Genomic DNA, 288,358 nt, shown 5'->3' with positions numbered 1-288,358 from the left:
TGGAGTAGCGAAGATCTTTGTTTTCCCTTCAGAAAGTTTGTATCTATGATTTGAAGAATGCTTATTATTTCACCCCAGTGAATAAATGCTTTGTTTGCTAGCAGATCAAAGATATTCTAGAGCAGATTTCTTTCCATATTGTTAGAGAAATTGTGGTTATAGACCACCAGCATTCATTGGCCATCTACCAGACAGACTTTTATGGCCATTTGGCAAAGATGCTGGGAAAAGTATGTAGAGTTTGCTACTATTGGCAAAATCCTACTCTGTCCTATTAAGTGTGGATAGCACATGAAAGTAGATTATAATAAATACAATATGTGGGTGCATTAAAGCTGATCTTGAAAGGATCTGAGAAAAAAAAAACCAACACAAACAAAAACCTATCTGAGATTTTTATAGGTTTATCAGATCTAAGTATGTGAGACTGGCCAGAAAAGGTAACTGTACACTTGGTGCTTTTCAGGAGCCAGTGGAAATTTAAACTAGAAATCTGAAAAGAAAAAATATCCCACAGAAAATAGTTCATATCCTGTAATTTTCTTAATACAGGACTGTAAGTAGTTGCCATCCAGTCTAACCATTCTGCCTGCACATAAATCACATGCCTCTTTCTGTGGCCTGGAGATGGTGTGGGGGGAAATCCTATTGCTCCTAAATATGAATGTTCACCTCTGTCCATGGAACAAAGGATTCCCCTCGTTAAATACTGAATCTCAGTTGGGGATGGGAAGAACAGCAGTGTTCCTCCAAGTGCAAGTTGCTCAGGGCAATCCTACTGCAATGTTAGTATGAGCCACTATAATGCCAGTTAAACTTTAACCTAATTTCTACTGCTAAACCAATGTTTTTGAGCGGTCAAGGCAGGAGACCAGGGACAAAAAACCCCACAAATCAATGGGCCCTGACGCCATCCACCCGAGGGTGTTGAGAGAGCTTGCTGACATCATCACAAGGCCGCTCTCCATAATCTTTGAGAAGTCATGGAGAACAGGGGATGTCCCAGAGGACTGGAGGAAGGCAAATGTTACCCCTATCTACAAGAAAGGCTCGAGGGAGGATCTGGGTAACTGTAGGCCCATCAGCCTTACTTCAATCCCTGGGAAAGTTATGGAATGAATCCTCCTGGGGGCCATCACAAGTCAATTGAAGCACGTGACTGGGAACAGCCAACATGGCTTCACTAAAGGCAGATCGTGCTTGACAAATCTGGTGGCCTTCTATGACACAGTGACTTGCCTTGTTGACATGGGGCGGGTGGTGGACATTGTCTACCTGGACTTCTCCAAGGCTGTTGATACAGTCCCCCATAGTCTCCTTCTGGAGAAATTGATGCGTTATGGCCTAGACAAGTGGTCTGTGCAGCGGGTGGGGAACTGGCTGACAGGCCGCACCCAGAGGGTGGTGGTAAATAGCTCTTTCTCAAACTGGCAACCTGTCACAAGTGGCGCCCCCCAGGGACTGACATTCAGCCCAAAGTTATTCAATCTCTTCATGAGTGATCTGGACAACGGCATCAAGTGTAGCCTGATGAAGTTTGCTGATGACACCGAGTTGAGTGGGGAAGTAGACACTCCAGAAGGGAGAGCTGCTCTGCAGGGAGATCTGGACAGGTTGGAAGAGTGGGCCAGCAAGAACCTTATGAAGTTCAGCAAGGACAAGTGTAAGGTTTTGCACCTGAGAAAACATGATCTGGGAATGAAGCACAGACTGGGATCCACCTGGCTGGAGAGCAGCGCTGTGGAAAGGGACCTGGGGGTGCTGGTGGACAGAAAGCTCAACATGAGCAAACAGTGTGCTGCTGCGGCTGAGAAGGCCAACGGGATGCTGGGTTGCATCAAAAAGTGCATCGCCAGCAGAGAGAAAGAAGTCATTATCCCGCTCTACTCAGTGCTTGTCAGGCCGCACCTGGAGTACTGTGTACAGTTCTGGTCCCCGCTATACAAAAATGATGTGGACAGGCTGGAAGGGGTCCAGAGAAGGGCCACCAAGGTCATCAAAGGACTGGGAAGGCTGCCATATGAGGATAGGCTGAGACAACTGGGTTTGTTCAGCCTTGAGAAAAGGAGGCTCAGAGGGGATCTCATCACCATGTACCAGCACTTAAGGGGTAGTTACAGAGAAGATGGAGGCTCCCTTTTTACATGGAGTCCCATGGAGAGGACAAGGGGGAATGGACACAAGTTGCTCTTGGGGAGATTCCGATCGGACAAGAGAGGGAAATTTTTCACAGTGAGGACAGTCACCATTGGAATAATCTCCCCAGGGAAGTGGTTGACGCAGCCACGTTGGACACCTTCAAGAGTCGGCTGGACAGGGTGCTGGGCCATCTTGTTTAGACTCTGCTCTTCCTAGAAAGGTTGAGATGATCCCTGATGTCCCTTCCAACCTGTGATTCTGTGAAAAAACTACTGTCAATTGGTGCTGTTTAATGTTTAGCTTTGGGATATTTTGGTTAATCTCTGCAGGTAGCTGTGTCAGCGTCCTGGTGATAGGGAGAGGAGGGCTGAATATCTTAGTTAAAGCCTTAGCTGAATCCTTCCACCACAGACTGTTTGTGTGGCATGAGGCAAGCTGGACCAATCCCGTAGCACCTGACTACAAGGCTTACTGCAGGGATCACTTCTGCTTGGGTCAGATTTTTTGAAGACCAGTGCTCATCTCCAGAGGTGGACCCTGGGCTTTTTGTCCATGAGGATGTGACTGCCTGGTTGCAGCTGGAACCTAGTGGCTGCTTTTCAGAAAGAAGTGAGGTTTCAGGCACACCTTTTTGCATAGTGTTTGACAAGCTACAGGTGGTTTCCTGTGCAACAGCTGGTTTAATTGCACCGCCTTCCTTGGGTATTCACTCCTCCACTGCAATGTGTGGGGACCTTTCTTTGCTGCTTCTGGCCTTTTGGATTTCACTCCAAGGACCAGATACTGAAGCGTTAAGTAACTCAGCATCTGACTTGAGGTTATCTTTAATCTTACATTCAATCCAGTCTTGAGTAACTTGTCTGAAGTTACTGAGTCCAAATCTCCCATGTTCAGGTGTCTGGGTTTGTGCAAGCATGGAATAAGAACAATGTCTTTCACTCGCCAGATTTTTCACTGAATTTTTCACCAATACTGAATAAAAGATGAAAAGGACTCCAGATGAATCACCAGCAGGTGCCTAAGAAAGCCTTGACAGCCCCTGCCACCCTCCTTGGCCTTTTCCCATCAGGCAGGATATACAGAGGAAGATGGCATCATCAAGCAAATTATGGAAGAGATGACATCAATTAGATCTGCAGCATACTTCAGACTACCAAAAATTAGAGGCATAGGCAGAGTTCAGCTTCTTGGGTGAAAGAAGGAATTCTTTATAGTAAGGCAGAGATTTGCCTGAGTAATATTGGGGTTTGTCTCGAAATACTTGCTATATTTCCTAATGTAATTTTTCCTGTTTTCTTCAATCTGTTGTCTTAGTATTTTTCAAACTCACATAAAGAAATGTGTTCTGTTCCATGTTGTTCATGTAACACTGAACTGCTTAGCTGAGCACATAAAATACAGATATTTTTATTTTAGATGAGGATACAAATCTCCAAAGAGAGTAGATAGCCTCTCAACTAAATTTCTTCCATCCTCTCACACTTTGCTATGAGGTGTTGGAAATTGTTAATTTAATGGAAATAAATGATGGTTATGGCTTAATATTGAAAGCCTAGTTACACTTCCACTGTGCAGACTTTTTACAGGGAAGCTTTTTACTATTAGGAAAATGAGCATAGAAATGGTCACTTAGAAGTGTACTTATATGTTATTTTTCTTTTGAGCAGAAGATCATCTCAATAAGAAGCCTACCCAGGGCAATGTGAAGCTTAGTATGTAAGTTTGATCTTATCAGAAGAGATTTTTACCTCTCCTCCTGTTCAGAGAGGCTCTGTTTTTTATTGCCCCTGCAAGCTTGGGAATATGACAATGTTGCCTTTTGTGGCAAGGACAGGAGTAAAAATCTTAAAAAAATGTGTTTTGGGCCATGTTTCTGAAGGACATTAACTTAATTTGTCCCAAATTCTCTCTGTGGCAGGGCTGGGAAAAATTCAATATTGTAGTAAGTTGTTGGCTCTTACTTAACATAGGAGATGAGTCATTATACCAGTTCTGGCAGTGAATAGACTTAATCCTGGGAACTGCAGTTAACTGATCAAGGATGGATTTTCTTGTTGCTCTTAATGACATACCTGTGTTAAACTTGAACTAGCCTGCTACCACTGACATTCTGTTTGAAAAGTGACTATTGATAGGGTGTGAAAAAGAAAGCTTAAGTTGCTGATGTGGCAATTTCAAATCACCTCCTCAAGCTTGTCAATTTTAACTCTTGCACTTTGTAATGTAGCCCACAAAACCCATATGATTTATCACCCTTGGCTCTTAATATTATTGCATATGAAAAAAAAGAGGAGGAAATTATCTGCTGTGTGATAAAACTCTTCCAAGTAGAGAAGGTGACAGTCCCTGATGCGATGCTGTAGAAGCAGCCATACCCTGAATCGCCATTTGAACACCTTCGCTCAGTGTCCTGGCAATAATCGGTATGTGAAGGAATCAGTTTCCACAAAGCCAAGAATGATGTTCACTGCATAAATGAGTGATCATTTCAGGTCATCACTCCCTGAGGTCTCCTCCCAGCATATGTGAACTGTGTTGACCTAGGCCTCCAGCTTCTTTGTCTCATTTGTCACAGATCTGGTTGAAGTTGCCATCTCTGCCAGCCAGTCTTTGTTCAGGGATAAGAAATTAAGCTCTTTACAGGCATAGAGAGCCAGAGACAGTGCAAATGGCTGTACAAAGCAGCTCATCTCATGTCTAGAGATGGCTGGGGAATGTTCAGATTAGACATTTGTCTTGGTTATTTGTTATGGGGCAGAAAAGGAAATGTTATGTCTTTTGAAATGGAAGTTTTTAGTGGGAATGTTTGGAAATTTCTCTTCAAAATGAGAAGGAGACATTCATTCAGATGTTTCTGCTTTCACAGGTGTAGGTCTCTGTTTTTCTGTGTACTTTGGCAGGAGATACTGGAGGTGATCATCAACGGTTACAGCCTTCTTGAGGCATGGGGAAGTTTACTTTGTCTCCAGGTCAGAACTGGGATGGCCAGAGACTGGGTCCAGAGCTACCAACTCTCAGTGAGCAATAGCTCTTGAAACTGGTACTCAATGACAGCAGACGAACAATTTTTCTTTCTCAGCTTCACTCTGAATGAAACTGAAGGGAGGGGAAGTATTCTTTAAGAACACTTGGTTTGAATTTTGGAGAAATATAGCTGGTGTTTCAGGTTTACAGGTTCTGAAGAGCATAGTCTTCCATATTTTAATCACCCTTAAGACCTTTCCTCACACAAATATTTCACATTTATTGCAGTCAGCCAGTATACCTGTCATAAAGATAAGCACTGGAATTAAAATACCTATCAGGGTTATTATCTAATAAAACATTTCTTCATTCAATAAACTGAATTACATCTACTTTCTCTTTGTTTGTCAGCTGATTGCAGGCCGAGGAGATAGTGAGCAGCAGGAAGGAGCTTGAACTGTGAACTTTTGCTTTATTGCATTGAATAAGTTTTTGTTGACTTGTTTGAACCTTTCCCCTCCCCTTGAATTAGGACGGCAATCATTCCTGCACACAAGCGTGATGTTTAGGAGTACCTCTTACACTTGAGTGTCTAAATGGTGGGCCTCCATCTGCAGAGCCACAGCAGGTAATGCTGCTGGTAACTCTGCCAGGGCATGTAGGAACAGCCCTTTTGTTTGAGCTCTTCGTTAGAGTCAGGCAAACACGGCCGTATATTAATATCTGAACAGTAAGTTACAACTACCCCTGCAGCAAGGAGAAGCTTACATTTCATAAGGGCATTAAAAAAATCATTGGAGTTACACCTACAATGAGCTGTTTCACATGTAATTAATGTTTTTTTTTCTCTAAGATAAGAAGTTTCTCTTAATATTTCCACTCAGTAAAACCCTCAAGCATCTTGTAGAGTGCAAAATATTGTTGTCTTCCTATAAACTTATGGGCAGAACTGCTGTAGAAATATTTGTGGTATGAGCATTAATCTTTTTTTTAAATGCTTATTGTGAAACGTGGCACTTGCTGTGAATTCAGAAGGCAGCTACAGGATTGGGTGCCATATATGGTCTCTGAGGTCATATGGAAGTGTTAAAATGCATATACCTGGACAAGGTATTAGTTCATGATAATGTCAAACTGCCAAGCAATCCTTGTTTTCTAAATTCCTTTGACTCATGTTCATGTCACTCAAGGTGACGGGGAAGACATATGTCTTCTGAATCTCAGTCATAGATTTCATGTTTGAAGATGTCATTTCCAGAGTGGTGGGAGGACATGATCAGACTGTGTAGCATCATGATCTCCTCAGGGAATTTTTAGTCGTCCTGCAGAGGCAAAAGCCCAAGCCACATAGTACAAGGAGAAGCGGCCATAGGTGGACAAGGAGCATTTTGGAGACCCTTGTAATAGGAGAGGCTGGAAGCTTGTGCTCTGTGTCAGCAGCAGGCAGGCACTTTTTTCATCCACAGGCCTGTAACAACCAAACAAAAGTCTGGGACGCAGGCAAGGAGGAAGTGTCACAGTACTATTTAATGTTTATGTTGACAACCTGGATAATGAGATGAATGACAGTCTTGAACATTGGCAACAATACCAAACTGGGGGTAGGAATCAATGTGCTACAGGGCAGGCCTAGTGTGCAGAGGCACCTGGACAGGTCCAGAGAAGGGTCCCTGTGATCATCAGGGTTGGAGCACAGGGCATACCAGGGGAAGTGGGGGTCACTGGGCTCGTTCAGCCTGGGGAAAAGGAGGGGAAGAAGAGAGATCTCTGCGTCTGCAACTGCCTGGTGGGAGGGAGCAGAGAAAATGGAGCCAAACTCTTCCCAGTGGTGAACAGCAACAGGATGAGGTGCAATGAACATGACGTGGAACATGGGAAATCCCCATTAGATATTAGGAAAAACTAAAAGACTGATCAGCCATTGGAACAGGGCCCAGAGAGGATGTGGAGTCTCTGTCCTTGGAGGAATTAAAGTTTGACTTGACAAATTTCTGAGCAGCCTAATCTGACTGGACCTGCTTCAAGCAGTGAGTTAGATTCATTCCAGAGGTCCCTTCCAATCTGAATTATGTTATGATTTAATTAAAATAATTTGGAAGAAAAAATAGTTGTATTTTGAAAGTAAATAATAAGCTCCCCTAGGTTTCTGTACTCAAATTTGAATGTTTTTATGTGCTTTTAAATATACAAATGTTACTATCCCATTTTTGCAAGTTTTCTAAATTATGCACGTATAAAAAAGAAATTGGAAGGCCATTATTACTATTGTACTCTTCTACATTGTTATTATTATAAGTTGTTAAATGCAGAAGAAAGTGTCCCCTTAAGTTAACATGCACTAGTAAATGGTGACATCTTTATTGTCATGGTATTTAGGACTGTTAGCCATGTATCAGAAAGTGACAGAGCAACATACTGCATAAATTAGGTCCAAAAAGTCTATACCACAGGAAGCTTTTGAGCTCAATAGAAAGAATATTTTTGTATTCTTAAGAAGGTTTGCAAGTGGGCTTTTTTTTTTTTTGCACTGCAGTTTAGGAAAAGCAAGCAAGAGGGAGAGCTGATGTGAAAGCACACAAAAAGAAACATATGTGAATCTTCTATATCAACACAAAGTTAGTTCTGAGAAATTTTTGCTCATTGTGCATCTCCAGACAGAAAAAAAATCTTTTATTTCTGTCAAAAATAAAGATAAGTCATGCAAATAAACAGTTTTGCTGTTCTTGTGGTAGTGTCTTAAATACATGACACCTTTTAGAAAAGTCAATGTCAAAATACTTTCCGTATCCCAAACTAAGTTACTGATCCAGAAGTCTAGCATTCCTGGAAGCAAGTCATAGCAAACTGTTGGGAAGACTTCTTGAGTAAGGGAGGCCAGAAAGTAATTTTGAAAAGTTTCATATTACATAGGTTTATTACACCATGAAACACAATAATAGAGTGCAAAGTAGTGGAAGAAGCACAGTCACCATAATTCAAAAATAGCTAAAATCAGAATTATCTAGCTAGATGAGCCTTTGACTTTTTCATGGACTGTATCTTCAACATATGTCAAAACTTTTGTCAAAGTACTTTCTTCCAAATTTTCTCTAAAAAGGGGGAAGCCATACCTAAGTCTTACCCTTGCTGCCTGTCACCCACTTGAAAGCAACTGTCCCCTCTGCATCTTAATTTCCCTTCACCTAGAAGACACACTCAGTGACTTAAAAGACTTAGTTTTGCCCTTTTGTGTTTAGCCTGGGATTGTTTTGAACTATATAGCCTGCACTCATGATGTCAGGTGAATTTATTCAGCTTTCCAAAAACTGGTTCTTCTTCTTTCTGTAACTAGACTGTCCTGGTCACATCACATCAAGGGAGTGGATATCTGACTCATCTTTTTCTTACAGCTGCAGTTGCAAGGCTCTAACGAAAAACAGATGCAGAAAACGTGCCCGAATACGAACCTTCCTTCACTCCCCAGCCACAGCATGCTTGGCTGCAAATTGCACTGTCTCCATGGGAGTGGTGTTGTGTTACCAGTGTTGCAGCTGAATCAATCCCCGGTTGCAGCAGCTGTGCATTATCTTTGTTGTTGCATTTGCAGCTAACGTGGCCTAATGGTCCCAAGCCTAAATTAGGTCTTTCATGAGGGACTTTTGTGCATTACTGCTTTATCAGGGCTGCTGGGATTAGTTAAGTGATAGATCTGAAAGGCTTGGGGAAGGAGATGTGTGAGCAAAAAACAACATATAGCTCTTGTGTACTTAACTCTGTGGTTTTGCAGCTAAGTAAGGACATTTTGAAGTTACTTTTTTTTTTTTCCAAAAATTTCTTTAAAAATCAAGGCTTGCATTTTGAAAGATAGTGGTTTGTCTCTCCAAAACTTGTGGCCTCTGTTGCAATGTTGCTTATGTAAAATTCTTTAAATATCCCCAAAAAATGGTGTTTGCTGTATGTGGACAAGAGAATATTTTCCACTGGTGACTAAACAGCTTTAATTCTGTTAACTTGCTTGTCTATAGTAGTCACAATTCAAGGAAAAGGAGCTAATAGCTAGGGAGCTGGAGTGTATTTGACATTGTGGTTATGTGTTTGGCCATGGCACATAATTCCCAGAATTTTTACAAACAAAATTGCACATTGTTTATAGGACCTAAGCCAACTTAATGCAACTTTATCTACCAGTTAGGAAGCATACATGAAGAAAAATGTACTTTCAGCTTCCTTGCCTTTGACGGGGCCATATACACATCTGAGAGCAGTAGAAATAAATGGCACACAGAGCTGCTGTCACATTAACTTCCGTATTTGTACATGCGTACAGTTACCACGTGTGGAAGGAACACTCATATTTGTCAATGGAGTTATATTTTGCAGACATTTCTCATGTCTTAGATGCCATAACTGCACTCAGAGTATAGCTGAACTAATGGTTAGAGAACTTCTGAGGCATGTGTGATATTGGTGAAGTGGATGTTTATGCATATGTGTCTTTGTTCCGTGAAAATTTTTCTGTGGTTTATCTCATCTCCAGCTTTTTTTTCCCTCTCTCCCTCTCTCTCTCTCTCTCTCTTTATTCTAGCCTGATGTAAAAAAAAGTGTGTTTTTTTTTTTAATTTGCTTAGTAGTTTTATAACCAAATATGTTTCTTACCATTCATCACAGAGGATGTTCTCAGCAACGAAGCTGCTCCAGACAAATTAGAAAGGAATTCTGCAAACTGCTGAAGGAGAAAGAACAACTTGGACAACTATGAAGTAGAGTAAAGGACAACTATTTATCTGGTGCTTGTTTATACCCTTGAAAGCACACATGTGATTTCTGGTAAATTCAGTTGTAGTTGTGCTGGGTACAGTTTTATGACTAGCTTCAGTGATAAGCTAGCTGAACTAAAGAGCTGTTTTCAGCACAAAGTGCAAGACCTCTAATGGAGTAAAATCTTTTTTTCCCCTTTATTGAACAGGAAAGGTCTTGGTTAAAAAATTAAGCTGTGGATTTTATGTACTGTAGGCTAGGTCTTCCACTTGTTTGCATCAGCCCCCTCCAGCCCTGTGTGTTAGTGGGTGTATAACCATAATGGGATGTTTGCTCAGCCACTAGGAATGAGATATTTTGCGTATTGGAATAGACTCCAGATTTACATTTCTGTCCCTCTGCATCTGAGGAGGGTGTTTGGGAATTGCATTTGTTCAGATAAGCTGTTAGTTAAGTTTGTTACTAGCTGTTTTTACTTGAATCAGGTACAATACCAATACTGGGAAACATTAAAACACATAGTTTTTAATTCCCTGCTCTCCTCCTGTTGCTTGACAGCATTGTGTCCCTGCCTGGCCAGACATTGTGAGTCAGATCATTACCTTTCAGGGCAAAATTGCTGTGAGGGAAAACATTTCACTGAAAATAATAGGATGCACTGAGTGAGGCATCATTTTGTCTTTTTCCTTAAAATATGAAGTCTCTTCCTGAATGAATGACCCTTATATGGTAAAAGTGCAGCCTGTTCTGGCCCTGGGATGTTCGAAAGCATCACTTTTCGGCATGTCTGGCATTAAGAGGTATTTGGAAGATCAGATTATTTTCTCTTTAATCTCTAATAAATGATGACTCTGAACACAGTCAATGTTTACTTCCTGCTCATTCCTGAAAGGGGCATGAAAAAAAGGATTAACCAGACAGCCTGCTGTTCTTGCTGCTGCAGCTGTCTATAGTGCTTCCTTTCAGTAGCTGATGGAAAATTCCTGTTGTATGCAAACAGAAAAAGCCTTTCGGTTGTTTTGTGTACCTGTTCCACCAAATTCAATAACCAGCTACAGTCCTGAAAGTTGGAAGGGGACTTAAAAAAAACAAACCATCATCTATTAAATGCCATGAAATTGAAATCTGTAGGAAGTGCCTAGAATGCGGCTTGGTTCTGTTCCATTTGTAAGGTGATCCTCCAGAGCTGTTACTTTGCAAGGTTTCCCATCCCACAAAGAGGAGATAATTAAACACGGATGACAGGCAGGAGGACAGAGTTTCCTATCCTGTGTCAAAATTTTGCAATTTAATTTTCCCCTCCCCCTTTCTGCACTGAAACAGAACTCCCAAATAGTGCAGAGCTTTTTGTGCAGAAGCCCTACTCAGACCTGAAGGAGTGGCTCTTCTTAGAGCTAGTATATGAATTTTGGAAGGAAATTGCTGTGATCTGGCCTTCTCCTGTTGCCTGAAAAGTCCCCATCTACTTTTAACAGATAACCAGTAGTCAAAGCATTTACAAATGTAAGGTGAGACCAGAAGACAAGGCTTTTCAAATGCATTTAGCATTACAACAGATTAGTAATTACTACTACATTACTAGCACAAGTAAAAAATAGGTAGCTATATCTACATTCTGCACAACTTTTTGTTTGCCTTATACAGGTCCATAGTTCATTTGAAGTATAATTAAAAGAATTTTAGGTGTTTTCTATGACTGACCAATTACAAATTCTACGCCTGTAGTACCAAAATTCTTTAGTGTTTTTAGTACTCACGCCCCCTTTCCCAGAATGTTGTCAGCCATATGTTTAGAAATTTGTTTAAAAGTGAAAGTCTGCAACTGGGCACACAGAAATACGGAAATAAGTTCATATCTATGCAAGTGGAGTAACTGCATACATAGATGTAAGTGGAAAGTTAAAAGTAAATCTATCTCTGAGCAAAAATGTGAGGCAGCATGAAAGCTGCCTTGGTTTGTAAGCTCTTAGTACACTTTGGTCTGAATCACACCCATCAGTCTCTGTAGTCAAGCACAGTCTTGACCTTTTAGGCTATACTCATACTGGAGAACTAACTGGAGGTTGATTCATCTTTGAAACAAAAATCTTCCAAGGCAAATCTTTTATCATACTGTGAAATAGCCTTGTGATAAAATCTGTTCTACTTAGCCTTGGGACCACGGCAATGTTCTGGTCATTAGTACAAGGTCTAAAAAGATTATGATAGTGAGCACATCATAGATTTCTTCGAATCATTCAGTGCCTGCTAAATTGGCACAGTTTCAGCACCAATCCTGCTGCTCCTACTCCTCAGTGCTGTCCTGCCTGCACATAGAGTTAGTAGCATTGCTAGGGTTATTTTTCATTTTATTCACAGTGATGAATGACAAAAGAGAATGACCTGAAATGAAAAAGCCTATGGGAGCGACTTGTTCAGACCTATCCCATGGAAAGCAGGGCACTTGAACAGGCTGCATTGACCTTAACAGATGCCTTGGTCCTGCCAAAGTTCCAGTCTTAGAATCTCTGTTTCCCCCAAAGGCCAATGTCTAGCTGAAAGAGGAAGAAAATGCCTGCATGTCTTTTTAAAATTTACACAATGCAACAAGAAAGCTGCAGTGAACATTAACTGATTTCAGTTTGCTGAATTATTCTTAAACATATGCTCCTGGATTTAATCATACAGTAAAATCAGCAAAAATATATACCATTATTTATACACACATGGTAACAGCCTGGGTGGTAACTTCTCAGAAAGTGTTAAAGAAAAAATGCTCTTTTCTCCTATCATCACAAAATGAAAAAAAGAGAAGAATACAGGCAAAGTGAAATGATTTGTCCCCAGATCACATATTTGGAACATTACGGCTGGCAGTTTGTTTACAACATATGTAATAGGCTTACAAGTTTGTATGTTCCAAAGAGTTAAAAAAAATATGTGAATAGGAGACTACTTGTTGCAACCTGTCATATCTTTCTTTTTTATGAATAATCTAATGACTCCAAATTTATTCAGGTCTCACTTGGTTGTATCCTATGACCTAATGAGAACTGACAGTCTCTCACCCACGCATGGACTGCACAACTTCTTTCAGAATTTCCTAAAATAATCCTGGGCATGTCCTACCAGAAAGGTGTTGGTGAACCTGCCTTTCTGTGTCTTAACAGGGTAAACGGCTGCCTTACTCTAAGGCAGTCTTACAGTAAAGCTGTAAGACTAATTTGTACAACTCTAGAACAATCCATTTTAAGCTGTAAATACTTGAAATCTATCCTCACTGAAGAAAAATAGTTTATGTGTACTAGACTTCAACAGGCACAGGAATATCTTCCACATAATTTTGATATGGACTACAGCACCCTTTTTTTCCTGTTGTCCATTTTTGGGGCATATCTAATATCTGCCTGTTGTTATAATTTTCTCTGGCCAGGACTAGTTAAGGGATCTTGGGTGAGCTTTTGGGAGTACGCACCAAGCTGGCATGCAAATTGAAGGGTCCTCACACCTGTTTTCCACAGGGATAAGAGAAAGACTGGGATACTTCAATCCTAGCAAATGTCACTGGCCTATTCTTTTTGGAGACAAAGGCTTATGATTGAGCTTTGTTTCAAGAGCAAAGATGAGCTTGTCTTTGTGGAGCTCACAGTGGCTGTTAACACAGAATTTTCCAGGGACCCACCAGTGCTTTGGAGGAGAGAAAGTCTTCAGGACAGGAGTCAAAACTTCAACATCTAATGGCAAAGCTTAAATGAGAAATAGCTTGACACATAGCAGCTGATTCCAAGGAGCAATCATGGTCAGCTGAAAAAAAGGCAGTGCCTGAAGATGGTGGTTATGCTTTTGTAGTCAACCAGCTTTGAGTTGTTTTGATTTGACTTGTGACTTACCAACAGCTGAGGATTGTGTACAAGTGTGACATCTTGTTGCAAGGAGGGAGGAAGCAAACAGCAACTTAGTAAATGATTTCTAATTGACAATCCAAAAGTTGGCCATTAGACAGGCCAAAAAGCAGAAATTAACCTGGCTAATATCCACCAAATTAGGGCCCTGGTATAAATAGGTAACTTCTATCCAGCCCATGGACACTGAAGTGTCCATTTACTGTCATGGACAGTTTGAGAGACTATGGTAATAAATGGCAGTATATATTTAATTATTTGCTGTACTGTAATCTATCAAAAGCATCACTACTCTCAGGAAGAGAAGCTCAGCTCAGCTGTACAAAGTCCCTTCCCTGTCTACTTGCATCAAAGAAATGTCTGTCCTGTGACCTCCCAGGACCAGAACTGCAGGCTCCACACGGGTCTTGTGTAAGGCTGGAAGGGGGAAGAGCAAAGGCAGGACTGTGGCTCTTCTGAAGCCTTTAAGGACAGAAATATGTCCATATAGCAATAGGTTGCTTTGCTGTGTGAGGTTACTGAGAAGCATGAGGGCTTTAAGACACTTGAGACTCACTGTGTCAATCATATGCTTCTCCAAAGCAGAGATAATTGACAGCTGAGTCAACGAAGAGCAGTACTGCAGTCTAGCTTTTACTGGCACAAGTGCTGCTTAGCTTCAATACCACTGAATCTGACTGCAGTTGCCAAGAGTGTGGGGCAACAGTGCATGGCTGGGGACTCCACTTGTTCCTCAGTTACATGCTATCCTAATCTTAGGTAGGAGATTGCTATATATTTGTCAGTAACAAAGACAGAATTTCTCTTGCTGATCCTCTGAACATGAGTAGGTTTCTTCTTTTATCTAAAATACCCTATGGTTTGATGCTGAACAGAGAAGTCAGGGTGCTTGCCAGAGATATTATCACTTAAGCAGCCAATCTGTTTTTCATCACATTTCTCCAGATGTCAAATGGAATAAAATACTAAAACAGATTTTCTGCATGGGGACAGATAAAAGAACAGACCTCTCCCATGGTCAAGGAGGAACTGTGGAGATATATTAAGATGCTAAGGATTAGGGAAAGCGACAGAGAGGGAGACAGCTGGAAATTGAAGTGGATGTGTTCGCAGTGGATGCATGTACAGACATGGGGAGGGATGGCAATGCTGTTCTGACTGTGAGGAGACAGTAGTGTAATGCTGTATGAGAGAGAAGGCAATGTTCCACTTCATGCTCTGTGTTGACTACTCAGTGATTATTGCATGGGCAAGAGTGTGCTGGTTCTCAGTCTTAGACTCTGTCCTGCAATCTGATGATTACCTTCAGAAAGACAGCATGTACTAAACTTAAGCATGTTAAAGTTATTGTCGTAACACTTTGCGATATTCTAATTAAAATGTGCTGTAAAGGAGTAAAACAGGAACAAGTGAGTAACAGGAGATCTCAATAGACAAGCCTGCTATGAAAATTTCTGAGAAGATAATATAATTTTTAAGCATGCAGATTAACATATAATAACACAATTATCCTGTACTTCAAGAACATGTGAGGTGACAAGAATAAAGAATTAGAATCTCATTAAGAAAACAAGCATGGTAGCAAAGTAATGAAAGAATTTTGTGGAGGTTAATTAATAATCTTTGGCAGCACACATTACATATTTAATTTTAAATAAGTTTCTTCTCTTTCATTTCCTGTATGCAATACTTTTGAAGCTGCACATTCACTGGTTAAAGTCAATGTCTTAAAAGAACAAACAAATTTTTTTCCACCACAGGAATAACTCCAAGACTAGCAAAAAAGTTCTGTAAGTGGCATTGATATTCTTAATGCAGAGTCATGGCATCAGTTGTTGTGCATCCCACTGCTTTAGAATCTAAACAGGTTTTAAATTGTCTGTAGGTCTGATATGCCAAAGGAAATTAAGAGTGCAGCATGAAATAACACAGGTATCCATCTCTTTGTAATACAGTATTCATAGAATCATAGAACAGTTTGGGTTGGAAGGGACCTTTAAAGGTCATCTAGTCCAACCACTTGCAGAGGGAACATCAGGGGCACAGCATGGACATCTTCAACTAGATCAGGTTGCTTAGAGCCTCGTCTAACCTGAACTTAAATGTTTCAGGAACTTTGTTTTGAAGGGTCTCACAGCTTGCTTCCCCACCCCCGCCCATTTTTGCTCATGAAAATGTCTTGGTTTAAGACCGACTAGGAAACCTAAAATTGAACTTTGTTTTCATCCCATTTCAAGATGTAATCAACAACTCTTTGATGCTTTCCATAAAAAGTCATGAATGTCTCAGGTCTTCTGAAATCTTACACTGCCTTGCATAAGCACTTTTCTTCTCTATTGTTAAGATTATGTAAATATTTCATTGCAATTTGTTACCATAGAGGGGACAATCAGGTTAAATAATTCTGTGTTGAGTGAAGTATATATATAAATGAGATAGGCAGTAATTCTTTACCTTTAACATTGTACTCAGAGGCTGAAGTTCTTCATATCTAAACTTACTGTTTAGAAAAGGGTCTATTATGAAGCCTGGTATTTACTGTTTTGGTAATTACTCTACAAAATAAGTCTGATTCATGAGAAGCAAAGTATTTTCAAGGCTAATTCCTGTAAAATGGAATGAGGAGATGGGTGAGTCAAGATAGATTCTTTCTTCTATATGTAGAAACATGTTAAACTCCAGCATTGATTACAGCTATGAATCAAGTTGTCTACAAGCTTGTTTTGCAATAAATGCACACATCTGAAGACAGTAAACAGCTGAGTAAAAGACAGACGGCAGTCCAGTTTATGTCAGTGTGTAAATTTACACCCTGATGATTTAGGGTAATTCCCTACGGTGCCATTCTAGCCTGCTTTTATTAAAGGGAGTCTGTAATTGATTTCATATTGAGTCATATAATGAGGGTGGCTGTTAAACACCCTTGGTCCACAGTACTGTATTTTACCTGCTGTCATATTAGATAGAGAAAGCCATTTGTAGGTTTAATTTCTGACATACCTTAGTGGAGACAACTGTGTTGCCAAGAGATGTTAGGTGAGCTAAGGTAACAAGATTTTTATCTAAGAGTATGGTGCAGTAATTAAGTGTGATTTAAGCTTGATGATTTAAATGATTTTGGGGTAGAACTGTAAAAATGTTTGAAAAGGCCAAGAAGAGAGTTAGGCAGAGCAGGTCGATAATTCAGGAGCTTTTGGCTACTGAATCTCCATTGAGTTTACCAGTGATTTTTGCCCCAGGTCTAAGTTTAAAAATTGCAGTCAGATAGGTTTATGTACAGGATGGTGTTATAAAACACAGATAGGTCTCACTTTGTCCTAGACATGTGCTGTTCCCATTCATTTTAAAGTGAGTCTCTGTTCTGAAATATATCTCCTTTGGTTTGTTCTGGGCAGGATCATTAAAAGCACTGTTGTGGGAATTACAAGAGTAGGGCTCAGTTCTGCACTTTGCTTCAGATATCCTTGTAAGCTTCAGCAATTCTCCTTATTTCTCACATCTGAAAGGTGGAGATCATATTACATCTTTGTTTTGATGGATAGTCTGAGGATAAACAAACCAGGTTGCATTGGTCTTCTGTGATGTGAGAACAGAAACATACTCATACCTGAGTCGAAGTCAGCTGCATCTCAGAGCAATTTTTATGACAAAAAATTCCCTCTTCTCCCAATAAGGCTGTATTCTTAAAAAAAGATTGTTTTAAACATTTGATCCATTGAAATTATTCCCTTTTAGAAGCTAAAATTACTGTAAAATTTTCTGGCACTATTTGATCAGTTTTGTTCACCTTGCAAACTAGTGGCAATATTTATTTGTTAGTCTTCTACATTTAGATTTTAGGGTACCTTTTAAATACATTTAATTAGGTCTGTTGACTTCCTGATTGATAAGCAATGGCTTTATAAGCATTCTTTTCATGCTTCTCAGTTGCCAAACAAAACACTGTGGTTAGAATGGGAAAATTTCAGGAATGTATGAGGCATTTGCAAGAAGAAAAGAAATCCTCTTTCTGTTTTGTTGACTGGAATAAGAAGCCATCAGTCCTGTCCATAGCGCATCTTATGCTAAAAATAAAATAAAGTTTTTTAAATCTCAGCTTGATAATGCAAAAGAAATCAGAAAACCACAGGAATTTTCAACTTGAGATGTGTTCAACTTGAGATGGCCTTTAGCTTATTTAAAGGACAGACAGTTATTTAGGTGTGACTCATACGCCTGTTTTATTGATCTGTCCTACTATCAAAATATATGTAGGCATATGTGCTTCTGGCACTCATTTGTTTCCAGCACAAATATTTAGGAACAACATGTGCCAAGACATTAAGATTTTGCCTCTGCTATTCTTTCAAACTTCAGTGCTCTAAAATAGAAGACATCTCAACAGATAAGGATCACATTACGCATACTGTATTTGTCCTTTCTATACTAAATAAGACGCCTTCCTACAGACTTAAAAAAATAACTTCAGAAGTCAAGGTCATATTTTGTTTCACAGGAGCTTGCTAGGTAAAACCAACAGTGCATACACAGGTCACATTGCTACCACTTCGCTACGTGACTGCAAAAGGCCTCATCTCAGTCACATTCCTGCAAAATCTCTAGTTTGAGTAATCTCCAAAAGAAAAAAATAATTCTTTTGTACATTGATTCTTTAACCCAATTCAGTCATTCAGCTGCCATTAGAGGAGCTTGTTTACCAGTTACTAGGCCAAACTCTAACCATTTCAGATTAAATATTCCATCCCATCTTATTATGCCTGGAGGGTTAGACTCCCTTTTCACTGGAAAGGTCTGCCATTAGGCCACCCAGCCAACTAAGTATACTAGCACAGTCCATGGGAGGGAAACTTTAAGCCAGTTAGAAACATACAGGTCCATGGGACCAGACAGGATACACCCAATGGTGTGGAAGGAGCTGGCCAGTTTAATTGCTAGGCTTGCCTCCACCATCTTCATCTCCACCAACTTCTTCTCTGTCATCTTAGATTACTTTGATTCCTGAGGATGACACAGAGGCAGATGTTGCATGTATCTGCAAGAAGAGCAAGAAGGAAGACCCAGGGATTTACAAGCTGATCAGCCACAGCTCAGTCCCTGGAAAGGTGATGGAGAAAATAATCCTGGAAGCCATTTTCAGCCATTGGAAGGACAAGAAGGTAATTGGGAGCAGCTTAGTCAGACAGACATACCAAGGGTAAATATTGCCCAACCAACTTGATTGTTTTCTACAGTGACATGAGTAGCTGTGTGGAAAACAGGAAGGCAGCAGGGATGATGGGTTGGACAGCATTCTTAGGGTGTTTGCAGATGACACCAAACTGGGGGCTATGCTCAATGTGCTGGAAGGCAGGGCTGATATTCAGACAGGACAGGCTGGAGAAATTGGCTGATGGGAACCTCAAAGGATTTATTGCACAAAGGCCAATGCAAAGCTGGGCCTCCAGGAGGGACAAAGCCCTGCAATAGGACAGGCTGGAGCCAACCAGCTGGGAGCAGCTCTGCAGAAGAGGTCCTGGCATCCCAGTGGGACACAACATGGCCAGGAGGCAACAGTGCATTCATTCAGCAAAGCAGCCCCCCACACCCAGGGCTGCACCACCAAGGGGGAAGGATCCTATCCAGATGCTCAGCACCAGTGAGATCACTCCTGGTGTTCTTTCCCCAGGCTTGGCCTCCCAGCAGAGGACAAACACTGACATACAAGAATGAGTCCAGTGGAGGGTCCCTGAGATGGCTGGAACTGGAGCACAGAGCGTATGAGGGGAGGTGGCGGACAATGGCCTGGTTCTGCCTTGGGGAGATGAGAGTAAGGGGATACCTCACTGCTGTTGCAACTGCCTGGTGGGAGTGTACAGAGAAGACAGAGCCAGGCTCTGCTCAGAGATTCACAGCAGCAGGGTGAGAGGCAACAGACATATGCTGGAATGTGGGAAATCCCCATTAGGCACCAGGAAAAACTTTTGTAACATGAGGATGGTAACAATATTGGAACAAGGCCCAGGGCAGTCCTTGGAGATATTCAAACCTCAGATGGACAAAGTCCTGGAGCAACCTGATCTAACTGGACCTGTTTCAAGCAGGGAGTTGGAACAGCCTACCTATAAAGTCCTGTAATCTAAATTATCCTGTGATTACTTTTAAATGGTGAATTACTTCAGCTAAAGCAGTTCAACTTCTTTGGAGAATAAATTTAGAAGAAAATTAATTCTTTAGTACAAGTTCCAACTGATAAGAATAAATGTGACAAATGTTTTGGAAGAACTGTTTTAACAGTTCATTACCAGGCCAGATGAATTTGATGATACTGATAGATACAGAAGCTTGTTCTGCTGTTGGGATGATGTTTTTTTTTTTGCTATAAGGATGGTTTTCTCTTCAGGTAACAGCAATGCTGCCCTGTAGGAAGACACCAGGATCTGTGCCACATAGAAATGCCTAGAGAACCAAGGTACCCTTTAGGGGTGTAGCCAGATAGGCGGAAGAAGGCACATGTTTTATTTACTCTTAATGATGCTGGATTTTTGCTTTTAACATAATTTGTACCTGTTAAGAAAAGTAGTTTCACTTGCCTAGCTGAACCAAATATGCTGAACAGACTTCCTAAAAGGAAAAGAATAATTTGTGCTGAATTCCATCCACATTTCTCTGATAACTGTTTCAAGCCACACACTGAACATACACTAGCTACATAGACAAAACAATTAACAATTTCCTTATCAATGTTTAGATTGTCTGAAATTCATCTACATATGAGGAATGTACCACTCCCTGTTAGAGACCTAAGGTGAGGCACCTAGAGTAGCAAAGTAATGTAACTGAGGGTAATAGGACAGCTTCATAAAGCTCATGCTTTCACTCTACTTTGCTGGGACTCAAGGCGGAATGGGAATGGCTGGCTAAGAGAAGAGGCTTTGCAAAAATGCCCATGGGTAGGAGAGGTTAGCACTCTCACTTTCCTTGCAAGGAGAAGGAAAGATTTTAAAGTGGTTATGATACTGAAAGTAGCCTGGAGGCAAAGTAAGTGAAGAGTTGTCATTGCACAAGTCCACAGAGAAGGAATCTCCTCTGTGGCTTCCTTGACCAAGGTTTCACTGACAATGAAGCAGGGATCATCTGGGCTTGATCCCTTCCCCAGCCTTTCCATGGCAATGGAAAGGATGCCTGACCCTCTCATGGAGTCAAACCTGAAACTTGGTCTTCCTGTGTAATGGCTGTGACCATTGGTCTATATTAAAACTTATACAACTGACTTTAACCTTTCCTCCTTTTTTTTTTTAAGGGGTAATGGCTGCAGGCCGTATTTCCTGCTGTATCTATGCCCTGTGGATATGTGTGATACAGCAAAAAGGTTGAGCATCTCAGGGTGCTTATATCGAAGGAACAGTAGCTTAAGGACCGGCACAGTGTCATATAGTCACTGAGATCCTCAGCACCGGCTCAGTGGCATTGGTGTGCACAGAAGAAGAATCACAGGCATAAAAAGAAGTATGTTAGTAAACACACAAGTCCAAGTCTTGCTTGCAACAAAGCCTTTAGATGTGGATCAGGGCGTATGCTCTTTCTCATTTCCTTTCACATGACACTGCTCCATTATTCTTGTCTTTAAAAAATGTATTGGCATAGTGCTGCATATTACTGCACGTCAGTCTCAAAATTATTTTACTATGAATAGTCCTCTGCAGCAAACACTCTTGTTTGAAGCGGATGTCAGTGATTCAGACAAGGCACTGGGAGAACAAGTCCACAATTCCTCTCACATCCTAGCAACCCATCCTCTTTATTACAGTTTTGAAGAGATGTTTCATTGCTAGGTTTACAAGGAAAGATCTGATTTTTCATCCTAGTGCATGTTCTTACTTTGATCTTACACAGCAGTTTCAAGGTGTACTTCCATGGCCTTTACTGATGTCTTGCCACAGAAAGCTATCCCAATATGAAGCAACTGCAAAAATTCCCCAACCCCACATTGAAGGAAACTGGTAAGCCTAAAGGAAACACCTCTTTTTAAGACTATGATACGTCAAGGGGAGACGACTGCCACAGGTTAAGAAGGTCCCATTTCTGCAAAAGGATGCACTGCTGTGTGCACAATTAATTTGAGGTTTTGGAAGGATCTTGAACGGGAGCAAGAGTTGCTGTAGACTCACTGCCAGTTCCCTCTGGATGGGGCCTCTTGCCCCCGCTTCACAGGCTGGTGGGTTTTCCCATCCCTACCATGCTCGGCAGCTGCTGGGAAAGGTGAAGGCTCTCTGTGCCTGTGCAAGGTTTCACCTGACCCTGGCTGCTGCAGTCCTGACAAGACAAGCAAGCAACCTCCATCCTTGTTGCCTGGCCGCACCCTTTTAAAGGAATTTGCTGTGTGCTCCTGTATAGCAGCAGATTGTACAACTTCTGGCTTTGACGGTTGAATCACAGCGGCCTACGCAAAAATGAGGGTGCCAATCTCAGTGAAACTCCCAAGTCTTCCAGCTCCTAAGTGACTTTTACACATTTGAATATATATGTGGTTTCCTGCAGCTTTCCTCCTTCCGGGTCCTTATGTCTGATGCCACTTGGGCTGAGATTGATCAGGAATTACAGCATGCCACCAGAGGCACTGCAGTGCAGCAGAGTGGGTCTAAGAAGAATAAAAACTTGTGCAGAGAGGTGTGACAGCACTTGTGTATATTTGCTCCTTAACATGCACTTTGCAAACCCAGAGTGGTCTAGTGGAGGATGCGTGTGCAGCCTAACAAGTCTGAAAGCCAGGGATGGTGGGCCAGCTCATGCTGTGCTTTAGAAGAGTAGTGGAGGTACCAGCAGAGCCCTGAAGCTCAGAGTGCTCTGCTGCAAAACTGCTGGTGAAGGTGATTCCAAATTCCTGCTTCACTCCCAGCTCCCATTAATCTCATCTTTCCATAAAACCCATTTTAGCTATATTTCAGATATGGAAGATCACACATTGGTCTGTTTCTCCTCCTGCTGGCTATTGGTTAAATTACTGCTAATATTGCAACATCACAGCACAGGGTTAAATCAGTTTGAAAGGAATAGCGATCTGATTGTTCAAAGTACAGCTGAGAAATACTGAAATACACCTCCAATGAATATTTAAGAACTTTTTCTTTGCAGAGAAGATTAAGGCAGAGAGAAAATGACCAAGAGCTGACGTTTGCCTTTTTTGAACACTTTCTGAACAGCTTTCTTAAAGGGACAGAATAGTAATAATAACGATTTTAAAAATATTTAAATTTCTGCAGACAAAACAGTCATGTCCTGTCAGAGAAATGAAAGACATTTTGGAGAGTACCCTTTGTTATTGCAGAAAGGAAGGAGCTTGTTGGTCACAGTAGTCAGGAGACCCATGTTTTTATTTCCAGCTAAGCTGCACGTTTCCTGTGTGACCTCGCAACTCCCCCGTACCTCCGTTTCCCGTTTGTAATGTTGGATAATAAATATTTTGGTGAAGCCAGGCTGATATTCTGCTTGCAGAAACTATTTTTATCTCTTTGTTCAGGTGGTGCCAGAAAAGCCTGGAATTGCCTTTAATGACTTGGATTGCTCTGAAGGTGAGGGGAAGGGCAGGGGGATCTTCACTTGTGCTGCACAAGGAGTGTGTCACTCTCTTTTTCACTGATGTTTTGGAGGCTGCTTTGGGAGTGGTCTTTCTGGCTCTTGAGGGAGCTAGGGAAATCCAGAGGTAGGAGAAGGTGTCGAAATTGCCTTCCAGGAGTGGGAAGTGAATGAAGGAAGCAGTCCCCAAGCCATTGAAACTGAAAATTTCTGGGTCCTTCTCAGCCCAGGTTTCTTTTTTAGGCTCTTACTGACAGACCCTTTTGCATTTCCCTGGGGAAAGATAAGCATACTCCTTAATGTCTTGTTTAGTTTGCTTCCTCTGAACTGCATTTTAACTGCATGCCTTGCTGGCCATACACACCCATGAAAACTAATGGAAAATTCTACCACACCAGCACAACATACTTTTGCCTTCATTATGCTGAGGTAAAAACAGTTCACTCTGTGTTAAGGCAATGGAAAGCCATATTCTCAACTTCTCCAACTCACCAGATGTTCTCCCAGCTTCTAACCAAGGGCTGTGCGTGGCTGTATGAGTGCAACGCAGCAGTCCTAGTAGGATTTTGAGAAAAGTTTTTCCCAGCCTGAGCCCAGAAATCATCTCCTGCAGCAAGTTGGACAATCTGTGGCATATTTGCAAAACACAATACAGTGGAAGATTCCAAGTCACACTCAACAGAGAAAACACATGGCCAGTACACATTTGGAGGCATCTAGACTTAGGAAAGCCAGTGTCTCTCTGACTCTCTGGGATATCCTTCCCGAGGACAGCAGGTCGTGTGAAGGTTGCTGAGCATGTCCAGCATCCCACAGGGATGTGGCTGGGGTGCTCCCTGTGCTCAGCAGCATGCGATACGCTCTCGAGGTCCTGTGGCTGAGGAATGGGCACAGCCACTGCCTGGTTTAGGGGATGGCAGTGTTTCATTGGCACCTTGGAAAGTGATGGTGGTTCGCGTAACCAGTGCGATCCCAGGAGAACAAAAGGTCATGACATTATAAATAAAAACTAACCCAGCGTTCATGCCCACCAGTCCTCTATTAAGCTCACAGCTTGCATTCATGACTTTTCAGGAAGAACAGGCTGAAAAACTGGGTGAAGATATCCAGCTCATTTCGTAGTGACTGTTTGCTGTTTTAAGCAACCCGGCAAGGAAAGGATTTTTTTGCATTGATTTAGGAGTACAGGAAACAGTTTAAGGAAGATGTAACCTGTAAGTTCCTGTGTTTCTTCCTGCTAATTAGGGATCATGTTTAGAAAACAATGAAGCTGCAGTTCTGTTTCACCTATTTTAAAATGTGTTCCTGCTGAAGGGAACAGATCACTTCTGCCTGAGAACTCATCTGTGAAAGCTGGTGTCATCTGCCTTTGCCATCCACTGCAGTGCTTCACCATATCTGCTCTCCACCACTCAGAAAGCAGCATTTGAGAAGCCTGCATGTTTCTGGTAAAACATGTAGCAAAGCTGAAAGCTGAAGTCTGTGGTGAGATGTCTTCTTCCAGGAGACAAAACCTCCAAAGTGCTCACACTGATTGTGGATTATAGTGAGGGTAAAATTGCTCATGGGGAGCATATGGTGTTTTCAGAATATTGCTGGGGGGCAGGACTCTTTCCTTTGTCCCACATGTCCAACCTGTCATGAAATGCTAGCTTAAACCACACTATAAGTTAAGAGGAATTCAATGGTAGCAATGGTATAAATACACATTACTGACCATCACCTATGTGGCTATTAAAATGCAGATGGTGATTTTAAGGGTAGGCAGCCCTGAGCAGTGCTTGGGTCAAGGGATTTTAAATGTTTTTGAAAGTTTTCATTCCAGGAGCAACATACAGGACTGAACAAGCAAATGACTGCTTTGGGCTCCAGCCTCTCCAGTGTGTGAAGCTTGCAAGTCACTAGAAGGTAGAAGGTTAGACTCTCAGTGAGCACACTTCAGGATTTTCAGTAGATGGATTTTGATCAGTCCTGGGAGATAAAGAGGAGCCCTTGGCAGACAGTCCGCAGAAGGCAGCAGCAGAACAGCCCATGCAGAAATACAATGGCAATACAGTTTCCCATAGACTAAAATAATGAATCATGGCTTCCCCTTGCTACTGTCGTTCACATAACCTTTACAATAATTTATAATTAGATTAGTTGCCCTTTGGATAGGTGCACATGTTTTTTTTTGAAGGGTTGCTAAGGTAACTGATGATTTCCTTATTTCATCCTGTGAAAGGGGAAATTTTACTTCCTAGTGAGCCTGAACTTGAGACTCAGTGAAAACAGATACTTGCTTATCAGGAGTTTTAGTGCTTCTACAGTTATCAAGCAGACATCTCTCAACCTGTTTTATGGGGAGTTGATAGTATTATTTCATTTTAATGGTAAAAGAAGAGCTAGTGTAACTCATGTGAATTGTTTCACCTCAGAGATAAGGGACTGGGACTTTTAATTCAAATTTTTAAAGGGCTTTTGACATTTTCTTATAAGCTTTTACTCAGCCTATTTGCTTTGCTCTTTTTTCTCTTTGCTTTGCTTTTTTTCTCTGGCTAAAAGTGCAGTTACTGCTGTGCATACAAAAAAAAAGGCAAGAGAAGACTCAGTGGGTGGATGATAGTATGCCTCTGCTTGACCTGACCAATTCTGTCTTTTGAAGAGGTGAAGCTGAACTTTTATAAATCAAACAGCTGAGGGGAGAATTCTTTCTAGATTTCCCCTCCCTTCTCCCACTTACACAAACACAGAGGCCCTGGAACAGAGGGAAGCTACAACAGAAGTTAGTTGCATATATCTCAGCTGTGGGAAACCTAATACACACGTTCTAAATAAACAGCAAGGTTCCCCAGTGTGTTTGCCCTCTACCACTCTTTAGCACACAACAAAGGGAAAGAAGTTCTCCATCTTCTGGGGGAAAAAATATCAGCATACTGGATTCGGTGTCCAGCTGACTCTGTAATTCCTTTGAGCCCCTGCGTGCTGTTTAGCAGCAGCCCTCTACCCATAACTTGCGTACTGTGAGCAGCTTGCTCCCAGGCAGCCTGCTTGTGGTGTAAGCAAATGGACCAGGAGGGGTGGCAGCACCTGGGAGGAGGGCAATGATGGGGAAGAGGATGAAGTGCCAGATGGCCTTATACAGGGAATTTCTCTTCTCTCACTGAAACTCTCATGCATCCTGCTCTAGCAAATTTATTCCTAAATGCTCTGGCTTGCCCTCAGCAGTGGAATGGAAAAAGTCAGCCCCAGAGATGTCCCTGCTCCCCCTCCAGAGCCTGCATCCACACAAGGCACCGGTGCTGCTGGCTGCAGAGCAAAGAGCTCCTCCACTAGCCAGTGCATTGCAGCCATGTTCACGTGCAGAACTGGAGAGGTGTAAAGAAATTTCTCCAGGAAATATTGGCTGGAGGTTTAAAAGTAGTCTGTAATTTGATGAGTTAAAGGACAAAGGTGTGTACATTTCATTATTTAATCTCTCAGAAAGTTCAATGCAATTCAAGGTTATTGTAATAAATACAAATGCTTACCTAACCTTTCTCCCTCTGATTCATCATTAATTGTATGATATGTCCTCAATGACACAGGAATGTATAACTATAACCTAGAAACAAGCAGATAAGAGCTTTAGGGTGCATATCTCTGGTCTTATATAAAACAACGCATTAAAGATAGACATGTCCTGGGATGCAGGTCTACACGTATATTCCACCGACTGTGTTGCTCACATGAGGTTCCAGACAGCATCCAAATCCCACAGAAATTCTTCAGACGGTCATCCTGAGAGCTTCTGCAGTTAGCATTTTTATCGGTCTCCTCCCTCCTCTCTTGATAAGGTTTTTCTATAATACTCTTGAGTGACACCAATATTGAGAAGAAAATGATTGATACCGTTCTTCCTGTTTGACTATGCAGGAGATGTTATTTTGAGTCACTACAGCAGAAAAGCCCAGTTCTTCATCAAGAGTAAGAATTTGTGCCAGAAGGTGTCTCAAACTATTTAGGGAGTGTGAAACTCTACACTGTGCCTAATCAGGTCTAATTTTATTGCTAAATTGATCTGGTTGATTGGTTTTGAGAAAAATAATCCTTTGTCAAAAAGATACCATACATTCTAACTGAGCTTTTCATAAGGAGAAGTTATTTATAAGAAAATTTGCAGGTCAAAGTGATTTAGTTTCCTTTTTAGTTGACAACTTAAAAAAAAATCTAATCTTTATTTTGAAAAGAATTTTCATTTAAAAATAATTTAGAATTAAATCTATGATCAATCATTTAAATGTTAAAGATTATTCAAAGTAAGTCTATGGTCAAAAGAAAACAAAAACTCTTCATGGCACTTGGAATTCCCAAATTTCCATTTCTAATTTTTTTCTTAATTTTTGACTTGTTGTCCTGACCATATCTGGGACTTCTTAATCTATATTGAAAACTTGATTTGGAAGCAGGAACTATTTCCCTCTTGAGATTTCAAGTTTTAAAATGAGGTATTTACTTCGTCAGTGCACAAAAAGACATACACAGCAGCAGTAAGCAACCAGAAGAGTGACTCAAAACATCTTGCAAATCCTGAGTTTCTTCTAAGACCTCAATCCTTTTCTTCTAGAGAGTTGTCCCATTTGACATACTGTAATGGCTGGTTGGGAAAACCAGGCCAATACATTCTTGGGAAGACTGACTCTTGCTAAATGTGCAGGGAATCTTAAGCTATCTATGGCTGCCTGTTGATGCAAGCTGCACATTTGGTCTCATTCTAGGTTCTCCAAGAGTAGTGTCAGCACAGTTTAATTGGTAGATATCCCAGCTGTCACCTCTTGAGGAATGGTGGGATTGGGTTGTGCAGTGTCCTCTGCATAGCTAAATCCTTTGCTGGACAAAGGTAGGACTTGGATTGTGTGCACAGTGGATGGGAAAGGAAGTGTCCTCCTGGAAGTGCTGTGATATTCCCACAGTGGCCCAGGTCATTGATTTGGTCTGTTGAAATGGACCATTGGAGCATGTTTGCAGCAGTTGTTTCCAAGCTGAAGTGGGGACAGTCACAGGAGGAAACAGTATGAGTAACCATGGTTAAGCCCACATCTGCCAGTGGGGAATTAGAGGTTAACAACATCACAACTGAGCATCATTTCTCTATAGATATATCTTTTAACTTAAAAAAAAAGAATCCAGAGAAACCTTTTAGAAGTAAAAGAAAGAGTCCTTTTTCAGAAAGTTGGAGTCCACCTGGAGAACTTGGAGAAAATATTGTTTGAACAATTTGAAATTATCAAAAAGCTAAGCCGTAACATGTGTGAATAACCTCGGATTTGAAGTTGTCTGACTAGAAACAGACCCATTGGATTTCAGAGTGCCAAAGCGAGAAAGCAATTTTTAGAGGTGTGAATAGCAAATTATAAAGGTGCAAAATAAAAGCAACACTGATTCTTGCATGGCAAAGCACCCCCTCTTTGCTTTTTAAAGAATGTTGAGTCTCCATCACCTCAGGTGTTTCAGATCTGATAAATGGTACACATTTGATGACACTTAAGCATTGATGTTATGTGGGCCTCTACAATCACTGTCTTTAAAGTGGCTATTCTCTTCCCTTCTACAAAAACAAAGCAAAATAATGGAAGTTAAGGACACAGCCATTCACATAGAATTCTACAGACAGGTCAATAGTGAGAAAGGAACTGAAGAGGAAGGATCAATGGAGCAGAGTGTGGATGGAGGCCCGTAACTAGTGGTGCTCCCCAGGGGTCTGTGCTGGGTCCAGTCCTGTTTAATATAGTCATCAGTGACCTGGATGATGGGATAGAGTGTAACCTCAGTAAGTTTGCTGATGGTACAAAACTGGGAGGAGTGGCTGATACAGCAGAAGGCTGTGCTGCCATCCAACGAGACCTGGACAGGCTGGAGAGCTGGGCCCAGGGGAACCTCGTGAAATTCAACAAGAGCAAGTGCAAGGTCCTGCACCTGGGGAGGAACAGCCCCATGCACAGGTACAGGCTGGGGGCTGAACTACTGGAAAGCAGCTCTGTTGAGAAGGACCTGGCCGTGCTGGTGGACAGCAAGGTGACCATGAGCCAGTGATGTGCCCTTGTGGCCAAGAAGGCCAACAGTATCCTGGGCTGCATTAAAAGGAGTGTGTCCAGCAGGTCGAGGGAGGTTATCCTCCCCCTCTGCTGTGCCCTAGTGAGGCCACACCTGGTGTACTAGGTCCAGTTCTGGGCCCCGCAGTTTAAGAAGGATGTGGAACTGCTCCAGCAAGTTCAGTGGAGAGCTGCAAAGATGATCAGGGGACTGGAGCATCTCCCTTATGAGGAAAGGCTGAGACACCTGGGTTTGTTCAGCCTGGAGAATACAAGACTGAGGGGGGAATCTTATCAATGCTTATAAATATCTAAAGGGTGGGTGTCAGGATGATGGGACTGGACTCTTTTCAATAGTGCCCAACAACAGGACAAGGGGCAATGGGCATAAACTGGAACACAGGAAGTTCCACCCGAATATGAGGAAAAACTGCTTTCCTGTGAGGGTGCCAGAGCAGTGGCACAGGCTGCCCAGGGAGGCTGTGGAGTCTCCTTCCCTGGAGACATTCAAAACCCACCTGGATGCGTTCCTGTGCCCCCTGCTCTAGGTGTGCCTGCTCAAGCAGGGGGGTTGGACGAGATGATCTCTAGAGGTCTTTTCCAACCCCTACCATTCTGTGACTCTGTGATACTTCAGAAAACATAACCAAAGCATGGCATTAGCCTTGCCTCATGGCATGTGGAAAAATCCCTGTATAAATAGAATATCATGCATCTATTTAATTTCTGCTTTCTTCTTTGATTTCAGTGCTGGTATAGTACATAGTAGCAGTTCATCATATATCATAAAATATATGGCAAACTTACTGTGCCCAAACTGGTGTATAATTAAAACTTTATTAGTCATTTACATGCAAAGAATGATTAACATTACAATTACACTATTAACAATACTTTGAAGTGTGCTAGGAACCTAAATACATTCTACTCAAATACATTGCACAAAAAATGTAGATTGCAAGCCATCTAAATCTAAATTTATACTGCATCCACAGTCCTTTATTTTGGCTGTGGTGCTGTCACACAGAAAAAGAAGTGTCTTCCTCTGAAGGTTTTTGAATAGCATTTTAAAGACGTTAAGAATACCATAAAAATGAATCTATACAGTTTATTTGAATAAACACTTGTGTTCATTTTCTTGTTGACAGGCTTTTGGTCAACTGGATCTCACCCAGTAAGGATATAGTAACAAAACTATCATCTCTTCAAGGCAGGGAATGCTTCTTACTAAGAATATGTAATAGTACCCAGAGAATATATAACACCCAGAGCAAAGGTGAGCTAATGCTAAGCAGGACTGCTACGTGCTTTTGTAACACAAATAATAAGATTAACATGCAGACAGTAATTATGCCTCCAACAATGCACAATCTGAATTCTTGCCAGCTCTGTTTCATCTGTACCTTTATAAGCAAGTGCCTGTTCAAATCCTCTCCTACTTGCTTTTAAGACCTTCCGTGAACTAGACATAGGCTGTTCTTCAGCTCTTCTCAACGTTCAAAACACCATCCTCCTTAAGTGATGCTCTAGAACAGATAGTCTTTCTGGCATGCTGCTACTCTTTCAGAAGTCACCTACCTCCCCCTCCCCCCCTACCTTCTGATGGCTAGTTATCATACTACTTTTGGGCAGGAGGGTAAGGATTTTCCAAATAACCTCAGCACGGGTTTTGCCCTCTAGATTTGCAATGCCTAATGTGTGAGCACGATGATGCCTCTGGGCAGGGAATAAGGGGATTTCCACAGTAGCTGCCTTTGTATGTACTCTCAGTCAGGAAAAGTGTGAATGTCTCACAAAGCACCTGGTTGTTCAGGCCTTAGTGAACTGAGAAGTGCAGGACAGTGGAGAGCCTTCTTACTTCTTCTGCACCTCACCTGGCAGAGGGTAGAGGGGCTGAGGTGGAGCCTGTTTCTTCAAAAGGAAGATCTATGACATGGTGCCGGAACCTTGTGTATTCAAGTATTTGAGGTGAACATTGCATAGTAAGAAACTTTCTGACTTGATGTTCTGGTTTCATCTATGAGCACAAGGTTTTCAGCCTTAATCTCTGGACCCAGGCATCTCTTCTGTAGAGATTCAGGAATTTTCAGCACAACTGTCTGGAGGGGAGAACATGCAGACTCTGCTGCGGAGGTGGCACAAATCTAGGTCAAGATCATGTTGAGGTGAAGAGTGATTGGTGGCTGACAGTGAGACAGAAAACACCATATGGCATTCTCACCTCTACTTTATGAGATCTCATCCCAGGGTCGGCAGTGGCATTTATGCAGTGTGCCAGCATCACATCAGCATGTGCTACCAAAGTTTGCCCAGACTTGGTCTTGATCAAAGTCTATTAGGTTTGGAAGACAGCCTCTATGCATTTCCACCAGCCATTTCTAGCTATTTATGCTCTTGAATTAGTGAAATAAGTACAAAAATAATCAGCACATAATTAGTGGCCATAACTTATTTATCAAGCTTTATGGGTTCATCAGTTTCAAGTGGATGGCCCTCTCTTTCAAAGGCACTAAAAACTTTCTGCTTCCATGTGTGTTGGTGGGACCGAGTATATTGTTGACCACCATTAATGAGAAATCTGATATCCGTTACTACCAGATGAACTAATGAAGTCTTCCACTGTTAGGTCACACAGCCTAAACAAAATTCTGAGCAATCTGAAGCTGAGATATGTATGGCCAAACAAGATAGGTACTTGCATACAGGACATCTGTAGGCAAAACATTTTTTTCTCCTTTTAACACTGACTCTTCAGCTATTAACACTGCGTCTTCTGACTTTCAGTATCAATGGCAGTTTTTCTTCTGCTTGCATGTTTCATAATTTCTCCCTGGCTGATCTTAGCAGTGCCCCTCTAATCAGACATTGCAGATAATTAGGAATTAGGATTAGAAAGAGGTCCTAACATGTAGGCATTCATAGAAGACAAGAATGACTCTGAAGGACTGACCACAAGGCTGTGGGTGGCTGTATCCGTTTGTATCATTACTGAGAGAAAAATATCCGGAGGCTTCAGGGGAAATAAACAGTCAGGAGGAGAGAGGAAGTTTAATGTATTTAAAAGCTCTGCTAAGTCCTCAAAAACTGTAAAGGAATGATCCTCCATACAGGTAATAAAAGGGGTAAATAAGAAAAATTTGGAGATTTTTAGTGGTATCCTGTGATTTAGCTTATAAAACATTTATTTTTAGGTAGTTATTTCACTATATATTTTTCTTTATGATCTGTAGAGGTTTTGGCTACCTCTGGCTTCAGAAATTTTGTCTTGCCAGCTCTGGATTTCCTTGATTCTTCTTCTGGATGCATGATCTTTTAGGAAGGACAGAAGATCGAAGAAATGTTGTGAGCAACACTTTACACCAGGGTCCTGGCATCTTGAATATCAAGGAAACCCTTTCCCCATGTGTGTAACTAAGGCTTAGAGTTGTATGAATGGGCATAAACAGCCAAAGCACTTGTGTTCAGCAGTTCAGTTCAAAATGTTTTCCCATACCGTGTAAATAAACAAACAATATTTTCCAGTTGGCCATTGAACATCAGCAAGGAGTCCATGGGTCTCATATCCCCAGTCTCATATTCTTTTTTAACACCTGCGAATGAAAAAGATTGTACATATCTGAAAACGTAAACATTTAATGACTGAATGACCTAAATAAAAACTCTTTAATGCTGGAGTTGCCTACAATTTGCTTTACATGAGTCTTTTTCCAAAATTAATAGGATATAATGACACCTAAGCACACAGGTTTGAGTTGTAGAATTTTTAAGTAACCTGAATTATTTATATTTATTCTTTATTAGCTGGATGAAAATAGCTCCACACAGGTTTGGAACCTATGTGAGTGGCACTGCAGAACTGAATGGCAACAGACAGATAACCTCAAGCACAGAACCTTTAGGTATGTTAATGGATGCTGCCCACCCTATATGTCTCTACAGGTGATTTACACCCCAGTGGGCTCTGGAGAAGTAGCACTCCTGGGGGCTGATGAAAGCCATGAGCTGAGCCCTTGTAGCCAAAACAGCTTGAGAACAAATGGAAAATCAAGGCAAAGGGTTCATCCAAAAAGGATACAAGAAAAATTTTGGTATGTCCAGGGTTACTGTTTGTGAGTCATGTATGCAATGTTTTTACTTTCTCAGATCTCATCTTAATGAGGAAGCTACATGGGGCAAAACTGTGAAAGATCACAGATCACAGTGGATAAATGAGCAAGGCAGTTTTGCATCACAGAGAGGGTAGGTACATTGGATGAGAAATGGCAGAATAAGACAGGAAAGCGGACAAATAACAGTGTTGGGAATACCCTTACAACAGGAAGCTGGGAAAATTTTATAGTGGAATTAGAGCTAACAGGACAGACTTGGAGAAAATTGTAAGCCTGGAATATCATCTTGATTTAGCATTTTGAGTGGTCTTGGAGATTCAGAGAAAATCATATAGGAGGGTTCTTCAGTATTCAAGGCCCAACAAAAGAGGGGATGGAAGGCAATGGACTAAAAGAAAACAGAACAGGGGAAGCAATGGCTTGTATATTCAGAGCAGAATAAGCCAGAGATATCATCTGTGATATGAGAGTGGATAAAGGTACTAACAATGGTTTAGAAGAATGTTGGGAACAAGATGAGAAAGGAAACAAAATGTAACCTTTCTGGAACAGAGCCTAAATCAGAGGTGCTTATGGATAGAATCAACAGGATGACAGAACTGATTTTACTGCCTAAAGAGAAGGCAGAAGCACAGGGATTAAAAACAAGCTTTAAAGAACAAGTGCCAAAAGCTGTAAGAGTGAAGGTAAGCCTGTCATGCAACTTAGGAAGGGACAGCCAGATGTGCACAAAGAAAAGACAGAATCATGAAAGCTACCAAAGAAAAAATAAAAGAGAGAAAAAGAAAAAAAGAAAGAAAAAGAAACAGAAGAAAAAGAAATTAAAAAGAAAAAAAAAGAAAAATATAAAAACTCTAGCAGGTAATGATTGAAAATCAAAGGAAAAAATAATTTGGAAAGCTTTCCACTCTGAAGTACATAAACAGTATTTAATTATTGTGAGTAACAGGAAGAAAAAATCCCAGGACTCTCTTTAAATCCAAAATAGATTGTAAATCCAAAACATAGGAAGAGGAAGAAAGCATGTACAATATTGTTTCCTAAAGCAGTAAAAACTAGACCCATGAGATACATTGAGTGCAACAAGGCATTTGTTTGCATGAATTAAATTTGGATAGTGTGTATTACACTTTCAGTCTGAGAGCTAGCTAGCTAGTGTTTACTTGACCTTCCTCCCTGCTGTACTTGCTGTCTGGTCACACAAATGTGCCATTCACAGAAATTCTATATTCTCCTGTCATGTCTGTATCTGCTCTTGACTGCCTTTGTGTCTGTCTGGGTCTGTGTTCAATGCTGGTTTTCACCGAGGGAAAGCCAATTGGCAGAAGACAGCTGAATTCAGCTCAAATATGCCTTTTTTTCCCTAAATGCAGATGTTAAAGTTGACACACCCTTTGCATACTAGTACCAATGAATGACTCTTCTGAGAATCCACAGTGGTGGGAAGAGCATTGCATGTATTTCAGCAGCTGGAAATGGACAGGTGTTTGATAAATCAGCTTTCATATGTGTGGTTAGTCAGGGAAGTGGTTATCGTGGTTAACAGCTAAAATGACTGTCATTTACTCCATCCTCTTAGACAGAAGTTTGATTTCTGGGGCTTGATTATAGACATGATAACCTTGCAAATTCAACAAAGCTCAATCTACTAAAGCTCAGGTGCAGTGGAAAGCGGGTGCAGAGGGGAAGGGAGTGTCTGTGGCTCTTGGCCAAGTGGCAGGTTGCCCGTCATTGCACCAGCAACAGGTGCCTGGGGGCATGGGAAGCTACACCTGGAGGAACAGCTCCCACCACATCTCCTGTCTGTGCTGGGAGGAGACACTGCAGTTTCAAAGCAGTGATGGAGACTGATGGGGTACTCAGAAGAAGGTGAGGCAGCTTTTAACACATTAATGTCATGTTTAATGACATTCTTTGAAGGCACTCACATGACAAGAGTGATGAGATGGTGTAAAATATTGTGTAGCGATGGTGTATAATATGGTATAGTCCAGAATTTAATCTGATATGGATCAGATGAGACCCTGTTGCTTTTGTTTTGGTTTTATGTCAATCTAAACAAATACTAAACCCTGAGGTTTTTTATACCTGCACTTCCTACAGGGCACAGAGTGCTTCAGTGCATTTACTAAGAGGTAATTACCAATAGTTAAGAATAAAATAGACATGTCATGAGAAGAAGCCTCAGCACAAATTGTCAAGAAGGTCAGATTTATTTTTTTTTCTGGCAATCTCAAGGATGTTTTTTAATACATTTTTCTGACTTGTCAAAACATCCAACATAGTCCTAGGTCTATTACTCTGACTGATGTGTATTTGTAAATTCAAAAAAAGCCCATAAGAGGCCAGACCCATCTCTAAGTATGGACTACGTGAATTAAGTGGGATTTTTTGGCATTGTCCTCAGTTACCTTTGTGCCTGAATTATTGAGGTCATTCTTTGAATCTTACTGCGAGAGACAAGGGTTAGACCTCCTAATTAATTTGTAATGCTTCTGAAATCACCTAACTTTTGAAATGCACAGGCTATTTCCTGAGATCATGGAAAGGATCTCTTAAAATTGCCCATGGCCCCATCTATTCATGGAAAATGTAGCTGCAAGGCAACATTTATTTTGAAAACACCGATTACTAGTTAGGAAGCCCTTCAGATATATGTATTGAGTGACATGCTCAGCCAAACATTCAAGTGACTGAAACCCATTGTTTTTATAGGTGTTTGGTTAATTTTATTTCAATACCTTTTCTTGCAATATTTTCTGCTTCCACCAGAAGCAGAAGATTTGGAAAGTCAGTCATGCAAATGTTGTCTGAGTCTTGAGCTAACTTATTCTTGTAAAATCTATCTGAATGAATAATTTTGTCTTCCTAGATGAAAACTTCAAATCTAGGGGAGTTTCATTCATTACCAATATCCAAATATTTGAATGAATGCAAAAAGCATATAGGGAAAAAAAGAAGAAAGAGCCTCAAAAGATGCTTATGAGATAACTGCATGTAGGACTGTGCTTTTGTGACTTACCAAAAAGTGTTAATATTTAGCAATTATTTGCATGTGTAGAGAGGTGTATGGTCTGATAACAGTAAGCCTTAGTTACTCACTTCAAGATTTCTTGTCTTCCTTTGAGCTGAAGAAACATGGATCTGAAGCCAAAAAATGTGCAGTAATATACATGAGTGAGTCTTAAAAGTGGGTCTCTAGGCTTGTCACTTATATCTAGTGTAATTGTTGATGGAGCTGCCTATTGTGTAATTTTCTGAAATTGCTTCAAGCACACAACAATACTAATGGGACTTATTCTTACAGATCTCTGTGGCTACAGGAACCTTGAGAGAAGGAGGAGGAATCACAGTCTACAGACAGTGGAAAACACAAGAAAACATATTGCCATTCATTAAAAAAAAGGCAGGAAAAATAAGTGGTAGGTTTGGCTACTTAGGTGTGTTGTGGACTTAATGTTAAAATTTCCAGGTGGAGGAAGTGTTTCGGGGCTGGTGGGAACAACCTTCAGGGAGAAGAGTTGGCACTGAGCAGAACTGTAACAAGTAGGACTTCTGTGGTAAAAATTAAATCAATGGGGACAGTTCTGTCTTCGTAAGGTTGGTGGGATTGGCCAACTATGAAAAGAGGAACTTTTGCTACCCCTTGCTCCCCCCACACTTCCTCTCAGCGCTGAATGTGATAACATGGCCTGTAAAAGACTGCTGTCTTCTCTGGACCCTTGCTGATAACAGCATGTATGCATAGCCTGCACTGAGCTCTGCAAACCCTGTGAAGACATTTTTTTGCTCCTGGAGTTGTCTTACCAAAACCCCTCTGCCTCACTGCTGCTTGGCAATGATTTTCTTTGCTGTGGAGACCAGATGCCTGTCCTGTATGCAGAAAGTAGATACATAAACAAATCCTGTCACCTAAACAAGACTTTAGGTGAATGTTCACTGGAAAAATACTACAGCCCTTTGGCAGCTGGTGTCCCTCTGTGCCAGCAGGGGTGTGGTGAAAGCAAAACGGCTTCCTAAGACTGGAGAGAGAAGCGGGCTGAGCATTTGCTGGCATAAGATATCGCATTGGTCATCTGAAAAACACTGTGAGGAGTAGGGGCCTCTGTCTGCACCTTTGGTAGACACAAATCCTGTAAACAGCCCACCACGCTGGCTTTGCCCAGCATATCACACGTGCTCTTACTGCCTGTATGGCTTAACGCAAGCTGAAGGAAAAATTTGGCCCGGAAGTAGCTCTTGTTCTGCATATTTTGCAGGACTTGCATGCATGAACTCAGGTGACCTCAGCCTAAAAACCTTGTTCTTTGCTGGATCTCACCATGAGACTGTCAGTCTGGAAAACTCAAGCAGGCATGTGCAAGGAACAGGAAGAGGCGGAAGGAGCCCAAGTCTTGTGTTTTGCTGAAGGGAGGAATCCATGGGAAGACTTAGAGATGGCTGTGGTGTCTCTGGCTGTGTTGTGGGGTGGAAAAGGGACCTCTGGAATAAGAAAGGTGAAAACCAAATAAAAAGCCCTATCAGCTACAGTGGAGTTAACAGAAAGAACACACAGTGTTGGGAGCCGTTCAGACTTCCCCATATAGACTGTGTCCCTTGGCTTTCTCATTCACCCATGCAAAGTGCTATTTGGAGGTGTGAAAGACAAGGGGCAAGGCTGCTGGTCCTGAGGGATTGAAAAAAAAAAAAGCTGTGGAGTTTTACTTTGATTTCTCTGATCTAGTTATGTTCTCCAGGCAGCCCCCAGGCAAGCAAGACAAAGGGCATCTGGTGGGGTCTTCACAGCACCCTGGCACTACTGGGTGTTGAGAGAGCAGCACTGTGATGCTCTGTGGTGCCTATGCATGGTGCCGGAAAGGCTCTGCAGGGAGGCCTGGGGGGGTGGGGCTACAGGTTGCACAGGGCAGTGCACTGTACATTCAATAGTGTTTTTCTTCCAAAAGTGTTATTTGAAATTGCTATTAGTAGAAACGTCCTGTTTGCGACTGGAAGTGGGCAGCTGGCTGAGCGAGTTTATCTGCCCTTGTGAAATGGTGTTATGCAAGCAGGCATGATAAGACATTGTGAATCATACCATCCCAAATGCTTGGCATCCATGTGAGTCATTGTTTTGCTACCATACTTTACAATTCCTTCCTGTTCTGCAGCATCTGGGGGTTTGTTATCCTTGTGACCTGCCCACAGCACTTCAAAAACTGACCAAGGTGCAAATGTAAGAGTTGTCTGGGTACAGTATTTTTTGTTTCATAGGAAATCTCATCATTACAGTCTGTTTCAAAGAGGAATGAAATAAAAGAAACCTTTGAAATACCCTACAGGAATGAACACTTCGAAAGCACCTTTGATGGACTGCTTTTTTTAAAATTTTGAGGCAGTTTTGATACTAAAATATTTTATTCTGATGTTAGCTGTTTTAAGGTTTCTAAACACCTCCTAAACAAACAATGAAAATTGCTTGAACTGAAAAAGCAGAGTTTCCTTTATTAAAATGTCAATGGCAAATTTTGACACTACCAAAACACAACACTTAAAAATCTTACCTGTATGGGCCCAGTTTTGACATGTGATTTCGGCAAAAAAAAAAATTTCTATCAAAATGATTAGTCAAAAGATTTTTGGGCTAACACTTTGCATGCAGATGCATACACACAAAGATAAGCAAACACAAATGAAGATTAGAAATGAAGTGCAGGTTTTCAGCAACAAGGCTAACTAATCTTTAGAACAACATATTAAAAAATGTGGCAGGTTCTTCAGCTGAAAGTTTTAACTTGGGATTTTGATGATTAAAAGAAGAATATCTGTTCTTGTCAGATAAAAAACAATGCAGAGAAATTTGGAGATCTGTGTTATTTAAGAGGTTAGCCTGGATGACAGGAGTGATTCCCTTTGGCCTTATACTCTAGAAACGCTTGGTCCTTGTTTACTGTCATCTTAATTTGGTATGCTTTTCAATATGAAGGTGTAATGGATGTTGGTTCTGATGCTTGGGTGTTTTCAGTGATATATTGTGTTCCATTAAGAAGAGGTTGACTTCAACCCTCTGGAAGGAAAAGAAGTGTAGGTTGCTGTTGCTTAGGTAGGGATGTCCAAGCATCAGAAGGTTGGAAAAAGCAGTTTCTTAGCCCTCGTCTTTCTAGACTGTCTGACCTGGTTGCTTAGAGTTTTGCCAAATACAAAGTGGAGTGTTCTAATTTTAGCTCCATTAAAACTAAGATCTTCTCACTTGAATAGATTTTTGGTCTTTTTCGAGGATCTCATTTTGGATGAGGACCTAGGCACATGGCCTTCAAGACTGGCCAAATTTATTTCCAGGAACTATTGTTCTGTGATGTCATGCACATGCCCCCTTTTGCTTTGATATTAAGTTTATGCTTCCTTCAAATATCCAGAATGATGCAGATTTTGAACTACTAAACAGGACACAGAAAACAGGGAACTAACCATGGTCTCTGAAACCATTGCTTTGCATTATCTACATGAAAATCAGGTTATAATTTTGGTTTCTTAGGAAAATTTTCACATAGGGAATAGGTTGGCTGGGAGCTTAACACAGATAGGGTAAAGAAACCCATTGTTCTGGTAATAATGCTATGCATTTATAAGATTATTTTCTTCAAGGCCCTTTATAGATCTTATGTAGTAATTGCATCAAAAATATACCTGAATCTACATGGATAAAGGAGAAATAATATCCTATAATAACTTGGAATGGGGTAGAAAGATTTAAAGGCAAGAATGGCAACAGGAAAAACCCATTAAATCTTTCATGTATGGTGGTCTATATTCCCTGAATTTTACATTGACATCTTAGAAGAAGAATAGAAAGCTGTATCATGTGCAGTTCCATCAGCTTCCAATGCTGCTGATAGAAGGAGGGGAAAGAGCACAGTAATTCTCTGTGGGAGTGACAAAAGCATAAATTGTTGGATATACTCATCACCCCAGAGAAATTGTGATCTGCTTTCCACACACCAATAATAATAGGGCTGTGAATTGGGTGGATAAAGAAGATGGTTATCATCCTCCTAAAGCATGAGACCTCCTGCCTCTTGTCCTCACTGTACCCTTGCAGTGCTCGTACTCATCCACATAGTTTTCTTGTCAGCCACGCAAAATTTCCCGACAAATATGAATTATCCTACCCCACAAATCACCAATTCACTTTGCTTGGGATCCCACCTGCTCTGCCCCTATTAGGAAATTCTGCCTATATGAAGGGTGTAGTCTAGGTGTTATAGCACCTACCTCTATCCTCAGTAAGGAGCTGCAGTCAGTAAGGGGTTGTCACCTGGGATGTGGGGACTGCAGCATACCCAAATTAGCTTCAAATTACTGAAAGCACTGCACTTGCAGCTGCAGAGAATGCAATGCAGGTTGCAAAACTTGAAGTCCTCTGTAGTCCCATTGGTGTCTCACTCTGAGTGTTCTGGACAAGCTGGGCAGCTCAGAGTTTTGCATGACTTTCATTCAAATTTTCCTTCAAGGCAGACATTCACTCTTGTACAGATCATCAACTAAATCTAGTTTAAGACTTTGAGAATGCAAGTTTTTTGCTGCACCTTGGTGTTTGTTTGAATCTGACGTTTACTGTTTTGCAAACCATTCACACTTATCTGCTCTATTTTGCTTGAGCTTCCGCTGACTAATTGCCATCAAAGTCCAAGCTGTGGGCTGAGAAACTGCCTAAGTTCAGTGAAACAGATACTTCAGTGATACTCAGCCTTTCGTTTGAGAAAGATGTGACTGGACAGACTTCATTATTTCCCCTGCAGTGCTATCTAGGTGTTAAACAGCAGGTGAGTGTGATGGCATTTCTCCAGAGAAGCACTGTGGAAAAGGCCAGATGGCTTTTCTGACAGAAAGAGCATCAGACTGTACTTTCACCCCCATGTATGTTTGGTCTCACCAGACCTACCTTTTTTCTTTAAGGTTTCCCCCATAAGGATTCTTATACAGTACAAAGCACTGAACTAAGTACTTCTACTTGGGAGAGGAGATGCTGCCACAGCTGTAGGATTTATTCTTCCAGTTTCAAGAAGAGAGAACTTCACTTTACTTTTTAATATACTTTTATGTTAGACCAGGAGCTTGACCAGTTAGGAGCTTATTATGATAAAGGTCGTATAAAAGTATAATAAATTACAGGTCCCGTCCAAAGAACACACAAAATTTCAGACTAGTCACTTTTTCTGCTGTATGTCAGTCAAGAGAGGTATTATGTCCTTGCATCAAAAAGTCAATATTGCACATTTCTGTGCAAACAACTGCTTCACAAGTATTTTGCTTTCAGCTGTTATTGTCAAAAAGGAAGTGTATGGCAAGCAGGATGCAATCGGCCAGTTCATAAGATGGGCAAGACTGTCTCACCGGAAGGGTTACAGTGAGGTGAATTTCTTTTTGTTGCTAAAACTTTGTCCAAATATATTTATGTATGCTTAGTTTTGGGCTTTGGCAGGAAGCTTTAATGCAGAAACAGCATGCCCTTCCGTCCTCCGTGTGTTTGAAAGCTCTTTTGGTGTGAGTCATCGGAATCCTGTGGTTTGTGTATCCTGAGAGGAGAAGGGCTCTCTGTGATTATCAGACACCATGAAAAAGTAGCAGTTTGAAAATAAAATTATAAGGAAATTCATTATTTCATAGGAAATGTCTGCCGATGGTTTTTTTTCTTCTGTAGTTCTGCTGTTTTGTATGGAGGTCTTATGAGTGTACATGGTCCTCTGTGGTTTTGCTTCACAAGCACATATCATTTTTCAGATGTGCAGCTGGTTGCTAGAAGGGGGCTGTCCTTTTGAGCTGAAGAAAATAAGACTCCTTGAAACAAGGGAGTCATCCTGAATGGTTGTCTATATACTGAACTGATGTGCAGATCTGTGCCACTGTGTGATACTGTTAGGCAGCTATCAAGGCTCATCTTATCTCACAAGACATGATGGGAAGATGTCCATTGCTACCAACTTTCTGTTAGTGACAGAATGATACATAAGCAGACCAAACCTAATATTTTTCCCTGAAGGGATGTGGCTTTCTTGTGGTGCTTTCTCAAGATGTTTCCAGCATTTCCCATTGATTTCTTTGTCTTTATATCCTGTTGAAATCAGGGGGCATTAAGGGCCCTGTCATTGTGTCGGATTGTTGTGACAGACACATTAGCAAAATGGGCAAGTAAGATGCAGAATTAAAACTAAGGTTTTTTAATCTCCTGTTATGACCAGAATGAAGCTATCACTATGTGGGATCTCCAACATTAAAAAAACCTATTTCACAAAAGAGCATTAGGAGAACGCTCTCACTGACATGTTTGGGGTGTATTTGCCTGAGGGGCTGCTCATTGAGTGAACAGAAGTGCCCTTTGAGAAAACTCTCTTCCTCCTAACACCAGGGAAAAAAAAAGTTGAAAAAGGAGGCATAAAATACTCCATGGAACTAATTATTGCTGACTAGTTCAGCAAACTTGTAAAGCTGGACAACATGTTGGAGAACTGTGGTATATGAGTTTATTTAGAAAAATCAAACAGTCTTGTAACCTTCTCAATGAGCTTTCATCCCACAGAAGCAAACCTTCTAAAAATTTAGAGAAAATCCAAATTCTAGGAAGTGCTGGGAACATCAAGACTTCTGTAATATTTGAGGGATGAGTGACAGAGTCTGTAGGCTGAACCTGAAGTGATGTTCTTACAATACTTTTCCTCTGTTTAAAAGGATTCTTTATAGATAGCAACCAAGCTGCTGTTTCACTACAGAATATGTGCATGCACCCTTTTCTCTCCTACCCAAGCACACAGGCACACTGGCATTAACAATAACTTTGTGAAGGAACTGACAACTGGAGCAGTGTTGCAGTGGTATGGACCACAGCACCACTCAGTGCGTCTTGTAAGCAATGCCTGTACAGGTATTTGGAGAAACAAAACCAAATCCCTGGCATTTAAGTTTAGAGCAAAGCAGCAGTGTGCTGTATTATTTGAGGAGAGTCTCTCAGAGTATGAATAAGACCAACAGCATAGCCAGTGTAGTAAAGACTGTGTAGCTTGAAATAACTGTTTTTCTTTGTGTACTGTACCTTAGAAGAAGCTTATTTTCCACGTGACCTTTATCTTGACAGTCACTTTATCAATAACAATAAGAATGTACATCATTTTTAGAAAATATGATTAGAGATTATACTGATCTTAGAAAGAATAGAGGGTTATAAAAGACTGCCAAGACTTTTTATGGCCATAGGATATAAATGAGGTCAGTCTCAAGTAAAATAAAATGTAATTTATGTGAACATCTGGGTGACATCCAAAGTTTTTGGTTAAATAGAATTACAATGAAGAAGAGAGTTGCAGCCAATAAAATAGTAGTAATAACAAAGTTAAGTACAGTTGGTGAAATTCTTCTCAGCTGAGGTAAAAATGGCAGGGTACCCTTTGATTTTCATTTGGGCAGTGTTTCACTTTAATTCTGAACCCAGCAATTAGGGAAGAGAAACTTAAAATATGGTTAATTTGGAAAAAGGCAAAAATTTGTATGAAGCATTACCCAGGAGGATGAAGTTGAACTCTGTTTAACCCAGGATCTTGTGTAATTAGGATTCCATTACAGAGGACCATACAGATTTCTACAGGATATTGATTCATTCTTAAATTTGATAGGGACTCTCCATAAACCTCCCAAGGCATACACAGAAAACTTGTCACGTGCTGTGTTAGAGGCTTCTTCAGTAACCTTAGAACTGTAACTAAACACTTAACTTCCCACACAGAGACTGATACACTTGAAATATGCAACAACTTTTGCAGTGGATTAGTTGTTCATCATTCTTCTATAAAAGTATAAGGCTCACTTTTGCAGTCTTGTAAACTATTTGGTAATATTATGCCATTGCTAGTCACTTGCCACACATGTATTGGTCAGGAATTTGACATGAAATGGTTGGCAATCTTTTCTACATTTTGGAGAAATTTGAAGTTATAACAAAAAATGACAGCCCTAGAAATGAAGGCCGTTGATATCGATGTGAAGGACTAGCTGATCTTGTGTTATTTGATTGTCCTACTTTCTCTTTCCATTGAGTGAAGTCAGAAGAAAAGCATAACTGATGTTTTCTTCACTGCATGCAATTTGGTTCATTGTAGGAAATTAAGTAACAGAATGTCTCAGAAGAATTAGAAAACCTGTTTGTGTGCTGATCTGAGTGAGCAGACATGTTTGATTCAGGTTCAGTAAATACTGGATCAAGCAATGATTTCTTATCAAAACTGGCCTCCTTGTTGACAGTTGATGTTTACTTAGTCCTCCATTTTCTTTAATCTATCAGATTTTCATGTGTATTAACAGTGACACTACTCTTTGAACTCAATAGGTTATAAGATAAACAATAATGCATATAGTTTTTATGAGCAGTAAAAGTAATAGGCATCAAGAAGAGAGCTATCTAAGCAGAGACCCATCCTCAGACATACCTGTTCCTCCATATTTCCTAAACTAGGGAGGTATTGCAGCTAAATTACTGCTTGAAGCCTACTCTTATTTCATAAATTCAAGGAAGCAAACAATGGTAAAGCTTCTTTTCCTTCTTCCAGAGCAACTTGCTCTGGCCTTCATGACTGCTAGGTCTGGATGTAGAAGATACATTTAATTTCTACATTTCTTACTGTTACCTGCTAGCTGGGGAGCATCTCATGTTCCTGTCAATAATCAAAGAAAAACTTCAATGGAAGATTTTTTCAGACTTTGCTGATCTCTTTCTTATAGCCATTCAGCTTCATCCACAGAGTGATCTTTATTCTGTCTTTGGTCATGTTCCTCTGAGAATCCCTTTTAAGCCCCATCCTTGGATCTCTGTTAAATATAGAAAGTCCTACTACAACCATGGCCATGAGTATCTCTGACTTGAATTTGGATCATCTGTCTTCCTCATGACCTTCATATCTTCTTTCTTTTCACTAGACGTACCAAATTCATGAGTCCATGGATTCATTTTCCTGGCTTTTCCCACAATTCCTCCTAGGTCTCTGACCAGTTCCCACAGCAGGAGATATCCCTCCCTTCCACCACAGAATTGTTTCTCTAGGCTCTTCCTCAGCCTTCCCAAAACACCAGTCTTCCTCAGCAAAAAAACATCCCTAACCTGTTCATTTGTGCATTGGACAGAGCAAGAGCAGGGACTGCAGTTAAGTGCTGTATGAGACATGCAATGTCCAGACAGATGAGCAGAGACAGCACCATGTACACTCTGTAAGAGCAGGAAAAGGAAGCAAGGAAATCCAACAAAGTGCAAACTGAGTGTGAGATGAGAGACCAAGCCAACATGTTATTGTGAAGGAAGGTAAACAGTTAAGTTCCCACTTTTACCCTGGGTGTCTGAGTGAAAATCAGTTTGCTTTATGATTAAGAAAGTTCTTTTCAGGTGTTTGAGAAAGGAATGTGAAATTCAGCAGTAGAAAGATGAATCAGAGTCTGTTGCGGTTAGTTTGTAAATTCCCACTGCATAGTATAAGATAACAATACCCTGAGACCTGAATTCCTCCACATTGAGGAGGCCCAACACAACATCAAGGCAAGCTTATTTCTGCACATATGGATGTACATGCTTTGAAACTGTGGATCAGTTTTCTTGTAAAGAGGGAGGTAAAATGTTGTGTGAGAGAGCGCGCTTCTCACAGAGAAACAAATATACAGTTCAGTGACTATGAAAAGGAAGTATTGTGGGCTGCTTGGTGAATGGCAGTAGATTTTTGTGGAAGACAATCCTTGTGAATAACAAAAATGAAAGGTATTTATGAGAAGGATTTGAGGTGTATAAAGATGATACCTATTAGATCAGTCACTTGGCTTAAAAATAAAGGGCATGTGTCCTTTAAATGTATGAACTTCTAACACTCCAAATTACATAGTATTTCTATTCCTGCTGTGTTAATTGGTGCAACTGAATAAATGTTAGCAGGTTTAAAATCTTTTCACGAACTTAGGTGTTAGTGACCACAACCCCTAGAATTCTGGAAAATATAGATAGCTTCCACAAAGCTAAGCTCAGACAGAGAGACACTCAAGTGAAAAGAACATCAAAGAAATAATTCATTAAAGACATTCTCAGGAGGGTAGTACAACAAATAAGATTACCCAATACTGGAAAACTACCTGCAACAAGTTAGATTAATAACCATTAATTGTCTTCTCTTATATAAACCTAAAACTGCGTAACTGTCTTTTTATTGTGTCCTAAAACACTGTTTTTCATTATAGCAAGAAATCCTGAGTTAAGTGTTCAATAAACATTAAACCTTAAATATTCTTGGATCTCTTTGTCCTCAAATTTTGCTGTTTATTCTGCTTTTACAGTCTCCGAATTTTCAGTGACCAACCCCCACCCCCTGCTCCCTCCAATAAAAGAAGGAAGACTTTGAAGTTGGAAGTTGGTGCTAGGTCTAAAATAATTATTTTGGTAGCTAAACTGAGAACTAGATGTTGCTTACATGCTGTGACCTGTTCTCTAGCACCAAGTCTGCAAGTTTCTTGCACATTTTTACCTGAGAGTTATTAGAAACCAGGGGTTGCATTGCCGAACAGCCCAAGACCAACCCTAATGTGAAGGGGGCTGTTTTCCATGTATTTCATGCCTCACCTAAGTCCAGAAACGGGACATGTCTACTTTCCTGGAGAATTCAGATTCAGAGTTGCTCTCAAAACATACTTGAAATTGTGCCATTGCACAAAAGAGCATGTATAAGGACAGAGAGGGAAGGGGACATGATGAGTGTGGCCTTCAGAGAGGATAAGAAGGCATATAATTCTTCCAAAAATTGCTCTCCATTTTATTAAAAATCTGTTTAATATAGGGTAAGAAAATGATAATTGCATGAGGGCTGAGACACAGAGTTATTACTGTCCAGTTAGGCATTCTTCATTTTCCACTAGAACTGTTTTGAGGGAGCATTTTCATTAAAATGGCGGAGGCACTACAAAAACAAGGAATCACACACTGTTCGTGACTGAAATGTGCCATCTGTCTTTGACCTGTGTTTGGCATTGGTGAAGCTGGGCAAAACACACTGAACTCTTTTTCACCCATTACATTGCTTTTGCTATTGGCAGTATTTACTGGCACAAGTCCTCAAATAGCCATATAACAAATAGTCTTTTGTACGATGCCACACTTTGCTCTGTCATCTGTTCTTGTTTTTATGCCAGCTTGTCTGTAACATATAGGTCTTTTTATTGCTCTTATCAGATACTGTCTGCCTCGCAGTAGTATGAGGCAACAATAATAGCCCCTCCCCTTACTTAGCAACATTCAACCTGCTCAGTAAGGGAAAAGACAAAGTTTGCTTGAAATGCAGATGCACATGGCATGGTGGAAGCTGTGCGACACCTCTTAGGACTTTGGTGGGAACCTGAAGTTCATCCAGGACTCATGGCACTTGAAGTCAGGGATATGCAGCAAAATCAATTATCACTTCTTCAGGGCATGGATCCCCGCATTTAGGAGTGACAAAAAATTTCAGTTGGAATTAGAAAGGTTATTCCAGGCTAGGGCTGGGTGATTAATTCACTTTTGTCATGATGACTGAATGGGAGGGACTGCTGACTGAACAGGAATAGAAATTAACTAAAGTCTGACTGAAACAGAACTACTTTTTGCAAAGCACACCACAAACTACCCCCAGGTTTATTTGGGTTTTCCCTCAAAAAAAATATTTCGCATATTCCTTACAAGCACCTCTTCCTTGTTTCTAGATTATTTAACTCCTTTTTTTTTTTTTCCTTAAATTTGGTCCCATTTTTTAAAAAAAATGCATTTCAGAACTAGGAGTAAAAGTGTTCTGTTTTGAAAAGAGGAACAAATGTGGACCTCTCCCAAACGGAGTACATGTTGAAAAGCAAACTGTGAACTTTTAAAAATCTTCCTATACTTTTTTTAAAGATACATTTGGATAAATTTTCTCATGATTCGTGAATTGTTTTTCTCCTTATGCTACTTCTTTTTCCAGTGAAGTGACAATTTATTTGAATGTTTTGTCCAGCTCTGTTTCAGTCTCTTGATTGCCACATGCAAATCTGAAAGCCACTTGAGTATTACCTGTGGTTCCTTGTTCCTTGGATGTGGTGGAGAGCAAGTAAAGTGAAATTGTCTTAACTGAAGAGCTATGTGTTAGTTATTACTAATTTCCTGCAAAAATTTAGCCTAAGCACATCCACTGAACCACTCCTACTTGTATATACTATTCCCAGCTCAATTGTTAGTGTTCCTGCTGCACAGTACTTTAGAAGATGCTCAGACAGTCTGTTGATTTTCAGGGAAACCCCTACATTTCCTTTCCTATTACTCATGGGGATTTCCCAGTCTACTGCAGAAAAACAAGGATCAAAGTATTTTATACGCTGATGGATGTGTCCAGCTTCTTCATCACACTTAAAAGCTTAAGCAAGTGAGTGGCCATAGATAGAATTATTGAAACAATAGAAGTGGGAGGAACACAAGCTTATTTTACAAACTGTTTAATTAAAATAGCATTCATAAAACAGCTTAAGGCTTTACTTTCTACCATACAACACAGAGTGCTGGAGAATAAAAGAAAGTGAATCTGTGCTTTTATAACTGTACTTTTTCTATCAAGATAAGTAGGAGAATGAATAGAGTCAGGGAGATGTCTTAAAACAAAATCAATTAGACATAGGCCTGAATGCCCTGTTTGAGATTTATCTGTGTCATCAGCTTGTTTAAGGACAAACAACATAGGTCTTTCAAGCCAAACTGAGGGCATTGGGCTGAAGTGTGGATTTGTGTCTGTTTTGTTAATTAAATTCAGCAGGAGAACAGCCCAGTTCTGAAGTTTGCTCTCTGTTTCAGGAACCACAGGTCTCCCACCTATGCATCTGGAGTGCCTGGCCCTGCCCCGTATAGCTCACCAGGCTGTTAAAAGAAACGGCATGTTTACGCACACATACGTTTCCCTAAAATGTAGCAGAAGAGAATGCCATACCCAGTGAAGGTATTTTCACATGTAGTGGGTAATTGCTAGTTTGTTTGCCAACAGCAACAATGTTGGAAATGCTGACTTTCAATCATTGCCAAAAGACAGTGTATCTGTCTTAGAAATACTAGGGTGGAAAAAGAAATAGGCATAAACATTGCCAGAATGTATCTTTCATACCATTAACCAGTCCATGATGTCTCTGGATTTCAAATTATTTACCTATTTAACCTTGTCTTTCAGCCAGAAATTAGTTACAGTGAGTTTACATTAATATTTAAATATTTAAACAAATAAATATATCAGTGTTTTTATAACCCAGTAGGGGTGGGAACTCTTTCAGGCAAAACGTAGGTGTACAACTTATTTGCTCATGCATTTAGAACAAAAGTGAAATTATGATGGAAGAAGTCCATTTCCCACCAAAGTTTGATGTGAGCGGGACTGACCACACCTCCAAAAATAAGCATGTAAGTAGCTTTACGCTGTTTTTACTTCCTGCTATCTTCAAACTTGGCCTTTTTTTCAATGAGTCTCTATTTTGATATCAATTTAAAAGCCAACACAATTGATCATAATAATTATCTTTCAGTTTTCAGCAGTGTAAGGAGGTTGCAGTCCATCTGAGAACTGTGAAAAAACTCAACCATTTGCCCCTGACTAACTTTTAAACTAACTTTTTAAAATGTAAGGCATATGAAAATGAAACAAAGATAGCAACTTTGACTCTAGATGAAAATCTGTTCTCATAAGGGCTGGAATTTACTGCAGCCAGCTTGAAATATGTCAAATTAAATGTTAGAAAATAAAAGCTTACTTACTTATTTAGGAATAAAAGTAGCAAACAATAAATGACTAATTTTTGGCACATTTTGAGAATAATGGGCCAAGTTAACCTTAGGAAGTCAGATTTGAATGGAGTTAATCATAGGATGAGCTTTTTCCTCTTATGTTTGAGTCCTGAGTTCTATATGTTTAAATAAGAAAAGATTAAAGTTCTGTGCTAAAGTATTAGTGGAATTATGTGTGAGCTAATTGTCTACACCTAGGGAATGTGAGGGCTTAAAATAATGCTCATTTATTATTTAATTATTTCATTTAGCTGCAAGGAATTCCTGTTTGTGCATTTGCCGCTGACTTTCCTGTTTGGCTTGGTGCTGTCTTCTGCACTGTCTGCACAGCACAGTCACCTTTGTGTTTGGTATGCACATATGAATCCCTTGTATAGATTTCTGTAGACAAAGAGCAAATCAGGCTGACCTCTGCCTGAGATGCCTGCTGGTGGAGGTTTGTTCCAAGTCTTTTTCTACTTGACTGCTTGTCCTTAGACGATGTATAGCGTTAAAGTGTCTGGAAACTGTCCCAAAACTCTTGGGGAAAGATGTAATAATGCCTAATACTAATTCTTTTTTAATTTTGGCCTTTTGGGTTTTTTAATTCCTTGGTCATGAGCACCTTGCTTTGCAAGATAGATTGGAGAAGATGGTCTGATGCACATGTATCAACAGAGGAATAAAACTGTGGAGGGCATGAATTATGGTGTGGCTTTGAGCCTTTCTGTGTTCTTGTTCAAGACTGCTTGGGACAAAGATATCTAAGAAATAAAACTACATAGCATGGTAGTGGAGAGATACTGATATAAACTACCTCAGGGGCCTCTAAACAGAAGTGCCGCAGGAGCAGGGGAGTCTCTGCTTTGGCTCATTTCCCTTCCTAACAGAGTCATTAAACCCTCAGACCTCTGTGCTAATATAGTAATGCTGCTGCAGGGCACTCTCTGATGTCACTGTAGTGGACAGCAGTGATATTGCCAGGCTTGTTGTCTGCTGTGAGGGGGACTGGTGCAGGGAAAAAGACCTCTCTCTTGCTGTAATGGTTGCTTTGTGCACAAACGCACGTATGAAACATACTGCTCTTGCGAGACTTACCTGCAAAATATACATGCATTTAGATGTTCTAATGCTTAGTCTTCAGAACTTACGAAAACAAACTTCCTCTTTACTTCTAAGTAGTATAAATAAATCAGAGAGAAAACTCTTATCCTTGAACCGAAGGCTTCATTGAGACCAGTCTGGACAGTAAGCCCAAAGTTTAGCAAAACTGTCCAAGCCTGGCAGCTGCCTGATTTGCTAAGAGGTGAGCACTTAAATTGTCACTGCATTGTACCTCGTTTCCTCGAAAGATGGGCTCCAGATCATTTATTGTCATCCCGGTTGTTCGCTTTACACTTTTTCCTGATGAACGGTGTAGTAACAGAGTGGGTAACTCCACCTGCCACCTTTCGACCCGTCTGTCCCACCGTGGTGGGTCTATGCCTTACCGGGCTGGGTCACACCCTGAGTTTTCCAAATGCCAACGCTAGGTGGTGTCCCTAAACCTCCCGAAAAACCAGTCAGCCTATTTTCAGTTTGGAAGTCTCAGAAATAGTTAAAAGAGTGGAGTGATGTGATGTGATGTGGTGTGATGTGTGTGTGTGTCTGTATGTGTGTCTGTGTTTAAATCCGCACACACTATTTATGTGCTTAGTTAATTGTGAAACAATTTTCTGTGTTAGTCCCTGGTAATAATTATTTTAAGCAGGCACATGCTTTTCCTTTCCTGTTTTCCCCAAACACCCACATAGAACTGGAGGACAGTTGATTTGTGGACATGTTAATGGTATTTCCAGAAGACAGGACAGATGTTAGCAGTTCTGGTCTCAATCAGGTGCGCAGTCTCCATGTAAGGGTCAGCTCTCCTAACGCAAGTTGCCTCCTTGAATTTCATGGTGGTGTTTGTGTGCATGTATCTTTGCAAGACCAGGACCTGCAGGTTTGCAATATCTCTCTAATATAATGTTTTCTGCACACCATGCTGAACCTAATGGCAATACACACTTAAGGCTTGATTCTGCTCATACCTAAGAAAAGCATACATAACTTCATTTATGAGAGAAAAATCCACAGGCATGCTTGTGTCTGAATATCGGATATGAAGGATTTTTCACCCTGGTTTTGCATTGCTTTTGGATGTTTTGGTGGTTTTTTTGGTCTTCAGCAAGCAGTGTGGAAATTGCAGGAAGGTGTGCAGGTTGCAGTGTGGATAAACAAGGAATAGACACTGTGCTTGCACTCTTATTGCACCTTTCCTTAAGGTGCAGCATCTTTTAAAGAGGAGTCAGTTCAGTCTTAAATGCGTGCAAAAATCGAATCCCTGTAAGTCAAGGCACCCACCTGGACCAGTAAAACCAACTGGCTAATTTCCTTGTATAGACAATGAGCTGGGGAAGACAGGTACTTACAGAAGGTGATCTGAAGAAGTTTAACTCTTCTGAGTATAAGGGGGGAGCTCCAGCGAGATAAGCTGCCAGTGGTTATGTAAACTGAGGTGAAATGACTGACATTCATCCTATTACTCACCGCAGGATGTATTTGTTACTCATGTTAGGCTTTACTGTCTGCTAGTACACTGGACTGGTGTTGCCTTGTAGTCAAATATTTCAGGTTTTTTGCAAGACGTTGTACTTAGAGGTTTTCTTCAAGACTTACCTCCTGCAAAAGGGACCTTGTGGCATAATCTCTTTTTTTCTTATTTAGTTAATTTCAAGAAAGAAAAGGATCATTTCAAGTTTTCATGATTGATTTGGAAGGCCTTTTAATATCTGAAAGATGGGAGCTGGCAGCCACTGGTACTGTGAGCACCCTTCTGTTTCACATCCCCTTGCAGCCTGCTATGCTGCCAACACCACACCCCACCTCTGCCAAATGGCCCTGAGCACCTCCTGCACTACCCAGCAAGCTCTCATCCTGAGTCTGGATCAGCCCAGGACTGCATTGCGAGCCTGGGTCATTCATGCAGGATCACTCTCTGCTGCCCACACAGCCCTGAAGGAAGTGATGGGGAGAGATCAACAGAGGTTAAAGCACAGGTAGCAACTCAGCACTGGCTCGCTATCACCAGCACAGTAGGTGGCACATCTGCACTTTCTTTAGCATGTTCTGCATCATTTCTGTAGTTGTCTTGTAAACTGCAGGGCATCACCTGCTGACCAAACAGTGGTGGGTGACACCTCTGGATGAAAGGCCAGTGTCATGCCTCCAGTGCCCATGAAACACAGCAGTCAGCAATGAGGTTGAATGTGTTTTGGTTCAGTTTTGGTCCCTGTGCATGGCTTGCCCTGACTGGCATGCTGAGGGCTCCTTCTCCCATTCCCATGACCCACAGCCACACATGTCTCTCACATGTCTGCACCAGGCACTTCAAAGGGTTGATAACTGCCCAACTGCTTGTGGTCATGGTGTGTTTCGACAGGTGAGCCGTGCTGAGGCCAGAGGTGGTGCCAGCTGATTTCAGTGCTCCTGCTGTTTGTACAGCCTCGCTCTTGGTGCTCTGTGGCTTAACTCCATCCATGAGAGCTGCTTGAATGAGATAATTGTGCTGGACCTCAAGGGGACATGAAGTAACTGCTGTAAGCAGAGGAGGCTAACGGGCTGTGCAGCTGCTTCTTCTGACAGCATTCACTGCTAATGCTAGGAACTACAGCCGGTTTATATCTCTAAGGTTAAGGACCTGGTGAGCTTTAGGGTTAGATTTTTGTACGGATAGAAAGTGTGATCCTGGTTATTTTATTTTAGTTTCAGAAGTGGAATCAGATTAAGGTTGGTAAAGCAATGTGATTTGATCATAGCATACTTGGGATTAGAAGGTGCTGATGTCTTGTTGGAGGAGGTGACTATGCAAAGATGCTAGTAAGGACTGGCAGCTGCCTTAGGGAGAGGGAAGGCGTGAAGGGGAGACCAGGATCCACTTATATTTCCTACCAAAAAGCTGTCTTCTTATTGCCCTCTCTTTCAGTTGATTAGACATGATAGGTAAACTCTAAGGTAGGGATTACAGCCTGCATTATTAAAGTGCTCTGAAAAGTGGAGGCAACCTTAATTCAGGACTATTTCTAGTTAAGATTACTGAGCAATGGTCAGACCTGGGCTGAAACAGCTCACTATGGATAAGCTAGTTCTCTTTTGAAAGGGAGTACTGTGGGGAGATGCAAGAAAGGTATCCTGGTGATGGTGGTGTGGGCAGGGGAGCCATGTCCCTTTTATGGATCTTAACAAATTGCCATGATCCCTTCTGGAGTTAAGAGGTTACTTGGTGGGTTAAGCTTAGGGTAGGTTTAGGAATGGTAAAAACATGGAGATATTATTTGTTTGCAAAGCTGGACACAGATAATTTTAAGAGTGGCACCAAAGAAGGTCTATCAGGATATTCTCTGGGGTGGGCTGACTCAGCAGGCCCTCACTGACACTTTTGTCAAAGCTGAATTTAAGTGAGGTTGGACATCATTCAGAAAGGCCTGTGCCGTGGTCAAAAGGGGCAAGCAGCCCTTTTTAACACCTGCTCCCTAAAAGGGTTTGCTGGCTGCTGTTTCTTTCTGCAGTTTGAGGTTACAGTTGGGCCAAACTCTTATGCTGAGGATCTATTAAAGGACAAACTATGGAACTAGTGCAGGACCTGTTATGACCTTTCCTTTGATGGAAACTGAGTGCAAAACTCTTGCTGTTAGAGGGTTTCACTGGGAAGCAATTTGGGAGTGTTAGTGCTGCACATGATTTCTCCCTTTTTACCTATTTCTTTTCTGCTTGTTTCATGGGGCTTATAGACATTGATAGTGGAAATTTTGCACTCTAATTGTAAGCACACACATTAACCACCTCATTAAGAGTACCATATGTGAGAGATGCATGCACTTGTGAGTCCCAGTTACTACACATTGCACTAAGTTTTTAAGAGACCTTCAGAAAAGCATAGTAAGCAAAATAAAACCAAATATGGTAGGACAAGCAAGGAAAATTATCATTAGGAGAACTTTGTTGAACTTCTAATTAGTTATATCATCATGCAAGATTGATCACTGAGTCTTTCCATTTTTTACTTTTGTAAATCAGCAAAACACCTGCAGGTGTTATGTTTGTCATGCTTTTGGATATACTCTTAGAATTTGACCATTAGAAATTAAATACTCACAATAGTGTTATTTAACCATCAATATGTTGTGATTAAAATTGCTTTTAAAAAGTAGGAATTGTTTGAGCATTGTTTAATTTTTTGGGGTCAGAATTTGAACTAGCTTTTTGATTTATAAAATATGTTAACAGACTAAAGGCATGTTTTACTAAATATGTGTATTTCAGAATATGGGTGGCTCTTGAAAATGAAAAATGGACACGAAAAATGGGCAACTTTATCAATGCAAGGAATATTGTGCATACAACTACTTGCAATATCTCATTTTGCCAACAGAGACTAAAAGGGAAAAGCTGAAACTGAATTTGAGGCTGTGAAATACAGCAGCATCATTTGGCTTCTTTGCTCAAGAGAATGGAGACAGTATGTCTTCCCTGTTTGACATCGAAATGGTAAGCTTCTCACTTCTCATAGTAATGGAGCTTAAAGAACTGTTTTAGGTTTATTTGCAAAATGGGTCTCTTCTGCTGTGCTGAACATTTCCCCATATATTTCCCTCATACCCTGGGAAAATGCAGTTCCAAGTCTGAGTTACTGAAACTAACTTCACCTATCACCTTTTGAATTCTTGGGTTGTCCTTGGCAGTTCTGTGTGGGTCCACAAAGATCAGCTTATAGCCATGGACAAAACTAAATAGCCTGAAGGTTGGACTAGATGATCCCTGAGGTCCCTTCCAACCTGTGATTCTGTGATTCTGTGGTTCTGTGATTCCTAGTTATATGTTCCTCCAGAGAGTCAGAGGTGGTCTCCTTTTTTGTTGAGAGAGACAAATGTAAATAGGATTTACACTAGTTTTCTACCTCTTAAGCCCACATTTTTGCAGATTTGGCTTATCAATGTGTCACCTAATAAGAGGACAGATGCATTTTCTAAAAAATCGTCAAAGAATGATCAGAACTTGTGTGTGCCTCTCTCTAAATACAACCATGCAAAAGGCAGTGACTCATTTGATGGCCTGGAAGGCCTTAGCATCTGGATTTCCAAAAGTTAAATGAACAAAGAAGGGAATAAGAGATAAATATTAAGCACTTAGAGATTGTTACAATGGATTCTCAAATGGAAAAAAGCCAATTGGGAAAAGGTAATGTCCCATAACTTGCATTTTGTATCTCTGTGATTTCAAGAGAAATAACTAAAATATTTACAGGTATATCTGGTTAGAGATGTCAGTTAAGAGTCAGATTCTGCCCAATAGTGCCCAGTGAAAAGACAAGAGGCAAGGGACACGAAGTAAAATACAGGAAATTTTACTTAAACACAATATATTTTTCACTGCAAGGGTAATTCAGCACTGAGGCAGACTGCCTAGAGAGGTGTGGAGTCTCCATCCTTGGAAATATTCAAAACCTGAGTGGAAATAGACCTGGACAAGCTGCCCTGATTGACCCTGCTTTGAGCAGGGGACTGGATTAGGCAATTTCCAGAGGTGCTCCCAAACCCAGCTATTCTGTCATTCTGTAAAATACATTTTCATAGAGAATAGCTTTTATGACTTTAGATTAACCACAGTACTAAAAAGAGAAGAACACATAATACACTAATAGTAAGTGGTCAAGGGAATTAAAAACTTTAAAAATTAAAAAATTTATGATTGGGGTTTTAAAACCTAAGCATCAGAAGTCTGTTTTGAGAGCTCAACATGTGTCTCATCTGGCTTTGTATAAGTTTGCAAATCTGGACTTTGGCTCCTTGATAGCTTAGCTTATTTTGAAAAAACATACTTCAGAACTGCTCTTTTGCCAGAGCTGTATGGGAATTGAGCTTTACAGTGAAGTTCTGCTCTGAACTGCAGTGCACTTCTTTCAGGCATGCTTTAATGGCTTGGTGTGCTGCCCACATCATAAACTGCTACTTGATCCAACCCTAATTCTGACAAAAAGCATTTCTCCCCACACTACTTTATCACCTGATGCTGTGACATTTGAAATGATTAACTGATTACTTTGGGCTTTGTAATTTGTTCAGAAGAGCTTTTACAGCCACAAGCTCAGCCAAAAGGGGCAGATCTATTGTATTTCAACATTTTCCTCTAAAGATATTTTCTCAGAAGAGTAACTAACTGGATCCTTAATTTCATTTTCCATTAAAAACTCAATGATGACTGCTCAGGACATTAATAATTCTTGTAATTACAGAATTACAATGTGATGGGTATTTTCCCATGTACAGTTATGTTTCTGTGCGACAGAGCAAGAGCTGTGTGCAATGATGTCATGGAATCAAAGGTCAAAGTATTTATGCTGGCTGAAAAATAACTTCTGACATTTTTAGGGTGGTTAGAAGTATTGCATTTGAAGAAGTCCCCTGATTCAATGCCATGGGATACCTGCTCATTAGCAGTGTCAGTACAAGAAACATCATACTTTAAACATGAAAATTTTGGAAATATTTCATTGTTTAATTCGTGCTTCTAGTGGATGGAGGTCTGTCACCTGTGGGCAGGCAGTCCTCAGGGAGTGCCTTTGCCAAATCGTGCAGGTGTGTTCCTGGCCCTCACCCCTGCTGAGATGTGGGCAGGCAGCACCTACACCATGGGAGCAGGACACTGTGGGAAATGCTACATTGTCTTCCCTGCCAAGTCTTTCAGATCTTCAGTGCTCACAGCTGATTTCTTGGCCTGTTTTCTTGGGGAAGACCTTGCCTAGTAGATAGATAAAAATTTGTTGTGTACAAACCACTGAGACCAGCAGATACCATTGGTTTCTGAGTTTCCAAGTCCATAATTCATGACATATCACAGATTTCTGTCCAGCAGACCACTGTGAACATGAATTAAATTATTAGTCACACAGAATTGGATTAGCATGTACAATTAGATGTCAGCAAAACCAAAATTCCACATGTTTTAATAGGCTGGCACCCTGTTTTTCACAGGGCGGTTAGCCTTCGTGCTGTGGCATTTCTGTAAGCCACCTTTTAGTGGTGGAGCAGTAGGCTTACAAGGGGGAATTCAGGAAACATGAGAAGTTCCTGGGTAAGTTCACTTAATGACACCAGTGCACTTATGCTTACAGAGAGAAATTTTATTGGAGGATAACAACGTACACTCTCAGGGTGGTACACTACACTGCTGGTCATTGCCGAGGGACCCTGGGACTGCTTCTCGGATTGCTGTTTGGGTTGCAGGTCAGGGGTACATCCTCTGAGGTCAGTGGTGTCACAACAGCAGAAAGGTAGCCTGAGGGGATAGTCAGAGGTTAAAGGACTTGTCAGACCCACATGAGTCATCCTGTGCTTAGCCCACTGACTCATTTGTGCTTTCAGTGTGACTACTTTTACTGTGTTTTAAGCACAGATGCTGAGAAAACAATTCCCACTTTTGCAGAAATTCTTCGCTCTGAATAAATCAAAAAACCTGATGACAGCTCTGGACATACTAAGTTTTTTCCCTTACACTTTGGAAATAAAACCTGTTACCATCCTGTGATAAATATTGAAGGGAAAATTTAGATACTCAGGATAATGGCTGAAGGAATAACCTGCCAGCTTTGAATAGCATAACATACAGTTAAGTTCAGTTTCTGATTCAGGTCACTAACCAATGGTCAGTTAATAAATGAGCATCTGCTTAACTGTATTAAATGGCTACAGCTGTTATTTTAAATTATATAATTAATTTTTATTTTCCATAAATCTGCTAATGGTTTCTGGCAAGAACAGGACAATATTGTCCTTTCCCAGGACAGCTCCCCTCAGTACCAGAGTTTGCTGAAGTTTTGAATGTACCATGGGGTGAAATGTATTGCGTGGTTTGGTTGAACTGGTTTCAACTAAGACATAAATCAGAGAATGGAAATAGTAAGTGGGAAATTGTATGTGGATTAAAGGAAAAGGAATTAAGACTTGCGAGGAGGGGCTGAGGTCACTTGGCTTGTGCAGCCTGGAAAAGAGAAGGCTGAGGGGTGCCCTCATCACAGCCTGTAACTTCCTCAAGGGCGGCAGCGTCTGGGGAGGTGCTGGTCTCCTCTCTGATGACCAGCGACAGGACACAAGGAAATGGAATGAAGCTGTGTCAGGGGAAGTTCAGACTGGACATTAGGAAAAGGTTCCTCACTGTGAGGGTGGTTGGTCAGTGGAACAGGCTCCCCAAGGAAGTGGTCATGGCACCAAGCCTGCCCAAATTCAAGGAGTGTCTGGACAATGCTTGCAGTCATATGGTTTATTTTTAGGCAGTACTGTGAGGCACAGGTTGTTGGACTCGATGATCCTTACAGGTCCCTTCCAACTTGAGATCTTCTGTGATTCTAAAAAAAACCCCTTTTACTGTAATCTGCAGATTGGAATTAAGAGTTTCCTGTAAAAATTGGCGATATGAACTGATCTTTCTTTTTCATACCACTGTAAGAGGAAAACTATATTCTGAGATGAAAATATGTGTGTGCATACATCACTGAGTTGAACATAATGTAGCGAACACCACACTTCAGGGTCTAGTACAAAAACTGGAAGTGCAACATGTTCTTGCCATATGACCAGCTTTCTTCCAGTTTTAAATATTTCAGAGTAGACTGAGGATGTTTGATCTCAGACAAAAAAATGTCCTTTGACCTTCACATGGAAGTGAAAAATACTTTTTCCATTCGCATAATGACAGAAGCTGACTACACTGACAGCTACAATTTTCTGCTTCCAGTTTCTCATAACAGAAGCTGTACAGTTTGTTCTTGCTGTATGTCAAAGCTGTGTCCCTCCTGTAAGCCATTGCATTCTAAATATCTAATTACTTTATTACAGGATGCAAGTCAGAAAATGGAGAAAAAAATAGATGTTTTTATGAACTCTGCAATCAAGTCAAGTAATTATTGACTTTAAAGTATTTATAAATGAAATATTTAACTGACAAGAGTTGGGTGTCATGAAATTTTCTTAATAGGGCTTATATAATGAAACAATTAAGCAGTTAATAATATAATTGCCAACATTTCTTCCTTTTTTGACCTAGTAGCAATAGAAGACATCTTGACTTTTCTGGACCATTGGTTTTTGAGTAAGTACGTAGTATGCTTATTCAACGTAAGCATTTTTCACTCATTCACTCAAAGATGAACCCAAAGGAGGGTCAGCGAGGAACAGTTATGTTTATACACACAGACAAACTTACTGACATGAACAGTCTTATTGTGTGAAGTGTTGCTGCCCTTGAGAAGGGTGGATAGAACTCCCAATTACTTCTATAGCAGCAAGTTTTACTCACAGTATCCAACCAAATTATCATGTGAACAACAGTATGGTGCAAACAAAACAGTGGCTATACATGACTGTAATAGCTGTGGTACTGCAGTGCACCTGAAATCTGTGATGGTTGGCTCAGCATTGACCTTACCTATGGTGTCTGTGGAAATCGAGTATTCCCATGGGTGCAGGTGTGCTTCAGTATCATGAAAACACTTGATCTGCAAGAAACTTAGCCTAAATGCACCTATGCAGTAAGCAGGACTGTGCAGAAGGGACATCAGATTATGAGTTGAAAATATGACACCCTATATGTTGGGATTTACTTAACAAATTGAGCACCTGTCAAGCCACAGGGTTCAGGCTGCTCCTCTTCACATCTCTCCGTCAGTCTGCACTGTAAGAGGAGGTATATACCTTTCTAGATGTACTCATGTCCTCAGATTGAAAATGTCTCACAATTTTTACACTAATTCAAATTCTTATTAAAAAAGAAAGATCATAACATGGAAATATTATAGGTAGTTCCTGCCAATGTACTTTTTCTAGGTGGAAGCTGATAAAAGTGGTAATGTCTTTTTTCAGCAAATGCTGCCTGCCAAAGACACTGACTGGGATGTAGGTCCCACGGTGTGAACATATATGTCTTTGAGAAATTAGTGAACAGGGCATTCTCTTTCTAAAGTCTGTTACAGCTAACCACGAGGTTAGCAGCAAATCCTCCCAGTGTGTTTTCTGAAGCTTGGTTTTGTGGCTAATCTGCAAGTCAGGCATTATACACTTATGTTTGCTTGCACCACAGGTAGAGTCCATGAGGCCTGATTTGGCTGATAATTCTTACTATTTCCTATTCATTTCCTCACATGGGAGGGAGTCTTTTTGGATGATAAATCCTGTAAACTCTTTAATGCACATTAATTAGTTGGACATAATTGCTTCTTGCTGCCTATGGGATATGTCTGCATTGAATAATGTGGGGAATACGCACGATTATCCCCAGAGGTTTGCTTTCCAGGACGAGCCTTCTAATGAAAAGTGGACAATAAAATAATTGAGATCATGAAGACATTGAGTCATTCAGTTGCTGTCAGTCATAAATGCCAGCTATCATTCTATTGCACTACTTTTCAGGATTTAAAAAGATAGATTAGACCAACAGATACTACAGTATTTTGGAGGAGACGACTGTGGAGTACCAAACATCTGTTGAAACACAACTGAAATATACACCTTGGTTGACAGAGAAGCTTTAGAAATCTTGTGAAAAATCAATTTAGCTTACAGATGGGCAGAGCCTTTTGGTGAGTGGTACTGAACAGCACTGCTAGCAGCACCCACTGGGTCTGCTCCTTAGGCCACAAACGACATTGACAGTGCTGAGCCCCTGTGCAATTCCTTCTGGTTTTTCTAAGTTAAACTCCTGGGTTTAGGTGTAGTTTCCTTCTCACTGTATCAGGACTCAAAGGGCTTGAGATAAAATATACTGGAATGAAAAAATATGTTAATTTCACTGAGGAATGCTGGAAGCATTAGAGGAGATTCAAGACTTCTTCAAATGACAGTACCTTGAAGAGTTTCCTGGAGGCGAGGACAAAAGAGGGCAATAAGGCTCATTTCTCTGTCACAAAGCTACTTATGACCTGTGCTGTGTTCCATGGCATAGCATAGGCAAAGGTAGTCTAAACAATTTTTTCTTTCATTTCTCATCCTTTGCCTTGCCAAGCATAAAAATAAGGTCTGGCAAAAATCTATTGTCTTCTAAGACCTTTGCATGGTGCCTTCCCATGCCATCATGAATGATGGGCTACAGAAATCTTCAGAAAAGAGAAACAATTTTTAAGGTGGAGAAGAAAATTTTAAACCACAGAAACCATGGTTTTCCCATGAAACATAAAATGTCATGCAAAATGTCACTTTCAAAGGGCATTGGCTCCTCTTACAGGTTAACCTGAGGGGAGGCTCAATGGGATCAAAAGGAGGAGTCACCAAGGAAGGAGAAGGACAGTGTTTGTCCAAATGCTGTTCTGGAACCTTGGCTTAGAGTCAGAGAACTGTGAGGATTCTGCAGGTGGAGGGTGCTGGAGAGACATTAGATACTGCCCAGGTGCTGCAGATTATTTTGAAGCATTTTTGTGCATCCTGCAGTAATAAGAGGATAAGGGTTTGCAGCTCTTCTCGTGTGTTGTCCTTCATTAAAAATTTTATCATTTTCTCCTGCCACAATGGAATCTACCATCTGGTCTCACACAACATTAATCACTATTTAATGATTACACTTAGTTAATTTTTACTAATTAATTATTCTCTGCATAGTGGATGGTTATTGAGAAACTTATAAAAATGGGCAGTATAAAAGATCACCTTAGCTTCATTCTGTAGAAATAAAATTATCCTCAGAAAGCTGCTATTAACTTGACTTTCAGGTCTGATACAAGTCTTGATCACCAGAGGGAGTTACAGCACAATTTATTAAAGTATTTCTCAGGCTAGTATACAGTCAGTTCAAGTCTTCCACACTAAACACGAGGGACTTAACAGACCTAGTTCATTTTGTATTGATATTCATGGTTAGTGTTTCTTAACTACACACCATATATACAATGTTATGCTGTCAGGACCATCAAAGAGCTCTTTTGGGTCTCAGTGCAAAACAAGTGCTTTGTACTGAGTACTTTACTTTTACCAGCATTAGGCAAGGAAAACCTAAGCAGGAGTCTGTGCACATTGCAAACAGCCAAGGACACTGTGAGGAATGGAGGACACCTGAGGAGAGAGGTGGGGATGTATGTAAAGAGCTGGATTGGGAAAAGAGGACTCTGGTTTCCACAGAGACCTTACCTGCTGCCAGATGCCCTTGTTCCTCGGCAGCCCCACTCCTGCATTTCCAAGCCAGTCTAGTAATTAAACAGAGTCATCAGCCTGCAAGCAGCCCTATTGCAAGTGACTACTATGATGGAAAGAAGGCCTCTGAAATTCCTGGGTTTTCTTGTTAACGCCTTCTTGACTTACAGAATGGAAATGCAATTACCCATGGAAGCCCTGCTGCCCCTTGCCCACCCTACCACTGCAATGCACATGCTGCTCTGACTCATGGTGCCTGGTGTCAGGTTTGAATGATAAGCCATGCAGCATTTTTGCAAAGCTCCCTAGAGAATTTTATAGTCATTTGGGCTATCAGAGAGGGGAAAACAGCCCTTCCTTAATATCTGCCATTTCTAGCTCTGACTATTTAGTTTTTCCCCAGAGACAAATTGAGGTTTCTGTGTTTTGTAGCACAGGTCTCTGATCATAAGCTGAAGCACCAAGTTTCAGCTGCCCTAGCTGAAGACAGTTGGTGAAACTAAGGAAATGAGGTCAGACATGCAAATTTAAAAACTGGTTTTAATGCTTACTTGCAAAATGTTTCAGATAGCAGATTGTGGTCCGTGGCTTACACCTGCTTTCAACAGGACAATTTCCAAAAGCAGCTGGTCCCCAAATCTCTCTCTCTCAGGAAGGGAGCTGGGAGAGGAACAGCAGATGGAGGAGGACGTACAAGCTACATGACATCATCTCACCATCTTTTCACAAGCAGGCAGTATGGGTATCAAGCCATAGAGCAGGATTTATGGATAGGATATAATCCACCAAAGGAAGCAGCAGTATTTGCCCATCTGCTATAAGATCATTCTCCATGAGAGATGGATGCAGCTTTGTTCAGAGGCCTCTCTGTTACTTCTGACCATGATCTCATGATACCTCTTCAATTATTGTGTCCTATGGCATTAGAAAACAAACTCTCAGATATGCTGATTAGTTAGTCCTACTTGAGGTCTTCTCTCAGTAAAGCCAACAGGGTTTAGAAGAACAGTATTTTCCTTATTTGCTCTGGAATAACTAATATGACCAATTTTCTGAATTAGAACCATCATTATTCTGTGTAGACAATATACAAATAGCAAGAAAACAGAAAGGAAATAATTTAGTGAAGGACATCTGTGAAATAAAGAAAATTAAGTCTTGAGTCCTGCCAATAAAGAGCAGTATATCATATTAAAGGTGAGTGGGCAGAATACCGGAAGATCAGGTCACTTCATTCGGACATGGATATATGAGCATCTGTGGTGCTGTTCCTTGTTTATCATGCCGGGGTATCATTTTACAGCAAGAGGGTTACTGTGAGTTATGGGCGTTAGTTACTGAAATTAGTATTTGTACCCTGACAAATGCATCCACTTGATAGCATATGAAAGACGTATTTTTCACAGCTCTAATTCCTCTTGCTCAACACAAAAGTCACACAACCCAGTGCAAATGGCAAAAGGCACCTGGGACACTCATAAATTGTCATTTCCCTTTACTACTTTGCCCTCGTTATAAGTCTGCCATTCCCCAAGGCACACTGATCACATATTAACACCAGCACTAGGGAATGAGCAGGTTCAGCTGTCTGAGATGTGACATTTCTCCTCTTCATGGTCATAGGACATTTTGAGCTGGCAGGTCTCCAGCCCAAACTCCTGCCCAGAGCAGGCTATGCCATGGGGTCAGACTAGGTTGCTCATGGCTTTACCTGGTCAGGGGTCAAACCCTTCCAAGGATGGAGATGGCCCCAGCACTTGCTCTTGCTGTTTCCTGCCTGTCCCTTAAACTCCCCTCAACTCAGAATTCATTTCAGTTCCCATTGATATAAGGGGTGTCTTTTCCCGATTACTGGGAGTATGTGTACATGGCTAAGAAAAAATATCCTTGCTATAAATGTTATTAGTTAGGCAACACACCTTTGAAAAACTAATAATAGCTTAAATGGCTACTAAACACAACACCATTACATTACTATGCAGTGATATCACTGCAAGGAATCCCAAGTTACAATTCTATTGCTTGTTATTACTATAAATATTGATACAGGGTTGTATTACTGCGAACATAATTTATAAATCAACCACAGAAGCACTGTTTCTGTTTATACCATTTCACTCCTTAAAAAAGACTTTTTTGAGGCTGTTTGCAGCACATGGCAGAAATGTTCTTAAGATACTACCTTTAATTCACTATACAGTAGTTGGTTTTGGTGGGGAGGAAAAAAAGTCCAGGGCCACACTGGACTGGTACCTAACCCACAAGGCAATGCAAAAATGTCACTTTTGTCACTTATATCTACTGAATCAAAATGTAAACTGTGTGTTATGGCAATTCCAGTTAAACATGGTTATTCATTGTGACCAGCAGTCCTCTTGCTGAAGATCCAGGGCCATGACAGAGAATGAATAGATCAATTCCTTAGTGCATACATGGCAGAGGAAAGAAGGGTAACTGGGGAAAAGGTTAGAAAAATTTTGACTGGAGTAGAGTGGTGAAAAAGCATATAACACAACTGCTGCTGTCAAGCTGGGTGTTTATTGCTGCACTTGGCAGAGCTGTAATTAGTTAATTTATTAAGAATTTATTGTAAGAAAATTATAGGGTACAAGTTACAGACAGAAGAGATGCTTCTATGAAAATCTCATTGCTGGTTGGGACTGCCAACCACAGCAAGAGTTTTGGTTGTGTTAAACCCAGCGACAGACCAAGCACCTCAGTGTCAGTGAATGTTTGGCGCTCATGTTTTTCTTTAAGAAGGCTAACGTCTTCCCATCCAGAATCAGAGTTGCCACAAAAAAGCTATATTTATATGCGGCCTGCAGAAATTTCCTGCTTGTCAGGATTTTCTTTCTCTTTGGAAAAGGAGTAAATTGTACATTTTAATACAGCATCTTGGTCCAAAAGCCTTGGAGACCAAAACTCAGTGTTTATCATTAGGATGTGTGCTGAGGCAAGGGACAGTGCAAGTGTCTTTATCTGCCCAGGCAAAACCATGTGAAAGTGTTGGGAGAGGAGTGTGGGGTAAGTGGGAGCCATGGGTCGGGGAGAGACAGGCTGTCGGAGCTGGAGCCAGAAGGGGGTGCACATCCTCCTCACGCACTTCTCTGTGCTGGGGACCTTGGAGTCCCCTCCTCTTAAGGCAGGGTCTGGTTTGCAGGCCCAAAGTACACTAAGATTGAGGGATGGGGTTGGAAAGGAGTTGACTGATCAATAAGGTTGGAAAGGGGAAGGTTGAAGGAAGGGAGGCTGGAACGGGGAGGCCATCCCTGATGGATGCAATTTTGCGGTTGTTGGCACTGAATACATTAAACTATACCCCATGTGAAGAGTTGCAAAGTATTTCCGTTCTGGTTTAAGGGAAAAATCTGTGCTGACTTCATAATGATCAAAAAGTGCTGCAGTTAGTGGCTTAAGTGATGTGTGTGGTTGAGTCTGACGTTTGATGAGTAGCTATTCACTTCTCTTTCTTTAATGGTAAATGAAATGTCTTTTTGACGAAGGAAAATTTATGTTTATTTTCAGCGGTTCTTAACCTGTTCTTGTAGTCTTATAAAGCTTGGATGATGTGGTCTATCAGATGTAATTCTAGACATTTGCTTGTAGAACACTTTTCCAAAAAACACAAGAGAGTGCTCATTGTCTCCAGCAGTGTAAAAATAACAGTTCCAGACAAAATATGGCCGTGTTCTCTTAACTCTCAGTTGATTTACAGGATTAAAATATGGGGGAATAATTGCATTTTATTTTACACTGAAAGTTACGTAAAACATCATTAAGAAAGAACGAAAACCCTACAGAGTAAGTCTGGGAAAAAGTCTGCTGAGATACCTGCAAGTGGCTCAAATTTTAAACTGTAGGCCCTTCATCTATGTGTCTGACAATAAAATTTGACCTGAAATGCAAGCACTGCTTTGAGGTTCATGCCAGCTGTGTGCAGACAATCTCATGAAGCTTTCAGCCTGGAGAGAAAATGCATGGCTTCAGTGCAGAACTGGACATCTGTAAGAGAACTAAGTTCACAGAGACAGCAATATTTAAGGCTGATGCAAATTTTGGAAGATATGTAAATGCCATGCTTCAGTTCTCTCTGATTTCTAGCAGTTAGAGATCTGGATGAGTCACAGATTTGTCTAAAATGAGGGTCTTGCACCTTCTGAGGAAATGGTACTGGGTGGTGTTGGAGACAGGATGCTGGGCTAAACCAACCTCATTTTTCGTCTTACATAATAAGTCCTGAAAACTCTTGGGACTTTATTCTCCTTTTTTTTAAACTTGTGGCTTGTGGTTACTTCCTGAATGTCCCTGTATGACTTGTTTCTGGACTTCTTTGACAACACCATATGTCTTTTTCCCAATCTCAGTTGCTCTGTGCATTCAAAATATAAGTTCTCTGGGGCAGCATCTGTCTCTTGCCGCTTGATTGTACAGTGCCTAGAGGTGTCATACAAATAAACAGCAGCAGCAAGTCAAATTCTACAGTGTGTCCATTCATACTATATTACAGAAAACTAAGATAATAGCTGAAGATTTCCCAGTTGAAATTACATTCTCATCATTTGCATCTACCAAAAATTTTATGCTCTGGAACTTGTAATCCATATCAATTTGTTTAACAAAGCATAACTCAAGGACAGGAGTGTCAGTAAACCTTCAAAAAGCCTCAGCACACAGAAGAGCTATCACAGCCTTCCTTCAAAAGATATATCCCTTATAAAATTGATCCCATTTTTTAATGAAGGAGTAAATTGTGTCTTTTGTTTTATATTTTCTATGGGAGGAAAAGGTATGACATTAAGTTTTCTGAGGTTTTTTGGTTTGGTTCTTTTTTTGTTTTGTTTTATGAAGGTAGCAATATGCATCATCTTAACTACAGATCAGTAACGAAAATGAAACACATCATGCTGTTTTCTACTTATAATAACTCCTCCTCCCCCCTTAGATAGTTTACATGACATCACAAGAACAGAGAGTTTTAAAATGGTGCCTGTGGCTGTGAATGTGGTGCATGGGCAATACCTATATGTCCCAGTGTCTGACTGACTCTAGGCAGCACACAGATCTGGATATAGTAAGTGTGTTATTTCATATTAGCTAGTTGGTTCAACACATAAGTCATCTGCCACACAGAAAAACCTGCTGCCCCGTTTGTTTTAAGTCAGAGGCATATATTGAATAATATTTTATTATTTATAATTATTTATAATTATTTATTATTTATTATATTTATAATTTATTATTATAATAATTATTCTTATTCTTATTCTTATTCTTATTCTTATTCTTATTCTTATTATTATTATTATTATTATTATTATTTTGATACCCAAGAATTTAAAACCTGGCAGGATTTGAAGAGGGTAAGAGCATGATACTGTGCAAAAATTGCAGAAACCTGAGCTCCCCTATTCCCTAGCTTTTCTTTGCCTGTATGACTGAATATACCTTACAAAAAAAAATCTTTTAATCAGGCAGACACTCTAGGTTTATTCCAGTGTTATTTCTTTTAGGTACCCTGTATACCACTTTTTTGGCATGGTGGTGCCACTTCAGGTATTAAGTTCATTATCAAAGAACCTTCCAAACAGGCCTGATTTGTTTTTGTATTGATTGCATAGAGGTATTCTTCATATGTGCAGTGTTTGGGTGGTTTTTTTGATGAAATGTACTTAATGCACATGTAAACAATCTCTGGTACCATTTTTTCATCTCAGAAGTGACAAAATTCAGTCTGACCTACTCTGCTGAGAAGCCTTGAGTAGGATCCACTCAGATACACCGGAATATAACTATGCAAATGCCTAGGCTACAATAGCCGTTCCTGGACACATTCCACTTATCACCACCACAGAACAGATATAATTATGCAATTATATAACATTAATTATGCAAACAGAGGTGACTGGGTCAAGAACTGTCTGAGAATGAATAAACTCAGACAGCTTCTTAACTGTTATCACTATTAGGTGCGATTATTTATACAGACCTGAATGACGGTGCTTGTAAAAGGTATTGTGTCTGTGTCTGCTCTGATATAGTGGTTTAGGACTCATAAGTCATTAAGTTAACCAAGCACAATTTTATATTTCTAGTTCAAACAGTACAAGCATTTCTTTTAGGGATCTTTTGCAGCTGAAGATAGGTTAAACAAATCTGAAAAGCATGTGGAGTGATTTTATAGACTGGCGTGTGTTTGAGTAATGACCAATAGACAGCTACTTGCACTGCCCAGTTCCAAATGCAGAAAATTTTGGGGAAGAAAAAACTTAATGAAAGAATAGTATGTGGTTGTGTAGAAGTGTTACAGATACTTAATTTCCTTTCTGGAAGACTATATCTTTTTTCCTTGGTGCATATTGTGGCGCACCTTTCTGTATGCCACTGTGTACCAGTGTAGAATTTAAGCTTCAGTGTTGTCTTTGCCTTTGCTACTATTTAGTTCAAAATAAAAATAAGTGGCAATTTTTTTGCTAGACTTTGGTGTGTTTGAACAAAAGAATTTAGGATATAGGTAGTTGCTCAAATGGCTTCAATAATCCATGTTTAGTGTGCTTGTATGAACCTCATGTATATACTACAGCAGAGATGAAACAATAATACCTAACAAACTTGTCAGAAAAAAAAGGAAAATGAGGAAATGCAGGGTTTTCTCTTTTTTTGCTTTTGAGAGGAAGAAAGTGAAACATAACACTTCATATCAATCTTCCCCCCCATCTTTTCAATAGGAAAAAGATATTTGCCATTCCTTTTTCAAAAGGCTTTAGCCATGTCTCAAGTCTCTGCAGTTTGGGGACCTAGGGAGACATAATCAGACCCACCTTGAATATTGTCATTACTTACGCAGCCATTCAAGCCATCTGTCTCCACAAAACACGAACACCTCTCCATCTACAGCAGGGACAATACCATTTCCTAATAATTAGCTTCTTGATCACTAGAAGGAGGAGAGCTGCTGAAGCATAATTATCAGTCTTGTACAGTCTTAAATGTGAATAATGGTTTAGTCATTGCCTCCATCTATCTGTAGTTGAGAGACTGAAGATCTAATTCCTCCTCCCCCATGGAGGAGGAAGTGTGTTTACATTGTGTGGACACTCCTGGTGGCAGGCTAATTTTTTTCTGAGGTTTTGGAAAGACATTTTTAAAACTTGACCTTAAAATTTGCTGCCTGAAATTTCTTGGAAGAAAGGATGAGATGCTGCAATTTATGTTTTCCCACTTCATGGTGAATCTAAACACGTGTACCCATTAACAAATGAGAAAGACCTCTCTGGAAATCATAAATAGGATGAGCGTTTAAAGAACTGGGGGGTTTTATGTGTATATAAAGCTATTTTATGAGAAATACCAAGACAACATTTTTAAAACTTATCCTATACTTAGGTTATAACATAAATAAGATATATATATATAGCCTATGTATTCCAATTTTAAAAAATTATCCTATATTGCAAACTTTACAGATGTTGTAGTTGCTATTCTTTACCTGCTTGAGGTGAAGCTGGATACGTAGTTTGGCTTTAAAATCTTGGAAAAATTAAGCAAATTTTTTGTTTGATTTTCAGACTTGCATTCCCATTGACAGAAGCTGCTGAGTCTATCTGTGGCCCCTTGAAATAAGCAGTCATATTTCATTATGCATCAGCATTGCTGACCAGGTTACTACTGTGAGGAGGCACAAGGCATTAAAGATACTGAATTTTTATGCTACCTGTGTCTGTACCTCTGTGACCAGAGCAACTCCAGATGCTTAGTGCTCACACCACTATCTTCCTGTCCTAAGGAATGGTGATGGGGGACAAGAGCAGTATGAAATCTGAGCTGTACATAGTTTTTCACTTCATATTTGATGCACACTTCACCAGAGATCACACAAGGTCCATCCTGTTAATATCATCACACCGTGCCACAAATCCCAAACATAAAAAAGAGCAAGACCTGATTTGTTTTGACCCAGCTGTGAGGATAATCAGAAGGGGAATTGGCAGGGAAAAAAAAAAAAAAGAGAAGGCTGATTTCAGATGTAGTGATATGGCTTCTCAGGGTTTGTTCTGCATGAAGATAAAATCACGGAATCACAGAATCACAAAATCCTCCGTTTGTTTTTTCCAAAATGAGGCACAGAACTTTTCCTGCAGTGAAGTACTTTACTTTTTAAAATGCAAGAAGTTTTGAAAAATCCCAATAGAGTAAAACGGGTAGAGATTTTGACTATGTCACTATCTTCAGATGTGATGAATAACCATAATCTGTGAGTTACTGATGGTGAAACAAAAGACAGAATTGTGAGTGGAAAGAAACGCTTACAGCATTGTTTTGTTGGCAACAGATGGAGTGTTTCATTCAGCTCTACTGATGTGATTCCATTTTCCATTACATTACACCTAAAAGCACTTTTCAAACTTTGAAGTACTTTGTTTGATGAACACACTTTGTGTGGGGTTTTTTTTGTTTTGTTTTGTTTTTTTTAATATCAAATTGACTTGATGACATTATAGGGCTGTTTTCACTGTACAAGTTAGACTTTATGTACCCATGAACTGTAGCTGTGGGTTGGCCAACTGGGAAAAACAAGCTGTTCAACAACCATGTAATTTTTCTCTTGTCTGGGTTCTGGTACTGTGGGGTTTTTTCAGATTAGTGCTGACCAAACACTGAAAGGAAGCTTTCCTTGAAGCAATCTTCCTTCTCTAAGTGGTATCTTAGTTACAAATTAACAAATGGTGTAATGCTGCTAAAATATTTTGTTAACAGCATTTCTGTATAACTTGGCTCCATAAGAAAAAACATGTCTTTTCCTTTCCCTTTCCTGTGACCCCAAAGCAAAAGTAATTCACAGACTTAATAGGTTTGGAAGAAAGACATGTTCCTGTATTGAATCAAAATGTGGCTGGCTGCCACCGCTTACCCTGACGGAAAGGGCTGAGAGGAAATAAATCTCTGTGTGTCTATCCTTCAGGATAAAATAAGCTGTACTTAAGAAAAGAGCATCTTCTCTATGGGACAGTGCTCCATATCCCCAGAGGTGACAAGATCTGATCAAATGAAGCCACTGACATGGGATGTAAATGATTAATGTTTAATTGATTTGGTGAGACATACAATATCAGAATTGGCTCTTGATGGGATGTGGGTACTTAAAACCCAAATAGGAAAAACTTAACTTACTGTCCTGGCCAAAATTCAGAGCTTGGCTCATTCTGTTCTTCCTAAGACTTCTGGTCCTCGTCAGCTGGAGCACTGTTCCATCTTAGCTTGCAAATGAAAATGTTCCTGTTAAACAGATGCCAAATTACAACCAAGAGTCTAGCATTTCCCTGATAGTTTTAGTGGATGTAAGGCTACTATATATGCTCTTGACACAAACACCCCAGAACTGACCATTAAGTTGATTTAGTCTGACATCCTGTAAAATGTAGGCTGAAGAACACAAACCTTCCCTTCAAGTCAAATACTTTTTTGCTGACGCGGAAGTCACGGACACAGCACATGACCAATATGATGAAGCAAATGCCAGTTTATTACAGACACAGCACGGTAAATATAGCTCTTTAACCACCTTATCAATCACAAGCCTATTGTTAATTGGTCAGTATAGCCTTGGGCTTTATCTTAAGGAGAGCCACTAGCAGCATCAGCAACTCCCGAATGTGGGTTGCCCTGGTTTTGCTACACGGTAATGAGACACTCCCGCCGGCGATATGGGATGCGGCCCCTGTTGACAGAGTAGCGCCTGTGGCCAACTTTGCAACTTACTAGGAAGACGTGATGCCATCGTGCGCGTCCCCACAGTAAGTTTGTACAATGCCACTTTGTAAGTTTTGGTAAATACAAAATCACATTTGTTAGTAATAGCTACATACATTGGTTTTAACTTGCAACATCCTTGAGGCCTTCTTGTTCACAGGCACATTAAGTCCACACAGTCTGAGTGTGGATTGTTCACTGCGTGTCCTTGGCTTTCCAGATATCCCACAAATCCCCCTTTTTGTTTTTGAACAATCCAGACTCCAGTCATCATGCGCTCTACTGTTTTCATGAAACACTTAAAGACACATCCTAATATTAGCACAGCTAATAATAATCCTAATAATAACACAAGTCCATGGGTAATTAAATCTCTTACCCATCCTGAGATACCTAACCCAGTTAACCATGAATCAAGGCCTAGAGAGCTAGCTTTTAACTCATTGGTTAGCTTCTTAAGTCGATCTAGTTGCTGGTAAATTGAATTGGAGTTATCTGTAAGGTTGATACAACACATACCTTCTAACTCCTCACACCCATGACCTTGGGCTAATAACAAGAAATCTAAGGCTGCACAATTTTGTAAAGTCGCATGCCGTACCAAATCTACCTCAGTTAAAAGCCCACTAAGCACTAATGTTGTAGCATTGTTCTGTTTCGCTAGCCAGCATCCTAGTTTGTTAAATGTGGCAAGGCTCTGCTCCTATTAGCATCTGAGCCTGTACACCAAACAGAAGATCACCCTGCTGTCGAGGTATCGAGGCTGCCCTATCGCAGGCAGTCTGCCAATGTTGGAAAAAATGTAGCTGCTGCGAGGGTGGCAACAGCATCCGGACAATCATCCTAGAGTCATAAGGAGTTAATAACTGTGAGGAAGAAATGTGTTGTAACACGGACTGAGTATATGGTGATTTTAACCCATATTGAGTAACAGCATTTTTGGCCTCCTTCAACATTTTCCAATCCAACGCTTCCCACAACCCTCTCCCATTATTATCAGCTACAACTGGAAATGCCAGTGGCAAAAACTGCCCTTCTACCATGGCATCTCGAATCACCCCTTTCCATCGCATGGATGGGTCTCCCACCGCCCCTGCCAACAACCCTTGCCCAAATGCCGCCGATGCTGGCGGCGCTGGCATTGGTGCAAGAGCACTGGTCCCACCTGGTGTTTCATTTGGGACGAACAGGTTAGACCCCGATGGTCCAGGGCATGGCACAGACAGAGGAGCTGGTAACTCTTCCGGCGGCGCCCCTAGGCGAGCCTCTAAAGTTTCCAGCCTTTTTACCAGTTCCCGCAATTGTGCATCCCCCAAACCGTTTGCTCTCCCCTCCTCCTCTTCGCAACGTGACGGTGGAGAAGAAGGTGGCAAGGGAGGGTAAAGTGAAGTGGTCGGCGCCGGTGAAGAGGGTCGGGATGGTGGATCGGCATCGTCACAAATCCGAGGACTGTCTGACTGTGGTGCATCTGGTGGTGGTAGAAAATCTTCTGCAGCTTTTTCCTCTGGTGCCTGTACATGTGTGGCGGCGTGGGCTGTGGCTACAGTTTCCGCTGGGATTCGGACCCCCCCCGCAGCGCGAGCCGGGGTTGTGGCAGGGATCATTGGATCCAAGAACAGCATGCCGGTTGCAGAGGTGGACTCATCAGCTGGAGTCAAAGCTGCAAATGCAGACGCCACAGCTTGCCGTTCAGCCCTCATGCTTTTCAATGTTTCATTAATCAACCTCCACAGGGTGGAGAATTTGCTCACCTCCCTGGATCCTTTACTTATTTCTTCCCACAGCTCTGCTCCTATTTTTTCCCATGTTGAGACATCAAAGGCAGCTCCAGCTGTGGGGATCAAGTCTTTTCCCTTTGCCCAAGATAGCAAAGCCTTCAGGGTAGATGCGTCATAACTCAGCCCTTTCATTGAGAGGATATGTTGGAGGAGCTTAACCACTGCCGACTCTTCTTTTGTCATGGTGGACCCCATCTCCCCCCCCGGCCGCCCGCCTGATCAGGGCGAGATCTGATCTTTTGCGCTAGCGCCTTCCCAAGTGCAGGGGCAGCACTCACCTACGGCCGGCTTCCACACCCTCCGTCTTCAGCTCCATCAGAAAATCCAACTCCGATCCGGGGGTCCCTGTTCGGGCGCCACTTGCTGACGTGGAAGTCACGGACACAGCACACGACCAATATGATGAAGCAAATGCCAGTTTATTACAGACACAGCACGGTAAATATAGCTCTTTAACCACCTTATCAATCACAAGCCTATTATTAATTGGTCAGTATAGCCTTGGGCTTTATCTTAAGGAGAGCCACTAGCAGCATCAGCAACTCCCGAATGTGGGTTGCCCTGGTTTTGCTACACGGTAATGAGACACTCCCGCCGGCGATATGGGATGCGGCCCCTGTTGACAGAGTAGCGCCTGTGGCCAACTTTGCAACTTACTAGGAAGACGTGATGCCATCGTGCGCGTCCCCACAGTAAGTTTGTACAATGCCACTTTGTAAGTTTTGGTAAATACAAAATCACATTTGTTAGTAATAGCTACATACATTGGTTTTAACTTGCAACATCCTTGAGGCCTTCTTGTTCACAGGCACATTAAGTCCACACAGTCTGAGTGTGGATTGTTCACTGCGTGTCCTTGGCTTTCCAGATATCCCACACTTTTTATTACTATAAACATGATTTTTGAAAGACATATCCAACTTTGTTTAAAGACTTCAAAGGGATAAGAAATCCACCTCTTCTCTTGGTAAACTGTTCCATCTGACCTTATTGTTAAAGAAACAGGTTCCTTATTTCCAGTAGGGGTTTTTATTCTTCATTTCACTGTTATTAAAATTAATAACATACTCATGTGCAGGACTGTTCAAACCTAAGGTATTGCACATCTTTCTTAGGTTGACCAGAGGCTCTGAAAAAACATGTCTCAATTGGGCAACCCCTCCCTAGTGAAAGCTGGCAGCACAGGTTTCTCAAGACCAAATATTATCTATGGAGGTGCCAAAAAAATTCACTCACTTAAAAATATCCTCTAGACCCACAACTAGATCCTATTCCTTTTATGTCCTGTCCTGAAAGAATGAATAGCATTTTTTAGGCTAACATGTAAAACAGAAATCAAGTAACAATCACCTATTTTTTATAGGACAGAGCAGACAAGGTGAAAAAAAATGAACAAGCAATGTTTTGTTACCACCTTTTTTTTCTTATGGCTTATCATCTCACTCTGCATCTTTACCTAGTATATGAAGAAGCTGCAGTTACAAGAAACTAAGATGACTTTTGTCTCACCTTCATCTTGTCATGTCAATGAAGTCAGGCTGAGCCCAAAAACTACTATTTTTTTGAACAGTCTTTACTGCTCTAAATAAAGTGGTTAGCCCTCATTACAACTTTGACGTAGAGACAGGAGAAAGGATCATATGAGGTGAACCAGGAGCCGATGAGTCACTCAAGGCTCTAAAGCAAACAAAATACAAATTAGGAATATATATGGTCTCTTTCTTAAAGTTTGCAGCATGTTATAAAGTAATCTCAGGGTTGGAAAGCTTAGGATAACTCTTGTGTCTGGTATTTTCCTTGTGTCTGATTTGCAAGCCTGTCTGCACCTCTGAACTTAGATGAAGACATAGGTATAGTTTTGCATTTATCACAGAAGATCTTAATTTAAAATTTCAGTTGACTGAAACTGCAGAGACTTGAGACATGGCTAAAGCCTTTTGAAAAAGGAATGGCAAATATTTTTTTCCTATTGACGGATCTGGAGGCTTCAGTACAGACGGCAGGTTGCAACGTGTGCCTCAACCCCTCACCTGGTGAGAAGGTAAGTACCTGCACAATGTGCGCACAGGTTGATGATCTGCTGCACCAGGTGGCTGAGTTGCAGGAGGCAGTTAGAAGGCTGAGTAATATTAATATTAGTAGAACTGAGGCAGAGATAGATAGGCAGCCCCAGAACCACACCCCCATAGCAGACAACACCGAGAAGGAGGAGCCACCTTGGACCCTGGCGACCCACAGAAGCAGGGCTCTGCCTCAGCCCCCACCTCCCAGTATCACCAGCAACAACAGATTTGTAGCTTTAGCGACTGCAGACACTCACGAGCAAGGTCCACAAGGTGCAACTGTACCAGCAGCACAGAGTAGATACCACAAAAAGAAGAGACGAGTGCTCGTAGTGGGTGACTGTGTTAAAAGGCGCTGAGGCACCCATCTGCCAACCTGACAGGGAGTCCCAAGAGGTTTGGTGTCTTCTGGGAGCTAAGATCCGAGACATCACTGAGAGGGTGCCACAACTTGTCAAAAGCACTGATTACTTTCTTTTGCTACTCTTCCATGTGGGCACACATGATGCTGCAAGCCAGAGTCTGGGCAGAACTAAGCAAGACTATAAAGCTCTGGGAAAGCAAGTGAAGAATATTGGTGCCCAAGTTATCTTCTCCTCTGTACTACCTGTTGGAGAAAAATGGGTGACTAGAAATAGGAAAATAATACAAATCAACTCCTGGTTACGTGGCTAGTGTCGAAGTGAGGGTTTTAGCTTTTATGACAATGGGATGCTCTTCAGCAACCATAGGCTGCTAGGGAGGGATGGACTCCACCTGTCTGGAAGGGGCAAGGGAATCTTTGGCAGCAGGCTGGCAAACTTGGTGAGGAGGGCTTTGAGGAAATTGTGGGGAGGAGGACAAACTGGCAATGCTAATGCCATCACGCACTATGGGGGAATAAGACAGGACAACCTGAGCAGTGATAAAGATGCCATGGTGGCCTCATGCCATGGCAACCAGGAGACCAACCACCTCAGGGGTTTGCATAGCTATAGTGGGTCCTCGTACACCCCTCCATGGAAATTTGCATGATCAATTACTTCTCTGAAATGCCTGTACATCAATACACTCAGCATGGGGAATAAACAGGAGGAACTAGAGGTCTCTGTGCAGTCGCAGGGCCATGATCTCGTTGCAATCGCAGAGACATGGTGGGATGGCTCACATGACTGCAATGTGGTTATGGATGGCTACAGGCTTTTCAGGAAAGACAGACCAGCAAGGCGAGGTGGGGGAGTTGCTCTTTATGTGAGGGAGTAACTGGAATGTATTGAGCTCTGCCTTGGAGTGGAAGGGGAACAGGCTGAGAGCTTGTGAGTAAAAATTAAGAGACAGACAAATATGGGTGACACTGCTGTGGGCTTTTGCTACAGTCCACCTGATCAGGAAGAGGAAGTTGATGAAGCCTTATACAGAAAGCTGGAAGTAGCCTCACAATCGCAGGCCCTGGTCCTCACGGGGGACTTCAGACACCCTGATATTTGCTGGAAAATCAACACAACAAGCTACACACATTCCAGAAGGTTCCTACAGAGCATCGAGGACAACTTTTTGATGCAAGTGGTGGAGAAGCCAACTAGGCGAGATGTGCTGCTTGACTTTATCCTAACAAACAAGGAAGGGCTGGTTGAGGATGTGAGAGTTGGGGGTAGACTTTGCTGCAGTGACTAAGTGATGGTTGAATTTAGGATACTGCGAGGTAGAAGCAGGGCTATGAGTCAGGTTACAACCCTGGACTTCAAGAGGGCCAACTTTGGCCTCTTCAAAGACCTGCTAAGAGGAATCCCATGGGCTGGGCTCTGGAAGGCAGCGGGTTCCAAGAGAGCTGGACAGTATTCAAGGACCACTTCCTCCTAGCTCAAGATTGGTGCATCCCCAGGAGGAAGACAGGCAGAGGAGCCAGGAGACCCACATGGATGAGCAAAGAAATTCTAGACAAACTCACATGGAAGAGGGAGGTTCACGGTATCTGGAAAAAGGGACTGGCCACTTGGGAGGAATATAGGAATGTTGTCAGGGTGTGCAGAGATGCGACGAGGAAGGCCAAGGCCCACTTGGAACTAAATCTGGCAATGCATGTCAAAGATAACAAGAAAAATACATCAGCAGTAAAAGGAAGACTGGGGATGCAGTGGGCCCACTGCTGAACATGGAAGGGGCCCTGGTGATGCAGGATGCAGAGAAGGCGGAGTTACTGAATGCCTTCTTTGCCTCGGTCTTTACTGCTAAGGCTGGCCCTCAGGCATCTCAGCCCCCAGAGAATGGAGGACAAACCTGGAGAAAGGAAGACTTACCATCGGTTGAGAAAGACTGGGTCAGAGATCACCTATGCAAACTGGATCCTTGCAGATCCGTGGGCCCCGATGGGATGCACCCACGAGTGCTGAGGGAGCTGGCGGATGTTCTTGCTGAGCCACTCTCCATCATCTTTGAAAGGTCATGGAGGACAGGAGAGGTGCCCGAGGACTGGAGGGTAGCCAATCTCACTCCAGTCTTCAAAAAGGGCAAGAAGGAGGACCTGGGGAACTATAGGCCAGTCAGCCTCACCTCCATCCCTGGAAAGGTGATGGAGTAGTTCATCCTGGAGGTCATCTCCAGGCATGTAGAGGACAAGAAGGTTATCAGAAGTAGTCAACATGGATTCACCAAGGGAAGATCACGCTTGAGCAACCTGACAGCCTTCTATGATGGCATGGCTGGCTGGGTCGATGAAGGGAGAGCAGTGGATGTTGTTTACCTCAACTTCAGCAAAGCCTTTGACACTGTCTCCCATAGCATCCTCACAGGCAAGCTAAGGAAGTGTGGGTTGGATGAGTGGAGAGTGAGGTGGACAGAGAACTGGCTCAGCAACAGAACTCAGAGGGTCCTGATCAATGGGGCAGAGTCTGGATGGAGGCCCGTAACTAGTGGTGTTCCTCAGGGGTCTGTGCTGGGTCCAGTCCTGTTCAACATATTCAGCAATGACCTGGACGATGGGATAGAGTGTAACCTCAGCAAGTTTGCTGATGATACCAAGCTGGGAGGAGGGGCTGGTACACCAGAAGGCTGTGCTGCCATCCAACGAGACCTGGACAGGCTGGAGAGCTGGGCCCAGGGGAACCTCATGAAATTCAACAAGAGCAAGTGCAAGGTCCTGCACCTGGGGAGGAACAACCCCATGCACGGGTACAGGCTGGGGGCTGAACTACTGGAAAGCAGCTCTGTTGAGAAGGACCTGGCCGTGCTGGTGGACAACAATGTGACCCTGAGCCAGCGATGTGCCCTTGTGGCCAAGAAGGCCAACAGTATCCTGGGCTGCATTAAAAGGAGTGTGTCCAGCAGGTCGAGGGAGGTTATCCTCCCCCTCTGCTCTGCCCTAGTGAGGCCACACCTGGTGTACTAGGTCCAGTTCTGGGCCCCGCAGTTTAAGAAGGATGTGGAACTGCTCCAGCAAGTTCAGTGGAGAGCTGCAAAGATGATCAGGGGACTGGAGCATCTCCCTTATGAGGAAAGGCTGAGACACCTGGGTTTGTTCAGCCTGGAGAAGAGAAGACTGAGGGGGGAATCTTATCAATGCTTATAAATATCTAAAGGGTGGGTGTCAGGATGATGGGACTGGACTCTTTCTAATAGTGCCCAATGACAGGACAAGGGGCAATGGGCACAAGTTGGAATACATGAGGTTCCACCCGAATACGAGAAAAAACTACTTTCCTGTGAGGGTTCCAGAGCAATGGCTGGCCAGGGAGGCTGTGAAGACATTCAAAACCCACCTGGACACGTTCCTGTGCCCCCTGCTCTAGGTGTGCCTGCTCAAGCAGGAGTGTTGCACAAGATGATCCCCAGAGGTCCCTTCCCACTGCTACCATTCTGTGATTCTGTGATTCTGTAATTCACAAACTGTTTTATACATCATAGCCTCACCTTTTGATTTTTGCTTTTGACAACTGCTCTGCACTCCATTCTTTGTTGACTTATACTGGAACAAAATAGTTAAATTGGTAGATAGAGAATTAGCAAAGCTTTTCTGCCACAGCAATAAACTGTCTGTGGCAGCACAGGCAACCCAACATGTAGTACCTTGCCCCTGTCCACAGGCTGGAAACCACTGAAATGGCAGAGAGTGCAAAATATGGACATTTATCTCTGGGCATTAATTATACCTTGGTTTCCTCTTTATAAAATGGAGGTGATGTGAAAGTGGTGTGAAGGTGATTGGGATCTAAAAGTAAACAGGACAAAGAAAATGTATTTTTTAAATTGTTTTCCCACCTATGAAAATCAATGCACTTAACACCTGGCTGAATATTCAAGAAATACTCAATTAACAAACTTATGGAATAATTACAGCCCAGTTAAGATTAAGGTGAGATGTTGGTGCTCAGCCTCTTGAAACGTGGATGCAATAACATCAAAAGTAATACAGCAGCTGAGGGCTCCCTGTGAGGGACTTGTCTCAACCTGCATGCTCAGGAATTTTCCAGACACCATGGAGGAAAAAACCCAATCCGACTGATTTTTGTGTGTAATGCATAGAAAATTTTTCATGTAAGGACCTGAACAGTCTTAGTGCTGCCTAATATATATGTCTTGACTTTACCACAAGGGTTAAACATAGTTGCCGAGATCAGTTAAATATTTTCATCTGTGTTTCTCTCAATGGCACAATATGAAACCTGTTTCTTGAAGCAAAAGTGTATATCATACTTCAGTGTTTCCAACGAGTACTGTTAGTATACATAAAGCATGTTTATGTTGTCCAGGTAATGTACCCAAAATGGGATGCTTTCCCAGCAGCTGACAACCTGTAAGAAGAAAAATAAACTTTAGCATTTTAATGCCACTGAAGTTTGCTGTAGGACTGGAGTAGTATTACATATTCCCACCGATGGTTATGAAGACAATAATTATGTGGTTGTCCTCAACAGTTAGTGTAGTAAAGCAGAGACATTCTCTTGATCATGTTTCTTAACAGCTTGGCAGTGAGGGCTTATGAAATGAAAATATTATTTTGAGATCATACAGTAATGGATCTGTTCAGTTATATCAGGTTGTAAAACAGCTGACACTGTAGTACGTAGCTGGATAACCTAGAACTGCTGGTAGGTTGGCAAAGCAGATCAGAGTTTTTCTTCACAGTGGTCATGTAAGCATGGTGTGTCCTCAGCTTACCCAAGTAGGCATTGAAAGAACTTGCTGACACAAAGCCACTTCAGCTAATGGGTGTTTTGTTTGGTTTGAGTAATTTTTAGCCTGGTTTATTTCAAGTAGATGTGGTATGGGGGACATGGGATTTGTGAGCCAGCATTACTTGTCTAGTGCATGTCCTGGCACAGTGCTACTTCTGATCAACAGTCTCTCTCTTTTCCTTTTCTTTTTTTTCTCAGATGAGGTCAGTTTGCAAAATAAGCACCTGACTCTCACCACTAGAAATGGTGATTGCAGAGAGGACTTTCGAGATGATTTGGTGGGTACGCTATTCCCACTGGATTTCAGTGGGATTTGGGTGCTTTTTTCTGTTTGGGACTCTGAAGTGATGGCATCAGCCAGAAAGTTGCTGGTGATGGCTGGTCAACCTTCTTCCTGTTACAGAGCTGTGCCTATTGCATGCTGTTTTCTTCTTTTTTTAATGCAACTGTTGAAAAATGGCTGTAATGCACTACTGTAGTTAGCGTTGAAAAGCAATAGAGAAAAAAATATGGCTTGCAGTAATTAAAACAAGCAATAGGTTTAGAAAAACATCCAGATCTATTCACTTGTTTGGAGAGACAAATCAAACATGGTAAAATATTATTCAGTTATATAACTTTGAAAAATGCATTCTGCGTTTTCCTGTGTATCTTGCCCAGGGATAAACAGTTTATAATTCAACTTTTACCAAAAGAAATTACATTAACTTCTTTGTATGCTGGTGGCCCAAATAAGATATGTAGATATTAATTCAAATATTAAATACACCAAAATGGTAAGATTTGGGTTTTGGGTTGGGTTTGGTTGGGTTTTTTTCTTCCAGAATATGCCCAGCTGTTTATTCTTTCAAGGTGCAAGGAGGTACCTGAAGGTACTCACTTTGTACCTGCAGGTACCTGCACTTAGTAGCAGCTCCAGAAAATTTGCTATTAAGCTTCAGCCTCCACACTCATTTTACTTATGTGCTAATCTGAAACTGAACAAATTGACCAATGCTTCTCCCATTTGACCAGGTATGCATGTGTTCTCTGAGAAATTTGGAAAGCATACCTGTACCCCACTGAATAATCTGTTGATATCAAACTGTAGCAGAGGAAAAGAGGCTGACAAGCCTAAACAAACCAAAAATAAAAATAAAATTAAAATAGGGGCTACTTTTTGTATATTCTTCACCTGAAGGAGCAGACAACTACTGGGGAAGACGGACACTCAGAAAGTCATGGTGGGAAGAATACTCTGTGTCTTTCCATAGAATCCAGTTACCTCTACAGAGTAGGTTGGATTAGTCAAAGCTGTCAGGTGTAATACAGTTGGTATTTGTAAGAGGATGCAAGTTTTCAGTCATTTAGAAGCAAATTTTCACTATAATCCTTACTGCCTTACCCGCTGTCTCTTCTCCTGCCTCCTTTTCCCACCTCACTGGCTTTATTCTGTGGCAAGAATGGAGAGCAGCAACTTTCGTGCTCCTTCCCTTGAGCTTTTGCATGTACTGCCCAGGTTTTAGGGCTGTCTCATCATTTGGCTTTTCACTCCTGTCCTTAGTCATTGTCTGAAAATCAGCTGCAGCTTCCCCAGTTGATCCAAGCCAGAAGCAGGTCATGTAACTTCAAGTGTTATGTTGTATCTTGCTGTCCCTAGAGTTTCGGGGCTTCAGGGGAAGCTGAGGACAGATGTGAACTGTGATGGGTTATATGGAGGATTTGCTTTAGACCTATGGGAAATTTTGACAACAAAGGATGTAAAAGGAAGAAAATAATAGGGACACAAAAGGAAGATCAACAGCCTTTCAAATAACACATTGTGTTTGGCAAAAAAAGCATGATTTTAAAAGCAGCAGTTAATTTTCTCTCAGATATTATCATGCTGTCTGAGGAATAAATTATATCTTGTGTTGTTGTTTCTCCTGTTTAACATTCCCACATCAGTAAAGCTTGAAGACTTGTAACTGGGGGAGGTATTCTGAAGGTAATCCTGTGCAAAATCTAAGCTTTTACATCTATTGTTATATCTGATCTTTACTAAATCATTGTTGAACACACTAACACTAAATTAGCTCTTTCCTTTATTCTCCATATTTTCCCTTGCCCTATATTTGTAAATGAACCATGAAAGAACGCTTCTCTCCTTCTTCTCCTGATTGTGTCTGCTGATGTTTTAAACAGCAGGTTCACCACCTTCTGCTATGAATATGTGTTTGTTTAATAAAGGCTTGCAAGGAATGAGGGAGGGAGTGGTCTTTAGGACTAATTCACACATAATTGCGTCACAGCAAATCTTAGATGGCAGTTGAGGGTTATATAAAGTATATACTTTTTCAATGTAATAAATGGACTTTTTTCTAGATCTTTCTTTTCTGCTTAGCCCAAAGGGAAACCGGGTTGATATGTAGAGAGACCAGTGATAGTTTCAAAGGCAGAAGGAGCTCTTTCCTCCTTGTTTTGCAACATTCTGGCAGTTGACCGTTGTGCAACCTGAGGGCTGCTTCTGCATTTGGCCCATCTGTTCTTATCAGAGCTGCTAACCAAATTAGAAGACCATGTCCACAGAGCTGGAAGGATAAAGGTATGGTGGAGAGCCTAGGTGGCAGGTGTTCAGCACAAAGACTCCCACACTGTGTTGTCTGCAGCACTGCTCACGGCTGTAAAACCGAATCACAGTTTATGACAAAATTAGTATAGAAGTAGGTTGGAGTCAGCTGTAAGTCAAAGCCAGCTGTAAATCAGTCAGCTACAAATACCAAAGTCTGCAGAAATATTAGGTCCCAAGCTTCCAATAGATTTTACTTGAAGACCTCTGAAATATACAACAGGAGTAAATTCACTGACACCAACGGGTTCACAGAGACCAGAACATTAAATAATAGAGCACAATAGACACAAGTGTTCCCCTGCAGTTATTTGATGTCATGTTATTCCTCTTTCAGCAACACCTGAATGCTTGCTAGCTGGCTTTTTAATTTTTTAAGTGAACTTATTTCTAATACAAGCAAATTAATAAATTCAACAAATTATGCTCTGGCACATAGACTCTTAGAATGGCTTTGATTGGAAGGGACCTCAAAGATCATCTAGTTCCAACCTCCTTGCCATGGGCAGGGACACCTTTCAGTTAAACACGTTGCTCAAAGCCCCATCCAACCTGGCCTTGAACACTTGCAGGGATGGAGCAGCCACAGCTTCTCTGCACAACCTGTTCCAGTGCTTCATCACCCTTGCAGTAAATAATTTCTTCCTAATATCTAATCTAAACCTGCCCTCTTTCAGTTTAAATGAAACCTCTATTACTACACTCCCTGATAAAGAGTCCCTCCCCATCTTTCCTGTAGGCCCCCTTTAAGTACTGGAAGGCTGCTATAAGGTCTCCTGGACCCTTTTCTCTTCTAGGCTAAACAACCCCAACTCTCTCAGCCTGTCCTCAAACGGGAGGTGCTCCAGCCCCCTGGCTGTCTTCTAAACAACATCTAAATATTCTCTTAAAAGTATGTCACTAAAGCTTAAGGTACAAGTATAATATGGCATGTTTGTTAACTATCCAGGAGCTATATTAAATCAAGAGGTCCTCTTAGAAAGCTTCACTTCCACTCAGAGGACGATAGAACCCATAAAGTCCTAGAACTTCATAGAAAAGCATCAAATATGTAATTATTTTTGGCATTAAGAATATTTTGTGTATCTTTCAGCATTGACAGTATGTGATGAAACTCATTCAAGAGATGGCAAGAGGAGCTGTGCTGTTTACCCATCCATCTGTTCTCTGCAGCCACACAGTTCGGTTTTGTTGTAAGAATAATAAGGAGGTAAGGAAATTATGTCCTGCTCAGGTGACTGCTTACCAGGGCTCCAAGGCCAATGGTACACAAAGCAACATCACCAATACCACTGTTGTCACAAATTTTTATCTTCTGGATATTCTCATCTAACAAAACTAAAGAAAATAGCTAATGTTTTGCTCCAGCCTGCAATAAGTAAGCTGCTCAAACTGTTGGACTTTTCTGAGGAAGAAGAGGTGCTAGGCACGTCTGATGTCTTCTGCAGACAAGGTGCTCCTGCTAGTCTAAAGAGTGCTCTTGAGTGTGCTGTGCTTCATCTCTCTTACATTCAGTGGGAAAACTCTTGAACAGCCAATGTGATTCATGTTAACTTTGAAAGAGGTGGAATTTTACCCAAAAGGTTCTGGTTTGGAGCAATAAGAGCAACTGCTTTCTATTTTATAAAATCCACCAAAATCACCAACGCTGAATTTCTGAAAGCAACCTCCTCCAGAACTCTGCCTTCAAACAGCACAGGAAGTCATAAAATAAATATTGTGCTTCATACTTTTGTTATTTCATTTACCCCATCTTTGTTAAAATAGAAACCACAAAACTATGTCATAGTTAGAACAGGGGAAGAAATTTTAAACAAAACTCCTCCCTTTCCTCAAAGACTTGCACAACTGCGTGTCTGCAAGAACATGGACAGTAGCAGTGGGTAGAGCGGGACTGCGTTTAACAGAGAGCTATGCAACAGCAAGTCATTCTGCAACTACTCCATCAAACTGCAATAACATTAAAACTACTAAGCATGCTTCCTTACTACAAGTTTCCTTTCAGTAACAGATTGCAGGCTGTTCACAAAATGTTGGGAAATTATTGTTACTTTCAAAAACTTATTATGCTAATTGAAAAAGAATTTAAAAATTGATCCCTACAATTAGCCTAGATAAAGCTTTTTAGATTAATAGGAATTTGTGAAGCATTATGATTCAGAAGGAATAAAAAACGTAGGTGTATCTTGAAGAGAGAAGAGAGGGGAGACAGAAGAATAGTGTCAGGAGCTACCGATAAATAAGGACCACTAGCCTAGTAAAAAAAAATTGAAAGATAAAAAAAAAACCCAAGTAATTTGACTTAGGCAGATTCAGCTTTATTTACACTCAGTGAATGTATAAATACATGATTCTGAGTATCTAGGAGCACCAAGAAGAAATTACTTTAAGTGAACCCTTCAAATCTATCAGCTAGATTAATTTAAACCTTTGTGTGGACTCTCATTCAGTGTTAAATCAGATTTTCTTTAGTTCTGAAGTATGTTAAATTAAATTGAATCAAAGCCATTTAATTTTGAGTAACAGTATTCACAACAGTGTTCTGCTATACTTCAGTAAATCTACCTAAAATTCTTATCTTTGGATGCGCTTTCTCATCACTCTTCATGCTGACAGTTGTCCGTGTGTTTTATTTGGATGGCAAGATACAGTTTCTATATCCATTTTACAAATCTGGACTTGAATACTTTGATTGCAGTGGTCATAGAATATAAAGATGTTCTTTTAAAAAAAAAAAAGAATTTAAGAAATTCTTCAGGCTTCTCCAGCATCCCCAAAGAAAGCCACTGGTAAACAACACAAATCCTTGTACAATATCTGTCAATCATGTTAAATAGTTCACACTCTACCACCGTAGGATGAGAAAACAGTAACAAGCGAAAAAAGACACGTCAGTCCATTAGATGTGTCTACAGTTTGAAGTCTCTGTTGCCTCCCGATACTTGCATTCGTCTTGTTAGTGATGGCTGCGTACAGCCTGGGGGAGGGTGTAAGTTTAATTTCCCCTGTCTGCTTTCCTTCCAATTAAGAATACATCAACAGTGAACATCTCTTTTGGCATACAGCCATAATTACTTCAGAAAGTTAAAAAACAATTGCCTGGGTCTTCAAACAAAAGCAAATATAAAACTTTTCATGGCAGGTTTTCTTCCCAATTTGTATTGGAAAATAGTGACATTTTAGAAGAATCAGGATGATAAATTGCTGTGGAATCCCCCCTTTTGTGCACTTTCCTTGCCTGTCTCCTGAGGTACCAGTGAAATATTAGATAGTGACATGAGGACAAAATGTAAACAAATCAAAGACTGATGTGTGTGTTGGAATTTCTAATGTCACGCTATTTTAATTAACTCTGACATAAAACACCTGCCCCCATCCCATTGCCTTCCTCTGTCAGCAGCTGCACTTACGGGGGAAGGGACCAGCAGCCTTGCCAATAACTGTGGTTGCAGCCTCCTAACACACCTCAGAGATACCTGATAAATATCACATCACAGGGAGTGCTGGGCTGAGGGGAACCTCAGAGGCACAGTATACTCCCTTCTCCCATGGTTTGTGGGGCCTAAAACATGCCCAGTTTCCAGTGCTGCCCAGTAAAGACAGCTTTGGCAAACCCTGCCTCTGTGCACCGTTGGGTATCTGCACAGCCCAGCAGCCTCCAAACCAGTTTGCCAGTGCTGCTATGATGTATGATGCTCTCTTGACGGAGGCAGCTAAATTGCTCAGACCCTTTGTTTGAGCAGGGAATCATTCTAAATGGGAATGTCAGGATCTCTCACCTAAAAAATACCAATGTGAAAACAGTAGCTAAGTGTCCACTAGGAAAAAAATCAGCACACCTACCCCCCAGCCCCAGAACCTTAGAAATTAGCAGGAAAAGAGTAAAGAACAAAACAGATAATTTTATTATGTCCTTGTACAGCTCCATGGTGTGTCTGCCTCTGAATGCTGTAGGCAGGCCTGATCCCCACCCCACTGCAAAAAGATAAAGCAGTAATAAAAAAGGTTTCACACAGAATCACAGAATCATAGTTTGGAAGGGACCTCAGGGACCATCTAGTCCAACCTTTCTAGGAAGAGCAGAGCCTAAAAAAGATGGCCCAACACCCTGTCCAGACGACTCTTGAAGGTTTGTTCAAGTTCTCAGAGCGGCAACAAGAAAGCTTAAATTTGTGGGATTGTTCCCCTGGGAAAAGCAGGCTATGGTCAAAGAAGCAGACAATAAGGGATGGTTATGGTAAGAACCTATAAAGTCATGAGCAGGATGGAAAAAAGAAGAAAAAAAAAAATGTTCTCATGTATGGAAACAAAGGAACAGAAGGTGAAAACAAAAGATGTCAGGTTTAAAAGGAAATGAAACAATTTTCCCACAACATGCTGTCAATCTGTGGAAGTGATTGCCACAAGATGTTGTGGATGATGAAACTGTATAAGGATTCCAAGAGCTCTAGATAAGTTCATGAAAGAAAAAAACATTAAAGACTATAAAACATAAAGATACCAGCTCTGGTGAAGAAGTCCAAGATGCAGGTGACTAGAAACTAGGAGAGCAATACCTGAGAGGTAGCATTGTTTGGCTGCCTTTTTCTTACACTTTTGTTTGACATCTGCAATTGGCTGTGAAGTTTGAAGGGCCTCATGGTCCAAGCAAATTCTTCTGTGAAAGACCACAAAAGACAGAGGACAACCAAAAATCAGACCATCAACATGTGTTTTGGGCACTGGTGTCCCTGAAGTAGTGACTTAATAAACAGCCATGAGGCTGAACCAGTTTTACAGACCTGTGTAGACTGCTTGCACCATGTAGGCAAAGGAAAGGACTTGGAGACCAAGACAAAGCAACTGGTCATAGACTGCCAGGGCAATGCCATATCTTAGAAACACATACGTTTCACCTAGATGAATTAGTATCCCAAAGAGATAATCTCTTTTCTTCTCTTGCTTTTATCTGCCTTACAGGAACATGTATTATGATGCTTTCTACGAGTCTAGCTTTGCTCTACAACAATGTTTTAGTACCTGATCCAAAGATTCACCAGTGTTAAATATATAAAAGAGTCTCCTAAGGCTTCCAAAGACATGACACACATGAGAAATCCTTAGTTATTAACCGATTCGTTAAAGCTGCCAGGCTTTCAACATTTAGTCAAGACCTCTTCTCATACATCAGCAAAGTTTAAGCTCACAGAAATGTGATTTATAGGAAAAAGCACAGGAGGATTCCAGACACCATTGCCACACATGTATAGCAGCTGCTCCCTGGTTATGGAGATCTAAAAATATAAAAAGCCTTTAAGGGAAGCTTATTTCCCTGTGTATAAGTGTATTTGTATTCCAACAAAGAAAAGTGATTTCTACTTTCACTGATCAGTAAAAAAATAGTTTTCTTATACTGCAAGCTTTAAAAGAACTGATTTTCTCAAACTGCCTCACGTGTTGCTCATAGGAATGATCTTCTGCTGGCAGGACACAGCTGGAGCAGTGATTTCTTCCTTCCAACAGCATATTTCCATTGGTGATCAGGTGTTTTCTTCCCTTGGATTAACAAAACCTGAGGAATGACTGCCCCTCTCAGCTGAGAATGGGCGAGGACCCTGGGCACTCTCTGCAGGGGCTGCTGTCATCACAAATGCTGAAGTGAACAGGGACTTCACTGGAGCACAGCTGGAGCTTTCACAGAATCACAGGTATTTCCTGAGCAGGTATTACACAGATGCAAGAAGCTGGAATCCAAATGATGATGACACCTTTGTGGTGTGATGATTAAACAAGTGATAAGCATCTGCAGGCAAGTGCTGGGCTGCAGAATATGTAATATTCCTACCTCCCACTCTGAAGATCAAATATTTCAAATGAATAGTCTTTTGAATAGTGGCATTTTTAAACACTTAGTATTAGAATACAGGAAAGCACAATTTCTTTTCCCACCAGAAATCACTGAGCTTTAGTAGGCTTTTTTAATAGATTTTTGTCTCAGATCTTTTCTAATCTGTCTCTGTGTTGTTGGGGTTTTTTTTCCCCTGGCCTTTTTTTCCCTTGGTGTGATCCATAGTTGCAGTTGGAATATTGTTGTCATCATCTCCATTATTGATCAACAGAGGATTTTAAGTACTAGTTCAAGACAGTTTCATTTTAAAAAGCCAAACAATTCATCTATTAAAATTCAGTTATCTTCAAATGATTCAGGCAGAATAAGGTTAAATTTCAGGCTAGTTTTCAGACTCATATCAACATTTGCTTCAGTTCTATTCACACAGGTTTGTTCACTAAGTTGAATGAAGTAAACCTATTTTACACCAGTTTCTCAAATCCTCGCTTTCATTCAGTTTTAATGATAAGATAAAACCCCCCATGTATTTCTTTAAATGTTGTCACTCCGGTTAAACACACTGAAAACCTGAGTTTTTCAGTGGAGAACTGTCTTTCAGAAATCAACAGGAATAATCAGATGTGCTGAGAAGGGGACACACAGCTACCCTCAAGGCTGAGGAACAGGAGCGTATATTTGGAGAAGGCATTATGAAGGCTGGCTGCCATGATTTGGGTGTCTATTACAAGAGATTTCACAAAGCTGTGAAGATGTATTTTCTGAACATCAGGATCCAGATTCTGTTTAGTTTGTCATATTTGAAGTATCAGAATCACATTTCAAAGCTTCTCATTTAGAAGGTGGCATTTTATTTCTCATTTCTGTTGTGGACTCCTAGTATGGCCTCCCTATTAAGATTTTTAGCTTGTTGAAATGTGTAAAATTATTGAAGTCATATTTCCAAGCGATTAATTCCTTCATGCCACTTTAAGTACCCTTTACTCAGAGAATACATCCATTCCTGTGTATATATAATTTCTGAACAGAACCATTTCCTTCATTATTCAAAAACACTTGATTTAGAAAATAAATCAAGATGGATTTTTTTTCCCATTTTGACCAGTGTGGGAAAGACTTGCAGAACTCACTTAACCCCTTCTAGTACTGAACTGTGTCTTGGATTGCAAGTTGGCTTGTATACAGCTACAAACTTGTCATATTTTATCTACAAAGGGAAACGTTACCAATATTTCTTTCTGATTTGATATTTAATTCTTATTCTTATCCTTTATTAAGGTTTGTATTGGCCACAATCTCAATGCATTAGTGAGTTTCATCAGGGTTTTGTTGCTGACCAAGGTCTAGTTGGGAAAAAACCCCAACTGTTCTGACTTCAGGCCTGATTCTGACCTCAATTCCAATGAGAAAAGGCAAGGTACTAAAATATTTTGGGGCAGGCCCTCACCTCTGATAACTCAATGGAACTTTACCAAGGGTAACTGGAGGAAAAAATGTCAGGAAAAGATTAGCTATGAAAGTGGCTGCTTTTGACAAGTCCTGAGAAGGGCTGACTGGATTTCTGAGCAAGAATATTCAGTACCCGACACCGGGGAGAAAAGCAGCAGATACTCAGAAGAAATCTCAATTTCTGAAAGAATAGCCATGATACTGGCTTTGGTCAGAAGTCATACTTTGTGGTCTACTTTAGGCTTTTTTTCTTGCCTATTAAATAATGTGAGACAGTACCATATTTTAAAGCATTTCTCTCTACAGGGTTCGTGTTGCGCAGCAGACCGACTCAAACCTTGGGAAAACCTACAGAAAGTGAGCGCCATCTCCTGCCCATTGCGGCTCACGGCAACCAGCTGCGTTGGGTTGCAAGGATTATTTTACCTGCAGAGCGGTAGATGTTTCTTCTACACTGGTACTGGAAATTTTTCTTCTATGATTAAGTTACAGAGTTCCCAGTAGCAACTGGAAGAACTATACTGTCAAGAAACGTAATGATCAGCAAACAAGGTTGATGCAAAGGATTTATGCCTGCTGCCCCTTCCTTTTTCTCCATAATATACCATTGCATTGAGGCTTTTGGGTGAGATCCCTGTAACTAGTGAAAATGCCTTTTAGGTAGGGTGCTTCGACACGTGTCATGCAAATATTTTGCTTTGGGCATGTTAAGTCACCCTCTTTGGTGGAAGCATTTATATGACCTATGTCCTGTGCTCATAAGGTGTTACAAAATTGGAGACACAAAGCTACCTCCTCCCTAGGGCTGTTAAGCATTCAGCAATCACTGCACTTTCAAGCTACTTTTGTTGTTCCAAGCTGAGGAAAAAGTGTGGGTGCCTATGTGTGACTATTTAATAAGCTTCCATAAATCAGTGCTTATTTTATTTGTTTTTAACATTTGGGAAGCTAGTGTCTCCACCAAGTGTCAGGAATTTTTTAAGTGGACCCAGTCAAGCAAAAGGAAAGCATTAATAGGCTATGAAAAAGATTATATTTAACAGTACTTGTTAAATTGTATTTTTAAAATTTATTTCTTTTTACTAAAGTATGGAACAATTTATTTGCAGTGGAAGACTTCAGTATGCTTTAGGGATGAGGGGTGATCTTTTGGTGAAAACTTCCTAAGACAATTCAGTAGATGTTTTTACTTAATCTTCTGATGTTTTAGGAACCACCAGGATTCAGAACTGTAGTTAAATGTATGGTCAGTGGGCACCTGTGTCTGGGCTAAAAACCGTCATATATACACACACACTCTGTAGGTTCCACAGTAACTGGCCTGACACACTCAGTCCATCCAGTTAAACTCATTGGCCTCATGTTCCCTTTCCCCCATTTTTGCCCTCTGAAAAAAACAGCCTGCCCCATTCATGTTTTCCTCATTTTCCCCTGTTCTGCTGACTCAGCACCTTTATTTGCTCACTACACCCATGCTTAGTGACACCAGTAAGTCAGCATTTCCACCTTTCAACATCTTCTGTCATTCGTCACCCTCAGGCTCCCTGGTAGCCTCCTTTCATACCATTTTTGTGGTTCATTCTCCCATTACTGCCTTACTACTCCAGGGGCAAGTCAGAGTTGGCTAAACACTTTTTCATCACCTGTTTGCCATACCTGGTAGTTTGTTTCTTTGTGCTCCCATCAGTTTAACTTTGGGCTAAGGCTGGCGACCGGCCTCAAGACCTCCTGTGGTGCTTTGCTCTCTGCCATGTGGACAATTGCTTGGCAGTCTCTAGGTGGTTGTCCTGGGGAAAACCTATGGATGGCAACCTGAGAAAAGTTGGAGCTGCAAAATCTAAAGCTGAGGACCACACCACAGGCTGTGCTCTCAAAATGGCAAAAAAAATGTGACTCATGGACTACAGCAGCGGCATTCCCCCCATCAGCTGCTGGACTGCACTCTAAGGCATGATTTGTTGGGTCACATGGGGATCCTTCCAAGCACCACAAGAGTTCCAGAGGGAAAAAAATAACACTCTTGCTACAGCCAGTCCTAGAAATATCTCCAAGAAACTGTTCAGCACCATGACTTGTAGCAGCATGAGCAGGTTAAGGCATTCCCAGCACGGTGGCTTGTTCTTACACAGCAATGCAGCACTCTCCCAGCCACCACAATCCACTGCTTGCGCTGTAGTACCCAGACACCAAGTGCAAGAGCAGCATAAAACAGCCACCATGGACACGAGCATTTGAGGTTCAACAGGCCACAGCCTGGCTTGCTGCACCGCTGCCCTACAAACTTAAAGGCAGACACAAGCCTGGGAGAGCCACGTGCTCTCACCAGGTGCATCTCCTGCCTAGGTGGGACCGGTCTGCACTCTCTGCAGGACCCAGCCTGGAGCACCCTGCTCAGTAGGTGCCTTCTTACTTCCTGTATGCAGGTGCTTTTTCCCTATGCCAGCTTTGTTTAGGAGCAGCGTGTCAATCTGCAAGGCTGGAGAAGAAACAGGCAAGGAGCTTGTTTCCCTCTTGCTGTCAGTCAAAGTATGGGGCTGGGTGTCTGCACGGCAGGGTGTTTCCTACCCAGCCACGACACTGATTTTTCAGTCCCTGAACATACTCTCTCTGTGCTAGACGGAGCTTGAGTGCTAAAATCACCAGTCAGTGGTAAAGTGAATGTTGTAAGAGGCATTATAGGCCATAAGTGGAATCCTGCGAAGTCAGCTGCTGAGCAGGAAATGCTCTTTGCTATGTCTGTAACTGGCCCATCTGATAGCTGCGCTCTGCAGGGTGACTAGCCTGAAGGTTGACACTTCCGCCCTGTTACACACAAGGAAATTAAGCCCTAAGGGATCTTCTTACTGCATCAGGCTGCAAAAGTGATCCCTGAACAGTCAAAGTGATACCGTAAGTCAGCAAATATAAGAACCCTCTAAAACTCAGTTTGTAGTTTTAGAAAACAGGCGTTCATTATTGCGCCACCTAGTGTGTGTGCCAAGTTGCTCTACTACAGGGGTTATAGGCAATCAAAATATACGTATTAATGAAAATTCTGGGAAATAATTACCATATTCACACTATTCTTGGAACTCATAAAGACATGTGCATTTATACTCATTGGTGGTCTTCCAGGGTCCTCTGGTGGTCATTGACAGTCTTCCTCACTGAGTCTGCTGGTTGAACTCAGTCTCTAGGCACGTTCAGTTTATTTTTGCCTGGGTTACACAGTTCTTACTGATACTAAACTAGCTTATTCTAGCACATCTTCCTTTGTTATTCTACTCAAGGATACAGTGTCTCCAGACTCCCTTCTGTGTAATCACATATAGCAAGTTCTAAGACTATCTTATTCATAAAGTATTCCAAGTATTTCAAACTTAGCTATGTTGCTCCAGTTAGAGCAGGCTATATGTTCTTCTGAAGCCGGCATCAAGAATCAAAAGCAGGCTGTTTGCCATATCATTAGGCTGCAAATTAACCAATATCACTTATTTTATAGATATGAAGAAAGACAGTCAGTGTCCTTCCTTTCCATACCAGATAAGAACCAGAATCTCAGACTTATTACTGGACCAATTCTGTAACTGTATATGATTTATTTATTTTGAACAATTTTTGTGCTCAAGAGGTGTGCATGTGGCACTTGGGAAAATGCACAGAGCTACGGGGCAGGGTGGCCTGCGTCTCTGCCTGGAAATATTGGCCCTGCCATTTGTTTGGAGGGAGAAGAATAACTTTCAGGGTTTTGCAGAAGAAGGCAGCTTGAGTTCTTCAATCTAGGAAACCTGGTGCCCCCTGGGAGGTCGTGAGGAATGATCAAGGGGAAAAATTTAACCCACTTGTTTCCTCCTTTTAATGCTAAACTCACCAGCTGTTATTTCCGTTCTGTAACTGAGGGCTGATGTGCCTTTCTGTGGAAACTGAGCTCAGGCACAGCGAGGCCAGGAGCTCCTGCTTTGTTCACAGCACAGGAGGGACACACAGGAGGGATGTGCAAAGAATGGAGAGGTGACAGGTGCTGCCATTTAGGGCTTATTCACCTGTCTTTTTCTTGACATAGAAGCTGTTTGTCTCCCAGTTGTTTGACATTTCCCCAGCTAGGGGTGGATAACCTTCAGCTGAGTGTGACATTCATCTCACTGCATAGGGTTAAAACTAGGGTTAAATCCAAATGCAAGTCTTTCCTATCCTAGGGCCCTTTGAAAGGACAATGATACTAAGTCATGGTGGTACAGGGGATGTTTCAAATGAGATTTCCTATAATCCCTTTAGAACTGGATGGAATAGATAAGGAAAGACTCAAGAAAAGGAAGAGAAAGAAAATTAAATACTTGAGAGTAAAGATGGACTAGAACAGAGTAGAAAATGTGATGCCAATGGTAGCACTTCTTTCTGCCCCCACCCCCCTATCTGTCCAGTACAAGCCCATCACTCAGTGGTCTTGTGTTGACATGACTTGAGATGACAGAGATCTTGTATTGGGCCAGTACCTGTTAGTTGTCTATTTGAAAATGAGATTTATGGAGCTGCAAACAGCTAGAGGCTTCCATTCTATGTGTTAATGGTTAGAGGGAGGTTTGCATGTGGAGTTATCATGTTTAGCAGCTCTTCTGGGTGTTTTCAGGTCTGCAACCTGCTGGGCCCTTTTGTGAGCCTTATCTTTGATGCTCACTTCACTGCTATAGGGCAGTCAGGCACACCTCATTTGTAGGTTTCTAGGCTATACTAATGCTAGCAGCCGAGTAAGCAGTCGCTCAGAGCACGCAGGCGTCTTGCCTTGGTGTAAAGAATTAATTTTCAGTCTTTTGAAAACAAGGATACAGCCTGTAAATACAGTTCACGGTTTTCTGGGGGCAAAAGGGAAGAGGGGCCAAAGCAATGCCTCTATTTGTACTACTTCGCTGTGCTCTCCCTCACCCTGACAGACTGATCACAGGCTTTCCAACCGTGTGCATGCGCATATGCTTGCCTTTTTTTCCCTTTTGTTTTTTCCCCGCTACCCCCCCGTTTTCGCTTGCGAAGGGCAGCCGTCCCCTGAGAGCAGCGCCGTGCTTTCTCTGGGGCACCTTTCGGTTTCGATTCTCCCGCTAGCTTGAAGTTTCTGTTTCCTGCCCGCTCCCTGCCTGGGAGGGGGCTTCCTTTGGCTCCCCCGGGAGCCAGAGCCGAGCGGTGCCGCGGCCGAGGCGGGCGGCGCGGAGCCGGCCTGGCCATGACGGCGGAGGAGAAGCGGAGCCTGCGGTGCTACCGGCGGTACATCGAGAAGAGCCTGAACCCTGTCTACGTCCTGAGCAACATGACGCCCTGGCTGTCCGACGGTGAGGGGCCGGCCCCCCCCCGGCGCCCCGCGGCGCGGCGCTGCCCGGCGCCCGTCCCGCCGCCCGCCCGGGCCCGGGGGCTTCCCTCTCCCCGCCGCCGCTCCCACTCCCCTCCCTCACTCTTTGCCTGCTTCGGGTTTTTGCTAGAGGTGAAGGAGAGAGTCCGTAAGGAGGAGGAGAAGGGGGTGACGGCGGCCGCCGCGCTGTTCCTGGATGCCATCCTGCAGCTGGAGGCGGAGGGCTGGCTGCGGGGCTTCCTGGACTCCCTGGTTGCAGCAGGTGAGTTCCCACTCGCCAGCGTGGTCTCCTCCGCTACTCGTTTTCCCGAGCTGGGCAGGCCGGCCAGGCGCACCCCGGAGTGTGAAGGGTCGCTCCCGTACCCTTGGGCTTCTGCCGGGGGGTCTGGTCACGTCGGATGAGTCGCGGCAGGAAAAACTAGGTTGGCAGAGGCTGGAGATGAAACTCTTGGAAGGCATGGGGAAACGCCCATCTGAGAAGCAGCTGGAACAATTTCTGCTATGGAGAAGTCAATGAAGGACGAAGGGATGCAGGATAAAGGCTCCTCGACAGGAGGGTTGTCAGCCTCGGAGCATTCAGAGAGGAATAACACAGCCATGGTTCTCACCAACTGTGATTGAAGGAAGCCAAATCCTCTGAAAGAGAAGACTAAATGGGTTTGAGGATGTGTGTGGGGGTTAACTGGTAGCATGGCATATCTTCATTCAAGGACATAGGCTTAAATTAGAAGCTGAATTTTTAAAAATTATTCAGAGGTCTTAAAAGTCCTATGTTTCAAGAAGTAACCAACTATTAATAGTTTATAAATGAGATGATTGCTCCTTAGTAGCTATGACTGCTTGATGTGTGAGGTCTTAATGCAAATTCCTTTCCAAAACGTGACAGAAGACATTGTGAAGGTGTAAAATTACCAGGGTTTGCCAGCTTTCTTTTATATATGGTGGTTCTGTCATAGATCCTTGTTGCTGATTTGTTAGATATCTCGAATGCCAAAATCTCATGCCATAAGCCACTTCTGTTTTAGTTTATTCACTATTAACTGCGGATAGTTCCAGAATCTCAGTGAGGAATTATTTCTCATCACTTGGATGTAGCCCAATTTCCCCTTAAAGTGAATACTAGGTCCTAAGCAACTTTTTACCAGCCTGTGATAGTCCTAGTTTCTGAATTGCAAAAATACTTTCTTTCAACATGTTGATAGTGTTCAGTTTGCTGTATCTTCAGCAGAAAACTGAAAAAGTTAACCTGCTGACTCCAAGTGCTATCCCAAGTATTTACTAATTGAATCTGAGATTAGAATATATCATTACTCTTGTATTTGGCAGATGCAGAAATAGGTGATAATTAGATTAAAGACATTGTGGTGGTAAATACCCACACATCTCTCCCGCTCCTCCAAAAGAAAATAGAAAGTTAGCCAAATTCCTTCTGTTTGCCCACAGTTCCTCTGGGACCATGACCTGCTTCCTTCCACCCCTGGAGCCTACACAGCAAGTCACACAAGTCCTTTAAAAATTATTCCCTGCTACTGTCTGTTCCAGGACAGTATTTTCAGCTGTTTGCTGGCTGTCTAGGCTGCAAGTGTCTGGGTTGCTTTCAGTCAGGGAGTGGCTTGAATCCAATATAAGCGTTTTTGAAGGACAGTGGGGCCAAGGACAGGACTGAAAGGTAGAGGGCTGGTAAATAAAAGAAAAGGGGACCAGAGGTGTTTGTGGTTCTGGGTAGTGTCCTGTGCTCTGGGAATTCCTGTGGAAGCATATCATGGCCTGCAGAGATTCAGAGATTGTATTGGATCAAAGGAAGGTGTTTGTTATGGATGCTTGGGTGATGTGAGCTGTGGCTGTGTAGTGTTCTTCTCTTTGCAAGTATTACTGCTCTTCTAACGTAGGGTTTTTCATATTATACATACCAGTGCTGTAAAGGAAAACAGTCACTTAATACATAAAAACTGTTTGTGGTTCACCTAGATTTTTGTTAGTTACAGGCCAAAATAATTTTAATTTCTTCAGTGTGGCTGAGAAAGTGTTTGGGGTTTTTTTTTCAGTTTGTTCCTACCTCTTCTAGCTAGAGATTAAATTCATAGTAACAATTCATCACTTTTTTTTCTGAAAGGTTATACTGGACTGGCAGAAGCAATTGAAAACTGGGACTTCAGCAAACTGGAAAAACTGGAATTGCACAGACAGCTGTTGAAGCGGATAGAAGCAACAATGCTAGAAGTTGATCCAGTAGCACTCATGCCCTACATAAACACATGCCTGATAGAAAGGGAGTGTGAAGAGATCCTGCAGGTATGGTTAATGGTAAAATCCCAGTATTTGCCTAATTCTGCTGTGGAGATGCGCTGGCTGCCTCACTTGTGAGGTGAACTGGTGCCCATCTGTCAGGCTTCTGAGTGAGGAGGATGGTCACCCACAGTCCTCTGGGGAGGCACTTTGCTTTCTTCTGCTTAGAGGAGGCTTGGCTGTGTGGCTGCAGCTTCACACAGCAGCGCTGTCTGTGACACCTGCACATCTTGTTCTTCACCCGTCCAGCTTGGTGGGTAAGGTGGCATGCAAAAGGGTCGCAGGCAGAGAAGCAGGATGGGGCAGCTTTGGCCTTGACAGTGCTCAGCTGTATGTCTTTGCGGAGTCCAGGTTCCCGTGAAGAGACCTCAGGGGCTCTGGAAGGTGCCACATTTCAGTGAAATGGGTGCCTTGCTATGTCTTTGAAATAGACCCTTTTCTGGAGCATTCACACTGCATTAATGCTCCTAAAAATACAGATGGATGTAGGTCAAGTGGCATTTAGGTGTTGCTTAAATTGATTCCTGCTTGTCATGGGATTTGACATGGTTTGTCAGCACCCAAAGGGATGGTCGTAGGGTGAGATGAAACTTCTCTTCTGAAGTAGTTAGCTAAATGCTGTGTCACAGAAGTCGACATTTTCATTGCCTTTGGATGTGAAGCCTCTGTACTGTTACCCAGTTCTAGCTTAATGTTGTTATCAATGACTGATAACTCATCTATCACTTACAATGATTGATAACTAGCTGTAAATGATCACTTATAATTTACAGCTGGTTAATAATAAATTATTGATGCTGGGTGAAGGAGTCCCATAGGTGTTCTCACTCCTTGTGACTCCTGAGAAGGATTGTTTGCAGCTATTTTAATTTTAAAGCTGTATTTCTTTATAGAGGTACATAACATGTAGAAAGCTATTGCATCAGGCCTGCCATAGATTTTGTACTTCTGCATTTTCCTATTTTCCTATTCCGGAATGTTTTTTAATCAGTTTGGCCTCAGAGGTTTATGGCAGATATGGCTTATTACAAGGACCTTGCCAGATGAACATTCACAAAATAGCTCTGCAGTGTTTCAGACATTGTAAACATTTAAGCAAATAGTCTACCTGTTCATGTAGTCCAGCTAAGTTTAGTGTATGCCTAGGTTGGCAGAACTGAAGCAGTAGAAAGTAAATGAAATCTATTGGAAACCTTTTATTCTGTGAGAAGAAAATGCAATTTTCAGCTGAACATCAAACAAAACAAAGCAAAATATCAAAGAACAGTGGGTTTGATCACTCGAAGCTACAGCAACTTCTGTTTGTTGTGCGTGCAGCTTTGTGAATACAGAAGCAAAGCAGCTGGGATAACTAAACTCATTGAATGCCTCTGTCGATCGGATAAGGAAAACTGGCCGAAAAGCCTTCAGCTGGCGCTAGATACCACAGGATATTACAATGCAAGTGAGCTGTGGGATATGAGAGAAGGTAAGGTGCAAATTGTTTTTGTGATGCTCTCTTCCTAATTTTTTGTACCAGGCAGTAATTTTTTTTTTTTCAGGAGACTAAGGCTAATTTAAAAGGATACCATCAGATTGTACTGCTTATTGTTGTTTAAAAGTACCCCTTTTTTTTAAATTAAAATGTGTTTTATATATAGAATGAAATCTAGGCACTACCCTACAAACCATCGGGAATTACTTTTTGAGTATTTTTCTTCTCATATGGTTATGAACGATGTCTTTTTTTGGTAAACAGAATTGGCCAGTATACAAGGCTCTGAAGGTACAAAAGTAACAAAAATGTTTATCTTCTTCCCTCCCCTCTGCTGTAATTCACCTTTTGCCATCTTTTTGGCTGCTTGACTTCGGATAGATGCAATGTTTCCTGATAAAATATGATTAGTGGTTTGATATTCTAGGAACTGATACACTTCTGTGATCCACAGAGCAGATTATATATTTTTTTCTTTGAGAAATTGATAAGCAGCATTTACCAAGTCACTATGTTAATTTGTTGTAAAAATGCAGAATTTTCCCTAATAAGATTTTTGCTTTTGTAATTGAATTTACCTTTTTTCCACTTGAAAATTACCTATATGAGTACCCTGCAGCATGGGAGAATTTAGAGCGGAATACAGTATTTCATTACAAAACAATTAAGACAGAGAAGTGATTTTAGATAAACTGATTTGTATTTCTTTATATCTACGTTTGCATTATCCCAAACCACAAGTGATTGTTTGAATTTTTTTTAATTAGCAAGTGGGACAAGCTACTTTTAAGTGGCTTCTTACACCATATTTCTTGATTAGAAATGTTTTTATTGCTGTAGCCAAAAGTGTGTAATTTCTTATCTTTAATTTTATTTTTAATTATTTATTAGGAGATTTAATTATTATATATGTATAAATTATATATGTAGTTAATTTAGAAATAATTATATCTAAATATATATGAATAATAGGAATAATGTATATAGATATTATTTTATGTAGCTGATGGCTATATATATTATTTGGTTAGCAGTTACATTTCATAAGTTAGACATCACTGTCTTTTGGGGTGGCTTCTGCTAAGATCCAACTTAATAAAGCCAATGTCAGCCTAATGAAGAAATGTTGCCCATTAATGCTAGCAGTTAAGAAGAGTTGTTAGTAGAAGTTAATCGCAGATACCGTATGCTTTCTGGAGCTGGATTAGGGTGTGAATATACTCCTCTCCCTCTCCAAAAGCAGCGCTTTGTGTTCATGTGTTCTGTTTGCAATGAGACTCTTCATGCAAAGCCCAGTGACAGTTCTTTGAGAAGGTAATAATTATGGGGCCAAAGAAAATTTTAGCAAGCATCTTTGGAACCTCTCTGGATTATCATGTAAGATAAAGAATAGAGAGAGTCTTAAAATTTCTAGGTCCTTCCAAAAGGTGGGGGGAAAGGGAGAACAAAGTCTTGAATTTACAAAGCTTCTTTGAACTCCTAAGTATTTTTCATTCTTGTGGTTAATGTCCATGTTAAATCTGTAATCTTGTCACTAACGACAGAGGGTATAACTTTCCTCTCAATCTGTTATTTCCCTCGATTTTTAAGGGATAGATAAATGTGCATTGAGTATGTGGATCTTCTAAACTCAAGACTCTCAGTGCTACCCATCTTACTTAAAATGATGCTGCACCCAGGTTCCCTTTCATGTAGTCTGCCCATGCTAGCAACAAACTCCTTCACCTTGCCATCCCAGCAAATACAACATTTTAAAATCAAAAGGAGCAATAACATGCCTTTTTTTTTTGTGATTGTACAGATAATGGCAAAGATGTTGATGGTGAAATGACAGATGCCTTTGAGAACAGCTTTGAAACCATGATGGCATTTTCTGAAGAAGCAGAATGTGATAATAATCTCAGTGAAAATCTCTGTTCAGCTTCAGGTAAGACTTAGCAACTTAAACCAGTTTGTGGCTGGAATTCTCAATTTCCTTAGACTCCTGAAGGATCTGAATGCAGTGTACCACAAAGGAAGCTACTGAGGAACTAGAACTCTGACTTGATTTGTCTGTCTTTCCTAGTAATGTTTAAAGAATCTCATGCTGGGCATTGCACATGTTAGGGGTTGCCTCTCATTTACCACATTGCTAGTGCAAAGTTGTTCTGACAGCACATTATCGAGAAGGTCTCTAAACACCAGACTGTTGCTGATGTACCTCTGCTCTGATGTAACAAATTCACGACACCTGACATTAGACAGTTGAGAGAGCTAAGTGTGCTTGCAGGGGATCTGTGCAGTGGCTGTCATGTCTCACATGGCATCTGTTTTTCCACCAGTGGTTTCTAGTTCCTGTTCCATAAGTGCAAACCCTCTGAGAAGGCTACAGTTTAAGAGAGTATTACTTCAAAAGTTTATAGAGCAGAAAGCTAAAGGGAATACTGTGCATATATTTGGGGGAAAATAAGCCCTTGTATTTTCTTTGAGTTGAAAAAGACCAGTTGAGGTGAGAGTTGTCAGCCAAGATCTTGATATGAGTCCATTTTAGGAAGCACAGTCGAGCAGTAACGGAAGTATGCCATCAAACCTACACAAAGTTATTGTTTGGTGCATAAGCTTGTCTGTCAGAGAATGCTCTGTGTAGGCTGCGTGGACTGTCATTTTAGATAACAACTGTATGAGGCACAATTATTTTATGCATTTGTGTTGCAACACTCTTCATAAAAACATGGTTCTCTCCTAGAAGGGATCTATGAGTCTTCACATGTTTGTGAACCAAAGAAGGCTCGGAGCTACCAGATTGAACTTGCACAGCCTGCTATCAATGGGAAAAACACATTGATATGTGCCCCAACAGGTGAGAAAACAAATGTTGCTTAGAAGAGCTCTCTTGGTGGAGAGGGCTATGAAGGATAGGGAAGAGTAAAGGTTGAGTCAAACTTTCCCAGCTGTTTATTTAAAGGTAGTCTTCATTGCAGGAGTAGATCCAGTTCTAACCTGAAATTAATGACCAAGGCAGCACAGAGACTGAGCAAGACAAACATGTCTCTTGGCCCTTCAGTGCTCAATTTCAGATTTCCATGTTCTGAGCTCTGCTTTCTCACTCCTCGGTTTAGATTTTTGAGTTAAAATCACTCACTGCTGTCTGCAGATTTTTAAGGAATTTGGCTTGCAAGTTCAAGGAAAAATAGGATGAGTCGCCCTGAGACTCCTGTCTTCTGTACTGCAATGCCTACAGCATCAAAACAGCACAGGGAACTTAAGCAAGTAGCTCAGGACTCAACTGAGATCAATCAGCTCTTTCTCTCCACCTGTGTTTTCCAAGTTGGTAGCCCAATTCTCTGCTGGGCCCTGGAGAGGCAGGCAGGGTAGCAGGGGCAGGGACACAGAAGAGCTCTGGGTGGCCTGCACTGTCAGCCTGGGTGCTGAAGGAAAAGAAGTGTGAGAGGAGCAAGGCTGCATGGAGAAGGATGGAAGCTGAAAGCAGCTGGTGCCCATACCAAAGACTGATTTGATGTGGGAGCACACCCTAAGAGCAGAAATAGACATGGTGATTTCAAAGAACGCAAATAAAACTGAAAATGGATTTTCATAAATTTCATCAATTCCCAGAGTCTGCCACATGGTCTTTACAGACTGAGACTGCAAGAGAGAAAGGGATAATTCTGAGTGAGCAGAAAGCATGTGTTCCAATCTGTCCCTAGAGAATCTGGAAGTTTTATAGCCCCTTTGTCACCTCCCTGTTGTTACAGGCCATCAAGATGAGACAGGGTCCTGCTTACAAATATGGTCTTTTGTACTGGTGTTTTACCTTTCATGTGTTTTTTTTAAAGGATCTGGAAAAACTATTGTGGCACTTATGATTTGTGAACACCATTTCGAAAACATGCCCACAGGAAGAAAGGCAAAAGTTGTCTTTCTTGCAACTAAAGTGCCAGTGTACGAACAACAAAAAAATTTATTCAAGCAGCATTTTGAAAGAAATGGGTAAGTGTAATTCTACCTGGTGGCTTCCTCCACAGAAAATAAACTGCCCTTTAGGTCAGCTGTGGCTAGGGCAAAATGTAGTGGGTTTATTGGTGACAAGAGTGTTTGGTGTTAACAAAAGGATGATGCCTAGTGGTAAGAGCAGCAAGATACCATCTAGTCAGAAAATGATGGTCCATCTTTCAGATGTGACTGAAAATTGCTTAGGGGAGTATTGACAACCTATAGCTTCTGATCTTGAAGGAACTGATTACTGAATGTCCACATATGAATCCTGATAGTTATGGGAAAATGAGTCTGCTGGACAGAAAATGGTCCTGTGCTGTCAGATGTATACAGAAGAGGGATGAAGGGCAGGATCTGCAAATAGAGCTTATCTGTGAACTGACAGATGCAGTTTAAATGTACAAAATCACCACCCTCAAATCTAATACATTTTAGTTAATGGGAGTTGAAAATCCAGTTGTTTACCCTCAGCAGTTTTTCCTTAGCTTCTGTGGGTCAGACTGCCAGCCCCAACAATTTGACATTTTGAACTTAGTCATTACCCTTCAGGCTTGCTGAAAAGTCTATCCTTCTAGCTTTTTTTGCCCTTCAAGGCATACTTTTTCATACCCTGTCATTTGCCTCTTCTTCCTAGATATTCTGTTCAAGGACTTAGTGGTGATACCGTTGCAAGTGTCTCTGTAGAAAAGGTTATACAGGACAGTGACATCATTGTACTGACACCCCAGATTCTTGTGAATAGCATCAAGCAGCGGATCCTTAGCTCCCTCTCCATCTTCACTCTGATGATATTTGATGAGTGCCACAATACCATGGGCAACCACCCTTACAATGTGTTGATGACCACATACCTGGAAGAAAAATTTGACTCCCCTGCAAACCAGCTGCCTCAGGTAAGGCCCAGCCTGCCAGTGGTGGAAACATTAGAGAGAAGTGTTTTGCAGTGCAGTCAGCAAAGCCTGAAGTCTTGCCATTCATGTTAAGCCAGTTCAAACTCCCATTTAACAATGGCTGCAGATTGAAATGGTAGCATCTGGAGCACTTTTTCCAGTGTTGTATCTTCCCTCCAGCCATCAGGAAGGACTGATCAAAGACTGGAGTACTTGAGAGGAAACAGGATTTCTGGGGTGGGAGGAAGGCATGTGCCCCAGAACTTGGTAATCTCCTTATCACCTCTCTGTTGTTGTCTTCTGCAACAATAAAATGGGGTCACTGCCTCTGTTGACGGGGTTTTGGTCCAGCTGAGATGACATCTCTTCTGAATTAATGTGGAGGACTGTTCTGGGGGTGGATTTGCTGTTTCTGTGTATGATGAGCACTGGCAAATACAGCTGGTTATGGATTTAAGTGGGTGGATAGTTTATTTCCACTTAAATACTCTAAGCTTGAGTGCCTTGGAGAGGACACAAGTGGGGACAAGGTTTAGCCCTCAGGATTTAGTAGTTGCACTCATGTTTACTTCAGCTGCCTTTTTTGTTTCCTTGTTTTTGAAGACAGTGACAACTTGGCGATTGGTAACAGTGTCTCCTGTTTTTTTTTGTTTGTGACAAAGAGGCAACCACTGCTATTCATGTGTGTGCTCAGATTGTAGGTTTAACTGCATCTGTTGGAGTAGGTAATGCCACGACCATCCTGGAAACGATAGAGCACATCTGTACCATTTGCTCCTACCTTGACATACAGACCATATCCACTGTCAGAGAGAACAAACAGGATCTGCAGAGATTCGGAAACAAGCCAGAAACATGTGAGCATGCTTCATTTTTATTTTCCTGTGAGATGCAAAGCACCATAATTAAGGCAGCTATCCAATTCTCTTTTGGTAGCTGTAGTTAAAGCCTTAAAACTAAGCTGGAGCTTTGCTTCCTGCTGGATTGATAGGAGTTTAAGCATGCACTTCACTGTTGGCCTGCAGTAAGACAGTGCACACTTGGGAAATTTTTCTCCTTGCTGAGCTCCACAATCTCTGTTTTTTATTTAGCAAGGCAGAAAAGCCAGTGTAGTTCTGCCAGTGAAGACTGGGGGCTATTTCTTTCTGTGCAGCTATAATGCTCATTAAAAATAAACATTATTAAGATTGCATAGACCACCATATGTAGCATTGTCTTAGACATGTTCTTGTTCTGCACTGACCAGGGAAATGTTTTACTTATTCAGGCCACTGACTTCTGTTTCTTGTCTCTAGCTGTCAGACAGGTTAAAATGCGAGTTCAAAATCACTTTGCAGACATTATCTCAGGTCTGATGTCTGAGACAGAGGCGTTGATGAGGAAGATTTACTCAGTGGGTAAGATAATGTAATATGCCTGTAACTGGGATTCAGTCTTCAATTACGAGTGTTAATCCTCATGGCTCCTAGAACAGTCACTCTTTTTCCATTTCCTTTCTCCTCCTTCCTTTTTACTTACCTTTAACCAATATTTCCTAAATAAGAGATTACAGGTAGAAGAGTCAACTATTTTCCTGCTATACATAATTAGTTTGATGATCATAAATAATTTTGCTTGGATTTCAACCTGTGCTTCCTGCAACTTAAGGATGGTGTGCTTTTGACACTGTCAAACCATTTTGAATATTTAAAGGATCTGAAACAAAACTACCAAAGGGATTGCTTTCAAAATGCAATGAGCTGAATTTCTTTGATGTGTGATAGCTGTATGTTCTTCTTTAAGCATTTGTCCACATGATTCATACCTAAATCTGTCTCTGCTAAGGAAAACAGGAGAGTCTCAGTTATGGTGTTACTGTGAATGTTGTAATTTCTTCCTTTCAGCCAAAGTTTCACTCTTGCTGCTGTCACACTTCTCATATTTTCTCCGGCCTCTCTGATTTGTGCTCAGAGTTACATCTAGGGGTGCCCTGGCCACCTTTTCTGATGAGCATTTTCTTATCTTTATACCTCTGGGTAGCCTGTTTCCACTGTTTACCAGGTCTCCATTGTTTGCTGTTGAAAAGCATTTAAGGTAGTTTTACAGAGGAGGATCTGTGGAATAATGAGCACCACCAGAGAGGGGATAAGGCTGTCTAAGAAAGGAAACATTTGTCTGTAGGGCTCCAGCCTCAGGAGCTGCGGTGGTGTGAAGGTTTGAGGAGAGGACATGTGTGGCTGAGAAAAGCGAAAGGGTCTCATGGTCACGAGACCTAATTCTGCACCCCTGCAGAAATCAATTGATCTTTTCTGCTTTTGCAGGGTTCCTAAGTGGTGTCCACTAAGTGGCTTTTATCAGCAAATTTGAGAGCTACAGGGGGTACAAAGCAGAGACCCATGGATGGCTGTTCTCAGGATCAGCTTTGGTCTATCCAGCTCTGAATTAAAGGATTTTGCCTGTGCTTAGACTGTCTTCTGCAAACTGACTAGGGTGCCTTAAGACTGTTTTTCTCAGTTCTGTACTTCCTAGATTTCCTGCCCTGTGCCCTGCCCACCCCCACCCCCACTTTCTAGATATTGGAGAGTGCACTATATTCTGGGGCAGGAAGGAAGAATTAAAAAAAGCAAACCCAAAACAAAAAAATCCCACCAAACAGAAGAAAAACCAACCCAATGCAAAACCCAAGAAACCCCAAAAAAGAACAAATACAGTGGGAGTTTCAAACTGCACGCTAAATTAAATGAACACTTACGAAGCTTATTTCTGCATCACAGAAATCAGGCTTCCGTTCTGTGGACCCTCTGATTACTGAAGTTTGTGAAGCACTCAGAGTATGTAGGTGACAAATGAGCACTGAGTAATTCTGCCTCAAGAACAGGCCCTTGGGTAATATGTGTTTAAGTACCATGGACCGTTTAGCAAATGAATACTTAACTATTGAGTAGCTGGTAATTAAGGAGCAATGCACATGCCCTGTCTTGAATACTGTAGGCTTCTCATAGGGCAAGTGAGCTCTAATTGTATTGCTAAAGACTCTGCAGATGTGCATATCTACACAGATCCTCAGTTAAATTTTACTGCGTCAATTTTAGCCTAGCATCTGAGTATACATTGAAAGGTGGGGGTGAAGAAGACCGAGCCAGACTCTTCTCAGATGGTTCCCAGAGGCAGGGCAAGAGGCAGTGGGCACAAACAGGAATACTTAAACAACAGGAAGAGCCTTTGTTGTAAGGGTGGTCAAACACTGGAACAGGTTGCCCAGAGAAGTTCTGGAGTCTCTGTTGTTGGAAGTACTCAAAATGCATTTTGACATGATCCTGAGCAACCAGCTCTAGGTGACCCTGCTTTGAGCAGAGGGTTCAACTAAGGACCTCCACAGGTGCCTTCCAGCCTCAGTGATTCTGTGACTGTATCATACAGTGTTCTTCTGCGTAAGCTTTCTTAGACCTAACATTCATGGAAAATGTATTATATTCTAGCTCACTGTTCTGGTTATTTGTAAGTCAAGATGAACAAATGTTTGTTTCTTCGATCTTTACTAGATACTATGTCTCAAATCAGCAAGAAAGATTTTGGAACACAGAAATATGAACACTGGATAGTTTTCACTCAGAAGAAATGCAAACTGTTGCAACTGGCGGATAAGGAGAAGGAAAGCAGTATTTGTAGAGACCTTTTCATTTGCACTGAACACCTGCGGGTAAGTGTATATCCTCTTTCCTTCCACGCAAAGGTGGAGCCATCCTGTTCCTTCTGATACAGGTATGTTCACGTAGGAGCAGGTTTTGAACTTAATTTTATTTGACACAACCTAAAGCATAGTGTGTAAGAGTTGTGTCTTAAGATACTCATTAAGAACAGTATAGTGCAGAGGAGACTTCTTAATGCTTGTGTCGTCATGCAAATGGAAGAACAACACAAGTTTGTAATACCTAATCTAGCTAAATAAAATTTGTCTCACAGAAAATGAGGGTTAAATTTGCATATCTCTCTTTCTGAGCAGAAATTCAATGATGCTCTCATTATTAGTGAAGACGCCCGCATCGAAGATGCTGTAGCCTACCTAACTGAATTTTTCACAAATGTCAAAAATGGACCGTATACAGAGTTAGAGAAGCGACTGACAGCCAACTTTCAAGGTATTTCACACAGTACCTATGACAGTTGCAGGGGAGAAGAGGATGATCCAAGTGTTCAGAATAGGTGTGGTTGTTTTTCCAGAAACTTTGCACTTTTCAGAAGAACTAGTGTCCACGTGGGTGCAAATGTAGTGTTAGGGTAGGCAGGGGGGAGCTTACTTGCTGGGACTTCAAGCTTCTAGGGCAGGAGCTAAGGAAGTAGTAGTAATTGTAGTGAGATGGCTGTAGTAGGTTCTTACATGTCTGACCTGGAGATAAGGCAGCTGTGTCCTTAAGGGTGTGCCCCACAAGTAGGAGGGTGGTCTACAATCACAGATGCTGGCAGCATTAGATAAGGCAACGTACACTGCTCCATGCTTAGCCTCCTCTTGCCCAATGCTCCTGGACAAAGCCCAAACTTCTGGGAAGAAGCAGGTGACTCTTGTGCCCTTCTGATTAAAAGCTGCAGGTCACACTGTTCTCTAACTTCTGATTTAGTAGCAGTGTGCTGTAAACCAGCCTGTGGTTTGCAGGCTGGTGTGTTGCAGTGTTTACTGCAATTTTAAATCACTGGGCCGTCTGCCCTCTAGAGTGAGTTATTTCCTGAGAAGAAACAGCACCATGCTTTGCAAGACCTGAATTTGCTATGTTGCTGTCTTTCGATGCACGGTATGTCACAGAGGTTCTCCTGGCAGTTTGCTACAAAATGTGAGACATTCAGAATTTTTCTCTGGGGGTTTTGCTGCATTTAACCAATAGCTTTCTTTGTTTGCATCTGGAAGAATGGTATAGAAAATAAAAATAGATGCTAAAGAGAATGTGGGTGGCATTTGAAAGTAGGTTTGGGTAAGAATTTTGTTTTCTGCATTAAAGGAGGTACATTATTCAAGACACTGCTGTTTTCTTCCAGAGAAAGAACCAGAAATGACTGCTCTTTCAAAAGACGAATCAAATGAGAATCCCAAGCTGGAAGAGCTTGCTTGCATCCTGGATGAAGCATACCGCTATAACCCACAGACTCGCACTCTTCTCTTTGCTAAGACAAGAGCCTTAGTAGCTGTAAGACTTTTTTTTTTTTAAAGCTCCTAAAATTGGAAGTGAGAAAATAAAATGCCTCATCTATTACCCTTCCCATTTTGATCTGGAAATAGAAAAATATGCATGTAGTTTATCTTCCTAAGAAAATATTTCTCTTTCTGTAGCTTCCTAAGCACTGATGCTTTGAGACAGGATGAGAGGGGTTTTTTTTCTTTTTTCTAAAAATGATGGTTTAGGGATGGTCCTTCATCGCTTCTTCTTGCTACATGTCATAGTTGATCATTAAGCTATCAGATTCTTACTTTAAGCCTGAAGTCAGTTTTAAGAAGATGTTTTACAAGGTTTTTGGCTTTAATGTGGCAGTGTTATAAACAGCAGTGCTGCTGTATTACTGACTGCACATCAGGAGGTATTTACAGGTTTCCTGGAGGGTTCCCATGGGCCCAAAGGAGGTCTGTGCCCTAGCATGTGTTCTTGATGAAGAAAAAGGAAAGACTTTGTGGACCAGATGTTCTCCAGACCCTTCTGATGCAGTGGTCTATTTCATGCTTGCCTAGGATCAAGGATCTAGGCTGGATGATCTTTTTTTCTCCCTTCCAATACCTTGATGCCAGAAAAAGTTCATGCTTGAAGTTAAGTGTGCTGCTAATCATTAGCTTTAGTAGTTTTTAAACATTTGCTGGAAGGTATCGTAGTCTCTGGCTACTCTAAAATGATTTATCAGCTGAAAGTCCCAACCCCCATTTTATCCATGGATATAGACATGCTGGATGAATTGCAAAACAGAGAAAAAGGCAGGCTAAAGTCCAAACTAACAACACCAAGCATCTGCTGGCAATTTTCCATTACAGATGTAAAAGCTTACGGTAGCTTAGCTGAATGTTGTTCTCATGTAAAAACAATTTGAAAGTGCTATTCACTGTGCCGTGAAAAAGTTCAGTTTGTCATTAGCAACTCATTTCCTTGGGATCCCAGAGGTGTAGTATTTGGTGATCTGTTGGTTTATAAGAGAAAAAGGCATACTTTTTAGCAGTGAAAGGCTGCTTGCTCTCTTTGCTCTCTACCCAACCTTTAAGTTGCAGGGGATGGAAAGGTGGAAATCAGTTGTGGCATGGTTGGATCTGGTATCACAGCTGTGACCCTTGCTTTCTCACCTATTAACAGATGTTCCCTCCTGATGTACAAGTTCCACCTTCTTTTCTGCTTTTGGTTCTCGGAAGTATTAATTGCCTAGGCAAGCCTGGGAGGGTCTACCTATCTATCCAAAACTAGCACTTCATCTGGGCAGGGATCTAACTCCCTGGTTTGCTTTCTAGGCTTTGAAGAAGTGGATAGAAGCAAACCCTCTACTTAGCCACATAAAGCCAGAAGTGTTGATGGGTCGTGGAAGAAGAGATCAAAAAACAGGTAGGCAGGTTTGCACTGAGGAATACCAGTTGCTAGACCTATGGTGGCTACACTGCTAAAATGGTTCTACTCTCCCTGTGTTCATCGACTGTGCTCTTAAACGGAGGTCACGCAAGTTTGTGCTATGCTTTCTTCCATATCTAGAAGACCTTTAACCAATCCTAAGGAGATGCTTGTTTTTTTTCCATCCAGAATCTTCGGTTAAAGCAGCAGTAACACTGTCAGTGACCCTTTGCTGCAGGATTCTTTTGCTAGTTCAAAAGGAGTTTAGAAACTGTTCACTATCATGGCTTCTTCTGATTACCTCTAGTGGTATTTTCCCCGTTCCTTTTACAGATTCTTACTTTGTGTTTGGTGGCACAAAGACATTTTAAGGTAGAATGGAAGCTACCACTGAAATGAATTACGTTAAGAGCTTAAATTAAGAGTTGGGCTTAAAATAACTAAGGTGTATGGGTCTCTAACAATGATCAGCTAAGTGTTGTGTCTGAAATGGTGTTTCCCAGGGTAACAGTTCTAGTGGTGCATGAACAGGAATTCCTGCTCCATGGGTGTAGCATGCAGCCAGCTGGATATGCAGACTTAGAGTACTTTTCTAGATCAAAAGGACATGCTCATTTCTAATCACTTAAGTAAGAGTAAATTCAGGTATCTTGCTCAAGGAACTCTTTAGTGTTTTTTCCTGACACAGTTTCTTGATACTGTAGGTATGACCCTCCCAATGCAGAAGGGTGTGCTGGATGCATTCAAAACCAACAAAGAGAGCAAACTGCTAATTGCTACATCTGTTGCTGATGAAGGCATTGATATTTCTGAGTGCAACCTTGTCGTACTCTATGAATACTTCGGTAATGTCACCAAAATGATCCAAGTCAGAGGTATGGACTTTTAGAGCAATTATTTTAGAAACCTGTATTGGCCTAAAAATGGACATAAAGTGATACTGAATGGCAGTTTGGAAATACTGTAGTAATATGTGCATGTGTTGCTGTTGTTCCTCTGTGCCCCTGAGTGAAGTCAGATGAATGATGGCACTGGACGTGACAAATTTGTTCACAGAACTGAGTCATTGATGTTGTGCGACTTTTGTTTTGCCATGCAAATTAGCCATGCTGCACAAGGTTATTGAACTGTTGAGGACTGATCCCTCAAGCAGATAATTATAAACAGAATTATGGCTAGAAGAGCTGTAGTCAGAAATAGTGCAAGGCATTCTGACTGTGGCAGTTTACAAAGGACTGCTGTTCTTTGTCCTTACCTGAAAGGAATTTCATGTGTTCCTTGGCTTCTGAAAACTTTCCCCTGCCCAGTGGCTTATTCTGAACCCAGCTACTCACAGGTACCGAAGGCCTTTGCATATGCAGACCTCTAACGTTCAAGACAAAAAAACCAAACCAAACCAAAAAATCCCCCCAAACCCCCCTGTTTCTGTCTTGACAGGCTTCTTTAGACAAGCCAAGACTTTGTTCTTGAATCTTGGTGATTTTACAATAGGGCCAGTAGAGGGGAATAAAGAGCCACATTAAGTACTGGTTTCTGTTTAACATTCCTAAATGTTCTAAAACTGCCGACTTCTTTCAGGGTACAATATTTAGTCATATCACCCAACTAGTTAACTTCATAATTTGACGGGAAGTGATCTCCATTGTACTGAGTCCTCTGCTTTCAGGGTTTGATTTTCCTCTGATTTTCTTACTTTTGTCTTATAATGAAATAATTGGTCCAGAATTCATGTTTATGGGTGAAAGGATAGTGTTTATTCTTAACAAGCCATTAAAGATGCAAAGAAAATAAGTTGTGTCAGTTTTAAACCACATAAAGTCATGATTTGCGGGGAATGGGAGCTCAAAGCAAATGTGAACTTTTTTCTAACTGAAATACTTCTAAACTCGTATGAGATCCCTATAGTTCTTAGTTTGTGTGTGTCACAGCAGTAAAAAGCAGGCAGGCAGTAGGCATAGACAGGTGGAAGAGATGGCACTTGCTTTTGGTGCCTCTTGCCAGCACTGTATTTCCAGTTCCTCAGGTTTTCTGTGATTGATTTTTTTTTTTTCTTTGTCTTTTCATAGACACTGATTAGCAGGGCAGAAGCCTAGTAATTAAGACTAAGGTGAACTCTTCTCCTCTACCTTTTGTTTCCACAAGAAGGCACCAAGATGCTGCACAATAACTGAAGTGTCAAGCATGCCTGAGATTAAATGGGGCAGGCACAGAAGTAGGCAGTACAGCACTGGCAGGGGCATATCCATGAGGATACGTGGAAGGGGGCATCTTTTTCTGGTTTGTGATCAAAGAAGACAGAGCTGAGAGAACACTATTTAGAAGCAGCATTACCTTAATCTGAATGTGGGAAACAAAAGCAGCCACACAGAAAGTCCTTAAAGCTCTGTTATGGCATAGCTGCTGCTTTTGCACTTCTTGTTAAGAGTAACTAAAGAGGAAAAATGTATTGCTGTATAGGTCGTGGAAGGGCAAAAAACAGCAAGTGCATCCTTGTGACAAACAAAGCAGAAGTGGTTGAGTATGAGAAACACAACCGTTATAAGGAAGAAATGATGAATGAAGCTATTGAAAATCTACAGAATTGGGATGAAACAACATTTGCAAGAAAGGTTTGTACTTCTGTGGAATTTTCATACTCAAATATACAGGCATAATGTATATTGGTGCTCTATCTATGACCAAGTGATAACCTGAGGGAAGTGTTCATTTCAGACTAATGCTAGATTGGCAGAGAAGGGATAGTATGTATTGCTAGCTTGCAGAATGTCATCTCTACTGTAACTATAAAAAGAAGTTGAGGTAGAATTTACATAAACTCAGTTTAGAAGTAAAATATAAACTATTCAGTCCACTAGAAGGAAAATATTGCTGTGCCTGCATGGATAGTGGACAGGGAGATGGACAAATGTGCAAATGGTGGTACTATGTCCATCCATATTCATGTTCAGAAGCACTTTATCTTTGCTGCAGCCCAGTACAAGTGCTTTTCTAAAGCTGTTTGTTGTCATGCCAAGTACTTGTTGATTTTTGAGCAGTGGTTTCTGGGAGATTCAAGAAACCATTGCCTGGGACATTAACAGGATGACATTTGGGTTGGTATATGCTCTTCTGCTGGTGATTTCTTTTGTACTGCCTACAGTGATATTCATCTTTGCTTCAAGCAGATAAGCAAACCTAGTAGAACACCTCAGCATGCGTTCAGTGCTTTACATTAACCCTGCTGTGTGCTGAGCACTTACCAGACCAGAAAACATCATAAGGGTAGAAAAAAGTGTCAAGAACTTCTGGTGCTTAGGTGACATGCAAGAGGTGTCTCAGGTTAAGCCAATGATGGACTTTCAGTCAGGCAGGTTCCTGCCTGGCACAGCAGGCGTATCTCCTCTGGGACCACCCTACCTTCCCAGGTGGCCTTGCATAATAGGTACAAGGCTCTGCAAGAGGAACCGAACAACGACGATGGTTCATCTAGCTTGGAGGAGTTACTATGGTTAAGTTGGTAAGTTGGCCTATGCCCGCTGTCCAAAATGCTTCCCATAAAGAAAGAACAGATGGGTCATTGTCATAGGAGACACTCTTCTGTACGGAACAGGAGGCCCAATATGCTGACAGGACCCACTTCTTAGGGAAGTCTGCTGCCTCCCTGGGTTCTGGGTTAAAGATGTAAAGAGAAAGCTTCCTACCCTGGTACGGCCCTTGGATTATTACCTGTTATTGATTTTTTATTTAGGCAGCAATGAAGTTGCAACAAGAAGTCCAAGGGCAATTGAGAGACTTCAGGGCCTTGCTATGATTGGTTAGGGATCAGGAGCACAGGTAGTGTTCTCCTCTATCCTTCCAGTTGCAGGGAATGATGAAGAAAGGAACAGGAAGAGCCAAGAGATCAATACCTGGCTCTGAGCCTGGTGTCAGTGGCAGAATTTGGGGGGTTTTTGATCATGGGTTGGTCTGCCCGACACCAGGCCTGCTGGCAACGGATGGGGTGCACCTGTCTCAAAAGGGGAAAAGGATCTTTGCACAGGAGTTAGCAGGGCCCATTGAAAGAGCTGTAAACTAGATTTGAAGGGGGAAAGGGATAAAACCAGGCTCACTAGAGATAAGCCTGAGGGTGGCATGCCAGTTTTCGAGGGATGGTGTGCTAGCAAGGTCCTTCAGTCTGCCATCTCAGTGGAGGCAGCGGATGGAAGTCCACATGGTATCAAAGATACAAGGGTTATTGATATGTTAGAAACCACAGGAGCACCTGAGAACAGTCACATAGGAATTAAGGCTTCTCCCCAAAACAGAGGTTAGCATATGCGACACGCATCTACAAGAAGGGCCAGAAGGAGGATCCAGGGAACTATAGGCCTTATCAGTCTGACCTCGGTGCTGGGGAAGATTATGGAGCAGATTATCTTGAGTGTCATCATGCAGAACATACAGGACAAGCAGGTGATCACACCCAGCCAGCATGGGTTCATGAAAGGCAGGTCCTGATTGACTAACCTGATCTACTATGACAAGATGACCTGCTTAGCAGATGAAGGGAAGGCTGTAGATATTGTTTACCTGGACTTTAGTAAAGCCTTTGACACTGTTTCCCACAGCATTCTTCTTAAGAAACTGGCTGCTCACGGCTTGGACAGGTGTTGTGGTGGCCGGTCAGAAGCAGTGCTTGCCAGGGCTCAGAACTAGGGCCAGTTCTGCTTAATATCTTCATCAATGATCTGGATGAGGGGATCAAGTGCACCTTCAGTAAGTTTGCAGATGACACCAACTTGGGCGGGAGCGTTGATCTGCTCGAGGGTAGGAAGGCTCTGCAGAGGGACCTGGACAGGCTGGATCAATGGGCCAAGGTCAGCTGGATGAAGCTCAACAAGGCCAAGTGCCGGGTCCTGCACTTGGGTCACAACAACCCCAGGCAACGCTACAGGCTTGGGGAAGAGTGGCTGGAGAGCTGCCCGGCAGAGAAGGACCTGGGGCTGTTGGTTGACAGCTGGCTGAACATGAGCCAGCAGTGTGCTCAGGCGGCCAAGAAGGCCAATGGCATCCTGGCTTGTATCAGGAATAGCGTGGCCAGCAGGAGCAGGGAGGTGATCATGCCCCCGTAATTGGCACTAGTGAGGCCAAACCTTGGATGCTGTGTTCAGTTTTGGGCCCCCCACTACAGGAAGGACATTGAGGTGCTGGAGCATGTCCAGAGAAGAACAAAGCTGCTGAAGGATCTGGAGCACAGAGAGGCTGAGGGAACTGGGGTTATTTAGTCTGGAATGAGGCTGAGGGGAGACCTTATCACTCTCTACAACTACCTGAAAGGAGGTTGTAGCAAGGTGGGTGTTAGTCTCTTCTGCCAAGTAACAAGTGACAGGATGAGAAGAAATAGCCTCAAGCTGTGCCAGGGGAAGTTTAGTTTGGATATTAGAAAAATCTTCTTCACCGATAGGGCTGTCAGGCATTGGAACAGGCTGCCCAGGGAAGTGGTTGAGTCTCCATCCCTGGAAGTATTTAAGATATGTAGATGTGGCAATTTCAGACGTGGTTTAGTGGTGGCCTTGGCAGTGTTAGGTTAGCAGTTGGATTTGATGATCCTAGAGGTCTTTTCCAACCTAAATGATTCTATAATTCTATCTTCCTAGACCTTTGTGATAAATTTCCCAGGGAAGACTGGACTAAACCAGTGGCAACCACTACAAATAAAAAGGTTTTTGTTCACAGTTCTGCCAAATCTGTGTGGATTTGCAGATCACCCATGTGTCCAGGCAAGCTTTCAGAGACAGAGCTGTGCAACAAATGATGTCTAAGGCTCTCTAGCCTTTGCAAAGTTTCTTGTCCAACCTCTGAGGTTTTTTTTGGCTGCTCCTGCTTCTTCTCAGAGGATTCTGTTTCAGTAGGAGCTGCAGCTTCCCAGCCCCAGGCTATGGCTGTTGCTTCTTTCTCTGCCTGCAATTTCTGTGGTCTATAGAGCCTCCTTTCCAAACCGTGGGCTTCCCAGAGCAGTAGCACTACTTCTGCTGTAGGGAGTCTCACATGATTTAGTCTTCACAAAGACTTAATAGTATTATGACCAAAGGGGCCGTAGCGGGGTAGAGGGGAGGAAGAACAGACAGCATAAATGCTGTTCATCATGTAGTCTTATTCTAGCCTTGCATTCTTGACCTGACAAATATACCACATTCTTTCTTTGGTACAAATTGCTAGAACAAGGTATGTTTTGTTTATTTGCTTTTAAGTAGTAGGTTCCTAGATATTACATATCCTGAGTCATATTTAGACAGACATTGGGTGTCTCTTAATTTCATAATGATCTTGATTTTTATTTATTTATTTAAGATATGTGACCTGCAAATGAAAGAAAAGGCATTACGAGATTCCAGGAAGAATGATACAAGACCTAAGTTAGTGGAAGGGAAAAAAAATCTTCTGTGTGGAAAATGCAAAGCATACGCCTGCAGTACAGATGACATCAGAGTTATACAGGTATGTCTCTGTTTGGTAATCTGCATCCACGAACACCAGAGAAGGCAGCATTATTGAACTAACAGCATTGTTTATCAGTGTGGAAAGTAGGCTATTTTGTGCAAATTGGAGCAGAAAAAAATTCTGAGTAAATCAGTAAACCACAGGACCAGTCGTAACTACCTTGTAGCATGTTATGAAGGTAGTTGATGATGTTGAAGGTGTGCAAGTATGTGATATGACAGGAATCAGTTCAGCTTTCCTGAACCCCCTTTCGTTAAAAATTGATCAATTTTGTAGAAAACCTCTTCGATAACATAACCTTCTAGTGTAACTGCTGGATATTTACTTTCTCAATTAGCATTAAGATTGGAAGTCTTCCTGCAGTTGAGAGATCTCTCACCCTTTCTCTTGACTGAAAATTACCCATACAAACTATTGAGATCAGCTAACTGTGTTTACCTTGGCTTATGGGCCAGTTTTCTGTTTTGAAAGGCAAGGCAAACCATAGTTTTAGAAGAGGAGCCCTTTATTCTTCAATATTATTTTATTCTGTATTCTTCAGGTAGTTCACATTGCTTCTGTGTATCTCATGGAGACATTTTTATTGTACTCTTTCTGAACTTGAACTTCTCTGTAGGCCCAAGAAGCCAATACTCCACACATGGAAAGTGGAGATCGTGAAAGAGAGCCTTTCTCGGCACTCTGAGCCCTTCTAGTTCTGAAATTTGTTCTTTCGAAGCTCGTATTTGTGCCACTGTGAAAAGCGGAGTTGTGATGTGGTATGGAGCTTCAGCAGTTGTACTGCTGGCTTGCCACCTATACCTGTGCTAATAGATCTGAGAGTTTAGAAAACTCTTCAGAAAGAGTTTTTGATTAGTACTCTGCAAATAACCCCTCACAATATTTTAAATGATCCCTACAAAATGAGTTCTGTCATAGTTCATACTGTATATTTAGTGGAAGTTGCACTTCATTTCCAGGAGGAAATAGTTTTCAGACTCCAGCTCAAATTGTACATATGCTTTCAAATTAAGTTGTTAACGTATATAATCAAAGATTTAAAAAATTATGAACAACTGTAACTCCATTACCTTTTTAAGGTTACTTTTCCAACCACTGCAAAGTAATTGCATCACCCCTCATGGAAAGCTGGAGGCTTGTACTTAAAATGAGTGGGAAGCAGGAGTCTTTCCAGTTGTCTGGATGACTTATGTTAGTTTTATGCGCAAGGCTCAAATACTGCAAGCACAGTTTTTAGAGAAGCTAAGTAAGTTCAAGTATGTATAAGCTGCTGATTGGTGACATAGTAATTTTGGTTTTGGTAAGCCCATGCCTGGGCCTTTCTAATACCTGGTATTTAATGAATTGGGGAAAAAGAGCAATGAGCCAAGGGTGCTGGAAGATGAGTCTCCCAAACAATAGGAAGAACCTTACCAGGGTGTGAGGGGAAGGGGAATGTCAAGTAAAAAAGAGGAATGGTGTTTCTACTGTTAAGCACTTCTGGTTTGTGTTGTTTCAGGAATCTCATCACACTGTCATAGGAGATGCGTTCAAGAAGCGTTATATAACAAAGCCTCACCAGAAACCCATTCAGTATGATAGTTTCGTGAAAAAAAACAAGATGTATTGCCAAAATACTAACTGTCAGCATGACTGGGGAATCACAGTGAAGTACAAGATGTTTGATAATCTACCAGTGATCAAAATCAAAAGCTTTGTACTAGAGAATGTTGAAACTGGGACACAAATGGAGTTTCAGAAATGGAGAGATATTAATTTTTCTTTGAAGAATTTTGATGTTGAAGAAACACCCAGCTGAACTCAGCATTTTAGCGCATGTGTCGCCCTACTGCACTAAACTGAAATACTAGATGATCTATTTCTGTGTATAAAAAATTCTTGCTTTTTATGCTGTCTGATATACTAGGCCCCATCAGCATTTGGCTAGATTAAAAAATGCTAGTATTGGCCACTAAAAAATACTTGCTCTCCAATTAAAACTTTCACCAGAAGTTTTAATATAAGCATGGACAAATATGTGCCTAAGCACCTAGATCTTAATGCTTGCAGCTATGAAGAAGCTGGTCTGAAAAAAACAAAATGAAGTTGAATGACTAACTGAACATCTAATTTTAGGTGACAGGCCACAACGTCAAGCATTTCTGTGTGAATCAGAATCTTCTTTGTTACTGCTAACTTCTGGTTGGATTGTACCTGCATGCAGACAACATGGCATATGCATGCTGATGCTTTAAGCGCTATTTTAGCTACTTTTAAAGCTTTTTAAAAATAACCTTTAGTGCTCTAGGCATTTTGGTATATAGAAAATGAAGACTGAATGTCCAGCAACTTTTCTCTAAGGAAGATATTGCATGTTTTAAATCCATCCTTAGCAGAGAATGTTTCTGCAACGGTTTGAGAAATGCAGTAGGGCTTCACAAATCCCTCCTTCCCTACCCAGAACCCAGACTTCTCTCAGAAAAAACAAATTTCTACAACCAGTTAGTTATGAAACCTTGTTTAACTTGTACACTGTAAAGCACTTGCTGATTCTACCGATCTTTAACAAGCTTAATCTTCAATATTTCTGGAACCAATATCAATGATGTTTTCAGTTCACTTTATGCATTTGGTAGTGTAGTAAGGTAGGTATGTAGAAGGATGGTGTCTGAAACACTTGAACTCTGAATAAAACAAACCATCTTGAACAGGAACCTAACCTGGAGTCCAAAAATTATTTAAGTTACCTAAACCCTAGTCAGTGAGACTTGTGGTGTTCTTTTAAACAGTATTATCTGGTATTAAAAGCAAAACAACTTTTTAAGCACTGCTTTGTGTTCTACCCTAGAGCACCCCTCTTACTATGAAAGCTGTATGCACTGTACAGGAAACCTGACTCTCACTCCTACAGTAACTTAACCCTGTGCTTATTTTTTACCTAGTAAATTTGGTGTTCTTATAGCTGCTTCCAAAAAGGAAACACAAAAATGGATAAAGATGATTTATGGTTGGATAATACCTCCCCTCCAAAAATATTAGGAACAAAGATTTTGAAAAAGGCAGGCATAGCACTTTAAAATTAAAAGTACATGGAAAAATCACAGTCCTTCAGTATCAGTTTGCTGGGTGAAAAGGCCATCTACTTTGGGACTCATGGCATAGAAAATAATTGGTCTTAAGTTTTACAGCTTATAGTAAAAACTACTGGGAAGTTAAGGGATTTGTACAGTTTCAGTCTTTTCCTACTGTTTAAAAACAACGAGTAAAACAACTCTCCAGTTCAGCCTAAATGACTGTAATAAAGGTCAGTGAACTAACACATTACTAAGAATTCAAATTGATACAGTAAGCCTACCTTCAGTACACAGGGGAAGAACACCAGCACTCAGCCTTCGAGACCATCCGATTTTTTTTTCCACAGTTGAACCCAAAATTGCATATTGATTACCAAATAATACTCAAGATTATGATCATACTAACAGGTCTCTCAATTCCTGAAGTTCAGACTGAAGCTCAGTTCAGTTTCTGCCCATTGCTTTGTTCCCTGTCATCAGGCACCACTGAAAAGAGCCTGGCTGCATCTTTGTGCTCTCTGTTCAGATACTTGTACACAAACAGCAGATGTCCCTGAGCCTTCTCTTCACTGGGCTAAACAGTCCTGGCCCTCTCAGCTTGTCCTCACATGAGAGATGCTCCAGACCCTGCAATGTCTTTGTGGGTCTCTGCTGGATTTGCTAGAGGGACTATTTGTTGTAGTCAAGCAAGAATACCCTGTTGCAGTCGCAGTGCAATCTCTATCCCCTCCTCAGGCCTCTTGAGTTCTTTCAGAACTATTTTCATTGCTTTTTCCACATACAGCTGGAGCCGCCTGCACTAAAAATACATTAGGGGATTACTTTGAAAGAATTTTTCCACTATGTTAATTGTTATGGCAGTTGCTCTAAATACATTTAAGAGTTAGTACTATAACCCTGTTTATCTCTGAGTAAGAGGGTATTTGTTATCACAGTAAATAGATTAATCTGGTATTGTGGATTGGGCCGTTAATGACTTCAGTGAATGCGTTAGTATAACCAGTGGTTGCTAACTGCCAAAAAAAATTTCTCATGGATACTGAAATTATGGTAGATTGTCCTTCTGAGGATGTAAAATAGAGGAAAGTACATCACAGCAGTATTCTGTTGGGTTACAGATGACTGTCAGTATCTGACAGTGTTTGTATTGATCCTGTCTCATGCAGGTTATTGAAAGAAACAAGACTTAAATATGAAAAGTCAAGACTTCTGTGAGTTTAAACTCCTCATTGTCCCTGTAGAAGCAGTCAAAGCTTTGTTCTGCATCTCAGTCCTGAGAATAACATGACAAGAAACTGTCAAAGTTCTTGAAAATAAATTTATTTTTATCCATTAGAAATATTATCCCCAATAGGTCCACCTTTCTGTGAAGGCTTAGCTTTTAAACAACAAGAGTTCACATTTTTTTTTTAATTAATAAACAGCTAAATAATATCAGTATTAGATTCGGATTCTGGTCAACTGAATAAGAAAGCAAGCCAATACCAGGTAATCAGAAAGAAATAAAAATAATTTTTTATACTGTCAGTTAATTTTTGGACCACTGATATGAGCATAGAAGTTAACTTCATAGTCAAACTAAATGGACCAAATATATGAAATCAGCAAATGATCTTCAACAGTTCCACAGATTCCAGCAGTATTTTAATGACTTTTGCACTGTATTCTAAAGTAAGTCAAGCCAACCACCATATAAAACAAAAGCTGTTTGTTTACTTTAATTGGGCAAGCGTGTCCAGCGTCCTGATACACAGAATAGTCCAGCATTGTAAACAAGCCTTCTAATACAATCCATAAAAAAAACTGTTCGCTTTATGGTTCACTTTCAAATTTATGATTACCATAGTTTTATAGTGCTCACCAGAAGCAGGCTTGTACCTGGACGGTTTTGCTTAATGTTTTTGATTAGGATGCCATTTTGCGGATCATGTAGTTCAGAATGCCACCATTGTAGAAGTAAGTAAGCTCCACATCAGTGTCAAATCTCATGATGGCATGAAACGTTTTCCCAGTATCCAGCTGTTGGGGTCAAAGATAGTCATTTAAGCAGCAGAACCTTCCACGTGTTATATGACATAGCAAAATAAAGACTACTACGATAGTTTTGCCATCTCAAGGAATTGTGATAGAAAACTGAAGTCAAGAGGCACTGGACATCAGTATTTCTTTCCACACTAGACTACAGCCAGCTGCTGAAGAGGAAAGTGGTTTAAAACAAACCATAATAAACACAGTATGAAGACTTCTTGCACTGCACTTACTGCCTCATTCAGATTTATTGTTGATATAAGCTTAGATGCATGAAAGCTGATCATCCTTTCAAGTGATCATACTAATTCTTGATGTTTTTCTATGTAGTCATTCTTCTGGCTTAGGTCCAACAGCAAGACTAATTTCATTAGCTTTGAGGCTTAGTGTTTGGCAATCCGAAAAGCACTAAGACAAGTGCATGAAGTCAGTAAAACCACTGTGTTTTACTGAAGACTCCCCTAGTCAGGTACTTCCAGATGAACGCACAATGTTCATCTGTAATAAGCTGACAACTCTTTGGGATCTATACTGTCTCCATTTCAAGAGGGGAAAGTCCTGCTAATAAATTTTATTTCCTTCTGTGACAAGGTCACCCACGTAGTTGACCAAGGGAAGCCAGTCAATGTGATCTTTTTGGATTTCAGTAAATCTTTCAATACTGTCTCTCACAATATCCTCCTGGACAAAATGTCCAGCACACAGCTCGATAAACACGTAATGCAGGGGGTGAGCAACTGGCTGATGGGTCAGGCTCAAAGGGTCATAGTAAATGGGGTTATATTGGGCTGGCAGCCAGTCATTAGTGGGGTTCTGCAGGGATCCATCTTGGGGGCAGTAGTCTTTAATCGCTTTGTTAATGACTTGGATGCAGGACTGGAAAGAATACTAAGAAAGTTTGCTGAGGACACAAAGCTGGGAGGAGCTGTTGACACTCTCGAGAGCAGAAGGGCCCTGCAGAGGGATCTGGACAGACTGGAGAGCTGGGCAATCACCAACCCTATGAAGTTTAACAAGGGCAACCCTGGCTGTACATACAGACTGGGGAGCGAGAGGCCGGAGAGCAGCTCTGCAGAGAGGGACCCGGGGGCTCTGGTCGATGGCAAGTTGAACATGAGCCAACAGGGTGCCCTGGCAGCCAAGAGGGCCAACCGTGCCCAGGGGTGCATCAAGCCCTGCATTGCCGCTGGGCGAGGGAGGGGATTGTCCCGCTCTGCTCTGCGCTGGTGCGGCCTCACCTCCAGTGCTGTGGGCAGTGTTGGGTGCCATGGTACATTAAGGATATAAAGCTACTGGAGAGTGTCCAGAGGAGGGCCACAAAGCTGGTGAGGGTTTAGAGGAGAAACCATACAAGGAATGGCTGAAGTCACTTGGTTTGTTCAGCCTGGAGAAGAGGAGGCTGAGGGCAGCCCTCATGGCGGTCTGCAGCTTCCTCACAAGGGGAGGAGGAGGGGCAGGTGCTGATCTCTTCTCTCTGGGGACCACTGACAGGACCCGAGGGAATGGCAGGAAGGTGTGCCGGGGGCGGGGGGGTTATGTTGGGTATTAGGAAAGGGTTCTTCCCCCAGAGGGTGGTGGAGCACTGGAACAGGCTCCCCAGGGTGGCAGTCATGGCACCAAGCCTGACGCTATTCAAGAAACACTTGGAAAATACCCTCAGAGGCATGGTGTAAGTTTGGGGTTGTCCTGTGTGAGGACAGGAATTGGACTCGATGATCCTTGTGGGTCCCTTCCAACTCAGGACATTCTATAATTCTACGATTCAGGGCAGTTAACGAGGGATATGTCAACAACTATTCTTAGAAACTAATCCAAGGAGACCACCTGCATTAAACGAACATGCAAGAAGTAGATTGTTTTGCTAACTGCAGTAAAAAAAGCAGACTTTGATGCTATTAGGTTAAGTAAGTCAGTTTTACAGATGTTCCAATCTGTAGATGTTAATATTTTTCAAAGAAGGGCATAGGTTTTGAGGCAAAGCTAAACAAAAGGCAGTCTTTCAAATACAGGGCCTGAAGTTTAACTAGACTTTGTGCTGGGTATGCTTAGACTTCACTTTGAATGCTGCAGTGTACAATATTCTGTCAGTTGAATTGTCAAGGAATTATTTTAATTTTAAATTAATTTAAATAATTAAATTAGTTTATTTAATACTTACAGTTCACTTTCTGTTGTGCTTCAAATACTTAACCGAGACAGAAAACTTTATAGTGGACTTTGAAAGACTGGTCCAAATTACAGGACTGCTTTGTGCTAAATAAGACAGTTTGCACATGCTGCTTTTATATCCCATCATAGCAAATCCCTATTACAATTCTGTTTTCATCCCCTCCACCATCTCAGTTCCTCTCCCTTCCTCAAGTGAGAGAAGCTTACTCCCATATGAGAGCACATTGTTTGAAGAGACAGTTAATTTTGAGTGAAATTACAGTGATTCGGAAAATTCAGCCCTTAGGTGTCTCTTACCTTAATCTGGACATTCATCTGTGGTTTTAGTTTTTCAGGAATGATAATTGTGTAACGTTCCCGTCCAGTGAGTCCTAAAGTCCCTGCATCCTCTCCAGGTAAATACTGCAGAGGAATCACTCCCATCCCTACTAGGTTGCTTCGATGAATTCTCTCATAGCTTTCAGCAAGCACAGCCTTGACACCCTGGGAAATACACAACAGGTACTGTTATCTTCATGATTCAGGATAGTCTTTCTGTGCTCATAGGAAGGAAATTGGTACATTTGTGCTCCCCTCCATTTCATTTACCATATACTGGTAACGTCAGCACATCTGTCTGACAGCTGACTGTCCAGGATTACTAGGCTATATGTTAACTTTCAAACATTTTTAGAAGTCTGATTGTCAAAAAATTACGTATGTTTTCTCAGGAATACTGCACACTTCTTTAATGTGTCTTACACAGAGCACCACTAGTCATTTCTATAACTCTTGTTAATTCAGTGTTGCCCTTCTACACTACAAGCTCCAGGATGCAGTTTAATTAATTTCTAAATTTTTATATTTTAATACAGTTAAGACAAAAAAAAAAATCACTGGACAAAAACAAAACCAAAAACTTATACCAACATAATCTTAAACACTAACTCTCCTAAAACTTTGTTTAATAAAACACACTCCACGGCCCTTCACAAATTCCACACCAAGAAAGCTTGAATCAAGGGTTTGGGCTAGTAAATAGTGTAGGACAGGACAGACAAAGAACAAAACATATTTCACTGTGCTTGAATTTCTATTAGGCTCCTATAACAATACTGGTAAGTGTCCCTGCAATCTGCATGGTGAAACCATTATAAATTTCCTTTTCACTGATACTATTTTCTCTTACACTTTCTATCTTCCCTGCTAAATGAGCTGAAGGAGGCAGTTGGAAGCAGCCCAAGGTTTATTGGGTTATGGGAAGCACAAGAAAAGAAACTGGCCTCTCTGATGTAGCCTTGTGGATTTCTAGCTGAAGATCGTTCAAGGCGTCCAGTCCGAACAGGATCTATTAATATTTAAACAGGTTTTGCAACTCCACTGTGGCTCTTTGAGGCAGCTGAGATTTCAAAATAACTCTTGCTACCAAAACTGAGAATGAGTTACCCAGGATGATGGTAGTTAAGTCCATCCATAGTCTTCTGCCAAATGCATTTTTAAGTACTGTCCTCCACTTAGTTTACTGTACTCACCAAGAGGAATGGTCCTTTAGCTGCCCAGTCTCTGGAACTTCCTGCACCATATTCCTTCCCAGCCAGCACAATCAGAGGATGGCCAGCCTGCTTGTATCTTTCTGCAGCATCAAACACGTCCAGCTGGAATAAAAATGCCGAACACTTTATATACTTTTTGGGGGTGGAAACACAGTTCCATGGAAACAAGGAAAAAAATGTGTCCCCACAAAAAGAGCTGAAGCCCACATTTTCTGTCAAGCAGCACTTCAAGGATATTAACCATACAGTGCTTTGTGGCTTCTAGCCCATCATGCCCAAGACAAACCTGCATCTTCCACTACTGCTTCTACAGTGGTTACACTCTCCACTAACATGCCTGATAGCACCACGTTACATACACAGCATGTGACCTGCTCCCCTTGGTCAATACAGCTCCTGTCCTCTCATTAGCTTTACTTAAAAGGCACTTAAGTAAATGACCTAAACTGTAAGAAGGAAAGCCAGTACTAATCTACTTCATTGTCAGTGAGCCTCAGTGTAGCACAGCATGTGTACTTACAGTTTCCCCAGAGGGGAAATGGACAGTCTGAGGTCCCTGTTTATCAATAAATTTGTTCACCAAGCGAATGTTTGCAAATGTTCCCCTGGCCATGACAGCATCGTTCCCTCTGCGGGAGCCATAAGAATTGAACTCTCGAGGAGTCAAGCTATTAAGGGAAAAAACACAAAGACAAAAAAAGGAAACTTTGTTGTTTTTAGGCTGAAGCACTCCATGCTTTAAAAAAAACCAGAAAGTAATGAACTGGTGTTTCTAAGGCAGGTATGTACATAGTTCAATCATGGCAATAGCACCCAGTTAGCTGGTACTTCTACTTTTAAAACTTTTTAAAGGGGGGGAAATATATATATATACACACACACATATATATGTATACACACATATATATATATAAAAAAAAGAAGTCTGCCTACACCTTTGTCACAGAAATCAGCTTCCATAGTATTCTCAACCCTTGCCCTAGAAAACAGTATCTGATAGTGATGCAAGGATATAGTTCCTGTTAGGTCAGAAGATGCAATGTAATTATTTTCTTAATATAATAGTGAAAATTCTCCTCACTATTTACCATAGCATGTAGAACAAAGGTAGAGACACTGTGCTAAACATCTAAAAGGCAGAGAGCGCCTACTGCAAGTTAGAACTGCAGAAGTAGTTCATTTGCAGACAGAGATATGGGAATGACTGGACACTTCAGCCCAACCTGTAAACAAAAAACATGCTGGAATGTGACAGAGAGATGGACTGTTTGCACTGGGCTTCATCCAAACAGCAGCTATGACATACAACATCTGTTTTGTAATGTGTGTAGGACTACTTAGATTTCAAAGTGACTGACAGCAGAGGGCCAAAGAGCCCAGAGCAGTTAGTTTTCAGTAGATTACACTATTCTAATGAATTTCCTCTCCAGAATCATTAGGTGTAGTGAGAATACTTTTTAAAATAATATCAGTGCTGTTCCTCAAAACACCACTGAAGTTGTAAGAAGTGCTAAACCAGAGAATAAAAGCAAATATTATCTGTGAAGACTGAATAGGGCAACTCAGCAAGTCCTAGTATTGCCTTAAATTGAAACCAGAGTACTAAGCTGACAGGCTGGCCATAGAAAAAAGACCAACATTTTACAGCAGTTTGGACTCCAACCACAATAGCTTTGCTAATTTATGCAGCTGCACTAAAACCTAAATTTCTGGATGTTCTGTAGCTTCTGATAGCCTAGATCTGGGAAATAGTTGCACATAATAGAAGAGCTGAGTATAAAGCCAATTTTTGGCATTCAGGACCATGATAATTTTGCTTTGATAGGGAGACAAATCCTGATTCCCTCATTTATGAACAGACTTACTGCAAAAACTAGCCTGAAAGTTATCATCTTCTCCTCTCTCCATAAAAAGGTCTTCAGCTCTCCAGTGTAATAGATGCGCACACTCTTACAAGTTCTTACACTTGGTGAGAGCTGCTGAAACAGCACAGAAATAAATGCTTTTCTTTCTTCTTTTATATATTCCCCAGGCATATATCAAGGTATACAAGAGTATGTGGACAGCCAGCAGATATGTGTGCCTGTAACATGGTATAGTAATTGTAGCTTGTTTCCTCTTCCCAATTTTAACAGGAACAAGTAGTAGTGCTTACCCTCTGCTGGTCAAATAACGGGCTGCAGGACTATTTCTTGCTATATTCCCAGCTGGAGATATGTGGTCAGTTGTCACAGAATCCCCAAAACTCAACAGGACATAAGCATCTTCTATAGTTTTTGGGGTCTGAAGAGCCAAAGTCTAAACAGCCATAAATACAAATATAATCATTAAAATATGACACACAATTTCTTCACCTTTCTCAAAAGTGCCAATTGCAAAATAAAGTCTTCCGTTTTATACAAGTTAGAAGAAAGAAAAACCAAACCTACTAGAAATGTTTATGTTCTTGAACAAAATATGATGTCCCGGCTGTCTGTCAGCAAGTTCATAAATATAGATGAGACCAAAAATATTAGCTGAGGCTTCCTGTGGTACATGCACAAACACAGACAAAACCCCAGGATTCCCAGACATCTGCATGCATTGAAATCTGCATTTTCTTGTACATGGTACTGAAATAGTAATCTGAACACTGAACTATTTGGTGCAAAATGCAGGCAGGCAGAACCGTGGGCTTTGTTTCCTGTCCTTTTCCCTCACTTGCTTTGTGACTATTTAAAAGTATTCCAACTTAAAAGGAAAAAGAGAGTTTTCAAAAACCCTGAAGTGAGAGGGAATACTTACTATTTTCAGATTGACTCACGCCTTTGTAATGAATACAATAGTGTAATTCTAACATTTAGAATGAAAGCCTTAATAAGCTATAATGGATAGTCCCAGGGCCCTTGAAGTGTTTTGCTTCACCTTGAACATTAGTCAAGGTCACTACACTCTCTGGCTTCATTCAAAGGGAAAGCATGCACATACCAGGCCATCAAAGAAAGGTGGAGACTTGATGTAAGTTGACTTGGGATTCCAAGTATATAGTTTATCTGAAGGAGCATCTAAGGCATTCCAAGATTTGTTTACTGTCTGAAAAACACACAAAAAAGCCCAGTGATTTCTACGTCTTCAGAAGCAATAGAATTACTTCAGAATCCAGGTAAATTCACAAATTTGACTTCAGCAAAAGCCTTGTGCATTTTTTAAAGCACTTTGGGAAATTCGTATGACAAGACACGTTATGTTTGGTTTTGCCTTTTTTTTTTAAATGTTTCTATATACTAAAAGAGTTAGGAAAACCCTCACTTTTTTACAAAAGAGCTGCTCAACCAGCTTTCTGACAATAACCTGTATTATGTACACAGATAACACTTTATAACTCTCAAGTGTATTTATCAGTAATCTTACACAGCTTTCCTAGCATGTAAACCTTAAGAATATTTTGTTTCAATACCTGAGAAAGCCTTGCAGGAAGACATTAACAAGTACAAGTGTTTTTCTGATGTGAATGCTATTAACTAATGCAAATGAATTTTATGTCAGCTGAAAAAAGCCCCAAACATCTGTGAAGCTGGAATACCTCACTTTCTAATAGCCTGCGATGGCTGTTTAAAACACATCATCTATACGTTACATTAAAAAATCATTAAGGAACAATTTTCAGGTCACGACTGCCTGTAAGAACCAATTAATTAACCAGAAACCATTTGAAAAAAAATCTCATCTGAATACTTGTCAGAACAGGAGCAATAGAAGAAAAAGATTCTTTTCATTATCAGGATGAGCTCATTTAACATCTTCAGAATAGCACAGTACATAAATCAAACTACTGCCCAGGGGATTAATTCACCTCTATTTTTTGGTAAACCTCCTTGAACATCCCAGGAATAACAAACTGACGCTCAACAGCCTGAATCTCATTTCTTGTTGGCCAGATATCTTTCAGGAAAATCTTCTTCCCTGAAGCATTTATTCCTGTAGAAAATGGTATTGTTATGTTTGTTGCATAAATTTTCCACTGAGAAAGAAAGAAAAAGTTTATCGTGGTGTCCTTTAGCTATGTGTTCCTTTGAACCTTGTCAACACTTATAAGACACACTTCATTTCACCTACAAGGGTCTGACAGAAGAGGGCCTCCTATACTCGTGATGCCTGTACATATGCCTTCTTTTGTGATTTCCAATGGCCTTCCCAAATAATTTGTAGAATAATTCTGGTTGGAAAGGATCCTCAAGGGTTGTCCAGCTGAACTATCTGCTCAAACAAAGTCTACTAGGTCAGGTTGCTCAGAAGCGACTACCACACTGGTGAGGCTGCACCTCGAGTACTGTGTTCAGTTTTGGGCCCCTCACTACAAGAAGGACATTGAGGTGCTGGAGCGTGTCCAGAGAAGGGCAATGAAGCTGGTGAAGGGTCTAGAGAACAAGTCTTACGAGGAGCGGCTGAGGGAATTGGGGTTGTTTAGTCTGGAGAAGAGGAGGCTGAGGGGAGACCTTATCACTCTCTACAACTACCTGAAAGGAGGTTGTAGTGAGGTGGGGGTCGGTCTCTTCTCCCTAGTAACAAGCGATAGAATGAAAGCAAACAGCCTCAAGCTGTGCCAGCGGAAGTTTAGGTGGAACATTAGAAAAATCTTCTTCACCAAAAGGGTTGTCATGCATTGGAACATGCTGCCCAGGGAGGTGGTTGAGTCTCCATCCCTGGAGGTATTTAAAAGAAGGGTAGACGTGGAGCTTGAGGATATGGTTTAGTGGTGGACTTGGCAGTGATAGGTGAGTAGTTGGACTAAATGATCTTAAGGGTCTTTTCCAACCTTAACGATTCTATGATTCTATGAAAAAGATGCCCCCATGGAATTAGAATATTGGTCAGGCTTGGCTTTTCCCTTTCTCCATCATACAGACTCCTTGTTGTTGTTTCTTAACAATTGCTTTGTATCCCAGATGTACTCAGTCATTTGAAGCATCTCCCTAGGACAAATGTTTCTAAAGAGCTTAATGCCAGCCAGTTTAGTTTATAAACTGTGGAAAGAAGCATCCTGACACTGTCTTACCCAAAGGCTCTTTCTCAAAGTCGATCCGGATAGTCCCTGCAATTGCATAGGCTATTACCAGTGGCGGGGAGGCTAGGTAGTTAGCACGGGTGTTGGGATGGACACGCCCTTCGAAATTCCTATTGCCAGACAACACACCCACTGCTACGAGGTCTCCCTGCAAAACAGAGTTTGAGACAAAGGTAACTGAGGTGGTTGCAGACTCCACACACCCAGCAGGTCTGCAGAACTGCACCGTGCTGCAACATCAATGACTGGACAGTCACAGAACTGTCTCCTTCTAAACCACCCCAAAGCACTTCCCACAGAAAAGAAAATATAGACTGAATTTACTTCGCACACAGCCAAGAAGAGTCAGTGGGCAGTGTAACACAGCTCAGAACAGTACACAATAGAGAACAGCTTACCTAAATAAGCTGCACAGGAAAAGCTGCATACCTGTGTAATGGCCTCAACAACAGACTCTGGCAGGGGTCCGCTATTGCCAATACATGTCATACAGCCATAACCCACCACATCAAACCTAGACAGAGCACAAAAATCATCAGTGAACAAAAAGCTATTTTGGAGCAAAACATTTAACCCCTTAGCAGTTGGTTAGGGTTACTTTCTGAAAATGTACTGTTTTAACAAATGAACTGCTGCTGAAAATAGCATTTTTGAGAATGCTCAAATTTTATCATTGCACTGACTGTGCACACAGAATGAAGATCTGGGAAATGTGTTATCTAGCAAGATGAACAATGATATAGTGTCATCTATACTATTTTGACACCACTACTCTTGAAAAATAAGCCGTTTTCCTGTTTAAGAACACAAGTCTTCAAGAAGCTACAGCAAGCAACAGGACCTTTCCCTTGCTGGCACAGAGTCAGCCAGCACAACAGCAATCTGTTAACTCATGCAGGATCTTGTCGTAGGGTACGTGACATATCTTAAGCTGTAGAGAGAAAGAGTTATTCTGTCTCATCACTTGCTGTCAATGCTTTTAGTTAAGCAGTCATAGAACAACAGTAAGAAAAGCAGTCTTACCCTAGTTGGGAAAGGTAACTCATAACTCCACTCTCTCTCAGATAGTAAGTGACAACCCCACTTCCTGGGGACAGGCTAGTTTTAATGTATGGCTTCACTGTCAAACCAGCTTCAACAGCTTTCTTAGCAAGCAATCCTGAAAAATGCAAAGGATAATTGCAGATTTTCCTGGAAGAGGGACAGTTTGATAGATCCACAGGTCAATAAAAGTACCATTAAATAATGAAAAACCAGAAAAGGCTCCATTTTCAGCAATTAAATGGTACAGTGAACCAACAGCACTAATCCCAGAATAACCAGTTAGACTTCAATTGCCCCACTGAAGTATTGATCCACTCTGCAATTTCTGCTCCACTGGAAAGTTCCTGGAAGTTGCATTCAACATGATGCACTCATACTGGGTCAGCCCATAGACATTCAAAACTCAGGTGTTAAACGAACACTATTCATAAGACAAGAGTCCCACAAAGAACACAATGAAGAATTGTTAACTTCCCACTTACGGTGGTCTAGTGACCCAGTGCTGAAATAACTGCCAACATATGACTTGCTGCCCTCGGAAGCAGATGGCTATGAGAGCACCAGCTCTGGCCCTGGTCACAAACAAGCTGTCTCACAATCTACAGCTTATTGCAGGAGTGCTCTTTTACCACTCCTGGATTTATAACATGTATAGAGATGTTTTAGTGGAGCATATGTGTTACCAGAAATGTATTTATCCTGAATTTCTTCCTTTTAAATGAATTGTCCATACATAGATGAATATTCAGAAAACAAGCCCCCTCCGGTCCTTTTCCAGGACGGACATAAAAGAAGCAGCAGCTATGCAAACTATGCAAAACATCACATTCTCATGTGTCATTCTCTCTCTCACACATCCACTCAGATAAGAAAATACATAGCAGCTCTGCTTAGATCCAACATGATCTCCAGCTGGAAGATCATCAGACAGGTTTGTTTTTGCCAGCTGTTTGCCAGCTCTGTTAGACATGAGCTGGATAACTCTATTTTTGTGTTGTATGAGAAGGCCTACACTGATTAATTTGAAGACCTAAAGGTAGATTTTAAAAAGCAGTCCTACTCCTGAAGTTTCTGAGGCTCCTTAGCTGGCAGATACAGCTGTGGAAACTGGAGCTTTTGGGTACTTTTGAAATGGTGACCATGAATAAATTATCATCCTAGGACCCGAGAGCCTGACAGCCTGTGTGAAAGTGCTGGCTTTTCTTTTCCTGACAACACCAGTTCTGAAAAGAATGCAAAGTCAAACTCTAAAAACCCACAAGGAAATGCCAGCACCTAAATTCCTTTGAGCAACCTTAATCCAACACCTCTGTAAAACCAGATTAGGCTGTCAAGGCTACTACAGCATACACTCGCTATCCCCAGACACACAGTCCCTGTACGTCATTTGGTGCACAGGATATACAGTGGTAGTTTGAAACAGTATTCATATTTTTGATTTCTTTTAGCTTGGTTATTTAGTGTGAGAGCATTGTATGTTCTATTTACTTCCGTTTCAAACCCTATTCTGAAACATTTCTTGTGGGTATCTCAGAGGTTGTCAACACTATTGTGTACAGTTACCACAGACTGACAGAATTACTTCCCTCCTCGTCAAGGTCAAAGCATAAGCGCTGCTGTACAGAAAGGCAGCAAAGGTAAGAGTACCCACTAGACCTGAGTGCATATGTTGTGATCCTTAGGATTACATTCTTCAGGCTGCTGTGCCTTAAGTATTAGTGAATGCAAAGTACCAACTTTACTCTTATCTGTAGAATGTTCTGCACTTCAAACCCATAGAGCTATTAAGCCAAGCAGGCTTAAAGATGAGCATCCCCCACTGCCACAGAAACAGTTAAAAATGCATGCCATTAGCCTGGGAGCCAAACACCTGAGGAAACTATATCCTAAGTAGATGGCACAACTGAGGGATACACCCACCTAGAACTAAGGGAATAGGACAGAGCAGCGATAGTCTGCCTGGAGGAAACCTGCTTCTTGATCCTTGGAAGAAAGAAATACAGCTCTATTTCTGTGATCATGATGGACCTGAGGAAAGAAGTATGTTGATTTGGCTGTCCCGTCAAGGGCAAGTGAATTGAAGAACTTTGTTTAATTCTGTTCCTCTCAAAGGAACTTCCCGTCCACCCCAAATCATGGTTTACAATGGACTTTGTCCCTCTTGCTAGGAATTAAGAGACCTTTCGTGCCCGGAAAGGGGGTGAGCTGCCTGTATTGTACAGTACCCAAAGAAAGATGCTAGCCCAAGAACAGGAGACAAATATCAGATCAACAAACTAAACACAAAGTGTTGTCAGAGGCTGTCCACATGCCAAGATCATCCTGACACCACACAGGAACAAAGGAGACAAATTACTTGACTTTAACCAGTAAGTAATTATCTTTGTCAAGGGCCCTTGCATTGCCCATTGCACATCCCTTCCAAACTTTGTAGGAAATAAGCCTGTATCCTACAAACAGTCTGACAGACTTGGTAGCCCTAATGCAGTGATAATCTTAGAGTGACAGATAACATCTATGTATATGTTTGCGGAGGAGAGAAATAAATATGTGAGCATGTAGCCAGGCACCTGGGAAAGAGGGCTGAACTGGGCAAGTATAGACTGAACCCTTTGAGCTGACTCTCTTCATTCATACTTTGTTGCAAGAAACACGCATTTGGAATGAGAAATTTTCTGCCCAGACTAGCCACGTTCAAAATGAACTACCTCCTGACCTGAAATTTAATACAACCTGCTCAGACTAACTGTTTTGTGGTATTTGAATGGTGATAAAGTGGGGGATATAATGTCCACCTCTGACCACTTCTTGGATGCAGTAAAGATGTAAATGACAAGGCTCTGAAAGATGGTAATCCCCAAGAACACAACTTTCCTCCTCTATGCACCCCCTACATGACTTCAGACTCTTGCTGTAACAACTTAATATACCTCTAGCTAAGTGTGTGTTTTGTATTCCACTGCCAGATCAAAGCACCTTCAGACTTAAGCCCACAGACGGTCCTTCACTCTCCCTCTTCTTGTGGCTCTGTCTTTCTATAGCCTCATCTCAGCCCTATATAACAGCTTCTGTGCATTTGAACAGGTGTCAGAGGTACTGGTTAATTCAGTTCCAGTTTGCCCTGTAGAGAAGCCTCTGCAGGAAAAATACATTGTCTTCAACCCATGTTTCTAGCTACCATTTCCAGAATTTCTGCTGCTACCCTGACTAAGCTCAGTTTTAGCAATCCATTTGACAAAAATAGCACTGTGCATGTAGAATTACACCAGTGTTGTATTTGTTTTTAGGACACACAGCCAAAGCTATAGAGAAACTACTCCACATTAAGCAAATAAACTTACCTGCTCCCAACATAACTGAGGGGTTACTGGTGTTTGTACAGCTTGTAATGGCAGCAATCACTACTGAACCATGACCAAGCTCGAAGTCATAGCCCTCAAAATTAAACTTGACTGTGCTGTTGTGTCGGTCTGGGGCAATTTGGAATCCCTTGAATCCTTGCTGCAAGACGAGAAAGTAAGAACCAAAAGTATGTGGTTAATATAAATACTTTGAGTAGAAATTACTACAGGCTGGGAATTTCATGAATGAGAAGTATCTGTCAGTGACACCCTTGCTTGCACTTTTAGGTCTCGTGGTGAACACTTGCATCTCTGGTTATTTAAAGTGGTGGACAAACATTATTTTTCTGCAGTCTATCCTGTGTTTTCTTCCTGCACGAATATATCCTTCTTCAGATTGCTCAGATGCTTCTTGCTCCCATACTATACAGATTCCTGACCACATATAGTCTTGTTACAGAATCTAGTCCTAAGATTTTAGCCATAACACATAAAATTTTTAACCTGTCAATATCAAACAGCTCAAACATAGTAGGAGCTGACTTGAGAGGCAAAAGCCTGGCAGTTGAAAAAAAAACCAAAAAAAAACCAAAGAGCAAGAAGGCACTCTTCACACTATAAAAAGTTATGCTTAGAGGTCTGAAAGCATAAGGTCATTTAATGGAGTCTAGGACAGGTAACAGAGTAAGAATTATTGAGAATCCTTGTAGTTTAAGTTTTTTGATTTACATCACTACAGTTCTGTACTGCCTTTAACAAGAGCAGTTACCGTATCAGATAAGGATTCAAACTGATTTTGGAAACTTAAGTGTCTGGGCATATTAATTCAAATTAAAATCTTGCTCTTCTTTCAATGACCATTTTTGACTGGATGATATAGAAAGAAATCTTTTTTTTCTCCTGTCTTTACCACCAGCATCAAATAGTCATGGAGACACGCGCATTTCTGATCTGCTCAACAGACTCAGTACCGAATACAAAACCACGTTGTGGAGCTCAGGGCATAACCTGCTTGGAAAGCTGAAGAGCTAGGTAGTTAGCAGAGCTCAGTGCAGTAGCTACTTGGTCCACTCTAGTAACAACACCCATCATGACCAGTCCAGAAATCCCTAGTGTATGTAGAAACCATGTTAGGCCTAAGACTGATCTAAAATCAGAAAAAACTGCTAGTTCAACAGGACATGAACACCTTCAAGTGAGAGAAGCATCACCCCAATTTTAAACTACCCATTGTTGATGTCATCTTCTAAATTGCATTCAAACATCCTCATTTACTTCTCAATAGGCAAACAAACAACAGACAAGTTAACGTCAGAATGTAGTTTCTGAACACTAGACAACTTTTAGAAGCATGCATTAGTTTGTATGCCCAAATGTTCCTAGTCCCTACCTTGGCTCCCAAACAAGTCTCAAAGTCCGTCTTCATATCTGACACAGCAACTTTATCCTGAGGTCTTTTTGGTCCACTACAGCAAGGCACAACAGTATGGAGATCCAACTCAACAACCTATTAAGTAAGAGGATCAGAGAGCGGTTAACCACTGCATGACAAGTTGCAGCCAGTTAAGCCACTGATATGCTTACCTCTGCAGTTGAACCAAGGCTAAGCCCGCACATCTTTATGTTTGTTTGCAGAAATTATCAAAGACATGCGAGAAGGGAAATATCAGAAGAAAAGGAACAGTTTCACGTTTAGACCCACCAGCTCCCATGTATGGCCCTCAAAAGTACGCCAGTTATTGAAAACCCACTGTGTGGCTAAAGCATCTGAACAATATAAATGATTTTGAGAATTATGTCCTTTCACATGCTAACAGCAGAGTCCTCCTCAGAAAACAATGATGTGAAGAAATCCTGGTACTGGCATACACCAAAGCAGAGCGTTCATCTTGGCCCTGGGGAAAACATTCAGTCTATTGTGGAAAAGAGCTTATCATACTTCGCTGTTCCACACCCATGTTTCAACTTTGTTTTTATAGTGTGCTGCATCCTTCTGTATTTACTAAAGCTTTTGAATAATCATGCAAACCTGAATGTAAGTTACAAGATAAATTCTTACTGTAGAGAAAACCAGGAATATTCTTGAGTTTCCTGGACACAGAGTAAGATCCATGCTGTCTTCATACCTGTATTTGAGTCTGGACTGGACTTCTCAAAATTACATGGATCAAATTGCAGATTCTGCATCAGCTGGAGCTCAGCTGAGAGCCAATCTATACCTATGCCCAAGTTTTCACACCTGGGGAGCCAGCTGACTCATTCTACTGAGCCCTAAGTTAAGACAGCTGTGTGGACAAAGCCAAAGGAAAAGGAGTCCCTTGACTGTTTCTTAGAAAAACAGACAATTGTCACATTAAAATAGGGCAGGTCATAAAGCAAGGAGCCAGAAGACAGGGTAGATGCTAACCTGTGTGAAGTCTGGATCCTGAGATGAGTTCTTGAAATCTCTTAGCATTCCCACAGCCTCAAGATACTTCTTTGTGCGCATTACTTTCTCTTTATCACGGCCTAAGGTGAAAGCCAGATATAGCAAAAACAAAATGCAAACGAAACTAAGGAACTACTATGTGACAGAAAAAGAAAATATGCATAACAGCCTATTTCACTGTTCACACTGTACATTGCACGACAAGACCCTTTCAGCACAAATATTAGAGACTCACTAGAAACAAAGCAATTGAGCAGACTTAGTGGCTTTTGCAGAACAAAAACTTAGGTTCCTGCTTCTGTCATCTGGACAAGCCAGGTTTGGGCAGAGCTAAGCAGAGTTAGCTGCGAAATAGTCTAAAATTCAGCTCTTCGTACACATGGAACCTAAGAGCAAGAAACAGCCTGAATAAGCAAGTATTGATTAAAAAAAAAAAAAAGCATTCAAGCTCAGAAGGCTCAACCACATTCAACCACATTGCTGACTACACTATATAGACCTGGAGAGTCCTTGCTTTAAATTACACCTTTAACTTGTAGTCTCTTCTTACACTCACCAGTTTGTATCAGGTACCCAATGCTAATTTCATCCACTGGGAAATAGGCAGCTGTTGCTCCATACTCTGGACACATATTGGCAATGGTGGCTCGGTCAGCAATTGACAGCTGGGCTACACCAGGACCAAAAAACTCCACAAATTTACCCACGACTCCAACTTGGCGAAGGTGCTGTTATAAAAATACGGTGTCTGTGTCATTGCTAGGTGTCAAACGGCCTAAGCATGTATGCTACAGAATACAGCTTTCGACTTCAGATAAACCTTTTTTTAAGATTTCTATAGCCATTTGAAACCAGGAAGCTTTGGTAAACTAAGTCACAAAGACAGGGACACAGAGATGTAAAGTTTCAGTAATAAGATAAAGCACAGGGATGTATTCCTTCTAAACCTGCTCTTCCTCTCATTTAAACTAGAATCTATGTTAGAACAACTGTATTTTTCTCAACATGATGATCTCTGGAGAGGAGAACAGTGTGGGGTCTTTAACCAGCAAACCCAGGAAGATGGGGAAACAGGAAGAACGCACTGCACAAGCACATGAATCAAACTGTAAATGACTGAACACACACAGCATCTGGATGAACTCATAAAAAAGCACTGGCTTTCCCCCATTGGAGGCTCTCTGTAGACACAGCATCCCATGATGAACATGTGTACCAGATCTATGACCTCCAACATTAGTGTTGACCCACTCGTACTCTTAATTCACTCACAAGCCACAGAGTGAATAAACATATTATGAACATATGACATGTGAGCCAAACACTGCAGATCAAAGAAATCAGACTGCAGTGCTTACTGTCTGTTCTCAGGTTTTACATTGCCTTATTTTAAGGGTGGACTTCAAAAAAGAAAGTCATTGTGTTTCTTTTGAGGCAGTAGAGGAAAAAAGATCCTTTTACAAGCACTGTTGTTTCAAAACAGGCCTGCACATAAGGATTTGAACAGGCCATGAGATATCAGCTCTCTGTTCTATTTCATCTGGCTTCTGGCAAACAGATTGGCCTGCCAAATGTGCAGTTGTCCTCGGGCAGCTGACTCCAACTGACAGTGAGTGATAAAAAAAGTCTAAAATGACTATATGGAGGCACACACAGGGCTCCTAAGCATGCAGTACAGTGGCTCTGTCCTACAGAACATACATAGCTTCCAGCAGTAATGGCAAAACAGGAGACATGTTCATTACCTTGGTAATGGTGAGCACAATGTCAGTGGATGTTACCAGTGGCTGAGGGTTTCCTAGCAGCTTATAGCCAACCACCTCAGGAAGTACCATGCTGATCGGCTGGCCCAACATCACTGCTTCTGCTTCAATGCCACCTACACCTGTATGCAGCAAGAGTATACAATCCAGCTATTCAGAGAGACAGTAACATGCCAAAGACAAACCCATAAAGTACAATTGACTGATGATTACTCGATATAAGACGTAAAAGGAGAGAGCACACACACAGCCAGAGGGCTTAGCCTTCTGCTAACAAGCGCTCCTCATCTGGCTTCAGTTCCCGCAAGGTTGGGCTTTTTAATTTCTTTCCGTTTCATACTTTCATCCTTGTTCCTCAGCCATTAGATAGGATATTAGGTAAACCTAAGTAACTTACTCTGAGGATGCTTCACTTTTACAATAACAGATGTAAAAGTTTTACTTAATGACTTAAACATGTCATGCATAAACAAAGAATGACAGACATGGATGGCATTGAACATGGTGTGCTGCGAGTGAAATGTATGCAGACCATGACTATTGGTCACCAAACAAAAACTTACAAGTTATTTTGAAGGAAGGAAAGATTATTGGAGTAGAGAATATAGACTGTTCTAAAGAATACTTACAGAAAAGCTACTTGTTAAGCAGAAATATCTTCCTTACATCTATTAAGTTTCAACAGGGCTTGGGCCTGTGCAGGTGGGAACCTTTGTGTAAGCACACCTTCAGGATTACAGGAATGCAATTTAAGTGACTACTTCATTTCCTAATTTAATAAGGTAAACTATCAAGATGTCATGGTCATATGCAATCTGAAAAACCCATGACATTTACTAGCAATTTGGCATTAGGCAGCAGTTTTATAACTTTCTGCCTGTAGAAATACCCTTTCATGTTTCTCTTCCACTTTCAAACCTCCTTTTACCTTTTGTTTAGCTTAACAAATACTGAGCTAGAATAAATTGCCTGTAATAGTTGCTTATGTATGCCAAACCACCTGTTGCTACCATGTCTGGCATGACTGCAAATACTTTCATTTCATACCTATTTAGTCAATAATTCAAACACTGCAGTTTGCCACTACAAGCAAAAAAGGTATTATTTGTATTTAATTCTGTAATATATATCCTGCAGACGACTGGTATTACAGCATACTTTATAGTGCTTTTTCACAACGGCCCCTCTGGCCATATTTACCTCACTCAGATTCAACTTTCAGTATCTTCAGTCTAACAGAGCATTTGCAGTACTTTTTGTAAGGCAACCCTTTGAAAGCAGCTTAAGTGACTAAGGAGTAAATGAATGTTCAGTGATGCTTCAACTCCCTTGCCGTCCCAAATGACTAACACACTTAGAGAAGACTTATTTAATATTTTACTTGCCTGTTTCCTTGTGATTTAAATTCAGAATACAAAACGTATAAAAGAAAAAAAAAAACCAATAACACATGCACCAGAAATCATGTGAGGCTGTTACCAGAACAGGGAGCTTAGTTACAGTCTTAAATAACTGTAAGAGACCTTATCGGGTTCCTTGAATTTGGGGTTAGTCTGTGTACTATATCTGGCTGGCATGAAGATAACTTTTCTTTACTGCAGCCCATATAGTTCCATGTTTTAGATTTGTGACCAAACCAGTGTTGATAACCCACCAATATTTTATTGCTGAGCAATGCTCACATAGTGTCAAGGTCTTTTCTGTTCCTCACCCTGCCCCTCAGCATGTAAGCTGGTGTGGGCAAGACACTGGGATGGGACACAACCAGGACAGCTGGCCCACATTGAACAAAGAGATATTCCATGCCATATTACATCATGCTCAGCATTAAAACTGGCAGGTGGGTGGTGGGGGGAATTTTTTCAAAATAGCCATTGCCCAGGGACTGACTGGTTGTCTTTGCATCACTTGCTTTCATCTCCTTCCCCCATCCCCCTGCCACTTCAATTATTAAACTGTCTTTATTTCGACCCATGCATTCTTTCTTGCATTTGCCCTTCTGATTCTCTTCCTCCATGAATGAGTGAGTGACTTAGGTAGGTGCTAACCTACCAGCCAGGGTCAACTCACCAGAGTATGAAACACAGCTTAATCAGACAACAGACTATTCACAATATGCTACTGCACATACCCCATCCAAGCACTCCCAAACCATCTATCATGGTGGTGTGCGAGTCAGTGCCCACTACACTGTCTGGATAGTAGTAGCCGTCCTGATCCATCACCACTCTTGCCAAGTACTCCAAGTTCACTTGGTGAATGATCCCAGAGCCTGGTGGAATAATCCTCATGTTTTTAAAAGCCTGAGAGCCCCACTGAAACAGAAGGAATTAGAGTGAAAAATTTTCAGTGCATTTGAGCACTGGAAGAACTTTGGTTTGTTGCACTTTTCTCCAAGCAAATAGGATTAATTCTTTCGGTACCTTTAAGAATTCAAACCTTTCTTTGTTCCTTTCAAATTCCAGGTCCTGATTTTTTTGCAAGCTGTCTGGTCTGCAAGTGAAAATAATAAGCTGTCAGAACCAAAAGTATCCACCCGAAATTTATGTCTGATCAGATACACCCAAAGGCTGATAGAAAAGAAGAGTTATTAGCTAATGTTAATGCTGATCAATCTCATCTTTGTAATTTCACTGCACCTACGAACTGCAGGCAACCATGAGAAAGATTTAAGAAATCTTAAGAGGTAACACCTGAAGTCTGGTTCAAATGTGAGTGCTAATCTGCATATTATATATGTGGCAGGCCTAAAACTCGTAGCTTGGGAAAATGTACACTACATGTTAAGAGCTATGCTTCCAACACCTAAATCAGAAGCAACCAAAAAAGCAGTAGAGGGAACTGGAACACAAGTGCCCTGCAACTTCAGTCAAAAAGAGGTTATCGCTGAGGATACAATGCTGCCTGAAGCCTCTGTGTTTCAAAGCAGACAGGGCTAACAAACTTTTCTCTTGAATCAGCTGCCTGAAGAGTTTGAAAGAACTGAAGCGTAGGGCTGGCCAATGTTCTCTCCATATATACATGACCCTAACAAAAATAAAATAAGGCTGTGACAAAAAGCAATTATTAGCAAAAAAATAATCTAAATGAAGTCCCAGATACTACTGGTAACATAAAATTAATGTTATTAAAATGATACAGAAAAAGAATTAAAATCGTTTATTTTGTCCATGGTACGGATGAAATCATATCTTGCTCACAAAGAAATACACTGTTTCCCAAAGATCTTAAAAAATCATATGATGCAAATTAAAAAGATAAAAGGTTAGGTTTCTAGTTTAATCAATTAGTGCTAGAATACCCATTACCTCAGAGATCAGTCTTTAGATGATTTCTAATTTTGCATCTGTTTCTAAACTCCTTAGTGTTACATTAACATTATGAATAGATACAGCATCTCTAGAAATAAAAAGTTAAAAGGAGTTGATTTTTCAACAGTAAAATTTTTTGGCCCTTTTCCTCTCCTGCCAACTATCAAATGGCATCAGTGAGAATTCGTATCCTTACTAGTCTACAGTTAAAAAAAAAGGTAGAAAAAAGTTATTTGAAAACTGTGTGGCAACATTCTTCTTTGAAGCAGGCTTTGCAATATCCTTCTGCTCAGAAGTTCAGTATTTTTATTCTAAAGAAGCCTCTAAATATTGGCACTGAGCAAGTACTCTTTATGTTCTGTAATTCACACCTTCTAGGAATTTTCTTCTTTACAATGCTACAGCTTAAGTGGCCCACCTCATAACTATCTCCTATAGAGGATAATAAATACACAGAGTATTTAAGCAGGCAAGGTAACTGCAGACCAAAAAAAGTTCAGGAGTTTGGAAGATGGAAGGAAACCACTGAGAAACATGTATTTGCAGGATCTGTTTGGAAAAGTAGTTCAGGAGGCCCATGTTTAAACACCACAGAGGGTAGAAGAACCCCTGCACAGAGGTCTTGTGTTTCACTGTGGGTCTAGTGAGTGCTCGTCTCTTTGCTGCATGCTGAGGATTGAATAGCATGTTTCTTTCTATTACTTGTAGGAGCCATATTAATCAGTGTCTTGTGCTCTTCAGCATGGAGGCACTGAACTAGCAAACAGTTCCTTAGAGTTGGGCTAGGGCAGCTCAGGTCTTACATAAGTAAGGAAGAAAGAAGACATCCTCGCTTGTCTTTTTCAAAAAACCATTCAGGGTCAAAAAAAGTGCATGTGGAAAAAGCTATTTATGAACACTAATAATAATGCAGTATTATTACGGAAAATTATGATCACTGCAGGTCTGGACTGAGCCTGTTTCTATTCATATTTAGTCCAGGCTTGTGTTGCTGAGAGATGTACCACAGTAAAAACAAAATTCTTCCATCTAATTCACAGCAGCTGATACAACAGTCTAACTTAAACACTTCTTAAAGTCTAGGATGTTGTAGTCCAAATGCTAAGAATATCACCAATGGAACTACCTTTATTATCAGTAACCAGATCCAGCTTCCCTACTACCATGGAGAAGTAAGAGATATGTTTTATCCTTACCGCCTGTTAAAATCAACCTGGATGGAGTGATCTATCACTAGGTCAGCAGGACAAATAGGATTGATCTTTTCAGGGTCCCCACCAAGTTTTTTCACAGCATCACGCATCGCAGCAAAGTCAACCACAGCAGGTACCCCACTAAAACAGAAGAGAAATAGGCAAGGTGAAACAATTTGGAAAAGAAAAAACCAACAAAACACAACCGAGATCCTGAGATGCAGAACAGACACCTACTGTTCCATACAAAGCAAACCACAGCCTTACCCTGAGTTTGGGGATCATTACCCTGTGGCAGAGATAGTACCCTTTGGAAGACAAAGTCAGAAGACCAGCAGGGACAGAACTGTGTCTATATCCTGAGTGCTCTAAGAATGAAAAGCTAAAACCAACATTTGTCAAGTTACAGAAGCAGTTGAACATGCTTGGCTGGGAATCTGGAAACTTAGTCCTAGTCAGCATTCCTTTGGGACCTTGAACTGATTTCTCTTTTGGTCTGTTCCTCTCTCTCCTCCCCAGTCTGTATAAAAAAGAAAGGGGGAGGGAGAAACCAACAACGTCCTTTCTTTGATTCATTGCTATGTTTATTTAGCTGATTTTAAGGCAAGGGTTATCTCTTCCAAGTTTTGCAAAGCACAGGAGAATCTTCCCCATAATTAGGGCTGTTTGGTACTTTCCACACTTCAAGTGAAACTGACAGAGCAGGGCATCAGATTTCTTAAATTACTAATGACATGACTGCAGAACACCTTTGCAGAATAACTGTTTTTTCAGAAGTGGATTTAACTGCCCTGGCAAATCACTGGACAAATATGAAAGGCAGAAATAAGGTGTACCATTCATCTTTACTAACAAATTCTTGTACTTAACCACTGACAAAAGACTTCATATCACAAATTACATTCAAACAGCACATTTTCAGTCTATAGGCCAACATTCACATTTCTGCTTTCTCACAAATCTTGTGACAATCCTTCAAGACCTCGAACTCCAAGTGACTCAGGAAAAAGGTTAGCAGGCCTTTTTCTCTCTGTTTGTATGCTATACATACATACATACATCTGTTTGTTTATGTATCGAACCTTGACATGATTAACTGATATTGTTCAGCAGTTTGAAGCAGTTTGTTGTCCCAGGATATGCATATTCCAAGGAAAATAGCAAACCCTATGTTATGCTACCTAAGTGGATTTTGGGGAGGGCAAGAGTGGGAGAAAAGAAGCGGAAGAGTTTTTTGCCAGCTTGCAAATGTTATACAATTGAAAAGGAACAGACACAACATCCATCTACAGTCTTAGAATAACTCAGGATAATTACAGAATGATCAGGACTATGAAGTTCCATAATTCTAATCCAGGACATGTGAATGTAATTGTTGTATAGCTTCTGGAAAGTTGCCAAAGCTGCCTTTTCCTAAAGGTCCCACTCAAGAGCCTGTTCAAGAGCTTGTTTTTCGTGAATGCAGTTGCTCTGCAGACTTAAGGCAAATTTTTAAAACTCAGCAGGAGAGTAGGGGGCAAGAAAGAAGTGCAGTAACAAAGGGAACAACGTTTGCTTGAAAGTTTGGCTTCCTCTGTGCTCCAACTTTTTAAAACGTTAACAACAGCCAGTGGGTAAAAAATTAGCTAGGAAATTAGCACATTTTTCAACTGAGGCTTTGCCGATTTTTCTTCCCCTCTGTTCTTCCCCAATTTCTTCCCCTCTGTTTTGAAGAGTTTCATAAAGATATTTATTTCTCCATCTCAGAAGCACTTCATTTAATGCTTTTGTCATGAGTCTTTGCCTCCCCAAGTGTTGTCTGTAGCATGACATCCAGCAAAGCTGGAAAAGGTCTTTCCAAACATTTCACTGCTATTCTTTCCCCAAGCTTACCCCTCCACCCCAAGCTAAGCATTGCTGCACTTTCAAGAGCACCTCTTCCTAGCTTTGGAGAGCATCAGACTCACGTGAAGTCTTGCAGAATAACTCTCGCAGGTTTAAATGGTACTTCAACATTCTCGTGTTGCACCACTTTCCAGTTGAGGATATTCTCAACATCTCCCTTCTTCACTAGGAACTCATCACAGTTACGGATTGCTGCTTCCAAGAGGACTCGAATAGAAAACGGCAGGTGTTCTGTGTGGGTAAGAGGCAAGAAACAAATTCAGTTTTTACCTTGGGGCATATATCAGCAAGCGCAGAGTTCCACGCCTGGGGCAGACAGGTCCTCAGGTGCTGTCCCCATATTCTCACAAGGCTTCATCCCTGATTATCAGACACCCTTTTCTAGCCTCCAGCTTTGTCAGGTCAGTGCTAACTGACCTGTTCCACTCAATTCTTTGAGCAGATTTATTATCTCAGTCCCTGTGAGACAGTAGACATCTTTGCTGAAAGGACTCTTTTCCACAGCTCTTCCATCCTCCACAGCAGTACTACTGTGAAAACATGCTCTGAAAACATGTGCTTACCCTGTTTCTCTGCAGTTTCCCCTCACTCTTGCCACTGAACAGAGTCATATAAATGCGACAAAAAAACATAATTTTCTACCTGACATGTTAGAAAGCATAGCTTTAGTGGTCTAGGCAGTCTCCTCTTCTCCAGAGGTGGAGAATGAAACTCTACAGCATTAAGACTGTGCATCTGCTAATCTTCTTTTTCTTCAAGATAGAAATACTTACAGATGATGATACAAAATATTATCAGAGCAGTGCTGACGGCTTTAGTACAAGCAATGGGTGAGAAAAAAAAAGTTTATCTGTCCTTCCTCCCCTGGTCCACTCTAAAAATAGTTGTTTGATTTCCTCTCAGAATATTTACATTCAAAAAAACTCTTGAGAAGTTTGTCCCAACTTTCTACCCAGGGCCCCTGAGATATGAAAGTCACTTAATCATAGTGAGACCTCATTACTGCTATTATAAAAAAAACTCACAACTGTTATTCAGGACACAGGTGTTCAGAATAATTTGGGGGTTTTGGCTTTTTTTTGTAATTTTTTGTTGGTATTGGTTTGAGTGTTTTTAATCTTCTCCCCCACCTCCCTGCCCCATCCTTCTTTTGCTAAGTTATTCCATTTTTCTGCTGGATAGTGAGAATTGCATCATTTTTTCTTTGAAGAATCTGGAGTTTATCACTCTTGGAATCCTGGAACAGATTTGACTGGTAATACCATACAAGTATTTGTGTATTTCTTGAGACTCATCTCTGCTTTTCACACACACCAAGTCCAACATTGGTTGCTTTCCCATTTACACACTATCTGAGCCTGCAACGGATATGCATTGATGATGTTCAGAGAAAATATTCCTCCTCTTGCTTCCTGAGTTTCCTTTTCCTGTTTTCTTTTTGAAAGGGGAAAAATACCCTATGCAGACAGCTTTAAGCTATAGATACTCTCTAAGTCATTGGCACGGACTGTAAGATTTTTACTAATGCCACATAGAAGATGCCTAAGTACATTCAGGAAGTATCAGAGGAAGACACTTCACTTATAAAAGTTAAAGAAAAAGCCTCCTCAGAAAGGATTTTCTAGCCACTACTCTCTTAAAGCTGAACAATCTTCCCAGATTATTCAGCCATATCAATGTTAGGTCTTCCCACCTTCCACAGTAACATAGCAGTATATGAGAAAACTTGTGCTCTTAGTTTTGCCTAGTCCGTACGAGACTGCTATGTACATAGCATGTTGAGAAAATAATACTGTGATCTTGCGAGTATTTTTGTAGTTCATTTCTGGAATTAAATTTTGCTAAAATTTTGTTTTCAAGAACCATCTTTTGAATTCACAGTTCTCTCCAGAGACCAAATACCATGCAATGTTGCAACATCTCTTCAGGTTCTGTTCATCAATGTTAACAAAATGCTTTCCCTATGTTGTTGACATACCATATCTCACATCTTCTAATTTGCTCAGATTAAAGAACTTCTTCAGGGGTTGTTTAGGGTCGAGTGGCTCCACAATCCATACAAAAGGGTTGCTCATGGTTATGCAGGACCCTTAGTGTCCCTAAAACACAAAAGAAAAATCAAAGCCATTTTCACGACATCTGTCCCACATGCAAAGTACATGTCCCACAACCCTACAATGTATCTGTCCCACATACAATGTCTGTCCCAGACAAAAAGCTAATGCACGTCTGCATTAGTCACAGCCTTTCCCCTACAAATCTAACTTGTAACATGCTATCGGAGATAAAAGGTCTGCAGGAAGATCTTATCTTTTGATAAAGATAAGATTGTGAAAAATATGGATACACCACGTGGTTTACAAAGGAAGTTCAATGTCTGCATTATTCTCTTCTTCATGCTGCTTCTAGACAGCCCTTTGTGCCTCTGTGATCCACGAACCACTACAATAATGTAGTCCCATTTCTTAAGTGGCATCAGTCGAAAGCTAAACAGACAGGCATTTGCATTCAAAATTAAAAACAATTCAACTAAAACTAAAACAGAAGACACGATAGTTTTGCTTGAGCCAGAAAGTGTTATAGACTAAGATGACAAACCCTGACTATCAGAGACACAAGGAACCCTCCTGATTTCAGAAATATTCACATTTCACAGATTTTGAGGACAGCAACCAAATTAGAGATTAGATGGAGATGGAGAGATAGCAGAAATTGTGACAAAGGAAGGTCCAGTGTATAAAGCAGCAAGATACTGTAAAAGAAAAAAAATTCCAGAATTCTGTCAAACAAAACAATGTAAGTTTCTAGATAAAAAGTTGAATGCCCAGGGAAGGCAGAAAGGTAGGCAAATGAGAAGACTGCAAACACCACATCCCCCACCCCAAACATATCACCCCTCACATTCCCATCTGCAAGTTATTTTCCCAGCTTTACAGATACCCATCCTGCACACAAGCCCATCAAATTAGGTGTTATCTTCTTTAAACAGCACGACCTTTCTCAGCTATTCCTCTTCTAAGCAAATTCTGTGCTTCTACAATTGAGTGTGATCAAAATAAACTGCTTCCTTCCTCTCTTTGCCAGCTATGCTCCTGATGAGCTTTATTTTCTGCCTTCTAAGCTGAGAACTTTATTTTATGCACATCCACTTCTCATGGGAAAGTCTAAGGGTAGCTGAAGACAGAAAAAACTGGGATGTCCCCTGACAGATAGAGCAGGAGATCATTACTTTGATATGACCATAACAAGTCCACTGTACTCAGTGCACATATTCTCATCTAAGTATAAATTGCATCTGTAACATTTCCCATCCAAGTGAATGTCTTGGCAAACCACCACAGCAATTCAAGATGCTATGACACATTATCTACTTGTTAGCATTTCTTTGCCAGACATGACCCTCTTCCTAGCACAGCTTTTTTAGTTCACAGTGTGAGATACTTCAGTGCAAACCTGCTTTCACTAGTCAGTTACACAACATGCCAAACTGTGGTGTGACCAAGGCCTGAACAAATGTTCTTTTCACCTGCCTGGTCACACTGATATGAACGACTTGTAAAACTTTGCAAGCCATTTAAAAATCCCCCCCAAAGAGGTAAAGTATCTAGAAAAAACAGCATCTTGCAGCATTGCAGAGGCAAATTTCACAGAGCCAGAGAAACCCCAGTCATACAAACTATTTCCAAACAGTAAATTATAAACCAACTGGCCACAGCACAGAACTCAATGCACCAAAAAGATGCAAGGGAGCAATACTCTGCAGACTGAGTACACCAAAATCTTTTAAGCAATCACTGCAATAGATACAGATTAACTTGTGATTGCAGCACTGATTATTTATTCACATTTTGCAGAGACTGAAATGTAAACAGGCAAACAGACCAGCACGCAGGGGGGCTGACGTCTGTCTGCCTGGGTTGGCGCAGTGCACAGGGTCACATGCATTGACCATGGCCACTGCTGCATGACCACAGCAAGAGCTGATCACAGGTACCAAAGAAAGCACTTTATCTTCTGCCTAACAACCTCAAAACTGTTTGCGTGGAGGTCACATCTGAAATGGGGTTCCACGTAGTGACCCTCAGGAAGGCAGAAGTACAGATTAAAAGGTTTATAATGGTAACAGCCACCAGCCACCCACACAAAGCACGCTCATCCTGGTCTTGGAAAACAGCAGCAACTCTGTCCCAAGCTATTCCCTCCCTCCAATTATCCAGACACATGTTCTTTAAGTGTTTGTGCAATTCTGGACACAGCCCCACTTCTCCAGGGGTTTCAGCTGACTGAAATCTATAAAAATGGTTTAACTGGGGAGTTAAAAAACAGACAAACTATAATAGACAAACAGTAGCTTTATATTACGCCTTCCTGTGCCTACTAATACAATTCTGTGAAGGCTGATAATCTGGCTCATCCCAATGCTGTTGATCTTTAAATCTCCAATCCCTATCAATATTGTTTTCCACTCACCTTGTTACATCAATGTAGTTGCTTAGCACTGTGCCACCTAGCTCCACCTCTGATAACAGTACACCTTGAATTCACCCACAGACCGCACATCAGCTCATCACAGAAAGCCTGATTTCTGGCTTTTCTCTCTCCCAGCTCCACTCCTCTCTCCCCCACAGAGGCAAAAGTGCAGACGGATTCCAACCATAAATACCAGGAGGGGCAAATTTATTTGGACAAGGTCATAACCTTCCAGATATAAAAAAAGGAAGCTGGCTTTTGTGCATGCAACATTCACAATGAACCCCTGGCTGTAACAGCTGTTCCATACTGTCTGTATCCTTAGGTATCATACAGGATGGTTTATATTTTTCTGGCAATACAAGTTTTACATGGTGATACTTGAACAAAGTATTTGCACTATCAAAATCTGAGTACAACATTACTCACTTCATCTGTACTGAGTGGGTCAGCGAACTCAGCATTTACTATGAGAGCTCAGATGTTTACTAGCAACAAAACATCAGTGCAAAAATGCCTACTGGCTGTACTCTGTGTGCGTATCTCTATGGCAGCCTGAACACCACACCATTTACTGAGCATGACGTAGGAAGTATGCACAAGTCCAAGGGGAGAGAAGGAGAAAGGTGTCTGTACCCTCAAAACACATTAAAGTCTCATGCAGATCTCCACAAAAAGGAGTAAAGTATGTAACTTAAAATCACATTTAAAAAATATTCACGAGATTAAATCACATGTTGCATGTGTTGATTTTGAACCTGAAGCTGATGTAACTTCTCTAAGCACCCAACATAAAACAGTACCAGTCACATCACAACACCTTCTATTGGATAAGGACTCCATTCAGTAACTGAGGTATTATTTAAAGCATGTTCTTGATTGACTGTGGGTCCTGGACTCTACTTCAGACTCCTCTAAAGGCTGCAATGTGACTTGGAACAACTTTAACAGGCTGAAATTTTACTGAAATTAATGGAATTGAGAAAGCATCCTGATATATCCTGTAGTTTTGCTCTTGCAGAAATTATTTCATGCAGACCCTATAAATAGAAAAGGTGTGCTCTTTAGGCTCCCACTATATCTAAGAGAATCTGAAGACACCAGAGCTGTTCCAGATATCACTTTAACATACTATTCTACTCTCTTTAGAGCTGCAGGAGAGCGTGAAAATGAATACAGCTGATCCAGCTAAAAGCAACAATCTCTTTTACACCACTAAAAAAAAAATAAAATTACTTTTTTAAAAACAAATCTGCTCTTATCTTTATTTATTGTATCAGATCAATACCAGCAACAATATTGTTTGGGGGATTTTTAGGGATCTTAGGGGAGCACACTCATCTCTCACTATCCAGAATAAGTGAAAGCCTTAGCACATGGAGTACTTTTCTGCTGAAATACACACTGATAGTAAATCACGCTTTTTCTGTGGTACGTGACGAGTCTTGACAAAAGACTCCTGATTAGTAATGATCACATTTATTATAGAAGTACCTGACAACAAACCAAGGACACAGATTTATTTTGTTTGACCTGCAGAAAGGAAAAAACAGAAAAAAAAGCCTCTGGATTAAACAACTTATGTCTAAGCTTCAGGCCATAAAGCAGGAATAGAATAAGCACAGTCATTCAGCATTTTAGTACACACATACCAATCTCACTCAGGGAAAGTGTACATGTCTCTACCACTTCCTTTTCTATTCCATCTTTGGTTTCTTAGTTGCTGTCTATGTGAGGGTGCCTGCGTTATTAACAGAAAGAGTTAATTTTAAGCATCTATTCATAAAACCAAACACCTACTAGCTTGTCTATAACAGATTTCAAGTAATAAGAGCTCTTTTTCCTGGAGAGTGGGTACATTCTCAGCCACCACTGAGAAGCACACACTTAGCAAAGGAACAGTTTAATCTGAACACTCTGCTGGATGCTAGAAATGCTAGAAAAGGTTACACTCAGCCAAAGCAAAGATGGTGTTTTATCAGCCATCAAGAAAAGGGGGAAGGCTCAGACTTGCCACTACTTGCAGGAAATCTGTGAAGAAACTTCAAACTGAGAACAGGGAACGGAAAAGGAGAGGTAAGCTGGCAGGACTGAGATCAGGCACATCTAAATAGCAAAAGCAAGTAACTAAAAAAATCTAAGGGGAGTTGCAGCAAAGCAGCAGGCTACTGAGTTGTAAATCCATGAAGATAACATTGAGCATGCATTTTCTGACGTTACCAAGAATATCTATATATATCTGAACAGCACCTCTTAAACTGAGAGCTATTGCTCAGCTCCCCAGTAGAAAGTAAGTCTCTGCAATTTACATAGTTCTTCTCATGGTTTTACATTCTTCTCAGCAACGGGCCTTAATTAAAAATGTTGATGACTACTTCCAGTTTACCCGAGTTATAGATTGCTTAGCCATAAACAAAGACCTCTTAGCAGGTCCAGCGTGTAGGAACTTCTGTCCTATTGGAATTGCAGCATACTCTGTATATGCCTGCCCTGCTTGAAAAGCAAGGAAGGAAAATACCCACGTTACGCATGTTGCCAGAAGTCTGCATTTTTGATACAGAAAGACAACCTCAGCAATATTAATCAGGTGTCTGCAGTAGTAAAATTTGGTAAGTAAATCCACCCATAATTCAAGTCAGTTTAGAAAAAAACCCAAGAAACTAATACAGATATTTGTGGGGTGGAAAAAGATTTTAGTTTAAATATCCAAATTGTCTAAGAAAAGTGTTTTAATTACCCTGGGGGAAAAAAACCCAAACACAAGAACACCACACACAAAACTGACAAAAAACCCTAAACAAACAAAAAACTTAAAAAACCCCCACAAATACCCCCAGCATTTGGATGGAGTCCAACACCACTACTAGAACAAGAACAGTCTTGTTTTATACTGTATCTAGCTATAATTACTTTTGCATGCACACAGAACAGATGAGTACAACTACTGTTGCAATAAACACAGGTTTCTTGTTTTGATTAAGAGAAGCTCTTACTTTTTAACACTTACTCTACCTGTGACAGATAAGGCCACTATATAATAAATACACAGTGCTGCATTGCTGTAAGCAGTCAATAACAAGATTTCAGTGCTAACAGAGATTTCAAAATGAATCTTTGTGTTTCTCTGCTCCGTCGTTAACACATAGATCCTTAAAGGGAAGTCCACTAACAATCTGATGACTGAGCGACTATTCTGGTGGTATAAACTACACCATTATTGCATGCTGGAGGAAAATGCAGTAACATGTAAAGGAGTTTGGTTTTTTTAAACACTCTCCAAGCAAAGTTTCAGAGAGCTGCTTTCAACCTTAACACTCAAGAGGAACTCTGTACTGGAAGAGAAATGGGACTCTGGATTGCAGACTTTACTGCTTTCTCCTGATGCCTAAAACTTTGACTGCCATGCTAAAACATTTATTTACTCAGAGCCCTAATCATAATGAGCTACCCTTCCAGTGAACTGGACAGGTTACTGAGTGCATATTTCCATAATCTGTACATTTCACAGGCTCTCATAAGAATTCCGACAATTTCACTTTGCACTGCACATATAGGAACTGAAGATTTAGTTCAGAGGTCAAGATTGTGAAACCAAACCTTTAAGTTCTTCAAGTAACTCCAGCTCCAAGTGAGCTGGAAGTTTAGATGCGTGCCTAGTTTGAAGATGTGGATATTGAAGTCCCTGAGGTCATCCCTCCGGAAAGCCAAATGCTACCTCCTACTTCACGTCAACACAGTTCACTTACTGCTTATGGGACAGTTAAAACACTTCTCTTGGACACATCTCACCGGCTTTTGGTGACGCAGGCAAGCACATCTATCTAGTATCTTCATACAGCCTCTGGAACTCAATCTAGCCTTACAGCTAACAAAATCCAGATCCTAATAAAGCAGGCATAAGTGTTAAGGGAATGCTGTGTCAGCAGACTCACCACTGAGTGTCCTAGTTTAAATGCAGAGACCAATTTTCTTTTTGCTGCCGGAAAATAAGTAGTATTATGCCCAAGAATACAGGGAAGCTTATCTGGAGGCTACAGAACACTGAAAAATGAAGCCTTGAATTTTTTTTCCCCCCCCTGAAAGAACAACTCTGAACTTTAACCTACTTCCTACCTCTGTACAAACTCGCCGCCTATTTCCCCTGTTAGCAGTCTTAGACTGTTCGTTAACAAATATGCTGCATGGACCACTTTTAACAAAGAACCAGCTTTCAGTGTTAGTAAAAAAAAAAAATCCAGTGTAACACACAGAAACATGTTCCCACTGATAACACAGAAGCGCTGCAAGAAGTCTGGAACACAGAGAGCGCTGTAAGTATGTATAAAGGTTTGGTCTGAAATTTGGTTTCAATTTCAGTAGGCAGGAATAAAAGACATCTCAGTATTGGCCTGTTTGTTTCAAAAGGCTCATGTGAAGGGGAAGGAACACTGCAGAGGTGCCTGGGAAGGGGAAACAAAACGGCAGTACTGTGAATCAGCCCTCTACTCACACCATTACCATTGTACCGGCTCTATAAGCTGCTACCTCTGCACCCCTAAAACTCCTTTTGTGCAACCTGCCATATGAACTGGGGCTACACCAAAGCTACATAGGTGGAAGGAGTCCTTTCAGGATGAAGAACTGACAAGAAGATTACTACTGTTTTGAAATAAATTTGGCATCATGGGGAAAGAGTCCTAACTTTTCATGCCATTTCAAGACAAATCCTGAATTTGTGCTCTGGAAATAATGACAGATAATTTTCTCACAACAAAAATTGCTGCCTACAATCTAAGCAGCTATTCAGCTGTTCATATAGATGAATCCAGCTTTCAAACATCCATGGCTTCAGTCTGTAATCAGAACAAGTGTGCATCTGATAAGATTTCATAAATTCCAACTAGCTGTTTATCAGAGTTTACTAACCAAGTTCTCTAGGGAGGCAAATTAAGTTTCCACAAAACATTTTTAATTCAACTGACTTTTTCAAAACAGTTTTCTACAAAAAGGAAGGGGGATAAAAAAAAAGAACAAACGAAACAAAAGGAACCAAACAAACAAAAAACTCCCAAAACCCCAAGCAAAACTAAACACCCTCTTTCACAAGCTTCTGGAGTCCCTAGAATTGTGGGATGTCCCAATTCCTCTGAGGAAATGACAAGTACCTAGAAGAAATCTTCTGAACTAACTGCTCCCTAAGGTAGCGCTGAAGATAAGAAACCTGAAAAATTCTTACCCCTTATTCACACAAACTGGAAATTAAACTCGTCTCTGCCTTCACTCTGTTTCAAAAGAAGGAAAGGGACCGCTCTTCAACTGATATACTGATATCCTTCCAGTGAAGGAAGTGGATCGTTACTCCAGGGACACACACGATTTCCAGCTATCATGTAATGAAATCCTACAGTGAGAGTCTATGTTGGAAAACACTAGAAAAAGAGATTTATTGCTATTCTTACCATTTAAACATCAATAGTATTTCTTCTGCGGTTTTCTGCAATTATTGTTTCAGCTCTTCCACCATTACTATAAAAACCTCTGGCTAAAGTGAACCAGAGAGAAAGAAAATTGCCAAATTATAAATGTGATATGGCAAAAAAAAAAAAGCAGTTCAAAAGCCCTACAATCTTCAGTTCAGTAGTCTGCATGATATACTCTGCAAAGCATCAGTAAGTGATCAGACTCCTTCCTACACTGAAAACCTCCCCAGAGATTTCCTCTATCTTACGAAGCCCAGGATGAGTAAAGTATTGACAATTTTCCGAGTAACTCCTCAGACACACAACAGATCCTGAAGGGCACAAGAGTCAGCTGCACTTCCTACTCTATGCACATTAAATTCCTCTTACTTTCTTTGAAGAACTAACAATCCCCAGAAGTTTATTAGGACATTCTGATGGAGCACAATTGCTTTTAAGCAAAGCAATACTAAATAAACATCCAGTGTTAATATTTCTCTAGGGTGGTCTTCCTTTACTTCAGTATTGTGGATTGATAATGAGCCAGTCCGAACAATAGCAACAGCACTGACTGCTCAGAGATATCAATTCAATTCCAATTGTTTGGAGAGGATCCTCTGGTTTAGAACAAGTCTCCCGCTGATACTAAAGAACACTGAAGTCCAGACCTCTGTCTTTCTCCCCCACCTCACACCTATGCTAGCTCTAGAGGCGGAAAACAAGTATCAAAGTACAACCTCTGGTTAAAAAATAAGAGGGAAGTGTGGCGGTCTTATGAAACATGGCAACACACTGAACAGATACACAGGGCCTAATCCGAACATATACCTAATCCAGATTCTGAACTCGGGCATCAGCACAGCCACAGTCCTCAACCAGGTTAGACTGCAAGGCAAATACCTGCATCTGTGCCACAACCTCCATGACTCTTACTGAGATGGAGTGCATGCACCTGCTCTCTGTGCCGTAAATGGTGAATGGGTTATTTTGTCACCCAAAACAAAACTATTAAAACCGGTCACTGTACCTTAACACAGGCTTCACTTTCTAATGCTTTTCTTCCATCCCTTCTCTGTCTTACCTAAGACTACACACTACCCGCTACTATTTAGATGCTACTGAAATACCAACAGACAAGGCTGGATCTGCTCCACTAGGAAGATTAAAGAAAAAGCTTTGGCTCGATGAGGACAGGGCAGCACAATTTCCCTTCCACTCCCGCTCTTCTCCTCTAGTTAAACCTACTCTTCTTCCTCAGCTCTGCAAAAGCCCTTCCTCAGCTCTGCAAAAGCCGACTCCTGCACTTGGCGTGAGCTGCCTCAAAGCGGGGTCTCGGCGAGACCCGATTCTCGGCCCGGCCCGGGCCTGCCCGCCCTGCCCCGCTCCCTCCGGCTCGCAGCGCGGCGGCGCGCCCGCGCAGCCGGCCGCTGCTCGGGGGGACTCTCACGAAGCCGCTCGCCGCGCTGCTCGGCCGGTGCCGCCTTCCCCGCGGCGCCTAGCCGCTCCACCGCCCCCGCCCCAGACCCTGCCCCGGCCGCCGCCACAGCCGCCGGGAGGCACCGGGATCCTCCGCCGGGCCGCCCCGGCGCGGCCCAGCCTGCCTTGCCACCGATCCCCGCCCCCCGCCCAGGCCCGCGCCCGCGCCAGCGCCAGCCTCAGCGCTCCCAGAGGGGCGCCCCTCAATCCCCCGCGGGCAGCAAAACCCGGCCCCGCCGTAGAAAGGGGGCGTCGCGGCGTGGGGAGCGCCTTCAAGGCACCAGAGAAGCCGCCGCCGGCGGGACGGGGAAAAGCAGGGCGGCCGCGCCGGGGCCCGCACTCACCGGGGAGCTACGAAGAACCGACGGCCGCTACTGGCCGTCAGGGCCGCTGGGCGCAGGGAGGGAAGGGCTGGGGGCGGGCTGGCTCCGCCCCGCCGCCCTCAAGGCCGGCCGCGGCGGCACAGCGGCCGGCTGGCCGGTCGGCCGCCCGCCTGCCGTCCCTCCCTGGTCCTCCGCCTCCCTGCTCGGCCGGGCTTCCCCTTCCCGCCCGCAGCCCTGGCCCCGGTTCGCCCCTCAGGGAGCCACTGCCCTTGATGGGCGGCGCCTGCCCCGGGAGAGAGGCGAGGCGGGGGAGCTCCGTCCTGCGCGGAGGGGCGGCCGCTGGGGCAGGGGCGTGGGCGGGGTGGCGGCAGCGGGCTGAGACCCGGCGGGGTCAGCGCCGGCCTGTGCTGCGGGCCGAGCCGCGGCGGAGGCGGGCGCTGTCAGGCGGGTATCGGGGCGCGGGCCCTGCCGTGCTGTACCCGGGGCCTGAGCGCTCCGAGCTTGCTCGCTCGGGCTTCGGCGGGGCTACAGCAGCCCCCTCACCGAGGCCAGCACCTGGGGCCGGTGGTCGAAGGGGTCTCGCTCGGGGCACGGCTTCCTCGTGGCAGCGCAACAGGAGAGGGACCTTGGGTTGCCTCTCAGGGTCCGGCTGCCGACAAAAACAGCGTGTTACTTATGAACTGGTCAAGATCGATATCGTGATGCCAACATTGAAGATCAGTGTCGGAGTACAGGGTGTCCTAGATGACCTAATATCACCGAGCACTACGGGGTGTTTTGCAGTGTCCAGCATGCCCACAGATGGTTTAGGCCTGAATAAAGTAAATTAAAAAGCATCTAATTCTAGGGAAATCATTAGATTTCTAGGGAAATGGAGAGTTAAAGATACACAGGATTTCCATGAAAAGAGTGTAGATGTGTCTTAGAAGTCTGGGGACCTTGGAAGGTCTTGGGGACCTGGAGAGTGGCTAGGAGACTTTCTAACCACTGAGAGTCGGGGCTGGAGGAAGAGAATCCAGTAACGTTTTGGTTTTTTCCCTGAAGAAAGCTCTGGCTCAGAGCAAACAGGGCTACTTGCTGACTTTGCTGCAGAGGAGCAGGTCTCAAATGAGAAAGCTGATGCAAAGAGTAAAAATGGAAGTCCTTTGCCCTGCTCGGAAAGATGGATAAAACCCAGAAAATGCCCAAGATGGCTGTCTTGGTTGTTTGCAGGTTGAATTCCAGCACACTGACCTGTCCTGGCAGATCCTTCTGCCCATACACTGTCCTGCTGGAACTTGCCAACCAGGAAAAATCAGTGGTAGGAGCTCAGGGTCTAGCAAACAAGATATATTGTGTAGGTTTTTTTTCCTTTTAACTAAATACTGAAATCCTGGCTTTGGCACACCTGCTACTGATTTTACTGGTACAGTTAAGACTTCCAGGGCCCCTCTGTAGTTAAACCTACTGTTCTTTGGCTTGATACCTCTAAATGTCCTGTCATCTACAGAATACAGTACTTTTGAATTATCATTTAAAATCTTTTCCAGGTTGGCCTGTTTTCTGTTCAGCGTAAATCCCATGGAGTAATTCACATGCACTAAGTCCTCCTAGATTTGAATGCGTTTTTAGAACACATGATTTGCTTTAATGGGTGGTTAACTTGGGCATGAAACTGGGCATTCTTTCATCGTATTCTGTGCAAACTGTTGGCCAGAGGGGTTCACAAGACTCAGATTTTCAGAACAAAGTCATGTTTGTAGTTTGGTAGTGGAAGGAGAAGGCCCGTATTTTCTTCAGCACACCACAAAATAGTAGATGACTCTAGTGGTATGAGAAGTTGGAGAATTTCTAAAACCTCTTAGTGCTTTCCTTACAGTTTTCCTTAATGTTTCATTAACTGAAGTATGTGTTTAATTAATAGTAATGTGTTATTAACATTTAATGTGTTATTAACATTTAATTAATGTTAATGTGTTTAATTAATAGTAATAAAAGCATTTCAGTCTGTTCCTCTTGGTGAAGTAAAGTCCTGCAATAACTCTTTGGGTCGCTTCCTTTTTTTAAAAAAAAAAAAAATTGTGATTTTTTTTGGTGGTGTTTCTAACAGAACAGACATTCAAGGCCCATGTATGTCACTGAGTTCTGAATCATTAATAAAATCCTTCATACCTAGACACCAAAGCAATTGCTGCAAAATCTGATTGACCTAAAATATCCTGGGCAGAGATCAAAGACTAGTGAAATAGCAGGTCAGCAACAAAAACAGGAAATCCATTTGTCAGCTCTGACTTCTCCCGGTCAGTGTCTGCAAGGTTTGTATTTTCTGCTCTATGTGGAGGGGAGGCCCCCGGGGTAGGAGGGAAGATGCCACAGAACGAGAGGCACCACTGCTGCAGCACGTGCTGGCTATGTATAAGGACGCAGAGGCCATGGTAGGATTGGAGGATGGGCTGTTTGTTCAAGGGTTTACAGTAATGCTGTCTGAAGGTTATTGCCGGCTGGTGCTTGCAGCCCAAGTATTTGAGGCTGTCATTCTCAGCAGGGCTGAGTTTGCAATAGTGTGGCTTATTTAGCAGGTGATTGAAAGTTCGTGGGTTTGTCTCTCTCCCAAGACTGCTAGGAGGTGAGTTACTACATTAGATATGTTGTTTGTAAGGAAGATGTTTACTGAAATGGCCTCTTGATTTTAAGATGAGATTGCAAGGATGTCCAACAGTTTCCTGGGCAATCATGCACTATGCTGAATTAGGGTTAAAGGAAATTACTTTCAGTTCTTGCACCAAAGATGGATGCAAATACGAGTAACAATGCCTTTCATGTTGCAGTCATGAGCATCCCAGTGCTTGTGACTTCCTGTTTTTTAGGGTTTTTCATTAAATTAGGAGGAACTGTGTGCCAGTACTTTGTTTTTCTGTCTTACTGGGGAAATCCATTTACAAGAGGCTTGGACTAACCTCAGATTCTTTCCAGAGTGTTCTTTGACGTTATTCACCAAGCAGTGTCCTGAAGTCCAGGGAGCATATAATTTTTGTACAATCCCTAGCTGACCTCACTGTTGCACCTCGAAACATATTTTACTCATTCTGATCCTATAAAGAAATTACAAATACTTGGGATTCCCAGGGAGCAGCTTTCAGCTCATTATAGCCAATAAAGCCTTAATGTACAGCACTTAGACTTCTGTATTGTGGTAATCCTCCATGAAGTCTCAGCTGATCACAGAGGTTGCAGCAATTGCAGGATTGCTGCAATAGGTCTCAAACTGGGCTAGGACTGGGATGAGGGGGGAAGGGAGTAAACTAGAGCTGTCAGTCTAGAGGACAGAGAGCTCTTTTCCCTTTGAAGTAGTCATCCCAAACAAGTGTCCCTCTAGCACAATCTGCATGTGTCCTCCTGCTTTGCCTGACTATCTGCAGTATAACAAAATCGCCTGATGAGGTTTGCTCTGGACTGCTGTGTCTCCACAAGCAGCACCTAAAGGTGCATCATATAACATACTATGTTCTGCAGAGCATGATATAAATTAATATTTTCAAATGAATTCACCACTCAGTAGAAGTGTTTCATTGCAGGAAGTGAACAAGTTTGGGAACTGGTGAGGTAGTAGCTTGCAGACTATGGCCTAGAGCTTGTCCTGAGCACAGGAAAAGAGATTTGTTCGGCAGCTCACAAAGGAGTTCACGCTCAGATTTCATCATCAGTCATATACACCCGACTGTTTTAAGCTGTTAGAATTGTCACTGTGCAACAGTAGTACAAGTCTGAAAAGAGACAATCTAGCATCTCCCAGAAGACTGGTTAGAAATACCAAAGTGGGTTCTGGTTATGTAAATAAGTGAGGGCCTGCTGCTTCCCTGACTGTGCATCCTCTAAAGGAAATTATGTGGTCAGCATATTTTAGTAAATATATTATAATTTGCTTCTGGTCATAGCACTGATTTATTTAAATGCCTTTCTATAACTGAGTCTTCATTTAATTGCAGTAATGCTTATTGAGCTTCATAGTTTAGCTTCAGTATCAAAACAAAGATTTACGTTCTGCCATCTACTGGTTAAGTGGGGTTTAGCGGCGGCTTGGTGTCATTCGCCACTAATACGAGGGCATTGAACTGGGAGTTCAGATCCTGATTTTTCTCCCGAGTTGAAATTCACACAGGTGTACTGTCAAGGAGCCGTACAGCTCTCTTGCAGAATAAAAGCACTTGTTCGACTCTGCCACCTGAACTGAAGGGAGTTCAGAACAGGATTATGTACCCAAAATCAAAGCATAAATTGAGACTGAGACAAGTAAAACTGATGTCACTTGACTGTCAGCACTGTGCCTTCAACACCAGACTACATAACGCCTTTGCAGAATTTTTTCAGAAGTGTATAACCTCTGATCAGCCTATAGCCACTACACTGAGCATCAGAAAGAAAACTGGTGTGCACCATAGAAGTGGAAATTATTGTCCCTATTGAGAGGGATGATAGGACTTGCACTAAATGCAGAAGGCTTTGCTGGCCACCAGTGTATTTCCCTGCATAGCTGGAATGGTGTAGAGGACTTCAATCTGGCCTAAATTCTTGGGCATGCTCACCCTAAACCAACCCATATTCAAAATATTCTTTAAACTGTTGGTGCATACACGATGTACGATACCGTTGCACACAGGCTGGATCTGTGCTCTTCATAGTTTGTATTGCGGTTGCACTAACACTCCCTACTGAGCTCAGGGCTCTTGTCAGAAAATGTTACTCATCTAGTACAGCTGAAGGGGGGAGTAAACTAATGGTGAAAGTTGGTAGAAGAAACAAACTCTGGAGCTCAGGCTGCTGTGCTACATATCATGTGGCCAGTCTAAGCTACCTGTTTTCACTTTGCAGCTGTACCAGCCTAAAGAACTTGCACACAGTCACTAACGCCTACTTGAGTGGCACCATTTCCTACTACATGCTTGCTGTCATGCATTTCGTGACTGGTAAAGGTGCAGCCTTGAGCATACACTAGAGCACTACCCTTCCATTCCCTGTACTGACTAGTAATTATTTCTAGTTGCCCTGACATCCAGAACTTTGTTTACCCACTTCCTGTGGGGTGTATTCCAGTGAGTTCTCTCTCTCACAAGTAAAGTGAATGGTGAATTTCGTAGCTCACAACTGAGGAGTTGCTCCACTTAAATAGCAGGGAGATTGCTTACAAGAATAGGAAGGAGAAACAATAACACTGCCTTTGCTTTAATTTACATTTTTGATGCATTGTGGGAACAATTTCACGTTCAAAATTCTGGACTTGAAAATGATTTGTACATACACGTAAATTCTGGGTTAGGACTAACTGGTATTTAAGAACAGCTTACAAGAGCCTGCATAGTTGTGCGGATTTAGCCAAAAAGATGTACTGTTTTCCTAAGTGAATAAAAGCATACAAACTTGTCAATTCCTGTGCCTTTTCCTATTAAACAGTGGTTTTCAAGCATCGGTTACTCCCAAAGTACTACTTCCTCTGAACTCAAGATCAGTGCATCCCCAGGAGGAAGAAGTCAGGCAGAGGAGCCAGGAGACCCACATGGATGAGCAAAGAGCTTCTAGACAAACTCACATGGAAGAGGGAGGTTCACGGTATGTGGAAAAAGGGACTGGCCACTTGGGAGGAATATAGGAATGTTGTCACGGTGTGCAGAGATGTGACGAGGAAGGCCAAGGCCCACTTGGAACTAAATCTGGCAATGCATGTCAAAAATAACAAGAAAAATACATCAGCAGTAAAAGGAAGACTGGGGATGCAGTGGGCCCACTGCTGAACATGGAAGGGGCCCTGGTGATGCAGGATGCAGAGAAGGCGGAGTTACTGAATGCCTTCTTTGCCTCGGTCTTTACTGCTAAGGCTGGCCCTCAGGCATCTCAGCCCCCAGAGAATGGAGGACAAACCTGGAGAAAGGAAGACTTACCATCGGTTGAGAAAGACTGGGTCAGAGATCACCTATGCAAACTGGATCCTTGCAGATCCGTGGGCCCCGATGGGATGCACCCACGAGTGCTGAGGGAGCTGGTGGGTGTTCTTGCTGAGCCACTCTCCATCATCATTGAAAGGTCGTGGAGGACAGGAGAGGTGCCCGAGGACTGGAGGAAGGCAATGTTACTCCAGTCTTCAAAAAGGGCAAGAAGGAGGACCTGGGGAACTATAGGCCAGTCAGCCTCACCCCCATCCCTGGAAAGGTGATGGAGTAGTTCATCCTGGAGGTCATCTCCAGGCATGTAGAGGACAAGAAGGTTATCAGAAGTAGTCAACATGGATTCACCAAGGGAAGATCACGCTTGAGCAACCTGACAGCCTTCTATGATGGCATGGCTGGCTGGGTCGATGAAGGGAGAGCAGTGGATGTTGTTTACCTCAACTTCAGCAAAGCCTTTGACACTGTCTCCCATAGCATCCTCACAGGCAAGCTAAGGAAGTGTGGGTTGGATGAGTGGAGAGTGAGGTGGACAGAGAACTGGCTCAGCAACAGAACTCAGAGGGTCCTGATCAATGGAGCAGAGTGTGGAGGGAGGCCCATAACCAGTGGTGTTCCTCAGGGGTCTGTGCTGGGTCCAGTCCTGTTCAACATATTCATCAATGACCTGGATGATGGGATAGAGTGTAACCTCAGCAAGTTTGCTGATGATACCAAGCTGGGAGGAGGGGCTGATACAGCAGAAGGCTGTGCTGCCATCCAACGAGACCTGGACAGGCTGGAGAGCTGGGCCCAGGGGAACCTCGTGAAATTCAACAAGAGCAAGTGCAAGGTCCTGCACCTGGGGAGGAACAGCCCCATGCACCGGTGCAGGCTGGGGGCTGAACTACTGGAAAGCGGCTCTGTTGAGAAGGACCTGGGAGTGCTGGTGGACAGCAAGGTGACCATGAGCCAGCAATGTGTGCTTGTGGCCAAGAAGGTTACTGGTATCCTGGGCTGCATTAAAAGGAGTGTGTCCAGCAGGTCGAGGGAGGTTATCCTCCCCCTCTGCTCTGCCCTAGTGAGACCACATTTGGAGAACTATGTCCAGTTTTGGGCTCCCCAGTTTAAGGACAGTGAACTGCTTGAGCAAGTCCAGTGGAGAGCTATGAAGAAGATCAGGGGACTGGACTGATCCCTTATGAGGAAATGCTGAGAGACTTGGGTTTGTTTAGCCTGAGAAGAGAAGACTGAGGGAGCATTTCATCAATAGCTATAAATATCTAAAGGGTGGGTGTCAGGACGATGGGACTGGACTCTTTCTAATAGTGCCCAATGACAGGACAAGGGGCAATGGGCACAAGTTGGAATATAGGAGGTTCCACCTCAATATGAGAAAAAACTTCTTTCCTGTGCGGGTGCCAGAGCAGTGGCACAGGCTGCCCAGAGAGGCTGTGGAGTCCCTTCCCTGGAGACATTTGAAACCCGCCTGGAGGCGTTCCTGTGCCCCCTGCTCTGGGTGTGCCTGCTCAAGCAGGGCAGTTGGATGAGATGATCTCCAGAGGTCCCTTCCAACCCCTACCATTCAAAAAAAAAAAAAGTCAGGGAGAAGAGGGAACCTTTGTGACCTACTCTTGGCAATGCAGCTGTAATCAGTGCGGTCTCCAGTCTTAAACACTGTATTAACCCAGGTTGGTGGAGGCCTAGGTATTTTGTTAAATGTGTCTTTCTGCAGCTCTGGATAGAGAAAAACAATTGCTGATTCTGTTCTTCTGAGTTCCCTGAAGGATTTTGTGAGGCAAGCTGTGGAGCAGATTGTCATTGTTACACTGACTTAAGTGTAACTGAGAAAATTTTCACAGAGATGATGGCCACACCTCAAATTTCAGAACAATTTCTGCTTTGCAAAGAAGCATTAATATAAAATCTAAATCTGTTGGATGGATTAAATATCACTGCTGCAGTATTCTGAATCAACTGGGGTGGAAGTTTTAAAGCTGTCACTGGTAGAAATTACATAAAAGCAGTTTGACATGAAGTATGAAGGTATTACATAGAACACAAGGGTGATGTCAGAACCGTTGTAGTCATTTGCAATTAAATTAAGGTAATTTTCAAGTCAATTGCAATAAGATTGTTTAGAAAAATAAACATCATGTAATGCTCCCCCAAATGAAGAGTATAAGAACAAGCCACAAGGAATGCTTTGAGAAAAAAAGCAGGTTAGAAATAGAGGAAACTGGGCCAAAAAGAAAATGTGTTGAAATTCAAGATGGGCACTGTTAGTAAGATGAGTAGGAAACCATTCCTAAGTAAATAATACTGTCATCATAAAAGTAAGGGTTAGCTTTTGGATAGATTCTGCAAGGGTTAATATACTACCCATAAATGATGGAAAAGCCTCAGAGTAATTAATTCAGCAAGTATTGAACTATTTTTGAGCTGTCTGAAAACTCAAAATCTGGAGTTTGACTTGATCAGATCTACACCGCTGTTGCTGCTCGGCTTTTAGTGGAGCTGTTGTGACTTACACCAGACAAGGCACACCATCACTTTTTGGTTTTATAGACCGCTGAGACAACACTTTAGCCCTGCAGTGAGGGATTGAATGTGCAAAACTTACTGTAAGCCTCTGGAAGAAGAACAGTGCCTGGACTCTAAATAAAGAGGCACACTCGCAGTCGTCAAACAGCACAAGACTTCACTAAGTAGAAAGGACAGTGTTGCTCTGGTTGCTGACTTCTGAGGGGGAAAAACATCTGGACATGTCTTACTAGCTTAGTGAAGGCTCTGCATTAACTTATGTCCTCTGGAGTCCCTGTGGATAGTAATTGTACCTATATGGAGCAGTTAAAGTCTTGCTCTCATAACAAATAAAAGCTACTACATTACTAATGAAAGATACAAGAACAGCAGCAGAAAATATGTCACTTCCCTTATGTATCATTCACCTATGTGTACATTTAATCCACATGCTGACATTATTTTCAGGGCTTATTTAGGCCTTATTTGCAAAATACCATTTTTACCCTTGGACAACTCATTCAGTCACAGTAGAAGGTTGTGCCAAACTTTTTTTTCCAGAACTCAGAGGAAAGCAGATCCAGGTTCAGGGCAGAAGCTAAGAGCTGAGGCTCGCTTCTTTTCTGCTTCCTACCTGTATGGAGATGGAGGAGGGCAAGGAAGCATCTGGAAGTAAATCTCACTAATGTCTCTAAAGTATGAGGGCAGTGATAGAAAAACTTGTTTTCAAACTGAAATTAATAACTTTCCAGTCTTTATTTCTCTCCTGTTATTACCCCTTTCCATATTCATGTCAAAGAACTACTGATGTAAGTTCTAATAATTTCTTTGAGGTGTGAAAATGGGAACATTCTCTGTCACTTTGAAATTAACCATTTGACACCCATATCAAAAGCAAACAATGTTAGCTATAAAGAACAGCTGGTGCATTATAGAAAGCAGTAGAGAATGTGCTTTTTGAAAAGAGGTCCGTATTTTATACTGCCAATACATGCTTGTTTTGCTTAAAGAGCATTAAAGATGCAGAGAGAAGCAGTAGGAATCCCTTTGCTGCACCCTAATGGTAAGCTACGTTGTCGATAATACTTCACTTATCTTTATGCCTGAACACAACTGATTAACTGTTCGATATTACCTATTTTTTCCCAAAATGTTTGCACTGGTACTTAGCTTTTTGATTTCTCTATTTTCCTGCAGAAAATTAACATTCTGAATAAAAACAGGAGTCATAATCCAAGAATCTTCCATGTGGCATATGATGGACATGGACTCCGTAGGGTGTAGGTACAGAATCACGTAATTATAAAATTCTCTAATTATACATATCATTTCTGTGAAGGGGAAGCCCCTTTACTCCCCAGTCACCATTCAATTCATGTTCCCAGTATAGCTCGATACTTATATTTTCTGTTCCTCCTGGCAGGCGCTTGACTTTTGTTTCTCAGCTCCTTATCTCTGGAATTTAGCTAGCAACCTGTTGTTTGCAAACCACTGGAAGATGCAGAGCTTGATTTGTTCATGCCCTTTCTTTGATCCATTGTCCTTGGCCATTCCAGCAAACAGGCTGAAGGTGCATATTTCTCATGCCGTTTTTATTAAACAAGATGTTGCTCTCCACACTTCCACTCAGTTTCTTCCAAGGCTTCCTGACCAGACCAGATCACTTGCAGTATGGCACAGTCAGGTAGATGTTTTTCTGACATATTTTCCTGCCTCTGAGGGCAGAGAATAATGCATCATGAAGAATATACTCTGACCCCTAGCGGAAGTGAGAGCATGGAGCTAAATTACATCTCACACCAGGCACTGCAATACTATTTCTATTTAAAAAGGTCTCTTTTTTGCCCCTTTGCAAGTAGTCCAAATCTTTCCATACAACTAAGCCTTCATTAAGATCTACTTCAGTGGTTGCTCTAACAAACAGGACACCCACTAAACATAGCAGCTGTGGATAACATAAGTGAAGAAGACAGAGGTTGGTGTTTCTTTTTATCCTGTTTCTTAGCACAACATTTAGATGCCACAAGAGTGGGTAATCCTCTACTACTGCTCTGTGTGCAAAGAGTACCTCCACTGTTGCTCTCTCAGCACATAGACTGCCTCATTTACCACAGACCTTATTTAAAAGCTGTGGTTGCACCAAAAGCAATCTACTCAATGGGACTTACTATGAAATGTTAATTTGAATGCTACCAGGCTCTCAATACTTCACTTCCATCAGTGAAATTCCATTCACCTTGAGGTTTTTTTTATGCAATATCTTAACTGACCACAACCACCGAAAACATATTTACTAAACACTGATGAGATATTTCGGTCATGCTCCCTATGCAAGCAGATACTGAACAGCCAGATTTAATTCTGTGGTGCTCTCCTAAAAGCATTCCATATTGGACTGATGCAGCTCTTTTTGTAATTTTACCTTTTAGAGGATTTTCCAAATGTGTTATTTTAGGATAATGACTGAAACGGGCTGTTCCACACTACAGTCCCATCTGGATCATCATGTTCCACACTAAAAATTACACTGGCGGTACTTAGTTTAGTCCATTTGCAAAGAAAACTTACCTAGGCTACAGAACCCTAGCTCTGGAGTAAGCATTCACATGAAAGTTAATGGGGGAGTATCTGCTGTGCATCTACTGTGCTTTAACACTACTCCCTGTTATTTCATATTCTTTTTTCCTCCGGCTACACTCCCAGGCAAATGGCAAGCCATCCTAAATCCCACCCTAAAGTTTGCCTTCTCAACCTGAACATAATGTTAATGCACTGGGAGGAAGTGTTGAAGGCTGTTTTTTTTCCATATGAAACTAATTTAGGATTAAGTTGCCAAACCTCAGCAATTATTTGATGTGTCTTTGATCTTTGAAACTCATTAAAGAATAATTGTGATGCTGCACTCAAGTATTTGTTGGTAAATTGAACCTCAGCTTTCAGAAGCAAGCATGAATGACTTTATATGCCAGTCTTCTGAGTGGGTGTCAGGGAGTAGAGGAGCCTTCCGGGAAGATGAAATACACTGCTTTATTGAAAGAAAGGAAAAAACCAAAGAGAGTTATTGTACTTGTGTAGTGAAGAATGGAGTGTAGCATAAGCACTTAGTAATGTGATAATTAAAAAAAAGATTAGAAAAAAACCAAAAGGACTTAATTTCCAAGAGAAATATTTTACTCTTGTGTGTGGGTTAAGCCTCCTTGTAGGTACCCTTTATTTAGATTAAAGTAACTAAGCATACAGAGCAACCTAACAGTTACTAATGGTAGCAGGGCCTGGCTCCCAGCAAATCCCAAGTGCCTGCAATGGCACTGTTTGGATAATTGAAGTATTTCTGAGGTTGAGTCTAACTTACAGAAATACAGAAGCTGAACTGATTCTCTGATCAGCTGAGCAGTGCTCATGGAAGGGGAAGAGGATGACATGAAACCTGGGAGTTCGCCACAGCCAGAGGTCTTGCCAGGAGCTGCATCCTGGGCCAATGCAGTGGTTTGTAAGGAAATTCCTGGGCTGAAAGGCAATGGTTCTGTTTTGGTGGTCTCTGAGGGAACGTCAGGCTGGACTCCAGTGCTTAGACTTTTGTGATGCTGGTCTGTGGCAGGAATCTGCAGGGTTCGTGGCTTTTCTGTCCCGTAACCAGCCTTGCGCCAAAAGGTGGGGTCTCTGGGTTGGGACAGTGCAGATGAGCTCTCAGCTTCTCTCCCAGGGGTTGCTTCCAGGCCCATTGCAGCTTTGGTGCTGGAGGTGCTGGTGCCTGTTCCCATGCTGCGATGCACAGGTGTGGGATCCCTGTTAACTTAGCAGTGGATGACATTTTGATATTGGGTGCTCATTTCGTCTGGTCCCTGGGGAATTCAAAGACATCGGTCTCCGCAGGGCTAAGTGCCACTGCCACATTACCTTCCCTGCCTGACCCTCCAGGATGTCATGCTGTTGCCCAAGCCATCGGTTGCTCTGCACACCTTGAAAATTTCTATTTTACATCCATGACTGCCTGCTCATCCTGTCCAGTTATGTCACAGAGCACACAAGCAGATTTTGAATTGTTTTACTTGCAGCATGGACTGGAAAATTCACACTCTTCCCAAAATCTTAAACTGAGTTACACATTGTAAAGTTTTGTCTTCATAACAAGGTCATAGAGCAGATCAGGAGCCCTGCTGGGAGAAAGTGGGGAAATGCTTTAACAGCAGAGTTGGATCTAACTTTGAGGTTACCCCTGCCCTGAGCTCCAGAGACCTCTCTGCATTATTCAATGAAATAAACACCTACAAAACCAGTTCCTGCAGCATTCGCAGTATCTATCATTCCATGAATCAACCTTGGACTGCACTGAGCAGAGCGCATTTTATTTACAGACTTACTCTGTTACAGAGTAGAAGAAGGATATGTAATGGTAACCAGGGGGAACAAACAGGGATTTTGCACTTAACAGACCAGTTTTTTGTTGTTCAGTGATACAGATAGCCAGCTTCTCCTGCTTGTGTTTCCCTCATTATGGAACACAGCACCTCCAAGTCAGTGGTTTCCTGGTTAGGGGGTGTTTGCTCCTGTCAGCTGGACCAGAGGAGAGCAGTAATCAGGCTGGCAAGGTGGGGCTGGCCTTTAGCACAGCAGTGGCATAGCAGAGGACACTAAGGGGGCACAGAAATACTGCTGGAGACTGTGCGGGACAGCTGGAGCGAGCATAATAGCATGCCCCTTAGCACCAGTCCAAATGCTCCTCCAGAAGAAGAAGGAGGAGCCCTCTGGGTGTGGGGTGATAGGGGGTGCCTGGCACCTCTTCACAGGGCCAGGACTGCGGTGACACTGGCCTCATGCATGGGAGGTCGAGGTTGGGCTGAGATGCAGGGCTGCCTGGTGCAGAAGTTGTGGGAGAAGGCCACCACACCACGTAGCATCAGGGAGGATGAACAGGAGAGCAACAGGATCCTTCCAAGGAGACACTTGTGCAGAGGCAAGAGCTGGAGCCCTACACTGCTGTGGTGGGTGCTCTCTGACTGAGTGAACAGCACTTTGGTTCAGGCATCACAGACAAGCAGGTCTGACTGAAATCAGCCCTGCTGTGCAAACCTTGAGAATCGTGGTAGGCCATTTTCTTCTGAGGAACCAAGGAATCTAGGCCACGTCTTATCAGGAGCTAACAGTACCAGCCTGAGCTGGGAACACAAAACTAAGACTGCTATGGCTGTACTCCAGCACATACCCCAAAGGGGGGTAGACTACAAGTCAATCACTTTACACTATAGATTGAGGAAAGTGACATTTTATGTTAGACCTAAAAGTATATTGTATGCTAGTGACATATATCTAGCTATAGCTTAGTTATTAGAAGTATAGTAAGTAGTGGAATGTTTGATCACCATCTAATCACACTTTAAATCATCATTTAAATAATAATTTAAATCATTGTCCAATCATCATCAAACCACTGTGTAATTAACATTCAATTAGTGCTTAATCACCATTTGCTTACTATTTAATTATTGTTCAATTCATCAACTAATTATCATTTGATCATCATTTAATCACCAATAAACCCCTTTTAGTTAACCCCGCAATGATGACTTCCCTTACTTCTCTTAATAATTCACCTGCAAGAGCTGTGAACAGCTGTGGGAAAGCTAAAGGCTATGCTTGACTTTGTAATAGGTTGGGACTCCCAAAGTGGGAAGGTTGGGAGCACATGTCTCCTGGCAGCAGGAGAATGGCTCTGCTTGTGCAGATGTGAGCTGAGGGTGCTCAGGTATAACACCCTGAGAACAGGAGAGCAGAAACAAGCTCTGTCAGGAGAGGCATCTGAGCCTGAAACATATGACCCCTCATGAAGACAGAGTGAGTGATGGTGGCTGGAGACTCTAGTTTTGCTGACCAGACTTACTGTCTCAGGAGGTTTGCTACTTGCCAGGGTCTTAGATCCGGGGTGCTTTTGTCCAGCCCTTGGACTGTCACCTGCTGTCATCCATGTGGGCACCAGTGACTCTGCCAAAGGAGCATCTCATGCATCACCAGGTCGCTCTGGAATCTAGGATGAAGGGCATGGGAGTGCAGGTGGTGTTCCCTTGTATTCTTGCTGGTGAAGGAGTGAATGCATCCTGTGGGCTGACAGGTTCATTCAGACATAAAGAGAAATAAGGCTTTATTAAATGGTGTTTTATATACCAGGTTTCTGATACATGACTGGAGTATGGAAACAGAAACTGCAACATGGTTTTAACGATTTCAGACTTGTGTTACATGGAAATTTTTTTTCAGTGTGCATAAGTCTTACCAAACCTTAACAGCAACCTGTTATTTCATATGTGGTGTTTCTGCATATTTTGCAGTTCAGAATGCACTGAGTTAGCTACTCCATTCATAAGAATTTCTTACCTAGGTCCAGAGACAAACATGATTAAATAAATTAAACTTACCATCCTTTATGATAAATAAAGTAAACCCTAGTTGGTTTTTGGTTTTGCTTTGGTTTTTTTCCCGAGAGAAGTGATTCCTTAACTCCGAGCAAATCCCTTATGTTCTTTGTCTGGAAATTATTTTTGTTAAAATGTAAGAGCTGGAATTAAGCTATCAAATGTTAAAAATCAGTGCATTTGGAGCACAAACGGCTTGCCTGTCTTGTCATCATATTTACTAGCTGACTAGTCGTAAAGCTTCAGCCTCTTGACCTTGCTGTGTTGTTACATGGATTTTTTTCCTTTCAGCTCTGATTTGGTTTATTGTTTACAAGTCTCAAGCTTTGTTAGCAGAACCAGAGAAGCTCCTGAGATAGCAAGAAGTATATATGCTAAAATATGGTATGAGTTCTGCAGTTATGTCTGCCTGTGATAAGTGTCTCTAACTTTTTGTTAAACACTTATCAGGGCTGACTATAAAGATTTTGTAAAAATAAAGCCGTATTAATTGATGTTATCTCTGTAGGTTTTTTCCTCACAGGAGATTGATGTATTTAAACTGAAGGACTATCTTCTGATTTAAGTGTCTGTACCTATGTGTGGAATGAAATATTTTATATATAAAAATTAACATATAATATAATATATAATTTATTTTCTGGAGTTCGAGAGGATAGACATTTTAATTTCCCTCTTTTTTTAAAAATCTTGTGTAGTCTAATGTGTTCTTTATTAAAACCCTTTTTGAAAAGGTATAATCTCTTAATCTGGCTATATAAAGAATCAAATCAAATATTGAAAGACATGCCAGCTATCTTACTGCATAACTTGAAACTGAGCTAGAACTTTGTGTTGGCTTTCCATATCTGAGCTTTTGCTTCTCTTACTCAGGGGCAGTTGGTGCTTTTAACCAAAAAGACTGCACTTGATTTATTTCTAGTGTGATCAGAACAACTATTTTAAAGACTTTTTTTTCAGAAAGTAAGCTGTAGAGCTACTATGAGGCTAAAAGAAAACTAATTAAATGCTAGCTACTTACTAATCATTTTTTGTAGTGTAGGTATGAGAAGTCGCATTTCTCTTTTGCTTTCCATTGCAGGCCATCAAGCGCAAAAAGGTGATCTAATATTTTCCTTGTCTCTTCAGTTGTGAGATTTTTGCAAAGAAAATGGTATCCCATTTAAATAAACATCAGGATTTGCTTTTAGTTCAGACATCACCAACTTAAACTGTGGAGATGTGTAAAAGCTACAAATCTGAAACTTCTCTTGCCTAGGAAGCTGATACTTCATGAGCCATTTCTACCAGATTATCCCTCAATTTCCAAATACTGATGCGTTTGCTTAAACCAAACTAAACCCCCCCATAGCCCTTACTTCTTACTGGCTGCCAACAGTAGGACCCATTCAAATACCTGCCTGTGGTTTAAATTCTTCATCCTTAGAAGCCACAGTTCATTTTAAATTTTCCTTTCCCACATATACTTCATGTCATACCTCTCTTTCAATGCCTAGGGGCAGGAAAAGAAATTCAGAAAATAGAAGTCAACAATGTAGAAGATCCAGCTAAGCTCGGAAAGGCTTTTGCTCACAACTGAGCTGTGACATGGCATACCATTGGATTTCACACCTCACCAATATGTAAAGAAAACTTTATATAGAAACAGCAATTTAGCATTTGGGAAGCTAATGGCTCTCATCCCTGTTCTGTGAGTAGAGGAAGGTGTTTGGAGCTCTCCAAGAAACCAGGAAACTGGAAGGCCAGGAGTCCATTTTTTCAAGAAGCTCCTACCTATTTTAGGCTGCCATGTTTCATCCCACTGCTTCAGTAGGGGTCGCAGTCAAAAGAAGGACTGCCAGTCTTGACTCTCTTCACTGTCAAACTTGCCTCACAGGACACAGATGTGCCAAAGGCTGACAGACCTCTGTGGAGTCATCTATCCCACCCACCACTCAAAGAAGGGTCACCTACAGCAGGTGACTCAGGGCCGTGTCCAGCTGGGTTTTTAGTATCTCCAAGGATGGAGAGTCCAGAACCTATCTGGACAGGTTGTTCCAGTGTTTGACCATGCTTACAGTAAAAAAAACCTTTTTCTTAGATGAAAATGGAATTTTCGCTATTTCAGTTTGTGCCCATTGCCTCTCATCTTTTCACTGGGCACTGAGAACACCATGGCTCCATCTGCTTTCCACCCTCTAATCCCATGTTTATACACCCCTATTTACATACCCTTCATATACCCCTTATACCCTTATAATCCTCCCTGTGCCTGAATCTGACCTGATTATTTATTTTCAGGTTTTTTTTGCAGCTTGCTTACAAACAAATTGCTTCATGAAAGAGTTGAATAACTGGATTTCATTGTACTGAGTGTTGAGAAAGCACTGGTACAATTTACTCTATTATTTAAAGGATAAAAATATGATGTGCTATTGACAGCACATAAAACTCATTTAATCCTGTACATAAATGGGGCGTAATGTACCAGAACTTGCATTTCTTAGTTGTATCAAAGGCTTTCTACCTGTCACAGTATGTTCATATCTAAATGAATCATTGATTATAATCTCAATGATTATAATCTAGATATAGGGAGTATAAGAAGGTTACAAAAGGTTCAGAACACCTAAGATGTAAAGCTTGCTCAATTTATACAACACACTTCTACCAAGCCAGGAAACTGTAAAAATGAGGATTTTTCCGTATTGCCTGCCTTAGACTTGTAACTACTTGACTTTAATGAGGTTATAGTATACAAAGTACTGCAAATTGTTTAGCTGGGTATAAAACTAAGTAAATGATCTTTTCGGAGGCATTAAATTTTGACCCTTTTCACTAATCTTGTCGAAACATAGAAAATGGAAGATTTTAGAATTTTGCCTGTTTTCATCTGTGTGGCACTTTATTTAAAAAAAGAAAGTGTATCTAAGAAGTGGTAGTTTGTTCCTGTTTGTTCCCTCTTTCAGTTATCCATCTGTAGAGCAACAATTCCTGCATGAACAAAAATCCTTCATATTTCCTGCAGCTTGGAGATCTCTGCAGATCTTTTGAAACAGACCATTGAGACATGATGGATATCTCACCATTTTATATATACCTATACATTTATATAAAAACATATATATATATAAAGACTGGAAGACCCACTAAGCAATATTCAACAAAGGCAATCCTTTGACCTCTGTCAATTATCACACAGATAGCCTGATCCAGAGAACCTAGCACACCTTTACCATAGTGAGCTGCCAGCCAAGAACATGCTGCTGCTTAAAACGAGTGATAATTCTGTCCCAGCAGAACTGTTGGAGACAAATAGTACTTGCCCAACTTCATATAAATATATTAAGTTTCAGCTTCACATCACTAGGTCTGTGACCCTGACCAGCAGCAGTCCTTTTGCATGCTTTGCTATGTATGATCCAGCCACCTCAAACTGTTTCGTCTGGCTGGTTTTCTGGTTTGACGCTTCGAAAACAGGCAGCTGCTTTTTTCTTTTTAGTTGCACATGTTCCTGCCATTGTGAGACTGCAGACAGTTATGCTAGTTGCATAACTTTATCCTCTTTGGCTCATGCAAATTGCTGTTTCTTCTTCAAAAGGACTTTAACTATCACTGCTTTATAAAGATCAGCATATGCCCTCCTTATAAATAACACTTGTGATAGCTTAAAAAAAAACCACAAAAACCAGGCAAACCCCCCAACCCCAAAAGCTGAAATCACTTCCAAAAGCTGGATTTGCTTCCAGCTATCTTATCATTCTTCTGTTTTTGGATGAGTATCCTGAGTGCAGGCATAAAGGCAGTAGAAAACTTGGAGTTAAGATGACCAGCTGTGAGTCAGGAACTGATATAAAATCCCTCTATTGAGCTATCACATTTATAAATGTGAGAGCAATAGCTCTGATAATAATTCTTTACCTCACTCTTTTCTACTGTCTGGGACCGCTTCCCTGCTACACATGTGAAATGGAAAGGATGGCTTCAACTGCTGCCATGTTCCGTGGCTGCTGGTAGCAGAGGCAGTGGCAGACTCATTTGAAGGCAATCATCAGACGGTTTAGGTTGTTTTGACTGGTTGCTTAGAGATAAAGAAGGGAAGTTAAAGCACAACAAGTATAGGTCACACATACCTATGTGTTACAGCATACAAATATGTATCTGAGGAGCCAGATATGAAAAAATAGCCAAAATCTCACATGTTCATTTACACCTTAACAGTAAAAACTACCATGCCACAGGTTACTTCTAGGAAGGAAACCCTGTGACTAGCCTGCATTGGCAGATGATGCAGTAACGTTTATGAATTATTTGTTAATTGAATGCACTTTCACATTGCTATAAAAGGATGTATTGATTACTTCCTCAGGCTTTTGAAACCGGGACAAATTCTGATGCCCTTATAATGCTTTTCCCCAATCACAGGAAAAATTTGTCCACATGAGCTTCAGCTTTCCAACCCTCGGGCCTCTGTCTCTTGAGAGGGGAAGTACTACTGGATCCATATGAAAGAAAGGCAGTTCAAGAGGACAGTCTATGTAGAAAAGAAAGGCAGGACAGGCCAATGGAACAGGTGAGGCAAGATGCTTTGTAGACAAGTTCTTGAAGAGAACAAGACAAGAGGTCTTGAGAATACAACATGGGCTACGCACATAGGGAAGGGGCTTCCTCTCCTAAACAAGGAGGAATGTCCCCAAGAACAAATCTGGCAAACAGCACTTAACTCCATCTAAAAATCCACTGGCACTTTGAATCTAAATACAATTTTTGGCATGATATAGTCAAACTCTGTTTCAAAGCACTGAAATAGACTATGTGGGAGTTGAGGCAAGCAGACAACAGCATGACAGACTGCTTTTGTTAGTTTCAGTTTCCCTTTCTCCATGTTCAACAGGAATGTAAAAGTACCTGTAGTCTCTTTGAATTCAGGTGTCCTCTGTGAACGTCTGCACTCTCAGCTGGTGCACAGAGATAAAACTCAAGGAACTATATCAGCTTGTAGCAACTGACAACATAGCCAGATCTCTAAAAGAGAGAGTATTTGTGTGTATGTTGAGGTCCATTCATATTTGAAATGGCTAGGTGTTGCATTTTGAATCACAGGGTCATGGGATAATTCATGTTTGAAGGGACCCCAGGAGGTCACATACTCTAATTTTCCTGCTCAAATCTGGGTCACCCATGACGTCAGACTGGGTTGGTCATGGCTTATCCAGTCATGTCTTGAAAAATTCCAAGGATGGAGATGGCAGAAGCTCTCCAGGTAACCTGCTCCTCTGCTTGGCTGCCTTTAGGGTGAAATGGTTTCTCCTTATATCTGGCCCGAATGCCTTGTTTGAAGTTCTGCCCTTTGTCTCTTGTCCTCCCAGCATGCACCACTGTAAAAAGCCTTGCTCCATTTTCTTGAAAACATCTGTGTCTGTGCTAAGGGGATGCTATGAGGAGCCCCTGAAGCTGTCTCTTCTTCAAGATGAGTAAGTCCTGGTCCCCCAGCCTCTCCTCACAGGATAAGTGTTCCAGCCCGTGACCATCCTGGTGGCTCCACTGATCTTGCTCCAGTTTGTCAATGTGCTTCCTGTATTGGGGCTCACAAATGTATGCAATACTTTAATGAGTGCTGAGGAGACAGGGAAAATCCTTTCAGTCTACTAGCTGTTCTCCTGAACAGCCTAGGATGCTGTTTACCCTGGTGGTTGACAGAGTGCACAGCTGGCGCATATCACCTCATTGTCAGCGAAGACACCGGGGACCTTTTCCATAGCACTGCCCCCCTGCCCATCTGTTCAGTTCTCCCACCTGTCCAGGTCCCTCTGGATGGCAGTGTAATGACTGTTCTCCCCAGTTTGGTGTCATGTGCAACCCTGACAACAGTGCTCTCCGTCACCTTCTCCATGTTGTTGATAAAGACCCTAAACATGACAGGTCCCAGGAGAGATCCCTGCAGTACTCCTCTTGTTACCAGCCTCCAGGCAGAGCTCAAGTATTACCCATTAACTGCTACCTGCTGAGCCCAACTATTCAAACAGTTTTTACCCATCTAATTGTTGACCCATGCTGGATCACAATATTCCAGCTTGCATATGAGAATATTGTGGGAGACCATGTCATAAACCTTGCTGAAGTCAAGGTTCCACCGGCCTCCCTGCCTACACAGATCTACCCATTTTGTCATGGAAGGCAATCAGGCTGGTCAGGCATCACTGAGCCATGGCAAGTCCATACTGGCTGTCCCTAATCATTGTCTTGTCCTCCATGTGCCCAGAAACATATCCCAAGAGGCCTTGCTCTATTATCTTCACAAAGACCAAAGTGGCACTGAGTTTGTGGAAGATGAGACCTGTCATTATGTGCTTTGACTCATTCATTGTATTCAGCAGGCACACGTCTTTAAGGGAAAGGGTTTCTAACTGCTTCCCTCTTTACCATTCTCCTATATATTTGGGACTCCATAAAGCCCTATAGTATTTTAGGTATGTTTTCTAAATCATGTTTGTAGGAGCAATTAGAAATATTTAAAAGCTTTTGTATCTTAACTGCTCGCTCTCCAACCATAACAAAACATACCATACTTTCTTTAGTCTCTAAGTTATTTTTACTGTTTCTGTTTGAACTGGTCAAATCCTTCTTGCTTCTGGTCATAAATACATTCATATTAACAATTTGGAGTAATGTAAGATTAGTAGCAACTGGAAGATGCCAAGAAATTTTAGAAGGATTTCAGTGTTGGTCTACAAGATGATAGGATGGTTTATTAAACCTTTCCCCCAAAATACAAATAATTGTACTACAAAATACAAAAAGTCTGGGATGAAAATCTAAACTATGTTTTCCTTGCTTGTCATGGCTTAATGAAGGTACCTGGACATCATTTCAGGGAGCTCAGTGGAGATTCTCACTTAATACAAAGCTGAGATCTAGGACCCAATCAGACAAGTGGAGATATGGACAGCATGCATCTATATACACAAAATCCAAAGGCATAGCTTTCTTTCTCATCCCAGCCTACTCCAGCCATGACACTTTGCCTAATGTAACAACAAAGAAACAAAGGCATTTCAGAAGCAGAGGAGGAGACTAGCAACACGGAAACATTCCAGTGTGTAAATATTTTCAAAACTAGCAATAAGAAGGTGAACATGAAGGACAAGAAAAAAAAAGTGTTACTGTGGAGAGAGACTACTAGGTAGAATCTTTTCTAATAAAGGCAGAGATGTTGAGAGTAGAAAGCAAAATCTACAGCAAACCCTCTTCTCATAACATATTGTGAGAAAACTTCTTGGACTGGGGCTTTGCACACTCCAAAATCGGATGAGGCTGGGGTAGCAAAACTATCCAGTTTCATGTCATAGTAACTGAGAGTAAACTGGAGGTCTTTTCAAGCTTCACGGTTTTAAGTTACAAACTGAACCCACTCCCTGTTTGTGATGAGCTCTTCTCACAAGCAGGTCTTTCTTCCCTGCCTCAATGTTTCTTCCTCTGGCTTTGCCACTGATGGCAAGGCACTGGCAGGGAGCGGGGCACTGACATACACCCGTCCCTCTAAGGCATGTTACCCCCCGCGCAGCCGCGAAGAAGCCCATTTTTTGACACCATCCCACCTTCTTCCCCCATGCTCACCTGCACCTCTGTGCCCCACCCGTAGTTCATAGATTCATGGAATTGTTAAGGTTGGAAAAGACCTCTAGGATCATCAAGTCCAACCGCCAACCCAACACCACCAGGCCTCCTAAACCATGCCCTGAGGTGTCATGCCTATACTTTTTTTAGCACCTCCAGGGACGGTGACTTCACCACCTCTCTGGGCAGCCTGTTCCAATGCTTGACAACCCTTTCAGTGAAGAAATTTTTCCTAATATCCAACCTAAACTCCCCTGGTGCAACTTGAAGCCATTTGCTCTCGTCCTATCACTAGTAACTTGGGAGAAGAGACCAACACCCACTTCGCTACAACCTCCTTTCAGGTAGCTCTAGCAATAGGGTCTCCCCTCGGCCTCCTCATTCCAGACTAAACAACTTCAGCTCCCTCAGCCGCTCCTCATAAGACCTGTTCCCAGACCCTTCACCAGCTCCACTGCTCTTCTCTGGACTCACTCCAGCACAATGTCCTTCTTGTCCTGAGGGGCCCAAAACTGAACACAGTGTTCAAGGTGTGGCCTTACTAGTGCCAATTACAGGGGCACAATCGCTGCCCTGCTCCTGCTGGCCACACTATTCTTGATACAAGCCAGGATGCTGCTGGCCTTCTTGGCCACCTGGGCACTGCTGGCTCATGTTCAGCCAGCTGTCAACCAACAGCCCCAGGTCCTTCTCTGCTGGGCAGCTCTCCAGCCACTCTTCCCCAAGCCTGTAGCGTTGCCTGGGGTTGTTGTGACCCAAGTGCAGGACCCGGCACTTGGCCTTGTTGAACCTCTTACAGCTGACCTCGGCCCATCAATCCATCCTGTCCAGGTCCCTCTGCAGAGCCTTCCTACCCTCGAGCAGATCAACGCTCCCGCCCAAGTTGGTGTCATCTGCAAACTTGCTGAGGGCGCTCTCAGTCCCCTCATTCGCACCTGCCGGGAGCGGGGACCCCTCAGGGGAAGCCGAGCCCGCAGCAAGAACGCCGGGCCAGGGGCGGAACGGCGACGGCCCGCGGGACGGCGGCCGGCCCTCGAGGCGGCGGCGGGATGGCTGTGCCGCCCCGCGGCGAGGGCTGCGCGGTGCCGCGGCGCGGCCGGCAGGGGGCAGCGCGGCGCCGCCTGCCGAGGCCCTGCCGGGGCACCGCCCCCGCCCGCCCCGAGCCGCCGCGGGCGGAAGCGAAGGCGAGCGGCGGCCGGTGCCGCGCCGCGAGGAGCGGGCATGGCGGAGGGGATGCGCTCGCTGCGCGGCGGCAGCCCGGCCTCCAGCCCAGTGCTGGGCGGGCGGGGCCGTGCCGCGCTGGTGGCGGCGGCGGCGGCAGGGGGGAGCAGCGCGCCGGGCCACGGCTTTCGCAGGGTGACCCTCACCAAGCCCACCTTCTGCCACTACTGCACCGACTTCATCTGGGGGCTGGCCGGCTACCAGTGCGAGGGTAAGGGCGGCCAGGGGTAGCGGGGAGCCGGAGTGGGCGACGGGCCGGGCCCGGGGGGTGCGGAGAGCCGGGCAGGCCGCGGCGGGTGTCGACGGTGCCGGACCGGCTGGGAACGGCCGCCGCGTCCCGGGGGTGCGGGGGCATTACATCGTTTCTGACGGTGCCGCTACTACTGCTGCTAACAACAAATTCCAACAGCAAAAATAATATATTCTGCTAAAATATAGCAATGGTAGTAATAAAAATTCTAGTCAGAATAATAAACCCTAATAATAAAGCCTAACAACAGTACAACAGTACTACTAAAAATTCTAATAATAATTATAAATTCTTAAAAAAAAAGTCTAAAACCAGCAATAATGCTAAAAATTCTACTCTTGGTAATAATACGTGCCAATAATAAAAAGGTCAAACAACAACAATACTAAAAATTTTGCTATTCATAGCAAATTCTATAATAATACATTCTAACAATAGTAAGAACCATTCTAGCAATAACATTTCTAATAAGGAACGCTAAAACTAAAGGAAGGAACGCTAAAACTAAAGGAAGGAACGCTAAAACTAAAGGAAGGAACGCTAAAACTAAGAATAATGATACATTTCTAACAATAATAATGAAAAATCGGAGGGGTGGCACTGCACACTCCTGTGCGGCAACGCGGGTGCTTGCCCTGATCCAGTACTGCCCCTGCCCACCCCACACGGATCTGCTGTGAACCACCCACCAGCCTGGCAGGCTCTGCCGGGGTGGTCGGTGGCTCCCAGCGGAGCCGTCCCGGGGTGCCCTTATCTGCCAAAAAGTTCGATGGCTTAGAGGAGCCACAACCTGCCTGGAATTTGAACCTTTCAAACCTGGGCTGATGCCAGGGAGAGGAGAAGGAATAGCTGGGTCTCCCCGCCGGCTGCTGTGGCAGCCGAGGTTCCTGGAGGTGACTGAATTATGGCTTGTTCTGATGCAGTGAATCCGAACAGTGTCATAGGGAAAAGAGGGGTTCCCTGTGTCCTGTTTAAAAAAAAAAAAAAACCAAAACAAAGCAACACTTTGATGTCTTCTTGAGCGTATGCAGCCCAGCTGGCTTGGGTTGCATCTCCAAGACCACATCTAGAGGAGTAGGGCTGTACAAGAACCTGTTGTTGGGGTGGTATCAGGGCCGGTCAGCTGTGGTGTAGAGCAAGTACCCTGCAGTGCTTGAAGTAGCTCCAGCATTTTGTCGCTGTTGTCGTTGAGGAGGGTGTGGGATTGGGTGGAAGTCGTGTTCCTCAGTGGTGCAAAAAAAAGTCTTGCAAGAACAGTTTTATATTTGCTTAAAACTTTGCTGGGAGATGTGTCATTCTATCTGCGTAGCAGAAAGTTACTGCCTACCCTAGCAGCAAAAAAGTCCCAAACTCGAGTGAAAATTTCTTAACTTGTGAAAATTCACAAAGCAAGTCTTCTGTAGCCTTTATCTTATCATTGCCTTAAAAAAAGCAAGTTATTGGAGTTTCCACAAAAGTGGGCAGTCAGGTGCCAGTTTTGTTATCTGAAGAGCTGAGCGGCTTTGGTGTGTTAACAGGTAGGAAAATGTGAAAGGCTTTCATGTGGGATGTCTCACTTTTTTTTATTTTATTCTACGTACTACATACATAAAGGTAGTGCAGAGCTCGAACTTGAATTTAGGGTCTTTTCCTAGTTTGAAAACTGTGTTAACAGTTTGTGGTCTGGGATTGTTTTTCCTCTTTGGCTTCTCAGGCTGAATTTAGGGTAAGGATCGTTAGCACCACTATCTAATGAGAGCTTCCAAGCTGCACTGTTAAGATCTCTCTTTTAAGCCTACATCTGAAACCTCCACCCCAAACAAATCGGGTGTGTGAGGGGTAATGAGAGAGAGGAAAATACTCAGTCTTCTAGTCTTCATTAGCTGTAGCATTCCCTGCTTAGAGGGTAAGGGGAAAAAAACCTGTAACATCACCTGGCACAGCAGTGTCTCCTTTGGGTGAAGAACTGATTTTTGTTTGTTTGCCTATTTTCAACCAGCTATGTTCAGTGTCATGTTTGTCTTTTCCCACAACTTAACTGCTAAACAACAGATTTCAAAAATACCTGATGGGTCATTTGCTGATGGTTGCCACTTTTGACAGCCATGTATACACCTTTGTACCTTGTTGAATAGCTTGGCAGCTTGTTCTTTTCAAGTTATTTAATAAATGCTAATATTTCTTGACTGATATTTTAAGCAAATTCTGTTTAATAATTACCTGCTTTAACTAATGGAGTTTGATCATTGTTCTTTAGAAAGTAATAAAAGGTTGATCTCCAGGAGTGCCAGGCTGATTAAAAAACCGAAACAGCTCCCCCAGGTTTTGGTGAAGGAAATGTTTGCAGTAGACTGGAGAAACCTGGTAGCTAATCACTGTCTCCTTTTTCTTCTCCCCAGAGAGACTAGGAATGGGGGTGTATTTGCAGCTGAGCTGACGTTGTCTTTGTTTGGAGTCCTTTTGACAAACCACCTACAGGTTTTGAAATGAAGCCGTTGAGGGGCCTTTTTCTGGGTGAATTTGCAATGGTTTCTGTTCCAAACCTGTCGATTTCCAGTCTCCTGATGTCTTTGTGTTGACCTTTCCTGAAGCAGGTCTTGATCAGAACAGAAGGTTTCCAAACTTTGAAGGGAACTGAGAATATTGATAAGACTCCATCAGTTAAAGAAAGGGGGTGGGTGGGGGTGGGGGGCTTGTGTGGAGAAAGCTCCTGCCTGTCATTGTTTTAAGTAGTTGTGTGGCCTAAATGACCTGGATTTGAGTTTTGTGATAGTGCTTTTGACCCTTGGAAGATGGCATTTTCTATATGTGAATGGTCAGGTCTGTGGAGTTCTCTGGTGAACTTATGAACTGCTCAGCAGACTCGCACTTGCCCATGTGGCTTACATGGCTGTGTAGCAAAAGCACAAGAAATTATAATGGAATCTTAACACATTTCTGGCTGGGCAGGCCAAGATAAGTGGGCCTGCTCTTTTCTTCCTGTGGACTCTGAAAATGCATAGAAGAGATACTCTGATGCTCTCTGTACAAGGCACAGAGTGTCCTGGATCTCATCCCTCTGTTTAAAGTAAGATATTGTTTCCCTTTCCAGTGCAGGGCCATGCCACTGCAGCACTTTTTATGGGACAGGAGGTACTCCTGGGGAGAACTGCAGCTCTCCTGCTAGATTGGCAAGGTGTTTTTATAACTGAAATTTTACAGGGAAGGCAGTAGTCTTCCCATGTGGATTAGGTGTCCAGCTGGGTCTGAAGATGTCATTATATTAAGCTTTTGTGCATATATTTATTGTAATCTCAGTCAACCAGGGTTTTGCAACTGTGGTTTACTTTTTCTTTCTTTCCCCACCCTGCCTTCAAGTTTGTTTTCCGTAAACCCTTTGTAAAAAACCCTCTTTTTCCACTTTACTCTTTGTAGCTGTCACTTCCTTTGATATGTGTGTGTGTGTAAGAATAAGTGATATTTGGATTGTAACATGAACGATTACTCTCTTACATTGCTCTTGCTTTCCAAAGCCTGATCGTTTCAGTTTTGAGGGGGTTTAAATTTCCTCAGGCTTGGTGAGGAAGAGGCAACATGACTGGGTTTCTGTGCGTGTGTGTGTGCACCTTAAAAATGAAAAATATTAAATAGATTAGGTCTGTATAGGAATTAGAGAGTTGAGTTGTCAGTAGTGCACAGAGGAACCAACTTCATACACTCTAAAAATAGCTAGCATATATTTTAATTTGGAGTTTGGGATTTATTTTAGCCACCAATAAATACGCTTCTTCTCACAGTGCTTTTTCTTTTTCCATAAAGGCTTAAAAAAATGCAGGAAGAATTGTGAATCTATACATTTTGGGGGCTACAAATATTTCTAGTGCTATAAATCTTTTTAAGGTGAACTTGGTTTGGTTTATTTTAGCCAAGGCTAAAATGTAAGGGATTTAAGGAATAAGCAAGATGGCTCACAAATTTAGCAGAATTGTTTAGCCATTTACGGGTGCTCCCCTCCCCACCAACACCCCTACCCCTGCCCCAGTCAGGGACTTTCTGGTATGTTTTGTGTCCCGTTCTACTAGGGAAATGTCATTTGAGCAGGTAGGGTACTTGTCTTGATATAAAGGCACTAAGTCAAATAAGACTTCGGGAAATAGCATCCTTGTTTTCTGGTTTTGTATTGGCTTTGTATTCTAAGGAGAACCTCAAAACTTATTCCAAGATACAGAAAACCCTATTTCTCCTAATCTGGTTTAGATGTTGGCTGACAACACTGCAGCTTTTCCAGAATAAAATGTAAATGGTGAATTGGAGTTATGTTTATGCCATAGATCTCTGACGTAGGAAGACAGCCATAAAGCTGGTGTGATTCTTACAGGCATGTCCCAGAGATGGGGAAGCTATGTTGTGCCTCGTTGGTGTAGGGGAACCTGGAGGTGCTCAGACCGCATCTCTGCAGCGGTGTAGGGATAGATGTTCTGGATGTGTTTTGAATTGAGTCTAATCCTTTTAAAGACTGTTCTAAGAAATTGTAGTCAGGCAGGGAAGGTGTGTTTTAGTTTAAAGGTGGGAGTTAGACCAATAGGGAGTTTGTAGGGATATGGAAATAGTAGCAGGGAATAAAGGGACAAGGAACTATCCCCTTGAAGTCTCGTCCTTTCTATTTAGTTCTGTTGTTGGGACAGGCAGCTGGAACATCCTTGGTCCTGCTGGTTCTGTTCAGCTCAGTTTTGAAGGAAGTGAATGATGTATGAGATTCCCCAGAATGTCTTAATGCTTGCAGTTCAAAAGCAAAACAAGTTCTTCTTCCTTCTGATGAGCTTGGCTTGCTTTTGGTGCATTTTGAACGGAAGATAAAAGCTGCAAGAAGGTAAAACCACAGTAAAATCTTGCTTCTATCCCACAATCAGTTTGAATTTTCAAGACTTGCTCACTTTATCCTTTAGTGGGTTCCTTGTCAGTGGCGGGGCCTTTCCGTGCAACAATAAGGTGTTTGATGTTGAGATGCTTTGTAAATTTGTGGTTGAGATGTTGTTGAGTAGATGTGACTTTGCTGCATTTAAAACTTAGATTGAGCCATGTGACTCTGAATCCATCCTGGGAACAAAGACTATTTTGACAGAAAAACAGAAAGATAAAAAACCCACCAAAAACACTCCCCAAAAGGAACCCTGTCACAGAAACTTAGTTCAGTTCTGGTCAAGATGAAACATATGTTGGGAGAATGTTTGGAGTATTGACTGACACTGAAAGATGCAACTTGTCTGGGTTTGAAGGATAATCCATTTTGTACAGGAGAATTTATGCTCTTCCCTGCGTCCCTCTGACAGTGCTTTGGAGGGAAATATCAGTATCACCATCAGTGATGCAGAGGAGAGGACAGGGAGCTTTGCGAGGATGCACACAACTTTTGTAGCTGGAAGCTATATTTTGTGTTGATAGTATTATCTCAGATTTCAGTCCAGAAACTGAATTATTTAGGATATAACTTACTGCAGAAAGTGCTAAAGCCAGCAACCCAATACCAGGCTTTGCACAGCACTTCTGTATCTCATGTGTGGTACTGCCTCAGTCTGACTTGGTGATAAATGACAAAAGCAATAAAAAAGGTGCTTGTCAATCCATCGTGGTCTGGAGTGGCTGCAGCTTGCTTTCTGCAGGTTTCCTTTCTAGATGATCTTTCATCTAATAGTGTGTAGACTTAATGTGTTCAGGTGTTCCTCAGCCATCTTTTAGGCTAATGACCTCTGGTTCTTTCTATCTCGCAACAAAATTTTTCAGTCTTCCTCGGGTAAGTTTCCTGTGGACCGTAGTTCTTGCAGTGCTGTGCTAAGGGTCTAAAAAGCCTTTTATTCTTTCTTGCAGTTGTGTGGGAGATAAATGCCTGACTATTTATTTCTTTCTGAAACACAAAGGACATTGAACTCTTAAGGCTTTCATCATAAAACATTTTCTAAGTATTGTACTAAGCCATTTCACAGTGTTTTCTTTCAAACTTGGGTAGAGTTTCAGTCAGGAGTGACCTCAGTACTTCATGGGTGCAGCAGCAGTTGCCTGTTCCTATTTTCTGTGATGTTTGCATGCATTAGCTCCATGTTGCCCTCTTGTTTAGCATTGGTTTCTTTTTGGGAACCAGCACATTTTGTGAACACCACCCTTTCTCTAAAGGTGGTGTGCCTTCTTGTGTGCATTCTTTCTTTATAGATGCAGAAGCTTGTATTAAAATAGGATATAGCACATCTTAATGCAGCAACGCACATCTGAGTGTGATTATGCTGTCCTCCTTCAGTCCTAGTCATCAGCAATTTTTTTTTAGTAGTGATGCTACTTTTGTTTCAGTAAAATACCAGATACCATTTGACAGCATCTTGGGGTTTTTTATGTGAAAAAACCCCGTTAAGCAATCAATTTGCACTGACAATTGCATTATAACAAGGGGCGTGTTATGTGCAATGGGCATTTATTACCCAAGTGTAGATGCTGATCTTGAGGTGGGGTATCCTAGTCATAGTGCCATGGAAGATGACATGCAAGGTTTTTAATTTTCATTCTCCTCTTGGCAGTTTGTAATGGATGTTTCTGTTGAGTCCACCACCACCACCCTGCCTTGTTCTGAATTCCAGGTCCAGGGATAAGGAATTTTGCTGCATTGTTTCCAGTGGGTTCCCTCTGTTGCTTGTCTGTGTTCTCCTCTTTGATTAGGTGCTCTTTGTAGCTCATCCAAAATGTTGCTTTTCTGCGTACTATCCAATAGAAACCTGATTCTCTTCCTGATTTTGGAGATCTTATCTCAGGTGGCAGCTTTGAATTATCTTTGAATGAGGCTGTCCCCAGATGACCTTTGCTTTTTGGTTATGTCACTAGTTTCTTCTGGAGTTGTTTCTAACACTGCATTTCATCGGCTCAAACTGTCTTCATTCTGAGCTACTTGTTGCTCATTAGGACCATCCTGACCTGGCTCAGGAAAATCCCTTTGGCAAAACTGCTTTTGCAACATGCAACACCTATTGAAGACAGGTGACTAAGTTACAGTCATGTACTTAATTTGACTTGGCTCCAGTGGGGAAAGAACAGGGTGTATGTATAGCATATAGACATTTCTAAACGATCACCTCCTGTTCTTCCCCCCCTCCCCAGCCAGCCTTTTTGTTTAATAGCACCTTTCAGTTTTGAGAGAAGGCTGTTAGGAAACACTCCCAAGCAGAGAGCAAAAACTAACATTTGTATATCATAATGTGACAAGGAACTAAGTGGAAGTGTACTACTACTTTTTTTTTTTTCTAAATGTGCCACCACAGATTTCTTCCTTTTAAACCATATTGTTGCCTTTTGTTGCGTCACTTGTGGAGGTTTGTTGTTCACTGGAGTACAGTCAACCCCTAATTTCACTTCCTGTTTTTATTTAAATATTTTGCTTTGCTCTGGAAGAATGTGGGTTTGTGTATGTGTGTGTATATATAGTCATACACATATATTCACACACATATAGATACATGTGAAAAAAACATGTATTTGTATTTTCATATATGTTGCTTCTTCTCTGTTCAAAATTGAATATGATTGATTTACTTGGAAGTATATTTAGGATTATCAATATAACATGCTGATGTTGCTCACCTGCTTGGCTTTTTAAGTACCACATGTATAATAAATGCCAATCCACTTACTGTGTAAAAATAACATTAAGATATAAAGCAAGTAGAAGTGAGAATAAAAATTACTGTATTTGACTGCAATTTGATCTGTCCCTGGAGGTTTTATATACAGAAGACTGCTAGAGACATTCTGACTACTTTGCTAAACAGATGTGCTTGGGAAAAACTGAATTATTTGAACTTCAGGTGTTAAAATAGCAGTGTGTTGTTCTGCAGGGTAGTATTAGCTTACAGCGGCTAGGAAACAGGACTTCCAGTGTAAGTGCAAGAATATGTAGCAAAAAAAAAATCTCTGTTCCTTACTGCATTTCTTTCTCCTTGGCAGAATGTGTCACATTTTAATGTCTTGGTTTGTTATGTAATTCAGGAAATGAGTCTGTCCTTTTTCTGCAGTACTTTCTCTACAGCATGTGGAGATAAGAACTGGTACACCTTGTTAATCAGCAAGCGTAGGAGTATTGCACTAACCAGTTCCTTAAGCATTTCAAACAAAACTACTTCCTCAGCACTGAAATCATTGCATGGTTAGGAGGTTCAAAAGAAGGCAGAAGAATACAAGGAAATTGCTAAGATTCCTCTAAACATGAAGAGGGCATGAGGGAAGGATTTGAGAAGTGAGAAGGCTAGTCCTGTTTGAGACTGTGGATGCTCTCTTTCAGAAAAAAAATGCCTTATGTGAGGTGAAAAATTTTCTTCAGAATCTAGTTAGGGTACCAGAGTCAGTGTAAGTGATCACGCATACAAATTTGCATGGGAACCTGATTAGGGCTAGCAATCCTGGAATGTATCTGCTGTAGAAAGAAGCCCTTAGACTTGAAACAAAGGTGTGGCCTAAGTAGCATGACCTAGGAAAAACTGCTTTTTCACGTTAAACCTCGTCTCAAAACAGTGTTGATAGAGGGGACTGGAAAAGCTGATTTCAAACGTCTTGGATATTCACAAATATTTAGAGAGTTTGAAAATCTTGAGATACTTCTACAAGTTGATGCACACATTTTGCTAATTTATTCTAGAAGGGCTTGATATCTGAGAAAAATGGCACTTGCAGTTGTATTTGATATTCCAGCCCTCTGTCTGGATGCCGGGGAGACTTAGCTCTGCAAACAGAAGAGTGAGAAACCAAGCATGTAACCGAAAATGAGGAGGTGTGGAAGCAGAGACTTAACCTTAAAAACAAACACAAGTGAAAATATTTCTGTTTCGGTTTCTGTGCCATTGACTTACATGCCTGTAGTTTCTTTTGTGAAGAAGACAAGTTAACTGGTGCCGCATATTCCCAACAGCACCTCACACTATCAGACCTCCCCAGCCTTTTTCAGAAATAGGCTGAAGTAGGAGGGAAAAATACTGTAATGTTAAAAATACCTGTCAAAACAGCTAAGTATTGTTGTGTCCATTCTTGTTTTGACCTCTCTTATTCTGTTCCTCTTATTTTCTCTTTGCTCCAGAATAGCTCCTGTCTGCCCATGCCTTGAGATTTCCTGAAGCTATTGTATTTTTATTTAAGCACGTTTTATTCAGGAGGAGCAAATAGATTATTTAAAAAATAAATCCTCCCCTTCCTTTTCCCAAGTCTGGGAAGATAATGGAGAGGTACATTATACCTGTTTGGTACTTTTGCTCGGTGTCACTTTTTCTAAATACGGTGTCATGTGAAGAAGAACCTTTCAGCATGCGTTGGTAATTCATGTGTATAAATTAATAGCTGATTATGTTAGATAATAAATGAAGAGCAAGTGCTACAAGAATTTGCTCTGCCAGTCTGATTAAAAAAACCCCACATCAAACAACAACAAACCAAAATAAACAAAACCTTGAGATCATTTAGTCCCTCTTTAGGAACAATTTATAGTTTCTTGGGGGTAGATTTTTAATTTTACTGTTTTGTGAACAAAGCTGTTGCACCTCGGAAGTTCTGTTGTACTTATAAGTGGTGTATATAACTTGACACTGCAGACTTCTGTCCTCCAGGTAGATACAAACACTCAGCTTCTATGAATTATATATGACCTTGTTGAAGTGAAAGAGATTGTTCCTTAAATTCAAGGTAAGTATAGTCCTGAGTCTCATCAGTGACTCAAGCCTAAGTGGTGGAATTGAAATCCTCACTCTTTCTTAAGAGGAATCTTTTTTAAATGCTTGAAATTCATAATAAAATTAAGAGCAGTGCTTAAAAGAAAGTGACTCAGAGATTAGCACCTTCAGTTTGCTCACCTTTCTGGAAATAGTGCCCTGTGAGTGTTTTATTTTCCTCTGATTTCACCAGTGTATAAATCATTTGCCTTTAGTTTCCTGACCGTGTCAATACCCTCGTAGCAACCATGTTGAAGAAAATACTGAATGTACTTACCCAGCTGGCACAGGACCCTTTTTCTTTGCTTTATGTTTTTTTCTCTTCTCTCTCTCCAGCTGTGTTTTTCACTCAAATCCTATAGTTCTGTACACTTCTGTCTGTGGTGCAGCTTGGAAATCAGTCCCAGTAGGAATGAGGTAGAGGTTGCCATGGCAACTGGGGTGTTTTGGTGTTTTTCCTTCACTTGTTTGTTTTGTGGTGGTAGGAAGTGTTGAGATGCCCCAGATAATGCTGAGATTACCCTAAAGCTAAAAGAGGAATACCCTTCTCTTGGGGTATATATAAATAATTTGGCCTATATTTTAATTGTACTCTGCATTTCTTTTAAAAATTATAACTGTGATGTGGACATAGGAGGGTGCTATGGTAGCCAAGATTAGCAGTGTTTTTTATTTTATCTTCAGGATTTTTTAATTATGTTTTTATGTTCTGTGCCCAGTTTTTAAAGGCAAGATGGCAGGAAGTGCATCTCCTAGGGACTTCAACCCTCCTGCTTACTAGTTATCTCACTGAGTGGAGGGGGCTGATTTTATGTAAAATGCTGCCTCTGCCTCCTCCTTTGGTCCATTCAAATGCTTATGTGTGTTTTGGAGGGAATTATTGGGTTTTTCCCCCCACTACAGCACTGAGTAAACTCACTGAGGCTCTGTGTGCACAGGATGCATATGCAGTGAATATTGTCTGCCCCTGGTGATAGCCCCATGGGTGCACAGGACTGCATTACAGCTACTCGCAACACTGTACTGTTGAGAATGTCTCCAAATCTTTGGCTATTGTGAGGGATTCCAGGCAACTATGTCAACATCAGAGCTTTCTGCCAAAATGCCATTATGGCTTGTGAAGTCCTACCACACATTAAATTCTGCTATGATCCACCCTGTTTATTTAAGTGTAACTCAAATTTTTCTATTTCAAAGCTGAAGATGTGCTGCTGTCCTTTCCCTTTCCCACTTAAAAGTGGGGAGGCATTTTGGCTTGAATATGTCTAAAATTGCAGAAGCATTAACAGGACCTGATTTTTGTAAGAGACATCTGTGTTGTTTTCAACACATCTGTGGGTTTTCAGAAACTAGTTTTTGAATTACGACATTGACATTGTGGTGTGTAAAGTTACATGCACTATAATGGGCAACCAGTGGTAGTGGTGCAGGAGGCCACATGTGTGAGGGCTGGAAACCTGCAGGGCATATGTAGGTTCCCTAAGCATGATGAATTTTAGTTATAAGGATGCTTGCAGTAAATGTCATATTGTTTTAGTGGATTTTCCTTAAAATTGAGGGCTGGGTCAGGCTGCCTGGTGTTTTCTGTTGTGCTACTCTATTCTGAATAGTGTAAGCTATAGCTCTTTGTTTTGACCAGTATCTGTGAGTCAGCTGGGAAGTGCTGATAAACAATTGACAGTTTCTCTTTGTAAAGCATCACCCTGAAAGCAGTAAATTGGAGAAGCTGTTGCAGACAACAGCTGCAGGGACGTAAGTAGCATGTCTTTAGCATTTGTGGCACTGGTGTTCATGTCCTACACTAGGTGGTTCTGTCATTCAGCTGTGTTTTCCGTGTCACTCTCTATACATGTTTCTCCGCCCCAGCTGTCCCACTTGACTTACAGATGCTGTAGAGCTGGCACCTCTCTGCTCTAGCCAATGTTTTTAATTTATGGTTCGGTTGATCACATGGGCAATCTGCAGCAGAAGACAAAAGAGGCTCCAGCTTAAGACAGAACCAGGGAAAAAGACTGATGTTTAAGTGGTCTTCAAGAGGCTTGTCTGTACTGGTATCTGGTACTTTATTTTCTTCTTACCCCTGTGGCATCTTGCTGAAATCTTGAGTTGGGTGTCATTAGAAGACCTCTCTTCTCTCCTCAGGGGTGTTAGGAGCTATATCCTTTCACTGCAGGTGCAGTGAGGGTTATCAGAGTTTTTTCTGTCAGGCTTCAAGCTGACTTGACCATTTCTGGCTGTGTATAGGCTGCAGTCTGGAAGACCTGGCAAAAAGCAATGACTGTGTTACACGGGCTGGCATCTAGTTTGTATGGGCAATCTTCATCCTCTAGTCTGTACAGAAGAGCTACTGGAGTGCTGGTTGTTTGCCCTCAGATAGACAGATTTCTGTGGTTCAGAGACTTTCTTTTCAGGATCCCTGTCTTCAACATCACTGAGTACCGCTGCTAACCCCCTAAGACTGGGAGCTTGTAATTCCTTCTTGCTGGAAGGAGAGCCACAGCCATCCTGATGGTCTGTGGCTGCTGCATGGTGGGTGTGACTTCCCAGTAGCGTGTTACTATGCTAGAAACGTGCAGTGGAAAGATTAATTCTGTGGACAGAGGGCAAAAGGTATGTCCTTCCAGGCTCCCTGTGCAGCTCCATGTTGTGAGTGGGATGCCTCTTCTTCTGGAGGACCTTCTTTGGAGAACTGTCAGGAGTTGAGTTGCTGAGCTCTTCCCTGATGCTGTAGGCCTCTTGGAGATTTCTGGCTTCCCATCAGTGAACCAGTGCCTTATCCCCAGGACACTGTCTTGTCTTTGGCCTAATCCTCAAGAGAAGGGAAGGTGTTGGTGCTTTATGGGTCTGAATCCGAGCTTGGCACTAGCCATCTTCCATCTGTCCAAAGAGGAAAAAGCTCTTAATGTGTCAGGGACCTGTTCTGTGCTAGAATTGCACACCTTTGAAATTCTGTGCTCACCTTCATTTCACAGGTGGGAAGTCTGCTCCAGTTGTCTTTCAAGAGGGAGAAAGTAAAGTCTATGCAGAACTCACCTTTCTCATAGAATTTCATAGAACAGAATAATAGAATAGTTTGGGTTAGAAGGGACCTTAAAAGGTCATCCATTCCAACACCCCTGCAGTGAGCAGTGACATCTTCATGTAGATCAGGTCGCTCAGAGCACCGTCCAGCCTGACCTTGAATGTTTCCAAACATGGGGCATCTACCAGCTCTCTGGGCAACCTGTTCCGGTGTTTCAGCACCCACATTGTAAAACTTTTTCTCCTTATCTAGTCTAAATCTACCTTCTTTCAGTTTAAAACCGTTACCGCTTGTCTTATTGCTTCAGGTGCTACTAAAAAGTCTGTCCCTGTCCTTCTTATAAGCCCCCTTTAAGTACTGAAAGGCTGCAATAAGGTCTCCCTGGAGCCTTCTCTTCTCCAAGCTGAAAAACCCCAACTCTCTCAGCCTGTCCTCATAGGAGAGGTGCTCCAGCCCTCAGATCATTTTTGTGGCGTCCTCTGGACCCGCTCCAACAGTTCCGTGTCCTTCCTGTGCTCAGGGCTCGATGGAGTGCTCCAGGAAGAGTCTCACCAGAGGGGAGCAGGGGAGCAGAATCACCTCCCTCAACCTGCTGGCCATGCTGCTTCTGATGCAGCCCAGGATCTGGTTCGCTTTCTGGGCTGCAAGCGTACATTGTTGGCTCATGTCCAGCTTTTCATCCACCAGTACCCTCAAGTCCTTCTCTGCAGGGCTACTCTCAATCCCTTCGTCCTCCAGCCTGTGTTGATACTGGGGATTACCCTGACCCAGGTGTAGGACCTTGCACTTGGCTTTGTTGAACCTCATGAGGTTCTCACACGCACACCTCTCCAGTGTGTCCAGCTCCCTCTGGATGGCCTCCCGTTCCTCAGGCAGGTCAGTGGCACCACTCAGCTTGGTGTCAACTGCAAACTTGCTTCAGGTGCCCTTGATCCCACTGTCTATGTCATTGATGAAGATATTAAACAGTACTGGTCCCAAGATAGACCCCTGATGACAAGTGATGTCCCTCAATCTTGATCGGACATTGTGCCGTTGACCACTACCCTCTGGATGCAACCATCTAGCCAATCCATTTCATTGAACGCTGTATTCAGGCCATATCATTATTGCCCATACTGTACAGCATGGAAGGGGAGTGGACTGAAGCATGTTAACTGGGGAGGTGGACCCCTTTCCTTTGTATAAGCGCAGCTTCTAGAGTGCTTAGGGTTTTTGCTGCCTATGGTTATGACCTACACCTCTTGACCAAATGGAGATGGCTGCTTTTGCTACTGTTGTATAGCTTGCTTGTACAGTTGTTGTTTGTCCTTTGGAGTGCATAGCCCTGGTGGAAGTGAGTGCAGAGCACAGGTACCTTTGTTGTGTCTCCAGTGTAGATGCTCTAGCTTCGCCTGCTTAGCAGGACTTAGGCAACCTGCTCTGGGTTAAGTCAGGAGATGGGAGGATAGGGAGGGTGCTTTTCTGACAGTCATTTGTCAGTACTGGGCTTACTGTACCCGGGGAGATGGAGAAGCAGCCTAGAGTTTGTTGTTAGACTTCAGAATATTTACAGGTGTTAGCGATGACCATAGCCCAGGGGATTTGTAAGGCTACCACTGTTCAAACAAACCTATTATAACCACATTGGTGCTTTTACAATTGGTGGTTCAAGTATATCATTGAACTCATTTGACTGTTTCATTATTCAATAGCTTCTCTTGTTTTCACTTGACTTGTTGCTATGCTGTTTCCTAACAGCATATCTGAAATGCAAATGAATAGGAATTCAAATATGCTGCCTTGAAATTAGAGAGCTTAGATGTTACAAAACCATTTCTTTCAGATATCTATACCTATAAATAGAGCTTGCTTTCATGTAGACAATTTTGGAAATATAAACTACAACGCAAACCACATTGTGTTTGGGGAAACTGCATTTTTATCAGACAGGGTTGTGGTGGTTTTGGCTGGGATAGAGGTAATTTTCTTCATCGTAGTCAGTATGGGGCTATGCTTTGGATTTGTGCTAGAAACAGTGCAGATAGCACAAGGATGTTTTCCTTGCTGAGCAGTGGTTGCACAGAGTCAAGGCCTTTTCTGCTCCTCACCCCACCCCACTAGTGAGTGGGCTGGAGGTGCACAAGGGATTGGGAGGGAACATGTCTGGGACAGCTGACCCCAACTGACCCAAGGGATATCCCACACCATTTGATGTCATGCACAGCTTATAAACCTGAGGAAAAAAGAAAAGGGGGGACATTTGGAGTGATGGTGTTTGTCTTCCCAAGTCATTGTTATGTGTGATGGAGCCCTGCTTTCCTGGAGATGCTGAACACCTGCCTGCCCATGGGAAGCTGTGAATGAATTCTGCTTTGCTTGTCTGTGCGGCTTTTGCTTTACTTATTACACTGGCTATATCTCAACCCACAGATTTTCTCACTTTTACCCTTCTGATTCTCTCCCCCATCCCACTGGGGGTCAGTGAGCGAGCGGCTGTGTGGGGCTGAGTTGCTGGCTGGGGTTAAACCATGACAAGGGTGTATGCTGGTATCTCCATTTAAAGCAAGAGCAGGTATGGCTGGTTAGTTGGTAAGACCAGAGAGTCCTAGAGAGAGATAGGACCTGGCAAGTACAAGTGATCTATAAGGATGCTCAGTAAACATTTGGAAACCTTAACAGATTTCTCATATCTTCTAGACTTTCAGGGGAAGAGGATCCACAGTGTGGTCTTAAAACTGTGAGACAAGCGAAGACCCAAGGTTTCTCACTGCAGTGAGAGTGGAGGGTGTTTTTAATGCCTGCCTTCTTAAAGCTTTCAGAGATTTTTCTATTCCTGTCTTGCTGTTGTTCGAAATGTTCTGGGAAGACAAAGTTTCTAGCGACAGCTTTCCTGGTGACATTTAGCAAGCATTGCACAACAGACGTCTAAACTTAAACTAGGTTGTGTTTTTGTCTGAGAGAGCACACCAATATTGCATACAGGTCTTTGCATTTTTCTGCTGAATTGGGAAATAAGCTGGCAGGGTCCATGTACTGCATCCAGCATTCCTTTCAGTGAATAGTCACAATATTCAGGCTGGCCTGTGGTCATGGTCCTAAACAAAAAAGCTAAATGTGTCTGTGTTGGCAAGCTGCTACAATAGAAAGGAGCTCAAAGCTGTGTAACAGAAGTAAAAGTTAACTCCCACAAAATTCCAGTGAAAAGAGAGCATTGCTTTTAAGTTACTCGTGTAAATAGCATCTCCTCCATGAGCCTGAATTGTCCTGCCTGCATAAGGAGTCTGATAAGTCTGTATAAAACACATATAAAATAAATTTAAAACATTGAGATTTTTTTTTAAAAGTATTTTTCTCCAATCTGTCACTACTTAGCCTATGGGCATTTCCTCAAAGCTATTGTTTTCTAACTGTCAATGGATCTCTTCAGAAATGAATACAAAGACAATCCTGCTGAACAAAATAGCCTTGCAGGATCAAGGAGAACTTCAGAAGTGAGTGAAAAAGCCCCTAAGAGGCTGAGGCACTGTAAGATTAAGCCTGTATTTTGGCTTCTGTTGTGTTGTGCACATGCTACAGAAGAGCAGGAAGAGAGGAGGAAATAACCTACTTAGCTTTGACCAAAATAAAACTTTGTTTTGATAGAGTTAGACTGACTTGGCCTGAATTGCCTTGGTGGTGATATGCTCTTTAAGTCCCACTGATTCATTGTTTGGAAAGTAGAGACTGTTATTGTTTTCTTGCATAACAGCTTTGAAGCTTTGGTTTACTCCGTGGCTTTGCTAGGTTTCTTGTTTGTTTTGCTCTGTCCATCTACAGGCAGTTGTCCTTCCTCCTTCTGTCTTTTAAGTATGCTGTAGTAGCTATGCCTCCTGCACTGGGCATCCTTGACATTGTGTGCATGGGTGTACTTTAATAAAAGTAATTTGAGCAAACTGATTCTTCCATGTTAAGCTCTTCCATCCCGTCTTCCTTCCCCAAGTGCTTGTAACCAGTCTCTTTATAAACCAGCGCTGCTGTTTCATGACTGTGAGCCCTGGCAGAACTGAGGTGGAAGCAAAGACCTCCCTACGAATGCTGGCAAACAAAATGGGAACTTTGGAAGCCTTTCCATATCCTGGAATAAAGCAGTTTGGTTTGGTGATCTACCAGAAGGCAGAGGGCCCTGCCGTGTATCAGGGTAGCCCTGGGAAAAGTGGCTGGAGTGAAAAAATGTTTGCATCCCCTTCCTTAATAAGAGAACATCTTGTTTCCTCTTAGTCTAGCAGTGATTGCCAGTGCTCCTAAAAAAAGACCTGTTTTTTCACTTGCTGAGCGCTATCTTTTTTTTTTTTTTGTGAGGGGGGGGTAATAATAACCATTGGAAAGACTAGTTAAGATTTGCCACTTAGTGTTTTTTGCTGTCCTTTCTTGTTCAGCTGTCAGTAAGTACCCAAAATAATTGTCTTTGCCTTGTCAGAATAACCAGCACCTTGCATCGCTAAGGTACGTAGCTGTAGAAATAATTGCAGATAGAAAGAAAATAAACAGTTCTTCATGGCTGTAGTACACAGGGCAATAAATGCTGGACATAAATTGTACTATCGGAGATTTAGTTTGGACATCAAGCATCAGGCTCCTAGCTGTAAGGACTTTGGAGGACATAGAGTTGGCTGTGCAGAAAGGCTGACGATTGTCTTTCCTGGGTGGATTTCTGGAGCAGGTTTTGCTGACACTTGCCTGAAACACAGAAAGATGGACTAGCTGCCCAGTTTTCTGTAAAAATTAATGTGTTGCCTACATGCTTTCATCACAGTTGCCTCTGGGACATGCAGAGAATCATGCCCTAAGTAGTAAATATTTTTGTAGAAATTATTTTGACACTGTAGGTACATGGCACAGAAATAACACGCTGTCTAAACTATGGTGTGCAAATGCTTGACATTAGCCCAGCAGACTTGTTGGTACTCTTCTATCTTTCTGCTTGGAATGAGTTTTGGTTTGCAGACCTGAGAAGAAAAGGATGGAAATCCCAGTGCTTCCCTCATCGTTTGGGCTCAGGAATGTCCTCATCTCTTCCTTCCCAGCAGGTGTCTTCTCAGGAGCAAATCATGCAAGACCTTTGAATTTCCAGTCATTTGTTTTGATAAATGCCAAGACTTTTCTGTTAATTGCCAAGTTTGTAGCATTCTCAGGCTTGGCATCTGGAGTAGAACTTTTCCTAATTCTGAGGAACATTTGTACTCTGAAGAACAGCTCTGACTTCAGAGAGAGGAAGTGTCTAATTGCAGAATAGGTTGCAGTAATGGCTTGATGTAGTATATGCAAATTTAAATGCTCCCTCTTGTTCTGAATTGTTGAGGCCTTATAAAGCTGGTGACATATGGAACAAAGATTTGTAATAATTGTGTCTGTTTATTTATGTTGCTGGAAGTACTGATATCTCTTCTCATCAATAAACTCTACAGGAAGCCTGGGAATGTTTTTTAGGGTATAATTTATTCCTAATTCATTCTTTCACCTTGATAAAAACCAAATGTATATTACATGGTCTAATTTATAATCTGGTGTATTGGCTTGAAGTAAAAGAATTTCAGCTTCTGTAAACTGTTGTGCTTTAGCAAGCTGAAAAGAATCATGCTGATTTACAGCATGTGAGTCTGACCTTAACTTTTCAGGCTACATAGTCAGATGTACCGCACTCTTAACAGTAATGCTCTCTGCTGGAGTTAATGAAAGTGAAAATTACTGAAAGTATTGAAAAGGAATTGAAAAATAACCCTGCTGGAGTAAATTACCCCTCTGGATTAAATGGCATGAGCCATTATTCTTTCTGTAGTACCTGTTGCATTTAAAACAGTCATGTTTGCTCTGAAGCACAAGGCTTGAAACTGCACTGCTGCCCTTTGTGCTGCCCTGGGACTGCTGTTAAACTTGATGACTCTGATTTCTCGCTGAGGTTGGTGGTCTCTTGCAGCAGGCACATGGTAGTGTAGAAAGTGCTTGTGCTGTCACCTTCCCAACAAGTCCGCCTAACCCCAGCAGTTTCCTGGAGAAACAGCAACAGTTGTACTCCTGGTGCTCATTACCCTGGAGCTTGGAGCCAGGAGACGGGTGGTTCTTAATCCATCCACTAGCAATGTGGGCTCTGACCAAGGTAGTGCCTGTGATTTTATCCTTTTGCCACCTGTAAGGAGCTGGACTTTTTGTGTACCCCTTCTCTTCAAACAATTGTCCCCCTCTTGGGGCAGTCAGACTTTAGGGTAATTGTGGTCTGTTGCAGTCTACCCATGGCTAAATCTGGAAATCTGTGGTGGGAAGTGTTAAGGGGCATGGTCTTGGTTTTTAAGAGACCTGCCTGCTTTCAGTTGGCAGAAAATGTTGCTTCTTGCAGCTGCTGGGATTTGTTCAGATAGAAAAGGAAACATTTCCTTACAGATGAGTTTCATTTGATGTATAAAATGCAGTAATGAGTTGAAGGTTGTGGTGTGCAAAAGGAGAGAGCATCTCAGGATGTGGGGGTTTATGATAAAGAGTGGAAGTTGCCTTAAAGCTGGAGATGGGGAGAACATAATTCTACTTGCATCTGGTCCAGGAAGCTATCTATAAATGGGTTTGATTTTTTAAAATGAATACTTCTAAATTTTAAGCCTAAAATACGTATCAGTACAGAGACACTCTCGAGTTCAAGGTAGGAGGAGTAAAGTTGCACTTTAGGTACTGAGGAGGACTGTGTCCATGCTTCTCCATCTATTGTGTTACATCTTTTTAAAGATAGCCTTTTACGGGTGATGTGTTTGGGTAGGGATCATCTATAATGCTTGCAGACACCTGTTGTTGAAAAAAAAGCTGCCCAATATTTAAACTGGTAGAGTGGGTTTGTGGGTTTTTTTTGTCTTGTACAATTTCTGTGCACTCAAGAAAATGTAGACAACATTCCCCTGGCCGCCGAAAGGGTGGTCCAGTGCCGGAGTCAGTTGCTAGCCATAACCACAGCCTTTTCTTTGTCTTGTTTTTCTGGGCATCTTGGCAGAAGACAGATATAACCACAGGTACTGCACGTACTGCAAGGTTCCCTCTGGAACTGAAAGTTGGCTTTCACGATGTGTGAAATACTAAAGTAAAACCACACTAACTGCAGGCCTGGGGTCGTGTGGCAGACAAAAGTGATAGAGGGAAGCAATGAACTCTAAAAAGGTTGCAGGTGGATTTGTGGCAGTGATGCCTTAGTAGGACAGGGCGTATGCTACTCAGCTGTCTTATTAACAGCCCACCATCCTCTCTACAAAGGCCCATAGTGAACTGAGAGTTCACATTGGACACCAGCTGCTGAGGATTGCATAAGAATCTTTTAAGTGAATTAATTTTAATATACTGTTTTATTGGCTGGGGTTGATCAATATAAGGTGGTGTGTATGAAGGAGGGAAAAATGCTTTTACAAGTTGATGAGTTTTTACAGATCAGGCAAGAAAGTTAGAGTTGTAATGCTGTGTCTTGGGAAATATGTGTCCAGTCTGTAACTGTCAAAAAAAAAAAAAGGCAAACTGAATGCTAGAGATTATTAGAAAGGAAGGGGGAGGAGTGGCATAAAAGCCACCTCTGTGCCATGATATGGACTCACAGTGTGCCTGTAGTGCCTGTGCAGTGGCTGAGTTGCTGGTGTGTCCATAGGAGTTTCATGCAGCATTACATCTTCAAGAAGGCATTTTGTTTTCTTCTTTTTTTTTTAATCTCCCTTGTAATTCTTTCTTGTAATCTATGTAAATTTATAGGGCTTTTTGTAGGGGATTGTAGAGAGTTTTCATTTATGTAATGCTCCTACATATATCAGGCCATCCAGTCCAGTAACCTCTCCAAGACAGGGACTGGTTCAAGTCTTACATTTAACAAGATGCCCCAGAGAATTACTGCTTTTCATTTAGATTTATTTATATTTACATTAATGAGCTGAGTATGTTCTTTAATGCATTGCACTTAAAATTTTCCGGAAATGAAAAATTTGTTGTGCACTGATAGCTGGAAAAACAATTCTGAGTTACTGGGCTATTCCTGGCTGAGATAATGGTTTGTTTTAAAACCAAGAATAAGCCCTTTAGTCAATTAGGTCATTCAGTAATCTATAACCTTTGCTAAAAGATTAGTGTATTAGTGTAAACTTTGGCAGGCATTTGCTGGGAATTACAGTTTGTGTGCAGGTGAGCAAAATGTGAGTGAGTCACAGATAATGCTGAAGAAAATTATTATTTGCCAAGTCATTCAGACAATATTGAGGAGTTGTGATGTTGTCACTTCATGTCAGAGTATTAAATTTTTCCAGTGCTGTCTCTGTGATAGGCAGTTGGCCAAGGCGTTGTGTTGTTTCTTGGGAGTTACTGGAGTAACTCTTGGGAGTTTGCTGTGGGTCTGCCATGCACCAGTGCGTGCGAGGTGTGCATGGGAGAGCACTTGGCTGCAGGAACTTGCCTCTGTGTTTGGGTGCAGGAGCTCTCTCTTTTTGAGAATTCTCAACGTGACCTGTGGCAATGAGAAGGGTGATGGCTCCTGTGTTAGTACCAGATCAGGTCCTGCGAAACCAAGAAGGAGAGATTGTTACTGTTCTTTATGGTTCTGGTGCAAGTTAATTGAGATATAAGAACCAGAGACAGAGGGGTGGGAGGTGACTGGCAGGCTGACGAATGCAGACAACAGAGGGTTGGAGGAGGAATTGCAACTTACTTTGCAGGTGCTTTTGTTAAGCTCAGAACAAGTGCTTACTGAAATGGGAGAAGTGCTCTTGGGTTAAGAACGCACATGTGAATAGGTCCACAGTGAGTCTTGTGATAAACTGATCACACTTCCAGGAGAGGATGAAATCCATTTTGGACTTCTTATTGACATTCCTTGATCCTCCTTGAAGAGCAATTTGTAGCTCTACTTTTGAAAGTGTTTAGCAAATGTAAAATTAGATTTATAACTACAGTTGATAAAGTTATAATTAAAAGAACAAAGACCAAAAAGTTAAAATAGAAATTTAGAAATAGATTTGTTTGAAAAACAGCAAAACTGAATTATGATGAATATCTCCTCAAAGAGGAAACAAAAGTAATTTTCAACACCTAGGATTTTGCTTGGGACTGGGTGGTCTTTTCAAAAGTGGGAGAAGACTGTGTGCTAGATTTGGTATTTCATAAGTGATTCTCACCATCGTTTGCATGGGACACTGATTCATTGCTAGAGTCTGTATAGAACATAATCCACATTTTTATTTTTCCCACTTTTGGGATCTGCTTTGAAGTCTGTCTTGAGGACAGAGAGTAAAAGGGCTATATAGAAAAGTGTGGTGTATTGGAGGGTGTAAATAGCCCTTGCTTTGCCAGGAAGTGTTACAAAGCTCATGAGGTCTAGTGATGCCCAGCTTTTATCTCCTGCCTTCCTAGGGAGGGCTGGAGAGAGATGTTTCCTGTTTCCTTGCAAGTGTATGTTGGAGAGCTTTCTAGGCTGCCTGCTTCTGAACCAAAAAAACTGAGGGAAAACAGTGCAATTTCACTGAATTTCATCAATCACTGATGCTTTCTCCTTGATTAGCTCTCAACCCTTTATGAAGTTCCTGACAGCTGCCTGTTTACATTTGAAGCTTCATATTGTTGCCTTCTATGGCTTGGAGCTGTGGGAACCATTGTCACCATGCTGATGCCTGCAGAGGTCAGACCTCCTCACTAACCAGGTTCAGTTGAGCTTCGGGCACCACCTGCAAGACAGAGAAGAGGCTGCCTAAACAAATTCCTGGGGCAAATGTCTTCTAGCAGTGGCAGGGCATATGTGGTAAATTTCAGACTAGCTGGTAGTAGGCAGGTGGCTTTTCTCCTGCAGCCTCTGCAGACCTGCTCTCACAGCAACCACCAGACCCTCCTAAAAGCATCAGTAGGAATGTTGCAGAGACCTGAGGAGAGGGTAGGTTATGTCTATCTACATCCACATTGTGATAACATACATAAGAATTGACTGGTTCTGTGTGCAGGGTTGTACCTGTTTTCTGGAGCAGGAGATGCCTGGACAATCACTTTGTTCTCTTTGGTCTCCTTTGTGCTGATGGACTGTGTGCTCCTTCCTCCATAGTGACCACCTCCAGATGTGGTGGGCATCTGCATCTTCAACTCTGAGAATCTGCTTTATCATCCCTTTGTTGCCTGTTTCCACCCCTTATCTGCCCCTTTTAGTCAGGAATGCTGTTAACCTTAAAGATGTACATAACACTTCATAGCACCCCACAGAAGGTTTGGATCTGCTCTGTTTCCACTTTCTTTCATCAGTGCAGTAATAACTCTTGTGTTCAGCCACGGACGATGAATAAGATGTTCATACACAGTACTGATTTGCAGTGCTGCTTCTCTTTCTGACTTGCAGACTAATGAAAAACAAATGTCTGCCTACTGCTCACATTAAGCTGAGAGCCAATCTGAAAGTGGTCGTCCTTTTTGTGCCACCAAAAGGAAAGGTTACTTTGCATGGACAGACAGTAAGCTGCATAGAGGGTTGGACCTGGAGTTTAATGCTTGAATTGGCATGGGAGAAGCTGTGTTGTTGAATCAGAAGTCAGTGAGCTGGAGAAGGAAGAGGAGAGGAAAATTATCTGCTTTAGATGGCACTAGCACATAAAATCAGTAATGGTAATGGGCTGCAAATGGTAAGCTTGAAGCACATGGCATTCTTTTTCAGTTGCTGGAGAAACTTAGGAAGTGGTACAGTGTGCTTCCGAAAAGCAGGGATGTGTGAAAGCCTGCTGTGTACAGCAAAAGTTGCCACTGGCAAGTAATCTTCTGCCCAGGGACTGGGAGAGGTCCACTCTTCCATGCGAGAGGTCAGGGCCTGAGCACCTGTGTAAGGCTTCACAGTTGAACCGGTGGAGAGTACTTCTGAAAGGAGGACTCTGAAGCCATAGCTGCATGGCTTATTAGTTCCTAATTAACGTGAGGTGGTGGGAATGAAATGAAGAATCCTTTATTTTCTTTGCACAGCTTACCATCATGTAAATCCATAGTAAGAAGCTGTGGAAAATATCACCCCCATGAGAAATGATTTACTCAAATGCTGTCTTGCTTGAATGCATGCTTTGTGGAGCTTGAGTGGAATTCTAAACCTGTTGATTCCACAGTAAAAGATGTAATTAGTTGCTCTTGACATTTGAAGATGTATGCAACTGGTGACCTTTAATTTTCTTTCATCCATTACACTCTGTGTGTAACAATACTGAGTTTTTTCTCATTTATTTCTGCCACATGCACTAGGTTGTAAAATAATTCACTTTCAAGCATGTCCATCTGCTTTGCCTACATGAAAGAGCTGTTTTGTACTTTAGACTGTTTAAAATCTCTTTTGAAATTTAAGAACTCATTTTGGAGCTTATGGAGAGAGAGTGTGGGAGGGCATGACTTGCTGTAGGCCTGTGATGCACTGGGATAAACTCTTCTACCTTTTCCATTGCCAACATCTAGGTAACAAAACCAGCTGGAGCTCACACACTGCAAGAAGTGTGACAGTCATGCATGATCTCAAACCAAGGGGAGAGCAAATGTGATTAAAAAGATGTGCTCGTAATTGTATTTGACTCAGTATGATTGATTATTTGTTACTTTGTTTTCCATCAAGTCGCTTGTTTGTGAAGACTTGCTCATGGTTCTTATTTTACTTCCACAGTTTGCAACTTCATGTCTCATGAGAAGTGCCTCAAGAATGTCAAGATACCATGCTCCTGTATTGCTCCCAGCCTTGTAAGGGTAAGCACATGCTACCTTATCTCTTTCTTGGGAGAATAACACAGATTTATCACTAATGAACATGATGTAGTACAGTGGTGGCTTGTTAATATCATGATGCTTAAATCAATTGTGTTGTTAATCACTGAGGTTTTTATAGTGCTCAAAGGCAAAGTTACATTTCCTTTGAAAAGCCCCTGCTATGGAAGCTGTAGGTAGTCTGTCTTAGAAGAGCAGTTAGTCGCATTCTTTAAATATTACTAGATGTTCATACTTGTGTGTCATTACCTGGAAGCCTTCCAGTAATGGAATGGGGTGACTGATACCAGTGCTCTCAGAAAACCATACTGTGTGTCATACTAAAGAATAACTCTGTACACCACCGAATTTTTTACAGCAATTATATCTTACCGGGAAAATGCTAAAGCTTCACTGCCCAGAGAAGGGGCTGTGTTTGGTTTCTGTTGATTGCTGCAGCTTAAAAATTTGCTTGTTTATTGTGTCCAGAGAATAAAGTCACTACATTAAGAGCATAGAATTTCAAAAGCAAAAAATCAGAGGACAGGACTTCAATTGATGGTTATAATTCACATTTTTTTATTTTGGTAATAAACTACTTACTTTCAGATGCCCTGTGACTTTTTCTCCCACAAAACTTCATGCTTAAGAGATTGCTTTTAAAGGGTGTGAAAAATGAATCAACTTTAAAGAAGATAATGGGATGCAACTAAGGTATTAATAAGCTAAATTGAGGAGAAAATTAAGTGTCTTACCCACTTGGGAAAGGATGACAGAAAAGATAAAATAGGGAAGAAGGAGATGAGTAACTTACTAGAGGAGTAGTAAAACACTACAGATACCTTAAGGAGCCATATGCAAAAGTCAAACAAGGCATGGCTGTAAAATCGGAATCATGTGCATTACAAACCTAGCTGATTAAAAACACATTTATGTGAACACACTGTGTAGACCTGGGAACCTGTGAAGGGTGGCTGATTCATTTCGTTGTATCCTAAAAAGCTTTATAAGTTCCTTAATGTAGTGGAAACCCGTGTAGGGGTGAGATGGGAAAGCTTAAAACAATATGCAACTCAAGTTACAGCAATTGGATAGAGAGAAATTAGACACTCATTCTTCTTAAATTTGCTTTGTCTAGATGATAATGCTGTTAGACTTTGCTACACGCTTCCTCTTCACCACATACGTTTCATCTTGAGAGATATAACTTAGGTGGCAGAAAGGTGTATGGTACACTGAATGTTGCCAGTGAAATGGCAGGAAATACTGCTCTGAGTCTTAGGACCCACAGTAAGGGGATATGTAGAGAGTGAGAAACGCTATTACTAAGAATTAGCATCTACTACTCTTCCAGAAGGCTGGTGATCAGTCATTGTAGCATGGGAGAAGGAACAATGAGCCAGATGATATAGGTATCTTTGCAAGGGCCTTTGGGGGGATGGTACAAATCCAACCGGGAAACATTCCTTTAATTCAGTGTGTCAAGAGTTGTAAACATTTGTGACTGCTTCTTTTGTGAATTTGCTCTAACCTTAATTAGCTGTTCAAAACAGTATTTGTTCCTTTGCTTTCGCATGGTAAAAATCCTTCATTTAAACTTACTAAGTTTCCATTTGCATCAGTCGTGGATGTCAGTGAAGTTCATTTCTGCTTTTGCTAGTCTCCATTCTCTAACTGCCACAACATGTGAGTTTTATTTAATTGTTTATTGTTTACAAATAAAACCTAACTGTCCTTGCTGTGTAGTAGAATTTGTTTTATCTGAGTGTTGTTATCAGCCCACAGAGCTGTTTGCGGTTCAGTGTTGCTGTATTTAGACTCAAAGAGTCTTCTGACTTATCCGTGTTGAGCTATAACAACTGCGTTTTGAAAACACTGGATTGTGCTATTCTTTCCGGACTGTCTTGTCCTCCTTGACGTGGTAATCCAAGTTGCATTAATCCTGGTCTTCTGTGCAAGTGAAGTCTGCCATATGGGAGATGTCATTTTTGCATGCAGGCTCAGTCAAAGTAAATATTGAACTTGGCATTTGTTTAAAAAAAAAAAAAAGAGCAAAACCCAAATTATAATCGTGTAGGACGTGTAGAAAGTTTATTTTCTTAACCTTCCTGCCCTCCTTTCAGGTTATTTATTATTTATTTATGAAAAGATCCAATGTAGGAGGGAACACTGGGGTAATTTTTTTTTCTGATAGTCTGTCTAGTATGCCAATATTCAGCGTATTACAGAAATGAGATTTTTTTTTCAATCCCTTGGTTTTCCTCTAGAGAAGATAGCCATTCTTAAAGCTCATAAGTATGTCTCATTCAATACTAAGTCAAACTGTCAGAGAATAATTTTTCAGCAGATCTTTCATGGAAACTTTTATTCCTGAGAGTAGGGTTTCCTTCCCAGGGTCAAGTAAAGGCCCACAGAGTCACAAGCATGCCATGTCTGCATCCAGCCACAGAACTGTTGATGAGTTCACTCTTAAGGCTGCCCTAGGAATATATTTTGCGCTATTGATAACCATTATCACCTGCATTTAGTATTCCAGACTGGATCTAGATCATGATGTTTCAAAACAAGACTTCATGGATCAGCTTTCTGAACACTTTTGTGTTTTTATGGTTTGCAGAGGGTATGAGTCGTTTCATTGGTAAGATCTCAGCAATTTTTCCAAATTCAAACCCTCTCTTCCCTACACTCCCATAAGTATTTGCCTACTCTGAGGTAAACCATTACTCTGTAATGGTTTCTAAACATTTCCACCTCAAGAAGGGTTGATAGGCTGCTCGTGAAACTTTCTTGTGTGCTTTTGTTCTTAAAGCCAGGTTGTCTAGGGTGGAAAAATGCTGCTTTAGGTCATCAGCTTCCCCTGAAGTTTCTGTGCTAAAAAGAAAACTTGGCTTTGTAGTTCGGAACATGGGTAGCTGCTGCTTTCACGGGTTGTGATGGTGAATGGGAAGGTTGTGGAGCTCGCAGAGGTCTCTCCTCAGGCAAACAGGTGTTGCCCTTGCGTTCTGACCAGAGTCTCTCCCTCTGGCTTCTGGATTCAGCTGTGTGCAGGTCGTTATTTGGGTCAGTTCCTCACAAACTGGAAGTAGAAGAGAGGGGAAAAAGGATACCCAGGTTAGGGTAAGTCCCCCTAACCCCTGCTTCTGATAATCTATTCTGTATTGGAGGCTTCATACTTTGTATACACAGCAGCAACATCTCATTTTTCTGCAGCTGAAGGACTCTGAAAGACTTCTGTACAGGACACAACCTCTTTTTTGTTTACTTTCTCTCCCTACCTTTGTTCCCTGCCCAAGAAGTGATGGGAAGCTCCAACAAAGTGTGAGACAACAGACCATCAAGGTTCGGTTATTGCTTCACTTGCCTTGGAATAACAACTCCTCCAGCCTCATTCAGCTGTCAGAAATGTCTGATGGATTTTTGTGTGAGTGCCTCAGAGAATTAGCTTTTAAGGGATGTTGTTGCAAATGGCTCAGATGTTTTAACAAATGGGAGAGAGTTTGGCAAGCTGGGAAGGAGAATTTGATGTGGTTGGAATGGGTGGGAGTTCTGGAGAGTATAAGGGAAAAATCAAAATCCGATTCTGGAAAATCATTCCTTGGTGGTAGTTGCAGGTGTGGAGATTTTATATCAACACGGCTTAAAAATTGCTGCAGTGATGAATGCTTGCTGAACTTTTACTGCTTTTCCCAGGAGACTGTCATAGAAGACAGGCTGAAATACAATGTTTGTGAGTAAGCTGGTTGTCATGTTATTGTTACATCTCATCTTCAAATTACTGTATATTTGGCATGCATCAATCAAGGGACTTCTTATGCTGCCCCTGTAGCTGTATGTTTTTGATGATGGTGGTTGAGTTAGATCTGTAACATGAACTCGAGTTCACAAAATACACGCTTTATATGCTTAATATTTTTCCTTTTTTATATTATGTATTATAGAAAGAAATTTGGGAAAGTTCTTTCTTCTCTCCCTTCTTCCCCTTTAATTTTTCTGTTATAAAGAGGCTTTGCTGGTGTGAAGGTTTTTTTTTCAATTTGTGTCCTAACAAGTTGAAGTCCAAGCTGATCTTTTTAGCAGGGCCTGTTGCAATAGGACAAAGGGTAATGGATTTAAACTAAAAGAGAGTAGATTCAGACTAGCTATAAGGAAGACATTTTTTACAATGCGGGTGGTGAAACGCTGGCACAGGTTGCCCAGAAATGTGGTAGATGCCCTACCCCTGGAAACATTCAAGGTCAGGTTGGATGGGGCTCTGACCAACCTGATCTAGTTGAAGATGTCCCTGCTTATTGCAGGGGGTTGGACTAGGTGACCTTTAAAGGTCCCTTCTAATCTAAACTATTCTGTGATTATATGGTTTTACCTGGGCACTTGCTGGATAACCCTGACCATCTTCACTGAGAAGGTCTGTGTCTGGTTCTTCAACACTTGCCCTGTACCTGCATTGTTTCAGCAAGGCAGAGGCTTGGAGTGTAGCAGTCACATGGCATAATTTAGAAGCCAAATGAGGTGTAAAACTGCTTGCTGGTAGTCATGCCACTGCACCAAGGTTTCTGCCTTTTCCTCCCCAAAGTCATAGTCCCTTTAACCATGAGGATAAAGGGAAGGGCTAGCAACCCCTAGTTCATGAACTCGAGAGCTTTTTAAGCTCTCTTGAAACTTGATGCAATCTGCCTGGTAGCCTGCAAACTCCCAGACAAGCCCTGTAGCTGTATCAATGACTCTTCAGGTTCAGAATTGGTACGGGGTATAGGGTTTCTTTTAATTATTAACCTTTATCTTGATAAAAGAAAATTGACATTGATTTCCTCTGTAGCAATAAAAGCAAGGAGTGACTGTCTTTTGCATATCCTTTTTCTCTTTCCAGTACAAAAAATGCTAGTCCAAGCAACTCTTAATTGCAATGGGAAGCTCTTATACAAGCCTCATTTTCTAGTAGAAGTATCATATTGATTTGAAATGGATTTGAAATGGTATGGAATTCACTGTATAGTTGCCATCACAAAGAGTCGTTGAGAGATATAGATAAGGCCTGATGTCCTGTTAGAGATCTGTATGATGGAGGAAAATATTCCTGGATATGGTGAGGTCACATATGGATGTGTGTGTTAATCCCTTGCATTAGCCCCAGTTAAAATGTTCATAATTAAGTATTTTATTTTCTTGTCCCTCCTGTCCTATGATATGTTGAGACACCATTTAACTTTGTATTCTTATCTGAGTTCAGAACTTCTGTATGGAATGTGTACTTAAAATAGCTTTTTAACACCAACTGATAAATCAAGTGCTCGTAGGAAGAATGTCAGTTGGGACACAACTGATGACTAACTGACAGGCATTGTCCGTAAAAGGAAAAAGTAGAAATAGAGTGCATTTAAGTTGCAGAAATCGTTTGCTGCTAAAGCAGAGAGGTTTCAAGCAAATAAAAGGGCTCTTTGTGATTACTGAGTAATAAGTAAGGAATTGAAAAGATGTCAATACTGGGAAAAGATGAATCAAGAAGTTGTTAGCTTCTCTCAGAGAGGGTGTGGTCTAGGCACTTAACCTGCACGGAATAATCATGGGGTGACTCTGATGTGAGTCCTAGGGCAAGGGTTTTTGTCTCTAGAGCAAAGGTTTTTTGTGTCAGAGTGAATCTTAGGAGCAATAGATAAGGAAGTACTTTTGTACTGGAAACATTAGAATCTGTAGAAGGTGTTCTTGTTTTAGAAACACCATTTTAATTGGCATCAGCAATTTTTTTGCCTTATGTTGAAAGCAGTCTTTGTGAAAGACCCTGTGTGACTACCTTTGTGGGCATTTCATGAAGATGGTTGCTTCCAAGGTGGTTGTGCTTATCCTTAAAATGGCACAGTGTTTTTTAACTGAAAACTAGTGACCTTAAGTTAAATTCATTTTGCTCAACATTTGGAGGCTGTTGTGAGAGTGCTTGTATCCTGATTTCTGTGTACCCTTTCCTACATGGAAGCTGATCAGCCCCACGCTACTGTAGGTCCTGCAGCCCCTCTTTCCCAGTCTCTCAGGTGTGTTTTACAAAGTCCTGCCAAGAGTGTGTCTCTGATATGATGGGGAAAGAGATGGGTGGGCAAAAATATATTTAGATGCAGGCCTAGGAAAAGTTTTTAGTAGGTTCTTCTATTTTAAGACTGCCCAAGACAGCAGCTGTCACTCTGGCATTTGGTGTGTCTGTATTTCTCTTGTTCGCCTTTAAGTCTAGAAGTCTTTGGCTCAGGGTTCAGGCTAAAAACTTTATTCTGCCTTAGTTGGTAGTAAAGCAGCTGCAGCTGGGTGAGGAATAGGCCTTCCTGGAGCTGTACGTTTCCTCCTGAGGTATCTGGAAGGTTGCAGACAGGTAAGAGGTAGTGATTCCACCTCAGTGGATGTGCACTTAAATTCGTGATCTGCTGTTGGCCACCTGCTTGATACCCTGTAGAATTTCAGGATGAGGAAATAATTTAAAAGGCAATACCAAAAGAAAGCAATTCTATCCTTTCTTTTTATTCCAAAGTTTGAATATTAAGAGCGGTTTGTTGCTGTTCTTTCTGTATGGTGCAGAACTGCTGCACGCTTGCACAGGTGGCACTGAAGGGGTTAGAATCTGTTCTAGGTTTCTGTAGGGTCCAATTTTATTATAGGCTGATATGAACTTTTACAGAAATGTGTTATATTCTATAATGCTTTGGATTTCTTAACAGATGGCAAGAAACAAAATAGGAACTAGGAGTATCTTGCAGATGAGTGCAAAGTCATCCTGGAGCTTATGCTGGAGTGTTAACCACTATACTTTCTGGTGATGGGCTTCTGATCAATACTGTAAGGGCACTCAGATGTCATTTAATGGTATTACTAGCAGAAATTCCCTGTATTTTTCTGTAGAAATTGATTTTGCATAAAGTAATTTAAGTAGTTATATTGGAAAAGTGGTTTTCAAGTCTCATCAATTATTAACTTTCTCTCTGTAGGCCACCTTATGTATCTGTACTTTGTTGTACTTATACAGGTGGATATAAATTAAAGAATAATATGCAATATTTCATAAGCTGACATGCTGCCTTGCTGGATTTCCCAGTCTGAGTTTAGCTTTTTTTTTTTTTTAATATATTGGGTGCTTGGAACTCTTTCACCAACAGAAGAAATGTTGGGAGCTGCCAGGAGAAACATGATGTGATTGATGACTTCATTATGTTGTACTTGCTCTTTTACCTTTTCTCTTTTTCCACCTCACTCCCATCCTGTTTCCCACCAGGCTCTGCAATGGTGCTAAACCTGTTGCTTCTAAAGCAAGTTACAAAGACCGCTCATAATAGAATTTCTTTGGCTTGTTTCAGAAAGGAAGAAATTGAAGTAACAGAGTTTTTTCTTTTTTTCCACCCAACATTTCAATCAGCAAGTTGTTCCTTTCTTTGTGGCAGTGACTTGAGACTTCAGAGGATTGTCACCAGGGTCTGAAAAACTGCAGAATTTAGACTTGGTCTCCTCCTCTTGAGTCTTCTAGATAAGTACAGTCAGACCCTTAATAAGTTTGACTCCTGTCAAAGTGCTTTCTCACAGTCTTTCCCAAAATAAACACTGTTTTTCACAAAACTCTGCTTCAATCCTTTGATCTGCAGAGTATCCCTTTTCTTCAGCAGAACCTTTCTGTGACAGTAACGAAAAGCCTGCATTTTTATGCCAGGTATAAGATAAAATAGCTGGATTTGTGGCCGGGGGGAGGAAAGTTCTCTGTTTCAAACATGGGTTGTTGAGGGGATTGGATGCTCATGCCGGGTGTCCAAAGCAGGTTATTCACCTCTCCAGACTTAAAGAAGGTCTTGTTTGCATCTGATCTCAAGGGGAATACTGCTACTTTGGGGATGGCTGGCTCTGCTGTGCCTGGGACTGTGGCAGGAGTAGGGCAGGCAAATGACTTGAAGGTGACTGAAGACAGGTTGGGATGAGCAGAAAAGCTTTCCTGAAAAAATCCCACCAGGACTTTTCAGTATTCCTCGCAATTGCTGTGTCTGGCTGAGATTATGCTCTCGTAGCTGTTCTCATTATCTCTTTCTGCACTTGAACTCATTTTGTAGGATGTGTAGGATGAATTTTGGACAAGTGGCCTTCTCCCACCAAGCTGGGTATTGGACGACTTCTTTTATTTTTGGAGTGGCTAGAGCAAGAAAACAGCTCTAGCACTTTACCTTCAGAATAGCTGAGCCAGGTAACTTGTATGTTACTGTACGGGGAAGTTTGGTTTTCCCTTTCCCCTGAAGAAGTAACATGAAAGTGCAAGAAAAGTGGGCAGGGATTATGAGCCTTGAATTTAATCTGAGATAGTTTTATTAAAGTTCTCCAGGATCTCCAGGATTTTTTTTCCCCAAGGATCTATATTCTTTTTACAAACATGCATTATAAGGCTATAGTATTCTGAGTTAAAAAAAAAAAAAAAAAAAAAAGCAACCAAGACAACCATGAACTTTGTGTCAGTTAGAGCTGGAGGGCTGCAGATAATGAAATTTCTGTTTGGGTTGACGGGAGTAGGAGACAGACCCCAAAACATGATTTGTCTGTATTTTTAAATCCCGAACTCGTACATAAAGTAAAAATTTGAAGCTTTGGGAGGCAAGGATGTTTTGTAATATATCGTGTTGGAGATACTGATGTGAAATCCTTTCAATAGGCTGGCTGGCAGCCAAGTGAGGTGGTGAGACTGGAATCTGGACAGGCAGTTTCGTGGTCAGTCGGGGACCAAGGATTCCTCTAGACAACACAGTCTGCTGGAGCAGTGAGCTGGTGACTCTGCTTGACTGGTCAACTGCTGTGCATGGTCTTGTGCATGTCTGATAACAAGCATATTTTGTACCTCTCTTCATTGTCCTTTACTTCCCAAAGATAAATTCTTAAGAGAACTGGAGGAACCACATGCTTTGCATTTGGGGTTGGCGATTTTTCTTAAACTTCCAGCAATGTTCCTTTCTCCTTGTGCTACATGTGTCAGAACTTTATCTTGCTTACTTCATTGTGCATGTTTGAAGTACGGGATTGTTTAGTGTAGCTGTCCCCACACTCTCAAGAGGCAGAAACACTGGTGAGAACTAGATCTTTATCACTGGAAGCAACTTTCTGGGTCATAAAATTCTGTGTTCCCAGTATGTGTCAGATTTGCTGCTAGTGGTTCCTAGGAAATCCCTAATACGCAAGGAGAAAAATTCAAATCCTTCTCATTAACTCTGAAGGATTGTTCAGTAATATATCTGGAAGGAAAAGAAGCTGTCTTTGACTACATTTATCTTAAGCCATTATTTCCAACTTTTTACTGGGAATGATTAATTTCATTTCACATGTAAATAACCACTTGTCAGCCTGTACTAGAATTTTATTTGGTTTTGGTGACTCAAGAACCAGAAGATAAATCTGATACGTTTATCATATCAGGAAGGGCATGTGAGATGCATAATGCTAAATACCTACATCACAGCAAATTCTTATGGAAGTAATTTGGGTTCTAGAATTTTAAAGATGCAATTTTGTTTCTTCCTTCTAACGTGAATGTCAGTTTAACAAAGCTGTGCATTTTGTGTAAGGAGTGATCTCTAGAACAAATAGAAAGCTGAAATATGTTTCTTATTCTTCATTTTTCACCTTTTTTTCTGTTGTTCTTTTGATACCATCACTTCTAGTCTTCATTATTAATCACTAAACAAGAAAAATACCGCTACCTTTTTAGGATAAGTGAAGAGTATACTAGAACTATATTTGTTAAAACCGTTGGTACAGCTCTTGACTGTACTGAGGATATTAAAATGTATCATCTTCCACCTACAGTCAACAGGAACCTCAGTATGGATGTACTTTAGGGGTTGGATCTCTGTGCCATCCAGGCTTCGAAGCTTTGGTGGGCCAGGGGGAAAACCAATACCTTTGTCCTGATCAGCCAGTTGGGTGGGCTGGCTTTGGAAAAGAGGAGAAAGGCATGTGGGGAGTACTGGACTGTGGCAGCACTGAGCTTTTAAAAATTGCCTTGAAGTGTGTCTTTAAGGTATTTTGTGTACATGTGCAACTATTACTTTTTAATCGTCCTTGATTCAATTAAGAATACTTTAGGAGAGGAACTGTGATTCCAGGTAAGTCGCATGGTACTGGACCCAAAGGAAACCTTTGGATTCGTGGGACTGTGAATCATCAAGAAGCTGACCAGCACTTAAAAATATATACATTACATACTAAAACTCAAGAACTGAAAAAAAGATTTTTTTTAGAGAGAGTAGTATTTCAAATATATAATTATTATTTTTTTTAAAGGATTATTTGCCTGTATATTTGTTCTCAGGCTTAGTTAAGTTTATTTTGTATATACTGTCCTGTCTTGCATGATGAAGCAGTTCCTGTGAATTGTAACTGGCACTTTGAAAGTTGTGGCTTATGATGTCTTACGCATTCTTCATTGGCAGGTTCCAGTTGCACACTGTTTTGGGCCTCCAGGACATTACAAAAGAAAGTTTTGCACTGTGTGCAGAAAGTCACTAGAGTCACCTGCCTTTCGATGTGAAGGTAACTTAAAAAACCCTACCTGTAGAGCCATCTGTGTGTTACTCAGTAACATACACATTGCTTACATTGCATACCTCTCTTACAGTGTTTGAGATATTTGAGTTGTTTATCATCCACTCATTGATTGTGGAAATGTGTACTTCAAGCTAAGGAATAATAAATCAATAACCTTCAATAAGCCACAGACTCTGTCAACTGTGTATGCTCTTTCATCATCCCTCCAATTTACTTTGAGCAACTCTGGTGTTGATGTTGTGCAATGAATCCATGCCCGCGAAGTGCAAAGATTGAGAAGCTATTATAGCAAAAAAAAGACTACTTCTGTTGAAGTAATTTATTTCTGTTTCCAATGGGAGCTTTTGATACAGGGGATCGTCAAGTGTTCATGTTTCTAAAACCTCCCCCTTTCTGAAAAAGAATGGAATATAACTTTTCTGTTACTGGTCTTGGATATCTGTTGCTTGTGATGGGGATGAGGTGCCTTCAATGGAAAGATATTTGAAGATATTTATCAAAATAGTACTGCTCTGAGTGTTCTGACATGGATTCTCTGAAAAAACAGTAATTAAAGAAATTACCCAAACACCAGAATTCTTATTTGAAATACATGTTAGCATGTACTTGGCTGCTTTTGACATGGGGCACTTCCTTAATATTCTCCCTTGTCTACCCTGTCTTGAATGTCTGGTAGTTGTTCAGTTGATGTGAGATTGAACAGAATTTGGTATTTAAAGGAATATTATCTGTGAACTATTTAAAAAAAGAGTCTACTGAGAGAGGAACCAATTTTGTAGGGATTTGAGATGCTTTCAGAATTGCTGTTATGCTAAAGATAATGTCTTATTTAATATGCTTGCCTACGTGTATATGTAGGGGAAAATTTCCCTTTGATCAGGGCTTTTAGACTTCTGATGCAGTGATTTTGTTTCTGCTTTTGACTGGTAAGTTACATAACAAATCTGAACTAGTGGGAATCTGTCCCACGCTGACTAGTGGGAATCTGCCATTCAATATAGTTACCATGTCAGTTGGATGATTTGGTGGGATGGTCAAAGAGCTACAGATACCCCAGTCTTTTCTGACTATTTGTTTTAATAAGCCTCAGAACTGGTTTGGCATGAGATAAATATAGAGAATTTGAAAATAAAATTTTTACTAGCTATGTCCTTTTAACTCTTGAAAATAGCCTTAGTTTAGTGATCTATTTTAGTTATAGATTCATAGAATTGTTAAGGTTGGAAAAGACCTCTAGGATCATCAAGTCCAACTGCCAACCCAACACCACCAGGCCTCCTAAAACATGCCCTGAGGTGTCATGCCTATACTTTTTTTAGCACCTCCAGGGACGACGGTGACTTCACCACCTCTCTGGGCAGCCTGTTCCAATGCTTGACAACCCTTTCAGTGAAGAAATTTTTCCTAATATCCAACCTAAACTCCCCTGGTGCAACCTGAAGCCATTTGCTCTCGTCCTATCACTAGTAACTTGGGAGAAGAGACCAACACCCACTTCGCTACAACCTCCTTTCAGGTAGCTCTAGCAATAGGGTCTCCCCTCGGCCTCCTCATTCCAGACTAAACAACTTCAGCTCCCTCAGCCGCTCCTCATAAGACCTGTTCCCAGACCCTTCACCAGCTCCACTGCTCTTCTCTGGACTCACTCCAGCACAATGTCCTTCTTGTCCTGAGGGGCCCAAAACTGAACACAGTGTTCAAGGTGTGGCCTTACTAGTGCCAATTACAGGGGCACAATCGCTGCCCTGCTCCTGCTGGCCACACTATTCTTGATACAAGCCAGGGTGCTGCTGGCCTTCTTGGCCGCCTGCTGGCTTGCGTTCAGCCGGCTGTCAAACAACAGCCCCAGGTCCTTCTCTGCTGGGCAGCTCTCCAGCCACTCTTCCCCAAGCCTGTAGCGTTGCCTGGGGTTGTTGTGACCCAAGTGCAGGACCTGGCATTTGACCTTGTTGAACCTCTTACAGCTGACCTCGGCCCATCAGTCCAGCTTGTCCTGTAGTTAAAGGTTTCTAAATATTGCTTTCATATTCTTACTCTTTTAATTCTACTGTATTAGCATTGTACCTATTGCAAGGTAATATTTCTTTATTTAGACACTTCCATTTAAGTGTTCTTAAACAAGAAACACATGAAATCGTATGTCATATTTAGGTGTTACAAATGCCTGGACATGTTTTTTTCTGGTTCAGTAAAAGTTCTGAATTGTTCCTCTCAGATTAAACCATTTTCTTTTGTGTGTTGTTACTTGTTTGCTATTCCTTTTTCTGAATATCAGTAAGTCTACAACTTGTTTCCCTGATACTTTTCCAAAATGTAGCTTAAAAAGGGCAGCTGAGGTTCATAAAATGCACAAGATTCTTCCTTTACTCTTCCAAAATGCTTTCAGAATTTATTTTAGAACTTAGCTGTTTTAAGCTGTAGCGCATTTAATTCCAGATGGAGATGTTGAGCTTTCTTCCGTTTTTTTGCTTACCTCTAATGAGTTAGCTTAACAGTACAAATCCATTGTTGGTTATGATGTTCCCTTCTGATATTGAAGTTTAAAGAACTTTTCCTGGAATCTTTGCCCTAATTAAGATAGAAAAGAGGGTTAAGATGAAGTTACCTTCTCTAAGGAAATGATTGACATCTTGAGATGTACTTTTAAAATAGTTTAAATAAATTCTTTTGGACTCTTCGTATCTTACAAGAAAATTTATTTTCCTGTCTGAAAATTTGCAGTTTCCTTTCAAGTACTAAATGCTGTGGGTGCATGGTTGGACATCATTTTTTAGAAATGAACATGCATATATATTAGCCCTGGTGAGATAAGTACATATTGGCAAAAATTACAATATTTAGGCTCCAAATTCTGCTGACAGTTACTAATTGCTTTGCATAGCTATTTTTGCTGTAGAACTCACTGATAACAGTTGAAACTGACTCATGACGGTGAGAGTTGCTCTCCCTTTTCTTTGCTCTTTTCTTCTTTCCAGTCCTCCTTCTTGGAAAGAAGAAAAGAGCAAAGAAAGTAACCCAAACATTTTTTTAGTGTTGGATCCTTAAAAAAAGTTTCTTATTAGGCATCAATCAAGAGCAGCAAATTTACTGGATAGGGAGGCAGTTAATATTTTAAAAGTAATTTTGCTGAGTTTATGTATCTGAAATTAACCAACTTGGGTTTTTGTCTGTTATAAAGGAATTCACAGCACTTTCATGACTGGCTGGAACAGAAAACCGTCATTCTGGTATGAGTTGAAGAATTGTGTCCATTATGGAAGGGCTGATAAGGATGAAACTTATTTTCGTAGGCTCTGTGATTTTTATTTGATCTTTAGGTACTAAAAACTTCATCTTTCCTATCAGTGGGATAGCTATCTTAAGGGTTTAACCACTGTGACACTCCCACCCTTCACATGCACACATTTTCTTATTAATTCTGAGTTGGGGCTGGTGTTAGAAGCAGCAGATGTGAATTAAACCAAGGGAGAAAACCCCCTCTGTATTTGCTTTGGTGTGGTGGTAGATCATGGTCTTCTGTGGGGTTAGAATTAAACCAGTGTTGGTGCTGATCACCTTTTCTATAGGCCAGAGAGTGATTTCCAAACAAGGTATTATTCTCTGTGTAATCTAATACAGTTTTTAAGATACTTTCAGGTAGTGTGGCTAATGTGTAATTACTCTCTTCCAATCTTCAGGTTACAGTCTTCAGATTTTTGTGATGTGCTTAGAGCAATAACCAGTTTGAGCAGAATAGAAAAAAATATTTACAGAATTTGATGCCTGCCTCTTAATTTCAATTACTTGATGAAAAATCAGATGCCTTCCCAGAGTACTTGTATACACAAGTCTTTAAAAAGCAGCTAGAGGAGGATCTTCTTCATCTATCTCTGTCTGTGAGGTCCATAGAGAGCTTTCTTGACTCTTGCAGTAATGAAGCTAGGTACTGGGATATTCTAGTTGTATTTTTCTTTTCATGATTGATCCTTTGCAGTGTAGCATTTCAGCTGTGGATGGTGCTTTCTGTAGATTCTCTTTTCTTTTATGTCTGATACTTCAGGTCAGCTTTTTAAGTAATAAAACCAAATTTGCCTAAAACTTCATAGGTTTCACTAAAACTTTTTCCAGCTGTAGTATCTAACAGGTGTTTTGGAATACAATGTTAAGCTTACTGAGGAGAGTGCGCTGAAATAATGATTGTTTTCCTTTTCCTGACAATGAAATAGTGATGTACTGTATGCAGACGTACATGCAGATCTTCTCTGAGATTAACATACTAGTTTATTCTGGTCAGGTTTAAAATCTAATCCATTGGCTGTCACCTGGCAATAAAAAAAAGTATTTATTTCCTGAGTATAACATGCTTTCTGGCTGTTGCAATCTTCCCAAGAATGATGTCCTCCAGTCATTTGGTGTGTTCTGACATCAGCATGTGTCACATCACCTTGCAAACACAAGCGAGTCCATACCCATGCAGGCGTGCCGTGTTGGATAGGTGGCTGATCTGACCTCTGCCGCATCTCCCGCAGGACTGTGGGCGAGACAGGGCTCCTGGCTGCAAGCCAGGGGGGTGCACTACTGCCTTACTGCTGTTTCGGCATCAGTCCCCCCTGCTTTGCTGTGTCTGGGGACTCAAACATGCCTCATTTCTTGTTTCCTTGTGCTTCTGACAGCTGCAGAAATGGAGAGAGGGGCTGTCCAGCACAAAATCATCTGCTGTTTTGAACCCACTCATGAAGTGCCAGCTTGCTCTGCAGTAGGGTTTGGAAAAGGGTTTGTAAAGGGAACAAAGTATTGCTTCAGGAAGACATTTCTTTTACATTCAAGCCTTGGTGGTATTTGGATGCAGGAGGAGAACTTTCTGTTAATGCTTCTAACATTCAGCTTTTCTTGGATTTGATTAAATCATAGACTTCAGGCACGATTACACTGGAGTAGGCAGTGGTTCCTGTGAAACTGTGAGACTGAAGCTGTAGTAAGCCAAACAGTTGTTACAAATTTAACTTACTGTATTGGAGGAAATATCAGAAGTGCTTAAGTGCAAAATCAGCTCAGCCTTTCATTGTTCTTGCTGCATCAGTTTAACACAAAGGAAATGGAGCAACACACAATGACGATAAACTTCTTTTATTGCCTGTCTTTGAAGGAAAAAGCATGAAGGAAAGAAAGTATGGTGCAGAAAGGTACTGGAGTAGTATTGGAGGGGATGGAGGGAGGGAGGGAGGGAGGGAGAAGCTGCAAAAACCCCAGGGTTTCCAGCCTAAAGAAGTTTTCTTGTTTTCATGCTTTTAGTTTGTGAGCTACATGTGCACACAGACTGTATCCTGTTTGCTTGCAGTGACTGCCGGCAGTGTCACCAGGATGGGCACCAGGACCACGTAAGTGCGGATGCCTCCGCAGCAGAAAGCAGTCACACATTTTTGGTGTGAAAACGTGGGCTAGGGGAGGGGGAGGAGTCTTGGCCTTTTCTTTTGCATCCTGTCAATTATCAAAGCACTTTCGTTGCTTATTGGCAGGCAAAGGAAACATGTGGCTTCGGAATATATCGCAGGTAGCAAGATAAATTTAAATTCTTACATGTTTGTCATGCTTATTGAGGCTGTGCTGAAAAGTCTGTGCAATGTATACAATGTCCTAATTAAAAAGAAAAAAAAATATAAAGTCAAGCTCTCCTCTAAAAATTTGCATAGGAGAAGCTGGCACAGAATTCTTTTTTCTATGTTGAGCTGTTGGCTGCATTGCATCCCTGGCAAACATTATCCTGTTCCTCAGGCTTCCTGTAGTGTGCAAGACTGCCCAGCTTCTCACTGTAAAATACCTGCATAATAGTGACCTTTCAGGATATTTTTTCTCTCTTTTTTTTTAAGAATATTGGTTTTGGTGGACTATGAAGAAAAAGCACTGTGATTTTTTTTTTAATAGTTTGATAAACTTCTTTTGGTGAAGTGTATGATTGTTCAGGTTGATATGTATATGGAGAAAATACTTAATGTCCTAGCCTGTGTTGCTGTTTCTTCAGAGCTGTTTGAATTGCTGATTTTAAAGCTAGGTTGAAGGTGTTTCTGTGTCTGTTTTGTATAACACTAAGGCATGCTGTGTTCCCCCAGGATACTTATCACCACCACTGGAGGGAGGGAAACCTTTCTTCAAGTGCTCGTTGTGAAGTCTGCAAAAAAACCTGTGGGTCTTCTGAGGTGCTCTCTGGCATGAGATGTGAATGGTGTGGCATTCTGGTATGTTGTGCTGTTGCGTATATTTGTGGGAACCATATATATATATGTACACGCTTATTTAAACATTTCATATAAATATACTTTATATGCACTTTATAAATATACTTCCTTTGTACACTTATATATACATTTATATAAAGTTAGGTAGAAAATCTGATTTTTTAAATTCCCCCCCCCCCCATTAAAATGAGCAATTCTCAAAATCATAGTTAAACTTTATGTAAAGCCAATGGAGTTTAAATTTAACAGGGACTAATCATTATAGATTTCTGCTTAGAAGCCTGCAGTTACTTTTCCTGTGTGAAATGGGAATTTCTTTCAAATGACATGAATTTTGCAAGGAGAAAGACCATTTGTCGTGGTTTAGCGGCAGCTCAGCCCCACACAGCCGCTCGCTCACTCCCCACCGGTAGATGGGGGAGAGAATCAGAAGGGTAACGCTCGTGGGTTGGGATAAGAACAGTTTAATAATTAAAATTAAAAGAAACAACAACAGAAATGCAATGTAAAGGGGAACAACGAGAGGCGCAAAGCCCCGGGGGAAGGGGGGAAGGGAGGGGAGAGGGGGAACGAACCGCCGGAACAAACCGCACGCGCCGCAGCCGCTCGCCGCCCGCAAACCCAACGCCGCGCCGACGCCGCGCCGCCACTGCCCCCCCCTCCATATACTGGTCATGGTGTCACGTGGTACGGAATGAACCTGCCATTGGCCAGTCGGGGTCAGCCGCCCCCACCATGGCCCTGCCCCTCCCAGCCCCCCCCGCCACGCGGCAGAGCGCGGGAAGCTGGAAAGGTAGCCGACCCCCACAGTGAGGAGAACTAACCCCTTCTCAGCCAAAACCAGCACATTCTCCACCCCTTATTCCATACCATTTACACCATGCCCAGGTCCCATATGATGCAATACAACCGTACCAACCACCATCCCTCCCCTTCCCATCCTTTAACATAATACACAGACATCATTCCCTTAGTTCATGGACCTTCCCTGCAAAATGTCCATTAAAATGTCCATTGAGTTCACCCAGTCCATGACTCTGGGCTCCATCTGTTGTATCAGTCTTTCCGGGTGGGAGAGATGGTGTGTGGCGTTGGGTTGCTGCATACCGAGTCAGTCATCGTTCCATCACTGCTGCACGGCTTGTTTCATAGTTGATCTTCCATGGGTTGGGAGGCTCGTACTCTGATATCATTGATACAACACAGAGGTGACACACAGCATTATACAGCAGTTCACATTGTGCCATTCAGTTCATTGACTGTTTTCACCCAAAATCAAATCCCCTTGAGGCACACATTGGATTTCTCCATCCTCCCGCATCACCCACCAAGTGCACCCAGGTCCTCGAGCAAAAGCAATCCCACGAATGGGTTTGCCTTTGCCAGAGGCAGGAAGAACCCAGACTGTTTTGCCCAGCATACTTTTTGTGTGCACTACAGGGACTCTATCCCCTTCCACAGTATGTAGGATTTCTGACTGGGCAGGGCCAGCTCGGTTGGCAGATCCCCTCATGTTGACTAACCACGTGGCTTTTGCTAAATGTGTATCCCAGTGCTTGAATGTCCCACCCCCCCATTGCTCTCAGTGTAGTTTTTAACAGTCCATTGTACCGTTCAATTTTCCCAGAGGCTGGTGCGTGATAGGGGATGTGATACACCCACTCAATGCCGTGCTCTTTGGCCCAGGTGTCTACGAGGCTATTTCGGAAATGAGTCCCACTGTCTGACTCAGTTCTCTCTGGGGTGCCATGTCGCCACAGGACTTTTTTCTCAAGACCCAGGATAGTGTTCCGGGCAGTGGCGTGGGGGAGAGGATATGTTTCCAGCCAGCCAGTCGTTGTTTCTACCATTGTAAGCACATGGCGCTTGCCTTGATGGTTCTGTGGGAGTGTGATACAGCCAATTTGCCAGGCCTCCCCATATTTATATTTCAGCCATCGTTCCCCCATACCACAGAGGCTTTACCCACTTCGCTTGCTTGACTGCAGCACATGTGTCACATTCGTGGATAACCTGTGCAACAACATCCATGGTCAAGTCCACCCCTCGATCACGAGCCCACCTGTATGTTGCATCTCTCCCTTGATGGCCTGAGGTGTCATGGGCCCACCGAGCTAGAAATAGTTCACCCTTATGCTGCCAGTCCAGATCCACCTCTGTCACTTCAATCTTGGCAGCCTGATCCACCTGCTGGTTGTTTCGATGTTCTTCAGTGGCCCGACTCTTGGGGACGTGAGCATCCACATGCCGTACCTTTACAACCAGGTTCTCTCCCCGGGCAGCAATATCTTGCCACAGTGCGGCAGCCCAGATGGGTTTGCCTCTGCGCTGCCAGTTGCTCTGCTTCCACTGCTGTAACCAGCCCCACAAGGCATTTGCCACCATCCAGGAGTCAGTACAGAGATAGAGCACTGGCCACTTTTCCCGTTCAGCAATGTCTGAGGCCAGCTGGATGGCCTTTACCTCTGCAAACTGGCTCGATTCACCTTCTCCTTCAGCAGTTTCTGCTACTTGTCGTGTAGGACTCCATACAGCAGCCTTCCATCTCCGGTGCTTTCCCACAAGGCGACAGGACCCATCAGTGAACAGGGCATATTGCTTCTCATCTTCTGGCAGTTTGTTATACAGTGGGGCTTCTTCAGCACGTGTCACCTCCTCCTCTGCTGATAATCCAAAATCTTTGCCTTCTGGCCAGTCCATAATCACTTCCAAGATTCCTGGGCGACTGGGGTTTCCTACTCGAGCCCGCTGGGTGATCAGTGCAACCCATTTACTCCACGTAGCATCAGTTGCATGGTGTGTAGAGGGGATGTTTCCTTTGAACATCCAGCCCAGCACTGGCAGTCGGGGTGCCAGGAGCAGCTGTGCTTCAGTACCAACCGCTTCTGAAGCAGCTCGAACCCTTCATATGCTGCCAATATCTCTTTTTTCAGTTGGAGTATAGCGGGCTTCGGACCCTCTGTATCCCCAACTCCAAAACCCCAGGGGTCGACCCAGGGTCTCTCCATGTGCTTTCTGTCAGAGGCTCCAGGTAGGGCCATTCTCCCCGGCTGCAGTGTAGAGCACATTTTTTACATCTTGTCCTGCCCAGACTGGCCCAAGAGCTACTGCATGGACTATTTCTCATTTAATCTCTTCAAAGGCTTGTCATTGCTCAGACCCCCATTTGAAATCATTCTTCTTCCGGGTCACTTGATAGAGAGGGCTTACGATCAGACACTAATTTGGAATATGCATTCTCCAAAAACCCACAACGCCCAAGAAAGCTTGTGTTTCCTTTTTGCTGGTTGGTGGAGACATGGCTGCTATTTTGTTGATCACATCCATGGGGATCTGACGACGACCATCTTGCCATTTGAATCACAAGAACTGGATTTCTTGTGTGGGTCCCTTCACCTTACTTTGTTTTATGGCAAAACCAGCTTTCAGAAGGATTTGGACTATTTTCTCTCCTTTCTCAAAAACTTCTTCCGCTGTGTTGCCCCACACAATGATGTCATCAACGTATTGCAGGTGTTCGGGAGCTTCACCTTGTTCCAGTGCAGTATGGATCAGTCCATGGCAAATGGTAGGACTGTGTTTCCACCCCTGGGGCAGTCGATTCCAGGTGTACTGGACACCCCTCCATGTGAAAGCAAACTGTGGCCTGCACTCTGCTGCCAGAGGGATTGAGAATACATTAGCGATATCAGTTGTGGCATACCACCTGGCTGCCTTTGACTCCAGCTCGTATTGAAGTTCTAGCATGTCTGGCACAGCAGCACTCAATGGTGGAGTGACTTCATTCAGGCCACGATAGTCTACTGTTAGTCTCCACTCTCCATTAGACTTCTGCACTGGCCATATGGGACTGTTAAAGGGTGAGTGGGTCTTACTGATGACTCCTTGGCTCCTCAGTTGGTGAATGAGTTTATGGATGGGGATCAGAGAGTCTCTGTTGGTGTGATACTGCCGCCGGTGCACTGTTGTGGTGGCGATCGGCACCTGTTGTTCTTCGACCTTCAGCAACCCCACAACAGAAGGGTCCTTCAAGAGACCAGGCAAGGTAGACAGCTGTTCAGCTTCCTTCATCTCCAAGGCAGCTACACCAAAAGCCCACTTGTAACCTTTTGGGTCCTTGAAATACCCTCTCCTGAGGTAGTCTATGCCAAGGATGGAAGGAGCCTCTGGGCCAGTCACAATGGGGTGCTTCTGCCACTCATTCCCAGTTAGGCTCACTTCGGCCTCCAATACAGTTAGCTCTTGGGATCCCCCGTCACTCCAGCAATGCTGATGGGTTCTGCCCCTGTATAGTTTGATGGCATTAAGGTGCACTGTGCGCCGGTGTCCACTAAAGCTTTATACTCCTGTGGGTCGGACGTGCCAGGCCATCGGATCCACACAGTCCAGTAAGCCCGGTTATCCCTTTCCTCCACCTGGCTGGAGGCAGGGCCCCTCTAGTCCTGATCATGGCATTCGCAACTCACTTCCTGTAAATGTGAATCAGGAGTCCCTCTGTTACACTTAGAAATAAAATCTGTGCTTCTACTCCTCTGTCTGGGGACCTGCTCACTAGAAACTGGAGCAGCAGCTTTCCTGGAAGAGCCTCCCTGAGTGACTGTTCTTCCTTGCAGTTCATGTACTCGTGCCTGTAGGGTCGAAGTAGGCTTGCCATCTCACCTCATCATGTCCTCTCTGTGGTCACGCAGGTAGAACCATAGGGTGGCCCGTGGTGTGTATCCCGTTCTTTGAGCCAAAGGACGCTTATTCCTAACAGCTGAGACACTGCTCTGTCGAGGTGGGGAGTAGGACAGATCTTCTTTGAGTTGCTGGACCTCTTGGGATAGTTTCTCCACAGCAGAGACGAGCAAGGAAGAGATATTTGTGTCATAATCCCGAAGTCTATCAATCACCTCTGCCAGTGTTGGTGCCTCGTCATCTCTTCAGGACATTACTGCCGATGAGTTTGCATGCGAAGATGGTGCGCTCTGTACAAACTTCCGCCACATGGGTCGTGTGCACTCAGCTTCATCTGGATCTTTGGATGACCGTTGATCGTCTAGGTCACCATAAATCACCTCAAACACAGCTAATTCCCTTAGATACTGGATGTCTTTCTCCATAGTTGTCCATTTTCCTGGGCGATATGTAACATCATCTTTAAAGGGATACCTTTCCTTCACTCTGGACAGGAGTCGCCTCCAGAGGCTGAGGGCTTGTGTTTTTTTTCCAATTGCTTTGTCAATGCCCCCTTCCCCAGAAAGGGATCCCAATTGTTTGGCTTCTTTTCCCTCTAGTTCCAGGCTACTGACCCCATTATCCCAGCATCGGAGCAGCCAGGTGACAATGTGCTCACCTGAATGACGGCTATAATCTTTTCGCATATCTCGCAACTCGCTTAAGGACAGGGATCGGGTGGTCTCTATTTCATTTATTACTTCTCCCTCCTCTCCCCGCGATGGCCCTGGTTCTTCATCATCCCGTTCTAAACGAGTTGATGTCCGCTTCCAGTATTTCGTCTTGTGTATGGGGGCAACTGATACTGGTACGGGTTTATTTTCTGAGCTAGCTCCGGTACTTGTTGTGGGGGTTTGAGTGGCTGCAGTGCCTGTTGTCAGGGCTGGATTGTCTACAGTGCCAGTCACTTTGCATTTCAATCCAGAGACATTCTCTTCCCCCTGGGGGCACTGAATACTGTTGAGCAGGGCTCGGTATGCATGGGCCAGACCCCAGCATGTTGCAGTGATCTGTGTCTCTCTGGAGCTCCCAGCGTAACAACATACTTTCTCCAAATATTCTACTAGTTTTTTAGGATTCTGCACTTGTTCGGGGCGGAAACTCCAAAACACCAGGGGTGCCCACTGCCCTAGGTATTTGCCCATGCTATCCCACATGCCCTCCCACTCGTAACTATCAAGCCTCGGGGCAGATTTCTGGGTGATATTCTTAAGTTGCTTAGTCAAAACCAAAACAACATGCCCAAAAACTAACAATAAGTGCACCTTAACCACCCAAGGATGTTCAAGATACAAAAAGGTTGTTGTAACAAAGGCACAGACATCATAGAAGAAAGTTGCCAAGGTATTATTCTGTATTTCCTCCATATAAAATCTCTCAGAGGAGGAGGTATAATTGCTAATTGCCTCAGCAAGGTGGTATCCGAAGTACAGTAACGGTTTCAGCAAAAACCCCAAATACCAGATAAAGCTGAAAACCAGTGTTTGCCTAAAAAATCCTGTAGGCAAAACATTACTAATCACAGCAGAACACAGCAGACTCAACAAACCAACACCGATCTTTAACACCAACTGCAAAAAGGACAACATGGTGCTGTGACCAGCAGCTGTTACTATCTCCAACCCTTGAGCTCCACGTTGGGCGCCAAAAAGACTGTCGTGGTTTAGCGGCAGCTCAGCCCCACACAGCCGCTCGCTCACTCCCCACCGGTAGATGGGGGAGAGAATCAGAAGGGTAACGCTCGTGGGTTGGGATAAGAACAGTTTAATAATTAAAATTAAAAGAAACAACAATAGAAATGCAATGTAAAGGAGAACAACGAGAGGCGCAAAGCCCCGGGGGAGGGGGGAACGGAGGGGAAAGAGGGGACGAACCGCGCCCGCCGACCCGACGCAGCGGCGCCTCCCCGCTGCCACTGCCCCCCCTCCATATACTGGTCACGGTGTCACGTGGTACGGAATGAACCTGCCATTGGCCAGTCGGGGTCAACCGCCCCCGCCATGGCCCCGCCCCTCCCAGCCCCCCCCGCCACGCGGCAGAGCGCGGGAAGCTGGAAAGGTAGCCGCCCCCCCCACAGTGAGGAGAATTAACCCCGTCTCAGCCAAAATCAGCACACCATTCTAATATGCTTATTCCTCTTTCAGAGTAGAATAGTTCTTAACCTGTGTGGCTGGGGTCTTTTTTTAAGTTGTCAACATTGGTTTCTCTGTTCTTATGTTCACATGATGCATGTTTAATTCCTGTGCAACGTGATGGTACTCTTCACTAATCCTCCTGAAAGCTACAGCTTTTCATATACTGATACACAGTCTGCTATGTAGATAACAATTGGTCCATCCACTTAATGGTACCTCTTACTGAAATATGATGAAAGTGCAAAGTAGCACCAGATGGGGTGGGAACTGAAAAGTATGTGTAATAAATCATTAATTTGTTACTTAATGCAAGATGAGGTACTCTAATAATAATTTAAAATTCAACTCTGATGTTATTCAGTATTTTGGGTGTATTTGAATAATTTAAATTTCTTGTAAATATTTGGGTTTTGCATTTTTAATACAAATTTGTATTTTCAATCTGATTTGTGATTTCTGAAGTGGAAGGGGCTGTCTTTGAGAACAGTCTAACATGCTATACAGCCACACTTGCAAAGGTACATGTATTCAGAAGTGGCAGAAGATCTCGCAGAAGTACAAAGGCAGAAACTAGCTAGTCATGTTTTGGAATAAAACTCCAAACAGTGTTATCTCTGAATCTGCAAGCAGGTAGCTGTTTAAGGGGATATTACTGTTTTCAAGCCATTCAGCATAACCTGCCTACCTTTCCCAGCTTCTCCAGTAAATATCATATAGAATGGAAGATGCAGGGTTTGAGACCAAAAATTTAAATTTCTACACATAGTTGTATAAAAACCCTTAGTTTTTAATAAAGCAGGTTTGTAGTTCTTGGTTTCTTCACATTTTAAGGCTTCCCATTATTGGCTATATAAAAACTGATCGGACAAATTAAAATCTAGGGTGAAAAATGGGTCACTTATTTCATGAAAATGATTTACAAAAGGTTTATATATGTCCTAGCATGAGTTTTGCAATTCCAGTACATATTTTGTTATAAACAAATGTGCTTTCTTTGTGTCTCACTAAGTTCTTAATTGATGCTTCTATTTATAGGCTCATGCCGCTTGCTACATAATTGTCACACCAGAATGTACTTTCGGAAGATTAAGGAATATGATTCTTCCTCCAAACTGTGTGCAGTTATTTTCTCGCAACTTCAGCAAATTGCATTGTTTTCGAATATCAGAAAATTTGCAAACAGAATCAGGTAAAAACTTTCAAAGTTGAATACAACTAATTGATGAGTATGTTTAACCTAGTGTAAATCACTGAAGCATACAATTGCTAATTTTCCCTGGCTTTTGTGGCAATACTATAACTTCTTGCTATTTCTGGGACAGGATAGAGATTTTTACAGGCAAACTGCAAAATGCTGAAACTTCTTTTACTGGTGCAGGGCAATCTGAAAACTGTTCTTTAAATAGTAAGTATGCAGAAAGTAAAAACCTAAAATCCAAAAAGTTGCTTAGCAGATTAGTGTTGTCATTGCTACAAAAACTTGCTGATATACATGTTGGTTTTTATTTGGCATATCATGTATATAGATATTTTTATTTGCCTCTTTGATGAAGCATCTGCTCTTTTAAGATTTCTGTGCAGAAAGGAAATCATGCATTTAGCATGGTAATGTTCTGCTGCCATCTAGAGTGTATGTTTGTTTAACAGCTTTTTAGGAATAAGAATTTTTTTAAGCCACTGAAGTATTTTCTAATTTATATTTTGATTATTATGTTCTTGTAAAGCCTTTCTTTTGGTACTTGACTACAATAGAAAAGTAAGTCAAAGGTAGGCAAAATATACACGTAACTTAAATATTTGCAGTTGCGCTTTTCTCAACCTGATGGGTTGTTCTTGGACTTTCTGTTCTGAACATGTAGGTTTGGTTTGCGTGAAGGCAGTTGGTCACTAGCAGGGGACACACATTCTGATGTGCAGAAGCTATAGCTGGAGTCCTGCTACTGTACAAACTGCATGACTCCAAGTCTACACAACCTAGATATGCTGAAGTGACCCGTAAAAGTGTGGAGGGGGAGAGGAGGTGTTATGTTGCTTTTGTTGGTTGGCACATTTTTTTAGTGAGCTACTTTTCTTTTTAATGATTTTGCTTGTTGGTGGGGGAGGGTGAAGCACAGACATACTTGAAAGTCACGGAGTTTTTCATGCTTCCAACATAAGAAATAACAGAAATAAACAATCTGGATGAGCTTGATTTTGCTGGATGACTCATTTTGAATCTTGATTCAGTCTGTTATTAGGTATTCTACAAGTGTCCCAAAGGCTTAATTGAGGATGAAGTTGTGTTGTTATTATTGACAGAGGTTAATCACAAACCTTTTAAATAGCCTCTTCAGTGTGACTTTTCTGATGTTAACTAGGTTTGTCTTTTAAACTGTGGTGTGTTCTTTTAATATGTCAGGCTTAAACTTTTTCCTTTTTTAATTTTTAAATCAACTCTTAAGTAAAAATCGAACACAGGGCACCTTCAGTGAAAGAGTCCCAGGTTATAGCTGCACCTTCTAGTATCTTCCTTCATTATTTTACAAGGTAGAAGAGAAGGTTCTCCGTTTCAGGAGTTAAGCTATGTGCTAAGTGTATGAGTTTGTGTTACTCATATTCAAGTTTTTTTGAAGTAATGTTTTTTGCTTTCCTTTAATTAAAATGCATGTCTTGTACTTTGATAGAATGCAGCACAGATCAGTCATTAGCTGGTGGTCAGAAACAGGCACATGGGGAAGGGGAAATACTCAGTAACTTAATTTGGACTATTTCCAGTGCTTTATTGTGATATGAAAAAACCTAAAAGAAAAACCACCACATTTGGAAAGCCAGAATATGTTTTTCTAGTCCTCAACCTGCATATACCTAGAAAAAATAGAGCAACACCCTGAAAAATCTCTTTCTAACACCAGATCACTTTTCTGTCAGTCTGTGAGGATTTCTGCTCCTCGGGCTCAGCTCCCTGTCGTGGGTGAGCAGTGGCCTCCCAGGTTGGAGGGGCTACTGACACCCAGGGGGGCAGGGGTCGATCTGTGGGAACGCTCTCCTTTTGGCCAGCTGCGGGTCCCAGGTGTACCTCTGAACTTGATGGCTGTCCCAGCACTTGACATCTTCCTTTTTTCATGGTCAGTGAACCATAGTTGTGGCTCCACACAAGGCATGGAGAATAATATTTGTGGTCCAGTACCTGCCTTGCAGTCTGCTGCGCATAAGGCATTCTGTTCTGTTTTTCCTTAGCTGATGATGGTATGTGACACTTGTTTTAGCAGCTAGGTCCCTGATGATCAGGTACAAGTGTGATGCCTTCACATGTGGCTCTTTGTTCACATCCTGTTGAGGCTTGCTTTAAGAGTTGTGGTGGAGTTTCATTGCTCTCAGTCATCTGCTGGAGATCAGCTGTCTGCAGGTCCCTGCCAAAGGCACTGAATACCATTGCTATGCAAGTCTTCCCCTCTGTCCAGATTCTTCCTTAAAGGCAGAGCTGGGAATTGCCTTAAACTAATTCTCACATAATCCTGCATTGAGGGAGGGCAGTGCACTGGTCTGGTAGTCCTTATTACCCACATCTGCAGAAGAGACCTTTCTTTCAAAGACCTTTTCCTTCAAAAACCCTTTAGCTCCTGACATGTGTGGAAAGTTACCAAGATGTGTCACGAGTCCAGCAGCTCCTTGATGCTCCTCAGGACATGTTTGAAGCTCCTCTGACCACAGAGCCTAGGACAGCTGCCCTGGGAGTTGCTGCCACTTTTCCAGGGGAGGTGTAGGCTCCAGGTGGCTGTGTCTTTAAAGACTGCATGCATGTTAGGGAAGCTTTTGGGAATCAAGGAGCATTTCAGCTTTGTTGGAGGATAATTAGAACTCCTGTTTGCACTTCTGTGGGACGCTTGTTCAGAAGTCCTCACACTGCAGCATGCACAGAGGGCGCTCTTCTGTTGCCACAGCTAACAAAGAGCATTGCTCAGAAGATTGTGAAAAGACCGGTCTGCGGTACCAAAGAAGTGTTGGCAGTCACCTGGATGAGTTAACCGCTGCAGGCACAGCTCTTCCCAGGCTGATGGTTGGACAGTGCCAGATGACTTGGCCAGGCAGAGAATGAGCCTATCATTGGTGACCTACTGGGGAGCATTTGTCCGGACTAGCTTTTGCCACTGAGTTAATGCTAAGCTTCATGGCCAACATTCAGTGAGCACCTCTGTGCTGAAAGTGGCTTTTCAAAACTCTTGGGCTACCAGGGGAAACAATGGTAGAGCAGTTATCTCCCTTCCTCCAACTGACTCCTGTTTTAGCATATTTCAAAAGTAGTAATTGAACTTCATTGGAATAGTTTCAAGATGCTGTCACTGTAGATTTCCCTACTATCCAGACTGAGGGAGAAAGAGTAAAAAAAGAAAGATGTCAGCTTCTTCCCATCTAAACTTAGAAAAGGGAAGGTTTGGGAGCAATAAGGAATTCTTTCATATTGTTGTATTTGCTTATTCTTTTTTTAATTTTATTTTGGCTGAAGTGAAATTAGAGGTGGCATTCAGCTTCCATTCATTTCAGGGTGTTTCAAGAACATACTGTCTAAATTTCTCTCCAGTTTGAAACTTAATCTGTTTGTCTGTCAACTATAACAGGGAAAGTATTTCAACACTCTCTTATATTTTAAAAACCCCAACCCAGAAACATTACTGTTGGTCTTTCTTGTATTCAGTTGAAGCATTACCCAAATATTCAGTAAGTTACCTGGTCTCCAGGTTAGGACTCCTGCTCAGTACCCTTCTTGACGTGCTGTGATTCTGCTGCTTGGAAGATTTTCGTGTATTAAGATTCTGACTTCTCTAGTACCTCTTTTGCTCTGCAGATCTATCTTTACTGATTTTATTTTTCTCTCTCTTCTTTTGTGGTTTGATTTCCTGCTTTCTCCCTCAACTGCAAGGAATAGTTTTTATATAAGTGTTGCCTGGCTTATAGCTTTTGGGGGCTTTGTCTGCATCCTGATCAAAACTGACTGGGAATTTCAGTGCGTGGGAGTATGAATACCATTACACGATTAGTTGCACACTACTACTACTACCCCTAGAGAAGAAAAATTTATTATGTTCTGATTTGCAACAGTTTTGTATGGACCTGAGTGTCAGGAATGAGAATGCAGTCAGGGCATTATCGTCACAGAAACAAATGTGAATGTTAGTAGCTTTTATTTTAATCTTTTCTAAGTACTTTATGCATGATTTTAGAGGCTGTGTTATTATCCAACATGTTAGCTACTAGCTTTCAGTGATAGCGATGAACTGCTGTGAAAGAGCTCTTCTGGAGTGCAGTAATTTCATTCTCTTTGGGTGTCAGCAAACCTATTCTTCTGTTATGGAAGTTATTTACATAATGCCCATAATTCTGACTGGAAAGCTGTTACTGCTACTTCTGGACTGATTTGGTGATTTAAAACTTAATGGAAACCGTATATACTTTGGTCATAGGCAAACATGGCACCTTGAGAGAGGGATGAAATGCAGTAGTTGCAATATTAAAGCTAACAGCAGAAGGACTTCAGGTATGCTTTCACTGTAATCACATGTCAATTCAGGTCTTTTTTTTAAATGCTGTTTTTGTAGCATGGGTTATTATCATAAAATAGGCAGAAGAAGAAAGTGTGCTTTTCTGACTGAATTCTTTTGTGTTAGCTTCTTTGATGGACACCATCCTTAAATGACAAACAATTCCTCTCCCCTCCCCCCACCCAGTTCAAATTAACAAAAATGCTTTCTTAAAATGTCTGTTTTCACAGATGAAGATGATGACGTTGATGGGTCAACCCAGGGATCAGCAAAAGATGTCCAAATTTCAACAGATTCAAGTAAGCAGAATTTTAGTAAGTGGTGAATAGTTACCCATTCCAGTCTTTATTCATATAATCTTGACTTGCATTGCCTTATGAAAAAATATTAAATGGCTATTTTTCTAATGCTAGGTGTCAATTTGAGGCCCAAAGTTTTGGTCCAACACATTTATCCAGGGTATTACAGATATCTCATCACTACTTTCCACTAGTAGATTGGCATAAGTGACAATCTGTTTATTACCCTGACAAACAGATCATTTCTCTCAACTCAGTAATGGAAGAAAGCGTGGTGTTAACAATCCATAGATAAGCAACCAGTCTAAAGGGCAGACAGCAATGTCTCTTCAAAGCCTTCTAGTTTTAAAGTAGCTGGATCCAAATCTTACTGAAGACACCAGGTGAATTTTTTTTCTTGGGCACGTTGCAGTAAAAGTGTATGTATTCCTGTGCATCAGGATTGAGCCAGGCTGGTTGCTTCTTAAGCAGTTAAATTCTTACACATGTGGAGTTTTCTGTGGTTGGTATTAGCCAAACTCTTACCACTTCAGAAGATGAAGCCACCCACAATTTAAGGGCATCCCACCCCTTATACCCATATTAGTCACATGGTACTTGCTACCTAATGTAGCTGCATGGATTGCTGTAAAACTGAAATTTCAATGAACAAATATGATTTTTTTCCTTTTTTTTTTTTAGCCTGAAGGTCTTACAAAATTAATAGGATAATTGTGCAAACGCTGCTTGGATTTTTTTTTTTAAATCCAGCTCAGTATATAATTAACTCAGTAATGGAAGTGATCTCAGGCATGCTCTTACTTCACTTCTTGAAGTTTGAAGTTGCTGTCCCTTAATGACAGTAATTTATGATCCACCACCGTGTTCCCTTTCATTATGGGACGAGGCTCTGACTAATTGCAATTTATCTAAGGAACTTTCACATTTTCCAGTGCTTTAAGTCATATAAGTCGTTGATTATCAGGACTTTCATACTTCACTGACTAAGGCTATTTCCCTTACTCATGACTGTTCAAGAGCGCAAACCACGTATGCAGATATTTCAGCTGGATTGGTTAAAAGTACAAGTATAGGATTGTTCAGCTTTAGACAACCTTTTCAAAAGCAGGAAAAAGATGTGAAAATTGGGGGCAGGATACAAACTTCAATATGCCTTTTGTTCATATACAGTGTCCATCTGTGGACTGGAGAAGCAACAGTAGATGGTACATTTTCAAGGCTCATGTAAAGAATTGTTACTTGTGTTTTAAATAGAAGAGCAGCATTAAAACAAATTGCTTCCTCTTAATACATTTTCACAAAACAGAAGTCAGTGTAGACCCCAGTATCTTTGCTATGATTTAGAAAGCTTCATAGGTAGAGAGTGATTCTAATGTCTCTTGAAAAACAAAGCATTCACCAAAACAAAACAAAAAAGAAAAAAAAAATATTTGAAAGTTTTAGTTTAATGATATTAGGCGTCTCCAAATCTGGAACCCCAGAAGAGGTGAAGCTGCTTACAGCATCCTGTCCCTCTGTGGCTGAGCAGGGTGAAGCTCTGTTAGTGGGAACGTGTGTGTGTATACGTACACATATTCTGATACATATGTATGTATATATATGCATGCATGTGTGGCTGTGTGCAGATATGTGTGCATACATATATCTACATGCATGCCCTCCCTGCCTAGGTCTCTTGGTGGACCCCCAGCCCCCATGGTCAGCTGTCACTGGTTGTTGGCACCATGGACACACTGGTCACAGTAACCTTCAGTCCTTCACTTGCTGCACTCAGGAACCCATATGCGTACATGGAAACCACATCAACAAAAAGAGTTAGAAATAGTATATAATGAGAAGACAGGACAGACTGTTATGATCAGGTGCAGGGCATGGCCAGTCAGGGGCACCACCAGCAACCTCTCAACATGTGACCAGCTTCTTTTGTCTCCTTATCCCTCTATTTTCCCATGCTTGTTCCTCCCCAAACCATCTTGATCCCTCCCTTTTTCTGCCCTTGGTTCCGCCCTTAACAGCTCTTTTACAGTCCCAGAGTGCTCTTCCTGTGTGTGTCATAGAGCCCTGTATCCTGAGTGTCCTCCTCAGTTAGTGAAGTGACCCACAGAGCTTCTCCGTGCGGACTTACCTGGTGGGTGCTACCCCCAGCCCATGGGGCTGATGCCCTTGCATCAGGGCAGGGCATGGCTCCGCTGGTAACTTCGCTGACAAAGTTGCTGGGTTCACCGGCCAGCCATTGTGCTTTTGTGCCTCTCTGTGTGGGGAGTCATAACCTATCAAATTAAACATGACAGAGGCACAGTTATAGCATGCTGGACCTCTTCCTCCCATCTTTAGATAATGTCATTTGTGTAATATGGGTCAAGAGTGACCTGCTCATTAGCTTCTGTGTGTTGACTCAGTACATCTGCCACATCTTTTGGGATGTTACCATGCTCTCCCTCAGGAGTGTCTGAAATAAATTCTGTTCCAAAATACTGTGGCTTTTTGTAATTCCAGAACTCCATGTTTTACAGATGCATATTTTTAAAACCGGTGAAAACAAGTCAGAACAAATTTAATAGTATTGACTTGTAAAGATCCTTTTCCATAGGAAAGAAACCACTAGGAAAGGATGCGAAGTCTGTAGATTAATACTGGAAGAAAATTTGAATTAGTGGTCAGCATTCCATTTTGTTTCTTAGCTATTGTAGTAGGTTTGTGGAGTGAAGCGTAATGTTAGAAGATTTAAGTCTTAATTTTGGGAGCTTAAATATGTCAACAATGAAACTTAGCATACCAAGATACTGAAGCCAAAAGCATAAAATTACCATAAAAACAATCCAACACTTTCTGAGATGATAGATTTAACAGACCTACAAAGCAGGTTTGGAAAAGGACTATAAATCCTTGTGCCTGAGAACATGAGCCAGCTTCTAAAGACTTGTCTGCACAGTGAACAATTAACTTGGGGAGAACTGAATGTTACAGGGACAGTAGGATAAACATCATGTGGATGCTCTCATTAGTGGTTGTAGTGTCTGGGGAGCGAGTTGAGCCCCAAAGTCCATTTTCGTACTAAAATAATTCTTAGTAATTCTGGGAATATATAACCTGTAAAACTGCTCTGCATTGACAGACCTCAGATAGTTGGGGGTGGAGGTAAAGAAGGGGATTGAAAGTGCTCCTTAGGGGCGCCTCTGAGGGGTGTGCATTGTCTGTCCTTTCTGAGATGCAATGTTGAACTAGGTTTCGACCAGCACAGATTATTCCTGTTTTCCTGGACACAGAATTCATTGGTCTCAGCTGGGCTGCAACCACAGATGTACTCTGTCAAGCTTGAGAAGTCAAAGGCAAACTTCTGAAAATCATTCCTATTATTTCATGGTAATATGAAGACTTAACAGAGGGGAAAAAAGAAGTTGGTTCGTTGTATATATGCAACAAATGAATCATAGAGAAGCCATCTTAGTAATTCTGAAATAAAAAATGAGCTCTTAAGAGCTTTTACTTGTGTGTCAATCTGCAGGGATCTGGGAACATGAAGAGACATTAGATTCTGCCCTAATTGCTTGCCAGGAATCAATAAAAGCTCAGTACTTGACTACTCTATAGTGAGCCCTAGGCAGCTTTTATTTATTTTAAAGCTTATCCGTCATAGACAGTGGCTGAGGGATGTTGCTCCTCCATTTGCTCAGTTTCTTTCCTCACAAAAGCTTCTGCTCAATGGTACTTCAGAAGACACTCATTTACAAGTTGCATTACTGTACCTGGTGTCATGCTGAAAAAGTTTCTTCCCCCAAGACAGTTTGCTTCGCCTCCATTTGAAGATACTTAAAAAAAGAATATTATGCTCAACTGTATTGAATTAACTAGCGGCACAATGCTGGAAGATGTGTATTTCCTTTTCATGGCTGAATTGCCTGTAACTACTGGGAAAAGAAAAATGAGCATTCTGAAAAATTGCATGTTGCTTTTCTTTTGCTTCAGTTCCCCCATTGTGCACATCTTCCCTTCCTTTCCTTCCCTCGACTCTCTTTATCTGTGTTTTATGACACTTGATATTTCCCACTGTTGTTCCTACTTCTCACCAAGTTGTATTTTGTGTTCTTCCCCTACTTATCTCTCCCAGTTATTCTCCTTTCCCAAGCACATAATTTACTTCCCAGTGTTGCTGCCCTTTTGTCTTGATTACCTTTCAGTCTGCCTGTCCCTTTCTTGTTTCCTGAATCCCTTCCACCCTCCCTCATCCTTGATGCTTCAACCAGTTGGTAGTCAAAACATTGGTTGCTCTAGATGTCTCTTTCAGGGAAAGCAAGCACTTCTTCTTAACTACTTCCTGAAAATGCAAAGAGGTTTCATGGAAAAATCTCATGAAGAGAAACTTTGAAAAAATCTTCTTGTAGTTCTGTAGCATCATTGCCAGAAGGCTATGAAGAAATATTTGCAAATGTTATTAGCTATTCCTATTAAGAGCGAAGGGCATGACCTGGGAGTCTCTCTGCCCTCTGAACGTCTCTCAGTACCCACTGACGGCATATAATGTTCTTGTATTAGATAGACCCAAGTCATTGTCTTAGTGCTTGCTTATGATTGTGAAGGGTAATACTGAAATAAAACAAAACTTGCCAGTTCACACTGTTGTAGTTTGGAGTAGCAGTGGCTAGAGAAGGAGAGCAGAAAGCATGTGGATAGCATAGGTTTTTTTGAGAAGAATGGTACTTGGTAAGCAGTGTTGCTAGCATCTGGCATCTTAAGAGTAAAGCCCACCAGTATGTTTGGTGTAGGCTTCTAGCTTTCTTCAGTGGCAAAAACATTCAGGACTACATTATTTTCCTATCTCTGCCACAAGCTGAACATAAGTCTTTTCAGAATCTATGTCCTGTCTATGGGGATTTAGAAGTCAAAGGGCATGAACTTTGGACTCACCAAATGCTGTTTATCCCTTTCCCAGGAAAACTTGGTATCTTAGCTCACAAAGTCAAATACCGTAGTTTGGTAAATTATGCCTGGAGCTGATGTTTTTGTAGTTGTTTTCCTCTTGGAAAGCATAAGCATAAAGAGCAGGGTTTTTTCAGCTCAGTATCCCATGATAAGAAGAAAAGTAATGTGTTTTTCAGGAGAAAGTCCTGATACTGTGTACCCTGATCCAATAGAAAAAGATAAAAGACATTTGGCAGTGAAGCATCAATATTGTAAAACAGGCAGTAGCTCCTTTAAATAGTAAAATTTGTTATGTGCATCTGTTGCATATTAGCAAGACTTCTTTATACTTAGTGGTATGTAGACTTCATCTATAATTGGATCATTTTCTAATATTTAAAAACTGGAACAGGAGGGATAAAGAGCTTTACCTAACTTGAAAAGTGTTCATAGTTGAGCTTCTTTCCAAGGCTGGTTAGACAAGGAGACTGGCGTAAGACACCCCTTCACTTTCATGTTGCAGATGTATGCTTGAATTAGTTGGGAAATGTTTTTCTGGATGACTAGTTGTGGGCAAATAACTAGCTGTTTCTTCTTTTGTTAATGTGTCCCCAGAAGCTCATGTGCAAGAAAGCCATCTTTCATCAGGTTGCAGTAAAACTGACCTCTGTGAGTAGGGCAGTGACAAAGTTAAACATGATTTTTTCATTGATAAATTAAGCTTGTTTTGTATGATGGATAACCAGATTACCTTAAGGAAAGCAGGACTGAGCGTGCTGTTTATTTAGCTTAGGACATTACTACTGGTCTGTAGATCTAAACTCCTCCTTGCAAACCAGTTTATTTTAAGACTCAAGCCAATTTTTTGCAACATTTGTCTTAGGAAGTGGAGACCTCAAAAAAAATTTCCAGTTGAAATTGCTGGGGATTCTCTTGGGCCAGCTAGTATCTAAGAAGAGCAGACAACAAAGGCAGTTTGAATGAAAACAAGTACTGAAACTTGGATGAATGTTTTTATTCTCAGATGGTTGTCTGCCCTCTGGATTGCTAGAGAAAACAGTAGAGATTTTGATAATGTTATGAAAGTTCATACTCAGAACATTGGCTGTGCTGTCAGTAACCAGTGTTTGATGTGTTTTCTCAAATTGTGTTAGCCCTAAAGAAGGTCACCCAGGACACTGTGTCTTTCTGTTAAAATTTGTCTATGCTAAAGTCACCATGGAGATCACTCTGACAGAAATCTGTTTCTAAAAGAACTTCACTTTTTCTGACACTAATCCGGCAGTGTTTAAAGGATTGGATCACTTTCATGTGTGCTATAGTCTCAATGCAGTGACAACAGAGTTTCAAGAATATTTTAGAAGTGAGAGTTGATGATATTTAAATGTTCCTTATATTGTGACTAAAAAACCAACTGACAACAGGCACAACCACTAAGGTGATAATTGGAAAACTGAAAAGCCAAATCCATCTGGTAATACTACTCTTAGTATTAAAAAAAATACTTGAAAAGTCCTGACGTATCATATATCCCACACTAGCTTCTCCAGTAGAATAATTTACTCTCCATTGCTGTAAAGAGTGTACATTGTGTGATTGTTTTTCTTAAATGGATGTTGTAAAAGGTTCCAGCTAACTCCTCTCAAAAGAATACTTAAGGAATAATCACATAGAGAAGAAGTCAGAGCTGTGCTTCCAAAGCCTATTCTTCTTGACAGGCTCCAGAAGTAAACCTGCAAACCAGAAGCACAGGGACTTGTCATATTGTAGATACCATTTAGAAAGGCAATCATTTTGCTTCTTCAATTTGACTTTGATTTAGGATTTCAGTTCTTTTGTTTCCTGCTTCAGCCCTTTCTGCTTTCACATCAATGCGCAAGTGGAAACCAGTAACAAGTGATGTCCCTCAAGGGTCCCCGCTGGGACCAGTGCTAATTTTTTATCTTCATCAGTGACAGATAGTGGAATTGAGTAAACCCTCAGTAAGTTTACAGATGATGCCAAGCTGAGTGGGGCAGCTGATTTGCTATAGGGAAGGGATCCATCCAGAGGGACCTGGACACACTGGAGAGTTGTGCGTGTGAGAACCTCATGAGGTTCAACAAAGCCAAGTGCAAGGTCCTACACCTGGGTCAGGGTAATCCCCAGTATCAACACAGGCTGGAGGATGAAGGGATTGAGAGTAGCCCTGCAGAGAAGGACTTGAGGGTACTGGTGGATGAAAAGCTGGACATGAGCCAACAATGTGCGCTTGCAGCCCAGAAAGCGAACCAGATCCTGGGCTGCATCAGAAGCAGCATGGCCAGCAGGTTGAGGGAGGTGATTCTGCCCCCCTGCTCCCCTCTGGTGAGACCCCTCCTGGAGCACTCTATCGAGACCTGGAGCCCTGAGCACAGGAAGGACACAGAACTGTTGGAGCGGGTCCAGAGGACGCCACAAAAATGATCTGAGGGCTGGAGCACCTCTCCTATGAGGACAGGCTGAGAGAGTTGGGGTTTTTCAGCTTGGAGAAGAGAAGGCTCCAGGGAGACCTTATTGCATTCAGTACTTAAAGACAGTGTATAAGAAAAAAGGGGGAAGGCTTCTTAGTAGGCCCTGTAGTGAAAGGACAGGGTTTTAAACTGAAAGATGGTAGATTTAGATTGGACATAAGGAAGAAATATTTTATGATGAGGGTAGTGAGACTCTGGAACAGGTTGCCCAGAGAAGTTGTGGATGCCCCGTCACTGGAAGTGTTCAATTTCAGGCTGGAGGAGGCTTTGAGCAATCTGATCTAGTGAAACATGTCCCCATGTCCATGGCAGAGTGTTTGGTCTAGATGATCTTTTAAGGTCCCTTCCAATGCAAACTATTCTATGATTCTATAATCTTGTTTGTTCTGTTTGTGTCTGTCTTTGTACAAGCATCCCTTGTACAGGCTTCTCTTCACAGAGTCACGGTATGACTGATGTTGGATATGATGTTGGAGTTTGTCTAGGCCAACCCCCTGCTCAAGTAGGCTCAGTCAGAACCGTTTGTTCAGGGTCATGTCAAGTCAGGTTTTGAGTATCTCTGAATATGGAGACTTCACAGTCCTCCCTGAACAACCTGTTCCAGTGTCACAGGTACCAAAATAAAAAAAAAAGGTTTTTTTTCTTAGGTTTAAACGTAATTTCTTGTGTTTCAATTTGTGCCTGTTGTCTCTGTCTGTTCACCTTTACAGCCTCCCATTAGTTACTTATATACACATGGATAAGACATGCCCCCCCTTCCCGATCCTTCATTCTCCAGAATGAACACTCCCAGTTCTCTCAGCCTCTCCTCGTATGAGATGCTCCAGTCTCATCATCATCTTCATTGGCCCTCCCTGCATTCACTCCAGTACATCCATGTCTTTCTTTTATTGAGAGTCCAGGACTGGGCAGAGCTCTCCCAATGAGGTCTCAGCAAGGCTAAGTAGAGAGAAATAATGATCTCTGTCAACCTGCTGGCAATGCTGTTGCTAATGCAGCTCAGGGTGCTGCTGGCCATCTTTGCTGTAAGAGAATGTTGCTGGCTTATGGTTAACTTGGTGTCTTCCATGACCCCTAGGCTATCTCTGCCAAGCTGCTTTCCAGCCAGTCAGACACTGGCTTGGGTTATTTTTGTAGAGGTGTGGGATTTGGCATTTCACTGTGTTGAACTTCATGAGGTCCCTGGTGGCACATTTCTCCAGCCTGTCAAGGTCCTTCTGAATGGCAGCATACCCATCTGGTCTATCAAGCACTCACTCCCAGTCTTGTGTCCTCTGTAAGCAGGCTGAGGATGTACTCTGTCTTTTCCAACCTTGATGATTCTATTTTCTATGATCATCTTAAGCCATCAGTGAAGAGGGTAAATGATATTGGCCCCAGTATTGACTTGCAAGGCTACTTGACTAGTGACTGGCCTACAGCTGGACTTCATACTTCTTTGGACTAGCCTTTTGAGCGCAGCAGTACAGCCAGTTTTCAGTCCACTTCTCTCTCCACTCACCTAGTCTGTACTTCAGCCATTTGCCTATGAGGCTGTTAAGGGAGACAATGTCAAAAGCCTTACTAAAGTAAATAAAAACACCGTGCAATTTTCTCTCCCCATATCCACCCAGCCAGCTGTCCTATCACAGAAAGTTACCACTTTGGTTAAGTATCATTTCCCTTGATAGGTCTGTGCTGACTACTCTCATTCCTTGATATGTCGGAAAATGGGTTACAGGTTTTAATTGCTCAATCACCTTCCTAGTGATCAAGGTCAGGCTGTCAGGCTGCTGTCATGCAACTTGCGGCCATTAGTGACATACCCTCATGGCCAAGACTTTTGCTCCAGCAGCTACACAGCTCTTTCACAAAGGCAGGCCCTCCACAGCTGCCTGGGGCTTACCTGCTAACGTGACTGGAGATGTGTTCTTCAGCCTCATCTGGCAGTTCACTTGTCGTCCAGTTTTCCTCTTGGAACATCTCTGCCAGGCCACCAGTTGAGCAATTGGCACAGTCTCGCTGCAGGCAACAGCATGGCAAATGACCTTGTTGGAGTAGGATTTGTCCATAAAGAGCAGTCATGTCTGTTGTAAAGCATGGGCTCCCTGGGGAGTGCATGAAAGAACCTGCGAAACTGGCTCATCAGGTCTTTTCATAAAGATCCGATCAGGAGAGGACAGAATGTCTGTCTTGTTGGAATCTTCTTTTTGGCTTGGATTGATTAACTTCATTTCTTTCCATAGGTGGTAAGGACACACTTATCAGACTGATAATGTTCATTTGTTTCTAAAACCTCTAAAACTGCCTGTTCTATGAGAATTTGGTTGCACTTTGCTGTTGCTCTTCAAATAGTTGCTTAAATAAGAGAGAAGCTTTGTCATGCTGTGATCTATACCTGACTGAGTCTTAACTCATCTTTGTGAAAGGTGAACCTGAAATCCTTAACTCTTCACCCATTCCAAGATGTCTGTACAGCAGCCTGGTTTGAGCATGGATTTGATAAGGCTTTAGTGAAATGAAAGACAGCAAAGGGTTAGTTCTTCCTTTGCCGTACCTTCTTTCTTCTAGTTTTAATGTTATTCCTGTATTTTCTCCTGTTGTCAGTACAGTTAACCAGGTTCTTTAAGGACTTTCTTTGGAAGGATGCTCTCAGAACCAGCAGTGCTTTGGGAGCTGTTCTGAAGGTGATGCACTCTGTCACGATCTTCAGGTTGTTGAACTCACCAGTAATAAATGCAGTCTTGAATGGTGAGGATGAAGAAGTGATGACATAAACAGTATAGTTATATATAAACAGTTATATCAAAAGTCTGGATAAAACTATGATTACTTGAAGTACTCCTCCTGCTTTCCTCTGTAAATGTACCCCTGTTTTAAATGAAGAGTAACAAAACAAAACTAAAAAGATTCAGCCTGAAAGCTTGTGATGAAGAAATAGTTCAGTTGGTTAAAAGCAGGTTTTTAATAGTTCCATTATATGCGTCCTATTCAGGTAGCTTTATGATTTGAGGGGTGTGTTATTGAAATACAATAATTGTTTTCATTCAGGTAAACAAACATTAAAGATATTTGATGGGAATGATGCAGTGAAACGCAATCAATTTCGACTGATTTCAGTACCAAGGATTGCAAAAAATGAAGAAGTTGTGGTAAGATACCCGGTGAAGGTCAATATTCCAGTGTGATAAAGGGGCATATGCTTGTGTATTACAATAGTCTTTGCTTTACAAATGCAATTCAACAACAATAAAATCTGTAAATGGGCTATAATGTTACAATGTAATTTGACTTCTTCACGTAGTACTCTTACTTTGGTGCTGGCCTACCTATCTATAGCATAATGGGGACCACAGCGTATCACATGCTAAGCACATGTTAAGCATTCTCCTTCCCTGTGTGACACTGAAGACTGATTTTACTGTGTGAGCAGTACTGGATAATTAGCTGCTTATATCTTGCTCCTTTTCTATAATATTTAGTGGTTTGACATTTACCCTGGACAGCCACTGCTATTGTGTTCAGTTAATCGGCTTTCAGGATTGAAGCATGTCATAGTTGCCCCCACTCGGTGGCTGTGAAAGTAATGAATTATCAATCACATAGTGGCCAATCCCTAGCTTTTCGAATGCTCCATCTGACTCAGTAATAAATCAAATGATCTGTAAAGATCTTAATTTAACAGGCTAGCAGAGACCCCATGCTGTACAGAAATGAAGCCCAGAAGGTGTTGTACAGCAGAATTGAGCATGGTGAGGACTCAGAGTCATAAAGGACTTGGCACAGAAGCCTGGAGAATTTATTGCATCAGAATTTTGACAATTTAAACCTACAGCTTGTTTAGATTTTTATCGTGTTATTGTGCTCAAAATCAACAGGAGTTTTGAAATGGTTTGTAGTGTTCTGCATGTCAAAGATCTTCAAGGAAAATTCCGTACAGTGCTGAAAACACTTTTATTTAGACGTGCTACTTTCCTTTCAAGCACATTTTGTCAGGCTGCTGCTTATAATACCAGGGCAGATTAATACCAGTTCTCATAAGAGACTTACTGGGCTGTATTTGCTGCAGTGTCTGTATTAGCAGAGGTGCTGTAGGTGTGGGCCAATAATGGTTGTAAAACTCCTGTGACTGCTTGCATCTTCCAAGGACAGCCCTTACCTTTCCTCTTCACAGGTGTGTGGGTTCAGGGCAGCCGTATGCTGAGAAGCTCACTAATTTTCAGCAGCCCCTTAGTGCGAGAAGATTGAATATGCAGAGTTGGGCACAATCAAGTGTAAATTACCATTTTTCTTGTGGAGTAAATTTTGCATGCAGTGAATGTAGCTTTACTGTTGGTGAATTTTTACATTTGATCTGTGGAGTTAAAATGACTATCACTTGACAAAAATACCGTGGTCTGTGTTCAAATTCATTGATATTTCAAAGTCTTTTTTTGTATCTTCCACTAGAATTTGTGTTCAAAACTTGCTCTTTTTTTGGTTTTTTGCCATTGTTATTTATCTACTGTTCTGCGTTTAAAACATGTGTTAAAGGTTGGTTCCATAAGTAAGGTATTTATAAATGTCTATGGGTATGCAGGTATTAATGGTGTCTTTTCAAGAAAATGTTAATTTATCTTACTGCGTTGTAGGAGGCTGCTCTGAGGGCATACTACATAAATGATGACCAGCAGGAGTATGAGCTTCAGACCTTTACGCAGCAGGCACTGCTGTCTGATGATGTTATCAACAGGAATGATGCTGCAGAGGACAGCAACTTGGGCTCAGTATTCCGCGAATCCATTCCTGAAGCTTGGATCATCAGAGCCAAACCAAAGGATGAGGAAGTGATCAGAATTTATCCTGCCTGGCTGAAGTGAGTATTTTCCTCCTTTATCATAAAGTTATTCTGCTTAGCTACATTTGCCCTCTGTAGCCTAGCCCAGTGTGTTTCAGTTATTGAAGTTGCCCAAGTATAACTGAGAATGTAGTTTCTTTTTCTGTATTTCTGGCAGCATCTTTTTAATTTTCTGAATGAATAATATACATATTACTCATTTCCGTGCATGGAAACGTGCTTCTGGGTTTCTTTACATGCATGAAACATACTGTGCAACTTGTGCAGTTCTATTATAGTGCATTTGGCCAACAAGACGCATCTTTACATTAACTGCATCTGTAAACAAATGATGACATACACATGTCACTTGAAAGCTTTATAGTTTTTTTGAAGAAATATTAAGTAGGAATAATTCAGTGTAACTTCTGATGTAAGAATAGGAGGAAAAAATAAAGAAAAAAAAACTGTTCCATTTACCACTGAGAAAATACACATTTTAAGCATATTTAGCAGCGGGAACAAGAACTATTCATTTCTTAAGAGCAGTGGGATGAACTTTAAACACTTGTTAATTTTACTCGTGAAACTATCTTGCCAAATTTTATGAAAGACTTGTAGGTAGTTCTGTGTGTAGGAAGAAACTAATTTGCAGTGCTACAATTGTAATGACCTGTTCCTTGAGGTGAGAGTCTTTGCATGTTTATGGGGCTAATATTGCATCTGCCACAAGCCTCAGTGAACAACTTCCTTCAACTACTACAAATTTCAGCCTACCCCCATAGAAAATTTGCCACTTAAATGAAAAAGGTACGCAGAGGATAGGTCAAATGATTGTCCTAAATTAAGTATTTATTTTCTCTTTAGGGTGGGAATGGCATATGTTTCTCTACGAGTAAATAAGCATAGCACTACGCAGACTGTGATCAAAGAAGTGCTTCCATTACTTGGAAGGCAGGTAAACGAAAGATCATAAGCATGTCCATATACCACCTGAGTGCCTCTGAAGTGGGATGTGTATGTTTTTCTCTTTAGAGACATTATAAACAGTCCATTTGCGGTTAATGTGAACATTGTTAATGTTTGGTAGATGATCTTTTGTGACTGGTATGATGCTCAAGACTTTCTGTAGTCTTGATGGTACACCTGCTTCCTCTGTACTGGAAGTTACCATTAGCCTTCCTGGGTCAAGCAGATTTACTTGTATGAACACAATGATTCCTGGCTTGTGGTATATTTTGGGTTTTTTTTAATGTCCTGAGATATTTAAAATGGACTTGTATGTAACTACATTGCTAATCTTACCTTGTTGGGAAACTGGTAATTACTGTTAAGATGATCATGCTTGTCTCCTACTTCTCTGAGCTGCTCTGCAATGGAAATCATAGAATCATAGAACATCTCAAGTTGGAAGGGACCCATAAGCTCCTTGCAGGACTGCTTAAAACTAAACCATATGACTAAGAGCGTCATTCTGACAGGCTTGGTGCTATGACCCCTTCCCTGGGGAGCCTGTTCCACTGACTGACCACCCTCTCAGTGAAGAACTTTTTCCTAATGTGCAGTCTAAACTTCCCCTGACACAGCTTCATTACATTTCCTCGTGTCCTATCACTGGTCACCAGAGAGATCAGCACTTCCCTCTCCACTGCCCCCCTTGAGGAAGTTATAGGCTGCAATGAGGGCATCCATCAGGCTTCTCTTCTCCAAGTTGAACAAACCAAATGACCTCAGCTGCTCCTTGCAAGTCTTGACCTCGAGGCCTTTCACCACCTTGGTTGCCCTCCTATGGACACACTCTTATAGTTTGATGGCCTTCTTGTATTGAGGCACCCAAAACTGCACACAGGACTTGAGGTGGGGCTGCCTCAGTGCAGTGTAAAGTGGGGCAACCACCTCCCTCGACCAGCTAGCTTGCTGTGCGTGATGCATCCCAGGACATGGTTGGCTCTTTTGGCTGCCAGGGCACCCTGTTGACTCATATTCAACTTGCCATCAACCCAAAACCTCCAGATCTCTTTCCACAGGGCTGCTCTCCAGCCTCTCATCCACCAATTTGTGTTTTTAACCAGGATTATCCTGTCCCAGCACTTCCTCTTGTTACAATTTCATACAGTTGGTGATTGCCCAACTCTCTAGCCTATCCAGATCATTCTGCAGGGCCTCTCTACCCTCAAGGGAATCCACAGCTCCTCCTAGTTTATTATCATCGGCAAACTTACTTAATGTGCATTCAGTTCTTGCATTCAGATCATTTATAAAAACATTAAAGAACGCTGCCCTAAAATCAGGCTCTGGGAACTCCACTGGTGACTGGCCGCCAGCCTGATGTAACCCCATTTACTATAACTGTTTTAGTCCGACCTGTCAGCCAATTGCTCAGAGTATTATGGATTGTCTAGCTGTGTGCTGCGTATTTTACCCAGAAGGATACTGTGAGAGACAATACCAAAAGCTTTGCTAAAATTCAAAACCACCACATCCACTGGCTTTCCTTGATCAACTAGATGGGTGTTGTCGTAAAAGGAAATTAAGTTGATTAAGCAGGACTTTACCCTTGTGAAACTGTGCTGGCTGTGCCCAATGACTGCATTGTCTCTCAAGTGTTTTTCAATAACTCCCAGAATAACCTTGTCCGTAATTTTACCAGGCACTGAAGTGCAACTGACAGGCCTGTAATTACTAGGGTCTTCCTTCTTACCCTTCTTGAAAACTGGGACCTCTCCAGACTCCCAAGACCACTGAAAAATAATGGAGAGAGGTCCCGCAATGACATCGGCCAGCTGGGATGATGTACCCTGGGATGAATCCCATGGGGCCCCATGGATTTATGCACATCCAGCTGGAGCAGCAAGTCTCAAACAATTTCAGGATCAGCTGGGAGTTTATAATCCTTCCAGTCAAGGTCCTCTAACAAGAGGCTCCGGCAGGTCCCAGGGTCCATTTGCGGTGGTGAAGACAGAGGTGAAAAAGGCATTAAATGTCTCCACTTTGTCTGTGTCCCTGTTAATAAGGTCACCAACCTCATCAAGTAACGGACAAATGTTATCTCTGATCCTTCTTTTGATGTTAATGGATTTAAAAAAGCTCTTTTTGTTTCCTTCACAGTGCTGGCCAAGTTAAACTCTAATCGAACTTCGGCCACAAGAATTTTCTCCCTACAGTGGTGAACAGCATCTCTGTAGTCCTCAAAGACTACAAGGAAAGACTCAAGACTGAATGCCACCCACATTTTTTACCATCTGCATTCCTTCTCACCCTAGTGGAAATTAAAGATACATCTTGTAATCTTGTAGATGCACCTGTTTTCTGTGGAAGATGACGCTTTCTTAGCCTGCCTGTCTTTTTTACCATTGGTGCCAAGATAGCATGACTTTTAGGAAACATGTTAGTAGCATTTACAAGTGTGCCAAGGCACTGGCAATCTGTCCGACACACAGGTGTGGAGGCATGAAGCTATAGCATGCACATTTCATTCAGCAGTTGGGGATTGTGAGCACACTAGCAGATTAACATGCTTCTGCTGTTCCAGGCAACAGCCACGCTCACAGAAGGCAACCACCGCCTTCTGTGGTTATTTACAGGGTACACAGGAACATGCATGTGGCTAGCTATCTGCAGTAGGTGACAACTGTAGATATTTGTCTATGTCAACAATAGCTATCTTATGCATGTAGCTTATTTTGCTACATAGGATGGTTCCAGGATTTTATTTCAGTCTGCTTCCTGAAGTGCTGTGGACCTTTTGACAAAATTTGGAAAACCTTGTCTGAAGTCCTGTCTCATAGGGAAAAAGCAACTGTCAAACAGGGTAGTCGGGTACTCTGTTTGGGAAAGATCCTCATCTCTCTCTATTTGGGAAGCTAGTTTTATATTCTAAGAGACTTAATTCCTTGCCTTAATTGCAATTTCTCTGACATTGATAGTTTTTTAAAGGGTTTTCTCCTTTTTCTGTACAAAGATGCACATACAGGAACTCTGTTTTTAATATCCAGAATTTGCCTGTGCTGAAGACCTTCTCCAAGTTGCTGTCATCAAATTTCAGGCAAAGCAAAAGTAGGCAGCTGAGGCTTTTAACACCCCTGTTCATGACATGCTAAGCAAGATAATTTGTCCTCTGAGTCTCAAGGCCAAAAATTAAGATACTTCCTCAGTCTTCAGTGTTACATGTTTCCAGGGTTGCAGTAATCCTAGTAGATGGTTCAGCTCTTGGCTGTGCCAGCTCCTCTCGTCTAGCTGCAAGTGACTTGTGTAGTCCCTGGCGGTATAGTTTGGAGAAGTGACTGTGGCGCATGTGAAGAGGGTTTTGTTGCATCAGTGCTGGTGGAGCGCGCCAGGAGATGGGGACTGGTCAGCCTGCTTTTGCCAAGCCTGGTTCCTGGGCCATCTTCTCAAAGAGCAGGTTCATTCCCAGTCTTGCACAGCTTTTCTGGAAGTCTACTCTGGAAATACCGTAGTTGAGCTGCTGGTCACTGAAGGGGTGTGGAGTTAACTGTGCTTTACAGGTGTCCCTTCACCATGGGGCTGCGAGGATGCAGACATAGTTAAAGGCACAGGAGCCGATGCCATGTGTGGGAGGCTGAGTGTGTAAAATGAAGATTATTCCGGGCTCGAGACGAGTGGGTTAGGGGAAGAACACTGTGATTGAAAAACTCAGTGTTTCTAAATCATACTCTGTGTGAGCAGTGTATAACATAACTTTAATGTAAACATCTGGCAAAATGATATTTTATTCAGAAACTACATTTATATGTTACATCTTTTGGCAGATGGAGTGCCTCCAGAATTTCAAATTGGTGGAAGTGCTTATGGGCAGTAAGCAAGGTAAGTGAAGGAGCATTGGCCAAAGGCACATCTGTAACTGATCTTCTAGCTTTTATTTTTCCTTTTAACACAGTCACAGTTAATTTTTTATAATAAATGCCTTCACAAATGAAACTTCCACATCATGTTGAAATACTTATCAGAAGTGATGTTGATTCTTTAGTTTTGTGTGTCCTGTGGGAATAAGGTTCGCTTATCTTTCTTCATCATAACAGAAAGGTTTATTAGTGGTTTCTGGTGGGCATTGACACTTTGGCAAAGAGCCCTGTTTTGGGGAGCTGCCTTTAACTGACACAGTTTTCTTAACTGCAGTTATTTAGTAAAGGTTAATTGTAAAGTTCAGTTGGCTCCCTTCCTTTTCTCCTTTCCCCCTGACACTGCCCCCAAGAAGAGCAAATTCGAGTCCTGAGATAGTCCAAGGAGTATGTGTGCGCATTCTGAAGTACAGAAATAGGGAGTCCTAGCATTGCTCAAGAACTTAGTGATCGTGCAGGAGCTGAGCTGTTCTCCAAGTTCACACCCCTTTGTGCTTCATTATTTGTAAGGCTGCATGGAGACGTTAAGCCACTGAAGCAGTCTGATGATGCCCTGGCCATACCCAAGGAAATAGCTCAAATACTGGCCTCATACTTTGCTTTCTTTGTGAGCATTATCAGTAAGTTGTTTTATAAGGTTATTGTAGCCTTGTGAATGTTGGTTGGTTTCTGATGCTTTGTTTTAAAGCATCATTTACAACCTCACTTTACCTGGAAGTTGTTACAATTGTTTTAATATTTTAATAAAATGCAGAAGTTGATTATTACTGTAGTTGTCAGGGAATGTAGTTTTAAAGTCTTCTGTCAAACAGTTAGCTTGTCACCAAAGTACTGCTTGTCTTTTGAGTAGCTTCAGGCTGTTTCTGTCTTTCTTTGAAGGAGAGCGGTGTTTAAGAACAGTTCAAAGCACCTACATGTTTTTTCTGTTGAATAATGAGTAGTTCAGGTCAGCATCATCCTTTATGTTAATGTTAGTTGTACGCAGAGTTATGAATTTTCCCTACATTTTTTGTATTGTTTTTGTTTCATTGAGCCTGATAATAGCTTACAATGCTTTCAAACATGATTAATGTTCTTGCTGTCCCTAGTTCAGCGCATGGTCTTGGACAACCAAGAACTGATTCTTAACAGACTCAAGGACATAAGAAAGGTAAATCTGAAAAAGAAACGTGATCCTTTTTTATAGCAAGTAGGGAGTCCTCTTTCTTACAGAAAAAGTAAGTAATCAGTTACACACACACACACTCCCCCCCAACTGGCTCATCTGTAGAGAAGCTAAGTGCTTGGACTGAAGTTTGTTTCTGTTTGTGATATTCTCTAAGCATAGAGGACTTGATTGCTAAGTTCAGAACTATTTGGAATTTTGTTTCACTATATCTTTTTGCCAAATGTATCAATTTATTTTTCTTTATTTTGGTAGACTTCAATACGTCAGATGAATCAAACAAGATTTTACATTGTGGAAAACAGTAAATCCATTGTACGAGTAAATTTATTTGTTGGTGGCCTTCCACCTCAGCTTACCCCTGAAGAATATACAAATATTCTCAAGGATGAATTAGCTATCAAAAGTAAGTGAACGGGCATTTTGAGATACAGTCACTTGTGGAGAATAACATGTAGTAGCATCTATTGCTCCTTTTAATTATTTTTTTCTTAACATTTTCTGACCTTATTTGAAAAATCAGTCTGCCTTGTACTCTCATAGGGGGCTTTTTAATTCATTTTAACATGTTCATGGCTGCATGAGAGATGTGACAGCTCATTATTCACAGAATTATTGTTACATTATTTGAGCTATATGTGACCACACCATTTTTTTTTTTAGTGAAGAAGCGTCACTTTTTGGAAGTGAACCATACATACCTTACACCATTCAAATTATGGCAGTGCAGTTTAATAAAGGCAAGGAACATTAATGCACAGGGAATTAACCTCTGACATTTTTTGCGTGGGCTGTCATCCGTGTTGCTCATGAGCTCTGTGCGGGTCACAGAGAAGTATGAGCAGTGTGTGCACACATATGGACAAGCACTCAGTGAAAAGGATTTATTTTTCTTTTTCAAAGAAGTGTAATTGGTTTTTCATAATATTCTTTCAACAGACATGTTCTATAAACAGTGTCAGGAATGCGTCATGCTTTTTGTTGCAGGAAACGAAGCATTTTTCCCTGTCTTTTATGTAACTTCAAAAGGAATTAAACCTTAAATGCCAGAGAGAATTCATAGTCACCTTTATGAAAATCAGTTTAGCTTTTCTAACTTGCAAAGTAAACTTTGGAGAGGGAAAATGTTAGCTGGAGGTTCTCCCTATATTTGTATAACTTTTAATATTTATTTATATTATATTTATGTAACTTTAAAAAATATTTTAAATATTTACTCTAACTGTACCCAACGTTTTATGTGTTTATATTTTTACCCTTTGCAGCAAATGTAGTATCTGTGAGTCATGTTTATCAAGCACAAGGTAAGCATTAAGATTTTTAGTCTTGCAGACAATGTCTATTTTCAAAACTTCAGTCTAATACTAGAGGCTCTAAGCTCAGAGTATGTTAGTCTTATCACATAAGCAAAAAGCCCTTCAAATAAAATGTAACATCTTGTATTTATGAAGAGCAGTGGATTAGTGTTACCTTATTAAAAAAAATAAAAAGGTTGGCTTCATGGTTAGTGTACCAGAAAGTGGTAATATTTCATCATAATAATGAGTTTTGAAGTTGCACTTTAACTGAATAGTTCTAACACAACTGAACTGTTAAAAACCCTTCAAGTGCTCTCTCTTCATTTTGATTTCTAAAATACTAAAATTTGGTCCTGCTTTTGAACCTGATGGGATTGTTTCACAGTCACTGTTTCCTAGCTCAGTGTTAAGTGGGGGTTCAGTGGCTGGAAGTCTGAAGAAAATCAGTATGCTCATCTCTGTGTACAACCTTTGATCTGTTGCTTTGCTTTTGCTGTACAAATTTTATTTCAACAAGGTCAGAGAAGCAATGAGGCTTCTGAGAGCTGGAGCAGCAGTGGCTCTGGGTAGCTTTAGTGCAGTGGTCAGGTGGAGATCTGCCTCTGGTTAAACTTATAAGTACAAAAGATAAATTCCAGACTTTTAGGTGTCAATATCCAAGATATTTCATGTCCTTTGGCAGGCTTAACTTTCACATGACCACTAAATGAATCTTTCTGTAACATGATTTTGAAGACTTCCTTTGTGTGTTTGCTCTCTCTGCGTGGCTAGTTAATACTGATTTTTCATAAGGAAATCCGTAAAGCGTTCAGATGTGCCTTCTCCTTTCATATTTGTCAATAGAGAATATAGGTGGGTTTGTGATACTCTTCTCGTGTCACAGCTTCATTTAACCAAGTTTACCTGCATGTGTTTTTTGAATGTTTCTGCTTGTATGTGATTTTTATTGTTGTGTTTTTTTCACTTTCTGAGTATTTTTGTGTTTCTGATAACTTCCTGACTCACACTTTTGTTTGCAGCCAGGTTATGTTACCAGCTTACATCTCACATGTTATCCATTGTGCACTTTGTTCTTGTCCTGCCCTGTTTTCCTCCTCACTAAGGATCTTACTTTAAACTTGTCAGTATTTTTTTTTTCCTTTTGTTTTCCCTTCTTCCCCAACTTTTCCATACAGACCCTAAGCCAATATAAAAATCTTAAATTGATTCTCAAACCAGATCTTTGCTTGTAATAATTCTTACTGAGATATTGTCAATGAATGGAGCTACTGGATTTTTAATGAGATACAAAATGAAACCAGACACATTTGCCTCTTTTACATGAGGGCAACAGCCTCTTAGTTGTGATAAAGAGTATGGAAACAGGCCATACTTCTGAAGCCCAAAGGAATTCTTGAAATATGCATCAGTTCTGTGCTGCAGTTCTTGTCGTCAAACTGCTTTAACAAAAATCTGGGCTGTGTTTGGGGATATGAAGGAAGGCTTAAAAAACCAAAACAGTCCAATTCACCGATAACCAGCAACCAAAAGCATTGCAGAGTAACTTTTACTGAATAATGTCCTGAGTAAACTTTTGCTGTGATCTGATAACACTGGTTTCCTAATAATAATAGAAAATATAAAAAATAGTTCTGATGCCTCTTTACAGGAGCTGTTGTACTTGAAATTTCATGCTTTTCTGAAGCTGAAAGAATATATATGCTAGTTAAAGATACAACTGTCAATGACAAGCCTCTGAACGCCATGGTGATTCCTGAAGTTATGGTAAGAGATGGGTTTGAATTTAAAATATGTCATTAGAAGAGAAACAACTACCTTAAGACTTTTTCTGCTGGAAGTAAATGAAACTACGTTTTATTCAAAGGAGCCATACAGGGAGTTTCTGTCAGTAGTGTGACGAAAAAAACACTTGACAGGCTGTACTTCATGTATATGATGCACTTCTGTGAGTTAAGTCACTTGTCCAGTTACTGCTGAGTTGTCAGGAATAACTATACAACTGTACAACTGCATAACTGAACAACTATAAAGGGGAGAAAACCAATTTTTTGTTCCTCTTTATTTCTTTCAATGATGAAAAAGTTAGGTGGAGTTTTAGTTTTACCTGGTGTGTCTTAAAATGCTTACAACATTGTTTTGGGGACTAAATGAGTTTCATTGCTAACCATAAGGTAAAGTAATACTGCTTATCTTCACATTTACTGTATCTTCATTTCCCCCATTCTGTAGCAGAGGGAGTTTGACATTGTTTAAATGCTGCATTGTGAATTTCAGAGGAAAATAGTCTTTTGAAAAACTTGGTGCAAGAGCCCTTTCACAAATTCAGGCCCAGTTCTGATTTATTAATTTTTATGGTTACAAATCACTTTCCTATGAATCAGTTGGTTCAATAATAGGTTTCATGTTAGCAACTCAGAATCACGGTGAAAAGAGGGAAATGGTTCACTGAGCAAAGCGATTTTTAGACAGAATGCTGTTAAGTCCTGTCCAAAGTTAAATATAGGCATAGTTACTTTCTGCTGAGCCATTGTGTATCTTGCAGTTTCTGGAGTTTCATTATGGCAAATGAAGTGAGGGTCTTAGTCTGACTTCTTAGAATTTCACAGAAGGTTAAAAACTTAAAAATACATAATTAGTCAGAACTATGAAACAGCTTCAAATGGGAGGATCTCAAGTTCAATAGCCGTAGCTGCATATTTACATGCCTGCTTTTACCATTTAAAGAGTCCTGTACTTGTCAAAGTTATCTGAAGGCAAACTTTTCTTTTTCATATGAGCAGATACTAGTGGCAATGCTTACATGAAACTGGCAAGATTAGACAGTATCCTCCCTCCAAAAACATGAGTCTTGTTCTTATGAATTATGTTTTGTGAGATCCTTAGAAACTATGGTCCCCTCTCATGCAAACTAGGTTTCAGAGTTTCTGTTATCAGAGAAGGAAGGCAGCATGAAGGCGGGACTGCTTTTCATTGCTTGTTTTTGGTGGTTTTTAGGCAAATGTGTTAGGAGCCTAGATTCGGTGTGTGGCAAGTGAAGTTGCACATACTCCACTCTATTGATGACATGTGTCTGGTTGTCTGACACTAGATATGTTTGAAGTGAACTTGTTGTTGCCAGGAAAATGCAGCTAATGCTGTTATCTGATGCAAGATATTTTTTAGAAACTCCCGTTCAGGGGTCTGCTGGGGATGAACTTCTAATATGTAAGAAGAAGAGAGGAGCTGTACATGTGCACATACATTTTGTTTCCATTTCAGCACATAATGTTTGTATTTGGTCATCTCACTGAAATGAGCCAAAAGTTAATCTAAATAATATTTCAAGTGTTGTTCATTCATGCTTTGGCCACCCAGCTTATGCCATTCACTAATTACCCAGGGTAAACTAATGAGTGATGGTTCACCCTACTTTGGGTAGCAATTGGACTAGGTGACCTCCTGAGGTACTTTCCAACCTAGATTATCCTTTTATCCTATGATACTGTTAGCCTTTGTTTATACTTTATATATGTGACCATTTAAATACAGCATGAGGAATTAAAAGGGATACAGGAACTGAGCACAATATTATATTTATGCTGTGTTTGGTATTTGTCTTGTGGGTGAAATAGAAATTGGAAATGAAGGGCTAATGTGTAGTCTTGGAAGAAGAATGGGTGATAAAACAAAGGCCACAGTGTTTTGGTTAATGAACAATTTTTCCGAATTGCAACTTAAATAAAAACCAAACCAACAAACCAAAGCAATGCTTCTTAAAAGTTGATAAAACACAGAAGTAAATTGGTGGTTAAAGGTTGCTAGTCCTTTGGTTTCTCCAGGTGAGAGTCACTTACTCTGTGTCTGAAATACCTTCTAAGGAGAAGGCCTAGTTCTAGTCTGGCATGGTCACATCTGCCAGAAGCAACTCATCCTTTTACTGTCATTACTGAAAAGTTTGAATGCAGGTTTAGTTTGCACTAACTGCTTATTAGAAAGTCAAGCAATTAGTGTGATCAGATGTGTTGATCTGTTCTGCTGTTTCATGATCTCAGGCCTTTAAGAATTTAATCAAACACTTTTTCATTTCACAGTATTCAAATAAAAATATTCTCTTTGCTGGATTGTGAAAAAAAATACGGTCTTTTACAAAACTGTTTAGCTGCTGTGTGTAAGGACCTGCAGGGGCAGTTTGGTATCACTGTTTGGTAGCAAGTCAAGGTGAAAGATACTGCAGGGCTGAATCTTTTAACTGAAAGCTAATTTACCAGAACCCCTTTTGTAGTACTGGCAAACAAGGAAATCAGCAGAGAGTTTTATGAGGCCATTATCAGTAGGAAGGTGACACGTTTTTGTGGCTTTATCACTAATGCCACATACCAGTGGAGTGCCCTCTGACGGTACTGTATTTAGGTTCCTTAAGAGTAGTAGAAGACAATGTGGGAGTTTCCCAAATGGGTGAAACTTTCGGTTTCATTCATTCCACTAATTCCTTACACAAATGTGTCCAACTTAAAAGCATGATAGTTTAATGACCCTCTTAGAAAGGTTACTTTCTACCCTCTTCCATTGCCACCATTCCCCAAAAAGTAAAGAAAAGGCTTAAGCTCCTGCTGCATTGACCCAGCTGCTGCTCTGGTTGTGTTGAGACACATTGCACATCATTCCTTTTCAGATGCAATGACTCCTTTCTGGCCAGGGTGGAGGAATTTTGTGCTACGGCGTCATGAGTCCCTGCACATGGGGAGGTGCTGCAGACAGCCCACTTGCAAATGTTGAATTTTACTTGTCACTTAGTGATATCTGCAGTATCTGGAGACAGCCTACCACCCTGGAAGATGTGCCATGGCTATTGTGCTGGCAGGCCTGTGGCACAGAACACCTTGTTCTGTTTCATCATGAGATGTGATTACAGAGTACACTCAGGAGAAAGGGGATTAGTGTGGATAATAAATATCTTTCCCCAACCTGAAGCTGCATTGTGCTAATCCTGACAAATTAAGCAATTCACAGTGACTGTTGGAGTGTCTAAATCACAGGGCCTTCTTCAGCTGTCTCTAAGAAACAAGCAATAAACTCCTTCCTAAGAGCCAGCCAACATAAAACCCCTCTGCAAATTTCACTCCTCAAGCAGAGCACAGAAGCCAGGGCTGAAGGGGGAAGGGAGTCCTCATGCTGTGAGTCACACATCCCCTTCTGCCCAGTATAAACTCATTCATATGTCCCCACTGGGGCTTTATTAAGGGATTAAAAAAAATTCTGCAGCATAAGAGTGCTATCCTTGTGGCCAGAACTGTAATGGAGCATGTACTTTTCAGAAAGCAATGCAGCAGCTCTGCTGTACAAACTGTCAGAGTTTTTAACCCCTACTGAAAAATAACTGTTTTCTTAGAAGCTGGCCTATATCTAGGGATTTATCAGTGTTTCCTACTCCTTGAAGTTTGACGAAGAGTGATGGGAAGCAAGTTAACTGTAAGACTGAGCCCTTTCTAAAATACTTGTGTTTGTTCTAGATAGGTGTATTTAGTCCTAAATAGGTGTAGTTAGGGATTTACATTAGAAGATATTTCGACAAAGATGGTTTTGAGTGGTAGGACTGCTCAGTTTATACTACGTACAGATATTTTGTTAGCTCCAGAAATTCTCTGCAGCTGCTTGTGAGTCTTGACAATTAGGAAATTTAGATAGCAGTTTTGTAGAAACTGTAAATACATATTTCTGACAATATATATTTACTTGGGTAAGATCTCATATGACTTTCCAAAACACAGCTGTGCTTTTGAATGCCTTGGAGCATACCATGCCTCAGAAATCATTGTGATTCCCTGAAGTTCCTTGCGAATTATTTTAGTTATTTGGTTTTAAACCCACTGTGTTAGAACTTGCCTGTAAAAGCAAGTAATATAAAACATGTGTTCAACATGTCACTTCTAAATGTCCAAAGCCAGTATTTTGAGAACCTGATTTCCTGAAGAAAAGAAGGTAATAAAATGTTCTTGTCCACATTCAAGTAAGGTATTTGTTTGACTTGAATGTTGGGCTGGTTTCTTTTCTCTCATTCTTTTTTTAAAAAGTTTTTGTTTACTTTGAGCTGCAGAACTAAATATTTTTTCTATTATCCCTTATTCCCCCTTTTTTTAAACCCCAGAAGTTTCCGGGCATTGGACCAAGGCTGAGATTTCAGATAGCCTGTACTGTTCAGAAAGCTGAAATGACTGGTGATGAAATTCAGGTAGTAAAAAAGCTTTGAGAAAGCAGAAATAGGAAGTAGTCAGGTGGGAAGGTAGAGCAGGGTAGAAGCTGGAACATGGAGTGCAGGAAGGAAACAGTTTGCCCTGTTACCCCATGGGATGTGGTGGTTCCTTTCAGAGCTGCTCTGCATTTCATTGCTTGTGGGATTTTCGAAGGACCATCCATAATGGGATATGGCAGATGATGGTGAGGAACTGATGGAGTAACGAGAAGGGCTTTACTCCTGGAAGAGCCAGAGCTCTGCTTACTATTTTTATTAATGCCTGTGATGGCTTGAAGGGAGGAAATTCACTTCTGTCGTTGGGATGTGTGGATCCTTGAGCTGTTGACCTTACAACTCAAGAAGTCCTTCATTTTTGTGACAGTGGCATGCATTGTTTTCCTTAGCCTTCCTTTGCCGGCTATCCTTTCCATGTGCTTAAACAGAAATAAGTATATTACCCTTGTTGTCTGTTGGCATGCTTTGAATAATTGCTTCCTCTTTTCCAATTAGCCCTGAATATGGAGGCAAGAGGTGTTTTGACCTAGCAGTCATCAGGATGTAGCCTGAAGGTGGCTGTTCTGGAGAAACCTACGTGGACAGCTCTGCAGCCTCTGTCTCACTAACCTAGTTGTTTTGCCAGCAGTGAAACCTTTCCAGTAAAACAAAACTTTGAGGCTCTTCTGGCTCTTTGTCAGCCAAAAGAGCCCTTGTTTGGCTATTTTTTTTTTTCGAGAAAACATATGTATCTTCAAATTGAATGTCTCTAGTGGAATCTAAAGGACAAGGAAGTGTGTTCCTGCTCCACCAACCTTCTTACCTGCTTAGGGTTCCTCTTCCTGGTGTGTTTTCTGTTTGTGCGTGCAAGTCACACTGGATAGAAGAGGGCATTTCTTATGCAGGCAGTGCCACAGAGGAGAAAGATTTTTATGTGTTTCTTGGTATCTTGACACATCGGGCAGGGTGTGACTTGCAGAGGATTGGCACTCAGTGCTTTTAGGAAAGCAAAATTTGAGGAGATATCTCAAAGACTGGGAAGCCCCAAATGATAATTTGCTTTTAAGCATCCAGATCAGCCCACAGGTAGACAATGGTCTGGGGTATCTCAACATCAGACTCCAGTTTGCTTCCTCACAAAGCTAATCATTAATTTCTCCTTTCTTCACCTTAGTTCATGTGCTCTGGTGGTTGCGTAGAGGGTGGCTGACGGCCTCTCTCAGTGCTCTCTCCTCCCCTCTGTAGCTGTTGGTATCTCTCCGCACGTTTGCATGCTGCGGTCATGCTGCTGCCTCACCCTGACTCATTCCTGTCTAAACTGACTTATATTTAGCACTGCTGTTCTGTTCCCTGGATCCATCCTGTCAGCTGCCTGACAAATTGCTGTTCCCTGAATGCTGTCCAGTTTGTAAATACAAATTACCACAATTTAGGGACTGTGGCAAACGTTTCTGCTTTGAAGCGCGCTCTCTGAAAGGCCAAAAAGGGCTTTTCTGGCATGTACCTGCCCCGCAGCCCTGTGGCAGGATAGATGAAAGGTACCCTGGTGTTTTCTGATCTTTCTAGAACTGTTTACAGATTGTTTCATGGATTTACAGGCTGGCTGGCTGAAAAGCAGTCCCAGGGCGTGCTTCTGGTGGCTGGAAGTTTTGACCTCCCCTGAAGCTGCAGATACCTTTCCCTGCAGTCCCTGTAGTACCTGGTAAATCCCTCCTCTGCCATGTGCAGTGGTTCCTTTGGAGTGGTTTATGGATGGGTACCAGGCTCCCCTGCAGCACAGTCATGCTTTGAGAGCCCTTTCAACAGCAGCTTCAGAAGAACTGTGAGGATCATAAGATACTGGCACCAAATCCTCCTGATGAAAAATTTTAAATACATATTTTTGGAAGAAGCTTTCAGCCTCTTATTTCTTGGGGAGAGGCATGCCATTGTTTGCCCCAGACACCCTCACTTTGCCCTTGTAAATGAACATATAGTCTAAGACAACCACAAAACTTAAATATTCGGCGGTTTTGGGAGAGGTTCTCTGATTGCAAGCAAAGTGTTTGAATAGTGCATGAGTCTAGAAGGTACCTTATCTCTCACACTATTCTTTGGCACGGACTGTTTACTGAAAATATATAGGAAGGACTGCTTACAGTGCCTTTGTTTTTAACATTAGGCTCAACTCTGTAGTTGGAGTGGGTTAAGGAAACTGTTCCAGGAGAAACAGCTAACCTGACCATTGGCTGGACACTGAATCTTTTTGTTTATTGAATCTAGATTTTTTTTTTACTAAGCATCATGGAAGCATCAGGAAATACATCAGAGATGCAGTAGTAATTTTCCTGCCTTGTCATGGTTTTGTCTAATCCTTTCTTTCAGGCTTCCAAGTTACCACAGAACTGCTGCCCACTTCTTGTATTTGTGAATCCAAAAAGTGGTGGTCTAAAAGGTCGAGATCTGCTGTACAGTTTTAGAAAACTGCTAAACCCACATCAGGTCTTTGAACTTACCAATGGTGGCCCACTGCCTGGGTAAGTTGTCATATTCTTTAAATTTTTTTTATTTGTGTTGTTACATTATTTTTGGAAAGGATGGCTCATATTCACTTGTTCTGAAGATATAAATTGCTTCTGTTCTGTGCCTGAAGACCAGAGCAGTGGATCACTTCTGACTGTGAATCAGATTTAAACTTTGAGGTTCTCTAAAGAAAAGAGAAGAGAGTAGTTCCTGATGTATATGCTTGTATCAAGTCTAATAGAGTCCAGTCCTGGGAAAGTCATATGCACTTTATGATAGCACAGATATAATAACTATTAAAAATAAGATTTTATAATCAAATGGGGATGGAAAGAGAAATGTCAAATTGCCCAACAAGGGCTCAGTTTTGCTTTTATTTCCTCTGACGTTTCATAGGAACTAATAGGAAAGTATAATAAAATTTTCTATCTTGACTCTTCAAACTTGGCCATAATTGTAAAATTAACAGGGCCTGCCTGATCACAGCTGCAACATTTCTAAATACAAGGAACAGAATATAACGTGCTCATAGGGAGGCAGGAACCAATTACTTGATTTAATCAACACCGTTTTGTTACTAGCTTCATAAAACTGAAGGTGATGGTTGTAGCCTACTCAGAGTAGCCTCATTCCTTCGACACTGCTTAAGCAAAGAACCATCATGACAAGCTCTTCAAAACAAAGCTTTTGTGGGGAAAACGCAGCTTATGCAGGAGGCAAGAAAATTAAGCTGCACAAATGAAGTTTTTAGTCAAACTGTATAATTCTGTTGTCCTTCTAATGCAGTTCAAGCTGCAACTTCAGTAACTCGTTCATTTTGTTTTGCCTGTGGAATACTTCTGTAGCTTTATGGCAAAATGCTTCTACTTGTTCATTGCTTCTTGTACAATGGGAAATAAAAATTTCTTTGCAGAATGTCTCTATATGTAGAATGAAAAGCAACGAAAGGTAAGAGCAACCGGGAAAATAGTACTGTGAAGAAGAAAATGTACTGTGAGCCCTGTGACAAGTAAAAAAAAAAACAAAAACCACTAATCAACATCTCCACTAGGCTTTAGAGAGTTATAGATGTTCATACTGAAATCATGAACAGTTAGACCCTGGTGTCTTTGCTGAAAAAGGAAGTGATAAACAGTTTAACTCTAGCTGTGAAGAATCTTAGAAGAATGTCGTTTTCACTCTTTTTAAACAGCTTTATCTAGAAGTTCCTATTTTTCCATTCACTTTGAAGTTGATCCTGAAACTGATGGAAAGGGGGGCAAATCCAATAATAATGTGTTATCTTAAATAGAACATTAAGAGGCTTGACTTTTCCTGTACTGTGTTGTAACATTTCTTTTCCCCTTTGTTTTGTTTCTTAACGGAGGTTTCACACATTCTCTAAAGTCCCCTCCTTCCGAGTGCTGGTGTGTGGAGGGGACGGCACGGTGGGCTGGGTCCTTGGTGCACTGGAGGAGACCAGGCACAAGCTGGTGTGCTCAGAGCCCTCAGTTGCCATCTTACCGTTAGGAACAGGTGAGAATCACAGCAAGCACTGTTCTTCTGAGGGCAGAAGTCCTCCAGAAGGTTTATCTTTATTTATCCATCTGACAAACAACTCAGCTTTGCAGCAGAAATGCCATCACTCAGTTCTGGCCAGTGCTGGAGAGCAAATGCAATATCAGCTTTTCAAGGAAATGTCAGTCATGCTTTCTGAAGCAACAAGGAGCAGCAGGGGTGTTGGTATGGGTGTGTCCGAGTGGGCAGGAATTGGAGAGGGCAAAAGATTCTCCCCCTGACAACCACAGGTGCATCAGCCCTTACTGTACACCAGTGAACTCCGCTGCCTCCTAACTTCTCAACTTCCTAACAGGTTTTCTATCACTTTCTTGAAAACTTTTCGTATAAGACAGCATATCTGTGTGTGATGCTAAGCACACATGCAACCACAACAGCACTTAGATATTTTTTCTGCTTGTTAACTTTTCAGTCCAATCTAACTACTTCCCTGACTTGTTTGGAGCACCTTGGTGCAATGTGGCTTGTAAAACAGGGCTGGTACACTTATTCATGCTTTTAGCAAACTTATGAAAATGCAGTCATATTCTGGGGTTCTTCGTTGTTGCCCAGGTAATGACTTAGGGAGGGTCTTGCGCTGGGGAGCTGGCTACAGTGGAGAGGACCCCTACTCAGTTTTGATTTCCGTGGATGAGGCGGATGATGTTCTTATGGATCGTTGGACTATCCTTTTGGATGCAGAAGAGCCAGCTGAAGGTGCAGAGAATGGCGTTGCAGAACCTGAGCCTCCAAAGGTATGCTGAGCACTGTAGGAACTGTTGTTCTAGTGACAACCACAAAGAAGATAGATAGTAATGTAGTTTTATCTTTCATTGCTCACCTGTCTTGAGCTTGGGCCTTACTGAGCTATTCCTTAGCATACGTCTGGATCCAGTGCTTCAGTTGTGGACTGGTTGGCTGCAGAACAGACTTCATAACTGCGTGGCAAAAACTATCTGATAGAGAATTTATGAAAAGATTGAAGTGACAATGGCATACCTGTTTCCTCCTGTTGGAAAGAAATTTAATTCTTGAATAAGAAAAGCTTTTTGAAGGGGTGCCAAACACTTTCCAGAGCACTTGTGAAACTAGACTGTCAACCAAAAAAAAATCCCGCCCCAAAAAAGTACTTTCATCTTTCCTCTGACAGTTTAAAAAATGACTGTTGAGTTGCTAGCATTTGCAGGAAATAAATCCTTCTGTCATCTTACTGCCATTGCATGTCCATATATGTGGCATCTGCTTTATTTTTTTGGAGTGAAACTCCTTGTCCCTTGGTTCATATTACTTGTTTCTGTTAGGAAGATAAAAACGTTTGTTTTAGATGGTGACTTCAGAGCTTTGTGTGAATCCTGGTTCTGTTTATCTTCAGACAAAACAAATCGGACAAGGGGATGGCAAAAAGAAAGTAGGAAATTGTAATGATGGTAGCAGTTGTCTAAGATTTTAGTCCAGTCGCTGGAAAATCCTAGCCATTATATGTCAGTTGGAGGATTTAAGTTGCTTAGATTCCATCTGGTTTTGACTTGTGGAGACAGGGGTTGATTTTTCACTGACTGCCTAATCTGTTTTTAAAGGTGAAGGGTGGGAGAGTGAAGGACTAGAATAGAAAAGCTACGGAATGAATTGGCATGCCAAGAAAAAATTAACCTCAGAAATGGTTGAAATCTGTAGAAACTTGAGATTGACATATAGGGAGCTATTTAAAATGCAGCGGAGTAGGTGAAGTCAAGTTCTTCACTCATTTGGCATAAGCTGGTCACCTTCCGAAGTAAGGAGGAGCATCTTCACAATGATGTCATGACAAATCCATGGCTGATGCCAAAAATAATAGTGGCATTAGTGTTGAGCAACCTGTGTACTTGTTGCATAGAACTGCTTTGAGAAGTTTTGTTGTTTTTATTTCTGCCTTATTGTGCTTGTTACTTGCAATTAAGATTAAATTTTGAACTTTCTGATACTTTGGAAATAATGACAACACATGTCAACAATTGTCTGTACAGCTCTATTTTTAGGGCAGTGTTTCTGGAAAATGTTTTCCAGAATCTGTCAAGATGCAAGTGACTTGGAAAGATAATCTGCAAGGTTTGCTTTTATTGAAAATCTTTGGAACTTCTTCATTTATAAATGTAAGGAGGAAATAATAATTTTTTTTTTTTTTTGCCAGATTGTACAGATGAACAATTACTGTGGTCTTGGCATTGACGCAGAGTTGAGCTTGGACTTTCATCATGCTAGAGAAGAAGAACCAGGGAAATTTAATAGCAGGTAATCCTGGGGAAACCAAGGGTGAAGGGCAAACTCTGTGGTATTGCATAACTTCCAACATACACTACGGCTGATAATCTTGAAATGCTACAGTTATCCACAAACAATATTGCTTGAGGCAGAGCTGGCACAGAAAGGAATTAAGTTAGCCAGGAACTCGCAGACACAGAATTTGGGTGTTTTGTTTGGTTTTTGTCTTTGGGGTTTTTCTGTGGGTTTCTTGTTGATTTGGTGGGGTTTTTTAAATTTTTTTTTGTTTGGGGTTCTGATTGGTTGGTTTGGTTTTTTGGTGGTTTGGATTTCCACCCCCTTCCCCCTCTTTACCAAGAAAGAGCACCAAAGCAGTGTTTTGAGGCCCTGTCAATATTATGCAGTATACTTATTTGCTAATAACTGCAATGTTGAGTTCAGTGAAATGTTGATGTAGTGGAAATACCTTGTTTCAAGCCTTTAGCAGGAGGGAGGCCAGTGCTGCTACATAAGCAATAAACACACTTCAGAACTTCTTTGTACCTTTCCCACTCTTGCTTAGTGCTGTGGTAGCACCTGTGTGCTGGTAATAAGAATTTTAAAAGATCTCTGCATCTCAAGTGACACTGTGATTAAAAAGGTGTGGAGAGAGACCTTCCTCCTTTCTGGCATGCAGAGCAATCAATAACAGTACTATTTCTGCTTCACATAATCACTGAAATTGATGAGAAAAAGAAATCACATTTGTGTAATTAATCAGTAATTCCTTGTAGAAACTGGTTCTGTCTACTTTCCCCTGTGTTTGTGAGTAAATGTCCTCTAAATGGTGTCTCATTTGCCAGAAAGAGTTACAGCCATTTACAATTCTGCAGTATTCAAATCCTAACTATTAAAAACACTCTCTGGCTCGTTATGAGCGTAATGATGTGTCATCCCACCTATCTTGCAGCATTCTGTCTATAATTACAGACATTGCTCATGTTTTTTTCTTAAAAATGGAATAATAAAGGATATAGTTTGTGGTACACAAGTTACTCTTAGGCACTGGTTTGCATTTTCATTCCGCTGGATTAAAAACATCATAGGTAGTAAAACTGAGCAAGAAGTTTGCATATAGCAGTGCCGGTTCCAGTGTATAAAGCTGTTCTAGATTTGCTTGTGCAATTAATATAATGGAAGAGTTATGTTCACTCTTCTTCTAAAATAGAGTATTCTGACTTTGCAAAGCTGCGGCCCTTCAAAAGATGTGTCCTTTTCTTATTGCCACTGTGTTCAAGGATTATATTTTGATTTTTATTGCACTGTGTGCTTTTCATCCCTTGAAACTTTATCTCAGTTCACAGCGTGCAGCACCTGCAGTGCAGGGGATGATGACTTGGTACCATTCTTGCAGACCTTTCACATGCATATTTGGACACTGTGCAAACAGGGTGTCTTGAGGGGCATGTGGGAAAGAAGTTTTTTTTTTTAATCTGAAGGGCTATATATTTCTGTGATTCAAGATCTGGAAAAGAAACATGAAATAATGAACTGATACTGAGGTACAGTTTTGCAGGAGACTGCTTGTGCATGTTAACAGTGCTGACAACAACTGTTGCCTTTCACTGCCTGTAATGAAGATTGTTAAAATTGCTGGCTTCACCCTTTCCCAGATTATGCAAGTGCACGCTCTTGCTGGAAAAAGTAGCATTTCTTAACTTTTAAAAATTATTTTCAGAAAATTAACTAAGAAGAATGGCTACTTAATACCAGATGCAACAGCTGCTGGCATGTGAACCAGCTGCTCTGGAGTGCAGAACAGAAAGTTTCAGGTTGTGGCAAAAGAAATCGCGGGTATTTCTTGGAAGAAAAATGGGCTTGAGTGCTCTTCTGAATCAAGACCTTAAGCTGATAAATGTCCTGAAAGCTGTGTGCTCGCTGGTGTCTTCATGTGCTCAGGACCCCTTACTTTTGGCTAGCAGTTCACAGTGCAGTGATAACATTCCTGCAGGGAATTTATGGGTGAACTTGCATCGCAGGGCAGATAGAAATTGTGTATGTTGTGGCAGTGATGGTTTTGACGTTGTTGAGTGCAAAGCTATGTGAGTTTTTTTTATAGTGTAAAACTTAAGGATCAGGGCATCTGCCTTCATTCCCCTATTCCCATGGGACCCTGGAGCAGTCTTTAGGGCTGCCTGTTACAGAAGAGACCACATCTTGTTTGTGCCATCCAAAACTGGCAGGAGACTGCTGTGGCAGGCAGCCCCCTGGATGTAAGGTTAGGCAGAGAGAATATTCTGCACAGTTTAGTGCAAGTTTAGAATTGTTTTACAAAAATAGAGAACTGTTCTCTCTCTTGGAGGGGGGAAGGTTTGAAAGTATTGTTATTTTATTTGTCAGCTGTGAGTTCTAAAGTGCTACAACGGCTACTGCTTACTCCTTTTTTTCCGTCTTAGTCCTCCGTATGTGAACCTAGTAAAGTTCTTTCCCAGTCAGTAAGATCACTCTAATAAGAGCACCCAAACAGATGTTAATTATTGGTCAGAGCTCTTAGCTTTTGCAGTGGTGGCTTCCCACCCAGTGGTGGGCTTGTTGAATTGCAGGACTAGATAAAAGGCGGTCATTTCGTTCTGCTTGGTAGCTTTCTGTGCTGTGTGCTGCAGTTCTGAGAGATGTTACCTAGCTGTTTATTAGGGCTCATGGGAAACTGCAGTTCATTTAAAAAGGGCTGGCATACAGATTTCTTATCCATCACCTTTAAAAAAGAGCTCCCCAAACCTACCCTTCCGGGTGTGCACCAGTTGGCAAGAGCTGTGGGAAGACTGGCTTTCTGTATCAGCTCACTTTGTTTCTTCATGACTCTTGAGGTCTGGCTTCTTTATTTTGTTTTTATGAAAGCTTGGAAAGCAGTTACTGATGGCCTTGCTTCCTCTGGCTGCCAGAGGTGCTTTCTGCTTGGGCAACAACCACAGAGATGAGTAACAGCGCAAGTTGACGCTCTGGTGTCTCCCTCAGTCCATGGAGACTTGTTCACATGACTTTTTAGGAGTAAAGGGTGTTTTTCAGTTTGGTCTATCAAGGATACAGGATTGCAATACTTAAAACCCACTTGTTTACTTTGATAATCCATGAAACTGCTCCTGTTTAGGATCAGCTTTTAACTTTATCTATTCTGAGATATTCAATTAGCTAAACTGAAGAATTGGTGTATGCATCTTTATGGGCGTTGCCAGTGGGGCATCAGGCAGTATGTGAATGTTGGCCTTACCTGTATTGCGTCTTCTGTAGAAAAACAAACCAAAGGGTGACTCCTGAGCTGTGTAGGTCAAATCCCCAAGCTCATCCAAGCAGCAGGATGTTAATTCTATATCTGTACTCCAAAAAGCCTTCCAAATAGTTCTGGGATGACATAATGATGCAAGTGTTGCAGCTGAGCTGATGCAGGGACTTACTGGCTCTGTGGGGACAGATGAGCTGCATGTTAAATGGTGTTACACCAGGTACCTTTAATTCAGTGCACGTAGGGCTAATCATTCCCAATGTAATAATTTAAAAGAACTGAACAGTCTCTGTCTGAAGAGTTGACTATAACCCACATGCTAAAGTGCCTGTCTTCCCCACTTGAATGTCCACAGCAGTTAGACATAACACTGGAGAGATTTTGCAGAGTTGGATTCCAATGACATTCATGTGTTAGTAAGGTCAAATAATGAAAATTCATGCTTTTTATTTTAAGGTTGCCCTGAAGGCCATGTATCCAAAGGTTTCCATTATAGAAGAAAATACTGTGTGCATTTAACATTTGTTTAAGTTATTATTAAAATATTTTGACATTTCTAGGGATGCCATAAAACATCCCTCATCGTTTTTGCTCTAAAATTAGAGGTGTTAGAGCTCTGTCACAGGTTGACATTACTACGCACGTTTTTAAGTTTCTACAGCTGAGTATATCTTCAATGAATTAGTGATATGTAAAGCAAAGACCTGCAAAGGATTTTATGCCTTAATTATTCTAGCATTGCATGAGAAAACATTTTAAAGTGTTTCATGAAGACCTCTAGGTCTTAATTAAAAATAAAATTTTCCAGCCAAGATGTTTACATTTCAAAGAGTCATTGCATTCAGGCAACACTTTAAGAAGGGATGATTTTTCTGTAATAAAATGTCACAGATCTCCACGTGCCTCGACAGCACAAATCATCCCTTAAGTAAAAGGTGTATAAAGTACCAGTTTGTGGCTTATGTGTTGTTTCTGCAGTAAAGCTAGAAGAATTTGTAGAGGGTTTTAATTGAAAAACCCTTTAAACATACCTGCTAGAGGACAGTACTGGTATACATAGGAGGAAGAGTGCTACGCTGGGCCTTACCCTTTAGTTACAGGTTGCTTGTCTTCTCCTAGGTTTCACAACAAAGGAGTTTACGTGAAAGTTGGGCTGCAGAAGATAAGTCATACCAGAAATCTTCACAAAGACATAAAGCTTCAAGTGGACCAGCACGAGGTGGAGTTACCAAGTATAGAAGGACTCATTTTTATTAATATACCCAGGTAAAAAGGAGAGGAAGGATCCTGTGTGGATGCAAGCATGAGTGGAAATGGTGCTTGGTATTTAAGCATCACATGTCAAGTGGCTAGATAAAATGTTAAATGGTCTAGATTAATAGGTGGTTGTTATTGGTTTTTTTATTACTGCCTGAATCACTGGCTTTGCAGCTGGGCGTGAGGAGCTAGCTCTTCATACTGTATTGACATAATTTTTCTGATCCTTTGAAACTCACAGTCTGACTCCGCATAAAGGTGGTAGTATCTTATTTTCCCAGTGCAAACCCCTGTACATTTGCTATTTCTTCCATGTCTTAACAGTAATTTGGAGCAATTTCCTCACCAAAGGTCTCCAGACCTAAAACATGACTTTTTAGGCGTGATTGTAGGCCTGTGGCTTCTGTCCAACACCATTAACCCCCTCCCCCACACTACCTGAATGGTCCACCAGATTTCACTGTGACGTGTAGAAGGGTCAAAGATGATCAACTTGCACACCCTGTCTGGCATGCTAGAGACAGGTGGTGCCTAGGCGGTTCCTGCAGGGAAGACCAGCCAGGATTCAGCTGTCAAACACTGTCCAGGTCCTACAGCCAGCTGGTCAGTATGAGTGGAGTTGGTGATGCTGCCTGGGGTAGCTGTGGAAAACCCACAGTTCACATACATTTCTGGGAGTTGTGTGGGCTGCCCTAACACCTTTTGGCAGCTAGAGTTACCGCTGTGGAAGAAAGGAAGGCAAATCTGCAGGAAATCTGGCTTCCTTAGATGTGCTGTTGGTAGAGGCAGGTTTTCTGTTTGCACAAAACTAGCGGGTAGTTAGTGCTGCCATACTATCTTTTTTTTTCAAGTACAGTTATCTCAAACTACGTGTATTTCTTTACATTTAATTTTGAAAATGTTTCAACTTTTTAGTCAAATATATATGTTTACATGTACACAAACATATGTGCACATGCATATACATACAAGTATATGTTGCACCTGAGAACTGTGGAGCAGAAAATACCACGATTAGTACTGAGCAGTCAGTGCACTAAAACAATGAGTGATTTCAGTAAGGAGGGTCAGTACTGCACAAAAAGCAACACGGTGTTAAATCATCAGAATCATTCCAGATGACTGAAGTGCAGGCATACTTCTTAACTACGAGTGAGTTTGACCAGGTACAAGAATAAAAACTTGATACTTCTTGTAGCTCTAGTTTCTTCTCAGTAGCTTACGTGGATATTGTCAAGACCAGTAGGATCTATGTTAAGTTCTTAAGTCTTGGAAGTTCAGGATTAGTGTCGCTGTAACCTGCATTTCCCAGCAAACTAACGGGAACTACTTACTTCACTCCTTCTTTCACTCCTAAAAGGTATGGTCAGAAGTTGTCCAAGTCTTAGGAAAACACTTCCTGTCTTCATAGTGCAGGAAGGCTGTGTTGTCTCCTCCAGCTGGTGGGGAGCAGAGTATCTAGCTTTTGAAGTCCGGCAAACCAGCTGCCTCTAGCAAGGTGCCAGGCAGGGTGCTCTGTGGCAGACGGCACGTCCACAGGAGGTCACTGTGGTCTGCTCTCTACACAGCTGGGGGTCTGGAGCTGATCTCTGGGGGTCTGAGAGTGATAACCGCTTTGAGAAACCACGCATCGATGACGGCCTTTTGGAGGTGGTTGGTGTGACTGGCGTTGTTCACATGGTAAGTTGGTGTCCCAGTAAGAACAGAGGAGAAATACATTTTCTCAGACTGATTTATCTTGTAACAAACAAGCAGTGCATTGGAAGTGCACAGTCCTAGAAAGCATGCATCTGTGTCAAGGTTATACCATTGGTTATTCAGGTACTTGTTCCATCACACAGAAATGGTTATAGACCACAAACAAAATTAATGGGCAGTGTTGGCTGTCTGTGAACAAAGCATTCAGATGTTGGGAGTTCAGCTGCAGCTGGTATGTCTGCTCATGGACTGCAGTGCCCTCTTGTTGTCTGTTTATTGGCCAGCCCTGAAGGTCCTTATTTAGGTGCCAAGCTACAACAGATTGAATGGAAACTGAAGAAGCCTGTGACAAATAAGAATAGGCCAGTGTGAAGGAGTGTGAAGAACTTGTTAAAAGTGCATGGGGAAATGCTTCATGACTTAAGTAGGCTTTGAACCAAGGCTAGAAACATACATGTGTACATATATATGAAATGCAAATATATATGTGTGCGTGTGTATTACAGGATGTATCAGCTTTCTCGTAATAGGTATCATGGTGTCAAAACCAAACAGTTTATGGGAACCAAGTTTTAATTTTAATATTACAAAAATAATATTACAAAAACACCCACTCTTCACTTCGGTAGTGTATTTGCGATAAATTTTGTCATACCTTATCACAATTAGGGCAGAGATTCCTTCTAGACAGGTGGCTTTATAATTACCTGCCACAGGCTTTCCAACACCTGTCTCTGAGAATCTGATGCTAGCTGCTTTTGATCCAAATGCTATGTGAAGCAGATGTATGCCAGTTCTGCAAAAAATATTATGACTCAGTTTGTGCAACTTCTAATTCTTCCATGTATTACATCTTTTTACAATGGCCTGCCATTAGCAACGCAGTCCTGTAGGTGATGGGTTAGTTTTGTCTTTTCTTCATATTTCTTTCACTATCTTAAGAAATCTGCTGCTGAAAAAGTATATATGGTCTGGTAACTACAGACAGCTAATCCAAAACCACCAAAAACTGAAAGGTGGGTGCTTAAAATTGTGCAGCTCAATCTTTGGTGTTGGCCAACTTTACCATTTTGTAATTTAAATCTTTTAAGGAAGATAAATATAAAACATCCTGTTAGAAGAAGTGGTTTTGTAGAGATCCTTAAGATTTTTGTGAAGTTAGAAGCAACAAGGAGTGTACCCATTGCTTTGGAATATAAATGTTAACAAACCCATGCTCTGTTTTTGTGATGTTCTGTTAAGGTTTTTACTCCCATGTTTGGTGTCTGTACACATTCCCCAAGACAATCGGTAGCTGCAAAGTTCACTTTGCTTTACTTTTTACAGTTAACACTCAGCCATTCATTGAGTGTATGTGTAAGTATATGGCACTGAGTTTGTCAAAACTCTCTCTCCGTGTTTGATAAAGTGCTTTTAGACTTTTGAGTTTCAAGTGTGCTGGAGATGTTATGTATAGTTAGGTGTTTTGAAAATGTGTTTACTACATTATGGAGGGGGGAAGAAAAAGTAAACAAGACCTTTGTGAGTGCATGCTCCTTGGCCAACCTGAGTGAAGAAACTATTTCACTGTTATTCAAGTTACTTTGCCTCTGGAGCCTGCAGGAGTATCTGAGTTCTTCATGCGCTAACATAAAAAATTATTGCTGCATCAGTAAAGGCATCCTATGCAGATTTTGCCTATGCAGTTCTTTCACTTGAAACTTAAAATGCCAAGTGAGAATACAATTCTATCCACCCAGCTTAAGTGCAGATATTATTTGTGCTTCTTATTTATTGGGGTGATTGATATCCTGGCTTTTACTTCCTAACAGGGTCAAGTCCAAGGTGGCTTTCGATCAGGAATCCGCATAGCCCAAGGCTCATATTTTCGTGTAACACTCTTAAAGCCGATTCCAGTTCAAGTTGATGGAGAGCCCTGGATTCAGGCCCCTGGACAGATTATTATTTCTGCTGCAGGACCAAAGGTACTGGCTGTAGGTTTGTCTTAGCAAGGTGACTTTGTTTCTTCAGTCAATATTATCGTATTATCTTGCTTGTCTGTTGTGTTCTAATGCTTAACTTTAAAGGAGCTAGTCGGCACAGTGTGGTAACTGTTGGTTAAATACATAGCAGTTTCTACAGAGGGTGGTTTGAGGGCCCTCTCCACTGCCTCAGATGAGGCTTGTGTTTAAAAAAATAGGCCCTGAGCTTCAGCCTAGTGACTTAATTTTTCCCCCTGTATTGTGACCTCCAGGCAGTCCTGCTTGCCCTGAGGCAGATCAGTTTTGACAGCCGTGGTAATACTCTGGTGTGCGAGGTAGGAAGCAGCCTGCTGGCGGTGCTTTCTGTCAGAGAGCAGCAGCGAAGGAGAAAACCTGAATAATGGAGGAGGAGAGTCTGAGAAAAAGAGACTTTGGAGTAATCAGTGTCTGTTTTTCTTTGATATCTCAATGTATATGTAGAAGGAAAAGAGCATCAGCTACTCAGGAATTTAATTTCCCTGTGGACATTGATATTGTGAAATAAACATTTTGCAGTAGTTGACCCTGGTGCACACCAGTCTACACATTTGCCTGCTACCTTAGGGATGCCCTTTTAACTCACAGAAATTTGTTGCTACAGGCAATCTTGGAGAATATGTAGCCCTACCGCGAGGGCTACCAGAACAATAGTCCTTGCAGAGGAAAAATGGGTGAAAAAGTGTGTCATAACTCAAATGTTTGGAATATGTTAAACTTTGTTGTTTTCCTGAGAGGAGTGGGGGGAGGGAAAGAGAGAGAGAACAAACCTAACTTGTCCTTCCAGTGAGAAATAATTCTGTCTTTCTATCAGTTTAGTGACTAACAGTATTATCTGTATAAATGTGTATGTGTGTACATGAATATATATGCACACACATATGTATCCTTATACATCTATATACATGCACATATGTGTGTATAAATGTTTATGTAAAAACAAAGCAGTTAATCCTATAGCTTTAAAAGGATAGGTGCTTTGGGTAGTTATGTATTTAAATGTTTTTCTGTTGCAGTTCTAACATTTTACTTTTTTATATGTTAATTGCCTTAGATCTGCTTATAGGTGACTACAGATATTTTAATACTCGCCTTATTGTAAAAATTTCCATTTTTAGGTCCATATGTTGAAAAAATCCAAGCAGAAACAGAAAAAAACTGGAAGCCTGAGAGAGATGAAAGTGGATACCACATCAGTCTCTGAAGGAGGACGCTAAGTGCTCAGAAGTGATGCAGCACACCTACATGTAGATACCAAGATGGCTCAGTAAAACCAAGTGCAGACAGCTAATGAAGAGGGTTGCTCATGAGTGTGCCTTTCATTACATTTTGATAGTAGTGGATTCTACTTCGTCTTTCAAAGATAGTGCCTCGTTGTTACAAATAACTATTACGTACCACTTGTCTCATCTGAAATGTTTACTTTGGGTTGCTTTTCCATAAGCCATTTCCCAGTTTTTCATATGTATAGAAACTGAGGCCAAACATAGATTCCAAGATGCTGAGATTTCTGCATCTACCTTCACAAAGACTCTTCCCTTTCTCCCAGCTTTTTCTTAAAATCATTCAATAGATAAATTTTGGTGCATTGTTCCATAAATGAAAATGTGTTCCTTTAAATTAATGCTCACAGTAGCCTCCCAACCAAAAAAAGGCATGAGCTGCTGAGAACTCCTTGGATCAGTCCAAGTGGCACAGCTGAAACAGTACTACCGTAAAGAGAAAAACAGAAAACACAGGAGACATGATTTCTATAAAAGGAGTCCTGTGCACTGGGAAGAGAGAAAGTACCAGAACAGTTGAGTCAAAATATTTCAGAGAGTTTACCTCAACAGTATTAGGACAGTACGAATGAAGGAGAAACAGCTTGTAGAGCAAGTTTTGAACTGCAACTTAGTTTCTCCTGTATTATTCAGCCAAAGCCTGTTTTAAAAGGCATTTGAATTTCAGCAGCTACTACTCTAATATAAAAAAGGAACAAGAATACCGGAGGCAGTATTACATTATACGGATCATTGAAACCATTATCGTTGACACCAGACTTTTATTCTTGTCTTTACTTGTGCTATTTCATTTTCATTAATATGTCACAGTTGGACTGTTATTTAACAGCAAGCTCCAAGACTAAAAGAATGATCACTAATTAGGGTAAAAGAAGTACCATTTAGTGTTCACTTAAGTAAATCGGCACAGTCATATGTTAGGGCTGAACTGAAGTACAGCATAGCTTCACTGAGGAGCCTGAGGAGGTATTGAAGCCTGTAGTGTGCATGTAACATGCAGTAGGCTTCAGATAACTGGGAATGTGATAGCATCATGAAAACTCACTTACCTGGTCAGCCTTCTCAAGTCCTTGGTGTGTGTTGTTATCAGCTGTGGGCCCAGGGACACAGTGACTGTCTTTTTTCTCACTTGGATATATGTGTGCTCTTCAGAGGCTGTTCCTCTGTCAGCTCCTGTGAGACAGATCACCTCTCTGCCCTTACCCATTTGCTGAAGATGTGGGGATCCAGTACTTCTTTTACAGCTTCCTGCTAGAGACTGGTGCTAGAGCGGACATGCCGGTCCTGTCATACACTACATATATCTGCTGTCCATGGCTGTAGTTTTGCTGGTTTTCACCCACATCCCTGCTGGTCTCATCTCACTATGGTTCTCCAGTGACTGAACCTTTCACTTCAGGTCAACATCATAAACAAGGGGCCCACTGAGCCAGTCGTGGTGCAGGGGGCCTGCATGGCTTTGCCACTTGTATGCATCTGCTGCCTTGAGCTGCGTAAGCCACGCTGGCCAGAGCCCACTTAACTAGCCAGGGGGCTTACTTGTCCTCTGTTGCACAGTAGTAACAAATTCAGCTATGGATGGCATGAATTAATCACACAAGTGGCAGCTTTGGGAGCATTCCTCTTGTTACTGTGTCTAGAAAAAACATCTCCACCTGCTTCAGGGGACTTCAGTGTAACTCTGAAATATACAAAAGCTGTTTGTGTAGGAGCCAGTTGTGTGCTTGAGGCAGTTCATGCTGGGTCTTGTTGATCAGTGTGTACTCTAAACACTGTGCCAGCTTCAGCAACATCTGATCATTACGTGTGTTTTACGCTTTGCAGTCATGGTGCAGACGAGGGTGCGAATGTGGGTGCTGTAAGACAGTCATCGACAGCAATAGAATGATATAGCTAAAGCTGTAAACAGAGACAAAACAGGCATGCAAAAATGGCAGCTGCCTGCAGCTTCTCCTTCCTGTCCAGTGATTCCTCTTATTCATAGTGTTCTGGTAGATGCACATTTGGAGGGCTGACTTCTGTTTAATGAAGCCTGTTATTAATTGTTTCGATTGTTAATTTAATTTTAGAGATGTTCTTCAGGTACTACTGTGTAGACTACAGCTTATCTTTTTATTCAACATGCAAACTGGACTCATGCTATGAAGGAGATAGTGTGGATAGTACAGAGCTAAAATCCTCGTCTCATCATTAAACACAGAGTTCTCTCCTTCAGAATCTGGGCATGAAGGATCAGCTGGAGCCCTTCTGGCATCCTGGTACCAGCATTACAAGTAGGAAGGGTAAAGTGTTGCATTTCAGGGTATGCCCTCTCAGGATGTGGCTCACAAATGAGAGAGGAAATTTGAAACAGACTGTTGCTTGTAAGTATTCAGAAAGCCAGAGAAACTGCTTTGTGTCCTCAGGGCAGCAGAAAGAATGCATGGTGGTCTTTCCAGTTGCTGACTCAGTAGTGGGGAGGAAAACTGGACTTTTTGTTAGAGAAAACACATGTCAGTTTTAAGCTTGCTGGTACTCACCACCTTCTCCAGCCCAAGTACGTCTTGTTTTTCCAGACATGCATTATCCTGCAGCATGCAACTGACAGTGTTTCGTGTTCCTGGCTCATTAAGGGCCTGGCTGTCTCTCCCTGTTGCTCAGTATCTGTTACCTGAAATAACATGAAACTCTCAGGCCACAGTGTTTTAATCAGAGGGCCCCTTACTGTGGCATATCCTTCCATAGGGATTTTCCATCCCTGGAACACTGTATAAGCCTGTCTCTGGGGAGCACTGTGGTAGCAAGGCGACACAGAAGTATGCATGTGTTCTCTTAACTGCCAGAGGGGATCCTGGCAGAGGACAGGAAGGCTTTTGAGTTTTCTTTTCGTTCCCTTTTCTCTTTTTCCAGAAACTGACTCCCCCATGTTGTTTGAGCAGATGGGTGCCACACTGAAATGAAAATGTATCTTAAGAAAAACACATTTGGCATTTAAGGTCTCTCTGCATCATAAAATGATTCTCAGTATGTCTGGAAGACAGAACAGATTTCTGGGCAGTTGAGAGAGGAACACTTCTTGTGAAGCTTTTAAAAGCAGAAACTTGCTATTTAACCCCTTTATTAAGATGTTCCAGTTTCAGGTACTGTAAAGGCCAGTATATCAAGAACATATATTTTTTTTTTTTTACATTTCTGTCACACTTAGTATCTGAGAGAGCCTAGTTTTTTCTTCCATAGTATGTAAGGCTTTCTCGAAGAGAGGAGATAACTCTTTGCAATTAATACAAAATGTTTTGACTTAGCCTTTACATTAAACAAAACAATGCAGTATGATTTACATAATAGTGGGCAGATAAATTATTTCAGCACTGAGTCTCCAAGTAACATTGTTTGAGAACCTAGTGGTCACAGGCCAAGTGCTTTAAATAATGCAGTAACAAAAGTGTTGGGGAAGAGGCTTGGTTCTGTCAGGACAGGTGTTAAATCAACATGAGGGACACAGGACCAAGAACCATAATCTATAGACAGGGAGAAGATGCAAGCTTATTGCTATGTGAGTACAGTCCTTCATCCGCCCTCCACTGCCCTGCCTTTTTGCCTTGCCTATGAACCACAGCAGGCACAGATAGCACAGATAGCGTGTCTGCTGCTGAGACATGCACTCCTGACCTTTTGCTCGTGTCCTACTAGGCTTTGCCAGCACAGGGGAGAAGGAGGGTCCTGAAAATCAAGGTGCGTTTCAAATACTATTTGAAATTGCACCACTAGATACCAACCCACTATTGCAGATGAGAAGGTGGTCAGCTGGTTAAAATCTGTTTTGATGGGTAAACACATTACCTCTGTCTCAAATCAGGAGAACCAAAATTCAAAAGCTCATCCCTGTGATACAGGTGCTATTTCAGAAAATGCACTGGTTTTCCCCCATGGCTTTTACGCTTGATTTGTATAGTTTAAGTAGATGATGTTTTCATTGCACTGGTTTTTAAATGAAACAGTGTTATTTTGCCAAAAACTCTTTGTTTATTTATATATGTGTATATATGTGTGTACATATATGTGTATACATACATATGCACGCACCTTTAAAAAACAGGCCTCATTGTATTTCCTTTCACAGTGCCTATTTGTACAGCTTTTGCTGTGGTACAACATTCTGATAGCACTCACTTTTGGATCTTTCTCTCACCGGTTCTGGACAGGAGGCATAGCTTACTTTCTTGCTGGTCCCACTGAGGTTCTCAGCACAGGTTTCTAGGTGACACATGCTTTCCAACAGCCACGATGGCAATATAGTGAAAGCACACCTGTGTTTAGAGTACAGTCTCTGCATGTGTACCGTTTGAGCTCCTCTTGCTCTTTCTAGATTTAGTCAAGTCTCTGTGTGTCTAAAATCAACTGCAATGGCTAATGTAGCATTTTAAAAACTATAAGAAGCTGTAGCATAGTCCACTGCAAGACTTAAATACGGAACGAAACTAAATGAACTGTTATAGACAATTGTTCATTAATCTTCAGAGTTACCTTCTTAAAGTATTGCACAGATTGCATTTCTTTAAAGAGCAAATAATGTACTTGTTCTGAATATGAGCTGTTTGGAACTGCTAAGCATTTACACGTGCACATTATTCTGCAGCAGTCTGTTGGCATATAAATGCATCATTGTCAAATGAAGCCTCATTTTGTGGGAAGAGAAGCTAAGAGGAGCTGTTGCGACACTTAAAAAGGACTTACTCTGAAGACACAACAGCAGTAGCTGCATAAGTATTTTATAACATAAAATATGTTATATATAAAAACTGTGTCAGCAGGTATGCCCTGTGTTGCTTAGCCACCAGTCCATACTCCAGCACTGAAACTGGGAATGTGTTGGAGTTGTGCACTTAGGAGGCCTGGCAGTAGATATTCTGTCAGCCCGTGCCTCATACCTCTTCCTCATAACCTTCATAGTAACAGTGCATTTTCCTCTTCTTCAAGGCTGCCTTTCTGCCCTTTGAGCCCAGGCTTTATACTGAAACTAGTAACAAAGGCACAAGTATGTGGTGGTAAATGTGTGTGGAGAGCACGGGAATGGAGATCCTGCTCTGAAACACCGCTCTGGCTATTGTGCTTAGACCGATCATTAACTTCTACTTCAGCTTCTACTTAACCCATTTAACAGCTGTGCAGCAAAGACTCCGCAACTACCAAACTACCTTGGATTCATGGTGACAGCGTTTCCTCATTTTCAGGCTTCGATCTTACATGCACCAGTGTATGTATTCACTTCACATACTTCTTGCACTTAACAGAAAATGCAGGTTAGATAGGCTTAGGGTATGGCAAAATTGCAATGTTTGTACTTTTTTTGTAAATATGGGGATGATTCTACAGATACAAAGATGCACTTTCAGGTAACAATGAAAACAAGTTTTAGAATGCAACTGTTTAGGAGTTTCTCTGACTGCAGGGTTCCTTGATCCCCATCCATCTCTAACAATGTGTTCTCCTTGAAAGTCTGCTTGGACATGAGAGATGGTGTCTTCCTCCCATCACAGTATGTATTTATAGCTGACTGACTGAAAGTCTATATATATTTTTAAACAATTACAAATTGGCTGCTATTCTAAGATTTAGGTATATTAGACTGATTTTATAATGCATAAAAGTAATGTTAAAGTTTTATTTATAATGTCATTGACACTTTGCTTGTAGGAGAGATCCAGCTCAAAGGCTTCGTTCGTTTTGCTATTTAATGTAGTAACAGTGTAGCCATTGTTTATGTGGAATGCAGTGAAATGAATGCAAATTACTAACCTTAACCTGCAGTTAGACCAGCAGTTTCAGTGTTTACAGGACAGTGACTATTGATTGTAAGCCCATACACATCAGCTGAAACAGCACACTCTTTCCCTGTTTTGGAAGCATTGTTTCGCTTTCCATGACAATAAAATAGTTGCCTTCTGATTTAGATTGCTGGTTATGTCTCTTTGGAGAGATTGAAATACAGATTATGACTTTTCTGCCATGGACTCAGAGGACAGAATTTCTACTGATACAAGTGTTGTATTAAACATGTTTTCTGAAAGATTGACTTTATTTTTTGTGGAGATAATTTATGAGAATGTTTTATAAGCAGATCAGTGCTGTTGAAAAAGCTGGTCTGAAGTCTTGAAATATATGTGTGTAGATAATTAAAGATGTATCCCAAAGCAAAGTATTTTTAATAGAGCACTGTTACTGGTGCAGTTATACCTCTGAGCTCTCCTAGCAACACACCCATTTCACATGTCACTGTGCACAGCTCAGGCATCTTATTTAGGAGACAACTTGATTTCAGAAGATGTGGCTTTATTTATATTGTGAATATCCTGTTATTACACCTGGCAGCAACTCCTAATACCAACATCAGCTGTAGAAGGCAGAACTTTTCCCCTGTACAGATCTCTGCAGGTTAAAGAGCAGGGAGCGTATCCTTGTGTTTGACTGCAGGAATGTTACAAGGCTGGTAACTGTTTGGCTCTTAGAGTCCTCTCTCTGACTGGCCACAGGGTGTGCCACACATTAGTCCTTTTGCTTTCTGAAGGAAGGAAGTTGCAAATCAACATGTGCCTATGTCAAAAGAGTTAACAGCTTGCCTGGCCGTGGCATTCCTTTCTTTGTGCTGCTGATCTTGCCAAACCTGGGTAGCAAGAGGTGCTTGAAGAATTACTGAGTATTTATTGTCTAATTTTAGGTGCTTATAAAGCCTTCACTGCTATTTTAAAGCAAAATTATGGGGATCTGTAGCATAGCAATAGCTGTATAACTGCAGCTTTCTGAACATGCCAAAAGCAAGTTATCCTTGGGATAGTTTAATTACAAATGGTGTAGATAGTAGCAATCAATACCTTGGAGCTGCAAGTTCTGATGATTGGAAGGGAGCATCTCTGCTTTGAATGCAAAGTGTCAGAGTTTGTAATTCGCTATAGATTTCAGCATCCCTCCTCCTTACAAACCACCCATGACATCTTAACTCTTCTCAAACTATGGCTTAATTATTGCTTTAATAACTGTGGGTTTCACTTCTCTTATGTAAATCATGCAACTTCAAGCAGTTCTATGAATACTATTTTAATGTCAAGATGCTTTTAAGATGTCTTATAGTATTTTTTTGTGAATGTTCTAATACATTGGTAATAATTCATCTTGGCCCAATAAGCTAAGGTAAGCTGACCATTAGAACAGTATAGTTATTGTCAAGTGCTTATTCTTTGTGCATCTGCCTAATAATTCTCAGAAAAAAAAAAAAGCCTAAGTATAAGCATTAAAGTGTTTGAAAACTGTTTCCACATTGTGTGCCTCAATCAAAACAGTAATGTATTCTTACACATGTTTACTTGTGGATTGGTTTCAGAAACAGGCTTTTAATGATGTAACTTGTTTCTCAATGTTTGCCTTGCAAATGAGACATGTCACTATGCTGTGTTAACTTGTCTGCAGATAACATACCTGCTGTACTAATTGGTTTTAAAAAAGTAATTTATGAAAGATGGACTTTTCTCTTGTATTTAAACATCTGTCTTTGCGTTATATTCTTGGAACAATTCTGTATATATTTTGCAATATGTGTTTTCTGTTTGATTGTACATTTTGCACTGATTCAAAATTCTGTATTCTAAGTATTATTTACAAGTTCCAGAGATCTGTAACTAGAATTTGTCTGTGAAGAATACATCTCTTTTACCCTGGATGTTTGTGGAATAGTCATGCTTTTAAAACAGTGAAATACACCTCTGCAGAGACAAACACATCTTGTTTCAGCTGGGCACTATTATATGTATTCTGTAGCTTTGCTGTTTGAGATTGGGTCATGCTCCCTTAGAGGGTGGCTCTGTTGTAGCAGTGTTATTTCATAGGTTTTAGTTTCTAAGATGACACCTGCACACTAATTTTGACCCCTGCAACATTCAAGTGCTTCTAGAACCCTTACTTCAGTGGCTAGTGCTTACTGTAACTGGTAAAATCTCTGTGAGAGCACCATAGTGTTAAGCATTTTTGTTTTATGGGTTACTTCAATAATCATCCAGATTCTCCAAGGAAGTTTTGTACAGTTTCTTGCCCTACTTGCCCTATTTCCTCTAGAAACACATGGCCGGTCTTTTCAGGCTGTGGGGAACAGGCCCACACATAGCCCCTTCATGCTTGGCTCAGGTGAGCAGTGGTGAATCTAGCCTAGCCAGGGCAAGGGCTATACCCCATGGACCTTGGCTTGGAGGGAGTCAGCTGGGGCAAGAGGTAAGGCTGTCCCAGGAGCAGAGCCCAGGTGGAAACTGCCCCACTGTGGGCGGATAGCCCACCCTCCCCCCAGAGGTCAAGACCTGTCAGCTCCTGGCCTGCCTCTGGTGGCTGATGGGGTCCATCAGCTTGACACCTCCACATAGGATGTCCCTGCTGTAGTAACCCTTGCTCTGGCATGGAGCAATTGTTTCTCCCCACTCTCTTCAAAAACTGGTTGCAGAACAGGGGAGGGCTTGTTTTTGTCCCAGCATCTCAGGGTAAACATTACTGTTCCTTGCTGGGCTGCAAATCAACAAGCTCTGAAGCAGCTACAATTGCACTTAAAAAACAAATATAGAAAAACTCAGTTCAGGACTACTGTTCTGGGATAAGAAGGGAGCAAGCAAAATAATGACCTTCAGGTAGAGGGGAAAAAAAAACAAGTCCGCAAACCACCCAAACCTGAAGTGTTCATGATTTAACCAAGCTTATGCCTGCTAGCCTGCCTGGAAAATGGAAGAAGAATTGCCCTTTCTCTGTTAACTGGGGAAAGCAAAGTAGCATTTTCCACTTACTCTTTCTTCAGATCCTGGTGGTGGTGTGGCACACTGAAAGACACTGCTGTTCACAGAGCACTTCAACTTTTACACTTTGTAACCTGGCACTTCTTTCAAATATGCAATTACACGAGCCAGTCAGGCTGTCCGGTGGGTAAAACACATGTACATGTACCTGGAGGACCTGAGCAATTTCTGTGGGTGCTGATGTTAGTGAGTCATTCCAGATGCTGCAGGTGGGCTTGTGGTACACCTTCGTGAGACAACAGCATGCAGTGAACTAGGTAAACTTTGTTTTTCAGGAAACGTGACCAAAAAATTCATCCTTCTATATAGTTCTGAAAAAGAAAGGGAGTATGATCTAATTTTCCAGTAACTGGGAAGAAGCAGGCGGTGATGAAACTACAGTCATGCTTCTCAGGAGAGCACTGCTAGAGGCTCTGGCATCACACCTGACAGACATCTCGAAGCTGTGGGCATGACACCCCGACCTGCCCACGGGTGGGAGGCAGCCAGCAGACGTATGCTGTGGAGCAGGTGCCCTGTGAGGTTTCTTGTAAAGCTGCTTAGTGAGCGTAAGGGCACATCCTCAGTCCTACCTGTGTGCAGGGAGGCCTCAAAACCTTTACCCAAGCCTAAATAAGAGTGCTCTGACTGCCAAAGGGAAAGAGGAAAAGAAGGAAAGCAATGTGAGTGGAGAAGCTTTGCTGGGGCTCTGGGTGACCCAGGAACTCACTGTTGGAGGGATTCGGGGATGAGGGAGTGTTTGGGTATCCAGAGGGTTGCACCCCATGTTTAAGTGCATAGAGTACATTTGAAATGGCCTGTGGGCAGATCAAGCTATCTGCCATTTCAGGGTGGGGCACCATAGGCTTCAGTAGAGGATTAATATTTACACAGTTCAATACACCTCCAGGAACT

At 41.6% G+C, this 288,358-nt stretch overlaps 3 protein-coding genes across 6 annotated transcripts; 2 read left to right on the top strand and 1 right to left on the bottom strand.

Moving 5' to 3' along the window:
* Nucleotides 1-95,451: 95,451 nt before the first annotated feature.
* On the top strand, nt 95,452-122,251 carry RIGI (RNA sensor RIG-I). Of its 2 annotated transcripts, none has more exons than XM_075079354.1 (18): nt 95,452-97,309; nt 97,457-97,588; nt 99,440-99,618; nt 100,930-101,080; nt 102,888-103,013; nt 103,812-103,925; nt 104,902-105,055; nt 105,696-105,954; nt 106,646-106,808; nt 107,247-107,348; nt 109,473-109,630; nt 109,934-110,069; nt 110,959-111,107; nt 112,403-112,493; nt 113,201-113,371; nt 114,954-115,105; nt 118,806-118,952; nt 120,454-122,251. In XM_075079354.1, exons 1-18 carry the CDS (start codon nt 97,204-97,206, stop codon nt 120,751-120,753), a joined length of 2,790 nt encoding a protein of 929 aa, XP_074935455.1. In that variant the 5' UTR covers nt 95,452-97,203; the 3' UTR covers nt 120,754-122,251. The 2 variants fall into 2 exon arrangements, with proteins under 2 accessions (XP_074935455.1, XP_074935456.1); XM_075079355.1 differs by having other exon boundaries at nt 97,088-97,309; nt 103,815-103,925.
* Nucleotides 122,252-123,308: 1,057 nt separating this feature from the next.
* On the bottom strand, nt 123,309-159,653 carry ACO1 (aconitase 1). 3 transcript variants are annotated; one of them, XM_075079357.1, is made up of 22 exons: nt 159,474-159,500; nt 157,654-157,736; nt 149,724-149,844; nt 147,808-147,976; nt 145,865-146,002; nt 143,781-143,850; nt 143,489-143,672; nt 141,340-141,479; nt 140,151-140,322; nt 139,574-139,674; nt 138,557-138,673; nt 137,167-137,326; nt 133,805-133,940; nt 133,211-133,295; nt 132,773-132,929; nt 131,570-131,694; nt 130,705-130,809; nt 129,893-130,035; nt 128,258-128,405; nt 127,717-127,839; nt 126,503-126,688; nt 123,309-124,027 (listed from the first exon to the last, which is right to left on the bottom strand). In XM_075079357.1, the coding sequence occupies exons 3-22, from the start codon at nt 149,818-149,820 to the stop codon at nt 123,914-123,916; spliced, it is 2,670 nt and encodes an 889-aa protein (XP_074935458.1). In that variant the 5' UTR covers nt 149,821-149,844; nt 157,654-157,736; nt 159,474-159,500; the 3' UTR covers nt 123,309-123,913. The 3 variants fall into 3 exon arrangements, with proteins under 3 accessions (XP_074935458.1, XP_074935457.1, XP_074935459.1); XM_075079356.1 differs by lacking the exon at nt 157,654-157,736 and having other exon boundaries at nt 159,474-159,653; XM_075079358.1 differs by lacking the exons at nt 157,654-157,736; nt 159,474-159,500 and adding an exon at nt 153,868-153,890.
* A 23,396-nt stretch (nt 159,654-183,049) lies between these two features.
* DGKQ (diacylglycerol kinase theta) lies at nt 183,050-279,096 on the top strand. The gene is made up of 23 exons (XM_075078487.1): nt 183,050-183,304; nt 207,684-207,763; nt 218,188-218,287; nt 223,574-223,659; nt 224,389-224,514; nt 232,401-232,554; nt 237,112-237,180; nt 247,602-247,702; nt 249,182-249,405; nt 250,234-250,324; nt 254,136-254,190; nt 255,314-255,375; nt 255,646-255,796; nt 256,656-256,694; nt 258,337-258,452; nt 265,258-265,409; nt 266,762-266,910; nt 267,505-267,686; nt 269,099-269,199; nt 273,548-273,694; nt 275,254-275,365; nt 277,195-277,347; nt 278,499-279,096. The coding sequence occupies exons 1-23, from the start codon at nt 183,094-183,096 to the stop codon at nt 278,595-278,597; spliced, it is 2,760 nt and encodes a 919-aa protein (XP_074934588.1). The 5' UTR covers nt 183,050-183,093; the 3' UTR covers nt 278,598-279,096.
* Nucleotides 279,097-288,358: the final 9,262 nt, after the last annotated feature.

Source organism: Phalacrocorax aristotelis, chromosome Z (genome assembly GCF_949628215.1).
Source record: "Phalacrocorax aristotelis chromosome Z, bGulAri2.1, whole genome shotgun sequence".
NCBI lineage: Eukaryota > Metazoa > Chordata > Aves > Suliformes > Phalacrocoracidae > Phalacrocorax > Phalacrocorax aristotelis.
The sequence above is the reverse complement of the archived record's forward strand: the minus strand, read 5'-3'. Positions and strand labels throughout refer to the sequence as shown.

Bases quoted from the DNA above. Each gene is read 5' to 3' on its own strand.
- RIGI (XM_075079354.1), top strand. From the start codon at position 97,204: ATGACGGCGGAGGAGAAGCGGAGCCTGCGGTGCTACCGGCGGTACATC. The intron at 99,619-100,929 runs GTATGGTTAATG...TTGTGCGTGCAG, and splicing joins AGTGTGAAGAGATCCTGCAG to CTTTGTGAATACAGAAGCAA. The intron at 107,349-109,472 runs GTAAGATAATGT...GATCTTTACTAG, and splicing joins GAGGAAGATTTACTCAGTGG to ATACTATGTCTCAAATCAGC.
- ACO1 (XM_075079356.1), bottom strand. From the start codon at position 149,820: ATGAGCAACCCTTTTGTATGGATTGTGGAGCCACTCGACCCTAAACAA. The intron at 140,323-141,339 runs GTAATGAACATG...TTTTTATAACAG, and splicing joins TTGTGCTCACCATTACCAAG to CACCTTCGCCAAGTTGGAGT. The intron at 133,296-133,804 runs GTAAGACTGCTT...TGCTCTGTCTAG, and splicing joins AGTTACCTTTCCCAACTAGG to GTTTGATGTGGTGGGTTATG.
- DGKQ (XM_075078487.1), top strand. From the start codon at position 183,094: ATGGCGGAGGGGATGCGCTCGCTGCGCGGCGGCAGCCCGGCCTCCAGC. The intron at 250,325-254,135 runs GTAAACGAAAGA...ATCTTTTGGCAG, and splicing joins TTCCATTACTTGGAAGGCAG to ATGGAGTGCCTCCAGAATTT. The intron at 275,366-277,194 runs GTAAGTTGGTGT...ACTTCCTAACAG, and splicing joins TGACTGGCGTTGTTCACATG to GGTCAAGTCCAAGGTGGCTT.